This window comes from Chelon labrosus (genome assembly GCF_963514085.1).
Source record: "Chelon labrosus genome assembly, chromosome: 23".
Classification (NCBI taxonomy): Eukaryota; Metazoa; Chordata; class Actinopteri; order Mugiliformes; family Mugilidae; genus Chelon; species Chelon labrosus.
Window position 1 is genome coordinate 10,522,268 of NC_140356.1, and position 288,358 is coordinate 10,810,625.

The window sequence follows — 288,358 nt, forward strand, 5'->3', positions numbered from 1 at the left end:
TTTTTCTTCCAAAATAGCCTCGGCCCCCTTCCAACATCTGCCTTTGATCGCTGCTCCGGTGGAAGATCTCTCCTTTGTTATGAGGGCATGGAAGATGTTACCATCCCTGTTGCAGGCAACACTTGTGGTTTCACAAGGCTTTGAAACGCAGTTCATGGTTTACAACCGTTCAAGAAGTAAAACCAGGCGGCTCGGGAGCGTTCTGTCATGCAACCTTTTAGACATGCCAGCAGTTTAGCTGGCCACAAAATTGCATTTTGTGGAGATCTTTGTGGTCCCCATAGGATGAATCCTGATAACTTTGGTGATGTATTTTTTTTCTCTAGTTCCAGCTTGTTGATATTTGCAGTTTGGACTCTCAGCAACCTTTGGAAAAGTCATAAAAGAGTTCTCATGTCCATTTTTTTTTTTTTTTTACATATGGTCAAAACTGTGACTCTGACTGTGGGTTGCAGTGCCAAATCTCAAAAGAGAGGGAACATTAGCCTTAAAATAGAACAAACATAGAAATGGATCATCAAGGAAGTTCAGGCTTTACTGAACTTACATGCATTGTTAGTATATGTCACGCAGAACTGAATAGTGTTAGTATTATGTCTGTAAAGGTTCTCAGTCATCCAGATCACGTTTTTGGATACCAACCACCAATCCTGTCGGCGGTGTGAATGCAAACAAAACAAATAATCCCCTGAATGTACATACTGTATGTAGCTCTCAGGGGATCTCTCCAGTGGGTAGTTAAAGAAACCACAGCTCTGTTTCACTTTAATGTGCCTCATGTTAGCATTATCTTTAGCCTGTTAGCATGTTTCCATTAGCATTCAGCTGCTACGCTCGGACTCGTAGAACTGCTAGCACGTCTTGCTCAAAATACCGCATACATTTTTGTTGTCGTTTTTGTACATCCTGCTTTTGCCATTTGAAAATCTAATTTTAGCCGTGCGTTTCTCAAACTCTATTTTAGATTTAGTTATGTAACATGAGGCTACTAATGAACAGCAGAGATGGTGGCTGGACATTAGCCGTTGACATGAACCATTCGGCTACTCACAACATAAAACAGCTCTCAAAGGGATGTTTTAATCAACTTGTAAGGGGCGTTCAGTGCAGTTTTACAGAGTAGAAGGACAGTAAATCCTGATAATTACACACTGCTTCTCTTCTCTTCTCTTCTCTTCTCTTCTCTTCTCTGGATCAACACTGAGTGAAACAGCTCCATATTAGGATCACCATTCTGCAGTGTCTTAAAGGGATTGTTTACTGCCAAACACTTCAAAAGGCTTGAGGGCACTTATACCAGATCCACCGCTTTCAGTAAGTAGAACAAGGTTGGATGGAGACCTTAGGAGTTTTTTTGTTTTTTTTTTCTTTTCCGGAAAGTCTACACATAACTGTCGTCGTTTCTATTTAGCAGTGGCCAGTAGACACACAGTAGTTAACAGTTCAAACATGCATGCTCCAACTGTATACACACAGCTTTAAAAGCACGCATGCGGCACTCTCAGACCTGTGAGTGAGTGAGTGTACGTTTGTTCATACCCAGGAAGGAGAAGGCCGGTAGGAGGGCCAGGCCAGCTGTGCTGCCAGCGAGGAGAGTGAAGGACGTGTGCCTCGTTAAAATGCCTTAAAACCCATTCTGCAAAAGTGCCAGGCCAACTTTTGAACCCAATGCATCCATTTCAGACGTTTTAATAGCCTCCGCGTAGTGGGTGAATTTCTGAATAAATCTTCCGTGGGAGCGAAATGTGTGAATATGTCTAATTTTGTCAGACAAATGAGATTCATGAATGCTTAAAATAATCCAGTAGTTACGGCAGAGAAGTAAAACAAAGCTCGCAGAATCATTTACTGCATGTTGCTGCATTGAAATAATGTAAACCAATGGCTTCCTGTGAGGTAGGGAATCCATCTAAACGTCATTACAATTTATATGCTTTGGAGACTGGTTAACAGTCATTTAATATAAACACAAAAATGGCCCTCTAATTAGAGTGAAGCTGCATTTCCTCCAGTGGCTGATGTTATTCTGAACTTATATACTACATGCGCTGAATAATGAATGTACTAACTATACTTTAAACATCTGCAGCGAAGATTTTTATATGAACGATTAATCAAAGGGCTATGTGTATGTGATAAAACCCCAGTGAATTATTATCCAGCTCCATGGGCCCTGTTGAATCTATGGAGTATATTTCAGCACGTTATTTTGAATTTACAGCGTCAAACTTTACCTACAGCCGTGATCAACACTGATTACTGTTAATCCGCAGACAGGAGGCAGCTGCTTCCAGCCTCGAGCTCTAAATCTGTGTTCTATCAGCACCAACCATCAGAGAGACTGACGCTGTGTTTCCCAAAGTACCTGGAACATTAAGAGCTTTTAAAACGTTCTGTCTGACTGCTAGATGTCTGCATCACTTCCGCGATTCAAAGAACCGCAAAAGATAAGAGAATTAGTCCGCTGATGTACTGATGAAAGACAAAGCTTTGTGTTTACACGTCATTTTTCCGCGTGACCATTCAACCACCTTCTCCACTCCAGTCCTGTACGTGGTGGTAATGGTTTGCAAAGGGTGTTATTGTTGGAAAAGATACAAGCAGTGGTGCCAAAGCACATCCAAAACACTTGAATTTCTCCAAACAGACTCCAAACTGTAGCTACAACTAAAGAATTTAAATATGGTGGCGGAAATAAAATGCTGCAAGTACCAGGCCATGACATTTGAAACGTAGTGCTCCAGGAAAAAGGACTTTTTCGGGGCTGAAATTATACTTGATGTTGACCCTGGTCCATGCAGTGGCAATGCAATAAGAGTACCTCCTAAGGTTCATAGTCCCTTGGTAAAGTCCCTGTTGGCGCCATTTGCTAACATTTCCCTGCAGATGGTGCAGACCAAAATGGAACTGAACGGGGAGTGAATATTTGCCTCCCTTCCGTTGTGTTGCTATGAAAATCCCTGAGGAATGTGCAGTTTGTAAAGGTTTAATACAAGAAGTCACACATATCATTTTTTGAGATAATTACAAACATCGCAGATCTAAATAAACCTTTTCCGGGAAAGCATGTTGGTTTTATTCATCACATCATCTCTGGGAAACTATTTAATCCAGGCAATACCTGCGTGTATTTAACCACTTATGCTAGCTGATACAGTATCTCTTGTTTCATTCCCTGGCTTAGTCAGGCCTTCTTCCTAGCTTTGTAACATTTCCCATGCGCCTCTACCTGGCCACAATCCATAAGAAAAACACTGGAACAACAAATGGACACACAAACACAGCTGTACTATTTAGACAAACCGGATGACCCCACATCTCCATCTGCATTGGCTATAAACTTAAATCCTCCACAATCAAAGTACTGTACTCTGAATCCCTTCCATTAAACCCTATATTGGTGCACATCGCTGACTCACTTCACACTCTCACTTCAGGAACAACACGCATTAATCACCCTTTAGCTCTTGGAATCACGTCATCTTCTTTTCCCTGTCTTTATTTTCTCAACTTTTCTCCTCCATATAATTTTCTCACTGTTTATGTATTTCAGTCTGTCTTGCTCCGCATATGTCCTTTCCCCCCTCTTTCAAACCCTTTTGATGATTTATTTGTTATTCATAATTCCTCTTTTTAACACTTCCTTCTTTCATCTCTGTCTTGTATTTTCTTCCACGCTTTGTTGCGCCAGAAGAAGGAAAGACATTGGAAGACTGGAGCATAACTGTGTTGCAGTCTGTCATCTTGAGTGTCATGCAGTTCTGTCTAAAAAAAAAATACGGAAAAGGATAAAACCACAAAAACTAATGAAAGGAACAAAGACTTAATTATTGCATTGGCTTTGTATTTGTGAGATGGATTATGTATGCCATAATAAATGAGGTGTCCACGACAATCTGTTCCTTTGGATGTCATGGGGGATTAAAATCATCAAAACATATCACAACAACGAGCCGCAAAGACAAATGAAGGGGGAAGCATAAATAGAGAAAAACATTAAAACATCTAAATAGGTGTCAACGGAGAGAATAACACCTGCCTGTAGTTGAGTTTGCTGCAATGACAAAAACATAACTGTAACTGTGTTTGGAGTAATAGTAACTATTTATCAAAGCTAACAGGAAGGTGTGAAGGAGAATGTTTGGATTCAATCACACATTAACGACTGCTGTCTCGATTTGTCCTCCGGAGTGTCACAGAAGATAAATGAATCCCATCATTATGTTCTGTAAGCCATATTTCTCTTGTGCAACACACTGGAAGCTCTAGCTGTTCTTTGCCAGACAATTACATGGAGCTATATTTACTGAAGAAGTGATCGGGTTGGTTTAAATCCCCTGGGCCGGATAACATCGTCCCAGACGAACAATAGCTCCAATAGCTTAAAAACGAGCCAGTTAATATCTATGGAATTCCTCAGTCAACTTTCCAGTGATTTCATCGCTGCAAGGTGACTGATGACTGCTGTCGGCGACTAAACTGTCTGGAAATATAAAGCTGCTCTAATCATTTTTCATATTAACAATGAATCATGACTGTGTTTAATGTGAAAGGGGTCATTTGTGAATCTGGTACTGTAGTGAGTCACCCAACTCTGGTTCCCTTTTAGCTCTACAAATAATATTAGCCGCTTAAAGCCGCGGTAGTTTTGGTTCGATGAGCCCAATTAGCAGAGAAGAGTCATTTAATGCTCAGAGGAGTTAGTGGGAGACCAGACTTTGACTGGAAAATCTGGCAAATCTGGCAAATGCTGGCAGATGGGGCCCGGTTAGTGGACCACAGGGCCAGCAGCCCATCTGACCTGGTATTTTTTCCTTCATTTGTGTGTTTTTACAGTGGTTAAGTGGGCTGAATATTTACCGTAAATGGTTTCTTTTTTTGTTTGGTGAAATTGGTGTTATTTCCATCTTTGCTATGCTGGTAAGGATTAAGTTCCTGTGGTTGTGTTTTGTTAAAAATACATTAATCTTCATGACACATCTTTAACAAACAATGCTTTCTGAGACAGCAGATGCATTTGGTATCAGTTTAAATATAATATTGTTGTGCAAACTGGCAGCGATTCCTACTCCGACTCTGGTGGAGACCAAAACGGAGCAAGAAGGGAATTGATGATTAGACATACAGTGATGAGAAAATAACAAAAGATGAACAAAACTGTTTTAAAAATCAAATAAATTAATGCCCGAAGCTTTATTCTGGAATTCAAGAATGCCTGTTTTTGTGTGCTTTAGCTCCATTGCTGTTGGAGTCCACATACATATCATGTAGGCAGAACTTAATAAGAACCAGACTGACGTGTAGTAATAAATGGTTTCATAGTGAAAAGTTGCAAAGTCAGCCATCGTGGTCTCTCTTGCCTCTAATGACCGTATCCCATTTCTGTCTTTCACCCTCACGGGAGAGCTTTTCTCCACACTGTATTCAAATAATAAGCCAAAGAGAGAGACATGCTTCTCTGTCTTCTCTCTGTTCTCTCACACGGACCAAAAGTGATAAAATCATAACGAACCAAAGCATGCTCAAAGTAAGCTTTGGGGGAGTGCTTGAGAGATTAAATGCTTAAAAATGTTTCCCTGGGACGTGCTCACGCTCCAGCTGCGCCCAGCTGAACATTACTTTCAGTAACATTTCACCAAATCTGACCTCACAATTTGAACATGGTCAAAGCTCTACATGTGTAAACCTGACCAGACCAGAGCTTCATTTAAAACCACTTATGCCCAGAGGCTACATACCTGCTCTCCTTGTAGGGAGTGCACAGTAAGGTCACCAGGACAAGTTTCCCGGCACCAGAAACTTCCCCTGCCAAGCAAACATTAGTCTAAGGAAGCTCGATGTTTTCAATACCTAGACACTCACATAGACACTTTGGCCACTTCTGCTGTAACATGATGAGGAGCCAGTCTGGAGTGTCACATAACTGACTGTTGCTAATTATAAGTCAAAATCTTGTTTTTTTTAGGATTTCTGTCACTTATTCCTGCTGTTTACTTAATGCAGTCTAATCATCTGTTTTATATTTGAAGTATGTCTATCTCACATCACAGACAAAAAGCAGATCAGCCAGGAACACAGTGAGATCAAACCACAGCTAAATACAATCATAATTAATTACACATTATCTGTATTTATTATCCCATTTGTTCCATATTTTATATTTGTGGATTTGAAAAAGGGAAGAAAATGCTTGTATTGGCCGTGTGTCATCATTTAACATGCCATATTAGGGAAAACTGGAGCTTTTAATAAAACCAGTGGAACAATTCTATGAAAATAAAAAGCGTTGTCTTGGAGACGCAAAGGCCAGCTCCGTAACGTCTTCAAGATGTTGAAATAAATTTCTGTGTGATTATGGCAAATTAAACCATTTTAATTAGTTGTATTTGTTGTGAAAGCTGAACTAAGTGCCCTTAATGTCATTTGAGTGATAAATCTGGAAATGTTGCTCTGGTGTTTACTTAAAAACTCTTTAATCTTCCTAATTTGATCCTGCATGGAGTCCTCATAAATAGATTACTTTATTTAGGGAAATGCTCAAATACCGCACATAAAATACTGATGGGTTCAGTGTATAACTAATCTACTCTTGCTCAAGATCTAATCCACTACCCAACCTGCAGGGAAATCTTTTTCAGTATACTTTGCATACTCTGTTAACACAGATAACACAAGGAGTGAACGAGATTTTCCAAAGAATTATTCTGAAAGACGAGAAATGCCTAATTTTGTGTTGCTACTTTGTCCCGTCCTTTTTCTGCCTTCCTTGTAAAAAAAAAAATATCAATTTAAGTTACTTAATAAAACACCAAATCATATGTCATCTGGCATTTTGCATAGTAAGGTCAAGCCCTCACAATATTGAAGGGAGAAGCAACAATTATTCCTTGAGCGAGTCCGACCGTGGAATCCTATGAGGAGACAGTCCAAAAGTTTGCAATGTTATTAATGTGTGCAATTTATTACACTTGTCACGCACAAGCTAGTTCACGTCAACTGTAACCCAGCCTTGGGTTTGCCAGTTAACTGCTTTGCACATCTGTTTAAAGTTTACCCTCCATTTACTGAAATAAGTCTGGTGATTTTTTTTTTTTTTTGTTGCCGTTGTTCCTGAAAAATTGTGTGAACCATTACATCCGATCACTCTATATCACTGTGTTTCACTGCTGCGTAAAGAGTAAATCCAGATGACAGCATCCTGGAAAGAGTAAAAGGAAGATCTTTGCAGTTTGTTCCAAGAATAATTGCTTTGACTGAAGAATCTTTACTCCCATTGGGACATTGCAGTGAAGGATAATGTCTTCTTGTCTGTCTGCATGGGGGATATCAAGGGCAGATTGGACAAGAACTGAAAAACCTTACAATTCCCCATTGTATATTTATCCCATACCCCATACATAGTTGGTTCAGTCTCACCTTACATGTGTCCAAACCTAGTTTTGTTTCTGGATATGTAGAGTATGGTATTGCCTTTACTTATATGTTGCTAGATTGTTCTATGTCCACTAAGCTTAGGATTTGGCTATCTCTAAGTGTAGAGATGAGCTGGAGGCTACATTCAATACAATATTCAGTACACACAGATGTGCATTCTGGCTCTAAACTGTTTTACATTTAAGTTGAAACAGTTTCAATCAGGATTCTCCACTTTCCTCACCGGCAATAAATGCTCCTATGTGCAATATCTGGTTCCAAGGTTTCCACCCATTTTCTGATGCAATGATCCTGTGAACAACAGAGGTGAGACATGAAAGAGACGTCCACAACTGGCTCCTGCAAAGATTAAATGCTCATGACAAAATATTATTAATTTTAGAGTGAAGAAACAACAGAACACACCTTGTGACCCATTAGGAGAGTTCCTGTGGCAACAGTACTAAAGCAATGCCACAATGTCACTTTTAATAAGAAATGAATGACAAAAATGTAAACTTTTAAATTCTGCTAAAGACAAAGTCTGGGTCAGTGTGACAATAAAGCAGCATGTCACCAATAATAATAATAACTCTCATTGTTTTACATAATAGGCAGTTTCATTACAACTGTCATCTTACAGAGCTCACGCTGTACTTCCTTTTGTTACTAAGGAGACAATAATGTGGACTGTCCAAAACAGTTTGTAAGCCAGTGAATAACACAGTTGCTCATCTGCAGTATCTGTCCAGATTGCAGACCCCCTGCCTGTGATAGACAAATGGGGGAGGATGAGGAAAGAAGAGAACATGTTCGAGGGAAAAACGATAGGAGAATTATTTACAGTAAAATGTCCATTAGATGTACAGTTCTGTGGTGTGTTCCTCTAGGTTCTATACTGGGGCCACTATTGTTTATTTACATGCTTGCTTTTGGGAAGTACATTTTGACGACCTGGTTTATTATTTCTAACATTTTTATCTTACTTTTATCTTGCATTTACTACCTGTGTGTGTCTAGTTGCTTGAGAGTTATATGTAAAACTCTGTAACATACAAATAACATCCTCAAGTTTAATTATTTGCACAATTTGGTCCTTTCCTGAACAAAAGGCAGTCATTGCTATTTTGTCTTAGTAGTGGAGAGAATTGTATTTTACTCAAGTATTCAATATAACCTTAATAATATTCATTTGAGTACACTTCTTTTCTATTGTGTTCGATTTCCCCACAACCACAATAGGTAGCAAGTGCTTTCCTGTCAACTGTTGCCACTTTCTCTTTTTTTTCCACACCATGCAAACCACTAAATGCACGGTTACCCATGTTTTAACCTGAATCACAGCTCAAAGCCAAGCTGTTTGCTCAAGTTTATGTACATTCATGTCTGTTGCCTCAGCAAGCTATGATTAATCTGTGGTGACGCCTGTAAGCCAAGTATTAAAGAAGGCATACAGTCGTAAAAACCAGGTGTCTCCATAATTACGGAGCACATGCCCTGGGGACGCAAAAACTGCTCGGTGATGAATTTATCCTACAAGTCATGTCGTAAATTAAATTTAAAAAATAAATAGTATAATGATAACTCAGCTGTTCTGCACACAAACTAATACACAGCTCTGGAGGAAAACAACAGTCATAATCATCTGAAAATGTGACGCACTTTCCTATTTTAACAAAATCATAATAATCATATTGATTTTCATGAATAAAAATTCATTTGATACATGTTTAATGGAAATGAAATGAGACAAACCCTACAGTTCAATGCTGTATAAAATAGCACAAACTACATTTTCTTGCTTATTCTCACTGCCTTCTTAATTTTATGTTTCTTTAATTGGATCTTTTTTAGATGTTGCAATCTGGGATTCAGTTGAATAACAGCATCATAACCCTCTAACAGGGACTGTGTTGTGTCACAGCACCCTGATACCATTGCCACTCTGTATTATTAATGTTGCCAGCTGTTTATAGCAGCTGTCACAGTAGTGCACAAAAAAGATGTACACACAGAATCCAAAAAGCTTTATACTTATCAACCATAACAACTATCTCTCCCATAGTTTTATTGTCATATCTGTAATAATACCATACCGGGACTGAATGATTCATTTAAAAAATATTAACTGTGATCATTGGAAATAGTTTCCACTGAACGTAATCATCCCACATCAGTGCTCTGTTAGGGTAGTGGGTACTTTTCAGGGCACTATGTTAGAATAAAAGCGCTCAGCAGAAGCCATAAAATGAGGCTGTTTATGCCGTTTTATAGTCTACAAATCATTCAACACTGTAGTAAAATGCAAGTGTTGGACAACCTTATTTTTAATATTTAAAAGGAGCTTGTAATAACTGAGAGGTGACTGTGTAATCATGCCATGACAGAGTAAATGTCCGTGTGAAGCCGAGCTGGATGCTTCAGCTCATTCCAATGAAGGCATTTTATGTTTCCAAACCATCTTCAGCCCACAATTCATCTCTTCATTGCTGCCATCTTTTTCCCTGCACAGCCCATCATAGTTTGTACACAGTTGTTTTTATCTTACAGAACTCAATACTTTGAATCTATCCTGCACCTTATACTTCCACATTTCTTAGCTCTCCTCGTTATACACCTACTCATCCATCCTTTCATCATGATCTCCATAAGACTACATTTATCCTCATTTTCAGTCTGCTGGACTTTTTTTAAATACAGTCAATGCAATGTTTGGACCTGGCATTCATGTGGATGTTACTTAGACATGTAGTACCCACCTAGACCGGACCAGGCACCTCCACCCCATAGCAATGACACTCCTTGATGGCAGCAGCCATCCCCAGCAGGATGCAGCCTGACGCAGGCACACACACGAAAGCGGTTTAGGAACAACTCAAAAAACATGAAAAACAGCATAAGGTGTTGACCTGGCTTCCTAATTCCCCAGATCGCAAACTGATCAAGTATCTGTGGGATGCACTGGAACAAGCCTGATCCTCAGAGGCCCCTCCCCTCAACCCATAGGACCCAAAGGTCCCCACTAACAACATTTTGTTGCCAGACACCACAGGACACCATGAGAAGGCCCATGTCCATTCTCTGATGAGTCACAACTGTTTGGGAGGCACAAGGGAGACCTACACAATATTAGGAAGGTAGTCATAATGTTGAATCTCAGGTTTCATTTCAGGGTATTCACATCTGAATTTGAGGAAAGGTGAAGGTGTTACATCTGTTTGTATACAGTCAGCCACTTTCAGGCGCTAAAAAGAAAAGCTTTTCAATAGGCAGATGTGGGCCATTACTGCACAATAGCTTCAATAGGATTTGCAGCAAAAACAGTAAAAAATATATCATTGTATAGACATATGTATGGACCAGACTGTATCTACTTTACATTGACTTCACTTACTCCTACTCTTCTAATACTGAGAGGAGTCTGCACGCGGAATCTTTATGAGGAGATTGTTACTCCTCCGGTTCTCCCCTAATCTGTCCATTACCCATCCTCCCTGTTTCCCTTTTTCACTCCTGGGTTGTAGTTTATCTCCTCTAAAGGAATGCAGACATTAGAGGTGTTTTTTTTGCGCGTGTGTGTCAATATCTGTCACTGCATGTGAGCCTGGATCCAAGACACCTGTTTTTCTTACACAAACGGCGGTTGAGAGCTTAAGCAAAGTGTCTCTGGGCTGACAGCATCTGCCAGCATCTCATGGTGATTAAGGAGGCCAATTGAACCATTCAGATGAGGTCAGAACCACAAATACTGAAGTATTTATGTATTTTGCCAAAACTCCTTCAGCCTCCCACAAAGTCGCTTAAGCAGTTTCCCTTTGTTTCAGTTGCTTCTCTTAATATGCGGCCTATTCTTTGTCTTCTTACAGGCATACTCTCGTGTGCAAGACATTAAGAGCAAAGTCTAATTGTTTGTCAGAAATAAAATGCCATTAATCGCTTTACTTATCACTTAAGACCCTTGCTTGTGATGGCATGAAGGATAAAAAGCTTAAATGTGGCACAGTTGCACGGTTCGGACAAGTGCCCTCACACGCATAGTGAAATAAACAAATTTCCCTGTTTCATGACGACTGAAAAGCATCCTCTTTGTGTTGCCACTCTTCAAATCCCTGTGATTTATGAAGTACCCTGTATAAGCATGTGTTTGTGTGCTAGAGTGAAATACGACCATGGTGCGGCTAATGGTAATTTACCACGGAGGACACGTTCTCATTGGAACATCTGCTTTCCACCACTGACAAGACAAAGTGTCACGATGACATGTGGGTATGTGTGCACGGTCCTCAAGAAGTGGTAGTCTCGTAGCTTGCTTGCATGCATTTTTTTTGCAGAAATCTGTTTGAGTAATTTTACTGTGACACGTGTCTGCAATAAAGTCGGTAACTAAGATGCAAGAATGGTGCTTTTTTGGGATGTGTGATTTAATATGCAGATGCAGAGAGTCTGGGAGGACGGCTGGAACTGTTAACCTCCTTCTGGGTTCGAACCCGCCGGCCGACTGGAGCCCTTTCCGTGTGGAGGTTTGCGTGTTCTCCCAGCGCTTGTGTGGGTTTTTTCCAAGTGCTCCGACTTCCTCCCGCAGTCCAAAGACATGCTCGTTACGATGATTGGTGATTCTAATTAGATGTGCATGTGAGCGTGAATGGTTGTCTGTTAGTCCTGTGATTGACTGGCGACCTGTCCGGGGCTTACCCCACCTCTTGCCAAATGGGTTAGTGATCACTAGTTGATGCTAGGGGTCACAAGCCAAAAAGATTGGGAACCGCTGCATTAAAATAACTTCCTATGTGGTAAACTGGTCGTATTTATAATTTATGTATATATAATTATTTGGAGTTTATGTGACATGATAAACACCCTCAAATAAAAAGACATTGTAACCCTAACCCTTTAGGTCATTATACTTTTTTTACTGCTTGTCCTTCATTTTCCATCGTTTTTGTTTATGCTTATTAGTAGTGGGAACAAATTACATATTTTTTATGATGACAGTTCTGCTTTTGTTGGCTCTTACTGCAACAAGTTTTAAGTTTCTATTTCAGTATAAACCATTTAGTGTTTATGTCACATAAAAAAATCTTAGTATCCTTACAATTCTTGCAAATTAGTGAGTTCATTGACAGGTTTATTGGCTTCTGGCACTTTGTTTTCTGCTCAGTTTTCAGCTGACCAAAGTCCCGCTACGCGTAATTCATTAGAAATGCTGCTCTCTCTACTCACTTCGCTGGGAAAACCAAAGCGGCAGAAAGACAAAGACTTTGGGTGAGAGAAAGCACAGTTCTTTGTTGAGCAGTCTAGTACGTGGTCCCATATTTGTGGTCCATCAAACACACCACAAGAAAGCAGCTGATTGCTGAAGGTTGCAGTGATGTCAGTGCACAAGTTTCCATGCACATCGGTGAAAAGGAGAAACAGACATGCTTAGAGAGAGCAAGAGGATCGAAGGTAATGAAACTGGAGTTGATTCATTTTCATCGTGGCTAAGCAAAGAGGTGACGTCATTTTGCGTACAGCTGTTACTGCGTCAACAAGTTTGAAAACTGGGAAATACAAAATGTCAATGAACCACAACCAAGCAAAATAAAGCAAAGTCTGTTATTTTAAAAGGTTGCAACCCAAAATGAACCAAACCAATTCCATAAAAGCCTTTCATGTGAAAATACAAGCTACAAATTGAAGTCAAACCTCAATAAAAGTTCCTGTGAATGATGCCTCCAAAGTGTCTCTTTTCGGAGGATTTATGGGTGTGGTTTCATGGTCCAGACCAACTCTCTCTTTAATGTTTTAATTAGATTGTAAGTCTGGTTATGTTTAATTGAAAACACAGAGAAATGTGCACACAGTTAAAACTTTACAACCTTGCATATTGTCATAACAGTGAACAATGCTAATAACCTGGACTGGTTAGGATACTGCTCATGACTGACATTTCTTTCTCTGGGACTCCAGTTACAGACATAATGAGATTATATCTTTTGCTCTGAAGAGATTTTTTGAGTTTAGTTTGGGGCAGCAGCAGCATTCAGTTACAAACAAGATTAAACTGGACGGTAAGGGAGTGAATGATGCTGTTCCAACCACGCTGACCTTTTGTGACAACATCCCCAGGTTTCCTTAGGACAGGTTTTAAAGGTTCAGTATTGGGGCTCTGTTGGTGACCTTCTTGACTCCACCTAACTCCAATCTAAACCAAAATCAAAAAGGAGGAGCACACACTCTAAATGATGTACACATTAAGCCTTAAAATTCACCACCCTTTGACATTGTCAGGAATGTTTTGGGCATTTTAACATGGACATCCACAAGGTTTGGCTCACTTTTCAAGTCAGGCTCAAGTGGTCATTCAAGGTATTTGGCACTGGCTTGTTGTTGTTGTTTTTTTTTTCATTTTTCAGCTTTGGAGCTTGTCTCCTGGCTATGCTGTATGTTTTACCAAGTATAGATCTCCATATTGCTTTACAATAAACACTGATCCAGAACCATGCTTGTGTGTGCATGCTTGGTGAATTGCTGAACCGTTACATGTTCAAACAATGGTGGACATTCCCCAGCTGAATGAGGTCAGAGGTCATAAAGAGAGTCAGTAGTTGCATATCTTCATCCTGGGCTCAGCATCTGATCATCTCTACTCACCTAACTGGGCATGAATAATCACTTACAAAATAAATGTGCAATTACCAAGACTCCACAAGATTCACTTTGTTTTGGAAACATTAACTAAATTGGCTTCTAAACAGGCTGAATTATTTGGGAATGTGTGTAACCACATGAAGACTGAGTCAGCGTGGGGGGTCGGTTTCCAGGGCTGGAATGAGATAGCTGAGGGATCCATGACCTCTTTCAGCAAAGTAATCTCTGAACAGACATGACACACACACTGTGTATGTTTACTGGCTGTTTTATTGCAAGTTCTATTTTTTGCCTTTGTTTAGAAGTTAAAGGCTTTTTTTCAAGAAAGTCTGATTATGCCTTTCACGAATTCAAGATCTTTAAAGAAGCTTAGTTGGCCTCCCTCCATCTCAGTCTGAGATTTGTACTCTATAATTTTGGTTTTGCGTGTAGGCTACTCCCCGAGGACTAAACAGAAAACCCATCGATGCTGCATAGAAACCATTCCAGTTGGTCTCAGACCACAGACAGGAAAAAACACTCTCAAAAAACTTGTGGATATGGCAATAAATCTGAACTGTGCCCTCGTCAAGATGGCACCATCAAACATGGAAAATTGTAGTCTACCTCTGTGGTTTGTACATTTTGTAAAATAAAAACAAAAGAAAGTAGTAGTTTTGGCTTTTGGGGCAGAAAATAACTGAAACTAGCCTGATATACCACTGAAGGGGGTTATTTGTTCAAATATTATTTGCAAAAGAGGAAGAGTAGAAAATAGTTTGCTTCGGCTGCATTATGTAAATCCTCCTGACTTGGACAACTTTATTGCTTAATGATTAAAGGTGAACTGTATAATTATAACTATAATTTTAACATAAGACTTTTACATGGCAAACACAGAACATGCTATCTTCCAGAGCATTGTAATATAATCCATGATTAATGACCAACATAAGAAGGTTTATACAGTGCTTTAAGTGGGCCGGTACGCACCGGTACGGAGTACCGGCACTTCTCAATTTTAGCCTCTGGCGTACCGGGACTTTTTACGGCGTACCGGGACTTCTCATGAGCTCTAGTACCCTGTCCTGTTCTATTTCTCGCTTTGCGATTCGTGATACTCATGCTCCTATACTTACCGTAAATTCCGGACTATAAACCGCTACTTTTGTCACTTGCTTTGGACCCTGCGGCTTATACAACGGCGGTCACTATCATGTCATAGACGATGACACGAGGATTAAGAACTGACTTTTCTGGTATAGTAGGCTGGTTATTCTGATACAGTAAACGGCCGTGTTACTGCACCTTTACTGCTGTGTTGGCTGTTTTCGAAAAAGATTCAGTTGAGCAGCCGGGTTACTGCACTTTTGCTGCCGTGTTACAGGCAAGCACTTTTACAAACGAATTCAATTTAGCCATTTAACGCCTCGTCAAGCGTTGTAAGCTTTGTTTTTTGTTATACTGCACTACTACGGTACTATGACTGCAGGAAGTGCGCTAGGAGCGCACCGTTGTATTATTTGTGCACTGCACGAATGCTGTTTGTAATGTCAAAGATGTGAAAGTTTGATCGATTGATTTTTTGTTTGACTGATCGAAAGATTTGTTTCTCAAATGTAAATAAATGGGACGCTTTGCGTTTCCAAACAGTCATTTCTGTCCCGACAATCCCCTCCGTGGTAGAAAAAACTCTTACGGTAATTAAACATTAAAACACCAGCGGTTTATAGTCGGGTGCGGCTTATATATGGCACGATCTGTAGTTTCTCCAAAATTTAGCTGGTGCGGCTTATATTCAGGTGCGCCTTATAGTCCGGAAAATACGGTACTTACTACATTACCCAGTGTGCACTGGTCACACCGCACTCCTGCCCCTCGCGAGAGGAGGTCTGGCGAATCGAGTGTGCCGGAAAGGAATGGGCCACCATTAGAACAGTTCAGTCCACAAAGTTATGTGATCATGGCTGGCAAAGGGGAGACGAACCGCAGATGAGAGGGAATGTGAAGCTCCAAGCCGTTCGAGCAAAGATGACCCCAAGACCTGCTGGGGCCTTTTTTAAGTAGGTTGAAATATAATCACAATTGTCTTATATACTCATAGTCTACTTCTTTTGACACATCTGTACAATATAATGTCATCCAGAACAGCAACATTGCCATGAATTCTGCTTCAAAAAAGCTTAGTAGTTTTTAACATTTGTTGTCTGGAAAAAAATTATATATATTGTTATGATAGAAACACAGGAGTATGCCATTTAATTGATTTACTTGTCAACTGCATAGCTTCTCCAATTTTCTCCATCTCTTATCCATGTCTGTCTTTGATGTGTGTGTCCACAGGGTATGTTCAGTACCTGTTGCCTTGTATGTCAACCTCCTTTCCAGGATTTCTTTGCATTTGTGTAAGTATATGAAGATCTTATTCATCAATAATATCAATGTTATGTTGTAATATATTTAGGTCTAAAATAATAGACAGTCATTGTCTACTGATTTGTTATGATGGAAACAAACACAGGAGTATGTCATTTAATCAATTTACTTGTCAACCGCATTGCTTCTCCAATTTTCTCCATGTCTGTTCTCCATCTCTTATCCAGGTGCCAGTTAGTTACCTTGTTCATCAGCCTGTATGTTACCTGAGAACAGCCTCCCTGAAGACCTTCTTTTGGGCCACATGCAAGTGAACAACATAATTTGTCTGGAGAGTTGAAAGTTCAATAAAACGATTTTCTTTTAAAAAATCAGCATCGTGTTTTAGTATTTGAATATATCACTTAATGATCTGCTGGAACCGACCGCCCACCGCCTAATTTACCTGGCAACAGTTGTATAAGGGGAGTACTGGCACTTATTTTTTTCCACTTAAAGCACTGGGTTTATACATTTGAATGTTAGGAATAAGCCATGCCTGGATAGACTTCTTGCTATGGTCAAACATATTTCATGCACTGCCTTGAATACATCCCGTCTGTGAAAGACATTCTTGGTAGCGAACAGTGCTGTTGAGGTGGGCAAGCTTAATGAACGAAGACAAAGTAGCTTCCAGCAAGCGGGAGAAAGGTGGAGCCTGTGGCAGAGAAACCAGAGTTACTAATGTAACCACGGTTCTATGAGCTCACTTTCTCCGCATGTGAGGAAGAACGAAACAGACAATGTCCAAGAATAGCCAGTGTTCCAGATTAAAAAAACAAGATGTGTTTTCAAGATTAAAGTCTGAAAAATAAAGTAAATGCACTGGCCTTGATTTAAAGCTGCTATATAATCAATATTTCTATATAAAAAATTATCATTAAAGGTGTTGCTGTTAGCGATGGACCCACAAAGATTTCTGCAGTTGTCCTCAGCTACAGTAAATGAAGGGTTTAAATGTCTTTCAGCTTACTGTTTTGATTCACTTCACTCTTACTAGGATTGTGTAGCAGCAGACAGAAATCCAAATAATTGCTAATATTTCAGTGCATTAGCTGAATGTGTAAATTGGCTCTTTGCTAACACATCCATTGTATCAATTTTATAGAGTGACTATTTTATATGTTTAGTTTTCAGCCTGTCTCCATAGCCTCCAAGCAGCCAAAAGTCAGCTATTGCAGGTTCATATTTCTAGTCCTTTATGTTCTTGGTCCAGTACAAATTTGAGGGCTATTTAATGCTGCTCTACTGAAAAACCTCACAAGATACTGTATGATTTAATTTAATAAGAGGTATTACTGTATCACCGTGTGGCCGCTATGCTGAACACACTGACAGACTGAGCACTGATGATTTTCCATCATGGTCTTTCAATATAAGCCTAATATAGCAAGCCCAGAAATATGAAATGTCTATTTTCCCCTCAGGGATTGTGTTATTGTCATTTATTAGCAGCGGCCAGTGACTATGTTTACCAGATGCTGTGTCTGTGTGTGCGCGATGAAGGTTAAGGTTAGTCAAGTAATGCGGTCAGGGTAAACTTCCAGGAAATGAATGTAGGTCAATGTAACATCCTCTGAAGAGATGGAAACACACCTGTGTGTGGGCGTGTGTGGGGGTGGGTCTGTGTGTGTACAAAAAAAACTAAAAAAGAAGACAAACTGTGAAGGATTCATGGCGAGAGAAAATGAAAAGGAGAAAAAAAAAACAGAAGAAAAGCAGAAGAAAGGGATACACATTGTAAAAAAATATGGACGGAAACAGGGAAAGTGGGAGTTGATTTGTGTCATAAATATTCCATGGTCTTAACCATCTTAACCAGAGAGGGCGGATCTTTCAAGGATGTGGCTGTCCGTTGATGACTGTGGCCGGGATGAAAGGGAAGGAAGCCAGGCGCCCCTGGAGGATTCCTCCCTGGATCTGTGGGGAGCACGCACTCACACACACACACACACACAAACACACCCAGACACGCACTCATGCAGAGGGAACATGTATGTAAATGAGAGGCTATCCTCTAGATCTGGCGAACACATGAAGTTAATTGTTTCCATCCTTCTCGAGAGGCAAATGTGGAACTCTCGGAGAAATCAAATTACGCTGCACAGACACACATCATGGGGCTTTTCTTCTCCTCTCACAAGGCATTCCAGTCTCGCCCATAAAAGAGGTTAATACCCTCAAGGATGGGTCAGCTACAGATGTTTGTAGGTGATTAAAGCTCCTCTGACGTGATCAAACAGGCATGCGTGTCTCTTCTATCTGTTGTGTTGTCTTTTATTTCCTGCATTGTATATCTGCATATAAAGATATGACAAAGGAATAATGCATTGGCATATCTATTACAGTTTCCACTTTTCTTCTACTCTAAAAGCAAGCACAATGTCATGTAAGTGAGATTTATTGATCATAAATTCCCAAATTTTAAACTTGTAGTTATGATTTGTTGCGACCAGCATGGGTTCATTTTGACCAAGGACAGTCAATAGTAAGCCAGTACAATAAAAAGGTCAACGCAAATTAAGTACATTTGTCTAAATTGTGAAGAAGTATGAAAGAGTACCCTTTTGCTCTTAAGCATACTTTTTAAAATGCACATTTCAACATCTTTCACTGAAGCTTTTGATTTAATGTTTCTGAAATGTTGTCTTTAAAGCTATGCAGTGGGACTTTTCAATATAACATCCGTTGCATGTAAGCCCTTGCCAAACCAGTTAAAGGCATGCTGATTTAAGTAATCATCAGCAGGCAATAATGATTTTTGATAGCAATTTACCACAGTTTTAAAGCGAAGCGATCTGAAGAGGCAAGCAAGTGTAGCAGCAAGGACAGAGAAGCAAGAAGGAGAAAGATGGAGCCTATGGCAGAGAAATCAGGGTTACAAATATAACCAAGGTTCTATGAGGTCGCTGTCTCTGTTTGTCAGGAAGAATGAAACAGAAACAATAAAAATGTCCAAGAATAGTTGTTGATTTTCCAGATAAAAAACTTACTGTTCAAGATTTAAGTCTGAATAAGACAATAATTGACAACGATAACAAAAAAACGTATTACCACTGGTGGGGCCTTTCCTCATTAGAGAGCTCTGAAAGCAATGACGATTTTTGTCTTGGACATTTACACAAGTGTAGAAGGGGAACAGATTAACATTTCTACTCTGAGGATTCATTGAAAGACATTTCTGCTTTATTAGTATGTGTCCGGCAGAGGTAGCCGTTACCCTTGAGAGGAAGACCATAAAATATGACAAGCAATAAGGGTCTCATATGAACTCAGACTTGACGCTGTGAGTGTATTGCAAGTTCCAAGATAGAGTATATCGAGCCAGTGGATCACGTGGTGGTGTGGATGAAATGTGAGGGAAGTAAATCTCCTCTCAATCAACAAAGGGAATGGAGGAAAGTTGCCATAGTGGCACCTGGATTACCTTTCTCAAAGTCTAAATCAAACCAAAAGATGTTTATGCAGCTTGACTGCGTTTCCATAAGTGTCAAGTCAAACTGATTCATCACTTGAGACAGATTGATTGTGCTTTTGCTGCATGCAGTAAGACAACCTGACCTGTTCCCTGTTTATTTGGCTTCGGGGTTCTTGTAAGGTAACGTGACCTGCATGGCCTCTTCTTGGTGTTTTAATTCACCCCCAAATCCCTGACCATTAAATCCAAGCAGGTTTGTGGAAAGTAGTAAAATAGATACAGGATTATCAATCCTTCACTAAGTGGAAACAGGAAGGTGGTGGTAAGTTTACTCTAATCCCCCCGGACGTTTGTAAAGTATTCTGGGATAAATTCTGCTTCAAGGGTCATGCAGGGTCACATACCAGGGATCAATTATCGCGCTGCACCACTGTCCAAGTTTTAACCAAAAGTTTTCAGATACAAGCATTCATTCTGTCCTTCAAATACAATGATGTGAAGCATTTTGAGTTGCACTATACGTGAGAAATGTGCTATACACAATCTTATTGCTGGCATTAGTGCTGGCCACAGTTCTTCAAGACTTTTGGGATGAAATCCTTTGTTTTGGGTTTTTTTTTTTTTTACCCCTGACGGCTTTATTTTGTTTTTTGTTACAAGTCAAAACCATCTGTGTGAACAAAGACAGTTATTCAGCAGACTCCAGTAAACTATAATTATACTGGGCATTTAAGGTGAAAGGCATTAACTGATTCAGCCTTTCATTTAGTATGGCATCTTTTTCCAACAAAATGATGTGTAATTATCTTTTAAAGAATGTTTTTCCGTTGATTTTCTCAAGAAATTAACATTTATGTGGGCCGTGTATAAATACAGTCATTGTTTGAACAGTCATTGTCCAAAGTGTGGATGAATTTGATTTTCTCACTGAGGAAAGTGTATCTGGCAACAAAAGGACTTATTTTATAGATGCAATAGAAATCCAGAATGCTAAATTGCTTATGTTAAAAACAGTAAAGATAATTTGAGAAAACGTGCCCCCAAGCTCAGACTAATACCACTAACTATTACCGTAAGAGTCCAGATTTTCCACTCACAATCAGTTTTTGGACATCTGCAGCAAAAACCCCAATAGGATCCAAATTGGCACTGGCTCCTGGGAAAGACGATCGCTCTTTGTGATTTTTCAAAGACACAATCTAATACACATGGCGATATGTTGGAACTGCTCAGTAGATATCTGGCGAAAATCTGACCATGTGTTTCTACCAGCAATGAGAACACAGTGAGAGTGCAAACTATGCACGCACCTCACGCCACAACAGGAGCAGGCGGCCACCTGCATTTGTTGCAAAATTGTTTACTTCCAAACAGTTTCTGTGGAGTAGACAATCCTTGCTGCCCAACTGTTCTCTTCAAAGGGTTCTTTCTTGCTTGTTTTTTTTTATTATTTTGCACAAATCAGCATAAAAAACATCATGCTCACATTCTTTCACAGAGAGAAGAACTCCCGCTTTGTTCGTGGTCTGGCATCCTTTTTCCCGTACCACTGTTTAAACGTAGTTTCGGGACCAGACTTGACAGGGATGTGTCCTCGTGAGATGTCTTGTGATCTCCTGTCACCAGTCACTTGCGTAAAGGCAGCTTTATTGTACTGGCGTCAGTTTGCATAATTCTCCATCTATGCACGGGTGAAAAATTATGGGAATTCTGAAAGCACGGAGGCCATGGAGACCAGCTTGTATGTACAATAGTCCTCCAAATGCCAACAGCGCATTGCCCATGGCTGATAATGCTATGCGTACCTTAAATGCCAAAGTAAAGCCAATCATTCTACGTTAGTTTCACTCCACATATTACTGACACTATACCACGAGTGACCATTGGTAGCTGTCTTCAAAACTGGAGTCAGCACCAACGCAGAACGTTGCCAGTTCCGTGATGTGAAAACCACAACAACTGCAGGACACTCACGACAGCAATCGATTCGATTTAGAAAACCACAAAGGGTGCAGCAGCATAAGGTTAAGATTGTTATGTACACATGCATTGACTGACAGTTTGTTTTGTTTTACTGGACACGATCTGGGTGCACAGGCTACCCACAGATGATACCTGTTATCTGAGAAGCACCACATGCTGTGTATTTCCCTTAGAAGTAGTGGATTTATTTTGAAGAAGCTTTGTATAAAAACAAGAACAGCCGCATTAAAGTAAGGAGAAGGAGAAGAGGGCTTTTTAAATGGTGTGGTCAACAAATGAGGACAAACAGACCGAACCAAGCGGATACCGTGTAGAGAATCAGTCTGTGTCCGCTTACGGCAAAAACAGCTTGTTTCATTTCATTACAAGCACATCACTGATCTACTCATGTTTCATACCATGAAACTGATCATAAAGTGCTATAAAATGTATGTGTTCTAATTTTACAATATGCCGGCAGGCTTCCTGAATGAGAAAAAGTATGAAGACATTGCTTCATCCAAAAGGCCTGCGCCAGTAAATCTCAGCAATCCAAGACTTCAGATGTCAGCCAAAGCTTTTGCCCCTGAACACACCCACACCATATTCATACCAGGTGTTGTTCTAAATAGTAAACGAAAGAATGATTTATAAAAACGGAACACAGTCTAGGGATTCATGTGGATGCAAAAGGGATTCATTAGAATGTTGTAACACCTTCACAGATCCAGCCAAACCTCTACTTCATGCTGCAGTTGTATTGAGTATGTGTAACAACTCTGTCACTGTCCAAAAGGTCCAATGTGACAGGAAAACAGGCAAAATAAAAAATGCAAAATGATGCAGCTTTCGATCAAGCTATTGGAAGACTGAACGCCGTCCAAGTTTCCAAATTTATTCCAAATGAGTCAAGCCGTTGCTCAGAAAATGTGCACAGCTGTTACCAGCTCGCACACATGGCTTTGGTTGACATTTTTGGGGGATACGGATACTGAAAACACAGACACTCCTGTCCAGTACATGAGTTTGTGAGTCAGAGGAGCTGAAGCTTGAGGGGGTCTTACAATCTGCCCGCTGACACACTGTGGAACAGTGCCCTGGATTCTACACAGAGATCCTGCAGAGACTCAGAAAAATGACATCAGACTCACAGTCTGCCAACAGCAGTTCTCAGTTTCTCCGTGATTTATGTTTTAGGTAGTCCACTAAACTCAGATTGGATGATGCGAAATATTTATACAGAACGTCCACTCAGCAGTATGAAGTTTGATTTGACAATGTTGACAGTAAGACATTGGATTGAGTTTCTTGTTTCCATCCAGCCAGGGAAACAAATGGCACTAATCCTCATCCGTGTCAAGCGGTTTGACTTATTGTCACTGTGTATCCCGTTTTTATCAGCGGAGATAAGTCAAACATATCTCAAGGACACAGATTCTGTTCCAGAAAAAGTGCACCAATGGTCCTGTTCAAAAGCTGGTGTCGAGGATTTAAGAGATGTTAAACATCTGTTTATAAAATGCGCCCAGACGCTTCGTCTGAAGGACACGTTCTCTGACGAGAGAAAGTGTGACGGACGATTACGTGTGTGGAAAAATAACATTGCACGTTGTGTTTGTGCGCGTTAATTGGGACAGTTAAAAATGGTCTCCCGAGACCGCTGCACACAAGAAAGAAAGGGGGCAAGAGGTGGAGGCTGTTGTAAATCTACCCCAAATCCCCAAGCTGCGTTTGTTGTGACTACAATGCAGCAGTAAAACAGAGATCTGGACTCCCTGGGAGTACAGTAACTTTTTCCATAGGCTTAGTTTGTACGTGGGGTGTTATACGTGCACACACATTACGTGTCACCTGTTTTTACACGGAGCTCACCAAAAAAACACAAGAGAGCAGACTCAAACTCTGTTTTCTTTGCTCGATCAATGTACATTCTCTATAATCCCAGTTTTCAGGCCTGCTCACTGCGCCCGCTGCCCGATACAACATGCACCATCAACATCTGTTGTGGATCGTTAAACCTCACAGCAGTTACTTTGAACTGGCGCTTAAAAAAAAACTCCGACTCGTGAATCTCGACGCAGCAATTATGGTCTGGTTGACGGGAAGACATGTTAAAACAGATTTTTATTACGATATAGTCAGCAGATTTTATCACACTTGAAAGAGTAAAGGGGCATTTGCAGAATATGAATGACAATATAGCGTGAAACACCGACTGAGTCAGCAACATAAAATAAAAGTCAGTTTTGTTCACAGACTTTCAGCATTCATGTGGCATCCCACGTTTGTTGGTAATCTTATCCCTGAAATAGCTTAATTTTGGGTCGTGTTTTTTTTTTTGCCTAAAATGGTAATACTGTGGGCAGAGAGACAACTGGGGCCTGCCAGGACTCGGGAGTTAACACATCCAGACTCCTGGCCACTTGTCAAAGTTAGTTCCTCCAAAAACATTAATCCCAAAGCAACAAGTGATTTGTTCGGATTTAACAACGTGTGGTAAAACTATGTCTATGTAATTAAGACGATTAATTAGTCAGTTAAAAAAGAAAAGTCTAATTTGTTCTTTAAGGTTGTGGGGTGGTGTTACCCCTTCATCTCTCCTCTCGTTCATTTCAGCTGGCTAATGTTGTGACTGAAAGCTGATCCGGTACCACATATGTTTGTAGTTAAATCTATAGCAAAACCCTCTTCCACACGGAAATAATAACAGAGAGTGCAATCAGTACATCAGACAAGACGTGGAGCTGAGTCACTGTAATGATACCATTAATGGATGCCTGTTGTGTATGAATTTGCATGCTTTTCTTCCTGGTGCTCATAAAGGTACCGTCACAGCACGGTAAATGGCCGTGCCATATGTTAAGCCACATGGTTTCGTGAATTTTTGTAGGCAAGCATTAAGTGACACTGAAACTGGACTTTGAAGATGAAGGTTATTTGTGCGACAGCCAGTAAGCCAGAGGTAAATCAGAAACATACTGAAGAGGAAAGAAGGTTAAATGTGCTTTTCCCTTTATGGCTTTTGGAGTCCTATCAGGTCTTTACCAATTAATGTTAAGGGAACATCCTAAGGGCATGCCTTTCATACATACATACTGCAGGCACACACAGGTTTTGTTGAGCTAACACATCCCTGCAGCTGTTGCAGGGAATGAGAAATAGGCCATGCCAGCTCCCAGGCTGGACTGTGAGAACGATGCAGGAGAATCGCGGGGTTGCATCATCACCAGCATTTCACCTTGGATTCAGGTCAGTTTAATTTTAGGGCTTTGAATGCTCAGACATTTCGAGCAGTCAGCCAGCTGGCCTTTAATGCTGTTCCGCGAGGCCAGCCCTGGACACGTGTTAATGTTTTGGTGTAAATTGCTATTTGCCGCCATCTGCTGGTCAGCCCCTGCAAGTGTAAAACAATATTTCAGACTGAATCAGTGAACTTCTTTAAAACTCTTACATCTTTGCATAATATCAAATGTTATATATTGTTATGGATTTAAAGGTGCAAATATAAATATAAATATAAATTAAACGTATGCTAAATGTTAAAATAATACCCTTACATTTAGAGGACGTATTGCGTCGTTGCCACGGTAACCACAACACTCCATTTAACCGGAGACAAAACTGTGATTGTGTTCGTTAAGATTAGCTTTAACTTTTACCTTCTCAGAGCGTCTAGTCTTCGAGTTTGATACCACACAGTTACGGAAGTCTTCCTGGCTCTAGACCTGGCATATTTAAAAGTAAGTCTTTTGTGTACATATTTGTTTTCTTGTTTACAAGGAAAACACAAAACATCAGCTACTTTTAGCTAGCTCGTTAGCTACAACTTTGTTAAGCTAACTCGGTACCTACGAGGATTGCTTTTTGTGATATGAGACAAGTCAACTGTAACTGAGTAATCAGGTGTTTTTGGCGACATAGAAGCTGTCTTTGCATGTGCCTCGCTTATAGGCGACAGTAACGCTATTCGATTAATGTGATAAAAAAGATTTTAAACTACGAAAAGGGCTTTCAATCTATCATCTAATACAAAATACACATTTTGTGTATGTTTCTTTTAATACCCATTGCTGCGTTTGTGTTATTTAAAATCATAATATATTTCTTAATTTGGATTTTTTCAAGCTTATATTGCTGGCTCGAATCCTTCAGAATAAAAGCACCGCTATATTGCATGTAATTGATTCTATCTCTATGAACTCTCAGTATTGTGGTATTATTATGTTACACTTCTACCCTTCAAAATCAGCTATTAATGCCAAGAAACCTCTAGGGTAAATACTACAATTTATCCCACATTTCCTGTATTGTTGATATTTGTGTAGTTTTCTTCCACCCTGTATGTTGATCTACTGTGTCTGTGCGCTTTTTTGTATTAGTGAATCTATCTCAGGATCAGCAGGATAGCAGGCCTACCCGTAGAGAAGAAGCTGGGGTGGAAGCACAAGAGGAGGGAGTGGAAAGGGACGCCCCTCTCGTGGCCCTTGCACCTGATGCTTCGTTCCCAGAAGAGCAGCCCACTGTCAGTACTGATGTCGCTGCTAGTGCTGTTTTCCAGTGCTTGGATGAGGTATGACTCATGAGGATTGTTTATTAAGATCACATTACCTTGTGAAAGTAATGAAAGATAAACATCCTGTAGTGCCAGTTTTTAAAACACACAAGAATAATGAAGGCTGTTTGCTCAGGCATATTTGAGACACTGTTTCCTGTAAAAACAGAGGTACGGGACGGGGCCTCCTGCATCCCAAAAAGCACCGGCTGTTTAAATTTTTTTTCTTTAATGACTTGAGAAGGCACCAGTTATGCACCTTCAAGCTGAGAGCCAAAGATGAGTGAAGTCTAGAATGCAAAATAAGCCCATAAGTGCTGGATGAGTGATGCAGTGTGTTTAAATAATTTTGCAGAAAATTACCAATTCTGAAATTCCACTAAGAACACAACATACAAATATTTTTGTGAATTTTGGTCCAGATGCTGGCGCTTGGGTGATGTATAGTTCAAGGCGTAACATGTAAACACACTCAAGCATAAATCTGATGTCATGGCGACTCTAAAGAAACATGCTTCACCATTTCATTTTCAAGCTTAAAACTTGGGATGTCGCCACACACAGTTTGCCATTAAAATTTTAATATTTTCCATGTTTAAAAAAGTAAATACTTAGAACTTGATAGCATCATGTGGATGAGCACAATACTTTTTTTTATTCATTTAACCATCACAGACAGTTAACAGACATTAAAGTAACAGTCCCGCAGTTCGAGCGTTCATCTTCTGTGAAGTTGATATGATCTCCATCTTTCTTTTAGTTGCTTTGTTGAGTCAATGCCTCATTAACCCATGTATTATGGGCATGCAGTACTTCATCCTTCTTTCTCACAAGCATCTTATAGCTCTGGAAATTACACGTGGACTTCAAAGTTTGACATTTCTCTCCATGAATACTCATGCTAAAGTTGTATACATTCTTGTATACATTCACTGAAAGTGGTTCCAGTAAAAAGTAAAAAGGTACTTCAATATGACTTTGAAATGCCCAACACTGTAATTTACACAGCCATGTAGTTTGAACTTTATTTGTTATTTTAATATAAAAAGTGCATATTCTTTTTGGCATGACAGTTGAATATGAATGATAGAAAAGATCAATATGGTACACATACAGAACTCCAAACACATGGGTATTTGCTATGAGTGGTCACAATTAAGCACATTCTTTATCATTGCTCAGATATCAACAATCATTCGACTCTGTACTGCTTGACCTATGTATTATATAAAAGCTATCACACCTCACAAAGGAAAATAAATACTGTACACATCCTTAAGCTGAAAACATTTCTTCTCGCCGTCATTCCCATTCACAGTGTATATAAAATGGATTAAATGGTGCTATACAGTTTTCTAACATTAGATAGCAGTATTGTACAAGTGGTGGAGAATTTTACAGATGAAAACTGGTGTATGGCATGTGCAGTAGTTCAGTGCACCGAGAGATAATGTAGGGAAATCAATTAGAACAGTTTTTCCTCTCACAGCAGCGTCTTGCTCCGCGGCTGCTGTCAGGGAGAATTTGCTAAAGCATCAATAATGCAGAATGCACTCGGGGAAATTTATCTGAGGCTGCATATTTATACTGGCATGTTTTATATTGTATAGGATAATGATATATTAGCAAATTGTCCAAGTGCAATTAAAGAAATGGCACAGAAGCTTTTACTTGTGCACAGCTTCCTAAAGAATGATATATAACTGCCTGTAGTTGGAGCACGGCATGAAGTCTTTCACGCTGAATTTTAGAACTGTATCATCAGCTCTCACTCCAGTGGCCGCTGTTAATTATGAAATCATTTGCAGTGGAGAAAGTGATAGCTCATTAGTTTTTACTGCTAGTATGTGCTGTTCTGTGTGTCAGCTGGGATTATAGCGGGAGGCAGCAGGACAGGAAGCATAGAAATGTCAGTGAAAAATCTCTCACTGTAACCCTCCATATAATGTTATGGCCTCTGTTGGAGCCTGGCCTTTATGCCATGTGTGTGTGTGGGTGTGTGTGTGTGTTTTTTTTTATTAGTCCATCTTTGTTCATAGCCCATTGTCCTTTATTATCGTCATTGCAATCCACCATTCTGAAGACCACACTCACTGCAGCGGAAAAAAGAAATAGCACACGTCTGATTTTATTTGTGTTGCATTCAAACTGTCTATAGTCTTGTTGTGTACACGTATGTAAATGTGTGCCAATGCATGACTATGTGTATTCATTCATTTTTCTTCCATTTTCTTTGTCGTGTTTCCGTTCCCCTGACTATCCTCCCGAATATTTACCTGTCCTCTTAAGGAGCATAGTTCTTGGGTCGTATCATCATCTTGACAGTTTTGAAGGCCTGCCTGTAGTTGGTAGGGTAGTACTCTGTTGTCATGTTGTGCCATGTTCCCCAGAAGATCCCGTTCCGGACTCCCTTGTACCTCTTGTGGTAGTACTTTCCGTTGAGGTTGGCGGACATGCAGGCGTCGAACCACCAGCCGGAGCTGTAGTAGGTGGCGCAGTTGCCAGAGGGGTACAGGTCATTGTCGCGGTCAGGCGTGGAGAAGAACTTCTGATCGTGGTTGAAGTGCTTGTTGAAACTGATGGCATTCCCAGCAGTCCCACTACAATGACACATTGATACATCAGACGTAGTAGTGTTCAAATTAGTCTTGCACTGGCAGCATTCAAGGTTTATTTGATTATACGTTCACACACAGAAACTAATACTTTACCTGTATCCACTGATAGACAAGCGGTAGCGTAGAAACTCATTGGACACATAGAACTGGTCGTACTTTGCATATTCACGGACACCCTCAAAGTCCTCCAGCTCGACACGCAGAATCATGTCTTTAGCTTTTGTCAGCAAATGGATATGGTCGTTGCCCAGCCAGAACTCGCCTCTGCTGCACAAAACATAGTCGAGGAAACAGGGTTAAAAGAAAAGGAAATAAGGCATAGGATATAAACAAGCTCATATACTCGTTCTTTTGGATGGATAGTGGAGACAGAATACAGTTTTATTTAATTATCCCCGCACGCCAGAACAGGAAAGGAGATGCAAGGGGAGAGGGGTGTGACAGTGAAAAATGGATGGAGGGAAGACATAATCCTTTCAGTGGGAGGTAATACTAGCTCCGCCGGCATGGTTATCAAGAAGTTACCATGGTTATTTCCCACAAAATACAACAAGAGAATATGGGATAGTGGAGAAAATGTGATAAAATCTGAAACCATTGAATACTTGTTTCATTAGCTAATTTCTTTTTAAATTTCTGTTTGTTTTTCATTTTATATTGTTATTTTTATTACACAAGTTTGACTCATTGACTGTTTTTATGTGCTAATCAATCAGTGATAGTGAGAACAGGTGGTGAACAATCAGTAATAGTGAGAACAGGTGTGCATTGTCAGTGCTTGAAACAGTGAGTGATTGAGCTTCCCCAAGAGGTGGATTGGGGGGAGAGGTGGCATTCTGATGTAGGGCATTCGGATAAAGTTGATCCACTGATAAGAGTTCAGTCATTCGTATGGGTAAACATTTGGTCTTGATAGTAACAGAAAAATCTTGAATTAATCATAATGTTTCATATTGTGTATTCTTTAAATGCTTTGTATCAGTCAAGCTCACCCCTGGCTTTCTGAGCGGATGGTAGGTTCCAGTTTGATAAAACTCCAGTCACTGGCCCACAGTTGTGGGTTGTAGCTTTCATGACTGGGTTTAATGTTATGTTGTTGGAACAATAAATGAGGGAATCAATTGCCAGCCTGTAGTGCAGCAGTTATTTTGTGGTTCCTCTAAAACAGGCCAGTACCCTGTAACCAACAATCAGGGTTGAGAAACGCTACACTACAGCCCCTTACACCTTATGTTTATTTCAAAAGATCTGTGTCCTGTCAACATTTTGTCCAACCATGTCTTTCCGCAGTACCGATGTTAGCTCCTCTTACTATGTTTTAAGCTGCTGAGATGTGATAACAACAGTGCAGTGGAGCCACACCCTCATTTTGAACAATTTTTGTTGTGAACTGAAATGTAATCTTAAAAACTGGATTCCAAATATTGTTTCTCTTTTGGAGGTTTTTATATTGACAGTTTTGTTACGAAAGGGTTACTTTGGTAATTTACTACTTAACTTCCATATAGTTGGGGAATCGAGCTTAATTATAAAATGTTGGTTCCTACAAATCCCTATAACATATTTTTTGGTCCTGCCTAAACTTCCACCTTAAGCTTTCTGGTAGGTTTAGCTTTATCTACTAGTTGAAAATGACTTGTAAATCCACATATCATTCAACCAACTCCATAAATCGTTAAAGACTTAAGAAAAAAATACCTTAGGTTTCCAAAGCCCTTCTTGTACTCAGCCCAGGTGCGGTTGAAGCTGACAGACCCATCCAGCCGCTGCTGTATCACAGTCCAGCCACCTCCAAAGGACTCCATCTCACAGTAAACCTCAAAAGTCCCATTGCGGGGATCAGGGGTCACACGATACACGCCGTTCTTCTTCACCTCCAGCACATTGTAGTCTGAACAGTCCCGAGGGGCTAAGATGACTGTTGGGTGGCAGCGAGAAAGAGGAAAGAGAGAATAGTTTTAAAGGGATGTGACTGGATGATATTCAATAATCTTTTCACTTCGGTCTGGCATTTTATGTCTGCCCAACAGAGAGATTGTTATAGAAACAGCTCCTGAGGCTGAGGAGGACTGAATGAAGAAAAATTAGATAAGTTATTCAGGAATCCAGTTTTAACCATGAAAATCCTGACTTCTGCTTTAATTTCCGGTGGATACAGTCAAACACAAAACATGTTAAATTGCAATCAGATTTTTCTCTACGACTTAACAAAGCGGTTCCTTATGTGAAACCAAATTTCAGTGCGTCGTCCAATATAAATAAAAACCTTGTCTTCCTGAATTCCTTGTAATCATTCCAGTACATTTTCTTTCATTCTCCGCTCTCCTGAAATATTGAGAATCAGGGACAGTATGGTAAATGGATAAAAGGCCACTGTCGGGGGATAAAAGTCAGTGAGCTTCCAATGTGCTACGCCCCATTTCATACACCTCACTGTTCTCCGAGATCTACTCCCCTATTTCATTTTACACCTGCTCACTTACTCCTCTACCTCATGCTCCTGTCCCCTGTGTCGCACTGCAGGCCACGGACTCAACCCAAAACCAAAGTCCAAAGGCTCCTGTCAGTTAGCATTTGGGAACTGAAAGGAACAGACTTGTCAAAACGTGGGAAAGTGTAAAACTGGATTAGAGAGGCGTACCCCCTCCCTGCACATTCGGCACCTTGGGTCTAAATCATCCTGACACTGGGCAGGCAGCATGTGGACTCCTTTTGAGTTTATTTGATGCACACCATTGTCCATTTAGTTTTGACATACTGTTAAATCTGTTTAGAGGGATGCTAGATATTAGAGGTTGTGTAGCGGGGACCCATACTGAGTACATAGAGCCAGACATCAGGTATGGGGAGATGCCTACACTGAATGCTATCTGAAGTGGCATCATTATACAGATTTGTTACTTGAACACAGAGCACAAAATAAAAGCACCATACATATGGTTTTTGCTTGTTATGACTCTGTAGCCACATACCTAATTTTCCTGCCACACTACATAGAATACTAGAGTAGAAGGTGCAAAATGGCTGCAGATGGTAAATCATTCCTTGTGGGAATTAAGTGCAAGGTTAAAATGTATCCTTGTCACGTTAACAGCTCTGTTGGCTTTTGGCAACCAAAGTATTCACCTGTGAATTCTTTCAGTGCCCCACTCACTTTGAGTGTATGATTGCCGTTTCTATCCTTCTCATCTCCCTCCCTATTTGTTTGACCGGGTAGCCTGGATCCCCAGACAGACAAGAGCCATCTCAACCTCAGTACTTCTGGCCACGTTCCCAATTTAAACAACTTTAATATCATCCACTTACTGATGTCTAAAAGACTGTTGGATGATTGGCTGTCTGTTGATTCAAATTACTGGCTAATCAGGCTGAGCCTGTCCTCACAAGAAATGGCCTCAGTCATGTCCATAAACGGCCCAAAACCACTTGGTTACATTCAAAGCACAAAGCCCTTTAGTGGCTTGTTTTAGAGCTGAGAAGTTTGTTTTTCACCACATTTACCAACACGCAAACTCCTTCCTGTAATGGTCAGCACAGTGTGTTGTACACAAACCAAATTAACCAACACTGGCAAACTACCAAAAAGAAAAGTCCACATTTCTGCTAGGAAAATATTTCAACAATGACGTTTTTCAGAAGGTTGCTGAATGAATAAAATGGGGAGACTGTGTAAACACCACTAGTGTAAACTGTAGTATTCCCTTTTAATTTGCTGTGTGAGCAGCTTAGTAAGCATGATGTCTTGTTCTTGTTCAGAATAAGGATAAAGAATATTTTGAATGAAGACTTTAAAACAGGAGAAATGGCCAAGTTTGCCACCTATAATCAAGGCTGTGTTGTTGTAACCTTGACCGCTACCCAATCTAAACCATAGCGACCTCAACAAAAAAGTAAATTTAGCCCAGATCAAGGTTTATCCCAAAGCCATCAAAAGTGCTGAATGTGGTGTGGAGGTTCACCTCAAACAATTTTACTCATTGTCAATTTTTTTTATTTGTGTATAATCTATGACAAGCTTATTGTTTTGCCTACTTTATTGGTTACTGACTTGTAAGAGGCCAGTGACAGATTGAGATTGACTGATATGCTTGTAAAAAGAAAAAAAAAGCTTAGATACCTCTTTGGCTGTTTGACTCTAGACCCCACAAATGATTCCCATAAAAGGAAGACTGTTGTTATTAAGGAAGTATGCCTTGTGACAAAGAAGGAAGCGTGTATCGAAAGTGATAGCACAATCTTTCTCACTGAACTGGCTGAAACTGAATGCTGCATTTCTGTTTTGGTGGAAAAAAAACTAATCTAAAAGAAAACACCCTTTCCTTTAGGAAGTTGTGTGTCACCCCATTTGTAGACAGACAGTTCCTGACAGAGGACTGGGTATCCACTCTCTTTTTTTGTAATTGAGTTAATGTCACTGAACAGTAACATGTATTACTGTCCATTTCCCTCTAGGCTCCAATATATTTCTTGTAGTAGTGAAAGTGAAGATTGGTCCTGGCAGCAAAATGGGAATTGGCAAAGGAGGTGGAAATAAATGCTTGGGGCACTTTGAGTGATAAAAGAATCTCGACAAACATGCAATTAGTCCTACTTGATAGTGAAATTGAATTCTGGCGAATTCTACATTGGCTAAAATGTTTAGATACTGAAGGTGGGTGCCACATGGTCCTCATCAACTGGTATTTTATTTTTTTATTTTAATCTTCACTCTAGTGTTTATAAAAGGAGGGAAGATGGTTGTAAAATGTTTTTACAGATATGTTAAGTACCCTTTAAATGTGGGTAACACATAGGGTATAAATTATTGTGATTGTTTTGAAGTATTTTAACAAGTTATACCAATGTGGTTCACACACATCCAACAGTTTTTGAACAAACATCTTCTAGAAATGTTATGGCTTTTAAATATGTGTCCCGTGGATCTGCTTGCTTGGCTTTGGATGAGAACAATAGAAACTGCGTTAGTACAATTCTCCATTTCACAAACTACTTAATGACAAAGCCACAATTTGGCAGCTGGGTAGTTAATTCAGGAATCAGGGGATCCATTTTATCACGAATTGCTTCTCTAAGCACTTTTGACATTGTGATGAAAAAAAAACAGAAAACACTTATCAGTGAAAGTCCTTTTCAGGAGGACTATTAAGAGTTATCAGCGGGACATATTATCTGGTAATCCTTTTCTAAAGAGCAATTCTTATGTTAACATGGGGCTATGATTGGGAGGGTAAGACAAAGAGAAAGCTTTTTGTAAAATATATTTTAGTGTCACTTGACTAATTTGAGTGAAAACTACATTGTTTAAATATATATATGTTAAATAAGTCTTACAATATTCCCTGATACCAGTATCAGGGAAGTTTCTTGTTTGCTGCTTTTGGATTGACTTCAAACTATATTGGACCAAATTTTCTAACTAAAGTAGGCAGAATAATTTGCTAGTTTGCGACCTGTGTAACCAATTGATGTACAAAGACTAGTGTTTTTGACCCTGTTTGCCATGCGTGACCACTGTAATGTCAGAAAAGCCGCCTACATCATTGCCTGTGTTATTGGCAGCAGATAATGAGAGCTAGTCATTTTATGCAGCAATGAGTACTCAAGAGCGTGACCTCCAAGGGGAAAAAAAAAAAAAGAAGTAGGGGGAGAGGCACTGGGAAAGAGAATCTGAAGAGCATAAGACAGTAAAAGTTTGAAAAGAGTGGAGATAATCAGAGAGGCGTACGGATGCTCCAAAACACATGGGAAAGATGACATGAGAGTTTGAAGGAGGAAGGCACGTTTCGGAGGGAAGCAAATGCACAAAAGAGCGTGATGGGATTCCCTTCACACCACTGTCCCAGCTAATCTACTTAGAAATAAGCTCACATCTGTTTTCCACATAAAAGCCTCAGTATCATGTCACATTCACTCATGCAGTATCAGGATATTATTCACTTTCTGACTAAAAAGTGGCCTGCATTTCTGCTGTGCTCTCATCCATATAAGCTTTTACATCAGTAGATGTCTGTTATGCTTAACTAGTTTGCGATCCCTAATGATAAAGGGTTTTCACAGACAGTAAGATGAGATTTAACCATTTAAGCTTGTCTTTTAAACTGTTCCCCTATGTAATATAAGTGCTAAGTATCTGTCTTTTCCTCTCTCCCCTTTTTTGGAGTGTGCCTGGCCATAGCACTTGAATTAGTTATGTAAGAGATAATATGAATTCCTACTTTGACCCTAGTTGTCATATTGCCTCACTCATGTACAGTATGACCTCAGCTTAAAGGTATTCACTGCTACACTGGCTACACTGAACCAACTGCTTTAATGTAGTGGATATGGGAACCTTTAGTAGGCACTAATGGTGATGGAAAAACTCCCTTTCCCATTTTATGGATCTTGCCTAAATATGTAAATACTGTTAATATTTGTAATGGAGAAAGTATGTCACAACAAACCACTGAGTGCCACTTACGAGGTCATTGGTAGCCTGGAAGATTTCATTTCCCAGAAAGAAAAGCCTCGCTGGGTGAAGGTGACCACCCAGAGTTTGTTTTTGAAGTGATTACAATTCGCAGTGTCCACTTAAGAATGATTGGATAGATCCCATGCCAGAAAATCCACCTCATGGCAACCCAAACTGCCGGACTTATTTTGTCGCTTGAGTTTCATTACCACAACAACATCTGTGGTGAATTTATGGGAATAGAACAGAATAAAGAAGGGGACTCTAGATCATGTTCAGAGGGATTGCAAATGATACATGAGAGGAAGAGAAAAGAGGAGACATTTATGCTGTAACAGAATAGAATCTGACTTAATAGAAATCCCTCATAGCTGGGCTTACAAAGGTCAAGCTAAGAACAGAACACAATAATGGGACAAAAGGATTCAAAGAGGGTTCAAAACAACAATGTAAAGAATGCTACCAAACTAATCTTAGTAAAAGCAGGCTTACACTGAGGGGAGTTCTGTGCTGGACATTGGGTGGTGCAGGTGGAGCTGAGCTTGTTGACCGCTCCGGTGATGTTCTCCACCCGTCTGTCCACCATGGCCTGAACATTGTCCATGTTGAGCAGGTTGAGCGCCTCCAGACGACCCTGCAGAGCCGAGATCTGGCTCCTGGCGTTGCGCAGGCTGGCTGACATCCTATGCAGCTTCACCTGAGAAAGGCAAGCGCGGGCGTGAACGAAATTATTTTTGGCACAGAATACAAAGCAGGTAGATTACTGAAGTCACCAGCCTCCTTCGTTGTTTAACCAGCCAATTAGAGTTCTAGAATAGAAACGAGGGCTGCGCGATGGTTGGCTGTCTGCCACAGTGGCTGCAAGAGTCAAGAGCTTAGAGCTTACCAGACAGCAAAAATCTACCACCACTGGGCTGGTGTCTAACGCTAATTCCCCACCCTGTTTACAGTACCAGGAATTTTCCCTGGTGGATTGGTGCCAGGTAGGTTCTTAAAAGGTCTTTATCATTCGTTAAAAGACCAGTTTACATTCCAGCTCGGGCAAATCTCGGGTGTCAATGTATCAAATGTTTATAAAGCACATTTCATGAAACAGTTTGTTTAGATATTAAACCACAACATTTTTATAAGGACGATAAGGAGTTTGGCTTACTGACAACGAGCCTGGTTTTGATACATAGAATGGTGCAGTGCCACTATTGCACTTTGTACAGAGCAAATATATGTATATGTGGAGGTTGTCTGGTGTTGAGAGCAGAATAAAAATGTTAAAGAATACACTTTAATTCATATCACTCCTCAAAAAATGAGAATTTTAACAATATATCTGAATAATGACACAGTTTTATCTTTACACTTTATTAAAATATAACTCAGCTGATAAAATCCTACATTTTCCAAGTAAGTAGTCTGTTTTTTAGTGAGACTGAACTTTTCATCTTACCTGCATCTCCTGCATATTGCTTGGGCTCAGAGTAATTTTCCCAAAAATGGAACCTTGTCCCAGTCCAGTACCGTCCACATTAGCTCCGGTGACCATCCCATCTCCCCTCTTCTCTTGCCTGAACCCAGCTTGTACCTCCTGATCTGTCGGGTCTGGTCCCTCTTCTTTCCCAGCATCACTTTGAATCGGCATTTGTTCCCGATCTGCTTTCTGACGTCCTAAAGCCCCATTGCCCCGCGCCCCACGGCACTCTTGGCACCCGCTTTTCAGCTTGTTCACCACCTCCTTCAATTCCTGCAGTTCCTTCATCGTCTTCTCCAGCATCCTAAACTGCCTGGGCAGCTGGATGGTGAGGGGAGGCAGGGTGAGCTGGTAGGGGCAGTCCTCCCCTTCCTGTGCCCCAGCCCCGGAGCTCCCACACTGCCCCGAGGGTCTAAGTTTCACGGAGCAGGAGGTGGGGGTTCCAGATTCAGATCCAAAATTGTAGGGTCCTCTAGCGTCCCATCTCTGGTGAGAGTTAGCAGGGAACTCTGCTGCAAGGCTGCTTCGCGGCACCAAGGTGGCTGTAAGCAGGAGACTGGCACAAAGCACAATCGTCCTCATTTTTCAGTGAGATTTGTAAAGGTGAAATAAGTGTGTGTGAAGCAAGAGTTGTCTGTCACTGCCTCTGATGTGAACTTGAAGTGTGAATGCGTACAGTGCTGAATGCGTGTGTGTGCCTGCAGGTTGTCTGCAAGTGTAAGAGTATGTGAATGCGTGTCTGGTATCTTATTGGTTTAAGAGTGTGTGAGTGAGAGTGCAGCCTGCAGGAGAGAGAGAGCGCAGGGGAACTGCTGCTGCCGCGGATAGCTGTGTCATTAATATCAGGACAAGTGAGGGAGGGAGAGACAGAGCGAGGGATGGGAGAGAGGGAGGGTGCTGAGTTTGAGAGGATGGGAGGGGCAGCACTATTGCGTAATGCAAAACACCGTATTAACAGCATTGTGAAAAACTACAGAGATGCAGACAGAATGTGGGAGTGGTGATGGTGGGGTGGGCGTAAAGGGAAAAAAGAGTCGGTGCATGTTGCCATTCTGCCTTACTCTGAAGTCCGCTAATTTCCCAGAAGTACAAAATGACTCACACAGGAACTATCCACTGAACTGACCTTAGAGTGAGTTTTTTTTTTCATGATTTGTTTTTGGGGTTATAAATGTTCACAAAAGTCAAAGGCCTTGGTTGATAGTTCAGATTCCAAAGCCTTACTAAAACCCCTGTGTCAATACCACAAATTGTTAAATCAATCAAAGCACACGCTTGGATAGAAACTTTTCTAATATGGTTTTAATACACGTGCAGAGTGCACTCTCAACTCAGAATAGACCTACATTGTCACTCCAGTTCAGATATGTTCAGAAGGCTAACCAGTGCTTCATTATTCACACATGGTCTGCATCTCAGCAGATAAGCACTTTTCCTGTAAGCCAACAGAAGTTGTTTACCCATCCCACAAAACTCTTGACCCAGCCCACACACCTTTTCAATACCAGAAACTATGCTGTTTTTTATTATTATTATTATTATACAACTATTAGTGTTGCATGTGAAGAACATCATGCAACAGTGATTATTTCTAAACCATTCAATCTTATGTAACCTTTTTTGTTAGTGTCCTGTTGTTAAATATCCATGGTAAAAAAAAATGTGTCAGTGTGGGACTTTCCTGACACAGTAGTGTACTGTTGTGTCAGGAAAGTTTGCAATGTGTGTAAACATCTTTCTCTCCAGCGTGTGATGACTCAAAAGTGATTTTAGCCAAGAGCAGGCAGTTACACCTGCAACATGTAACTAAGAAAAATAGGCGTTTTTACTCGTCTTTTTTTTTTTTTTTTTTTTGACTGCGCTTGACTCTGACTTGACAGTGTGATTATCATTATTTAAAACTGCTCTTCGGTTTTAATGACTCACTAGGAATAAGTTATAGTGTTTTAATGAATGAGAAATGGGACATTTTCACACTGAAAACCATTTCAAATAAACAGTTTAAAGTTTAAGAAATTTGTCCAGCTTAAGCCAGTCTGTTAGATAGTGCCCTCTGACATTTCAGAAAAATGGCTGTGAACTTTATGTTCTCACAGTTAACTTGAGCTTGCCTCCCCTATAGGGAGATTGCAGATGGAAAAACACTGGCTATTAAGCTGAAATTTCGCAATAAGTGCCTTCCTTAAAGACTCTTCCACACGGAAGAGGCATGCTGATGTGAACCTAACCAAGCTACCCTCTCGCCCATACCACTCTAAGGCTCCAGCTGCTGATGAGATGATTTAAACTTTAACTGCAGTTATGTCACCAGTAATGGATGCAGAATGTTTAACAACACAAACAGATAATGAAGCCTTTTATTAATAAGCAAAATGAACAATACTCTTGTGTTTGCATTTAATGATGATGTGGTTTTGTGGTCATTTTCGGTGGTTTTTAGGAAGGCCATAATTGATATTGCGCTCATTTTCAATATTCATACATTAGGCAATCTCATGGAGCATCTTATAGAAATCATTAAGCAATGAAAGCTATTAAAATGAATTCTGCAGAGCTAACTCTCCCCAGATCTCTTCATCCAGTGACTTTCTCTGGCTCGATGTTACCCTACTTATAAGCCTCTTTCAGAGGCCATTAACTTGGCACTGATTATTTGTTTGTGAGACAAAGCTATTGTTCCAGTTTATTATATGAGTCATAAGCACAGGACTTGAAATTGGATTTTTTTTTTATTTATTTTTTTTTCTGGGACGTTCAATGTCTCATGCATATGTCATATTTCTAGAGAAGTGACACAGTTTCAGCAATTGATGTTAGCAACAGAAGTGGCTCACAGTCCTGGCGGAAGAACACCAGAGCGGAAAATATTACAACACAAAACTTCTCCTAACAAAGTGATTCAGTCTGGCTGTAGGCTCACCTCCAATTCAAACGGTCAGTACCAGGATATGAAGGTAGAGAAAGAGAGACGGTGGTTCTGTCATCACACAGTGGAATGCAGGTCTGTGCCTCGTGACGATTGCCATTATTTTCCTCCCTGAGGCTAAAAGTATTAAAGCCCAGAGATTCTTTTTGTTACACAGTTCGCATACCTGCTGCACTACACACTCGATATTCCTGGAAGGTCTTAGTGCTGTTCTGCAGTGCAGATGCACATGCTTGCATGTGTCATTGGGTTAGATAAAAGATGGATGGGTATGTGTGTCCATGTGCCTACTTCAATATCTTTTGGTGATTGTACCTCACTTCAGATGGGTTGGCCACATGTGAGTCTCATGAAATTGCCCCATAAAAGCCTCCAATACCCTCTACTGCTGAAGATAAGTCTTGGCATCAGAATTAGAGAGGCAGCCTGAAACCGCTTCAGGCTGCTTCTCAAAGATAAATGCCGAGTGTATTGCAAAGAACCATCTCTGATCTGTGTTGCTGAAAACACAGAACTGACCAAGACACAGTTCAGCCATTATTTTTGTTGCAGTTCAATGAGAATTTCACATTGCTTAGACCACATTTACACTTGGCATTAAAGTACATCTCATATCCAGCTTATACTCCAATGTGGTTATAACCTGACTGCGTTTACACTTGGTATTAATATGTGTATCCAGGATCCATATTCAGATCAGATTGACGTCGGATTGCTTTGTCCGGGTGACATCGCATCCTCTCATTTGCATGGGTGACTTTTCTTGTTGTTGTCCTTAACTTTTCTCTCTGGCAGTTTAATGTGTCAATATTACAGCCAAGACCTTCTCCGCTATTTACTTCATCAAGTGACTCCACTGTGATATTTAACCCTGACCCCTAATTTCCCAGATTCACTTGTGTACTGTGGTCAGCCCAAACTGAAAGCAGGCCCTTGGTCTTACTTCACTGCAACCATTATTGTAATCAGCAATGTCCATAGATGAAGACTACTTAACTGCTAATAGTTGCTACCTTGATGGTTCGGAACAGTCCTGCATGATTATATATTTCTAACCACATAGCTGTGTGTGGATTTACACTCGTGTCCAGACACTCTGGTCACAATGTGTCTACTGTGGTCACACATTGGTTTATAATCCAGCCTCATTGTATAGTATATTTACACCTGGTGCTAACTTGTGGTCGAGTACATCCAGTCGCAGTCCGATCAGTCGAAACGCATACCATTTGTAAATGGGGTCTAAATCAATATATTTCCTAGCCTGGCAGCCCGCACAAAGTTTCCCCTCCTACAAAATTTCAGTTGGAGTATTTTGATCTGGAGCTCCGTTCATAATTCATTATGCCCAGGAAAGATCTGACGGGCCGGTCAAATAATCTGGGCTGACTTTGTACAGTGCTGAACAGAAGGCTAACTCTGCTGTTGCATCTGTTATCTGAAACATATCGACAGCAAAATAACTTGAACAAAGACTGAACATTTGAAAGTGATTGAAGGCATTTGTCGAAAAACTTACTAATTCGATGCTCTGATTGGTTGAAGAATTATCCAATTGGATGCAAAGTTGTTTTTTTCTTTCTTGGTATCTGCTGCAACACACCTAATAATGAGATACAAATGGTGTGTTCCCGACTCAGCCTCTAATTAGAATTGCGTCTCACTACAGCGCACTATATATTTCCATAAATTATTTCGGTTGGCGTTAAAAATCAGGTGACCTAATTGCTGGAACATTTTAAGAGGTGTAATACTAGTGACTTCTTTCCCTCCTTGTAGTGATGTGACCTTGGGTAACTAAACTGGAAAAGAAATCATATTAATGAGAGCTCTAATCTACATCATTCCCAACGTTCATATCTCTGTCCTTTCAGCCCTTGGAACGTGGTTTGCCGCAGTCAGATAAACAATATAATGGAATGAATCTAAAAACATAATCGTCCCTAATGTTTGAAGTCGGAGCGAGATATCAGTCCACGTGTGTGTTTGTGTTTATGTGTGTGTGTTCACTGCAGCTAGATTACTTCCAACACAGTCCGACCTGAGATATCCTCTGTTCTGCAGCCCTTTGATACAGACAAGGCTATCCCTCATTACTCTCCACTCTACCAACCTGGCGGTGAAGATAAGAGGAGAACAACACCTGTCCTCTGTTTCGATCCCTGTTGCATACACAGAGAACTCCCTTTAGCAAGGAGAGAAATCTCACAACTGATTTGTTTTTCACAGCTGTTCCCTGTTTTTCAATCATTCAGGAAGAATGGTACTTTTGATCTTGAACTTCTACTTATCCGTATATGGGCCATTTTCAGTAAATGGTCTCCTTTTGAGATCGCAGATAGTTGGATGTTTGTTTTTTTTCTTCCAATCTTGATAAAGTGTCCTGATTTTGTGATAGCTGCTGTAATAATAAAGACCTGTATACCCCACATTGGGATGAATGCATTTTACAGGCATCAGGAGTCTTTGTTGGCAGGTCCAGATGGATATAAAACAAGATTTTCTTACAATGGTAACTGAGATTTCTGTGTATTACAGCAGGAACATTATTATTTTTTTTTTTTAAAGTTCTGACTTATGAAATTTGAAACTTGAGTTTAAAATTACAGTCTTTTGGGATTTAGTTTTCAACTTCGGGAACTTCATTTTGTCACTATAATATTACATACAACTGCCTACTGGACAGAAGTGTATCCTATCCCATAGCAATTTTGCCTTATTGAATATTCACTCAAGAAACAAACTGCAACAAGATAACAGTATTTCCACAGAATGTGATTCTATTAGTATTTTAGCTTTTGTCCAGTCAGCTTTTGGTCAGAACTGAGATTCTGAAATAATGAAACCTGAATCCACAAATTACTTAAGGAGGACTGGACAAGCAATCACATGCTGATAGGAGTTTAGATATTCTTCCTCCTTCCTTTGTTCAATAATATTCCTGTTGTTTTTTTTGTTCTCCAGTTGCTGTCATTGGGAAAGATGGACCAGAACAAAGTGGCCAAACTGAAAGCCAGCTATAAGCTACTCCATGACACATTGAGGAGGTTTGGTTTCTATACTTCTGGATAAAACTGGTTCATATTTTATCATATGGATCAGTTTTATTAACAAATGTACTGAGTGTAAAACATCAAAGAAGCAAGAGTGGAAGCCTGTATTTATTTTTTATGACAGCCAAAATTCTTCCAAGTGAAGTTTCAAGTCGTGCTACTCTCATGTACCTTTGACAATATACATCAATCAGCCACAACATTCAAACCACTGAGAGGAGAAGTTTGTAACACTGACCATCTTGTGACAATACAATGTTCTGCTGGGAAACTTGGCATTTGCACAGTTGTTACTTAGACATGTACCACCCACTTAGACCAGATCAGGCACCCCCACCCCATAGCAATGACAGTCCTTGATGGCAGCAGCCATCCCCAGCAGGATGCAGTCTGACACAGGCACACACACACAAAAATGATGTAGGAACAACTAAAAAAAAAAACATGAAAAACAGCACAAGATGTTGACCTGGCCTCCAGATTCACTAGATCCCAAACTGATCAAGTATCTGTGAGATGCACTGGAACAAGCCTGATCTATAGACACCCCTCTCCTGAACCCATAGGACCCAAAAGCCCGAACTAACAACATTCTGTTCCCAGAAATCACAGGACACCAGAAGAAGGTCCATGTCCATCCTCTGATGAGTCATAACTGTTTTGGAGGTGCAATGGAGACCTACACAATATTAGGAAGGTGGTTTTAATGTTGTGGTTGATCAGTGTATGGAAGTGGCACCTCAAAGTCAGGATAGTCAGACAGATTTTGCTAGTTTGAACTGGAGGATAGTCTTTGCCTGGGGCCCCCACAACCTAGGATTGCCACTGCTGGAAGTAACATTTTGAGCAGACATTTTGAAACTTAAATTTGGTTTATTTTTCATTGACCTAGAGGGTTAAAAACTCCTAATTTGCACAGGCGGTATAAAATCTACAACCATTACAACTATTCCATAGATTGAAACACCCATCCATGACAAACATCCCCCAAATCCTTATATAATCCCTATGGGAACACAGATTATTCAATCACCAAGGCACGTACAGTGGTAGAAAGTGAAATTAGCTTCTCGGGGCTTTCTTTTGAAATCGGGAACATCTGAATATGCACATTAAATTACATTTGCCCAATACCCAATGGATATCAGCAGCTACTTGCTAGAATTTTGATTGTAATTATTTGTCACTGCTTATATGGATTCATCTTGTAGTGTTTGTGTTGGTTTTCCTGAGAGCAGTCATGTAAACGAGGAAACGATTAGTCGACATGTACATATGGAAAAGAAAACTAAAAATGAATCAGTAGTTCATATGTCATCAAACTTGCTTATGCACATAGGGATGAAAAAGATTAACGATGGTACTTGGGTCTCATTTTTTGTTAGTGCTTTTAAATGGACCCAGCCGCTGCTACACACTGTAATAAGTGGTGGATACACAAAATACCACATAGTTAGATTGTAAATGTTTCATCCAACAGTGCCCAGGATTCTGAGATCCACCTTCTGGGAGAGGCTAAGAAGTGTCGTGTTGAGCTGGAGAGGCTTCAGGCCGAGGTGGAGAGTACAGAGGAACAGAGCACCTCTGAGGAGCCTGAAAGTGAGGTCAATGAACTGAGGCAAAAGCTCCTCCAGGCATACAACGAACTGAAAGCTGCTGAGGAGAGACAGCACAACACACAACACCAACTGAAGTGGTGAGCTATGTATACACGCTGTTACTGATATCATCAATGTGACACATTTAATTTTCAGTCTGGTATTGAATCAAATAAAACTGAGATCTGATTGAATACATCTCTTATAAATGTCTCACAAACTGGACTGTCGTTACGTAACATACACATTGTTACATAAACTCTGCTGAGAGGAACCCAAGGGAGTGAAAAGAGCGAGGACAAAACAAAAGTGAAACTAGAGTGGTGAAGAGAGAAGTTGTGTAAGGTGGGAGAGCTGATGCGTGCATGGACGTACACACAAGTAGAGTCCGCTACACGCACACAGTCACTCAGTTAAGTAACTGGGGATCAAACACTGAGGTGAGCTACATGAGGCAGCATCTTTTTATTGACTTTAAAGGGAGGTGAAGGTGAAAGAGTGCAAGACACAAACACGCACGAATTGTACCAATACTGTGTGCTTGGAATACACAATGTTTCCCACTCTAATGGGAATAAAACCTTCAGGAGGGAATTTTACCATGGTTACAGTTTTCAGGATTTATAACGTTTGTTTGTCTGTATTCTGAGCACTGGTTAGCTTTTTATAACATCAGTCCCGTAGCTGTCTCTGTTTCTCTCATCCTTTCCTTTCACTCCCATGACTCTCTTTACTCGACACAACCAATTTTCCTCTTTTAAGCCGCAGGTTTCTTTTTTCCCTCTCGCAGCTCGCTCAACACCACTTGTCCGAAAAGGTCAAACACACCCGCAAAAACTGAAAATTGCACACTTTCTCTGGTATCTCCCCATCTCTGTATACAAACTCTACTTTGTCAAGTGCCAACGGGAGGTGATTGGAACATTGCTAAGCAACGTCATAACATACACTAATGGTTCCCAAACATTTTGACGGATGGCTCTTGAAAATTGTGTAATGTCAGCTCATGAACTCTCGTCCATTCCAAAATTTTGAACACAGGCCAGAAGTTCAAGCGCAGTGTAGCACCACTGCAGTTCTTGAGCAGACCCAGATATAAACATATGAGGGAGGTCTGAACAGAGAATGTAACTCAGATGCGTACAAATCAGTGAAAGGTATGAAAACACTCCTACAAGGGGTGTTGATTAGTTTAAAGTGCAGCTTCTGAGTGAACATAAGTGATTATTAGATGCATAAATTAGGAAAGTCTAAAGAAATCATTTCAAATAAATAAAATATCTCACCTCATGATCCCACTTGGGATCTTGGCTTCTCTTTATATTATTTAGCCAAATCTCCTATCAGGCGAGACGGTCTAAAATCATACTAAGTCTGTAGTTTTCCAATAAACCTTATTCACCCAATCATTGCTGTTATCTTTCCTGCTTTGCATTTGACTCTGGATTGCCTCAGCAAAATAAAAACCGCTCCCTACACATAAACTCAACGCTGTATGGCAACGATATAATCTGTAGGATGCAGTGTTTTTTTTTTTTTTTAGCACACACACTGGAGCAGAGAGTTGTGGACCCAGCAGTAATTGAAATATTAAATAAAAAAACTCTCAGAAGATGCAGTAACCGACAGTATTGGACACTGAGTGTGCATTTTATTTGTGACAGCTTTTGCAAGTGAACTCTGATGCACTCTTTTATCCCCTCCAGCCCAAGATACACTCTCCCTCTCTCTCTCTCTCTCTCTTTTCTTCCATTCATCTTCCTTTCTATATTGTCCACACGGCTGTACGTCTGCATATGACAAGCAGATGCTCACCACGCAAATATGCCTTTTAAAATCAGTGCGTCCTTTATCTTTAGCCAAACAGATATACATGGGGAATTCAACATTTCTTTCCAGTCACATATTGCGGCATCTGTGCAGTTTTCTCTGCATATCATTTAATATCCAATATATCAACATGTCAGGCAGATTTATATCATTTACGTTGTGAAATGTGTGGCTGTACAGTAACTGCTATTGTAAGGTTTTTCATAACGACAGAGCTGACTTGGAAATATTTTAATAGAAACTTTAATCAGCTGCTCAGAAAATGCGTCTGCCACAAGGAGATGAACAATTCACAGAATTTCTTTTTCTTTATGTGCACATTCATGCTGTGTGTTGTAACCAAAGACTTATGTGCTTATGTGAGATGGAACTTGCATGTATACTGGTGCATTTATACACTGATTGTGTGCCAGTATGGTCATATTTTTCTATTGCTAGCAACTTTTAACATCCATTTCAATAATTTATGTGTTCTGCATCTTCCGGTTGACTGGAAATTGCACATTAGTCAAATTTTAAAAATGTAAATGCAGGTTCGTGTCAGTGCATTCCTCTTTCGGCTGAATCAGGAAGCGAAACATGTCATTTCTTTTTCTTAATGACTCATTCGTTTTGTTTCTTTTTCTCCACTGGTTTGTTCTGCTATTCTTTCTCTCCCCTCACCTTGCCTCACCTCACCTCACCTCACCCCTATGCAGTCTCTGGGAAGAGAAGCGGTATCTGGAGAAAGAGAGTGAAATCCAGACGAAACCTGCCGTAAGTTCATCATTGCACCATCCAGGTCCCGTTTCAGAGGCACGGATTACAACTGCAACAACGGTCTTGAACGGGGATAAATATGAGTTTTCCTTTAAGCCTCCATCGCGGCTTAATCCCTCCATATGAAGGCTTGCTGCTGCCATTTAAAGAAATGTGAAGCTAAAACGCTTTTTCCACTTGGTCATACACTTAAAAGGATGGTAATCCAGTTGAACCTTGCTACATTTCTGTCTGCAAATCAAGTCAGTAATGGCAAGGTTTCAATTCCTATTACAATATACGTGATTCTTCACATGTTTTATTAAAATCAACAAACGGACAGTAAAAATAGGAACATTTATTCACATCAGTCTTGGTATCCACTTGATGCTCTGATGTCTACAGCACTAGATAACGCTGCAAGGCATATGAATATTGTATTGAGTTATTATTTAGTCTATCAGAAGTCTATCGAAATGTGGGATAGCATTTCCAGGGCTTGGACCGGCATGGAAATCTACAGTAGCTCTTGAATCATTAGCACTGAAAGTCAAATGCTTTTTGAAGAAAACCAGAAGGACAGGAATGAACTTAGGGCCGTGTAGGATCGTCATTCACAATTTTCCGCTCATGAGACATTTCCTAAATTCTGTTGCCTTAGAGTTCAAAGATTTCAGCTTCTTACATTAATGACTTTTGGATATGTTTTGGACGACTGCTGTTTTAATTGCGTAGTGCAATGCCAGATCATCACAAATGCGGGAGAACTCGGCTTTCATGCCCCAGGCTGCTAGTCCACTCATGCCCATGAATCAAAGGGGCTCATAAGTATAATATATAATCTGCTCTCTCTGTTGGTCGTGGGACAGTTCCTGATAGCATTCCTGCTTCCTCTGTGTACGTCAGAAGCCAAATGATAACCAGCTCACATAAAGAATTCATTAAATATTCATCTAACAGAAGAAGCATGTGCTTGTGTGAATAACACAAGAAACTGCCTTTTCAAGATGTTGATGTAACAGTGTGCATGTGTAAAAGTGAGTCCCTTTCCCATTGTTGTTGAAGCATTATGTTATAGTGAACCTGCAACTTGTTAAAACTCTCTAATGAAACGCTCAAAGGCACTTGGGAGTTTCTTGCATTCTCACACAACCATGCAAACCTGTCAAAGATGATTAATCAGCAAGCTGCTTCCTTACATACATTAAATTTCTAATTACATTTCTGTATTTGTAGCTGATGGATACAGGAGGAAAGTCTCCATCCAGTATACTAGCTTTAAAATACATGACATTAACTAGTTAAATCCAACATTTTTACATAAAACTGAATATCAAACATGTCTTTGTTTAGATAAAGATTGGTATCAAACTGTAGAGTTGCAACACTGCAAATTGATTTTACCTCTGAGGCTTATAAATAACTTGACTCTCTCTCCATAATATAATATCTGAATCTGTAGCACATTTGTAGCAGATGAATGTGTCAAACTGTGCTGCAAAAGTTTATGTTTCATGTCAATTTATTACTTCCACACTCAACCAGTACAGCTGGTTAAAGTCTTAATAACTTTTAAAACCTGTGAAGCTCCCAACGAAAAAAGCAGTTGGACCTAAAAATATGTTAAGACTGTAAGAAGGGAAAAACTAAATGAAAATCTAATGTTCTCCAGGAGCTGGAGAGCAGCAAAAAGGCCCTTCAGGAGAAATATGAGGATCTGAGGAAAGAGGTCGCTCAGAGACATTTAGAAGTCAGGTATTACCCAGTAGGGAATGTCTTCATTACGCATTCTTTATTTGTCTAAATCATGTTGCTTAAGATCCTTACTTTCTATTGTTTTGTTTGTGTGTCTTGCTCCACTGCGCAGGGGTCTGATAGAAGACGTGGAAACCCATCAAACGCAGATACTGAAAGAACAGAAGGAGCTGGAAGACAAGAAGGAGATCATAGAGCACAAAGAGGTCTCTGTGTGTGTGTGAGTGTGGGTGTAGCTCGCAGCACACAATCAATAAAATAACAAATCATCTGCTTTCTCTTCATTTATGTATGGGCGTAACTAAGGCTGAGAAAGCCCAGCTCATCAGCATACCTGACCAGATTTTAAAGGAGGCTGAAAGAAAACGCTCCAAGAGGGAGTAAGTACATTTAATCCATTCATAATCTGCACCGGGGAAGTGCAAGAAAGTTAATGTTAGAAATACCAGGAATAGGAACGAGCCAGACGGAAGGAAGACCTTTTGAAAAGACATTCTCTGATTTGTGCAGTCGTTCTGTAATCTATCCCCCCATTCATCTAGTTCTCCTCTACTAAAAAATAGTTTAACTACATGAGGCCGTTGCGTCATGTTGTTTGTTTACTCTCACTGTAAACTTCAGTAAAATATAAGCAGTCCCAATCTTTGCAAAACTCTATTATTCTGGATTTTATATTTCCTACTATAAAACCATAATTTGTACTTATTCAGTTGTCTCACCGCAAATCATGGCTCCAGTCTCCTGCTTCTCATGTATAGCAGACTTTGTGGAACATTTTTGTCTATATAAGGAACTGAAACGTGGGGTACTATTTGTAGCACCACTCAAATCCCTCTCAAGAACGTAAAATCCTTCTAATTTAATAAAAAATGGTGACCATATGTGTCATCCATTTTTGAATGTAAGTGCAGCTGCATATTTCGGGCATCACTGCAGTTCCTTTTATGTTTATTTCAGATTAATATTTGGCTTGCAAGTAATGCAGCGGAACCATCTCCATGAGCCATGTGAGCTACAACTTGTAATATCATATTCACAAAGCTGAGGGGTACTGGGGTTGTATGTAAAACATGGATGCACATGCTGTTATCTTAGAAGCAAGGCACTCTTACAGGGCAAGTGCAGAGAATTGGAGGCTACTGTTATCTCGTCATCATACTTGCATTTATTGTTTGTATGTTTTTGCTTTTTTTTTCTGTCACTTTCTGCACAGAGCTACAGTGAAGAAGATAGAAGCGCTAAATATAGAGATTTCAGAAATGGAGCAGCAAGTGAAGGAGGTGAATGTCCGTAACCAGTCCCTCAGGATGAAGAAGGAGGAGGTGGTGCAAGAGCTGGAGGGCGTGAGGGCCCAAGCAGAGACCAGTCAAAGGGAGTACAGACAGCTGCTGAAAGAGCAAGAGGTCGGCAGGGAAGAGCAGGCTGAATTCATTGGTAACAGGTACAAAGTTTTTCTTCCAGCAGATAAAAAAAATAAATAAAATGGTGAGGGCATTTGCGAAACATTGCATCTTGAAGATTTCCAACCTGTGAACATGTAGTAAATACGCAGCCAAAAGGAATGTATAAATTATATAAATAGAGCTGAAACTGTTAAAAGCATGGATAAACTATTCAAATTATTGTTTTACTATTATTTGCTAATATAATGGATAAACAACTGGAAAATGTCAACAGTTACAGGAATAGTTAACTAGGATCGCTAGTATGGGCTTGCTCCTTTAGGAACTCCATTGGGAATTGATTGTTCTTAAAGATATGCCCGCTTAATGCGGTGATGGACTGAAGTGGAGTTGGATTTCTTTACAACAACTAAATGTCTGGTCGTTGAACAATCCAATTTCGTGCAGAGTTAATCTTTTTTTCCCCCATATAGTTAATATTCTCAGATCTCAAATGAAATGGTTAGCTAAAAAGAAAACTGTTGAAACTGTCACCAAACATGACTGCTAATTATTAAAAATCAGCTGAAAGTAGGGATATGCAAATTTGAAAACAGAATAATGAATAGTCACATTTTTATAATTAGTATTAGTATAAGTATTGCTAACAATTAAAACTGTTTAAAGTAGATACAAGTATAGATAAACTATAGCAAATGGATAAACTGTTGAAATAGCTAGATGAAGAACACTGAAAACGTGATAAAAACTGAGTTTAAATCAACGCATGTGAACACGGGATGTGTGGCTGACCAAAAAGTTCGTCTGTTGGGGGAGTTGGAAGCGATCCTTGTTATACATGTGTCTGTGTTTCTTATCACCAGAGGCATCTTGGAAATGAAGCTGCAGAACACCATGTGTGAGAGAAAGCACCTGTATGAGAGCCAATCTGTGCAGCTCAGAGAGAAAAACAGGTACAGAATGATGTCCAACCGAGCATTCCTGCCACATGTAAAGGAAATCCACACACATCTAAAAAAACTTACAGGTACCCTGTGGAGTGTGCTTGTAAACAAACAAAGGATATAAGGATATGTTTACCTTTAGTCTTTTTCCTATAACAATGACTGTCTCCTGAAAACACTTCTAGCATTGTTAATATCCATGGTTTCAAGTGTCTTCTGCACTGTATTTGTTGCTGATCACATTAGGGCTACTTTAGTGAAACACTCAGGAGGAGGATTGTGAATCATGTTGCCTGCGGTCAAGTTGAGGTAGAAATCTGGGACTGGCTCATAGAAAAACATCTCCACAGCACTATAACACTTTAGCACCTGTTAAGGATCCCATTAAGTTATAGAGCATATTGTCTTAATTTCAATGGGATGTTTTACAGCTTTGGCAGCTTCAGTATGTATACAAAGCTTCACTAACTTGTAAAAGACTTTTTAGGTGTGTGTTTTTTGGACTACATTTAACAACAGACGAAAAAAATTCAAAGCAAAGCCTCATTCCAAACACAGCCGAAAACCTTCATATTTGACAGGAATCCACATTCAGTACTGTATTGTGATCCAAATGTGAGGGAGTGAATTTCAGCTGAAAAGTGTAGGAGGCACAGACTTATGACAATGATGAGGATTATAAATATTTAAAAGGTGTCTCTCTCTGTCTATCCTCAGGCAGATGCAAGCACTCAAGAGGATGGAGCATGCATTGACCATGGCCACAGAGCAGCTAGAACACACGCAATCCACCTACAATGAGCTACAGGCGCAGGTGACCTGTGAAATTTCACTTTTGCGAAAGAAACATCTGCTCGAAATCAAAGAAGTTCATGTGCTCGTATGTGGAACTGCATTTTTTGGCATTTGCGACTTCTGTTAGAGTGCTTGGAAAAAATTTTAAGAATGTGTGAAACTAAAACTTTTCAACATCCCAGACACAAACCGACCTCAAGGAATCATTTGTCTCTCAAGAACAAAATGTTGCACTCAAGACGAGACACATCCCTAAAGCTATAGCCAACAACCAGCTACCACATTTAACATTTAATTAATACTGCGCTCTGCTCTACCTCCCCCAGTTAACACAAAATGTTGGATTATACACTGTGCTTTACAACTCTGGTTTTCAGAGTGGTTGGCATGACAACTGGAGGTTGTCATTATGTCACATCCTGTTGGCATCGAATAACTAATTAAAACGAAACTCATCCTAAAAAATGACATCATGCATCATTATATTAACTACCTAAAATGACAGAAAACATCCTTGAAAAAAAAATGATTTGACGTGTATTTTAGTTTGGTGCTAAAGTCCCATCCGCTAATATGGAGGAGGTGGAGCTTATGACCTATATTGCAGCCAGCCACCAGGGGGAGCTCTACTTGCTTTGGCTTCACTTTTGAGAAGCAGTTCCTATAGTACCAGCTACAATAAAGACCTAGAGCTAGCCAGGAGTCTAGGAAAAAACGTCATACTGAGCTGGCCTCACCTGTATCATGCTGATCTGTTGATCTGTTCTGATCAACAGAATACTTCATTCTCGCCGATCACTGACCATCGGCTAGTTGTATTGGGGCTTTAACGCGACCAATTTCTGCTTAGAAATATTCAGATTTTACCAATAAACCTCACATTGTTAAATAAATTAACATGGAACATTAATATTGTAACGTTACGTTATTTTATGGGCTTCCACGGTTGGTGTGGAAAAAGTTCCAGGCTTTGACGGTTGTTAGGAAACATTAAAATCGTCAATCTGTATTTCACCAGAAAGGCTTTTTACGCTTCCTGTCATTTTACTGGTGTGCACAGTTTTTTCTAAAAGAGAAAGAAGAAGAGGCACATCGGAACTGCATCAGCACATCTTGACAGCACACATCGGTATGAAAGGAAATCACTGTGACGCATCAGGGGATTCAGACATTTAGGAAACAATGAAAACAAAGCCGTTGCACCAAATGATTTATTCTGTGATTCAATCAGTCACGACTCTCACATGAACAATTACTCGTCTATAAATTTTGACTGACCACTGTTTAAAAGCGTCAGTGGGTTTACCACAGAAATGCATCACATTTAATTCAGACCGGATGTGATTGATGGGTTTAATATTTTCAAAGTGTTGTCCTTAACTTTACGCAGCAGGAGGGATAATAATGATTATTTAGTGCTTCGTGTATTTAACAGAAATACAATTCTGGTATTTCATTTTCTTTTTTTAAAACCCATACTGATGTAGTTTTTATTCCTCCTCCAAGGACTAGCGATCCTTAAATATACTGCTGGGTAGCTTATAACACTGAACGCAAGGCAGTGTCACTAGATCTAACAGCTCTCTGAAGCCTCTGGGACCCTCTGATACATAGTATTAATTTTGCAACGTTTAATATAAGCTGATAAAACAATCTGATTTTGACTTTAAGTTCTGTTGTAAATTTTCAGTTAGATGCTGTTCCCCAAAGGGAGGCCAGTGTTCAGCGAAGGATGGAGCTTCAGAAAGAGGTGGATGCTCTCAAAGTTAGCTTTGAAAAACAGGTGTGTTTTTTTTTTTAAGTGTGATGGTTCTTCTGGTCTCTTTATTTCCAGAAACAGATGGAAAAATGAGATTTCATGTCGCAAAATACCCCCCATATGATACCACAGCTGAGTGATCCCTTTGGCAGAATACCTGTACTTTGCACTTTGCAATTTCATGCAGATAGTATTGTCACTTCCATGTCCCTACATGCGTTCCTAACCAGCTATCTGCGGCTGAGGAGGAGAGCCAGAAGAAGCAGCAGTATGGGATGATTCAGGAGCTGCTTAGGGAGTCAAACGGCCTCAGAGAAGAACTCCACAACCTCAGATGTCTGACACAGATCAAAGCTGAGGAGAGGGGCCAGAAGCACCGTGAACTGCTTCGGGCTGAGGTGTGATAGAAACGCACACTGACACACACAAATACACACAAAGGTACAATTAAAATAAGATTTGACGCCATTATTGGTGCATTTGAAATGTAGACATACAGATTTTACACATACATATGTTAAAAGGCCTCAAAGAGGAACTGAGGTAGGTTTATATTTAATGATGGTATGACAGGAGAGCAACCAGTGACAAACAGAGCAAGTGGCAGGGCTTTACTGTTAATAACAATATTAGCATCTTCAACAATGTGATCTTTTCAGGAAGGTCAGCTACAGCAAGTAAATTGAAGCCTGAGTCTAAAGAGGATTTTCATAAATTATTCTAGTAGTTTTTCTTTAAAAAGTTCTTGGACTCTCTCTTGATTAGCAAATAATAAAATCCCCAAATCAACATGAACCATCTCAAAAAGAAATGAATTTACAAAATTCATAACTTGAAAAACAGCTGCTGGGTCAGCTAACTTATTTATTCTTTATTTTTTATTAATTCAAAATGTCAGAAGGGAAGCAGCTATAATATTGAGAAATGTGCATTATGAGTGAAGTTTAACATTTGTCAGCGCGCATACAGACAAATAAACACATCTACACACACACAAGTGTGGATACTGGAGTTTTTTTTTTTTTTTTTACCCACTTATATCTACTAACAGCAACTGAACCAGCAACTGCAGCAGGAGCTGCGAGAAAAAGACCTGATCATCATGGACCACAACAAGCTCAACGCTATGCTACAGCGCAGGTATCACTGTTCTTTTCTGTTCTTTTAAAGTGTGTCTCTTGAAAAAGAGGATGTTACAGGAATGCTATTAAGCTGTTATTGAGCCATAATTGGGAAATCATAGTCATCGCGTGCTGTAGCTGTCTTGCACTTCTTCTAATTTAGAGTACAGCCTTCATTGTATGAAGCAGCAGGAGTGCTACCAGTGCTGTGAGGACAAGTTCGAGTACTGTGACCATTTCCACAAATAATATTTGATTCCCCGGTTATGTGTTTGGTTCCACTAATCAATCTAACACATCACAGTTAATTCAGACACCGGCACAAGTTGTATGGGTAGAAAACCATGTCCTACTAATTGGTCATACTCCAGTCTTCAGGCACAGAATAATGCATGTAGCAGCACCCCGTAAAACAGCAATCTGTTAAATTGCATTCATTAAGGTCATGACAACAGACTAGAGTCTGATGTGGTGGCACTTGACATGGAACGTACCTCCTGGAATTGAATCTTATCAGGCAAAAACAGGGAAGGGTGATAATTAAACACTGTCTATCCTCCTGCTGCTCTCAGAGCTGTCACTGTTCACAACTCACATCTCTAACATGCATTTTAGTTTGAAGTTTAATGAACTGTGGTACTACTCTACTCACTACTAATTGTGATTATGGCAATTGACAGTGGCATCTTTTTTGTCCATTTTATTTTAAGCACATATACACCAGTCCTAGAGCCCATAAGAGCAACTGTTGTCTGTATCTGGGAGCTTCATATCAGTCGAGTCAGCCACTCACAGAATTGACTGTGGATATAAATCTCGCAGTATTTGGCAAGATGCTTAACTAAGAGAATTAACCCAGCGTTTTATAGCTACCACTGGCTAAGTAAATGCAAATAATCAAAGCAACAGATGGAAAAGAAGACTGTGCTCACGGCTAACCGGTCTTTTCCCGTCCTTAGAATAGCACAGTATTCCAAACTGTGTGATATGATCATGGAGGAGAAGAACAAGTATGTGAAGCTGAAGCAGATTGCTTCCCAGACAACCACAGAGTTGACAGAGCAGATTAAAGTCCTGGAAAACGAGATGGAAATCCAACGCACCATTGTTGTCAACAAGGACAGGTGTGTTCATGTATTGGGGAGCCGAGGCATAGATAATCATAATACCACATTGCTAAAGCATTACAATAAATTCTGCTTTCGTAAAGGTTGTAATGTTCAGTTTGATTAGGAGGTAAATTTGTGCTTCTTCCATGAGGCTATCTTGTTCATTGACATGTGTCTGTTCTAGATCCCTCACAAAGGCTCGTATGAAGATCTCTCATAGCTCCAAAATGAGGGACAAACTACACAATGACATCTCCAAGGTTAAGACACACCTTCTTTATCATAAGCCAGTATCACAAATTTACCTGCTTAAACTGATTAAATATGCCACGGAGGTAGGATCCAAGTGTCCAGTGTTGAAACTGTATTTTTTTTTTTTTAGTTCTTTTGAGTGCACGCAAACTTTCTATATAAAATGTACAGATAGAGAGCAATAAAGAGAAAGCCACATCCAGAATTTATGTTGGTATCTTTCAATAAAAGCTATGGCAGTAAGTCATACTATGTTCAGTTTGTGTGTGTGAGTTTGTGAACGTTTCCGTTGTCCTTTGTAGAAGTTGCTTCTGTAGTTTTTGAAGTTATTTCAGAAGTTATTGTCTATTACTATCAGGTGGACGTACAGCATACATGTATACAACTATAAAGACACTGCATATATTTCTCACCAAATGTCTTGTAGGTTGCCTGGAAGCAACGTCAGATCACTCAGGAATATGAGGACAACAAACTGGAATTGATGAAACTCACTCAAGCAATCGACCTCCAGGAGGAGACTCTTCTGGAAATAAAAGAGAATCACGAAAGTGCCATACAGAGACGCAATTTTCTGTATGTTCACATCTTGAGATTTGAATAATGTTACCTGGGTGCGAGTAGAATATTTAACACTCATGTGTCTCTGTGCTACTTATATCTACAGAGGAATTCAGCTGCTGGAACACGAGGAGGTTTTGTTCAACTACCAGCAGAAGGTGAACATCCAGGAGGCGGCCACCGCTAAAGGCAACATGGCTCTGGAGACCCTGGAGAAGGACATGGGAGACTTACAGTTAGCAATCAACGAGGAGAAGAGACAGATAGACCTGAAGAAGAGGGAGGTGCTGCTCAAGAGAACGCTGGAGGAGGAGATTACTATGCTGCAGATAGAGGTAGAGAATATAAGTGTGCACAGTAATATAAACTTACAGACTCATCTTTAAATACGCCAGCATGGCAGCTGACACAGGAAAGCTGTGTGTTGGCTTGTTAGATACTTTTGTAGAGAATGGATCGTAGATATAATGCAAACCATTCATTGGGGTCTTTTCTCTTGTGTAAACGGTGATGAAACAAAAACTCCTTCTGTTTTTGATGCCTCTGACAAACTAGCTGTGGATGGAGCCTGCGATATACAGTAGTTCCCAAAAGTTAAAACTAAGTTTCAGTATAGTTCCGAAAAAGTTTTGTGGGGATAGTGTTAGGGCCTCCATCACCGAATGAGCATAGCAGATAGCACTGGTTGCGTTATTGTTTTCTATAGCGCCTCCGCAGCTTCCTTAGAGTAGCTCTACTATTATGGTCACTAATTGGTGCAGGCAGTACCTGCAGCCTACTGCTGTCCACATTTCTCCGACAGCATGACCAAGACTGCATCAGGATGTGGATTCAAACTCTCTCTGGAAGCGGTAGACCTGTCAATTAGTGCTTCCTGGTGTAATCAGATGATAAAAAAAAATAAGTTCCCCTGAATAGACTGTGTGTGTGCAAAGTTTTCCTTGGAATGAAATGATAGTATGCAAGAGGTCCATGTCTGCAGGCCAGACACTTTCCCCAACAGTGTTTCAAGCCATTGTTTAGCTTGGTGTGTGTGTTCCGATCATTCCCTGGGAAAACAAATGTACGAGGGTTCTTTTGTGTCAGTGGGGATCTTAGGAAGTTCATATTTGTGCGTATATTTATGCGAGTGGTTTTGCAGATCATTGCTCTCCCTTAATGTCTGCCTGTGTAAAACTAGGGGAACTCCAGAAAGTTAAGTGGGGCGCTCCAAATGACTCAGAACAGCTGTAATGAGCAGGTCTCTGTTAGTCTTGCAAAAATACAACGTAGGAAGGTTTATTAATTTTACTTTAATGAACAGAGTCAGTGTTCATATCTCAATTTGCTTGCAGTAAATATCAAAAACCTTATTTATTTTGGCCATATTCATGATTCATTTTGTTTGTGCATCTGATAAGTGTCTCAAATGACAGGACTCAAACTACCACCAGCATCACTTCACCATTTAGGGAAAACAATTTCATGGGAGTCTTTTGCTTGCACACATTCACATGTCTCTGAGCTGTCTTTGGTCACTCGGCTGAACTTGGCTCACATCATTGTTTTGAGGGCCGATCCTGTCGCACCATTTTGTTGAGGTTCATCTAGTCAAACATTTTTACGAGTCTGAACAGAGACAGGAACTAAAACTCAGAATGCAGGCAGACATGCAGAAAATAGATGAAGACCAAAACCGAGGGGGACAAACCCAGACAACTGCACACGGTTTCACATGGGGCGAACCTGCGTGAATAAATAGCAAACATTCAAGCAACTTTGCAAGAGTGACAGGCATGTAGATGGAGAGAGGTTTGAGAGAGGCACACACACTGAAGTTCCCTGCCAGTGGCTGTGTCTTGGGATTGGGCGTGTTGCTTCTCTGGATCAGAGTGTCTGGTTAAGACTTGCTGCTGGACCAAACTTATCTCATGCAAGTCTTGTGCTCTTTTTGGATGAATCGTTAGAACATACTTCACCATGTGCTGCTCATTTTGGAAAAACAACCCTTTCCCCTTACCCCATCTGTTTATTCCTTCTGCTGCTTATCACTTGACACAAAATCTTTTTGTTTTCACCCATTTATTCCATTGTTTCTCTCATCATTAGTTTCTTTATGCTTCGTCTCCATGCCTTTGTCCAACAATCCCTCTTTTTGTTTTTCGCTTGCGGCATATTGTTTCACTGGAAGTAACTTAATCCAGTCTTCCTTCCAAGCTCTGTCTTTTTATTTATTTTTTTTACTTCCTCCTTCTCATCTATGTCTGACTTTGGACTTAGCTGTACTTACAGTTAGATTTCTCCTTCACGTCTTTCCTTTTTGTACAAATTAGTAAAAACATTCATAGAGTTCAGAGAATGAATACCTCGCACTCCAAACCGCCGTCATAGAACGACCCACGACAAAGGCCTAACATTGCCTCATGTCATCTGTGTGTGGCCTAAAAAGCTGCTTTTGAACAAGGACAAAGTTGCCACATACATTCTGCACCTGCATGGAAGCAAGTAACTCTCATTCCAGCAAGTGTCAGGAGACTGAATTTATCAAACAGGGAACAGAAAGAGCTACAATTAGCTGGGAAGCTAAGAGGAGCTACAGCCAATAAATTAGCTGACAAGGGCGTTGGTGTGTTACGGACTTAAAGTTCCATTTGGAAAATTTTAGATTTGTGCCCTACCTAAGTATCTGACCAAATGAAAACAATGTCCCGCCTAAACTGTGCTGTTGCTATTAAGCAAACATTAATTTCATCATGGTAATGTTAGCATTTAGCTGAAAGCACTGCTGTACCAAAGCTCAGCCTCACAGAGCAGACGGCTTGAATGGATACTCCGTCTTGTTTGGAGACACAAACAACTCCTGCAACTTTTTGAGAATGAGCAGTTACATCCCTGATTGGTGTATCAATCCATCTGTTTGTTCATCCATCCATTCATCCATCCAGTCATTCAATATCTCTCCCCCTCCTCTGTGTGTGTAAATAGCAAATCATTTTCTAAATCACAGTTTTCCCTCGCACAGCCGTCCACCTCCCCCGGGTACAAAAAGTGAATCATGGGGGTCTTTCCTTCTGCAGGAGGCTTGCCAGCTCAATTCATTCTCCCTGCAAATTCATTCTCTATGCGAATTCAATCTCCATGCAACTGCCTTGCTGTCGATTTATCATATATATTGTGTATTTGTATTCATCTGTGACCAGTTTATCTGTTCATTGCAGACGGACCCCCTCTCCCCTTGATGGGAAATTTTGACAAAGATAAATTGGGCCATCTGTGATACTATTGAAGTTCAATATACTCTGAGGCTTTCATTTGCTCTGAGGAATTTTAATTGCTGCAAAATAAACAGAGGTTGGTGCCGGATTCTGAATTTACTACTTGTTTATGAGTTGCTGGCACGCCGTCGTCGTCTCAAATGCATACAGGTGCACATGCGTCAGTGCACACGGTTATTTGCAGTGCGGTGTTCCTGATATCTGAATATTATTGAACAGTTGTCTTATGACTTGCCACATTTCGGTTATACGTAGTCGCATGAGCAACACCTCAAAGACATACAGTCAGTAGTGGAGATGTAAGAGGGAAAGGCTGGTGACAGAATGCACTGTCCCTGCGGTGATGACTCACATTGTTTGTCTGTCCCTCTCTTAAATCTTCGTCCAACCTGTCTGGAACTTATTACCATGGGGAAACCCTCCGTGAACTGCATCTCGACAGCGTGCGGAAGTTATGCATACTGCATGTGAGAAACTCGAGGCGGGTGGAGAGCAAGCAAGCAAGCAAGGAAAGCACACAGAAACTTTTTGGCTGACCAGAAAGATTTGCAGGGTGTGGAACTCTACAACCTTTGAAAGTCATCTGGTGACTCACCTCTTAAATCTGATATCTTTTCAGACTGTTGGCTAAATACCCAAGAATATCCAGATCTCTAACTGTGATATCTTGTCGCCGTCGTGATGTTAGCCAAATGTTGTTAGTATCGCAGTGGTCCAGTAGTCGCATCATTTTGTGGAACCACCAGCAATTGAACTCAAGGTTTTGAACAAATCTGTTAAAATATTTTTCTCAGCTGACATACAGAAAACATTTGAATACGTGGAATGCTAAAAGCTAATCTAATAAATGTAGCTTTTTATAGTTAAGACCTCATCAGATAAGTTTTAATTATTATATCACCATCTTACTGCCTACATTGATTGTTAAGTTGTCACAATAAAAGGCAAAAAAGAAAAGCTTTGGCGAGTCCCACCTAATCAAAAATTTTAGACTACCAATTTGAGCAACTGATGCAGCTGATTCACATACTGTATGAAGCAAACACAGAGTTCCACACAAGGAACATTTACTGCAATAATACACCGTACACAACTTTGTTTACTTACACTGGGATTGGGGTGTCGTGTAAATCCAACCGCGCTTTCTTTCCAAACCAAATGCCGTCACTCATATTTTCTTTTCAAACGGAAAGTGGTGAGGACAAGAAGAGCTAACCAGAGCCTGGAGTTGTCACCAGTAACCAACTGTCGGCCGAGCGATGAGCAAATTGCCTGGGCTTAAATTTCCACCCATAGGCCATAACTGTAAATAATATGCAATCACTGATTGCTTTTAAGGTTATGTATGCTTTGGCTCGCCTCTAACTGTCTGTCTTAATGTCTCATGAGTCTTGTAGCCTGAGGTCGTCTGCCAGCAGGAACCTTTTTAACTATTCCTGTATCCGAGTTAGAAACCGAAAAGCAAGAGCTTCTGTTGTCAGTGGCTTCAAGGCTGTGGGATGATTTGCCTGAGGAATTCAAGCCAGCAGAGAGCTTATCGTGTAGCAGATCTCTTCTTCAAATATACAAGGAGTACTTACCCTAAGGATGTCCCCTTATTATTGTGTTCTAGTTGTCTTATCTGACATGGTCAGTTGTGATGGCTACGGTTATTTATTCAGATTTCATTGTGTCTGATGTAAAACATATGTTTACAAGGTTGTGAATTATCCGACTATTAAAGCCCACCATGTGGTAAGTTATGCTCAAACCGATGACAACATTTGAGAAACATTATGTCAATCTCACTGTATATTATCTCATTTAATTATAATTCAAACCTCATTTAGTGCTTATTAAAATTTCAGTTCAACTCCGCTGCTCTTCCGCTAATTAACCTTGCATAACCTGATTATGATTATGATTATGATTTTACACTGTTTTACTTCACTGACCTTTCTGCTTTACTGATCTGTCCCTTTGTCTTTTATCTATGTTAATTATGAGGCTTTTTGCACCTAATTTTGGGACATGGTGTATAAATAAGGTCATTATTTATTTTTATTATTACACTGTTAAGCATGCAGCGTACCATCTATTATGTCGCTTTTCAAGCCATTATGTTAACTACTGACTGAGCTGCTGTTATGGAAATGATATGCAAATCGCAGGCTGCATAAATGCTGTCACATCTACAACGTCTTAAAGCTTTCATGAGCCAAGAAAGCAGCTATTGTTTGTGACTGTCAGGTGAAGAAAACAGAGAGGCTGGCAGGCAGAACAGAGACACTGACTCAGAAACAGATGCATACAAAGGGAAAGTCAGTGTATGCGAACAGGGGGTATAAAAATGCTACGAGTGAGGGCACTACAGAGGAAAAAAAAGATTGATTGAAGAGTGGGGAGAGGAGAAGGAGGGTGACACAGACACACTGTAAGCCATCCATCATGTTGTGTTTAAGTGACTTAGGGGTGGTTTCACATGAAAATGGAACACTGATCAATCTGTTTTAAAAGACCGGGCACACGCCTGTCACAGTCGACTTAGATGTTTAATTCATTTCAAAACTTTAAATGAACTTCTTCAGTGAGTGATGAGGTTTTACTTGAACCTCAGTTAGCACTCGCTTTAAGAAACCAGAACATATGTGTGCCTGCGGTATATTGTATGACCTCTGTCTTCGTTTTGACTTGTTTGATTTGTGCTGATTTGAAAATTACAATTACGAAAAAAAGATTTTTGTCATCACATTTGAAGGAGATCGTCAATGCCATCAAAACATACAAAGGAATCTATACCTGCTTGTTGCTCTCTAACCACAACAGCTCAATTTGTTCGCATCGTTGGTGGAATAAGTACTCTGATTTTGTATTTAAAGCTACAGTTTGGAACTTTTATCCCCCCCTTCTGGCTGTGAGAGAAATTACACAAACAATGACTGCGTTTACATGGTCTTTAGTATCCCGGTTTTGATCGGGTTTTTGAAGTATCCCGTTTTTGTGTTTGTCCATGTAAACACCATATTCCGAATTCAGAAATCGGGTTATGCCCATTTCCCGATTTCAAGAAACCCAATTTTGCCACCTGGAGTACTCCGATAGAAGCCGGGATACTGGAGCATGTATACACCTTAATCCCGATCTCTGACGGCTGCCCACTGTCTGCGCAGGCGCGAGTGACGCCAGGCGACGCACTAGATATACAATCAACATGGTGGCAACGAGAACTTCTCTCTTTTGGAGCGACAAAGAAACTGAATTTTGCCTTAAAATAATGAAAGAACTCATTCATTAGATGGCAGAAAACACAGAAATGCCGACATATTCAAGTCTGTTGCGGAAAAGCTACGTGACGCTGGTTTTCCACCTCCCACTGTTGAACAAGTTAGGTCGCGTTGGAAAACATTGAAAAAGACGTAAAACACGCATGCGCAGATAGGATGCAGTGATCAGAAAACGGGTTTCCGGTATTTATCATGTATACAGGGATATGAATAACCAGGTTTCTCTGTGTTCCATGTAAACACCATATCCCGAATATGCTCAAAGCCGGGATAAGCCTCAAAACCGGGATACTAAAGAACATGTAAACGCAGTCACTGTCAACACATGCATATGCCTACAGTCTACAGTCCGTCTTTTTTCCAACGTTTTTGTTTTCCAACAAAGGAAAGCCACGCTATAATGTTTGTCCTTACCATGGATCACTTTATTCTTGGACTGTAACGCTTCCACATGAGTGTCGATGCTTTATCTGGCCCATCAGAAACATTTTTTGGACACTTGCCAGGCTGTATTTTAAAAAAACAATGACTTCATAGAACCTTGGTTACATCCATTGGTTACATTCGCCATAGTCTCCAACATACTCTGAGTTACTGTAGCCTTCTCCATCTCTAACGCTACTGTTGCTCTCCTTTCAAACCAGTCACTGCTGACGTAAAACACGCTGCTACGGGTGTGACCAGCACATGAATGACCTTTAGATGTAACAGACGTTCATTTATATTTAAGAGTCGTGCACTATCACTGTAAGATTTTGGGTTTTCCAGAGAGAGTTAATTAATTGTTGACGACGCTCTGAGTCTTGGCAGGCTTGTAATCATTTACCATACTCAAAATGGGATCAGGAAAAGAGAGACAGCTAACACCAGTGAGAACCCTTCAAGTCTATAATGCAGGCTAGAGACTCCACAATGATATGAAATGAAATGAAATATGTAGAACATTATCGCTTGAAGTGTTTCGCACAAATGGGAAGAATTCTAAATTAAGTTCTACTTATGGTGTCCTTCATTTGCATTTTGGAGAGGAAACTGAATCATCTCGCCAGATTTGCTGCTTAATTTCCTCTTTGAAATGATGCAATTGAACTCCATATACCGGGAGCAAGTTTTTGTTGTCAAAGTCATATTCTCTGTGAAAACTGCAGATAACCTCGGTCCCTGCTGGTCAGCCCCAGTTCCTGTTTCTCTTTCACAGCATCTCTTGTCTCTCCGATTCTGTCTTTCTTGTCTGCCTTCGCATCCTATCTCTGGGTCCTTTTCTCACCCTGGCCTTCATTGCATCTTTCCTTTGCTCTTGTTCACTTTATCTTCCTCTCTCTGTCAGTCTTTTATCAGTCTCTCTGAGAGTACATCTCCCACACTCTCATCTCTGTCTCTGCTCTAAAGTCTATCATCTGCTTACTCTCAGAGTTTCCTCCCTTATTTCTATCTCTAGCATTTGTAGCCTAACAAACAACTTGCTTGATCACATGGCAGCCATGCTTATAAGTTAAAACTTGAGTCATATGACAGTGAGGGAAGAGCAGCTCTTTAACTGGCCTCACAGTCTGAGTACATAAGAAAGGCTTCATTAATCCCTTCCATGAAGGCAGAGAAAACGGGGATCATCACTTTGTTCCACGCTGTTTTTCTTCGCCCACATTAGATACAGGCGCGTTAACATATACTGGTGAATAGACTAAATGTATACACACACATCTATACCGTGAGGTCGAATGGAGAGGGGCTGCTGTTTCATTAGCCAGGTCATGCCAGGTCAGATTCACTGACTGTGTACAAAATCTTTCCACACTATGTTTTTCCCCTCAACTCATCCACACTCCTCTTTTTACTTTTTTGCTCTCTAACCAATCACTTCTTCTGCAATTATATTTGTCTCCCTCTCCAATGTCCCCAGGCATCTATTAATATTTCTCATGTATTCTCTTTTTTCTCTCCTTCCCTCCTGTCATCTGGCCTGTGTTTGTTCCTTCTTTCTATTTTCTGCTTATTACTGTTCCTGTCAAGGCTCCTTGATCATCTCAGCATTGTATATTTTTATATATAGATTATCTTTATTCTGCTGTAACCGGGCCAGTGGGCGTCTGAATCAACTTAAGTAATACTGCAGTTCAGTTTTTCACATTGATCTCCAACTCCACAACTATTTACATTAAATACGAAAACAACATTCTTCTCCGTGAAACAGACTCACCAAGTGATAATCATTCCTGCTGTGGTGATTGTTTTTGCAGTTGGATCATTTACTTATAAACTGCTCAGCGCAATTAGAAGATTTGCCGAGTTTTCAAATCGCTCCAGCCAAATATATTCCGTTAGCACCCTAAAATCAGTTTGATGGTTGGGAAAATTTGTAAAACAAAAATAAACACTTCATTTCGGTATTCAACCTGATATATTTGGTATCTTTTAAAACTTGAACTGTAAACAGAAGATTTTGTGTAACGGTAAATGAAATGTGTTCCCAGGCATCGCATTGTTGTATGAGCTGTGAGTGAGTTTAGGTGTTTCTTTTCTTGAGGACCCAAAGGCAGGACTCAGAAGCAGATGGGAGTGTGATAACCAGTTTTGAATAACTGATAAGTTGACAGGTGGGTCAGGCAGGTGGCTGATTGCAGGCGGAATGGAGTGCAGCTGGCTGGTTGAACTGAGGTGATTTTAGCGTGGCTGGAGGAGGCTTGAATCCTGGAGTACAGACAATAGCAAGTCAGTCAAAAATGCAGGTAAAAAGAGGACACGACAAAAAAATTTCAAAGAGCTTCCCCTAGTTTATTACCGCTTTGGTTATTGAGAGGTGGTAGATAACCCTTAGGTGTGCAGTTTGGAGAGCCGTGAGCCACACCCAGACAGACGTACAGAAATACGAACACTCTCATGTACTGTATGTACTATACGTCCTTGTTTCGTGTACCTAAACAGCACTAGTTGAGGTCAAAACCTTCCCCAGGGTACCATTAATTGGTCATGTCCTGTCTTTCATCTAAACAGTTTATCAGCAAGTCATGTCAGCATTGCATTTAGTTATTTGATCAAACATCTATCCCTTTTCCTCCCTTCCTAATTGCAGTTGTTTCAGGATAAGAGCATCGGCCTAAGGAGTGAATCTAAAAAATGCCTGCCATGCCCCATCACTTACTTTTAATGTCTTCTCTTGTCCTGCTGCCAGCATTTTGGTCTCTCTCCAGTCTTTTGACTCATCTTCTTTGGGCTTTCTTGTGTATCCTTGCCTCCCCTCTACTATTTCTGCTGTCTTTAGGGATGTCAGAAAATTAAAAAACCCAGTCCCTTGGAGGGATCCTGTGGCTTTTTAAATTTTGGTTTCTCTTATCACACTTCGCCAGTGACTTGTCACCTAGCAGGAAACGGCTCCCGATAGGCACAATGTTTAGCTAAAAAAAGTCTTTTTTTTTTCTTAATCCCCAATGAAATAAGTATCTGAAATGTCTGGGAGACAAGGCACTTAAAACGCAGACAGTTGCAGACTTGTCATAGATTATTGCGTTTATACGTTCATGTCATTTTCATGTGTTGTCCTGTGGGAAATTTCTTGATATCAGTGACTTGATTACTGTAGTTGTGTGTGTGTCTATATATAAGCCATTATTGTGCGTGTCAGTACAATATGAAAGTATTTTACCAGACACACTGTCAGCTTATAGTCTAGTTCACTTTTTGCCCCCAATTGTATAACTTTCTGTGTCTCTCTTAAGTTGTCAGAAGCCAGGGACAAAACACTTCAAGGACTGAATCGAACAGTTGATTACAAAGAGCTAAAAGGCAAAGACCCATCAACTGTAGAGCTGGTCAAGAAAGTTGAGCAGGTAAGCTGGAACATCGCTTTGTTATTTTTAATTTTTTAACATAAAAGCTTAAAAGCTGTGTCGCCACAAACCGCTCACTGTGTCCCCGTCTGCGCTCGTACTGTGTAGCTCGAGGTGAATCTGGCCGAGCGCGAGAGACAGTCGCTGGAAAAAGAACTCCTCGTGGACCAGGTGACCCGGCTCTCGAAGCCACTCAGCGAGCAGGCTGAAAACTGCCAGCATGACAGGCTCTCACTGGCAAAGAAGGTAGACGGCAGGATCCACAATAGACGAACGCACACTCCCACACACACATGCAGAGACACTTATTGTGTTATTCACCAGTTAATTTACATTCCTCTCTACGTCCCTCTCACATATTGTCTGAGGAGCATGTGCAGTCCATGTGAGGAGAGTGCAGAGTGGACTTTTAAGTGTTCACTGAGCATTACACTTCCTCTCCTCTCTCTTCAGGGCTGTCTCTATTCTCTCTCCTTCACCAACTATAAATAGCCTCATCAAAGCAAGTGGAACAAGGTTCATAACATGTGGTGGAAATGTGGAAGCATGTAATAGTATCGTTGAATTTCAAAAGATGCTGCACACAAGGTCAATGAAATCTCAGTGAAAAATCCTGAGTGTACAGTGCAGCTGTATAAATGCTATCAAATGGCACAGTGATGTTCTGCATTGCCCTTCTTGTATCAAGACAATTATTAATAAGATGATATTAACCGATTGCTTCACAAATCGTTCCTTAAGTAATCGTATGTGTCTTTTTCCAGCTGAATGAACTTCGAACCAACATAATCAACACCAACCAGCGGATGATGGCCGTTTCTGCAGAGCTTTCCGTGAAGCAAGCAGCTGCTTTGTCTCAGCAGCAGCAGATCAAAGAGAGAGAGCTGCAGGTCAGAGTGGTCCCAGTCCCTCCCAGCACATATCGTGTACCCACAACACTGTGCTTCTGTAGCCTACTGTGTTGTCACACTCAACCCACACTCTCCCCACAGTCTTTCCCAATATTACTGTCACTCCGCACTGACTGCACTGACACAAGAAAAGTGTCACAGAAATATTTATATTCATTGTTTCTTTCACCTCAAACCTATTATTTTGCGTATTTGCGCAGTGAAACAAATTAAGAGGTAGAACAAATAATGCCCATAACAACCATGCGCATGGACAAAGAAATTAATTAGTGTCGTATGAATCTGGATTAAAAATGTGCGTTGGTGGCCTGATAACCAGAATGAACTGCAATTTAATTCCCCTTCATCGTTTATTTAAATATTGGAGAAAAATGTCAGAAGTCTTCGAACAGTTAGCGTTAGCATGTTGCTGTTGCTGTAACTATAGCAACCAACAAGAATTCCATTTTAAACATTTGAGCCTTAAGTTATGTTGAGATTTGCTTCCTGCTCTTCCCGGTGTTCAAAGGACTGAACATCTCATCCACAGTGAGTTAACCTTTGTGTAAACTGTTGTGTGAGGAGATTTAACTTCTGTAACATTCGTCTGTTGTTGTTTATAGCTAAAAACGGTGAAGCTTTAGCTTAGCTTAAGTAACATGAGCACATTTTCCTCATACAAATCCTGTGCTTTTTATAGTTTCATATTTTTCTCATTTAAATTCTATAATATCAGCTCTGCAGGGAGCAGGTCAAAGTATATTGATCTCTTAGTATTTGAGATACGTTTCCATTCGGAATAAATAAGGCATGCTTTAGCGCCTCAGCGACCGATACTATTATTGAGTTAGCATTATTAAGTTTGGTTGAAGTGTGAAAATGACCAGCCACCAGGGCTTTTGAGAATGTTGTGAGGGAAGGTGAAAAAGCCATCAGCCAAATCATCATTTAAGCAAGAACCGTTAAAATTCTGACACCGTTTCGAACAGAAAGTCCCACAGCTTTCTGTCTTGATAAAAAATTAAACAACTAAAATGAGTGGATTTCCCTCATGCCCTGTAAATATTTCAAGAGATTTGTGTTAATAACCCGAAGAATCCCTGCAGCTGATGTATGCCTGCAGCGCGCCGCAGACACACCTCGAAGTGGAAAATGCAGAGACATAACTTTGCCCAGATTCTGACACTAATACAACCATCTGTTTGGGGGCGCAGTTGGAATTGAATCGAGCCAGGAGAGTGCAGAGTGGACGGAGTGAAAGGAATACAAAGTGAATGTTTCTTGCACCGCTCCTGTGTTTCCAGATGGACAGGTGCCAGCGGCGGCTGGAGCAGGGCCTGCCACCCTACCCTGAGATAGAGGATGAGTGGAGGAGGATGCTCCGGGACAAAAAGAGGAGGCAGAGGGACAAAGAGCAGAGAGCGAGGGTAAAGAAACACACGGAGACACACAAAGATCACTGGTCAGAAATTGATTAAAGCACCGTGGGCCAAGAAAAGAAGACAGAGTGACAAAAGAGGAGAAATGTAGCAGGGACAAGACGCGCAGGAATCGATTAAGATTCTGCAGGACAAAAGGGGCTGCTGTAGGTGTGGGTGAAAACTACTTACCCACAGAGACTAGACAGGAAGTAGGGTTGTTTTTAGCACATGCACAAACACAGGATATGATGGGCAGAAGGGCTGACAAACAGGAGGAGCGGCTGTCTACACAAGAAAGGCACACATACCGGGATCAGTTGTGGCTGAAACCAGTCCAGCTGCCTGTGGTCTGTTGTTACACTGATCTGTTTTTTCTCACATTTATTTCTGTCTCTACCCGCCGGTCCTAGAGGACATCACAATGCTCTGCGACGACAATGCATGACTAAAAAAATACGAAGAACCCTGCAGGAATTGAAATGAATTTCGAGAGTCATTGTTAATCCTGCATTTCCATCTCCTGAAAATGTTTTTTTTCCTGTTTATTCGTTGGCAGTTCTTGATATTTTTTTGCATTCAAAGCAATATTTCCTTGTTTTGTGTGCACCCCTTAGATCACATGCCAGCGGATAAACTGTTCATATGCATGAGAAAATCGCCATCGCTTTGAAGTCTCTATGAGATTTATACACAGTTCATTTGCATGCTGTTGCTGGGTGAAAGTCATAGGGACGTGGGCACGCTTGAAAATTATTATTTATTTTTTTGGAAGTGTTCGCCGTGGTTAAAAATTTATCCATCAGCCACACTGGATTCAAATCAAATTTGCCACCCACTGTCGGTATTCAGTAAACCGTGGAAACATAAAATTCACGCAACACCTAAAATATAATATGATCCCAGTGAATTCATCTTAATGAAAACCGTAAGGTCAGTCTGGATCAGGAGCGGGAGGCAGTTAGCATTAGCCTAGCATGAAGAGTGGAAGCAAAAGGAAACAGCCTGGCTTCTGACCCAGCTGACACGTTATTATGCTTTAGCAGTGTTCAGTCTCATTGTTTAATCTGCCCACAGCTTTAAATGTAAAATGAGACAATTTTATATTTTTATATCGTTTACCTAGGGGTGGAGAAATTGTGTGCAGATGCCACGTGTTTCTGCTGAATTACTGCTGAAAAAAAATGATGTCACTTCCCAAAAGTGATCTTTATGGACCTTTTTTGGAAGTACAGACAGTGTGGATGATTACTGGTCTGGAAGCCAGACTAACTTCCCAGCCCAAAATCCTTTGTGGCAGAAACTTGGTCTGAAACTGCTCCGTGGGGAGCTGATTATGGTCCGACAAAGATCTGCCGGGCCCGTTAAATCATTTGGATGAGCTTTATGTGTTGAAGGACAGAAGGGTAACGGCAACGTAGTCGTGCACATCGCCTGAGCGCTGTGGAGTTTAATTTATTTAAAACTAAATGGCTCTGATTAGTTGTAGGATGATTCAATTGCGTGCAGAGCTATTTTTGATGCCTCGTAATGAAATCCCAATAGTATGTTACCAGTCTCATGTTCTGATCGTGAGCTCCAGCCCTGAGTGGTAGCATCTGCGCAGGTCTGTAACTGTCGGCGTCTAGAAGCCATGGAGGCTAACGGTTTAGCAAGCTAACAAACAGGTTACTTAATGCAAAGGTGTCATCCCATGGCTCCAGTGACCCCTGAAACAGCTCCCTAGATGCCTGTATGCATCTGCTGCTCCAAGTGCTCAGTGCTCTCTCCTTGTACAAATGGGTGGCTTAAATGGAGAGAACAAATTCCATGTGCAGTACATACACTCCGCCAATTGACATTTGAAATTATAGGGTGTATAAAATATAAAACAGTATTTCATTAATTTTCTGTAACCAGTTGTCCTCTGGAAGGTCACAGGAGGGCTAGAGCCTGTCCCAGTTGTCATTGGGCGAGAGGCGGGGTACAGGGCTAACACAGAGAGACAGACCACCGTTCACACTGACACGCACACCTACGGCTAATTTATTATCAGCAATTAACCTGACAAGCATGTCTTTGGAAGGTGGGAGGAAGCCGCAGTACCCGGAGAGAACCCACGCAGACACAGGAAGAACATGCAAGACAGAAATGTTACTCTATAACAGAAATGACCAGATGTGTATATACTATAGTTAGTTTACGTTTTACTATATGTAGATCTGTTTCTCTCTGCGAACTTGCGAGATCAGATCACCCCGAGGACATATGGTACCAACAACAACAGCTGCTGTCTGGCAGTAAGAACCATACAGCGTCAGTCTGCGTAAAGAATTTTGCAAGGCAGTAACTCCGTAAAAGTTTTTTTTTTATATAAATGTGAAGGCAAAATGCAAGTCACTTTGGTAAAATGTGAGCATTTACACAATGTTTTTCTGAACTCCACATTCACCCAAAGCGATATTCATCCATTATCTATAACCACTTATCCTGTCGAGGGCCACAGGGCTGCCATCAGGTGCACCTGGGACGGGCCCGCTACCGCATAAGGGACAGGGACAGAAACTCCACACACAAATGGTTTGAACTAAGGACATTGTTGCTGCGAGGCTACATCGCTAACCGCTAACCACTGCGCCACCATGAACACATTGAAATTATAATTAGAAGAGAAAAATAGTAGTTTTTACTCAACATTGTTGTTCTGTACAAGACAAGACTTCCTGTTGGTATCATCTGTGGATCATGTGCGTATATTTTCAGTTAAACTTTAATCAGCCCTTTGATTCTGACCCCTCATGCTCTCTACTTTTTCTGTTTGTCTTGAGATCTAAAAATGCATTCATTATTCCATTTACTTTATTCAAATTCAGGAAAATTTAAAATTTAAAGTATTTAGGCCAAGGTCATGCAATCATGCATTAAATATTAAAACTGTTTTCCTCTGTGTGTGTGTGTGTGTGTGTGCAGCTTGCTGAAGAGGAGGAAAGGAACCAGTTGCCTAATGGCGAGTACACCACAGCTGAAGCCCGTCCCAACGCGTACATTCCCCAGAACGACCAGCTTCCGGTGCCAAAACCGTACGGAGCTCAGGCCCCCTTCAAACCCTCGCAGCCGGGAGCCAACATGAGGCACATCCGCAAACCCACACTCAAACCATTAGAGATATAGAACGCAACATATACCGCTTGTATCCACATTAAGACTTCTGTGTGTTCATAAACTTCCTGTTTACCATAATCAACACCGTTTTCATTCTTCAGAAACACTTAACTCGATAAATAAATAAAGTAGTTTCTGTTTGTGCGCTCACTGACCAGCATACCACTGCTGTTTGCTCATGTGAGCTTGTGGAAGGCATCTGGTTGCAATTTTAGCTCCTTTTTCTAAATTTACTGGCAATACGCTTGTTTACACTCAGCTTGCAGTAACACCAAATACTGCAAGAGAGCGGAAGAGAACAGTGGAGATTAAAATGCATACTTACATCATGTCCACCAGTGGAGTTTTATATTAATTCCTGCTCTTATCTAACACGTTATGACTACCTTTCTCTAAAAGGTCAGTTCATTTCTCAGGGACACACGCCACGGCTGTGTTGTTGTTTCATCCCTCATGCTTGTAATCCTTGAATAAATTGTAATGGGTTTAAAGCTCCACGCAAGGCTAGCAGCGCCTTCTTAATGCCTGAAATGATAAATGTAAATATAGAGAGGGAGCTCAAGCAATAAAAGAGCATAGAGAATGACAGAGGGGGGAGATAGAGGAGAATTTAAATGAAGAGAAACGAGTGATGGCAGAAGGAGAGTCAAAGAGAAAATGGATAAAAGTGGAGCTCTAAAGTTAGTTACTGGTGACAAAAAAAAGTCAGAAGTCTTTGAAGCTAAATAAAAAGTAATGATTGGAAGCCTGTCTATCGTCTGATGTTACCCTGAGGTAAAAGTAGTTTTGGCCACAGTCAGAACACATTCTGGGTATTTGTGCTTTACTTAAGTATTTCCATGTTATACTACTTTATACTGCCACTCTACTCCACTTATTTGATATCCTTAGTTACTTTTATAAGAGTTTGTCAAAATGGATAATGTCCAAAGTCTGAACATGACTGGACGTCAAATCAACAGATTTGTACATCAGAACTTTGTTGTGTTTTCTCCCTTTAATCTTCTCAAATGCATCTGCTGTAGAGGAGCTCTTTAGAGGAGATCTGAAGTTCAGACTTAGTTGCTAGGGACCAAAAACAAATCTCAAAGTCTTTGAAGCTTTAAAAATATGATTGGAGGTCTTTCTTTCATCTGACTTCAGCTTGAGGTAAAAGTAGCCTTGGGAAGTGTTCTTGTGTATTAGCATTTTATTCTACTGTATGCTTCCAGTCCACTACTACAAAACACGTAAAAACATATTCAAGGATTAAACCTACATTTTCAACCTTTTTGGCTTGATACAAAAAGCAGTGTGGAGTTGCCTGAGTTGTTGATTTTCTTCTTTCCCTCTAAATTCATGGTTTAATTTCGATAAAGGTTCAAATGATTCAAAAACACTAGAATATGAGACTAAGTAGTTCAAACTAGGTACAAAGTAATGTGTAAAAGTATCTTTATCTTTTCTCATCCCGCTTTACTTCCTGTGTTTTCCCCCTTGATTGTTTGATTGGTTTCTCCTTGTGGCTCCGCCCTCATTAGTTTCACCTGTGTCTCGTTGGCCCCTCTGTGTATATAAAGCCCTGTCTTTCCCTTTGCTCTCTCTCTCAAGTTGTCTGTGATGTTAACCCTGTTTAGCTGCCTCTGTTCTGTTATATTTCTCCTGTGCTGTTACGTCTTTGGTTTTTCCTTGTGGTTTGTCCTTGTTGTTTGATCTTGACCATTTTTGTGGGGATTTTATTACACTGCCATCCATGCAGCGCCTTTGGGTCTTGTATTTGGGTCCTCCCTCCCTTGCTGCTACATTCACACCTATGGCCAATTTAGAATCACCAGTTAACCACAGGAGGAAGCTGGAGTACCCAGAGAGAACCCACGCAGACACAGGGAGAACATGCAAACTCCACACAGAAAGGCCTGTATTTATTTGAACCCAGAACCTTCTTGCTGTGAGGCGTCAGTCCTGACCACCACACCACTGTGCCGCCCAACGAGACTACTCATTTATTTGAAAAAATGTTCAAAACATGTCAACAAAAATCGATGTCCAAAAACCGAAAAACATATTTGTGGATCAGAACTTTGTTGTTTGTACTCCCATCTCAGATTTCTCTTCCATCCCTGTATATAAAATGGGGTATAAGTAACTCAGAGGGACCAAACCATTTAACCATTTTGCAGCCAATACTTACACCGATCTGGCATAACATTATGACCATGTTCCTAATATTCTGTAGGTCTCCCTTGTGCTCCTCAGAGAATGGACATGGGCCTTCTGAGGGTGTCTGGCAACACAATGTTGTTATTGGGGGGCCTTTGGGTCCTATGGGTTGAGGGGAGTAGCCTCTGTGGATCTGTGGATACTTGATCAGTTTGGGATCTAGTGAATTTGGAGGCCAGGTCAACACCTTGTGCTGTTCTTCATGTTTTTTTGAGTTGTTCGTAAAGTGCCTGTGTCAGGCTGCATCCTGCTGGGGATGGCTGCTGCCATCAAGGAGTGTCATTGCTATGGGTTGGGGGCCTGGTCTGCTCTAGGTGGGTGGAACATGTATAAATAACATCCACATGAATGCCAGGTCCAAACGTTTCCCAGCAGAACACTGGATTGGCAGTGGTTTTAATGTTGTGGCTGAGTATCTGAACTTTGCTGTACTGGTTCGTTCTTCCACCTATGGGTTTTGAGTGTCAGCATGTTTTTCAGCTTGTGAGCATGTGTGCGTACTGGAAACAATTAGCTATAAGTAATGAATAGATTGTGGAAAACGAAACAATCAGCTCCATGATGGGGGCAAAACATTCTGGGAACGACTGGCGCACACGGCGTTAAACTGAGTTTGAACTACGCACTGCGTGAGTCGACTTCCTAAGATGTGACCCAGCGATGTGTGCGCGTGTGATCATCCATTGCAGGCTGATGCTGCGAGCTGTCAGATTAACTTAGCCCCCGACTGTTAGCTGGCTGCATAACACGGACTGCGTAACAGGAGTGCGGAGGAGGCAGTCAGGTGTCTTGAGTGATTCATTCACGATTAACAGAGGAAATAGAAGAGAAACGATCCGAGGCCAAAGGTGACGGAGCTAGAAAAGAAAAGACTGTGAGATGGGCACGTGAGCTCTTCATTAAATGTGACTCGGCGTGTGCGGTGACGGATATTTCCTGACTGCTGAGTCTGTCCAAAACACTTAGGTACTCTCAAGAATCTGAGAGCTCACTTCCTCCTCGTCTTCCTCCTCCCTTCTAGATCTTTTCACGCTTTTTGACTGCGAGCTGAGATCATTGACTCTCATTTATTCATGCCTGAAAGGAAATGAAAACAGCGAGACAAGTCCGAAAAGTGAGGAAGAAATACAATAATCTTGGAAAAATCTTTTTATTTACAATCCATTTTACATTCCTTTTTTTTTTCTTTTTAGTGTAAACATGTAAAGATTCTGGAGAAATCCCTTCTTTCTGAGTTGCACAATGGAGGTGAAACACGAGATGTAAATAATCTCTGGAATTTAGTGCCAGATGTCGAGGGAGGGGGTCGATAATCAAACAAACAAGGACTGTGAACACGCCACCACAACAAAACTAGTCTTCTATTTACAGGGAAGGTCTCGCACTTGATTTACGACGCATTATTCAAACCAGGCGTTTATTGACATCCCATACAAATCTTATGAATCACTGTAAAGCTCCTCGTAATCTCATTTGGATTCAGTAATAATCACCTAAATATCTGGCTGCAGCCTCCCGCTCTGCTGCAGAGGTCGATGCTGGAACCTGACTGGCTCCGAGCCTCTCGGCCTGCGCGGCTTTTGTCGCCATGCAGTCCAGCGGATGGGGTGAGGCTGCATCACCGGAAGCATGAGAGGATAAGCGAGCGGAGACGCTGATACAGAGCTCTAATAAATAGCTGCCTGCTGTTATTGATTTTAAGTTTGAAAAGCATGTTCCCCCAAAATTGGAGTTTCAACGGCGTTGTATTTTAATTTTGTTTCTCAAAGTGTTTCCTGAAAAGCAGGTGGAGATTTTCATGTAGTGCCTTTGAGTCCGGGCGCCTCCATCCATCTAGCGTCCCCTCCGTCTCCTCCCTAATTTGTCACCAAACACTGAGAACTTGTTTATGAGCGCTCTGCCTTTCAATCTTTCCGCTCATCTTTCATTCCTCGCCCCGCGTCCTCCCGCCATCCATCCACGCGGTACTTGTCCTCAAGGCCAAGCCGATGATGACTGTTCCCTCTCTCAAACGCATTTTCCTCCTCATCTGTTTCTCCCTCAATCCATCCGCCCCGGCGTCCCTCCCCGCCCTTCCCCATCCGTCATTTTTCCTCAAAGCCCAGCAGTATTAGCGTCTGCTTCAGAGCCGTCTCCTCCACAAACCTGGCGTCCACGTTCTCCTGCTCCTCGAATGGGTTGAGAGCTGGCGCCGGAGAGAGATAGAGCTTCTTTGAGAGGCTATAACACCACACAGACATTTTGACCAAGCATGCATTCTATCTTAATCCTCCATAGGCCTCTGTATCTAAAACCATGCAGGATACACACACACATATATATATATATATATACACTACCTTGTTCCTCTATATCAGAGAGTTTTTTTGCCAGGTAGGTAAGAGGCAGAAACTCGGGTCTGAAGCTGGGCTTGTCTTTGCCGGTGAATGCAAATCCCTGAGGAGGAAGGAAACACAAAAACACAACTTCTGGGTTCTGCAGGTTTTTCTAGGATACACACTGTCAAGACAAATCTGAAGCAAACTCAGAGGCAAGTCACCTTAGCTCTTCTTACAGATAAAGTTGGCTGCGGTTTACCTTTTTAGCCAGCCGCAGATTCGCTTCTGTCGCTGCACACAATGTACAAAATGTCACCGGCTCTCAATCACAGCCAATTAGCTGACTGGAGTTTGCCAATAAGCGTTATGTGCCTTTACATCTGGGGTCACGGTTTGATGGAGAACGCCAGAGGGAACATTTACTTTAATTGAGTGTTATGTTGCGGAAAAGGGAACTTTTTGTGGAGGGAAAACGTCAAAACAGTTCCAAACATTTTGTCTTTGTATTAACAGGGAGTCCTCACATTTGAAGAACATTTTAAGCTAATCTGTGTACTCAGTTCCAGCTGTAATGGGTGTGAAGCATGCTAGCATGGTTGGCAGCTATTTGATAAGATCCTTGGCTTTAAGACTGTGGGAACTTTTTATTATTTCCTGTAACTGATTGAGGAAGTGCTCAATTTTTAAATGTCTGCATTCCAGGAACTGAAAACTGTTAGAGTTGTTAGGACTCCTACTCCCAGCACAAGAGGAACATTTAGTGACATAGGTCTACTCCAGGTCAAAAACATGAATGAAGCACTATAGCTACTAGTATACATACAAAAAAGTAAAAACCACACCAAAACTAGATGTCACAAGCTCTCACCGCCAACCAATTAGCTGAGTGGAATTAGCTAATAGCATTACACTATGACCATTTAAATCTGGGTCACTTTTTTTAACATGTTTAATACAGACCGCCAAAGAGTCTGTTGCTGAAAAAGCCACTTTAACAGTCCACAAGTCCCAGAGCTGCCAACTCTCACGCTTTCGCCGTGTGACACACGGTTTTGCCTGTTTTCACACGCACTCACGCCACACATCCAATTTCTCACGCAAAAAAAAATTAAAAATCCGATCTTACTCCGAGACTCTTCCGTTCCTTTTCAAACTCCACGACGGTAGATGGCGCTGATGAGCGCCCCTGAACCTTTGCGCTGCGCTACACCTGCAGTGCACCCCTTTACTATCTATGCCTGCACCCCGAAGTAGACAGAATAAGAGATACAGAGACCCCCAAGACAGCAGGAGAAACCAGAAACCACTTTGAGAAGTCTGATAAAGAAGAGAATCTGAGCTGAGACTAGGCCAGAACCTTGCACACAGATCATAGACAAGGACTTTACCCAGCTCCTGATCTGCATCTGATACTGATTATGCCTCATTTTAGCTATTTTTGTAATGCATTCATCTGTTTTATTGCTTGAAAAAGTTGTACTGTTTAAGCACTTTATTTGTTGCACTTTATTTGTCTCTGATGGACCATGTGGTGGGAGACTTTGAATGAAGAATAATGTCCCTCCCTAACTAATGTTGTGTCGTTTTTGGCTGAACATAAATCATTAAGTGCTCTTAAGAATACAATTATTCACAACATAGGTTAGGTTTTAGTTAAGAATTAGTTTAATACCATTTTTATCAAAATATCAATCAACCTACCTAGGTCAAATCTTAAACACTGATCTATGAATAAGGCTTTATTGTCATTTAGGCACACCGATAGTTTTCTGGTTGAATGTTCAGCTCAAGTCTACAGACCAAGACCTACAAGTCATGATGCCAAACATGAATCAGAATAAGTTCAGGTATTGCACATCTTTAGCAGACCGCCCAAAAATGCACTAGAATGCTGGAAACCACATCTACTTAATCCAAAATCTCCTGGGGGTGGACCTTCAGCTATGTCTGCTTCACAGAATGTAACCAATATTGTCCATCTTCAGTGGGCTGCCCCTATCAACAGCTTTGGACCTCCCCACAAACCACCAGAATGCAGGGTACAACATGGGTACAACATCAAATTAATTCCAATTATCTAATATCTGAGCCACCAATTTGTGTGACTGCGTGCACGGCATAATTTTGGTCACCCACGAAAATCTCACTCCAAGGTTTTTTGAAAAGTTGGCAGGTATGAAGTCCTACTGTCTCACCAATGGTCCCAACAAACAAACAGTTAACATTAAACTGAGGAAAGCTCATTAGCTAATTTGAGAATACTTTAGTTTACAATCACCAATACTCACTTAATGAATGGCATTTCCATCAGCTTTAGTGTAACTGCGAGCATTAACACAATGATGCATGCTAGCTAGAGTGGCTAGCGGCAGTTTCATTTGCTATTTGATGTGAGACAGGGAGACAGGATTTTTGTCTTATTGCTTTAAAAAACTGTTAATATTAAACTGAGGAAAGCTCATTAGCTAATTTGAGAATACTTTAGTTTACAATCACCAATACTTGCTTAATGAATGGCATTTCCATCAGCTTTAGCGTAACTGCGAGCATTAACACAACAATGCATGCTAGCTAGAGTGGCTAGCAGCGGGTTAATTTGCTATTTGATGAAACTGTTGTCTTATTGCTTTTGAAAAACAGGTACTTTGAAACCCTTGAACTTCTTCATTGGTACTATAACCATCCGAGGAAGTATGCCATGTTTGTTCTTCTGCAGTGCAGGAACTGAGAACAACTGTAGTTCTTAGAGCTCAGTTTTTAGCTAGTACTTCAGGGTGGCTACGTTACCAGTATAGATGAACACTTCACATACAGTAGTTTGTCTAGACTTGAATGGTTGAATGCATGAATGTAGTTTATAATAAAACATATAAAGACTGGTAAAATGTTACGCTCTTAGCATCAGCCCCCCTAAAAAGAAAAGAAACCAAAAACAGAGAAATGGACCAACAGTGGAGTCTAGGCTTTTATCTCATGCTGCTATACCAGCCACCAGCCAAACATTACAACACTTCAGCAGTCCTATTTGCAGTGTAAATGCAAATAGGAACAAAAATGACTCCTGCCTATAGCTCTCAAGGGAACTCCCTCGTGGAGAGTTTCCCTCAGAGAGGCCTCACAACTGTTTGGGTCCACCACCTGAATTCTATCTACTATCAAAATGTGACATCACTATAGTTATCACAGACTGTTTCCATGCAATTTGTTTTTACTTTTATTTTTCTTCCGGAGACTATTCTCCATGGACGTTCGGCTCCACCTTTTTGTGTTTGCATTCTGAAGTGTATGAGAAAGAGAGCGAGTGCAGCGTGTGCGACACACTCGTTCTCTGTTACCTTATTTTTGTTGGGTTTCTCCAGCAGAGTCCTGACATAATCTCTGGAGATTGAGGCTGAACTGACAGGATGATCCCACATATGGTAGATCCTCTGCACCATAGGCTGCACACAGACACACACACACACACATGCACAATAGAGTTTACAATTTAGGCATGTAGCTAAACAAAATCCCCAAAGCATGTGAACATCTGTCCCTTTCTATTTTGCCAACTGGAACACAAAGCCATTACAGGGGAGTGGACTGCTAATGAGGGGTTCCAGAGAAATTGTATTTTTCCGTGTTGAGCAATACACTCCACAGTAATAAATATGAATATGAAGCAAACGCACACTGGAGGTGTGACTGACAAGGAGTAAAAATGCAGCTTCCCTGGGGGCCTGCTTCAAACGTACTGCCAAGCTGATAAAAAAAAAAAAAAAAAAAGTTCCTGAATTGTATCAAGAATTGTGTTTCTCCCAGAGCTGAAACCAGACAAGTCTTAGATAAGGACTCAACTTAAGTTGCTCAACAGACATTTTTTTTTTTTTCATCATTAATATGCAGCTGTCGGAAATTAACAATGGATATTAACTGGGGGGATTTGTAAAAGGAGTCAGCACCATAGGCTGTATAAAGATAGACGCGGGACAGCTCCTCAAAAGTGAAGCCAAAGCAAGTAGAGCTCCCCCTGGTGACTGGCTGCAGTATAGGTCATAAGCTCCGCCTCCTCCATGTTAGTGGATGGGACTTGGGCCGAACTAAAACACTGAACTATGCTTCAAATAATTTGTCATTTCAGGTGGTTAATATAATGTTGATGCATGTTCAAGTGTCAATTTTTTGGATATGACTTTGATGGCAGCAGCCATCCCCAGCAGGATGCAGCCTGACACAGAATCACACATAACAGACCTGATCCACAGAGGCCCCTGCCCTCAACTCACAGGACCCACTAACAACATTCTGTTTCCAGACACCACAGGGCACCCTTAAAAGGCCCATGTTCATTCTCTGATGAGTCACAACTGTTTTGGAGGCACAAGGGAGACCTGCACAAGATTAGGAAGGTGGTCATAATGTTATGCCTGATCGGTGTACATTATATAATCAAACATGTCTGTGGCTTCTCTGGTGACAGACTGATGTAATAACTGTGCATGGCATTCGTCAAACTTCTGGAGAACAGAGGCAAGCCCATCTGGAGACCTTGGAGACGCATGACGGACGCAGGTGTGAACGGCAACGATTAGTCATGCAGTGTGGCTTTTGCTATTTGAAATTCTCGTATTTCTTTAAACTGGTATTATTATTATTATTATTATTATTATTATTATTAAGTGCCGTGTCAGACATGTCGGCCATATTCCATCTTCACCTCTTTGATTTATACAGATTGGATATTAGCGAGGTTAATGTGGTCATCAACATTACCACCTGGCAGCTACTGGCTGTTAATACGGTATTTGCAACTGATTCAGCGCGGCGCAACTTATTTCCATTTATACATAATTAACGTTCATAATTTAAGTATATAAATGTACAAAAGAGCTGCCTCCACCGCCTCATGGTCCCTTGTGTGTCTGTTAGTGCAGAAATGTGAGTCACAATATAAAGGTTTAATGGAGTTCCCTGAGGGGTTACGCACATACAGTATATATAATGAGAATAATTATGGGTACTGATTTACTCGAGGTCCAAATGTTTCCTAACTCTGTGTGTGTGTGTGTGAGGGTAAGCGTGAACCTGCAAAATTTCTCCCGCCTGCCAAACCCCCGCAACAAAAAGTCTGACAGGCAGGAAACGGAACGGAGACACTAAACACTCGACATTCCTGTGATCACGGTGCGGACGGAGCACACTGTTAGAAATATACTGGAACCACACAGGAACACGTGGAAGTTACACAAGGGTTAGGACATAAACACAGACTAGGTAGATAACTATCTACGCAACCCCCTCCCCAACACACACACACACGTAGCAGCTGGTTACACAAGTGCTTCGTGATTGGCTTTAGGGGGGCTTGAGGGAGATGAGACCTAAAATAACTTCAAACTCTTAATTGGACCAGAATGGAAAGTTTGGGGAGAAAGCCATTTGAGGAAAGATCAACATTTCCCTCTCATTAATAGATTATAACAACCTTGTGCATTGTTCTGCTCCTCACCTGGACTACTCCATTTGGATGACTGTTATCATTCGAACGTACCTCAGGGAGTCTCTTCAGTACGCTGAACTTCAGCCTCTCGTTGGCATCACTGTTGTCCAAATCTAAACACAAGGAGAGAGGAGAAGGGGATAAGACATGGTGCTAATTTATCTTTTCAAGAAGAGCATACGGGAGGGCTCGCTACACTTCCTCTTTTTGCACTTTTCGTCCAATTAAATGGAGAAAACAGGATTCAGGAGTCTTAAATACGGTCGTCTCAGATTTTCTAGCCGTTCTGCTGACCGACCTGTAGGAACGGACCCGTCGAAATACAAAAAAATAATAAAACCTTGCTTAAGGTAGCCTTTTCTGATGTGGGCCTGGCTCTGAGGTTCATCAACCACAAGGCGAAACATTTGCTCCGTGACACGCCGGGAGTGACAGTCCCCCATTTAAGAAATGTATAAAAAAAAAAATAATGGAAATAAAGACATTTGTGGAATCAAATAGGGATCTATACAAAGGGAAGCATATATTTAAATAAAAATAGAAAAATGAAGCAATTAATGAATACACAATTAATTTGGAAAGCCAATAAACAGATGAATTAATATTTTTACTAATTTATTAATGCCGACATCTATTTTAAATAGTATTTAATGGCGTATACATTTATTTATTGAGTCTTTTAATTTATTTATTCCTAATTATGTCAGCTTCTGTCCTCCATAGAGTGACTAATAAGGTAAAGGTTAAGTGCTTTATTTGTCACAAAACAACATATACTATACATTATACAACAGAATTACATGGTCGGATGGAGGGTTAGTCCTGAGCCGCCGCAGCCAAGCGTGCTGCCAATGTGGGCCAACCTGACCCGGCGCCTAGCACGCATGTTTTTGATGATATCCAGAAAACAGATGAGGCTTCATCGCCATAATACAAATATGCTTCAGGCCACCGTTACTGCAGCTGCTTCACCTGATTATCTTAACTGCCCCAGATGTAGCACAACTGTCACCACAGGCAGAAGTCGTCGCAACGCTAGTTGTGTGGATGCAGGGACGGTAAATGTCAGTCTGCAGACGGGGCTGACTGGTTGGTCTACCGCTTTGGTAGCGCGACCTGTTCAATATTTTGTTACACAGAACCACCTCAGAGGTCAAAAGAGACTGTTTGGTAGGTGCTTTCAAAAAATACATGGCAGATGATTGGATGGAGCTAAATTTGGCCAATAGCTGTTCCTCATAGGACGCTGACTGAACCAACCAGCTGCTGTTTGGCTACATGAGAGGTAGAGTTTGCAACAACCTCCTGCGTCCAGACTAAAATATCCAGGCAACTACTAGATGTATTACAACTGACATTCATGGTTTGTGATCTCCTGCTTTTTCCTCTTGTTCCACTGTGAGTTTTTTTTGTTGATGTCTTCACAACTTCACAACTGACTTCCATGAAATTTGGCACAGATGTTCGTATTCCCCTGTAAATTAATCGTAATAACTTTTGTGATCCTTTGATTTTGTCTCTAGCTCTGTCATCTGGTCCGAGTTTTAAACACCTCATCAGCCTCAGCTTCTCTTGTGCTAATCAGCAAGTGTTAGCGTCCACTACGTTCACCATCTTAGTTTAGCTGTTACTTATGTGGACTATGAAAATGTGTCATGGGAAAAACCTGAGAGGTCAGAACTCAGAGTGGATGAATTGGGGTGACAGCAGGTTTGTATATCCTTTCAATAAGTACACACTTGCCCAACTAATTACCCCAAATACAAAAAGATTAAACAAAGAGAGTGACATTTGATTAATCTCTGGGGAGAAGTGTCACGTAAACCTTTCTCACTTCAAAGTCTTGAAAGATCCCTTTAGCTCACTTTGAAGTTACCGCTTTAAATAATCACTACATCTTCCAGGATCTTTGTTTGTTCGGTTCATGACAAAGGACCAAACCAAGAGTACCGATGAGGGCCTGATATTTTTGGTTCAGTTGATCTCTGTGCCAAGTCGCAATGTTCAACCTTTGAACAATGCACATTCCATGGAATGAAATCAGCACCAAGACTTACACAATATCAGTGACTTTGAGTGAGGCCCCCCAAATCCCCTAAACCCCTAACCTGCCCTCAACTCTTGATACAAACAATGAGAAAACATGTGTTTCGTATTTCATGTGTTGAACTAGTAATGTAATAACTCAGAGAAGTCAGATAACTTGGTCTACTGCTGGCCACAGCTCTACAGTGTGACCTGTTTTTAAAGGTTTAGTTTAACGTTGTTTCCCGATATATATTTTTTCTGCATGTACAGGTGGCAGCAGATTTATTTATTTAAGTGAATAGATTTGTATTTATCTAATTTTTGCGTCCCAGCTATATCGAATAAGAATGATGCTTGGCCTAGACCCAGATAAGCAGCAGAAAGGTCAATGAGACTCCTAGCTAGCTTACTTATGTTTAGCTAACATGCTTTGTTAGCTAGCAGGTTAATTGGACACAAGTGAATTGAATTGAATTGAAAAAATTGAAAAGTGTGTGGAGAGCAAAAACACAAATCCAGACAACACACTAATTCAGAGCAGGTGTCGGGTGTGTTCACACACAACATGAACACATAAATTATACTCACACCAGATTACCAATTTCTGTCTGTGTTGTTGATGTACACGATAAAATGCTCAAAGCAGATTTGCAGTTCGCAGCTGGGAGTAGTTAAACTTGTGGGTGGCAATGGGACGTTTCCAAGAAGATCCAGAAAAGACATTTTGCATTCTGTCTGTGAAGTTTAAGTGCAATTTGTAAGAAAGTGAAGTGAAAGTCACAGTCCCACAAACATCAGCAGATTCTGATGCACTATCAGTTCCTGTCCTGATGCTCCAAAAGCTGTTAAATATGCAGATTTTTGTGGTATATTAACAGTAAATACTCAATGAGAAGTTGTGTTTGATAAAAGCAGACATTAAAATTAAAACAGGCAAATCATGAAATAAGATTAAAATTTAAACACTGAGTCCCTGTAGAAGAGCTGGTCATAAATGAGCTAGGACTGTTTCTGGGGTATTTCCTAAAGTAGTTCATACAGGTGATATACAGGTCAGACTGTGGTTAAGGTAAAAACATCAGATTAAAAAGAAAACCTAATAGCATTAGTTTAAAAGAAATGGCACAGATGTTCGGCCTAATAAACATCCCCAATAACATGTATTCAGTGAAAGTAAACAAGAGTGTGTGAACAGCCACGCTGGCAGCTCTCTGCGACTGTACCACACTACAGTCGTGCTTTGTCCTATAAATGCTAGTGTCACGCTAACATGCTGATGTTAAGTTGGTGTAGTCAAGGGAAAATACGTACATTCATTTCTTTACTTTGATGAAGTTCTTGACTTTTCCAAAACATGACCGAAGCTACAAATCGTCAGGCCGGAAAGCTCTATGCGTGGATTGGATTTTAAAAGTATGACGACAGAAATAGAGTTTGACAAAAGCATTCTTTAGCCTCATCTGCCAAAATCTAAAGAGCTCTTAAAGACCTCCAGAAAAAAAAAAAGACATGGATGCCTTTGAGGTTGGCAAGACATTAAGAAAATATGTTGAAAATAAATCATTCCACGGTAAAGAAAATCAGCTCCAAGTGCCATAAATTCAAAGTGCCAGATCTCACAATAAGAAAGAGGTTGCACGACTTTAACCTGCACGAGAGGTGTGAAGGAAAAAGCCTTTGCTGTCCAAAAAGAACTTCAGTAAAACTTTACCAGTGAACATATAGGCAGCTCAGACCTTTTGGAATAGCGCGTTCAAGACATACAAGTCAAAGACAGAGTAACAGTAGACATGTTGAGTGCAGACTAAAGATGGCTATGCAGGAGACGGACCTAATGCCAACTGTGACCATGGAAATCACATGGTTTAGGTTGCTTCACTGCATCCAGGACTGGGCAACTTGTAATAATTGATTCAACTGTTGATAGGGCATCATGTCAAAGACTGATTGATAAAGATAGTGAGGGGGCATCTGTCTTGAACTTTACCTCTCAACTAGATAAAGATCCATAGCACACTAACTGATCCAACAAGTCAGGCCTTTATGGTCAAATAGCTGCTAGAAAACCACTACTAAGGAAAAGCAACAGGCAGAAGAGATTTGTTTGAGTCAAGAAACACAAGGAATGGACATTAGACTGGACATTAGACCAGTGGAAATCTGTGCTTTGGTCTGATGAGTCCAAATTTAAGATCTTTGGTGGTCTCAGATGGTCTCTACATGCATGGTTCCAACCATGAACCATGGAGGAGGAGGTGTGATGGTGTGGGGGTGCTTTGCTGCTGACACCGTTGGAGATTTATTCAAAATTCAAGGCACACTGAACCAGCATGGCTACCACAGCGTCCTGCAGTGACATGCTATCCCATCAGGTTTGCGTTTAGTTGGGACTATTATTTATTTTTCAACAGGACAATGACCCCAAACACACCTCCAGGCTGTGTAAGGGCCATTTGACCAAGAAGTAGAGTGTTGGAGTGCTGCACCAGATGACCTGGTCTCCACAGTCACCTGACCTAAACCCAACGAGATGGTTTGGGATCAGATGGACCGCAGAGTGAAGGCAAAAGGGCCAACAAGTGCTCAGCATCTCTAGGAACTCCTTCAAGACTGTTTCAGGTGACTACCTCATGAAGCTCATCGAGAGAATGACAAGAGTGTGCAAAGCAGTAATCAAAGTAAATGGCGGCTACTTTGAAAAATCTAAAATATGAATCATGTTATTTCACACTTTTTTGTTTACTACATAATTCCATACGTGTTTATTCATATTTCCAATGCCTTCAAGGAGAATCTATAATGTAAGTAATCATGAAAATAAAGAAAAACCATTAAATGAGAGGGTGTGCCCAAACTTTTGACTGGTAGTATACATTTGACAGCACAGAAGCCAGCAACAAATCTTCTCAAATGCACACCCCACCAGACCACAAACCACTCGTCTGATACATATAACAAGCTAAAGCCTTTCACAGAAACAACAAGGTCACACAGTGTGAGCTCGACGCAAGAGAAGAGGCATCTCCACCTGTCAGATTTGCTTAAGACTCATCACTTCTTTATCCTTTCCCTTCAACTCCACAATGACTGTCAACGGCAGCATCAACAGATCCTCGGTGGACACCTCCGCCTCGAATTCCTCATTGTACTCCTCGATACTAATACCCTGGGACATCCTTGCTGGTGTGGTTATTGTAGTCTGTTGTCTGTTTGGTATTCCTGCTAACATCGCCGTGATAGTCAAACTCAGTCGGCATCTGCGCGGCTCCTCCATCTCGCAGCGCCTCTTCTTCCACCTGGCGCTGTCAGACCTCTTCTGCCTGCTCTGCTTGCTGGTCGGCATGGTCATTTTCTACAATGGAGTACATTTAATTGACGGAGCCTGTCGGTTTATCTTTTACTTATTTGTGTTCTGCATCAACTCAAGCCTAAATATTCGGGTGATGATCAGCATTCAGAGGTACCACCAGGTATGAAACTACCAATTTGTAGAAAGATGATTTAAACAAAGAACATTAAACTTACGCCAGGAAAATTTTCAATTTGCAGACGATGCACAACTTCCTTTAAGTTGTAAAACTCAAAGCTCAAAGACGTCTTAACTTCCATTTGACTTGGCATACATTGGCATGAAGTTACCCACTTATATTTTTCAGGATTGATTGACACCACTGACAAATAAACCTGTTCCCACTAGGTGGGATGATGTAGGTTCAACATCCATGAGCATTAGAGCAAAGACATAGAACAGCAGATATCAAACTAAAATTGTCCATTTCATTTCCCAGGTTCTTCAACCCCAAAAGTGGGAGAAGGTGGACCGGACATGGCAGCGTGTTTTACTCTCCTCTGTGTGGATACTCGGAGGCCTTATGGCTCTTCCAGTAGTGTTTTTTCTGACAGCGAAATACAAAGACGGAAATCCTACTGACGTTTACTCATGCAAGAATCAGAGGATGGAACCAATCCTGGAAATGATCTACATTGTTTTTGTAGTTTGCAGTCATCTCGTCCTGTTGTCCTGTTACGTACTGCTGGTCAGGGGGGTCCATCGAACACAAATGTCTAACAAGAAAAAGCCAAGGGTTACCAATCTCTTCATACGAATCATCTTAGTCTCCCTGGTCGCTGGCTTTTTACCTCTCAGTCTTCGCTTGCTTTATGTGACTGCACGTCTCAGAGACCATGGCGAACTGCTTCGTATCAGCCGGATGCTGATGTTTATGGAATGTTTTTACTTTACCATTCATTGTATGAATCCATTCCTGTACTTCTTCGCCTCTCGACATCAAAGGCAAGACAGATCCACTACGAAAAAGAGACTCCTCATGCCTCTTAATGACAGCTCCTAATATGCTCCCTGAATTATGAATGGCTTCACATTTTCAGCACCTTCATACTAATGAGGCTTGATAGACATTAAAATGGAGGGGAACGTATGGCCCCGTTTGAATTTATCAAGCAATTTAGACTCAATGTATCAACTTAATATAAATACAGAAATTTCCTTGACATGTTTTTCAAGTGGTGTGTCTGTTGATTTCTATATCTTCTGTATATCTATCATATATATATTATATATATATATAAATGTATTAGTTACTGAAGTTCTAAATTCCAAACTATTATTTTATGCAATGCTGTACATTTTACATACACTTTGGCCTTTTCTTGTCTGTACAGAAACCACGTAATGTACAAAGACATTCTAGGCTCGTAAAACAGATAAAACATGATTGTTTGTTTTTCAAGAGGCTAAATAAAAAGAACATTCTACAAACAGAAACTTGTGATTTGCGACAAACTTAACTGGCTAAATGAAAATCGAATGTATCTAGCTTCTTAGTTTAAATCTTGTTAGCTGTACCCAGTGTCTACCAGCTGCAGAGAATGCTAGCTAGTTAGCAGACCCTAGAGATGTTAGGTAGCAGACACTACCTAGGAAGCTAGGTGGTTAGCTAGTAGACTTTACTTGCCATACTTGCGATGCTTTAAAGTATCTATTATCACACTCCAAATGGCAATGCTAATTTCACCACCTCAGTTTGGCATGCTAGCTCTGCTAATTAGCAGTAAAAGCTGTACAGCTATGGCTAATGTGTACGCCATTAGTAATTTTGGTAGCTAAACTGATATTTTGACCAGATGTTAGCACTGGATGTTTATAATGTTTATAAAGTGGAAAAATTTGATTTTAAGATTGGACTTTGGAGTGAGTGTTTGTATATGTTCCACTGATGAATGCATATTAAAGTCTTGCAATTAATAGGATTCAGAACTGGGAATCTTATAGGGACATTACCACCACACTACAACTATTTTTCTTTCCAGACACGGTAAAACTGAGATGAAAAAACATTCAACTGACCCACAATGTCACACAGGTGATCCAGTTTTGAGCTCTGAGAAAAAAATACACCTGCAGTCACTACTTATTGCCACAGGGGTCGCCAAAGAGAACAAAACGGAGACCTAGGAGATTGCCACCTTGTGTTATTTTTTACAATTTAACCATGAAGGGGGATACCAGTGTACCAAATTGAATCCTATTAATCCATACAACATTAATGAGATATTTAACTCAAAAGCTTGTGGTTGTGAAACAGCAAATATCAGGCCATCAACAAAGTCAGAGGGATTCATCCTCTGGGGATCATGACTGTCAAATCTGGAACAAAGCACTGTCCTACATTCATTAATGTATTTTTTCCTTGTGTGTACCTTTCATGAGACGAGACACAAACGTTTCGGTGAGCTGCAGGAAACCGTGGTCAATGTACTGAAGAAAGGTGTGATGAGGGAGGCAACGCACAGCAAACACTGCAAAGAGTGTGTGATAGCCTGGAGAGAGAGAGGAAGGACATATAAAAAAAGAGAAAGTAGGACTAACACACTCACATTGGCAGGGCCTGCATTTTAGTCCATGTTAATGTTTACCACATGCTGCACATGACTCGCATATAAGCGTGCCAACATTTGCTAATTAGCTCTGAAGTCCTGTGTTTTCCTTTCATTTACCGAAGGGAAACGGACTCCGTGTGCCTGCTGTGTTACAACTTCACTTTCAAATGTGCACACACTTACACCTGCAGCATCCGTGTTGAGGGCGTGCTGCCTTGCTGCGGGGCATTTCTCATTTCCTCTCTAATTCCTGGATACTTTAGGATGCTAACCCACAAACTTTTACTCCTAAGTACCATGGAGGCTTATGCAACAAACACTGGAAAATGAATTAAAATGATTGAAAATGTATTCATACTCCACTTTTCCCATGTCTGCACAACATGTTTAACATATTTCTGGTTATATTAGTGCAAAAGAGAGCACGTCTGTCGTCCCTCAGTGCAAACACGCATTGTTATTCCAGCCGAGACAGAGACAAAGTGGATTCTAATAACTAGAAGTGGAAGAGTGTGCGTGCACGGTACCAGGTGGGAGGGGCAGGCAAAGACTTCGGGTGGATTCCAGGATCTTAAACATGAAGTGAAACACGGACCACTCAGCTGGACTGCCGCGCTGCATCCTGAAGTACACACACACACAGAAGAAAGTTTCATGGAATGTTATGTAACGTGAGCACACCCATAACAAAGGGTCATCCACAGTTTACACATGTGGAAACCCACACTGCGGGGAGTGACTGGGGTTTGGAGCACACATGCCTGCAGATGAACTCACACGTTCGGTCAGCACTTTATACTTTACATTAGTTGGAAACGTGACGTTAAAGGAAAGAGAGAAAGGCTACTCACAAGCAGAGAGCACAAGGGCCGATTTTGTACTTGAGCCAGACTGACTCCAGCATGTGTCTGATGAGCTCCAGCTGAACACACAAAACACACAGACAAAACATAAGTGCTTTGAGAATGAGATGCTTGATTAGATTCAAATTAAACTGTTTATTTTTTGTTGTAATACAGTTCAAATCATAAGACAAGACGAGCATTTCATCTGAAGAACTGGGAAACATTCTACAAATATATAAATAAATAACATCTTTGTGGAAATGTGCAGCTGTTGTATGATCAGTTTCCTCACTTCCCTCTTTTTTTCCCCCACTTCTCATTTTCATTTCCAGTGAACAAGAGCAGTGGCGTGCGTCAGCACGTGTTTCGGCATGCTCGCGCTCTGGGACTGTCATTTCGACACTCATTTGTCTAAACCCTGGGTCATTTGAATGCGCACGACCCGTCCCGATCCTCCCCTCTGATCATGAAACACGCACGCTTATTCTTCTTTCCACAGATGACCACTCTCTCATCTCCTGTGCAATAACAGGAAGATCATCTGCCTCGTTCACATCCTGTACACCAGCGTGAAACCCTCCACTGGCCCCCGCAAACAACTGTATCCTCCTGTGACCTTGGGGTGTGAATTTCAGTTAGCTTCACTTATGTAACAGAGCAGACCAAAAATAAAATAAAAACCAACCCTGAGAGGGGTGGAGACATGTTTTAAAAAAACACTAAAACAAAGGATTTTCAAACTTTCAGTGTCAGTCAAGATTTAAATATATAAATGTCAAAATGAAGTAACAAAGTGATTATTGAGCGTATGACCCACTGATGAAATTATGTAAAAAAATCATCAGTGGGTTAACAATATTAAGAACTAGGTGTCTGTGGAGACATTCCTGGCAAAATCAAAGGCATAACAGTCATCTTTCAGCCAGAGAGGGTAGGCAGAGCAACATTCAATCACAATGTCATGCAGGCTACGTTATCTGGCTCGAACATACCTGCAGTGGTCTACCACTTACTGCCACAGGTGCCGCCAAAAACAACACATTGTTCAGATTGCCAATTGGAAAGCTTTTAAAGGGGAATTACCGTTGTTTACAAACTGGACCTTATTTCTGGCATAAAATACGATCGTTTACTCACTTATATAACTTTGGTGTCATTTGGAGTCGTTCAGACGATATTTAGATCCAGCGGAGCGCCGCGTATATCCATATAATGGGAGTGACTGGGGCACCGAAAGGCAACCTCTAAATAACGCATTATCTGCCGCGAAACTCATTCATTTCACCGATATTTTGTTATGATACGCTCGTGCTATTACCTGTTACCTGTGATCTATTCCCGGACGTGCAGCGGTTTGTTGTTCTTTGGCCAGCTGTTCCTCTCCCTGCCTACGCATCCGCCTTTCAGCGAGCTCCTCATCCGTATACTCTGGCTCAAAACAGTAAGGATGTCCATCATGAACAAAGTCGTCGTCCACAACCTCAGAATCGGTGAAATGAACGAGTTTCGCGGCAGATAATGTGTTATTTAGAGGCTGCATTTCGGTGCCCCAGTCACTCCCACTATATGGATATAGGCGCCGCTCCACTGGATCTAAATATCGACTCCAAATGACCCAAAAGTTATGTGGGTGAGGAAACAATCGTATTTTATGCCAGAAATAAGGTCCAGATTGTAAAAAACGGTAATTCCCCTTTAATATTACATAAAATAGTGTTTATTTGTTTCTCCATTGTTTAATTTGTTTCCTGTTATATAAAAGTATATATATATATTTGTTTTTTGTTTTTTTAGCATACAGTATTTGAGTGTATTTCTTTCTGTATTTATCTTTTCCTTGCATTTTTTTCCTCTTCTGGCAATACAGATTAAGAAAGTAGTGCTCTTCTTTAGTATATGACTGTCACACTAGTCTGTTACCAGTACGAACTGAACGTTTCGTACATTTTAACATTTATTCTCTAAAACTTCACATTCATTGTTTCTAAAGGTGTTGACTTCGCCAGCAAAATGAATTATTCACTTCTATCTTTCCCAACTGGTATCTCTATGCTGATGTAATCAAGAAAAAAAACAAAACCCGCATAATTATGTTTTTCTGCTGGAAAACAGTCCAACAAAAGGCAAACAAGTGAACTGAAGATACAGTAATCCCTGTGTGGCTTCTAACAGAATAAAATCCAGCGATCAGTGATTTGTCTTAATGAGACTTGGCCTGACAACAAACTGGATTTACTCAGAGTTGGTCTCCTGCTAACAAATAATTTAATAACCTTGGGTACAGAGCAACTTTTCATGTGAATAAATAAATGAAATTTGTTTAATTAATTTTAGCATGTATCCTTGCTTTTTAGTAATTTGATAAATTGTTTTTTTCGCCTTGACTTTTGCCGTGTTATAAAAAGGAATGTTTCTCAGATTTTCTATAGCAACATGGTCGGGAAATAAATAACTGCGACAATAATGTAACATGTAGCTGGAACCTATCATAACAGAGTTCCCTGCCTCTTAAAAGCGGTAATCCATTTTCACCCCCCAACTTCTCCCCTGTGTCAGCCCAACCATTAGTCTCAATAAGCACAAACGAGAGGGGGAGATGTTCTTTATTTGCAGAAGGGAAGTCAGCCTTCTTTGGAGGAGTACCACCCTGAGTTTTTAAAGCATGAGTCAGCTTGATGTGGGAGCACATCACCCAGCAAGTGAGTTAGCCGACTGATCTTTAAGTAATACGTCCCTCAAGGCGGTTTCTCGTCAATCCTTGGATGAGCATATTTTAAATAAGTCTTTTTCACTTCCCCGCAGACAAATAAATCTAATAACAGCCTCGTTTGTCTGATTCCTGGCAATGTCAAAGGGATTACTGACGCGCCTGTTTCTATTAGTTTCAATTTGAGTGTGAAGACGCAGGTTACAACTCATGAGCCGTCAACTGATCCATCCGCTATTTTTTACTCTGTCTTTTGAAAACGTGGCGCATCCTGCTTTCTATTCAATTCCAGCCTTACCCTTGGCCTGATTTAATACTGTTGTGTTGATGTATGCTGTATGTCTGTTTTCAGTGGAGGGATTTACCTCCCAGGAATACTAAAAAGCGGTGTTACACAACCAGGATCCTCTATAGGGGAACTGAAACAGAGAATGGAGAATGTTTATCCTCTGTACAAGTGGTATATAGCTCATTACAAGGAAATTTAGTCGGTGTTTTCATTAGTAACAGTCACACACGTGGGAATAGCACCGCGGTACATTGTGGAAAATTAGTTTTCTAATGGAAAGTGAGAGGAGAAGATTGATATTAAGTGGCTGTTAAAGGGATAGTTCATTTTCTTTGAAGTGGGGCCGAACTGGTCCATAGTCGGTATATTACCTGCTTTAGAAGTGCAAAGAAGCACATAATTTTAGCCAACTAAAAAAAATGAAGCAGTTTAGGCAGAACTGAAGTCATTATGTTGCTTTTTTTTCAGAGCAAGCAGACTGCATTGAGGAAAACCTAATCTTTCATGGCAGCACACAGCAGTTGCTGGACTGCTCTTGATCGTTTACTTGGTTTGTGTTAATTTGTGAGTGTGGTGTTTTAGTTTGGACCCAAATTAAAACACCCAAATCACACAACAGGACTCCAGCAACGCTCGTGTTTTGCAGTAAGGTAAAATGACTGTTTTTGTGAATGGAGTCTGGTGGAGATTAAACATCTTCAATTACCTATCACAAACAAAGCCAATGGTAAAGAATAGAGGTTACGTTAAATTGCTAAAATAAGTTTCGCAGCTGGCGGCACAGTGGCGTGGTGGTTAGCACTGATGCCTCACAGCAAGAAGGTTCTGGGTTCGAATCCATGTGCGTGGAGTTTGCATGTTCTCCCTGTGTCTGCGTGGGTTCTCCTCCCACTGTCCAAAGACATGCTCCTTAGGTTCATTGGTGATTCTAAATTGGCCGTAGGTGTGCTTGTGAATGTGAACGGTTGTCTGTCTCTCTGTGTTGGCCCTGCGATAGATTGATGACCTGTCCAGGGTGTACCCCGCCTCTCGCCCGATGACTGCTGGGTTTTCGTGTTCACCAAACTGTAGTCTCTCCAACCACCATCTACCGTAGGTAATGCACTGACTAGATAATTGACTCATACACCCCACTGCAAAGAAACCAAACTATCCCTCTGAATATAAAGCTAGTCAGGGTCTGATCAGCTTTGATTGGTAAGGACTGGAAACAAACATCCAGGCTCTGTCAAAAGGCAGCATAACATATCTGACATCAGATATCTGCATCTTTTACAAGACTTCTGCCTTTTGTTGTGTGTCCTTTGAATCAAACGCATTGACGTAGAGATTACTGACTGAAAATAAAATATAGATTAAGAGTGGAAACCAGAAAGAGAATGCGGGAATGCTTTTGTCAGCACTTGCAGACTTTCTCTCTGGCTACACAGAGTTACATCCCCAGCGGCCTAAAATAGGGCAAACTGTGAGGCAGAAGGAGCCTGAGAGACAAAACCCAGGGTGGAAAAAGTCTCCAAGTCACTCACTGCTAAATCATTACTTTTTAAGTGGGGTTTACCCGTTGAACAAGCATATTCTGTAGAAGACACAACATGCAGCGCTGCCAATTGGCTCGTATTATTCCTTCCAGCTGGAGCATAGTGGCTGTCATTACACACTTGGTGGATACACAAACCTAAAAGAGAGTCTTTGATGGGTTTACGTCTAAACCAGAGAGAAGGAGAGAGCCGGTGTTTGTGTTAAGAGAGGGCTGAAAAGAGCAACCTGAAGGCTTCCAGCAACATCTCCTAAGTGTCAAACCGTTTAGTCAAAGTGGAAAACTCGCTGCCTTCTCTATCGAGCGATCTTCGCTGTGAGTCACTTAACCTTCCCAGGAAAGAAGAGTAAGGGCGAACATTAAACAACTTCAAGAGCTACGCTGCTCTGCATCTTGTGAGGGAAAAAATAAAATAAATGGGGCCGTTAAGATGTGCAGACCTCTCTCTTTATCTGTGACCAACACAAACACACACAAACACACACCCACAGTTTACCAACCAGTTTGGCTACGTAGTTGACAACCAGTGAGTCAATCTTCTTCTTCCCCAGTCGAGGCAGGTGTCTGTTGAGGTGGTCTCGGAGCTTGTCAACTGTCTGCAATGCAGAATACACCCAGTTACTATTTTTGGTGGATTTATAATACATACAGTGTGTGTTTGTGTTTGGCTTGGAGAGAAAGTTTTAAGCGTACAGTTGCAGTGCACTCAGCAGGGTCAAACTGAGTTCAAGAAAAAATTGATTGAGGTGAGGAGAGGAGTGGAGAGGGGAGGCAGATTTCATTGACGGGTGATGAGCACAGAAGATGAGTAAAGATCAAAAACTGGGGACGGAGTCGGAGGGAAGGAAAGAGAGAGAGGGGTGAAAAGAGACATGAATGGAAGGAGCGATGGAGGGAATTAAGAGGGAAAGACACGACAACTGTGTCATTCTAAGAATAGCCGAGAGACTCCCAGCGTCTCCACTGAACTCCATTAAGCTGAGGCTATCTGCTCTTTAAAAAACTATGCTGAGCACAGGGGAAACCGGAGGATATGAAATTGTCCATCAAACAGCGAACAGTAAGAAAAAAAAAATAGCAGGACAGGGACCTTAAGATGCCCTTTTTTTTTAAAGCGTCGACTCATCTGAAGCGTAACAGGGGCTTCGCCTTAAAGGATGACTATAGAGGGAAATAATCGGTTGTCAGCATTTCACTACAGATTTTTTTTAGTGGTCTATACATCAACTCAGGTTAGAGGAAAAATCCACCTCCAGGAGCTGTGAAGCAGTAGTATATCAACAATCTGGGACACTCTGCCGCACTTTACAATGAACTGCTTTACCATGAACACACATCATCCACTTCACCTACAGTTGGTGAAAGTGAAGATAATTATTCAACCAGCAAAAAGGATGTCAGCGCCGGCAGTGTATCTAAAAAGCTTCTGATAAACAATCAAGGCTATGACTGTGTTTCTTTATTTCCTGCTTCTGCCCTTTGGTTTTGAGTGACAGGACGTTGTTGGGAAGCTGAAGGGCTTTTGAAATATGAATGTATTGTCGTGACAAACTGAATGTGTGAAACTTTAAATAAATGATTCACTTGGCGTGAGGGTTTTCGAGGTTTTCCACAAAGCAGAAGTCTGAACAAAACTCATGAAGGGTTGACGCAGGCACCCGAACAATACCGAAAAACTGAAAATTGACATTTTTACACATGGAACATGGGATTTGCTCCCAGGCAGAACACTGTTATTTCCAATTTCTGAGTTGTCTGCACGTCAGAATCAAAGTTGTAGTCTAGTTGCCGGGTTTAGACACGAGATGAAATCACCATGTTAAATAACTGGATTGTTCAGACAGGTGGGAGTTCAGAGCTCTGCAGGGATTGTTTCAGCGTCTGGTTGGTTTTCTCCAAGTGCCAGGAGTGACTTCGCCAAGAAAACGCACCTTTTATATAATTTAAGCAATATTACTACTTACACCGATCATGCATAACATTATGACCACCTCCCTAATATTGTGTAGGTCTCCCTTGTGCCTGCAAAACAGTTGTGACTAATCAGAGAATGGACATGGTCCTTCTGAGGGTGTCCTGTGGTGTCTGGCAACAGGTTGTTGTTAGTGGGGGCATTTGGGTCCTATGGGTTGAGGGGAGGGGCCTCAGTGGATCATCCCACAGATTCTTGATCAGTTTATTTACTTGATCAGTAAATTTGGAGGCCAGGTCAACACCTTCTGCTGTTTTTCATGTTTTTTTTAGTTGTTCCTAAACTGTTTTTCTGTGTGAGTCTGTGTCAGGCTGCATCCTGCTGGGGATGGCTGCTGCCATCAAGGAGTGTCATTGCTATGGGGTGGGGGTGTCTGGTCTGGTCTAGGTGGGTGGTATATGTCTAGGTAACATTGTATTGTCACAACATGGTCAATGTTATTTGATATTCGAGCTTGCTATGTCCACTGGCGACCAACGCTTTAGCAACAAAGCAATGAGTAGCAACCAGGCTTGGACAATCAAACCAAAACATTCTTGGTGATTTTACGGTGAACTCTCCCTTTAAGTTCGTTCGTTTAAGTAACATCCACACGAATGCCAGGTCCAAAAGTTTACCAGCAGAACGTTGTATTGTCACAAGATGGTCAATGTTATTCACTTCTCCTGTCAGTGGATTTAATGTTGTGGCTGTATGTGAATTTACTATCGCTACTATGGATCTTTGTGCACTGGGTCTTTTTAAATATGAAGTCCCCAAACTGTTCCCATGAATGTTGTGGCACACATTTCCTAAAATGTCATTCTGTTGCATGAAGAGTTATTTTAAGATGTCCTAAAGGCCCCGAGGCTCACACTCCAACAAACACGTTTTTGATCACTCGGTGTGCTCCGTATGTTTGTGTGCGTTGGAGTCGTTAACTCACCAGGCCTATGAGTGCCCTCTGTTGATGATCCTCTTCCTGGAAAAGCGGCACCAGCTTCTTATCTAGAAGAGACCAGGCAATAGTGAGAGTGCCCACATAAAAGAGGCGTTTGAAGAAAGCTTTGATGCCGCAGCTATGCTCGAGTGAACACCGCAGGTAGCCTCAGGTGTGTCAGCGCAGTTACATCATTAAATAGACCATCAGAAGAAATGGAAGAGACCAAAAACTCTTGACTAGTTTATTGCTTTAATAAAAAGAACATGACTTGATTCTAAGACATTATTAGATTCTACTGGTGTGTTTTCCCTTTAAAAATACATCCCAGGCCTGGTGGGTTATGAGGCTGTAACCCTGCTGTGATGTGTGTGTCTGTGTGTGAGGGAGATAGTGTGTATGGGCGCTTCAGTTGTTTTATGTCAGTCACACAAAAGTGGGCCACGATTCGGCTTTTAGATGAATTATTACACACTTGCATACACAAACCATCTTTTGATCACTGATACACAAGGAGCTGGCTTTTTGATGTTACGGTACAGCATGTTACAGATTTAAATAGCACGCTCATGGAGAAACTTACTTGCAGACTGTGCTGCAAGAGTCAGTGAATGCCCGTCAAAGTAATCAACTGTTAGAAAAGTGCATAATTAGTGATGCTCTTATTCACAGTGAGTAGTTTCGGCGGTCTCTTAGATAACGTACCCAGACTCAAAGCTACAGATCAGCTCACTAGCTCTTCACATGTATTTATAAATGTGGTTTCACACACCAACGGAATTAATCATCAACTGCTCTGATAATTCATTCATTTATCGCTTTTCTCTTTTAATTTAAATAGAGTTGACACTGCTGCATAGCTATAGAGATTTTTTTCCTGCTATTTTTATGACTGCCTTAGTGGACCAAATAATCAGAGCTGCAGTGCGAGACTTTTCAATATAAAAGCGTTCAAGCCCTCGCCAAATGAGTACATACAAAGCTAATTAAGATAATCTGTATCAGGTAGATTAGGGGTCTTCAATGTTTTCCAGGCCAAGGACCCCCAAACTGATGGAGAGATGGAGCGGGGACCCCCTACTTATGTATATGTGTATTTAAAGACATTTAAATTCATGGAAAAAATTGCTAAAAAAATGTCTAATCAACCAAAACTTTCACGACCCCCCTGCAGTACCTCCGCGGACCCCCTGTTGAAGACCTCTGAGGTAGATCATCACTTTTTTTGCAGTACAAAATGCTCAAAACAAATGATCTATAGCCAGCACTAAACTAGATCTCTACACTTTGCGCCATTTCAGTCGTTGCACGCAACAGAAATTGTGCAAACGTCTAAGCATGTTTGATGACATGCTAGCAGTTTACGACCATGCTAGTGGCTCTGCGAGGCGGGGTTTGGGCACAGTTGTGAGCTAAATGCTAAATTCTAAAAGTAAAAAACGCTAATGTACTGATGCTACGTGGTTAGTCATTCATCATCTTAATTTAGTGTGTTAGAATGCTAACTTTTGCATCGATAAACCAATTTTTTTCAAGATGACGCCGCTATTTACATTTATTATACTGCATATATTATTAATATTGTTAGAAATCATGAAAATTATACAGTAATCCATCCAGTAGCTGCTGGATCAACAGTATGAAGGGTCCAACAGAAACTTTTAAACTAATCTGTGTCAGGGAAATCCCGTCTTTTTTTTTTTTTTTTTTTGCAGTAAAATTATTTTTGCTCAAAATAAATCATCTATAGCCAGCACTAAACCAAATCTCTACACTTTGAGCCATTCCAGTCGTCGCACACCGCAGAAATTGTGTAAACACGTTTGATGACATGCTAGCAGTTTACGACCATGCTCATGGGTTTGGGCACAGCTGTGATGCTAAGTTAGCATGCTAAAATGCTGAAAGCTGATGCTATGTGGTTAATTTTTCATCATCTAACTATACTATAACACTACTATTCACTATTATTATACTGTATGTATTATTAGCATTATTAGAAATCATGAAAATCATACGGCAATCCATCCAATAGCTGTTGGACCAACAGTATGCAAGGTCCGACAGAAGCTGCTGACATCCATTGCACGATTGAGCTACTATTTAGTTACTTAGTGGATTGGTCAATCTGAACAACATCTGCCACGGTACTCAACGACAAACCCCAACTATCTCCTCTTTCTACACACGTGATATAACACCACACCATAGCCACGTAGCTGCTATGGAAAGAATGAAACAGCTTCTGACATGAGCGCCATCGTCCACGTTTATGGGTCAGTGCAGGGAAAGTGATCGGAATGTCGTGTGTGTGTGTGCATGAGTTAGAAAGCAGGAGGCCATGGGTGCATGAGATGACACACATGGACTAATCGAGGTTTGACACAAAACAGCTGCAGTGAAGTCACGAGAGGAAGACGGGCAGGGGATAAAAGAGAGAAATCGAGAGGGGAGAGGTGAGCACCACACTCCTCACTGTTATGTAATTGTAGCATTCTTCACCTCCTCTCTTGTTCTATATTTTTACACTGTAATTCCTCCCTCTTCTACCTTTCCACCTCCCTCCCTCCCTCCCTCCCTCCCCTCTTCCGCCCCCCAAGATAAATTAGTGTGGCAGTTTTGTTCAGCCAAATTCTCCAGTGGGCATGAAGAATGCACAAACACACTCAGTTACATTATGAGCCCAGGTTTTTGTTATTTATTACATTCACACTTCATGCATTGTGTACCTGTGTTTGTGTGTGTGTGGCATCTCTGGATTTATGTTTGCGAGTGTGCGTGCAGCCCTTACCAAGACTCCAGGTGTCCACCATTGATAGAACTCTACAAAAGAAGAAGAAAAGCATTGTGTGAAAACAATCCCTCATTATAATAAGTGTCTTACTTTTTATACTGTGAGTCAAAGTAGTATAATGCTACAAATATATATATATATATTAAAAACTATAAAGGCAAAAAGTTCACAGGCAGGTTCTTAAGTTTGGCCTGAAGGAAGAGAAGCTAATTTTAAACCGAAAGGATGTTGGTTTGATCCCTGGTACACACAGAGCTGTTTTAAATTCAGAGCAGTGGTTTGTAAAGCTATACAGTTATTTATCCATCCCAGAGTCACTTCAGCTGTTGAGGATTTATACTAATGATCACGCTTTTAATGTAGTTTAATTGAAAGTGGAAATGTTCTATGCATAGAATAAGAAAGGGGGGGAAATCAAAAGTGAAAGATCACACGTACAAAAAGAGCAAAGCATTCCCAGAAGTGAGAGCTCCAGTAACAAAGATGTGACATTTACGTGGTGATCAGACAGAGAACAGACGTTTTTGTTCTTTGAAGTCAGTGTTTTCTGTTTTACGGAAAACTGAACTGCTGCCATCTGCATTTGTGCTCCATGCAGCATTACAAAGAGTGCGGGAAGGCGTTGATATATCAAGGTTCACAAGAGTTCATGGAAAATATAGAATGAAATTTAGTCATTTATTACTTTTTTTTCTTCCTAACAATCCTCCTAACAACTGCTTTCTATGCAAAATTGATTCATATAGACAGATTGAATTCCAATGGAAATGCATTGTGCTTCACATGAAAACATACTCATGTAGATACATATACACATGTATAATATACATGTAAATACAGACAACCAGGGAGGTTAATAAAGCATTTTAAATGAAAATAAAATACAAAATGTGTCAGAACATTGGGGAAGGTTTCCTGTTTGCTTTTAAACACTGTTAATGTTGGAGTCTGTAATCAGCCTGAGTCATAAGGAGATCAAAGAGCTCTGATTGGTCCAGATGAAGTAAGCAGGTGGTCAGACAAGTGAGGAAGGCTTTACAACAGTCCTACCGTAGGAAAACATTTTTTCAGTATCTACCGTGGGCAAGAAGCCTCTGTTGGCTGTAAAATATATATAATGTCTTCAAGGTCTGTGATGAGACACTGAGCTGTCAGGAATAAAAGAAGCTAGAGGGGAGAATACTTCCAGCTGCAAAGGCTTGGCATGAACTACCTCCTCAGATAGGTGAATCAACTGCTGGACATCCATCTTTGATGCAGTAGGATGGTATTTTAACAAGGAAAAAGTGAATATAATTTATATGGTGTCATCAGCATATTGTCAGAAGGGATGTCCCGACTGGTAACGGGAAACTGGTATAAGCAGATCAGTGCAGGTGGCAGGTCCAGGCGTTTTTTAATAATGATCAGGTCGGATCCATATTGGGCTTCAGCAAAGTCCGATCTTTTGTATTTTTTTATTTTTGATCTGCCATAAACCAAAACCACAACCCCCAAAAATCGCCCAAAATCACGCGACTAAACATGTCTGCCGTGTAGAAGGACTTTAGCCTTTATGAATTTCCAGGGGAGAACATTTTGTTTATTTGAGATCGGATTGGATCGGCGAAAAAACCTGAACGAGACATCGCTAACTGACGGTAGCATAGCTTGCACTTATGCAACATGCAGTATTCATATCTGAAGCTACTCCCCGTGTATATGTACAGTTTGTACACTCTAAAATACCATTAGGCATACCTACATATAGGTGAAGTATAGTGCAAGACAGATTTTAGATATTTCCTTGATTTTTGACAACCACTCAGCTTATCCCAAAAACCTAAAAATTAGGGCATAGTGGTAAAAATCCACCCTCCTTTTGTCCTTTATCTGGATAGAAGCGGTGGTGCAGCAGGCCTTTTGAGGTTTCACTCTTTGACCTTACAGTAGAGAAAGCCATGTCATTTTTACAAACTCTGGCACATAGAGCAGAGGTGCGGTCATGCCTTCCTTTTTCTTCCTGTTTCAGGGCTCTGAGCCTGCAGCACATTTCTTTACAAAGCTCCGGCGGGAGGAAGACCTACTTCTTTGTGTTCTCCTCGATGTGATTCATGTGGTTGGAGGGTCTCTGCTCGGACCTCTGGAAGAAGGAACACAGACACGTGATGAAAATAAGCTCCCATTGTTTGACAAAAATCCACGCACACATTTTACCGCTCACAACAGCTAGCATGGTCACACAATTAGCAGTTATCAATTCAACTTATAATGTTGAAATGAGTATTCAGCTGGGATTTAATTAACACACACGAGAGGTTTTCATCTGGGCTTAATCACATACCAGTTTATCCCAGTCGGCCCGTACGTGTGAGGTTCTGTATCTGGGGTTGGGACCGGCGTCCAGGTATTTTGTCCTCTCTGTGTTCCACTGCAGCTCGGACCAGAAACCCTCGAGACTCCTGGCCTGCGCACGTGCATACACAGAAACAAACAGTAACACCACGGTGACAGAGCAAGGACATTGCTGGGAAACAAACTGGGAATAAATGTCTGAACTACGCACGAGCTGACGTAAAAATTGCACTGCTTTACATATAATCAGTCATTTCTGCTGACACTGTATACATAAGCGACTTCTGTGTGTGTAACCCTTATGATTTATGAACTGCTGGTTCTGGAAATGCAATTGCAGTAGCCTTTGCCGTTAAAAAATAGAAAAAAAACTGTTACCTTTCCTTTGAAGACATGTTCAATGTGTAGCTCAGTGGTACAAAATACACCAGGGACCTCCAGCAAACAGGCTGGGACCTCCTAGAAAGCAGTCCACAGTATGTGTAGTAAGTCCTTGCAGAGTTTCCCCCCCTCCGCATATCAATACATAAACAGAGATGCCCATTTGCTTTCCGTGCCTTTATGCATGTGCAAATATATGCAGAAGTGTGAGTGGTACCTTCTTTTCGAGCACAGAGGAGTAAGGCAGGATTTTATCCAAGCTGAGAGACTTCTCATAGCCTATTCTGTACAAGGAGGCTGTGTGAGAGACAGTCAGACAGTCAGAGACGGCGCAGACAGCTTTTAAATGTGGATTTATTTATTTTTTATCCTCTAGTCTAGACAAATCAATTGAGCAGCCTAAAGTAGTAATTTCAGCCTCAATAATAATCCAAAGTTATGCAGGCGTGTGCTCCGCTATCTAATGCAATCACCTTCTCCCTGCATGGGTGATGTGTTTTTAGATATAAAATTAACATCAGTGACTGTTCTTGGTATTTACTTTAACAGAATAAAAGACAGACATGTCAGGACATATTCAATGTGCTCGGTGTCGGCTACCGTGTTTGCACAGTTCAGTGCAAGCTCCGAGCCTCCAAGGTCTCGAAATAACCAATCTTATTTTCTAACACTACAGAAGACCTGTGTGGGTCGCCTGGCACAAGGCTGCAGAGAAAGATTTAAGGGGCCAAACAGAGCTGATGAAAGAATTCAGCTTTGTGTAGACAAGATGTAAGCAGTCTAGTAACCACGGACAAAAAAGAGACACCAAAAGGCAAGAGAGACTCTAAAAGGAAGGAGGAGTGATACTCGGGAGACTCGTGTCCCCGCGCTTCACTGACCTAAAATGAACTCCTGGATCTGATCAAAGGATTCAAAGGTGTTCACGTTGCCACAGAGCCATGTGATAATCTGGAGGCATAATAGAAAAACACAGGAGGAGATAGGAAGTCAGTATTAGGTTACAGCTGTATTACATGTTCATGTCTTACACTTCCTTACATTGAGGACAATCCAGTATGGCTACAACTTTCATTTCATAGGTTAAAGGAATAGTTCAACATTTTGTGGACATTTGCTCAAGTCTGAGCCCTACGCAGAGTTAGGACTATTTTCCTCCTTTTTACATAGCCAATATAATTGTGTGTTCATGTCACGTGACGATAATCAGAAAAAAAGTCTGTTGCCGACTGAGAAAACTTACATGAACGTCCCCCCAAGTCGGAATAACAACTCGAAAGGTTAAGGTAAATGTTGGTACATAACATCAAATTGTTGACGTCATGTCCGTAGAACATAGTGGACACAAGTAACCCTAACCCAAGCCCGACAAAAGCTACAGGTTTGTCGTTTATACGCTGCTTGTCCGTGTCTCACAAGCATCTAACGGCATACTTTGGAGCAAATTCAAATATTGGTCTGGAACTGCTCTGTTGGGAACTGATTATGCTCTGGCAAAGATCTGCCGGGTCAGTCGTATAGTTTTTGGCAGCTTTGGGTGGTGATGGACAGAAGATTCAGTCATACAGGTCATCTGAGCGCCATGGAGTTGAATTTGTTAACAACAAAAATGCTTCTGATTGCTTGTTGACCTATCCATGTGCGTGCAGACATACTTTTTCACGTACATCAGTTAAAACACGTCCCATAATTAAACCCAAATGGCGTGTTACCAGACTGATAAGAACTGAATGTAGCTACGCGAGGCTAGGCATTTTTCATTATCATTATCATGCAGACTGCATGTTAATCCCTGCTGACACAAAAAAACACGAGAAAAAGCAATCAGCTTTAAACGCTCGGAACAAGAAAAGCACCCATGTTGTTTCTACAGCCAGACAAGATGTAAGCACAACAAAGTCGATGAAAACTAATTCTCAGAAAGAGAGCTAAGAGGCTAACTGTATTTAAATAAACAGCTGAATAATTACAGACATTCACGGCTTCAATTATGTTCGGTTTGCTAGCAAATGCCTGTAAACTAATGATATTCCCGTCAGCCTCAGGTGCGGCGTATATTAAGTGCTAATTAGCCTTTTTAGCATGTTAGCATTGTCTGTGAGGCGTTGTTCGCCAAACTATCTTGTTTGGTACAGCGAGCTCTACTTGCAGATAAGAACTTTTGCATCTCCCATGTATAACATTTGCATCAGAAAATATGAAAAATTATTGATGCCCTCAAAGATAGAGACCCTCAGCCTCGGAATCTCACAGCCACAGAGTGCATCAGACTGGAAACTCATTTTCTGCTGCCAATTTCTCTGCTCTTTGAATAAATGTGTTTTTCTTTTTTTTTTTTTTGCCACGAGTCAGTTCGGGGCTCAGAGTTATTAAACAATAACCATTACATGAGGTGGAAGGTAAAAAAAAAAAAACAGAAGACGTAGGAGGAGGAAGAACTTCATTTGCATATGATTCAAACTCCTCTACAAACTCCTGTAGGGAAAGAAAACAACATTAACAGTCTTCTTTATTAAATCCACTCCACTGATGAGGCTGGCCCCATTAACTAAGTCTACAAAGAATACAAAAGTTATGTGTGGTGTCTAATTCCCCAGTGCTAGCTGCACTAATGAAGTTGGTGACTCATTTAACCTCTAAAGAAAGAATTTATTGTAGTCTATGTGAGCAGCTGGAACGTCTTAATTTAAGTGTCATGCTAACAGAGCCTGAGTCACAGTCAGCCCAAATAAAATATCCATCCCTTTCTTTCTGTCTTTGTTATGCTCTGTTCAGATCTCTGCCCCGCGTCTCTCCTCTCATGTTTTATCACGGCATTGTGTCCTTTTCTTTCTTTCTCTTCCTTCCTCCATCCTTCACTTCCAACTCAAGGTCGACACCTAACGCATTTACGTGGCAGTGCAGTAAGGGTGCAGTTCCCACTTCTGTCTGTTCATTTGTCTTAGGTGTACATCCATTTTCCTTTGAGGAAAGCGCCCGGCGGTGGCATTAACGTGTACTTTGTGTTAAAATAGCTTACAGATTTCCCACTTTTCCGCTTCTTGTCCTGCTTTCTCTGCTTGCCCCACCTCAAGGAGAGCTTATTGATCTCGTGACTTCGTTTCCAGCCTGATAATAATCGATAAATATGTGTCTCTTGAGCTTATGTTCTAATTAAAATAAGGATTTTATGTGATACTGCATCGCTGTGGGCACAGATTATGCATTTATGTCGAAAGGCTGAAATCCTACTGTCTTGGTAAATTTGCTTTTACGGTCAATATTTATTCTGGGCACATCTGCACCTTCAGTTCCAGGTTTGGGTCATTTCCCATGTAAACCAGCAGGCAGTGGAGGGCAGCCAGGCGCTGAGGGTCAGTCTTACTGCTGGGACACCTTGAACGAAGGAGATGTACAACAAATTTACCCTTATAGGTATATACAAACACAGAGGCAGCCAGCCAGAAGTCCGGTGCTATATTGTGATGTATGCGCTGTTTTAAAAAAAGCAGGTCTAACTTTAAAAAATGAGAACACAGAATGAGAAACTGGCCAAGACACAAACAGAGAAAAGGAGCCTGTGCTGCATCTTTATCGAGCAAGATGGCTCAATCCACGGCGTCTGCTGGCAAAGAGTCAAGTTAAATTTATTTCCGAATCTCTCTGCAGGTGTACGCACACAAAAATAACTTTTCAAAAGGTGACGTTCCCTTTCCACCCGCCTGCCTCTTGCCTGCCTATATTCCCCCTAAATTCCTCCTCCTCCTCCTCTATGTATATGCATACACACATCTAAATACACACATATAGGTGCTTCATTTCCACAGAAAGTTTTTGGATCAACCCTCACCCAGAACTTGTGCCTGACTGCAGTATCTGCAGCAGGTAGGCTGGGCTCAGCTCGGCAGTGTGGATCCTGCCGCTGGCCAGATCCAGGAGACGAGCGCCCGACTCTCCCTCTGCATGCAACGCTGTGATGTTAGCTGACTGACACTGCAGGTCCAAGTTCCCTTCATGACCTTGACGGCGCAGAAAAAAAAATGGATTATTATTAGAACCGCCTTCTCTTTCTCACAGTCAAACAAACGCTCTGCATTTACACAGATTGAATATTTGAAAGCCAAAACAAGCATACATAGTCGCTGAAAATTAAGAAAACAAACTGGTACATAGTCATCATGCAGCATAGTTTTTTTTTTTTCTTACCAGAGAGGAAAAGGGAGTGACAGAGCATCTCATGCTGCCTGGTGTTGATGCAGTGGAGGAAAAAACCCTGCAGATACACCACGATGTAGTAACCTACATGCAAAAGTAACACAGCATCACTAACAGTGTATATGGTTACACACATTACATCATTTATGCACCATGTACGTGAGATTAAGAAGAAAGGGTAGGAAGTACAAACATGGTTGAATTTATAAGAATTCTGTGTAAGCCGTTATGTGAAGTGATGCTTGTGTTACATGCATGTGCAATGACCTATGGAGATGAAGAGCGGGTGGAGGTGCGCGGCTTTCGGCGGCTGCTCGTCGCCACCACCCAGAGACACTCTGAACTTCTTGCTGCAGTCTGCGGGAAACGAAGTGCTTGAGATGAAAACATTTAAAAAAGAGGCAGCAATAGGTAGACACACGAATTTGGAGGCAACGCACACGCACAAACACACACACCTTTGTGAACTAAAACCACGGTGTAGATCAGTTCCTGTTTGTCTTTCTGAGGCTGGCTGTAGCACACACACATGGTTCCTAAAAGAAAAAAAAAAACGCGGGGCAGTTATCGATTACGCAGCAGATGATAATGATAGAGCAAGTGCATCCGTGACAATATTCAGAAATAATCAACGAGAAATCATTAGCATGCACTAATGCACCACACGATTTTAATAGGACAGCAAAATTAATTCGAGAGATTAGAGAAATCATACAGTCACTTTTATTTTTGAAAGCTGTGATTCCTTGAACAGTAGCCCACATTCATCTTATGGAAGAAAAATTAGTCTGGGTTGTGTGTCTGTGTTGAATCTGGCGTCTGCGGTGACATTCACGCTGTGGCACATTGGTAAGAATGTTGTTTAATGTCACGCAGCGACGACTGGCTGGTGGTCATTAATGTAACTCGGTTCTATGAATACCTGTATTACCTCTACCGGTCGGGAGCAATACAATAGAATCTATTAAGCGTCCAAGACATAGACATAGATTAATTAAACGAAAACGTGAGCGACTGCGCACACTCTGGCTCCAAACTCGCAAGACGCCGCCGCCCGTATCTGCGGGAAAACACCGTCAGCTTGGCCAATGCAAGGAAGAGACGACAAGTTGTCCATAAAAACGTAACTTGGTGCTCACAGGCAGGATTACAGATTACAAAAAAATGATCAACAGCAAAGAAAAACATTGATTTTTCACTTGTGTGGCACTAAAAGATGAAATGGGACTGAAGGACTGTAATCTGTAGGTAATCTCTTGCTTGCACGCCTTGATAGCAGCGTTTAATTACTCTCTCAGCCCGGAGAAGTACCTTGAATATGCACTGAATACGAAGCATAAGTGTTGCAAATACCAGAGAGAAAGGTTTTACACTTTTTCTCAATATGAAAACAAGGCTTTATATTCAGCAGCTGTCTGCAGTGTTTAGTTTTCTGGCCCAATTAAGCTTACTGGATGGAGGTCAGTCCTGCATAAGAAAGCGAAATTCTGATTGATTTGTATGTTGCTGGAGGCAGACATTACTCTCGTATTCGCATTAAACGCAAAAAGGTTTCGAGACCGGGCGGCTCATCTATATTGTATGCGAGTTTGCTATTGTTTCTGAAGGCTATTAAAGCTTCTGTATTTAATCATGTGGCAAACAACCAGATACAAGGCACGTGAAAATATATCGGGAAAAGAAGAATCAGCCAGAACAGGAAACAAGTGATGACAGAGACTGGCAGATCAAACTGCACAAATTAGTTTTTGAATTAAGTGTCTTCAGTCCTGACGCCCACTGATCAAATGCTTGATCATTTGTATTTTCAACATGATTAGTGTTCAAACAATACAACATTTAGTTTATGTGTGGCGGGGACTTACTTTCTTGTTTTCGCAAAGAGAGATGCAAAAACACACAAATATTACACATTAGTATTGTATACCGCGTGCGTGAACGGATAAAGCTCGTGCAAGGATGCGTGGACGAGTGTTACCTATTCTGTTTGTGAACACTTGCATCCTAACGAGCTCCTGCTCTGGTTGTTCAGTGTGATAATGGTCAAAACCCAGATTTACAAACCTGTAGGTCAGACAAAAAAAACAAATAAATAAATTATCAGAATATTTGGGGACTTCTGAACCTGAGAAGTTGTATGAATGTACAAAAATGAATGCATAATACAGAAAGAAGTGCCTGTATTATACTGTTGTGGTCGCCTTACTTGACGGTGCGGAAAGGATTAGCAGGCAGCTCTAATTGAAGCTCCAACTGTTGGACAGAAACATTGAGCGAGGCAGCGATAGGTTATTGGAAAGTGAGAGCCCGAATGACAGAAAGCTGGTTGGTCATTAAATTTTGAGGACGACCTACCATAGTTTCGCAGTTATGGTTCGGGTAGAACTGAACACATCGCAACAGGAACTTGTCCTGCATTAATCAAGAGGAACGCCGGATCTGTAGCCGCGTTTCAATGAATAAATCATATTCAGATTCATGTGTTTCTGTGTGTGTTACCTTGTACGTCAGATAGTAGAGTCTTTGTGTGTGTCCGTCCCACTGGACCCAGCAGAAGTCCTCTACTATTCTGTCTGCTGTTCTGGACAAGCGCTCGGGATTTGCCATCACCTGGTTCACACATTTATATTCAGCTCTGCAGACGGGATTCTTAAAGAAAGGCTCCCACACTCGATATATTATGAGTTTATGAATTGAGCATATTGCTGAAGGAATATGTTCTCTGCGCGGTGTTATTTAAATAGATCCCGACTGTTTTACTTATTAATTACTAAATGTGTGCACTCTTGGAAAGAATTTATACCTCCACAAATCTGCACAGAATCCAAAAAAAAAATCCTGCATGCAATTTAGAGCTAAGCTGAAGCAACTTTTCACACAGACTTCAGAGAAGAAGAAAAATAGCTTGCCGAAGAGAGGAATGTGTAACTTACCACTCTATAACCCTCCTGTCTGGTCAGCAGCACATGGTATAAATCCACATCTGAAACACAAAGAAGAAGAATTGCGCAACTGCAACAGCGTCCGGTGTAATGTTTCCCCAGGGCACACGTTTAGTTTTGTTTTTTTTCGTACCGCGGAGGCAGACGGACTCTCATGAGATTTGCGAGGTCACGCGACAATCCGTCTTGCCAGACTTCAAGCTGGGCACTTGTGGATGATCCACAGTGGCGCTCATGGCAACTATGGGGATGTTTTAGGTGTGACAACGGTCATTTCAAATGGTAGGGACACACAACACCGACATCAAAGAGCTACCGGCAACGAAGGCCGAACGTGACGCCAACTTAAATCACCAGTGTCTGCACCACAAAAGTCATCAGAGGTTAGTTATGGCACAGAAGTTCTGTACCTATATAAAAGGAAATAACTCTTCATACCAACATGTGGCAGAAGTCTGTGTTTCTCATTCAAAAGGAGAAACCAGAAGAGCGACTATTGGGAGGCTAGGAAACAAGGAAGAGCAACCAACTGTCGTACAAAACTGGTCTCGCCTGAATCATGCTGATCAGTTAGTCTACACTTATTCTGGATTATCTTGTTTATGAAAGCTGAGAATTTGTAAAACAAGAAGAACCTTTTTTGTGCCCTTTGAACTTGGTTACTTTCATTTCTCTTCTAGTGCTCTGGTTCACTTAGGTAAGCCGCCAATCAAGAGTGCTCTCTCTCACCTATGTACTCCGCCACCAGTTCAATACGCTGAATCAGCTGAAACGCTGTTGGCAGTGGTTCCACTAGTACCAACGGTGTGGGGCATGCCACAAAAAATAGGGTCACACATGCTCACCGATGACCTGACACTTCCAAACGAAAAACCACACAAATTCTCCCCTGCCGACCTGCTTGCATTCCATCTCTAGCAGCACCGCCTTGCTTCGAATCTCCTCAGACGACACACTGTTGGGTTGAGCCCATGATAGAAAATGATGGGCCAAGTGTTTATTTTAAAGCGCCTGCTCTTTTCCAAGCACTTTTCAAGGACGGCTTCTAAAATGGTTTCCGTGTCACAAACCATCTGGCGCGTCAGGTTCCTGTTTTTCCTCCGCAGATGCGAAAATCCAGATTATTTGTCACCGGTTTCGTTATTTATTTACTGGCAGATTAATACATAATGGCCAAGAGAGACAGACAAGCATAAGGGTGCAGGGGCTTACATCCATCTTCAGTCAGCAGCAGCAGATGGCTCTCCAGCGCTGATCTCCTGTCAGTTTCTTGATAGAGGAACTAGGAAAAAGAAACCAAATGAGGTGAAGATGTGTGCGTGAAAGCTTAGGCTAGAAATAAACAGACATTTGCATGAGTGCTATGTTTATAAAATCCATGAATAAAAAGCAGAGAGTTTTGGAAAACCTGAAATCCCAGCTCATGCTTGCACTAAAATCCCAATAAAAGTCACCAAAACCACACACAAACACAAATATATAGTACCTGCACTTTGACTCTGCAGTCCACTGCCTTGAGGACTTTAGTGTTGTTGATTGGATAGATCTCAATCAGGAGAGTTAGACACTTCGACACTATGAAAAGGGACAGTCAGAGTAAAGATTATAAAACAACAACAATACTTTAAAACACTAAAACCATGAATGTCACAGTCTGTAAATGGAACGGAAAGAAATATTTACTCGGTCTGAGGTGTTGCTGCTCTTGGACATTTTGTGCCAAACTGACAGCTGAGGAGCAGAAAAGCAAAATGAGGCGTCATGGGGACTGGATTACACGAAATTTGTGTTCTTAAATTATGATTCGGTGCCGCTATCATCAATATTCAGCACCCAAACTGCATCCTTACTCTTTTGCTTGGGCTGCAAGATCATTACGTTGTACGATACCGCTGAAACTTTGATTCTCAGCGTCTTTTGCTTATGATTCATTATATATACATGATAAAAGCTCACCTAAAAGCGTCTCCTCCTTATTCAGGGAACAGCTGCTGATACACACCTGCTTGTCAAATGTGTACAGGAGCTGACGGGGAAAACACACACACATGGGAATGAGCGTGAACTGAATTGACACGGGCCAAATGTGCAGCGCTGATGGTAAAGAGACACAATACCTTGTTCTTTTCAGTGTTGGGGTCATATTTCCCAATCCTGGTGGTACCTGTTGCTCCCTATCAGAACACATCAGAATCCTCTGGTCAGGTCTTCAGGTTTCATTAGATCAAACAGTCCACTCAGATGGATAATCCTAATCTTCTCACAATGAGTTGATCCACTTTCCCACCGGCGTCTCCCGTCACACCAATATGTGAGGAAAGTCATGCTTGACCTCCTTATTACCTTAGCTGACCCTGCCGATTATCCCGACCAGATCTTCCCCGCTTCAAACCAGCCGTTCCCCGCATTTTTTCTGGGTTCACATGATTTTAAATAAAAGGTTGTCTGCGATGAGACCCAAGGTGCAGCAAGGCATGCATAAAATTGCAAACCTCCCACAAAAGAAGAGATTATTTTCCCTTTGCAGACTGCACACTGTCTTTAACCTCTTAAACCCGCACACGCTTCGGAGGGTCCATCATTAAATATTTATGTGGTGCAGAGGAGAGCTGTGGTTCAACAAGCCGAATTTTATTTTATATTCAAGCAAAGAGCCCAAGGTTTCCCAAAAATACTGAATGTGTCAAGCTGAATTATGGAGAAATAAAAGGAATGTAGATTTGATAGTGCCCATTTCAAGATGAATGGTGGAGGCTTTAGAAAATGAGTCCTGGGATTTGAATATTTGGCTCACGATAGCTTCAATGAAGGACTTAGAGGAGCACATGCAGGATACTTTTCAATTGCAACACAACGGCACTGGCCAGAGCACTGGATTAGCGTGGATTAGGATAATCACATCCACTCACTTAATGAATATACATATTGTTGCATTAGCAACACTTAAAATGCAGCGCCTTCGCAATGGGCTTACTTTCCAGGAGTACAGGATGCCTCCATCTCTCTCAATGTTCAGGATGCGAGTGTCCACTGGTTCTGAGTATTCTGCAGAAGACATTATAAACAGTATGCATGAAAATAAATCATCTATATGATAAATATTCTGTTTCCAATGCATAATCATTTATACAGCTCCTTATATTTTAGGGTATTTCCTTGTAAATTATACTTTTGTCCCTTTTTCTTTTGTTTTCTGGAGTTTAATTTCCATTACAATCTTTAGAATATGCAATGTTTTAATTTCATCACTGGCTTTATATATAGATGGATGAACCCGTGAAGTTATCCAGGGGAGCAGTTTTGAAGCTCAATGTGGTGGCACCGGTCGCCGCCATCTTGCATCCGCCTAACTAGTACAAAAATAGGCAGAGGTGGTGCGTGAGTGGAGCAGACTCAGGCTACTGATGCTAAGGTAGACGGCTAGCAACCTGTGAGGTCACTTAAAATTAATTTAATTATTCGGAACTTTAAGCTTTGGTATAATTCAAAGTAATAAGTTGTGTCTGTTGATATTCATACTTTATATATTGCTTTAGCATGTTTAGCAGACAGACTTACAGCCACCACGGTAATGAAGCCCTGTCATAAATGCTGCATGCACATGACAAACTGAACTGTTTGTGTAACTGTGTAATCAAACTTGGAGGCAAACTGTACAACAGCACCATCTAGTGGACAGAAAAACCGGACTTTATTATTCTCGTTACAAAACTTTATTTAACAAATGGTCACCACTGAGTGTCCATTCATCCACTTTAGCCACGGAAAATATCGCGATATTATGACATGTCGATTAATTTTTTTCAATTTTTACTCCCATCAGTAGTTACAAGTTAAAACAAAAGCTGACACAGATGTGTTGACTGTGAACGCCTCACCTTGCACTCTGCAGACCGACGCCTCCTTCTTGAGAATATCGGACACCACATCTCTGTGCAGGTCAAACTTTGGCTTCAATTTCAGCATTATTGTTCCTCGGTGTTCAGCACAAGATACTCCATATGTAGAAGAAGAGGCAAACAGCACCTTGCAGCTGGTGTCTCCTCAGGCTTGAAGAAAAACCATGTGACCGAAAGTCTCTAACTTTAGTCACATGGGACAGTGAAAGCTGTAGAGCACCTACCTACATGCCAGCTGTAGCTAACTCAGTCCTTCCAACTAGAAACTTATTTTTATTGACATGCGGAAATGTCACGCCGTCCCAAAGTTAGCTCCTCCCTCCTCCGGGATCACACAACCGGGAGAGACGCTGCCATAGGCCGAGGGAGGCATCCGTCCCGGTGGGTTGGAATGTCTCACCGCCCCGCTGCGCACTCAGGCACCTCACAGTGTTGTGTCATGATGACATAGTATGACATACGTTTTGATTTTCCATTCATCAGGTCATACGGGATGGAAGCGCATTGCTGCCACGCCAGAAAAAAAGAGAAAACAAAAACAAAACTTGAAATTTATAATGTTATGAGTTTCATGTTATAACGTGAAACCCCCTCAGTGGTTTCAGACTCTCAGTCTGGAGCCATTATTTATACAACTTCACAAAACTTAAGTGTGAGTGTGACTCAAATGTGAGGAAGTTATCGTGTAATAACGTAATAATTTGCAATCACGTCATAATGAGATGACTAGGTTATCTCGTTATGACGTTATACCTATGACGTTACAACATGATACTGATCCGTTTGGAAACACTGGGGAGTTTCTGTTACTACAGTTTGTGTATTGAAAATTAATGCAAATTAATTCTTCTTTTATGACGCAATACTTAATTTGCATGTTTAAGCATAACGTTTCAGACATTTTGTGATAGATTAATTAATGTAACTAATTAACAAGGGAAGTTTCATGGTAATAATCGTTTTTAGTTTTTGTTCACCTTTAGTGTCTCCAACTAATTAATATACTTATACTAGCATGAACAATAATGCAAGAGTCTCACTCACTGCTCCCAAAAAGAAACCAAAACTTTTTAACGTAGTACAGTTTAAAATGTTTGAACAAAAATTCGGTCAAAAATTCATTAGCAGTAAGTAAACTTTTAATTTTAAAACTTTTTTTCCCACACTTTGGATTTTCAGTGAGGCACAATACATGGATTATAATCAAGAGAGAGGATTAAAAAAAAAAAAAAAAGAATATTATATAACATGTCTGGAGGGGATCCTGCAACTAATAATAATTTATTTTTTAATACTTTCTGCTGTCAGCCTCTCCAGTCTGAGACTATTCTGTTTTTGTGTTTTTACAATGATTGTAAATAGGATAGCCCGACCGCTGGCCAGAGGGCAATAAAAAGTCATTTGAAAAAGGTCAAATTGGATTTGATGAATGAAAGTGACGCACTTTAGTATATTTGGAAACAAAAACAATTCTTATAACTGCAGTTTTCACTCATGCCCTGATATATATTTGGACCTTTTAGCGATCAGTGCTGTAGGATTTGTGTTAGTTTGATTTCTTTGTGCTTCCAGGAGCTTCTCTACGACCACCTTCTCAAAATTATGAAAAATGAATAACAGACTGAGGCACCTGCCTGAACACAAACTTGATCTGAAAAGGAGGAAATGAAACCTCAAAGACCTTTCTTGCTTGTACAAACACAGAGGATGAATGTGGAGAAAAGACATCCAAAACATCTACTGGGTTAAAGCAAAATCCCTAAAATCCAAAAACCTGATACAAAAGGCAGCCAAACTGAAAACTAACATGCCAAAATACTTTTTAAAACAGCATACTGGGCAACACTGGCACTAGACTTAGCTGCCTGAGGCTTTTTACCAAGCCAATTTTCAAATCAAGACAGTGTTGTGTGAGATTCCTCCAGGGTTTTTTTTCCTCTCAACCTTCTTAATGCATTATAAAATACATTTTGTACGCTACAGCCTTGTATTCCTGACATTCAGTAGACGTGAGCAATATCTTGAGTGTATATCTAATCTAAACACGTTTATTTGTGAATCTCAGAGAGAATTAACAAGTCCCTGCCTATCAAGATAACCAACCGTAACCAATGTATTTGCAGCATGCTGAATGTAATGTTAAATAAGTTATATCAGTTTCTTCCCGAGCAGACGAGGTTATGAAGGACTGGGTGTGTGCAATTCAAGAAAACAGTGATGAAATCTTCTTCCTCTGTGCTAATTTGCTCATTAATACTTCATACGGCGCTCTGTAATACATTGATCCAGACAGGATTCTGCATTTATGTGCTGAGCTACAACAACATTTTTATCACACAAATAACACTGCAGTACACACAAATTTATGCAAATTTAGCAATCGTACAAGAAGTGAACTGTTAAAAAGAAATATTCTTGCAATTTTAGACCACAATATAACAATTAAGATGCAGCCTGAGCATACAAGTGAATACTTAATACAGATTTTGCTAATTAATATCATATGACCCTTATGAAATTCGTATTATTCGTATAATTTGTACATTTTTCGACAGAGGAAGGTGTTCTCACTAATTTTCCCTCTTCTCATGATTATATATATATAATACATTGTTTCTTTGGAGTCTAGTTGCACCCGTTCTGTTGCCAAGTCATTCTTATTGGTGCATTGGCAACCTCAGCAATGCCTAGAGGTTCAGCCAGAGTAGATGAACGTATCTGTGTTGCTGAGCAGAGCCTTTAATATTTTTCATGCAGCAGCAGCAGCTTCAATAATACCCCAGTGCAAATATATCCAAATACTGACGTTTCGACTGCTTTTGATGAACAACACTGCCCCCATCTGCTGAGAAGTGCACATAAGAGTGTCAATTTTCTCCATAAAGATAAGAATGGAAGAGTTTTGGAAAAAGAAAAATGGTTTACCCAACATATAAGTGTTAAACTAGATGTTAGTCAAGCTGATGCAGTTAAAAATATACATTTCAGTGAGTTAATAATTTAGTTTTATGTAAGGTGTTATGGTGACGGGCAGAAAAAAAGAGCAATGTCATTTTAGTATCTCGGTGTCAGTGTCGAGTGATCCCTCTTCGCAAATATATACGATCTTTGCTTCAACCGGGTGAGCTGATTGGCTGGCGCTAAAACTCAGCCGAGTAACTCCGAACGTAGCCGAAGAATGCCGGAGTTTTGGTGACGATAATCCGCCCGCCCCTTCCCCCGCCTGGTTCTCTCCGCACGTCCTTCCCCCCTGATCAGCTCCACTATCAGGCTGGAGTCTCCGGCAGCAGGGCGCGCAACACAACACACTGACAGCTGCGACTGACTCACTAACCGAGGGGGGAAACGATGGAGCACAGAGGCGCCGACTTCAACATACTGCTAGCGACCGATTCATACAAGGTACCGTACCCATGGCGGTTTTAAGACGAAGGTGGGGCGGGGTGGAGGTTAGCGCGTGAGGAAGGAAAATTGATGAAGTCAAGGTGGTTTCATCATCAGTCCCAAGGCCATCACACCGCTCTGTGTGTGCCCGGTCCCCGTCGGTTCACTTCAGGCCGAATGAGTCGGAGGAGAGGACCGGCGCCGCAGGGATGTGGGGTACCAAATCCAGAAAGCAAGCATCCCTCTTTGAGCTAGCGAACTTAACACCGCTGATGTAACGGAGGCAGAACCTCCACCGGCTTTGCTAGTCACATTGGCTAGCTGAGTTAGCTAGCTAGCTAGCTCACAGGGAGCGCTGGAGGGAGGCAGAGGGTATTGATATAAAAAAAGGCTAATATTAGCAACTAGCTAACAAGCTGTGTGGATAGCCCCCCATGAACCGCTCATAGGCGAAGTCAGTCACACCAGCCAGGCGTAAAGCTAGCCCGCATGGAGCTAGTAGCTAGTGGCAGGGCTTGACTTTCAAGAGAAACAAAACCGAAAGTCAAAAGAGGGCGAAGGTTTTTTTTTTATTATTATTAATCTTCAACAGCTAGCAACTCCAGGTTATCTGAGTTCAAAGTCTTAGTTTACAAGGACGACGCCTTGCAATGATGTTCAACAGACAGACGGTTGTAAAAAATGTAAACAAAGAACGAATGCACTTGCAGTAATGTTTTATAGCACGTAGCAAGTGGTTGCCGGGCCGGTTGCCATGTACTGCAGTCATGTGACGGTAATCAGTGATGCTGATGGTGGAACAGAAAGTTAAAAATTATAGGAGAGAGTTGGGGTGATCACCAGCATAGACTTTGACTCTGAAAGACAAAATTCAAAGATTAAAAGTCAGATGAGACCAGGCAGAGATCACATGTCAGCTGAAAATCAAAAGTTGACTTTAAAACATAATCTTACACCACAGGATCATTTAAAATATTAAAATGAGTATCAAAGCAACATTTATGAATAAGCAAGGTGAATTTCTGGGTATCCTTCTCGTTAATAAATGGCAAATATGCATGTCTGTTTAATTCTCATTCACCCCGGCCATAGTATATCAAAAAAACAAAAAGGCTAATGGACTTGTTCAGTTTCTGGAAGATGTTTCACCACTCATTCAAGTAGATTATTCAGTTTTAAAATGACTGGTGGGGAGTTTTTATTTGGAGCATCTGTGGGCGGCGAAACACCTGACACTCGCACTGTTCGGGTCTGTTACCAACCAGATTTGCCCAGGTGGTGCCCTGTTTGTTTAACCTTAATTTTTGACCCATGATGGGTCGCCGTGTGTACTTGTCATCATGTGAGTATCAAGTGTCTCAATAAAAATCTGAACTTCCCTCGTGTCATTTAGACCTAGACATATAAATAGTTTTTAACTCATGCAACCTTTCACTATCAACTCACTGTACACTAATTTGTCCCATTAGATGTTTTAAATTTCATTTTGAGGTAGTAATAAGACATATTCTTATAGCTTTGGGGTAAAAATCAAGGAGCTTAGTGTGCTGGGTTTGTTTTACTGTATTGAAACCTCAAACTGAATTGTAGAAGGTGTAGAATTTACTCATATAACGTATCTGTAAATGAAGTCCTGCACAATGTAATGAACCTGGGTCAGCTAATGGGCTCATTTTAATTCCCAGCCCAGCTAAGAGTGTGTTATGTTTTGATCCATGTTCTTTTCATATGAGGTGTACAGTATATTATCAGTGCATTATAATTTAATCGAGCTACTTATGCAGATTAAAAATCCATCCAAGAAGACTGCTGTTTCTCTAAAATCGCTGTATTGTTGTCCAATGTACAATTTAAATCCCATATCAGTTTATTAGTATTCCATATATTCAAATTGTAGTTATATTTATTGGTAGAAAGAAACTCAAGGGTGAACAGCCACACTGTGAGCACATGAGCAACGTTAATACCATTGCTGATTAGTTTTGAGTGCTTGTGAAGGGAGGTGATTAAATGAAAGGGGTCTAACTCCTTCGGAGCGTGTTGTGGGCTTAACAGAAAACCTTCTGTATGAGTGGTGCCAATTTATAACCCATGTGACACCCCTGGGTTGTACAAAATACATAACTTGGGTTTCCATTTGTATTGAAACATAAGGCACTACCATTGTAGTTTATGGAGGTAATCAGTATCTTCAAAAATATGTTCATACAGACAACTTACCTCAGCCAAATAAACCAAACGTTGGTGTGAAATGACTGGCATACCCAGTAAAGTAATCCTCTTTGGTAATTTTTTTCCAATGCCAATATAATCAGAAGTACCTCTAATATATTGTGTTTTCCCAGAGTAAAATATTGTCAAATTGCTGAAATGTTTCTAGTTTTGGCCAGCGTTGCATTAATTGAAATCAATTCAAACCCCATTTGCCAGTGTCCATTACACAATACAACTTCCTGTTAAAGAGGATCCAGTTAAACATTCTTTATTTTACTAAATTGAGGCTGTGCTTTCGCTGTTTTTCTTTAAAGAATCTTTATTTATTCACCGATTTATTTATTTATTTATTAGGGGTTCTCCGTATCATATCAAGTCACGGTATATCAGCCATTACGCAAAATTCATGCATCACCGTTGGTGCTGGGAAGGGAAAAGTGGTTTCTGCTATGTGCATTTAATTAAAAATTCAGCAAAAATTTCCATTAATTTTGCCCCACAGTGTCTAATGGACAAATCCAGTAGCTATGTTACTACCTAAATTTATTTCAAGAATGTTCCCGTTATTCCTTTCAGTAATGACTTTCATTGTGCTTTAAGCTTTTTACACATCTTTTAAGTGACAGCAAAGGCAACACTTTGGCTGAGACGGATCAAGTTTCATGTTTTGTCTTTGGGCAAGTCATGCTTGTCTTTCCATGCCAGGCTTAAGTTCACATTATTGTCCCTTTAAACAGTTGAGTCATGCAACTCAACAGTAGCTAAGTGCCATTCAGTGTGTGTGTTGTCAGAGTACCCAAGCATTGATACATTACACTACATTTACAAGCTGCATCACATCTGTCTTTACCGTTGGATGTGCACATTGGTGTCTCATTGGAAGCGTCTTGTTTGTGGGTATCCAGTCCGCGCAATAAAAAAAGAAGAGGCACTGTTGCAAGCGAAGCGTTTGATGGACTCGCTGTTCAACCAGGGGCATTATACTCTGTCCACAGGACATAAAAACAAGCTGCACCCAAATGCCTTTGTCGTTTGTTTGTTTGAATTGAAAAGAGTTGCTCGGCCCCAAAGCCAAGCTTGCGCTGTCAGTAAACACACATGCACAAGTCTCTATGTAAGGTCTGTCAGATTTAAACATGGTGCCGTATAGTATTACTGTATATTGTTTACAAAGATTTTTAAAGCATTGTTCGCAGCCATGTGACATAAGGGTCCAGGATTGTGTCTGTGGGGGAAAAACCATTCCCATAGAGCAGAATGACCACAGAGGGGGTCGAAGCTGTGACGTGTAGGTTATGGGATGGTCCCATTCTGCATTATGCTGCTCTAAACAAGAGCTGCATGCTTCAGATGTTGTAAGACAAACCTAAAAATCTCATTTCGGTTTTCAAGCTTAACTATTTTTTTTCTGTGTCACACAAAGACTCCCACCGTCTACAGGAAATGTTAGCGTTTTTGTTTTCTGCTAATTGAAGTTGTCACGTGACAGTGTCAATAAGCGCGCTATAGTCAGGGTTTTGATACAGCTGACGAAAATAGGATATTGGTTTGATTGCTAACATCCTGTCAGCTCAGGTCGGACATCTACCCAGAAGTCTTTTAAGAGACAGGAACCTGCAAATGTTGGTAATAATTATCCTTAAAAACATGACTAAATGATTATTTTTTTTAATTACAATTGACCGATCTGTTTATCATCTACAAAGGGCCAAATATTGATTTATATCTCTGAGATATGCTGACCTACCAGACTTCTAATAAAAATATATGTGGTGTCACTATACTATTATAATGGACATTCACTGGAAAACATTGCTGGGTGACACTGATACTAGTTTTGCCATTATCAAATAGTGTTTATATGTATACGTCAGCATGTGTGCCAGTGAATATGTGCTCATGTGGGTCAGCCTAAGTGTCATGTTGAGTGTCTTGACTCTATTTTGAGTCCTCGAAAGCCCAGCGGAAAGGACAGAGGCAGGGGTCAAAGAAACTGAGTAGTTCATTGACATTTATCTCGTCTCGTCTATACAAATCATGGGTGCGGGGCTGTTTTGTTGCTCCCTGCATAATGTCTGCTATGATCCCCTTTCAAAGGTAATTACACCTGTGGTTCCAACGTGACCTTTATGTATTTACAATAGCGAGAATGTAAGAAGTTTCCCAAGGGTGCAGTCAAATGAAGGACAAGCCTGTGCTCAATGGAAACTGCTCTCTTTTCTATTGTAAAGTTGTGAAGTGTATTCCGTTACCCCTGTGGGCATAGTTTGAACATTGCTAAGACTTATCTACGCGTTTTTCCCTCAGGACTTAATTGAAGAGGGGGTTTTTGTTTTGTTTTTTTGCTACAGGCTTAACTGCTCTGGTATGGCTGGTAGCTTGTAGTGGGTGGAGTATTCTTGCAAACATTGTACAGACGTTACTGTGCATACGTTTGACTGACTTTATGACTTCTTTAGCATTTAAGAAAATCACATTAGCATTTCTTGTGGTTCCATTTTGCGCCGTACAACAAAAGTTGAGACGGCATTTCTTCAGTCTACTAACGCCATGGTAGATGAGTGCACCACTGTGATGAGGGTTAAATCCTCAAAAGCCCCAGTGTACTCTGTGGAAATCCCTGAACTCATTTGGGATTTAATTGATGGCAGGATGGCTGCAGCTGACTCTGTATCTTTTCCTATTTTTGTGAGAGGCCAGTTTATTCTTTAAACATTCCTGGACATGTCTCAAATTGTTTACTCAATTGCACATTGCTGATATTAGCTGTTAATGTTTCTGGGGGCACTCAGTTTGCAGAAGATAAGAAGATTACTAGTATCACACGCTGAGCACAAACTGGCATTTCCTGAATTGTAGTGGAATAATGGAGAACGTGCAAGTGTGGGAGAAATCTGACGGAATTATTTGACTTGACACAATGGATTGGTGTTTGCTATATTCTCAGATAAAATACCCTTAAACACTGAATAGCTTTGCAATGTGTGTATTGGAAACAATCGGATGAATCTTTGGGGCGGCCTTCATTTATGAGGAAGAAGCATTTATTTGCAAATCCCAAAATTGCAGTTTGTACACCTCCTTATTGTCCAGTAGTTTAAAGCATTGTCGTGTAATCTTGAAGGCATGTCAACATGTGTTCAGAATATTTCTTCAGTTCCTCGGAAAGCTGCAGCTTTTGATTGTGAAACTTTGTAATAAAAGTGTCCAATGGCTTCTGTTTAGCAATTCCAAGGTATTGCAAGATCTGAGGGACGCCCCAAACTCAACCTTTTACACAAATGCCAGCGTGTCGCACATTGATCAGATATACAGTTGGAGGAATTATAGTTTTGGCAGTTGTTTGGCTTGTTTTTCTTACTTTCTTGATATGTGGCTTCTTGTTGTGGGTTGTGTGCCAGTTTTGTCGTGTTCATTCGTGCTTTGGTTGCAATAAAACGATCAACGTTTTTTTTTCTGTTTTACGCCTTGTTATTTGTCATTAACGCCGCTCCCTCTCTTCATGTGCTCTCCAGCTCGCCTGACAACCGCTGCTTTCGCTTGCTGTCTCTCTCTTTCGCTGAGCAGGCAAAGAGGGGCCAAGTTGTAATTTTGTGTTAACAAACAGCAACTGACAGCCGCTTTTAATTATACCTTAAAGGAATCATGCATTTTTTAGTCTCTTGACTAGTTAATAAATTAGGCTCATGGTGAACTTGGCAAGCTCATTTCTTTTAGTACACTGAGGTAAAGACCATGCCAGTGAGGATACAACAGTTATGACTTTTTTAATTTATTATGATGCTTGTGAATTATGTGCATATCTTTTAGCGTTGTCCTGACTCCTAATTCTCTGGTTATTGATTGTGACTGACCCAATCAATTTGTCTTGTACTCCGTCTCTGCAGGTAACGCACTATAAACAGTATCCTCCCAACACGAGTAAAGTGTACTCCTACTTCGAGTGTCGTGAGAAAAGGACAGAGCCCACCAAAAACAGAAAAGTCAAATATGACAAAACCGTCTTCTACGGCCTACAGTACATCCTCCACAAATACCTAAAAGGTAAGAATCATATTCAGAATAAGTTCATTTGAATAAAAGTGACCTGCAGCCCAGTAGGAGTGTCTGAGTGTGGCATAGTTCTATGAAGCCACAACTTCTTCTATTGTCTCCTCAAGCTGTTTATGTTAAGGGATGTGTTTCCATTCAACTCAGCAAATTACAACCACCTATCCACTGTTGCCCAGCGAGTCTTAGTTTGCTTTTAGGCTCTTTACAAAGAGATTTTTTTTTTTACTATAATAAAATAATCTGTAAGTAAGTAAAGCTAAAAAAGTTTAGAGTTCAAAATTTTGCAGAGCTTTTTGTTTATTGGTCCCTGTGGGAGCATTTTATTCTTTTGTTCTTCGCTCCCCAGGAAAAGGTCAGAGTACAGGGTCAGCTGCAAAGCAGTTTGCCTGAAGCTATTCAAATTCATTGCGTTGCTCAAGGACACTTCAGCAGGGCAGGTGGTTTCTATTGAGCCCGGTGCTGCAACAGTTTCTTTATTCACTTGAAAAACAACAAGGTTACAGTATGTTTCACAATGATTAGAGCATATGCTGCATAAAACAAAGAAACCAAGTTAGAAAGAAAAAAAAAAACAAGAGAAACCAGAACAGCTTGAAGTAAGGCAAGATGCAACGCACTCAAAATGCGCTATGCCCTAATGAACTCAACTTGGGAAAAGGTTGGCGTTTGTGTTACTTTGGGAGATCCTGAGTGGCATGAAAGAGAAGGAGTCGAAAGAATGCATCTGCCTCCTGTCTCTTAAGAGGATTTCATGGTGTGGTAGCAGAGGTGCGGGGATAACGGCGAGAACAGGGAGAGTGAAGACAAAGGCACAGCTGCTCTTTCACTGTCGGAAAGGCCAGCTGTCTGCGCTGAGCGTCCCTCGCAGCTCAGTGATTAGGTCAGCTATTAGAGATGCGTCCTTGATCCTCGAACGTGCAGAAACAGAAGTGTGCCTCGTGATTTTCTTGTTTAAAAGGACAAATCAGAGAGAGTGAAAGCGAAAGCAAGAACCTCTAAAACAAAACAAAAAAATCATGATGTAGAGTTTTAACTTGAGAGTTTTCCATTAAAACAAATAACTGGTTTAACTCAGATATGCCTTTTAGTCATCAGATTTAATTGTACCTTGGAAACACAATTATGTACGCTGCGTAAAAGCAAAGTCAAAGCAACAGTTTGAGTACAGTTGCCCGTTGTGATTTGTTTTGTTCCAACAGGTTTCATGGATTAGTTTCCGTGCAGTATTCAAACCAAACAAACCGGAAATATGACATTGTGGGTAGTTGGTGGCTCGTGTTGTGTGCTCTTGGACAAAGATGTCTTGTCATCATGCACAGGAAGCATCTAATTCAATTATAGTGGAGGACAGTGGAGTAGCAGCACAGTGCCTCCCAGTTTGTTTCTCTTTCACTCTGTGCGCTGTTTGTTTTATTTTTCGTTTATTAATCCCTCTCCTCCTTCTCCTTCCCCCGTCTCCAGGAAAGGTAGTGACTCCAGAGAAGATTCAGGAGGCGAAGGAGGTATACAGAGAACACTTCCAGGACGACGTTTTCAATGAGAAGGGGTGGAATTACATTTTGGAGGTAAGCGGCCGCTCAAAGTGTCCAACTCTGTTTACATGCGGATAGATTCCATGAGGGCATCATCAAGGAATGGGTTCATTGAGGAATTGATACCAGGCGTGCAGGTGTACATATACACATGTGGCGGGACATGCTAGTGTTTGCACATGAAACACTCCCAAGGTCTCCTTTATAAGAGAAGCTCGTGGTTTGTCTTCGATAGCTACACCCACCCGTAGGAGATGCATTGTTTGTCTGAAAAACGTATGCTTGTGCAGAAAAAAGTTCAGAGTCTGATTACTGGCAGATATACGTAGTTAACAGCCTGACAATTGAAAAACCTGCCGCTTAATTATCATAAATCTGAAACTATTTGGTGCCGTGGTTTTCCACAGAGCTCAGCTGAAACTTTCATAAAACTTTAGATACAAGTCAGATTTGGCACCTTGAAATAAATCACTGTCAGTCTCTACTTCTAAGAAAGTGTTTTTAGATTGTGTCTAGCTATTGAGAAACACAGTTTCAGCACCTTGGAGAGAGCACACCTCTCTGTACTTTCTCAAGTTAAGAAAAGTGCTAATAAACCATGATATATTCTCTGTCATCTCTCTGTAATCTATCGCCACGTTGCTTAATCAGTTCAGCAAAAACACTCTAACACCTGTTTGTACAGTCGGGTTCTAACTCAGACTTGCGTGTCTTTGTGTTTATAGAAATACAATGGACACCTGCCCATTGAAATCAAGGCGGTGCCAGAGGGGAGCGTCATTCCTCGAGGAAATGTTTTGTTCACGGTGGAGAGCACAGACCCTGAATGCTACTGGCTCACCAACTGGGTGGAGGTAAGTTTGTCTTGTCTGCTGCCTGGGACCATATGTAGGACGGGTCAGGTCCTTAACATGACGTGAAAATGATGAACATGTCAAAGGCCCTCTGAGGTTCGGGGTTATTTTTCGACACTGTGTAATGTGCTTACATTTTGACTAATCTCTTTCATGTCCCGTATCGTATGAGTCCTCTTATGTTTTAAGTGCAGCATCAGTTCTTAATTAGCTTTATCGAGTTTAAAGCCGCTGTAAATTTCTCACCCCCCTCCCTGTGCCGACATATCACAGCTGAAGTTTTTATGTGCTCCTCATGCAGCTACAAAAACTACGTTGCTAGGCATATCAATAAGATTTAATCGTTATCGCAATTTGTTCATTGATTAAAGACGGGAGACGTTAGCAACACGTATGCCCTATTTATTACAGCGGAGCGCTAATAGTTTTCTAAAAGCCATAAACTTTTTAGTTTGGCCGCGTGCCCGATGACACCTATTATTGCTTCCTAAATCTGTCTGAATTACAGTCCCTTCTGTGCTTATTGCTTAATCACTGCCTAGAGATGTGCTGTAACTGCAGCAAAGAGCTTCAGAGCGCCAGGTGATAGAAAATGCTGGCGTTATAGTAGTTTACACAATAATTTCAACGCCCCTCGTCTCTGACATGATTAGATTCATTCACTTGGCAGAAGGTAAACGTCACTAGGATCACGTGAGAAGGATTTATTTGCTGCTGTGTTTTGATTAGTTACACATCCATCTTATACCTGGAGTGGGATTCACTTTTACACGCCTGTGGTTAGATGGCTAGCTAGCAGCTACACCTCTGAGGAAATGGGCTAACTTAGCTGCTGATCAAAAACTTGAGCAGCTTATTAGTCCAACAACAAGAAGGTCGGCTTGACGTCTGTCACTTTCTTTTCCTTCTTAACATCCCACATAAATGTCCTCTCTTTCTGTCTGCCTTGATGTCCGTGCTGAGAATACAGAGCTAGCTTCTTCGCACGGCCAGCTGAAGACCTGAAGTCGGTGGTGTGTAAAGAAGTGCTGTAAAATGCTTCAAGCGCTTCTCGTGGTAGATCTCCATCAACCTAGGTTACGTTCCTCTCAACAAGGAGAGGAAATGAAACTGGAAACCACTGATTCTCAAGTCAATATGGCATCAAAACGATCCATCAGAACGATGCTTTCCCGTAGAATAGCATCACGTTGTCTGACACAGCTGTGTGCTATGAACTGTTTCCATTCTTCGTGCTAAGCTAAGCTAGCCGAACCTGCAGCTTCACATTTCCCAAATACCTTTCCATTCAATTTTAAATGCAACTCGTGAGCTTGTGGTTAAGACGTTGGAAGTCGTGTATGCAAAATCCAAGGGGTGAGACTGCTGCTAGGCAACTGTGGGCCTCTGAAAGAGCTAACTGGGTAACTTAATGTACATTTTCAAAAATTACATCAGAATTTAAGTAGATTTTCATTCTGGCAGTCTCATCTCTGTGTTTTTTGTTTTGTTTTTTTACACCGAGCTAATGTGTATCGTGGCATTGTGCCTCCCTGCGATCAAAAATATCTAATGAACTTAATTCTGCATGAACAGACTGAGCACAATGACTCTGCAGAACTAAATTCGTTTACCATGAGCAATGTCTTCGCTCCGTCTCTTCCCTCTCTCCCCTCGACTCGTGCTGTGTCTTTCTCTCTTTCGCCGTGACGGGGCCCCGACTCTGTAATATCATGTTCGACTGCTCCCGCACATTAATCTTTCTCGGGAAACGACGCGCTTTTTTGTTTATTTCTACTGACGTGAAAAGAAAGATTTGTCAGCACGTAATTTGTTTTTAAAAAAAGAGTCGAGGACCGGTAATTGGATGCACATACTCTCCTCTATGTCATGGCAGATACAGAAAACAGAGAGCGCTCGGACGTAGGTCACCCACAGCCGAGAGCGCTGTGGCAACACACATGCATGTGTGTCCTGATAAATTTGGATACACTACACATACACACACGCACCTTCTGTGACTGATATAAATACACGCATAAACACACACACGCAGGGTCATTCTTCACGGCTGATGTAAAATTAGCCATAGCATTCAGCCTGGTGTCCTTGGACTGCTTCGTTCGGTCATAGTCTCGTTCTCGTCCCTTTGCTCTCGTTATCCCGTCTTCTTTTACTTTCTTTTCTTCTCTTTCTTATCTTATTTTCTTCTTTCTGCTTTTTCTTTCTGTTCCATTGTCTTCATTCTCATCACGCTCCCTTGTTCCTTATCTTCCTCCATTTTGTTTGGGCCACTGACGGAGAAGTTATGTCAGCACATGTACGTGCGCACATTCCTCCATAGTGTTGCTTTTACGACACGACAACCCATGTCAGCACAATAACGAGAAATGTCACACCCATCTTAATCTATACAGATCGTAGTGAAACTAACTACACTAGAATTACAACTTTAGTCTTAACTCCATTCGTGCACCTATTGTGTTAAATGTTCAAGAGGGAACATGACATGTGAAAGGGAGGATATCTATCTTTGTGACCTTGGCAGCGTGGACATTTTGACTGGCCCGCGCTTTCCGGCACATCTTCAAAGAGCTGTTTGATTTGCGCGTTCGGGTTAGAACTGGGTCGAGGTCAGGGTACGGGGGTCAGGCAGCGCAGTCCGTCAAGTGAAATGCCCTCACAAAGCGAGCCATACAACTGCGTGTGGACATTGACCTTGTTCTGGCAGTCACATGAGTCCGTATTATGTTTTATATTTTGATTAGTCTGAGGAGGCATGTGACCTGCTCAGGGCCAACAGAGTGGAGGCACACTACATAGAGTTAACGGGCAAACGCAAGCAGTGAGTCAGAGCTGGAGGTTTCCAGAGATTAGGAGTTTTTCCCCTAGTTATCTTTAAATCAGTGCAGGGGAGGAAACATTCAGGTGTTTTGAATTTAAGTCATGCGTGGCATGCTCTCTTTATGAGCTGCTGCTGAGGCTTAACACACATAGGATAGTGCTATCATTCCTAATATACACAGATCAGGCATAACATTATGACCTAATATTGTGTAGGTCTCCCTTGTGCCTCCAAAACAGTTGTGACTCATCAGAGAATGGACATGGGCCTTCTGAGGGTGTCCTGTGGTGTCTGGACACAGAATGTTGTTAGTGGGGTCCTTTGGGTCCTATGGGTTGGAGGGGAGGGGCCTCTGTGGATCATCCCACAGATACTTGATCAGTTGGGGATCTAGTGAATTTGGAGGCCAGGTCAACACCTTGTGCTGTTCTTCATGTCAGGCTGCATCCTGCTGGGGATAACTGCTGCCATTAAGGAGTGTCATTGCTATGGGGTGGGGGTGCCTGGTCTGGTCTAAGTGGGTGGTACATGTCTAAATAACATCAAGATGGTCAATGTTATTCACTTCTCCTGTCAGTGGTCATAATGTTATGCCTGATTGGTGTAAATTATTCACCTTCAGCTTCATATATGTTGCAAACACAGTGTGCAATTTCAAAATGTGAGCTCCGTGTTCTTGTATGACGCAGTTATCACCATGTTTGGTTCATTTATTGAACAGAATATTAAACATACCGCCTCACTGGCTTAGGAAGAGGTTTATGTACATAAATGCCAAATGTTCTCACACGCACGTATACACCGCTTCACAATCTGTGTATTCATAACATTCCCCAGGTAGCGGTGAGTACAGATAAGCCACTTGTTTTCATATTAAAATCTGTGACTCTGGTCCAGAGTTGACATGAAGCACCAAGGAATGTACTTGTCCCGGAGTTTGTCTTGTGTGAACGGGCAGGCCGCTTTAATCCCTCCGAGCTTGTTGGTTTTGGGATTTAGTACCAGTTGAACGCTGAGAAAGCACGGCGGTCGCACCAGACACTCACTGGTCTGTTAAGAGGTGGAAACAAAACCATTTGCTGCAACGTGTTAACTTAGAAGGGATTGTAATGTTGAAAGTTTATACAAAGAGACTTAAAAGGCTTTAAACATGATGTTAAACTAAGACGGATCTTTTTTTTTTTATCAAATGCGCACATGGGAAACTAGAAGCGCAGTGACATTGTTGATCTATATCTTGTGAACTGTCCTCTCTCACCCCGTCAGACCATCCTGGTTCAGATCTGGTACCCCATCACTGTGGCGACCAACTCCAGAGAGCAAAAGAAGATCCTCGCCAAGTACCTCCTGGAGACCTCTGGGAACTTGGAGAAACTAGAGTACAAGCTACATGACTTCGGCTACAGGGGCGTGTCCTCACAAGAGGTATGAAGCAAACTGACAAATCGGAATCGGCGTTACTGACCGAGTGTGTGCGCACGTGTGAGGAAAAGGATGTAAACAAGTAGCGGTACGTTGAAGCCGCATGTTTAAATAAACCCAACTCAAGGTCCAATCTCTAGCCTCTTTTGGAGGTTTCACCCACAGCACACGGTGTTTATGGGATTGAGTTGGCTAACTTGTCACAGAGATGGATTCGTTTACATAAGAGCTTAGCAGCTGAGAATATAAGCCAACATCCAGAACGCAGTGCACATTTCTAAACAGCTCAACAAAAAGAGAGAAGCCATTCATAGATTACTGTATGCGTAAAAAGAATGGTTGGAAACCTAAATACATTAAAAATAAGCAACTAATCCATTTTTTTGTGAATCAGTTCAGCATAATATTATACATCCAGCTGTTTTAACAAATTATCCCTCCCGCTTATTCGCAGACTGCAGGCATTGGAGCCTCCGCCCATCTGGTCAACTTCAAGGGCACGGACACGGTCGCCGGCATCGGAGTCATTAAGAAGTACTACGGCACCAAGGACCCTGTGCCGGGCTTCTCAGTGCCGGCCGCCGAGCACAGGTAGACACACGCTGTCCTCAAGGTTTTATGTTTATGAAGCTCGTGTCCGTACTTAAAGACGGAACATTGAGCGTCTGCAGGCTTCCACTGCATGTTGAAGGCATAATAGTCCAGTTATTATACAAGACCTCCTGGTAATGATGGGTCTCTGCCAACACGCATTTCAAGGGACTTCTAAGGTTAGCACAAATGTAAAGCTTTACATATAGCCCTGAGAGGCTGCGTTTAACTTCCTGCATCACGCTGTTAATGATGATTCTGAGAAAGTGCAGGGATACAGTAGCCGCATCTCATTTCTTCTCCGTCTCTGCCTCGGGTGAGATGGTCCACGTTTTGGTGAGGAGCCAAGTGTGCATGTGCTCTTTTTATATCCTCAGAGTAGAAAGCTTGGTCCAGATAACAGCGAGGTATCTGCCAGTTGGAAAGATTTACTCAGCATTTGGGCCGAGACTGGTGCTAATTTGGTTTTCTGATTAAAGCTTGGTCACCCTCGCGCTCATTATCTGGTTCATATATTTTATTTGGTGAATGAGGCTGGGGAAGGGGAGGGAGAGGGGGGAGGATGGGTGAGTTTTCTTTCTGTTTCGCTCTCATGCTCACACGTTCGCATCTTCCCTGCCACCACCAGGGCAGTTACTGCTGCTCCAGCGCACCCTTCTTTCCCCGCACCAGTGCATTGTGGGATGGTGGCAACCGTTGCCGCGGCAACCGTTATGTAATGGCTCCTAAAATGGGTTTCGTTTCTACCTCAGAGGGAGGAGTCGCAGTGAAATTCCACTTCGATTTTGATGCCGAGGGGAAAGGAAGGAAGGAGGCTCTTCTAGGGATGAGGTGTGTCACCTTCCCGAGCTGTAATGGCCAGAATTTAATTCAATGGAAATGACAGAGTTCCCTGTAATATAATTTAGAACCAGTTTGGCTTGGAGTTTTTATTTGTGTTGATGTTCTGCCAGGTAGCTTTGGTTTGCTCTGGGTTCACTGAACAGGTTTCGCAAGCACTGTTTTGTTTTTTTTGGTAGAAAAGGTACTTTGATTTTACCGGAGATGTGGCAGGCAACCCAGATGTTGTGTAACTTCGGTGCATAAAACCGTGCAATGCCAGATTTTACTTATCCAGCTAAACTTTAATTGGTAGGAAGTGAGTGATGAAATAGAGAGGGGCTGATCTGAAAGGTGAGCGGTGTGAAAAAATGCTAAAAAGACTAAAATTAAACAGAATAATCAATAGAATCTATGTTACGCTGAACTCACATAGAGTATAAGAGGTTCATCGACCTCACAGTTGAGCCCGGTTTATGATTTGCAGCTGTTGGTCCAGCATAAATTCATTAAATTCACATTATCGCAAATTATTATTGCGAACAAAACCCTGTTTATCTTTTGTTTACTGATTAACTTGATGGCGAGTGCAATAAACTCCAAAAACCAGGGACCGCCCTCTGATTTTAAAACAGCACCAGGTCTCATAAGGTACTGGCAGGTTGCACCAAGCATCTTGATAAACTTTCCACGGTTTCTTCTGTGGATTTTTGATGTCTCACTTGATCCATCTGTTCGTGAGATGAGAGCTCTGTGGGGTGGGGGGGGGTGTAACATCTGTTTCAGGACTCTTTGTTCTTCATTTCACTGAAGATAACTCTCTAGGGCTGTGAATGAAATTGGGGAAAAATCAGACGCTTCCCTATCGCTCTCGGATGATGGATATGAATCCAAATATCTGAAGGGCTTGCAGCGTTGAAGGATCATTACACATAGCAAAGAGGAGGAATAAAAACGCTATGTCTTTCTCGCAGTGTCAGCGGGTGAAGCGGTTGATCAGCTGATCTAAAAGAAAACTTCACTGCATTCACTCCAGTGCCTCAACAAACGGACGTGACTGACTGAAACAAATCTGTTCTAACCTTTAAAATCAGATCTGGTGTCACCCGTGATTAAAAGCTGAAGTGCACTGCCCTCTTCTGGACAGCCTGCGACACTTAATCAAAGTCTTATGACTGTCTTCGGCTGCTCCTCTCCTTTCTGTGTGATAACATTTTAGTACCTTCTCCTTTAAGGTGTCATTCAACCGTTAAATTATTTGTTGCTACCTTTCCCCTCCCCTCCATGCTCCCTTCACATGACTCGTCCATCTCAGCCAGCCTGCAGCTTAAAATGTTTGTCTACTTCTTTGCCACACGTCTAGGAGGCTGTTAAGTCAAAGTGTTACATGCTAACATGTTAACGTGTTGACTCCTCCTCATCCTCTCTGCAGTACCATCACAGCATGGGGCAAAGACCACGAAAAAGATGCCTTCGAGCACATCATCAAGCAGTTCCCCAACGTGCCCGTGTCCATAGTCAGCGACAGCTACGACATCTACAACGCCTGCGAGAAGATTTGGGGAGAGGACCTACGAGAGCTGATAGAGAGGCGCAGCGCAGACGCCCCTCTGGTTGTCCGACCCGACTCGGGAAACCCGCTGGATACAGTTCTGAAGGTGCGGCCACATGAACAGCTTGCCTTTCATCTGGAATCTTAAAACAAGGCGGGAAGCTAACCCTCCCCTCTCTGCACCACCTCCTCCCTCCTCTCCTCTTTGTCTGTTAACAGGTGTTGGATATTCTGGGTAAGAAGTTTCCTCCAGAGGAGAACTCTAAAGGATTCAGGGTTCTCCCGCCTTACATCAGAGTCATTCAAGGAGACGGAGTTGATATCAATACACTGCAAGAGGTACGGACACATGCACGGATGGTCGTAGTTTGAGTTCATCAACAAAGCAGTGTTTTGATTGTGTATGATTTTCCACAGATCGTGGAGGGTATGAAGGCGCACAAGTGGTCCATTGAGAATATCGCCTTCGGATCTGGAGGAGCTCTGCTGCAGAAACTGACCAGAGATCTGCTCAACTGCTCCTTCAAGTGCAGCTACGTGGTCACTAATGGACTCGGGGTGAGGCATACTGGAAGTAGAACCATTTTTAGGTTTCAGGTGTCTTTCTGCCTTTAAGAAAGATTTTATGTCATGATTTGAAATTCCCTTCCAGTCTAAATGTGATCTTGTTTTTTGCACAGGTGAACGTGTTCAAGGATCCGGTGGCCGACCCCAACAAGAGGTCAAAGAAAGGTCGCCTGTCTCTACACCGAACACAGAGCGGAGACTTTGTCACCCTGGAGGAGGGCAAGGGCGACCTGGAGGAGTACGGCGTGGTGAGTTCAGTAAACGCCAAAGCACACACACAAATACATATATTCACCTTCATCTCACACTTTCATTTCTTTCGTCTTCTTACCCTTCTCCAACTTGTTTCTCCCTCCAGGACCTGTTGCACACAGTCTTTCAGAATGGGACGATTGTGAAGACGTACACGTTTGATGAAGTCAGAGACAATGCTAAGCTCAAAGAGAGCGAGCTGAAGGAGCTGCTGCACTGAGTGCAGTCCTACTACACCCTCACATACTATCCACACCCCCAAACAGTCCCTCCTTTCAGCCCTTCACCTTCAGGCCTCCAGTATCACCCTAGAAAATGGAGGTAGAGTGCACTGCTAATAGACCCCCACTCCTAAAGCCTGAGAACCTGAGAAATGTTCCTAAAAACCTGAGACTCCCTTAAAATTAAAACCCTGTCTGTTGGTTCTCCAGTGGAGTGGGGAATGAGAGATTTGGAAGCTCACACACCTCAGATAAACGGCAAACACCCCAAAAAGTGTGCAGGTGGGAAAAAATGAATGAGAAGAATATGTGTGAGAGATATTTTAAGCAACAGAAATGACATATGTGTTGAGGGAGAGAGGTTTTGATGCTAAAATTGTACGTTCACACCCCCTTGTGCCCCCAAATTAAAAGTTGGGCGCGTTGCACCGATAGGCTGGGGATTTCACAAATTGATGAATGTGATTGGCTGGCTGCTGACAGGCAAGTGTCTGCAAACTCTTCCATGCAGACACACGGGCAAATGACATGATTGTAGGTAATTTTTCTTTTCATTTTTTTGAATGAGCTGTCGGCAGCTGTATGCGGAGCGAACCCGAGACGAGTCAGTGTGAGAAAGATCATGAGAAATACCAAGCCACACCCACACCAGTGACCGTTCCCCGTGTATTCTGTACAGAACTGTTTAGAAGAAAAAACAAATACATGTCTGAATCTACTTAGCTTTGTCTTTTATGTGAAGGAAGAAAATGATGATCACAGTGATAGGCGGTGCACCGATAACATTGATAATCATAAATACTTGTAATTATGCACAATAAATTCATTTTCCCCCCACACTTTTTTTTTTTTACTTTTAATGAGTAATTATTGCGCTGCTTCTAAGTCCAATGTCTGTCAAGTATTACTTCTACTACTACTGGTATAATACATACTCTTATTGCAACATAAATGTTATCGGTGCATCTCTGACAGTGTAGAAATGATCATCTCCTTGCCATCATGTCGCCCAGTGTGCATTCACATCATGAAGGTCCAATCCAATCACACCAAAAAATAAACTATTAAAAAAAAAAAAAAAGAAGAAGTTTTATCCATTTAAAGTGTTGATTGATGATGCCTTGTTATTATTAGATCTTGCTATTGGACTAAGCAGAGATTTGGATTAGAGCTTCATGATGGTTAACGCTCAGTCTTTGCTGTGTAAGACCAAGAGACGATGTGAAAACAAAAAAACAAAAAAAAAAAAATACATCTCAAAAACTGTCTTCACTGGAATGAAGATGATATAACTATGTGTTTATGAAAGATTACATACCGTGTGTTGGCTGCTGGGCTGAAAGTGTATGTTAAATGTTGGTCCTGATGTGTGCGTGTTTGTTTGTGTGTGTGCATCCTGACATTTTCTTCCTTTTAAAGGACTGTGTAGTATTCCTTTATGCAAATGTGCTTATTGATCGAGGGAATAGAGAACACTCTCTTTTTCTTTGCTGGCCTTTTATTCTGAAAGGGGTTTGTGACAGACGGCGGGTGGTGATACAATACGGAGTGTGTTTGTCTTTCCTTTTGGGCAATGTAGACGTGACTAAGGGGTAGAAAAAATGGGAATACCTTCTGAAATGCAGTTGTAGTTGTTGGTGCACCGTTGCCGGTCAGCAAAACGTTGCCCTTAGTATCACTGCCTTAACTCAAGTGAAAAGCAGAGAAACTTTCAACAGAGGTGTTCCGCGTTTGAGTTTATCGCCCAGGTGTAAAATGGGATCTTGTGCGCTAATAATGCCTTTTCGGAGTTAACTATCTTTCCATTCCGAGCGTCACTCCTGTTTCCAGGTTGCGATGGGTCTTGTTGACGAGTGAGGGGATTTTGATGTGGCGGAGCGAGGAGCTGGCGACATCACGGGAAGCAAGGTTTTTGGGGAAATTTCAGCTGTTGGGCGGATTTTAACGATTAGCCTGAGCGACATTTGTGCTAAGTAGCAAACGCTACCATGCTACCTAAAATGGTGAATATTGGAAATGTCATACAAGTGGCATCCTTGGAGGCTAAAAAAAAATACATATAAAAAATAAAAACTGAAGTAAGCGCAAAAGTGCTTGAAATTGCAGTTCCTACAATGGCCACCAGAGGCCGACACCCCTTTACAACAGATCTGGTATCTAAACGCTAATTTCCACATTAATGACAACTCTACAGAGAAGAATTTTTATATAACGCACCAAATAAAATTTTCTCTAGGCTTTTATTATGGCTTATGTTATTAATTAAGGGGTTGTTAGCAGGTCTTTGTTAGGCGTAGTCTAGCACTGCCAATATGGCGACAGCTAGAGCCACCACACTGAGCGTCAAAACTTCTGACTTATTATACGATTATTATACATGCTAAACATCAACTCATCTTAAGTCCACTAGCGTGCTAGCTTTTGGACATAAGTAGCTGCTACCATAGCTGCTAACTGACTTCTTGAAACTTGTTGAAACGCAAGCCGATAATTTATTCCCTAGACTGCACTCTCTCTTCAGACATTCAGCTGCTTTACATTCATAGCTTCCCACATCTTCACCTTGGGAGGCTCAGCGTTGCTATCACAGTCTGCCAAGCGTTTGCCCCTGAGCTGCTTCACTGGAGCTCTTGGCGCGTCACTGACCTTATTCACTGACCCTGCTAGTTTTCTGTGATTTCAGGAAAAGACCTTGAAGAAGGAAATCCTGTGATGTCGCCGGCTCTCTCCTCTGGCTCTGGCTCAGACGAGCCGGTAAAGACCACAGCCAGTCACATGCCGAAACAACGTCAAATGGTTTTACCTCCCGTCTGTTTTTTTGCAATCGTCGCTGCTGTTATCTGTCTGATCATCTGTTACACAATTGTTGAGACACAGTAGTTCCTTTCATTTCCAAATATGGGGTGCATTTAGTAAAATTTTAATTTTACTATTTTGATACTGTCTCGGTTCTTACCTCAGAGAAATATTATTTTGTATGACAAAGGAGAAAAAAAAAATACAAATGCCAGAAATATTGCAGTAAATATCCTTATTTACCAACGATGCGGCCATACTGCCTTCTCACTTGTACATAAAGACAAGTAGTTTGACTCAAGCAAGAGAGGGCAGGTTAGGGAGACGACCACACTAGAAAATATTATTATTATTTTTGTCAGAATGACCATTTTTGTACCAACAGAAGAATATCCAAAACTGCTTGACTGAACGGGCGGCGTGACTGTTTCTTGTGAGGTCAAGCTTTTAGCTTCTGTTTGTGTGTGTGGATGTGTGTGGATGTGGATGTGGATGTAGTCCTGTGTGAATGCTTTGTGTGTGACGGATGAAAAGGCGTTTGTGAATACTTTTTTTTTTCTCTCTCGCTCTCTGTTGTTGTTGTTTTACTTGTATGTATATGTTGGTTGTTCCAAATTCTCTCCCAACACAACTGATATTTTAACTAACATAAACTTGCTATATTGTCAACAATACATTGATTAAAGATGCCACCCTGTACGTTTGAAATGATTTATTTGGTCTTCCTGACATTCCCCTGAGAAAGCCTTGAGGAGGAGGGGTGTGAGCATAATCAAGCAGCAGGGGAAAGAGTCATGGAAATGGAAATATAAGCACAACCCAGGTATTCTGCAGCCTTTTGCCTTTCGTCTCTTGGTGAAGAAGTGGAAATTCGGTTACCTGCTGCAGATGTGGGAAGGGTACCTGGATACCCGAGGGAAAGAAAAGACGAGGCACACCGCAAACAGACTGTCCTGACAGGAAACATTTTTCTTTAGAAAGTGCCGCAAACCAGTGAGAACTCCCACTAGTGACGATAGCAATTAAGGCCATAGCACAGCAAGTCAGGAGACGCTGACTATGTTTACAGTACATGGAAAGTATTACTTCAACCCAGTTGAAATAATTCTTGAAGCTAAATAAAATTATTTGCTAACATACATATATGTGATGTAAACAGGAATCAACATGTTCAAACTTTATTGACGACATTGAGTTAATTCAAAAGAAAAACGCGTTCTTACTGCATCTTTTTTAGCTTTGTTCATCTTAACAAACACTTGTTCTGTTGTCTCCATGTTTCTGTCTCTCCGGCAGTCCGTCACATGATTTTTTTACCACATGTGGGGAAAAAAGTGCACAGAATTCCTTTTGGTCAAATCAGTCTCTTCTGATTGAGGTGGTTTCATGCGGTGTTTTTATTCTGACTGGGCCATAACTCTGTTTTATTGTGTAAGTGTTCATGGAAATGTATGGAAAATGGTTTAAAAAGACCTACTCTGCACACAGAGGAGGTCGAGGTAGATGGATGGTCAAAAAATCACTGTTCTTTAATTCCCAACTCCCATGAGTGTGACCGTTGAACCTAAATTAAATTTTTAATACAATGTTTTCCATGACCTTAACAATTATATTAACTTCCCACGTCTTAATGTTTTACTAACCCTAACCCAGTGTGTCCAGAAAACACCAAATATTATAAAAGACCATCCCATTGTTTCTTTCTTCATTAATCTAAAATAATTTTCCTGAAGGAGTCATTCAGATTTGCTATTTGGTTAAGTCACTGTAAGAGATTAGACAAACCCCGTCCCTGGTTGATACTGCCTTGATTTGCCCTGCTTAACTATGGCACTGCCAGCCTGCTTCCAGCTATGGAGATCGGGGGTCTTCTGGGAGGGGGCGTGGTCAGTTCCAGCTCATTTGCATTTAAAGCTACAGACGCTAAAACAGCTCATCTGGAACAAGTCCAAAACCAGTGAAGTAAACCTACACGGTAGAATGAACAATCTGTTGTATTTTGAGCTGAGATTTTTAAAAACACATTTTGGAGACACGTGAGATAATATTAAATTGTTAAAAATGTCTAGAATGTGGGACCTTTAATGCTAACCAAGCAGAGTTGTGAGATCTTAGAAAACCCACAATGTAAGCTATACCACCAAAATATGCTTAGCCTAAATATCTGATTTAAAATGTAAGTTTCCATAAAAATGAAAATGTTTTTCAGCAATTTTAAAGTCAAACACCAGCGTTATAACCGTGCTGACAAATGCAAAATCAATGGACTCTCCCTTTAATCATTAAAGTTCTGTTCCACCTACACGGTATGGGAAAAATGTAATATGCTTTGTTTTATGACACCTGGGGCATCACTTCAAGACGTATTTTAAGTCATAGTTTCATCTGATGCCTGAGATAACCCCCTTTTCTTTTAGCTGGGGGAGTTTTGACAGTCTGTGCTTTGCTCCAAGAGTCATATGACCCAGTCAGCAGAACCAAGGAGGCGTTAACACAGCAACTGCAAACTCAGCGAGGAGGAGGCAGCCTCCATATTCTAGCAGATGGATCCAATGGAAACTCAATAGGGAACTTCCTAAACCCTTTGGTCCCTCGGAAGTGAGTTATCTAAAAGTTTTGCGGAACTGAATCTCCTCAGGTTAATTTGCATGGGGTTTTTGCTGTAAGAACAGAAAATCGTTACCTATTGCAGCTGCAGGATATTTTTGAATAGTCCTTGGGGGGTTTTGATGTTTGTCCCGTAAAGGGGAAAACTGTTTCTTCAGGTACATTTGCGCTTCTGCATTTGGCATCATTTCCCTGTAACTAAATATAAGTGACGCCAAACGCAAAGCGAAGTTTGGCACACTTTACGCGCTTTATGTGCGCATCAGCAAGCGGAGCGCAAGGAAATTCTTTTTTTTTTTCCTTTCCAGCTACACTGCAAAAAAATAACCACTTGACTTCTTTTACATTTACATTTGTTGTATGAAAGTTCCTGAATCAAACTGTATTTTATTAAGTAGGGTGTCCTTGTCTTCGTGGCTCAAATTTCTTCATTTTCGGTGAAAAACTGGATTTAAAAAAAAAAAAAAATCTCTTCTCAAATATCTTCATCATCATTTTTTGCAGCGTCGGCAGCAAAACCACGTCATTCCCTTAGACAACTCCCCCCTTTTCCTCCCTGCTGGACCACCATCCACAGTTTAGGCGCAACTGGATAAAAAAATTTTGGATCAGAAGCGCAATCATGATGACCGGATTTCGGCTGAACTTGTCGCCCCTGAAGGAGCCCCTGGGCTTCGTCAAACTGGTGGAGTGGGTAAGTTACATGCGAGTCACTGTGATCGTGTTTGACTGTGTGTGTGTGTGTCATTCCCCGTGGACAGGGAGGTTAAGTCCTTCTTTGGAGTTTCCCTGTTTTTTTTTTTTTTAGGCCATTTTCACCCTTCAGTAAAAGGAATCTGCTTTAAATTGGAACTTTCCAAAATACTTGCAAAGCACATGCACTTAAATCCATCACACACTGATAGAAAGAAAGTTCTTCATATCCATATATATATATATATATATATATATATATATATGTATAGCGTAGTTTGAGGTTTGCAACACTAATGCTGACAAGAATGAGTAAATATCTATACAGATATTTACTCTTCTATATATCTATATAGAGTAAATAAATATTCCATATATTTAGAGGAATTAGTGAAAGAGACTTTGCTCGACACAGAAAAGTCTGTAGGAGTCAATTCAGATCAGTCCTGTCCACTGCTGGTAGCGTGGGCTTGCTCTCCAGACCGCAGCAGTTATAGATTAAAGCAGCTTTTACCAATAATTTACCTCAGGATAACTTGAAACATTTCGCTTACACTGAACCCTGAGCATTCAAGTCGTGGGAGAGCATGCAACAGTTTCTTATGGAAAGTCCAGTAATCAGTTCTGCTCTACATAACTGGGTCAGTGAGAGTAATGCATCCAGGCTACAGTTTTTCTCAGCTGTTCTATTTCCTCATAACACACACATGCAGAGATACAGAGCAGCAGCAGCAGCAACGCTCAGTCATCTGACTCAGGACTGGACTGTGTGTGTGTGTGTGTGTGTGTTTCCTGAGAATTGGCCTTATATAACACTTATTTAATACCAAATATTTTCTTATCGTGAGGGGCTTCTGGGTGATAAGTTGTTTGCACGTATTCACATGAGAGGTAGTTGATCATTTCCTGGCCCAAGGTAGAAGGAGTCTACATACATCTGTACACTGAGTCCAGCAGTCATTCAGCGTACGGATCACTTCTGTGTAGACGTTGGCGTCTTGGACCGTCTGAAACGAGTTTGGCTTTCTTGAGAGACTCTGGGTGTGTCCTCTGTTTCAGCTGTCCTTTCATCTCTGGTTGAAAGAGTCTCATCCACTGTTACAAATTGCCGGAGAAATCTCTTGGGGTCGGCCGTAACGAAACGGCAAGATTTTTCCTTAATCTGCTTCTCGTCAGGCCCCCGGGAGTTTTGGGGCATTTTCCTGGGAGATAACACTTTCTGTGGCACCTTTGTGTTACTGATTGCCACAGATCTCGTCAATGGTCTACTGTGTAGTGACGACGACCGCCCCTAAGGGGACGAGGGTTGTCCTTCAGGCTCTCTTTGTCACGTCTGAAGTCAGGAGCCCACCTCCTCACTGCGTTGCGGGAAGTGTCACCACTCCCTAGCGTTGCCACCGTTGGGTTATAACCCCATGAGACCGAGGTTGAGGATGACTGCAGCCAGGCTACGGACTGGCAGTTTCAATAACCTGAAACAGAAACACCCCAGAAGGTGTTGTTTGCAAATTTGAGTTGAACTTAATGTGCAGGTAGAGCTGAGTGACCTTCCTGCCTTCGTCCAAGACCTCGCCAATCACCTTTCACAAAGGGATCCTGTCTTGCACAACAGTACTGACGACGACACTGAATAACATTAACTAGGTACAGGAGTTTGAGTCGTCAGCACAATGAGGTTTTAATTAATAAATGCATTATTGAATACTTGAAGGCCTAACTGAACACATACTGGCTTCCATTGTATCCGTTGCTTACATAGGTGGCGTCTTGTACTTCCCGTTTCGCTTAAATAAATACTACAATTCTACCCCATTCACTCAGCATGTGGAGTAGTGATAACAAGCCTCTGCACTCTTTTTGGACTTGTGACCACATTTATGTTTTTGCAAGGAAACACAATGGCTAAAATAGACACTTCCTCCGGTGGCTTTGTGGTTTTTGGTCAGACTGACCTGGACTTCTGTATCAGAACTGACTGGAGGAACATTATTCTGTTTCTGACACGCCTCTCCTCTTCTGCTGCACATTATGAGCAGTGTCTGCGTGTGCAGATTCTGCCTCACAGCTTGATTGTGAGCTGTAGTTTCAGGAATGTTCATAAATTGGTACTGAGGGGGTTTGCGGATGTCTGGGGATGCCAACAAAAAGACCGGCAAGGTAGCGCAGTGTGTCCACAGTCTTTGGCAGCCGCGCTGTTTGGATAAGGTGCCACGGGACAGAGGAGGACGGAGCAATACTGGGGACGTGACAAAACACTCGGCTGCACTTGTGGAGTCAATTATTTAAAAATGTGAACATGAAAAGATAAAAAAGTGTTTGCGGCGTGCTGGCTGCTGCGCTCGTCCATGCTGTTGCCACATGACCTTGTAAGTGAGAGGGTGACAAAATCGTTGAAACAGGAATGCAGGAGAAGTCGCTCACTGGTTGTGCGTTGCCAGAAAAACAGGAAGTGGCAGCCAGTGACATCTGGAGGAACATCTGGAGAGAAGCCTCGAGGTGTGTGTGTGTGTGTGTGCCGATGTACAGTGTGTGGGTCTGTAGCGGCGTGAAGCTAAAGCTAAAGCCGTTGTAAGCGTTTTTTCGGTGTGCGCGTTTGTGGCGCAGTTGTGCTGATGAAACAGAATTTCAGGGGTCGGTTTAAAAGTGTTTCTTGAAAACGTTTGGTGTGTCCTCGTAGGTGAACACTGACTTTGGCTTTCTGTTGGTCGTGGGTCTGTCTTAGCCTATAGACATACACCGATCAACCACAACATTATAACCACTGACAGGAGACGTAAACAACATCGACCACCTTGTGACGATACAGTGTTCTGCTGGGAAACTTTTGGACCTGGTATTCTTGTGGATGTTACTTAGACATGTAGCACCCACCTAGACCAGACCATGCACCCCCCACCCCATAGCAGTGACACTCCTTGATGGCAGCAACCATCCCCACAACTCAGCACAAGGTGTTGACCTGGCCTCCAAATTCACTAGATCCCAAACTGATCAAGTATCTGTAGGATGATCCACAGAGGCCCCTCCCCTCAACCTATAGGACCCAAAGGCCCCCCACAAACAACCAGACAGCACAGGACACCCTCAGAAGGCCCATGTCCATTCTCTGATGAGTCGCAACTGTTTTGGAGGCACAAGGGAGACCTACACAATAATAGGAAGGTGGTCATAATATTGTGCCTGATCCGTGTATCAGTTACACATGTGGTTACCATTTGTCATCTCCGAGCAGAGTTTTAATGCCTTTCAGCACATTGTTTTGGTTTATGGTCGCCCTCGTCGTGTCTACTTTCTTTCCCACTGTGGCTAATACATTCCCAATCAGGAGACTAGTCCTGCAACCAGTGGTTTTCTTTGTTACTGATAAATCTGTAACAGAATAAGAAATGCCTTCCAGTGAGTCAAAAAAATCGTCTAAAACCAAAGCATATTCAGTTTAAGGTTTAAGGTTTAAAGACCACGGACCTGAACTGTACATGTTATGTTGCATGGACTTTAACAATCAGCCCGCCAGTCACCCTCAACATAGTGTTTTATTAACTAATTGTTGCAGCTTCACAGCCCACATGCAACGTGAGCTGCTCGCCAGTGAACGTAGTTTGGTATTTAGCTGCTAAAGAGCCGTGTACGTCCCTCAAAAGTTGGCAAAACAGAGCGGGAAGCAGAGCGAAGATTACTCTTTACGGCCTAATGTCTGCTAGATGTGCTCAACCTTTTAAAGTCAGTGTTGCATTTAAAGGCTTTTGCACTGCCCCGAGGTGAAAATCAATAAATGCAGGTTTAAGATGTTTTTGGGAAACAGCCAAGTATATGGAAATATAACTCTGTAATCTTTGGGGCTCTTGCTTTGACTGGATTCCAGCATTCATTCCAAATATGCATATTCTATATCCGCAAGGCACAGAGAAGCTGAGCTAACGGCCTGTTTGCTTTTCTTGCGGCAGAACCAAGAAAGCAGTTCAGTGTTTATCGGCGTACTGTTAAATCTCTGAATCGGTCTTGTAGTGGAGCACAGCTGTGGGAGGCTCATTCAGGACGTGTGATAAAGAGTGATGCCTGCCGTGGATCCGGCGGTATACCGCGGTTTTCGCTGCACATTTTCACACCAAATCATCTTCACCCATGGCGATGTAAAGTGATCTCAGTGAGGGCTTGAATGAGCTTAGCACGCGGTGGTGAGTTACATGATCGCTGTTTTCCGCCTCCTGCAGTTGGGAGGGTTGAGGTTAGCGGCAGCCGCCCTGACTAAAAGAATTTAGCTTGTGTTGGTTTTAAGGAGAGCATTAGTGTCACATGGTCGACACACTGAATCAGATGCCTTTCTGTGAGAAAAGAATTCAGGAGCTGAATGGCGGCATTAGTGCCACATGTTTAAGAGAGCAGTCATGTAGTCGCTAAAAGACCTCATTTGTTTTGTCATGGTTTGTTAAGCGATCGTTAAAATCCTTGAAACTCTTTCAGAAATAAAGAGCTCATGATCCCGTCATATTTTCAGCCGATTTGTTTTATGTGCGTGCGTCGCTCCATGTTGTCCTGGAATGCGTTCGCAAATCTCCAGTGTCTGGAAGCCCCACCAGGTTTCTTCACGTCAATCTCAACCGTGTCGCTAACGCTCCTCTCTCCGCTCATTTCTGTCCAAACAGCTCACAGCCATATTTGCTTTTGGATGCTGCGGCGGATTCTCTGGAAAGAACCTCATATCAATCCACTGCGGCGATGGCAAGAATGAAACTCTCAATGCCAACTTTCACTACCCATTCAGGTGAGGATTCCAATGCCTTTCACTTATTTTCTCCGCGCTTTTTAAAAAAATAAAAAGAATAAATTGCAGCGTTTAATTTAATGATCACTGTGGCCAGGTTGAGCCAGTTCCCGCTCGTCGATGGAAACACCACGCTTTGCAACCACTCGGTCTCTACGACACACATGGTGGGAGACTCGGCCTCCTCTGCCGAGTTCTTCGTAGGCATCGGCATCGTCTGCTTCCTGTACAGCATGGCGGCTCTCTTGGTTTATTTAGGTTATATGCACGTCTACAAGGACTCTGACTTTGGACCCATTTTTGTGAGTATACCTTCCTTCTAGTACACGTCCAACAGACAAAATTAAAGCAAAGAGGACTGAGAGAATCTGGTTTCTTTCTCCCCAGGACTTTGTGATCACAGCAATCCTGGTCTTCCTGTGGCTGGTGTGTTCGTCCGCCTGGGCGAAGGGGCTGCAGAACGTGAAGGACGCCACAGGCACCGACGGCATCAGTGCCACGTTGGCGCTCTGCAAGGCCAGCAACGTCACCTGCAAGGTCACGGAGTTCGCCAACATGCGCACCCTCAACATTTCTGTGGTGAGAAGAAATACTGAGCAACACTTTGGTTGTCAGGATCAAGTCAGTGTTCACAACAGCTGTCGTTCAATTCTGGTAAAGCCGATGCAAGTGATGGATGAAGTGATCAGCCCATGAATGCACACAGTTGGTCAATAGAATGGTCTCTTCAGTGTGACCCATTGCCTTGTTTTCTGCAATACTGCACTAACAGGCAGCAGCATAAACATGACTAATAGTCATGAGACACCGAGCCATTACAATTTCATTTTACCACTGTGCCCTGTTCAGTTTGTGTCACATCCCACGCTGTGAAACTGTTAAGTCCAAATCAAGTTTCAGCTTTTAGCCATGCTAGCGCCGTGGCTAAGGGGATAGGAATGTCAATTTGTCCATAGGGTAGTCTTCCACATTGGAGTGAAGGATTGCTACCATAAATTTGACATTTGATGACATCGGTTAAAACTTTAATACAATTACGTTTTAAAATATTAGCAGCGAAATCGTGACAGCTCGTGGTCTTGGGTACCACAAAAGGGCTCCTCTCATGAAATCTTAAATCACATGACTTTGACGATCACTTAAGTCACACTGTTATCCTCACACTATGAAATCTGAATGTCTCCAAGACTGAGGTTTTGTCAAAATACTAATAGTTCCATTTAACAAGCTAACATGCTAAACAAAGATGATAAAATGTCATGGAATGTATATAAATATGGACAATGTGTCGCCACTTCCTTGTATTGGCCAAACTGACGCTATTTTCCCGGGGATATGAGCAGCACCATCTTGTGACTTTGACACCAGAGTCTGCGCAGTACGGTCCAAGAGTGGAGCCACACGGAGCCACGATATCGATGACCCGGCCACACTTCTGCCAGACTCACTCGCGTTTCCGTTTAATTAACTACTTACTGTGCTCTGCTCTTCCTCCACCAGTAACAAGGAAATGCTGGATTATTTTTTTACAACTGTCACGGTCCTATGGGACCGTTTTACATAGCGGGTGGCATGGGAACTGGTAGTCGTCATTATGTCACATCCTGTTTCTATAGCGTCAAATAACTAACTGGAACGAAACTCATCCAAAAAATTGACACTTGAAGATGCATCAACATTATATTAACGACCTAAAATGACAGAAACTATCCTTGAAAAAAAATGATTTGATGTGTATTTTAGAGTTTTAGTTTGGTCCCATCCACTAACATGGAGGAGGTGGAGCTTATGACGTATACTGCAGCCAGCCACCAGGGGGAGCTCTACTTGCTTTGGCTTCACTTTCGAGGAGCAGTTCTGCCGTCCATCTTTATACAGTCTATGTAAAATATCAGCACCCTAGCATTTCTTTGCTAACATTTAGCCCAAAGCACTGCTGTGTCTCAAGACAGCCTAATATATAATAACATCAATATGTTCATTATTTTTACTAATCAAATCCGAAGGTTAGGCTCAGTAGAAGAAATCCTGGCTAACATAATTACATTTCTGTTGGTTTTAAGGGGAGTATTGGTGTGACAAGGCCTAAACTACATGCTGAATAGAATGCTTTTATGCTCATGCAAGCCACATTTTTATAAGAGCAGTCATCTTTTCAGATCATTAAGCAAGAGAAGAGAAAACCCCTGCGCAATGGACTTGAATAATCTTTACTGGATCTTTATTATATCTTCACATTTCTGCATGTGAGTCAGTCTAATAGGCAGTAGGTTATGATCATGACTGGATGGATGATCCCAGTCGTAACATAAAGTGTCAACTCGTCATTAAGCCGTTCTCTGGAATGTAAAGATCCAAAAGCTTCACATCTTGTCACTAATAGATTGCAGTCACCACCTCTATGTCGTACCTCAGCCTTCTCCATATCATAAAGAGATGCTAAGTGTCGTTTAGGTGCACACTAACAGGATAGTCACAGTCATTTCTACTACTTTTGAATTTGCTGACGCATTTCTTCAGCTTTTCAGTGGTCTTTCCCTCATACTGTGTATCTTAACACAATGCTAATGCTGATTAATCGATTTTGCGGCATTATTAATGCTTTGTTGTTTTTGTCCGCATTCTTCCAGGTCTTTGGTTACCTCAACATGTTTGTGTGGGCGGGTAACGCCTGGTTTGTGTACAAGGAGACTCGCTGGCACTCCCAGAAATTCTCGTCCCAACCTGGACCTGGAAGGCAGCAGGTCCCTGCGCCCATCTAACATACACGCGGCCGTACGAAAAGACGCAGTCACACACGCAACACACACCGACTACCACAGGAAAAAAAGAAAGTCGTTGACAAAAAGTCACACTCTTCTCACACACACACACACACACAAGTAAGCATACAGGTAAAGAAAACTGTGCGTGAAGACATGATTATATACACAATAATGCTCTGAGAAGTTAATAAAGATAACACAAAATGCAGGATAAACTGGTGGAAAATTGAACCGTTGTTCTACTGGATATGGGGATATGGACCTTATCAATACACAAAGCAGATTTTTTTAACCAAAATGATTTGATTTATTATCCTTGCACACTCACAGCAAACTAGTTTTTAAAGAAATGTACGTAGCCCCAAATGTTTCCTCTACATCCCTGCAGCAGTAGGAGAGGTGGAGAAAGATTTAATGTGCCTTTATTGTTTTATTACATGTTCCACAAACTATAGCAACACCAATGCAATTAGTATGTCAAGTACTTTTGAATGTGTCTTATGGTTTAGCTAGCAGATACATGCAAAGGATGACCAAATGTGTTGACCATATGTTTAGGAAGCTTGTATATAGACAGAGAGGTTTTCTCTCTGTTTTCACTTTAGCGTCAAGCGATTTTAGGAAAAAATTAACTTTTGTTACATTCAAGGCCTAATCAGTACCAAAGTTAAGTCTCTCTGTTTTTCGCTCTATACCAGAGTTTTTGAACCGGGCACAGACAGCAGAGACTACAGCATCCAGAAGTATGACGGGGATAAAAGTTACTAATGTAACCACGGTTCTATGATTTCAGTAGTTTCTGGTGGTCGAGAAGTATTAAATGGAATCTGGGAAGCATCCAGTGCGCCAGAAAAAAACAAAACTCCGTCTTGAGAGGAAGGATTGCAGTCTGATAGAGAAAGTGATCAACTGCATGGACAAACATGGAAAAAAAGAAGAGAGTGGGACTGAAGACACCACATTGACAGTGGTTGTGTAATAATTAACCTCTCGATGCCAGAAAGGGTCCCAGACGTTCAGCGTGGTGGTTTTAATTTCATGCAGATGAATGTCAGGTACTTTGAACCCATCTCTTTCTCTGTAACATCAAACTGAGCACTTGGAGGTAGATTTACATTTTAAACATCCACTGCAGGGAGGACGGTGTGGTCAAGATTTTCAGGATGAAATAGATGGTAATATTATTTACTGTGAGGCATAATGTCATAATACTCTATAATAAGGCTTCTTAAAGTATAGAAAAATCCAGATTCAGCTCCATGTGTTGTCTAATGATTACAACATGTTTTGAATTTTGACGCTGGTTACTGAGCATAAACTGTTCAGTAGCAGATGTTGCCTCTAAACTTTTACTCTGTTCTGTCATCTCAGGTAGTTTGTAGGACGGTAAACAGTGCGTGGACATGGAACAGGATATGCATTATTTGTCACACAGGTATGAGCTAGATACAACAGAAGCTCCAAAACACATTAGAAGATGGGTTCCCAGATTACGAGTTGGTTAAAGTATTATTAAGTTACCAATCTGTCCGGACTTCTGATTTGGAAATAAGATAAGAGTCATTGAGATACATATAGCTTCAACTCCATTTAATGAATGGTACATTTGATAAAGGCTGTGAAATTAGACAAAAAAGTGTTATTTTTTGCGCATTTGTTATTTGAAGAATCAAGCAGTTCTCTCCGATATTATTTATTTCATTTAAATGTATTGGCTGGCTACGGCGTTCACCCTCTAGTGGCCGATAGCAGGAATTGCAGTACCTTTACGAAGCTAAGCTACGATTGTTTATTTACACAACTATTGCGAGCGTATGTGATGTGGTGCCTTTATTAAAGCTTTCTTAAAAAACCTATGCATACAAACTGTTTGCTTTTAGGCTTTAATACTCTTGTGCAACGTGGCCTCGAACCCATTTAGAAGGAAGTTTGTACGTTATGTGAATGATGCTTTTGTGTACGGTGCATTCATGTGGTGCTTCATAGGAGTTTAGTGAAAGTCTTTTAAAGCACTGTGAGTCCATGAACTTGAGAGATGGGTACTATATTAGTCCAGAACATATTTTGCGAAAGATAAATCCTTCCATAGTTATGTTCTTTTGTTGTAATAGTATTCTTTACTATGTATCTGTCATTTTTCAGCATTCATTTCAAAAACAAAATTCTGCCAAAGCACTATTTTCTTTTTTCCCGGGTTAAGCTTCTTTCATGTTTCCATGTTGTTCTCTATTTTTTAATCCTTGTGGTGAGCTGGTGTTGTGTTTTATGAACTGAACTGTCATATTTTTGTATTGTTTTTCATTTTCATTTCACAGTGTATAGATGGTTAGTCTCTGATTTTGTTTTGATATAGTAAAAATGTACCTAGTAGGATTATGTAAATTCCCTTTTAACCTTACCCAAAGACAAATGAAACAGCAAGTGTGTGTGGTGTACTGGCTATGCCTCCACACTCCTGTGATCATCCTCCGATCAGCTATAGCTCTGTTTATGATTTCATTAGACCTGCCAAATTGTCTTATTGAAGAGTGATTTGCTCTGTGTGACATTTTCAATAAAAATTAATGATTTTTTTTCATTGATCTCTTGAGTGAATGCATTTTTCATCTGCCTAATTTGTGTCTGCCTAAAGAAGTCTTTTTTTTTTTCCAAAAAAGTCTTTTGAATTTTAGTTGCACTCCACATTTTGGTGGTGGTGCAGGTTTAAACATCTGAAAAACATTTGTGTGTTTCCTGGTTTGTCCTATGACCTTCCGATTGGTCCTGTGACAACTCTACATTGTGACTGTGTCGTCCTGTTTATGTGTGTGGATGAGTTAGAGGGAAATAGGAAGACAGTTAATGTGTGTGTGTGTGTTTGCAAAAGACAGGAAATATTGCACTCAGCCAGAAATACGGTAAAGTGTTGACCTGACTATGTTAGAAATTGGCGTTATGCAAATAAAACTGATATAAATGATCAACTTTTGTGTGTGTGTGTGTGTGTGTGTGTGGTTGTGTGTGTCTGTGTGTGTGTGTCTGTGTGTGTGCGTGGGTCTGACCTGATTGACACACCAGCATAAGCCAATCAAGGCCATTTCCTGGCTGCCATTTCCTCTTACCCTCCACCCGTCTCTGTCTTTCTCACACCTTCTCTGATTAAGACGAGTTAAAGATCTCTCCCTCGTGTCATGTAGAATTTGAATCCTTTTGTGCTGTTCAGGGTTTACGAGACTCAATCGATTAGCTGTAAAGTGGGTGTGTACGTGTGCGCTGGGGAGAGTGCTTAATCCTTAATTATTTGTTTGATTTCCACATCATTATTCCCGGGAAATCAATTTTTATTTTCTTTCCGAATAAGACTAATCCATATGTCATCTTTTATTTCCTAGCAGTTTCTTTCAGTTTGCACACGCAAGTGCAGGCTTAGTTTTCAGCCACAAGAGGTCAATGTAGTGCCATGAACTCGACCTGGTGCTGCGTTTCACTGAGAATCTGAACATCCTTGTGTTCGGTGACACTGTCTGACCAGGAGAATTCAAGTGGATTTACTTGATTGAGATTCTCACTCTGGAGAAACATATGTGATATAAATAAAACTTCCACAGAAGACTGAAGACAGAAAAAAAAAAAAAAAAAAAACAGATTATGTGCATGCTGGTTTTCTCCTAATACTGTCACATACACTGCATTGTATGACCGAAAGCATTGTATAGTCATTCACAGGTTCCCTATTCTATTGTTTCACTGCACCAAAATACCCTTAGTTGTCCCCAACTACTGATCATGTTGGGTGTTTGTGCCTCACTTGCATAATGCATGTTGAGCTGCATGTTTCTGATCTGTTTCTGATCTGTTGAGCTGCATGTTGCTGATCTGTTGAGCTGAATGTTTCTGATCTGTTTCTGATCTGACAAACTGCAGGTTTCTGATCTGTTTCTGATCTGATGAGCTGCATGTTTCTGATCTGTTTCTGATCTGTTGAGCTGCATGTTGCTGATCTGTTGAGCTGCATGTTTCTGATCTGACGAGCTGCATGTTTCTGATCTGTTTCCGATCTGTTGAGCTGCATGTTGCTGATCTGTTGAGCTGCACGTTTCTGATCTGATGAACTGCATGTTTCTGATCTGTTTCTGATCTGTTGAGCTGCATGTTTCTGATCTGTTTTCGATCTGTGGAGCTGCATGTTTCCTGGCTGTGCTGCATGTTTCTGATTTGTTGAGCTGCATGTTTCTGATCTGTTGCTGATCTGATGAGTTGCATGTTTCTGGTCTGTTTCTGATCTGAGCTACATGTTTCTAATCTTTGGAGTTGTCTGTTTTTAATGTGTGGACTTGACCCCAGCCAACCTCCCATATATTCACTGCTTACACTAGTTTATTCTGACATAACCTAACTATCATTCATAATTTTTCTGATCTGCTTGTGATACTTACACATTATGCCAGCGTACTTGCTTGTAATGTCTGTCATCACTGACATAGTTTTCTGTCTTGGTGCTCCTGTTTATTCTTATAACAGCAACTTCATGAGCACGCTGTTTGAGCTGTTCAATAATCCATCCCTCCTACCCATTATGAATCTTACATGCACCATGCATCATTTACAAGTATCATTTATTCTTGTATTATGTATCTTGTTTGTGTCTTGCTTCCGATTCTCTTTCCTTCCACTTCTGTTCCACCTTCCCTTTTTTTTTTTTTTTTCTGTCCACCTACCCGGCCACTCACTGTAATGTGAAATCAACCTCAGGATGAACGCATTACTATTCCCACAATAGAACCTTTTAAATTTTATTGCTGTAACCTTACAACATTATCTGAGTCATTAACGTCTTAATATTACACGATTAAGGGGTTTTATTGTTATTCATAGTTCTGCCCTCACCTTTCCAAGAACTATTACACTGATTCTTTTGCAACTTCCTGCCAAACCCTCCTATCATTCATTTTAATGGGGAACAGAGAAGGTTTATAACTGGCACTGGTAAATTTTAGGCTTTAAACATGGTTCCTTCTGCCACATGTTCACTACAGCCTGGTTTAATATTTTATAATAATTTTGATATTTTCAAATTATTTATGGCAAACAAGTCATACATTTCTTAAAACGTCCCGCCTTTAGCAGATAGAGATAATTATCACAAGAAAATGTTTCAACGTCTAAGAAAGATTTATTGAATAAAATATGCACAATGACATGTCTCTCATTCATTCATTCATCTTCTATACCCGTTTAGTCCTGTTAAGGGTCATGGGGGTCTGCTGGAGCCTATCCCAGCTGTCATCGGGCGAGAGGCAGGGGTACACCCTGGACAGGTCGCCAGTCCATCGCAGGGCCACACACAGAGACAGACAACCATTCACACTCACACCTACGGCCAATTTAGAATCACCAATTAACCTAATGAGCATGCCTTTGGATGGTGGGAAGAAGCCGGAGTACCCGGAGAGAACCCACGCAGACACAGGGAGAACATGCAAACTCCACACAGAAAGGCCAGCTGGCCCATGGATTCGAACCGGTGACCTTCTTGCTGTGAGGCATCAGTGCTAACCACCTCGCCACTGTGCCACCCTCTCTCATACAGTGATGCCAAAAAAAAAATTATTACTCTAAATCGTTTGTCTCCGCATTTTGATAACAGGCAGATATTACTAATACATTTTATGTAATTCTTATAAATATTATTATATGTAAAAGTAATTTATCCCAATGATGTTTAATGTTTTTTTACACTGACGAACCTTATCAGGTGAATAGGTTTATTTCTGGACAGGTATCTGCAACCTGAACTTTTGAACTCGTGAATTAGTCCCCCATCTGTGACTCAACCTCTCAACCCTCCGAAAGATGCCGAGCCGCAGCCGAAGCTTGACGACAGCGACGTCAGCATATCTCGTTCTTTCGTTTTTCGCCTGCTGCGTGCGAAGGAGAGAGAGTGAGACAGAGAGAGCGAGAGAGCGAGAGAGAGAGAGAGAGAGAGAGGAAAACGGCTCTCAGCGAAGCAACAAGAAGGAAGAGCAATGGCGACATTGGATCGCCAAATACCAAGTCCGGATACCTTCCTTTGCGAGCCTTGGTCTTCCTTCGTCAGTGCGGCTAAATTACGTTTTGTTGACAGTAAGTTCGCACGTCGGTAGCGTTGTTGTTTTTGCGGACAAACTGTCGGGAAGTGCGTGGTCCAACTGTCTGTGATTGAGTTGAGTAAGCTCCTCCACCATGCAGGGTCTGTCAGAGCGCAGCAAACTAACTGTCAGAAACATCACGGCCAAATGGCAGTTATCAATAGGTTGTTTTTGACAGTCGTGCACGCGCGGGCCAGCGACGCTAACCGCCGCCGCTTGTGCCGTTGGCGCGTGCACCAGCGACCCCCGTCAACTGTCCAGCTGTAAGTTTGTTAGCTTTGACAGCTCCACTTGGTCGAGGAGGCTAGCAGCAGGGCTGGCTAATGCTAACCACGGTAGCCTGCCTCGCCAAGCAGCAGGGCTCCACGCATGGCCCCCAAAGTTTGTTGTGTGTGCCCCTCCGCGTTTGTAAGTGGCTGTTTTGTTTACCCAGACGCAGACTCGTCCGTGGATAACAGCGACAGAGAGCTTTACTGCCTCGGTGAAGCCGTGAGGCTCAGCAAACAAGGTAAGGAAGTCGTACTACTAAACGCTGTCACGTACAGGGTGAGGGTTTGTTATTGTTTTGTTTTTGTTTTTTTGAACTCACCCTCATTAGCATTAGCTGTGTCGTTTGTCACCAGTTCTGACATATTGAGCATTCAGGATGCTATACAACCTTTATATTAAAATAAACTGTTTTGCATTACTGTCCCTTCTGTATCAGAAGCTAAAACTAATTAGTATTGCCCCCTTTAATTGATTTATCATGTGTGATTAAAATACCAGGCAGTTATATTGAGATTGTTTGCTGTAGCTAGCTAAATATTTACAGTTTATTTTCATACATGACAAAAAAAAAGAATCAAATCTTCACATTTGAGGAGCTTTTTTTTTTTTTTACACCCGCTTGCCAAAAGGTTTGCTTCGGTATTGAAAATAAATATAACAGTCCTGCTATGACTTTTATAATGTTAAGTTTATGCTGAAACAGTGCAAGGAAGGTGGTAATTTAACTGTGTGATCATTGTGAAGGACGTCATTTGTGGTACTGTTAAACTAAACTGTTATTTAGCCGAGCCCACTGACTGAAATGGGGTTGTCAACAATAATAGAAACATGTGTCAATACAACACATTGCAGTTCAACAGTACTACAAACCACAAAATGAAAACACAGTTGCAACAAACTCTGAATACCATATCCTGCAGGAAGTTTTAGTGGAGGGCTTTTACATCAGAATGCATTAGTTGTCACTAGTACACCTAACGAACGAGCAAAGTGAGTGTAGTTATAAAACAATAGTCTGTTTGGCATTTTTATTAGAATTGTTAATTCATTGTATTAATAGTTTCCAGTTAATTTCCTGCTGTGTTTTTCGTCGCTCAAGTATCGAGACACGTATTGCCAGAGAAAAGGCGAAAAAGACAATCCTTCATTCAAACGGATGCTGCCTCTGTAGACGTTAATGTTGTTATTAGAAAATTACTTTTTCATTACCGTGCCATTAATAAAAAGCTATTTCCCAGTGCTGATCAGATGTGTAATGTTTACTTTGCCAAGGCTATTATTCCTGGAAGGAGTTTAGGGAATCAAGGGATCTGTTAACAATGGCATTAACTGTAATCCAAGACAAACTGTAGTCCATTTAACCTAGGATATGTCACCTATTTGAATGATTGACATTATCAGCAGCAGCCAATTATAGGTGCTTCTATTGGAGTGTCGATCTTGTCAGCCAGAGACTCATAATCTGTCCTCAATGGGCTCAGCTTGTGTGCACCTGTGTAGGGTATGTGAGGGTGCCCCGAAGCAGCGAGTGCCAACCTCCACACACTAACGCCGCCTGAAGACAGAGCCAGAGGAGTTCCTCCTCTCCTCTCCTCTGCTCACCACGTATAAATACCCACAGCAGCACACGCTGCGCGTTAACACCCTTGAGTCATCCCTGTGAGTCTGAGTGCGCTGTAGCTTTCGTAGGAGCACACTGACGCACACACAGAGCCGGGGAAACTCTTCTCACTCTCTCTGGTCAAATACCAAAACTCCCCCTCCCACACACACTCACATGCTTCATCTTCCTCTGTCTGAGCCAAACTGGATCGGTGTTTCCAGAATTGTTGATCTGCTGGCAGCATGACTCTGAGGGCCTGCTGAGAGTGATATGCAGACACACACACAGGGGAACGTATCTTATTTGTGCATTAGTAGATCGTGATTCATAATTGATTCACATATTATTACATGTTTACTCACTTGACAATTACTCACACACATTTGTGGACGGTATGGTCAGTTTGGCAGTACTTGATGCGTGGTGGAGGTCACGATTCGTATCTATGTCTCACCCTGTCCATGTGGAAATGACAACAGCCAACTTAGTCTCACTGGACTGCTAGCCACTGTCATCATCCCGCTAGAAATAGACATTACTGTAACGTTGCTACTTGCATGTCTACTTTAGTCGAGATAGATTTGTCTGATCGTCACATTGTTATAGCAGTGCTTTAGGTTATACTTTAGTGTATATTGGTATCATTTAAGTGGATTTATCATAAAAAAAGAAATAGTTGATTAAAATGTGCACATGCACTTGGAGTGTGAATGCATTGAGCTGCCATATACGCAGGTGAACCCACCACACAGTGGCAGGCTATGGAACAATGCTGTGTGCAGTATGTGTCATTGATGTTTTGTAACCTTTTAGCTAAAGGCCTTCAAAAGTATCCGTAATCTAGTATTCGACATTAGTCATCAAGTAGATGGAAGACCGTTGTTTGTACAGCGATTTGTTGAGCTCAAATTAGTCATATTATCTTTTCAACCGCAGAATACAGAAAACAAAATGATATATGTATAAAGTTGGGTTCTGGACCATTGATGTGACAACTGGAGCTATATGAAAAAAACGCCTTATTGGGCAAATTGTGAGTGTGAATAATAACGAAGAATTGAAGCAAGGTCTGAAATAGGGAAAATGTGAAAAGTGAATCAAGACTATGAAGAGATTGGACTGGGTTTAGCTTGAACTTATAGGAACATTTAAAGCTACAGCGCTGTTTACATTCAAGCCTTTGCCGAAAGGTTAATGCTGATTATCGCCGACCGACCAGTGCCTGTTAAATCCTTTTATTTCTCAGCGTACCAGATGTTAAACTCTTGCCAAGCCCGTAGAGGTGACAAGCACAGCAGAGGAGGCCGATTATCTTAACAGCATCTAGGGGTAAAGTGAAGACTATGCCGGAAAAACAAGAATTAGAAACATGCCTTGGGTTCTATGAAGTCTGGATAACCGCCAGAGACAATCTGACTACTGTCGAAGAGAAAAATAGAAAGTAGAGAAGGGACTGAGGAATTGTAGGCATACCCAAGGACAGAAAAATGTCCACCCACTGAAGCTTTAAATACACTAGACATGAATGTATTTATTCTAGATATTCAATTATAGTAATAGTTTAACCATCTGTGATCGGTTAGTAAATGAAAGGAGTTGACGTGGCTTTTATATGCAGCCAAAATTAATGAAATGAATTGAAAGTTCTTTTTACAGGAAGACCTAAAACTTTATACAGCAGTCAGTGTTTGTTCTTGTCTGGAAAAATAATATAAGAGCGGTAGGTTTTAAGATTTTTAAAATGATGACCATGTCTTTACGCCTTTATTGTTGGAGCCTGTTTAACTCTCATTAAGAAAATAATGGCTCGGGACAAAACCCTCGGAAGGTCTTTAACTCCATAACCAGGATTTGTGTTTGGGACATTGTATAAAGAAGGAGAGGCTAGTTGCGTGTTTAGACTGAGTTCTGCAACATTAGCTTCCTGCCAACTGCTAGTCAGCTTGTTTACTCTATCAGACATTTTGGTGCTGTACCAATAATTATCTGGTATGCTGGTTCAGAAAACAGCTTAAGTTGAAGCTGCTGCTGTAGCCCTCTTGAACTGTAATATCGCTACGATTGCCGAAAACTTATTATAAGTCATTTACTATGAGAAACGTGTTGCTGTGTCTTTGTTTGGTGTTAGTCAACCACTTTCTTTCCAAACACTTAATTCACCAATGTGAGGCTGATTCACTTACTATAAATATAATCAGTGTCCAATGATGGATTGTTTTAGTGGCTCCAAACATGCTTATTCACCAGTGACTGATTGTTTTAGTAGTTGATTTTCTGGCCTGTCAGTCATTTGGCAGACTGTGGCAGTTGGCTTCGGACACAAACACACACGCACACACACACACACCCACGCACAGCAGAAATACACACTTAGTTTGCATTTGAGTTGGCATATACAGAGGAAATTGCCTTCTTGCTTGCTTTTTCCTGTTAATGTCTCTTCATGTTATGGCATACCTTAAAAACTTGCCAGAAAATGCCATTGTAATTTTTATATATATTTATTTTTTTATTTTGGCAGCACCTCTGCGGTAGTTTCTTCAGAAAATGTGCTAATTTCCTCTGAAAACGATTACAGGAAAGACTTTTTGAACAACTTTTTGAACAGAAACTATTTGGCAGGCACTTGCAAGTACTGCTTCCAGTCTGTCAGCTCAGCTGCATGCGTTGCAGTTATTAATTCTGACGACTTAACAACCTGTTGACAGATAATATCACAATATTTGAAAATTATTTTTCACTCATTCTCCAGTTTATTTGTTTGGGGAAGGAAAACTACTTTTTTTTATGCATCATTACTCATACGCAGGTTGCTCACCAGTAGCCTTGAAGGATGATTAATCTATTTCTAACGGCATGAAATATACACGTATGCATCCTTGAAGACTTCGTGTATGAGTAAGCAGAGGTCTGACCTTTTATGTAAACACACATCAGTCACAGCCTCTCTGTGTCGTGTTCAGCAAAGCGCGCGCACATTATGTACATACAGCATGTAATACGGTGCATTTTGACCTTGAGTGACAGAGCAGATCCTGTTTCTATACATACTCATATTGATATCGGCTGAGCGTGACTGTCTGTCTCCCCAGCTGTCCAGAATGAAGGCAAACATGCCAGCAATGCAAGGTCATGACGACACGCGCTGTCAGACACTCGCACATTCTCAGATTTTATTTATTTATTTATTTTTTTAACACCGTACGCGTCCCGTCTCCCCTCAGCGTGTCTGACTTAAACCCTGTGCTAATAAGTGCTGTGATTTTTGTCAGCGGAGTTTGTTTAGGTTCAAGAAGATTAGGTTCCCAAAGCTCAGCCAAGAGAAATATTAGCTGTTTTCCAACGGACATAATTAATATTGTTCATGAGAAGGCGCAGTGATCATCCGTGTGTCTGTTTTATATTTTTGGGTTTTGCCCGTGTCAGTGGTGATATGAGGGATTAGCGTCTGGTCAGATGTGACATATTTTGCATACTTGTGAAGTTTGTGTGTGCCAGTTTTCTGTCTAAGATTTACAGGATCCACCTTCTAAACTGAAGTCCCCCCCTTGGGCTGCCTTCCACACTATATTTAATTTACAAAAATGCAAAATTCTGCTACTTTAAGGGGGGTTGTCTTTCTTTCTGTTCAACATTTTGTGTTCGTGTGTGTATAAATATGCATGCTAGCTCCGGAAAAATGTGCTGGATTTCCCTCTGATTATGAAATTTCTCTCTGCATCTGTCCGCCGGCATCTGTTTCATGGTGTGATTTGTGTCCTTTCACTTTCAGAGATGCTCTACAGCCAGTTTCCTGTACTGGAGGATTTTTGTCTTATTGTCTGCCATGTCTGCAGTAAGGTGGTCATTCCTCAGGGCATCCTCACACACTATGGTAAGACACACACACATACACACACCCCCCTCAGGGCACATCCACACACACAGAACCCTCAGGGCATAATCTACACTTCACTAACGTACACACACACAGAGCTGGGGGGGTATTGCCTGTTGTTGGACTGAGGAACAAAACAAACATGTACACACGGTGGTATTCAGATCAATACAGCCATTTCTATTTATGCCTGCAGGGCTCTTTAAGACATAACCTCTGTGCAACTTATCCACAAACACAGTTATGCCCTCTTATACCCAGCAGGCTGATGAGAGCTGATAAATACTAAATTATTTACAGGTGTTGAATTGTGCACATGCATTTTTATACGACAAAAAAAAGAACACCCACTAAGGTTACTTATGAACATCTCTGCTCTTCAAAATAAAACACGCTGGTATGTGTTTTCTCAAGAGCTTCGAGGAACATTTGACACACTGACTGAAACATTGAAGAATTAAACGGAAATAAACACGTTTACGGTTAAAGGTGTCAAAGTAGCTGAAGAGTCTTCAACAATGCTCGGCGTCACCAGAACTTGTGATGCATGAATGCTAAGCTGCACAGTTTTCATGCACATGTAAGCTTACCATCATTTCAGAAAATGTGATTGCGGTTGCTATGGAGACTGTAATCTCCAGCTATTAACCTTAGCCGGCATATTTCTCCTCCGCGGTCAGCTCTCGTGCTATACATTAAATTTAAATAAACTAATAAAATGGAAGTTGAAATGTGCGAAACGATGTGTTTTTAAAAAAAAAGGTCTGTTGGAAGGAGGCTGTATTTCTTATTGAAAGCGCTGCGTCAGCTCTCATTGGCCCTCCACCCCATCCATCTACCTCTTGTTTGTTTTTGACTTTGGCTCCACTGAGCGCGCTCGCATCTGCCCGCGAGCTGCTGCTGCTGCTGCTGCTGTTGCTGCTTCCTTCTGTTGGCGGCTCGTGCACCAGCCTGAGCCGTCTGCTTGAGCGAGGGGCGGGGGGGGGGGGACACATGGTCACGCTTAATGAACACACACACACACACACACAAACACACATCTCCCTGTGAGCAGAGAGGCCAGTGGAGTTGCATGCACACACACGCACATTCTCACTTTCTGTTTCTGAGCCAAAAGAGGTTAGCGGTATTGTGAGACACACACGCACACACACACTCATAGACTCCTGGCAGCCGCTGTTGTTTTGTCCCTGCTCTTGCACCCTGCACCCTGCAGCCCCCCTCTTGTTGGCAGGTTTTTTACTTGCTGACACACACACACAGTTGGGTGACAACAGGTCTGAAATGCGCGCGCACACACATGCACGGTCCGGACTGGGGATCTCCTGAGAGCTCTCCGTAAAATAATATCATCCTCGGGCCAAAACATCCTAACAGTTAGGGACTGTAGTAGACCAGCAGGCCAAGTCACACGCTGAGTAGATTAAAAGTTAGGTGTTTAGAACTTTTTCCGCACATTTCATCATGTAATTTTTATGTTTTTAATGATTTAATTGTATTGCTGTGACCCTGTTATCACACTGTGCAGTTGCAGATTTTAAAATGCATTCTCAAAGTTGCCCTGCCCCGTGTTATGACATGAAAAATGTTCCTCCTGACCTCTGCTGAGTGGATCGCCCCTAGGAACTCACCCTGTCAAGATAGTCCTAAGACTGTTCGTGCATTTCCTCCTATTGTTGCACATTCTCATCATGTCTCTGTAGGAAACTCACGAGCACAGTGCCATTGTCCCCCGCTGGGGATTTTAAAGATGTGACCCTGAGTAGTATTTTTTTTATTAATTCCATCGGCCTTGTATTTGTTTTTAAATGTGTATCCATCATGGGATTAGCTTTCGTGCTTGACCTGTGCATCAGAACTGCAGCAGTGGGGCTTTACATACATAGAAATGCATGCCTGCACACACTCACAGACTCAAACTGAGTAGGAGAAGGGGGTTGGCTGCCTCAGGGGTCAGTGACTCCTAGTTATACACGCCCAGTTTGCTGCTCATTTTTGCTGCGTTTGAAAAAGAGAGCAGTCATACATTAAAACTAAAGCCTGCACTGAAAAATATATATAATATATAATATGTCCCGCCTTCTTTTCTAAAAGGTTAAGATACTCTGTATTTTATACATCTGAGACATGCTCCATTTTGTAGATTTGTTTATTTAAATCTCCTTAGAGTAAGGAAAGCATGTATATTCTTAGCATAAGTGGCCCAGTGGGATATCAGCTAAATCCTTCACGCTGGCACTGTTGGTGCCACGCTTGCTCCTGTGAGCCTGTGAAGAAAAAAAATGTGCAAAGAAGTAGTTTTTAACGCTCGTGAGTGAATATCAGTCTGTAAAAATGACTGAAACTTTTGTTTTATTAGGGCAAGTGTAGTTATTAATACAAGGTATTGATTTGCACTGAAACACTATAATAAGGATGCAGGACTCACAAGTCATAGTGTTATGCGTGCATAATAATCTTTTGATGCCGTGTGTTTAAATAAATTGAGTATCCACAGCATGTGCAGATATTTCAGCGCATTCCTTTCCACTCTCATCTACTATGATTTCCTCCTCTCTTCTGAGCCCCGTCTCTGCTAACCTTCTTTCCTGCTCGTGGCCTGCTGTGTGCAAGTAAGTCGAGTGCATGATGAAAGGGGTCATGTTGTTGCCGTTAGTGGGGGCCTCTGTCTCTCTTTGCTCGCCTTCCAACGTTAACTCGGTAGTGCTGCATTAATTGAGCTCTAAAGCAGATCAAAACAGTCCCCGTTGCCTTTTAGTTTTCATTCACTCTTAACTTGTTTGGGTTGTCGCTGTGTTTGAGTTTGCCTCTGTTAAGCTACGTGCGTCTGGGCTTTGGTGTGGTTGTTCGTTTCACACGCTGTCTGGCTGTTGCTGGAAAGTTAAGGCCTTAACCACAGAAGCTGTGTTGAGTTTCGTTTACCGGTGGCAGTGCTCGCTCAACAGCTGTGTTTTTGTTGTTGAAGCTTGGCTTGTATGTGAGGAATTAACTGAGGGACTGGCTATTAAAATGCCAGGCTGGTACTGTACAGCTTCAGTTTTTGTGGTGTTTAAGAAAAAAAGTGCAACTTCATCTCAGGATAAGGGCCTTTTATATTCAAGTTTGTGAGCACAAACTAGACCTAACCTAGGGTATATTTCTGCATACCAAAATGTCCTTATTTACTTGCTTATTTATTACTTTGGAGATAATTTATCACTTATTAGTTTATTTTCTAGATTCTTAGTGCATAGTCCCTGTGTAAAATAGCAATGTTGTGCACATTTCTTCATTCCCAACAGCTGCTCACAAGGATGTTTTTCACCGTAACCCTCCAAGCTTATAGTATGGCTTTTAGTTCTTCTGCAGAGCTTATGGTCAGTTATCTCGGGGTTAAGGCTTTAGATCAAAATCAGCCTTTCTTTCACATAAAAGACAAATCTTTCCAACTCTTGAGCTGACAGTCCCTGTTAGCTGTTTACTGAAAGACCTGCATTGATATAACAACCCACAGCTAGCTTCTGTTGTTGCCGGTCTTAGAACTGCATATTTTCCACTCGTAGGTTGTTTAATTTAATTATTGCTTATGTTGTCACTTTTTATGATATTTGATATGTTTGATAACACAAATGTCAATGTTTTTGCCAGCGCTTTAAATATACTAGTTTTTTAAAACAGCTGCTTTTGACTTCACGCTGAATTAACAACATGCCTTAGAGTCCACAGAGATGTTTCTCTGTATTTTCTCATGTCAGTTTCTCTCTCTTCCTCAATGTAAACAAACCCAGCTGAGCTCCGAGAGCCTCTGCTTCCTCATCATCCATTAGCCCCCGCCCACAAGATGAGCCGTGGGCCAATCGGGAGCCGGCTGGGCTCTCGGCATTGCCATAACAACAGGCAGGCTGGAGAGTGTAGTAGGGAGGGTGCCCTTGTGGTCGAGTGGCTTAGTGACCTTGCCTGGGCATTTGTCCATGTATCGTAAATCAGTGTGTGTAGCTCCTAACTGGCTCTGTAGTCCCGGGACAAGATCTTTTACAAAACATAATATGTCTGAGTTCTGTCTCACTGCACATATGGATGTACTGGCTGTAAAATTTGGTTTAAATCTTTTTTCAGAAATTGTCACTTATTAATATTTGACATACAACATGTAATGCATACATGTAAATGAACAAGAATTCAAATAAAACAAAGTATTCCACTGAGTTTAAATATTAGATCGAGTTGGTCCACAGAGTACTGAGTAACTTTCTTATTGCCAAAATAACTGCAAGATATCGTATATCATTTTAATTCTGTTTCTTTATTTGCTTATTCCTGTCTAGGGAAAATGAGAAAACACTGAATTTGGAGAGTATTAGTTACCATTTTCCATGTTTATTCCTACAGTGCAGTTTCAGTTAAGTGCACAGTTGTTTTGACTAAAATGGTGTGTGTGTCTGGTGTGTGAAACTGTGTGAAATAATGTGTGATTTAATGTGTGAAATCTGCACTGCTGTGGCTGCATACCTGTGAATGGGGACTCTGGACTTTGATCCTGCTACTCTGAATACAGCTGCCTTCCTGGTTGTCTGCCTCCAGTGGCTTATTTACACACCTGCCACACACACACACACACACAGTCACACATGCAAATTATGCTCTCACAAATACTAATGTATGCACTCCACTCTGTGTGCATACTGTATCACCGTGCATATATTTTATATCTGTGACATAAACACAAATACTCTTGCAACATAAGGGTTCTTTGCATTTCGCCATAGACACACTCACCTCTTCTACACACACACATTCATTTGTTAATTAGTACTCAAAGACACAATGTGCACACCCGGTCACCTGCAGCACACTTTTGTGTACACTCATGCACTTTAAGCAAACACACACGCTCTGTCGGCTCAGCCCGGTTCTTCAACTGTGATCCTGTTAGGAGCCTATTACTACACTCATTAAAGAGTTCTTCAGCATTGTGACACACACCCAGCCGTTACACACATTCACCTGATGCTTCTTACTCGGTAAAGCATGACTTCAGTGCTTTTTGTGCAGTATACACAAAGCTATGGCTAAGAGATGGTTAGCTTAGCATCACAGCAGACAATGAAGGAAACAGCTGGCCCGTCTCTGTCGGACGCTAACAAAATGCACTTACCAGCACTTCTAAAGCGCACTTAATATCATATCATAACAAAACGTTCGTGTAAAAAGTGTAAATTGTTGATTTCTCATGCTGAGTTAACTTGTCACAGTTCCACATTTGCTGTACGGCATTACAAAATGATTGTTGTGGATGTATGTCTTAGTCAGTGTTAGTTAGCAGAATTCAAGCCTTAATTTGAAACTGAAAGTAAAATGTTTTGAACGTTTGAAAGTCAGAAATCTTAATCTAAAAAAGTAGAAAAATTGCCCGTCTGAATATAACTTTTGAAACTTTGCATAGTGTTTTGTGAGTACAGTTGTTTCGGAGAGTAATTTTAGCTGGAGCTTGGTCAGACACTCTGTCAAATGGGCTAAATCTGAGAGTCTCTGTTAAGTGTTTGAGAACATAGAGTGTTTGTGGGCTTGATGAGTTTGATCTCTAATTGTGGCTGCCTTTTTGCACATGTGTGCGGAAGGTGCAAGGCATGTGCTGTTTTGTTTGTTGGCGAATGTACCCGTATATTTCAAAGTGCAAATAAGGACTTGGCTGGTTTTTTTTTTGTTTAACACTGAAAATAGGTTTAAAATTTAGTAAAATCTATCTGAGCTCCTCTCTTTTAGTTTTCTTTTCTTTTACTTCTCCCTGTTGTCTTTGATTCTTATCAGCAGACAGGAAATTCAGTCAACCGCGACAGTTAATCTCATCCAAAATTAACATCTGCTTTTTGACAGCTTACCTGTCTGTAGCTCTTGCAGATGTTAGTTCTTCTCCTCTGAAGCAGCCCGTAGAAGAGGTGTACTTTTAAGAGCTACATCCTTTGTTTTCAAGTGTGAACAGAAGACGATACAACAACGCCTAACTCCTAAACCCGATTTTACTGTCTGTTTACGACGTGTTCACCCCTCTGTTTTCATTTAGGTAGCTGGGGTATAGTTTCCCTGTGAGACAGACACAGAGAGAGATCAGTCCTGGATCACACACCCCCAAACCCCCCAACCCACCCTGCTCCCACAAAGACATGCATAGCAAAAACCGTAAGTGGAAGCTCCTCTCCTCTCCTCTTTTCCCCCTCCCCTGACAGCCTTGTGATTTACTCCCCCTCTGCGTTTCCCCTCTGTGTCTCAGCATCTTTTTCACTTGTGCATTCTGATCAGATCTGGGTCAAAAGGTTTTTACTATAATAGCTGGCTCTTGTTCGAACGTCACAGAGTAACGTTTCATCTCGCAAGGACACTTCAGATGGTGCCTGGCATGTTGCTAATTAGAGGGAAAGTGCACAAAATTGATTTGTAAATACTTCGTTCACCGTCCTGGCACAGATTGGCTCTCTACTGTGTTACAACACAGCAATCTGGCATCAAAGCAGCATTTAAAAAAAAGTTGGTTTAGACAGAACGCTATGCTCAGTACTATTTCAGTACTAACTGAATACAAGTTAGATTTAAAAAAAAAAAAAAAAGCACCCAGAACCAAAAGCACCCACTAACATTGCATGATCGTGTTGTTTGTAAGTGTGTGATGTATTTTGTGTGTGTCATGCATGTGTTTGACCTTACACATACGGTCTTTGTCTCTGTTTTTGTCTTGACCCTGTTGCAGAGAAGCGGCACAGCTCCCCAGTCCCCTCCAGGAGCCCCTTGGTTCCCATGAAGCCCAAAACACCTGCAGTGGCCCCTGCTGTGGCTCCTAGTCCTGGGGACACGCTGGCATTCAGGGTCCCTAAAGACTACCCTCACTCCCGCTTCAACAAGGCACCGCTTGCTGTCTACCCACCGAAGGGGGCACGGAACAAGACATGGTGTGTGCTCGCATATATTTTTTAATGTGATTAAATTTTTACTCGCATCCAGAGAACATTTTAAGAGCTGCCAGAGTCCAGTAAAGTGCTCCTTGCTGCTCACATCCTGTTTGCACCGTGTTTTAACACGTACTTTGTCCTATACTCTCCTTCTTTCCTTCAGCGTATCTCTACCAGTCGTGAGCCTGGAGAAGATGCCCTGCCTCAGCCGGGGCGACTCGGCATCGCATATACGCCTCACGTCTTCCTCCCCTTCCCCTCACAAACCTGCGTCCCTCACACCCCCTTCCTCCCAGCGCTCAAGCGAAAAACTCACTAACGGCCGGGGCAGCAGCGGGCCGCCCACACCGCGCTCCACCGCGTCTCCATCCTCTCTGGATAGGCGGCCCAGTCCGGCGCGCTCCCCACTGGACAGGCGAGCGACACCGTCTCCCTCTCCTCTGGATCGAAAACCCTCCTTGTCACCTTCGCCTTCTCACCGGTCTGTTCCTCTGCCAGCGCTGTCGTCATTATCGCCGCTGGACAAGAAGCACCAGAATGGGACTAAGACTGCCTCCAAGTCACACAGGAGGCTTTCAGGTCAGTCCTAAGAAATGATGTTCTGTAGTGATTCATGCACTGATTCTGTGTTTTAGGCTATTTGCATTCCTGTGGTGGGAGAGATAAATAATTCTGCCCTTGCGCCTTAAATGCCTAAGCTTTACATAATAGTTCTTACCTTAATGCATGCATGCATACACCCTCACAAGCTCTCTCGCTATTTCTTGTTTCAATATCCTTTGGAGAGCTTCCACCCTGCATGTTTGGCTGCAGATAGGACAGTGGTGGAGTGAGTCTTGGAATCTCCATATTTTATTGACTTTGTTTTCTCTATCCCCACACTGCTCTCATGATATTTCTCAACTTCTTAATAACACCACTCCTTGTCTGTCTACCAAAGCATTCTTTCAAGCTTCCAAACATATTTCCTGAAATTAAAACTGTTACAGACGAGTTAAACATCCGCAAATAAAAAAGTGAAAAGGAAGGATTGTGATGGATGCTTCAGGGTATGTTTTTTTGTGTACAATGTCTCTCTCTATCCAGCTTTTCCGTCTCCATTCTGTCGTCTTTCTCTCCGTTTGTGCTGTGTATCGTCGTGCTCTGAGCCTCTGATTTACACCCTTTAATTCAGGAGCTCCCACTGCCAAAAAGCTGCTTGTCTCCTTGAAAGATTTTCCCCACCTCCTGCGTCTCTATTTTTTTTTCATTTGCTCACTCTCCACCTCCTGCCTCGACCTCGTCGTTTCTCTCTCACACACTCTGTTCTAATTCTTCCTTTGACACGCTCCTCTACTTCCTCTTCAGCGTTTACTCTCATTATTTTCTTTTGCCCCCGCTCATCTTGTCCTTCTGCTTTTGGTGTTGTTCGGTTTCCCTTTCTCATCAGTGTCTTCTCTCGGGCCTGCGTTCATGCTGCTCGTCTTCCTCTATCTCTCTCTCTCTCGACTTCCTTTTTCAAAGTTAGTGTAAACTGAGTGCGCATGTGAGTTTGTTTATGCGTAAGTGCGTGTTTGTTGCTCTCGCTGTATCTGTGGGACCTGTCGTCACATTCTGCAAACACAGAAAGATTACAGGGATTATAGGAAAGGCCAGCACAAGATTACAGCCCTCTGACAGTAACGCTGTTTAAGATAACCTGCTGACTGCTGTTGGCCGGCCAGTTTGCGTGGTAGAACAAAGGTCTGTCTCTCTGCGCTCGTGGGCAGTTATCTCGCCACTGTTGATTGCGAAGGAAACTGGCAAGTTTTTTTAAGGGCTTCGTGACCTCACTTACATTTGGCATTTAGCTGTTTACCCATAAAACTGTTCAAACAGATAGTTTACTTTGTTTTGCAACTTCTTATTTTTGCAGGAGAATTAAGCTTTGTTGAGAGAATTACAGCTGTTTATTCGTCTTAAGTTTTACAGACTCATCGACTTGATACAGCTGTTAAATGTTTGGCTGCATTATTGATAGCAACATGACAAAGTTTTAAACCGACCATAGTCTATAAATAAATTCTACAAAAGAGAAAACGAACTTGAATTTTGTTGTCCGTTTCCACCAACATCTAAAAAGTTTGAAACTAAATCAGAGCTAAAAGTCTGGGGACTATTGGTTTGGTTTTCATCTATTTCTGGCAGAGTTATGTAGCTTTATTGCTGCTAATTTCTCCTTGTTGGTGTTGGTCAGCTAGCATACGCTGGGTTTTAACAACTTTATGGAATAGAGTATCAAAGAACCAAACAATTATGTTGAGAAAAAAAATCCAAAACAGTTAAAAAGAAAAAAGAAAATCTTTTAAAATACATATAATTAATCTCTGGGCTATATAAAATATTGATTACAGCTTTGAAGCATTTAGTGGAAAACAGCTGTATGAAGTATCTTTACAATCTTGATTGGCAACTGGTTTTGATAGTGAAAAGAATCCTTTTATAGTAAACCTCAAAGACGAAGAGGAGGGAACCCCGAATCATTATTCACCCCGTCAATAATGATTCGTCACTGTATGAAGGTATTGGGGGGCGGGGGGTGATCACATGGTATAACTAAGGGTATATATTTGATACAGGAAATGCTGTCAGTAATGTCAGAATAGTCATCGACTTCGAACTAAACCGAATGAGAGTGAATAAAGGAATATGTGCATAAAAAAATAAAAAAAACATGAGTAAGAACATGAGTGAACTGCTGTCTCAAAATATGCAAATGAATTCATTCATGCTAATGCAGTGCTCCCACTGCCATCAGATGTGATTTGATATTTGAAGGAAAGAAGGAAGGAAGGAAGAAATTACCCGCTGATGGCCTTTCAGTCTAATGTTCGTCTGTGTGGATGTTTTACAGGGAGAGTGTTTGATCCTAACAAGCACTGTGGAGTGCAGGACCCCGAGACTAAACGACCCTGCACGCGGTCCCTCACCTGCAAGGTAACAAAACAAACGCACGCAAATACACAATCTCTCTCCACCTCTGTGTAATTTTCTGTGGAGACAGTAACAGTCTCTCAGCCTTCCTCCTACTTCCTGCCTGAGGCCGACTGACCAGAAAAGCAGCTTTGTTTGTTTATGAGAGTAATAATATTGAAGGACTCACTTACATCACTGCAGAAGGACTCCAACCACAGATATGATCCTATCTACCCCTCTGTCTGCCTCTCTCGCGTGTCTGCTCTTCCAATTTCTCAGCTAATGCTGGGTAGCAGTGCTGAGGCATTACAGGGCCTACACTTCCCTTGATGAGGTAATTATAGATGTTGGATGAGGCTACAACATCTTTTAGCAGTAATACTCTATTTTACTGCCCTTTAATTACCTCTACCGAGCTTTACTAATCACTTCAAACTGGTTATTAAGTAATTAAAGATGTTTCAGGCTACTGTGTTGATGTATTCGGGAGGAGGTTGTTGATGTTCTTTGTAGTGGTTGGTCAAAATAATCCTGCCTACCTCTCCATGGACTGCGCACATGTGCTTGTACGTGTGGCGGGAATGAAGGGGATCTTTTGTTGCACATTACGGGACATACAGCTCACGGGTGTATTACAGTCAGTAAAGTATCTTTTTACAGTGAGCGGAGCAATTTTCAGGGGTTTCAGCTTCACGTTTCTGCACAGAGTGGGTCAGAATGAAAATTGCAGCGAGCACAAAAGCCTGATTTTGTGTGTCTTTAGTCAGCTTTCACATAACTCTCCAACATCACAAATCACAAATTAACTTTCATCTCACTTTTACTCTTTTCCCTATCATATCGGTTTCATAATATGTAGAAAGGTCTTTGAACATTCGGCTATTATTGTGACCGCAACTTTAGATTCATGTCTGAATCCTACAGTGATGTTTTTCTGGCGTCGCTTTATGTCGCTTTTGATTTTGCTGAAACCTTAGTAGACCAACTGATGCTGTTTGTTGCCCACAGCTGGCAGTGTGTTAGATTGCCTCCTTTGAATTTAATAAAAACCTGCATCATCGCTCAGCAGCAGAAATGATGTCGTGCCCCATGTATGTACGTGACATTGCAGCAGTAATGTCATGAATGGCATCATTTTGTGTGATCTTCTACACCTCCTGCATATAAGCTTTTACACCAAGTTTCCAGGTTTATACTGTGAAACTCCATCAGAGCTGTTATGACATTTTTAATAACATAACTTGTCATTAATCACAAAGTGAAATTTCGTTGGACTAAAACTTTTCTTTGGGCCCCAATTTTTAACATTTCTCCAAAATCCAACTGTGAGAAAATCCCAGCACCATATTTTCTACCTTTGTGTCAAACCACATGTCTCACACTGTCCTTGTCGCAGTTCTTCACCTTGCTAAAAGGAAAAGTAGATGGACACGAAGACAAGTACTGGCATTGCATTACTTCAGATTTGAACTGGTGACCGGTTGCATTTTTAAGGCTGATTCATGGTGACATGTTGGTGTCTGTAAACGTAGCATTTCGTCTACACAGAGTGCAGGATTATGGGAATAATCAACTAATATGGAAGCTGTGTAAGGGCACTGGGCGTGGACACCACGCTTTGGTTGAATTCTGATTGGTAAGGTTGGCTTGCACCAGAAAGGGCACAACCACTGTGGAGTTGAACATCAGAAGCATGTTTAAAAGAAAAAAGAAAACAAGTAATGAAAAGGCACAGACCACATAATAAAACGTAGCCCTATGCAAATCATTTCTTTGTCTAGTCTTTTCTTTTCTGTGGTAGAGACGACTCTAAAGCGACTACACCATGAACACGGACATGGATAGACTACATTTCCAGTTGTTACACATATTTTTAACTCTGGACTTCTACAACACACAGACACTCATCTGTAAAGCTCTGTCTAGCACCAATACAGTACCAGGTTTGCAATGGTTGGACTCATAATATATTAATGTTTCAGGCTTTTTGTTTGATGGGCCCCCAGCAATCAGTATTTCCTGTGAATGATGACAGAAAGAATAGTTGCCATACTGCTTAAAACCAGTGAATCAGTAACCTCTCCAACACATTTTGTTGTTTGATGCTGCTGGTTCCCTACTGAAGTACATGGAAGGATCTACAAGTTAGTATTTAACTGCGTTAATGTGTTTCCAGTATTGTGGAAACTATCATGAAACCAGAGAACCTCTCTGGGTACATCATCAGGCCTGTTGATGAATGTGTGCGCTACATTCAGTTCTTCACGGATCAATATTTTCATTTACAAAGTCTCTCTGGAAATAACCTAATATTTCTTATCACTTATTAGTCTGCAGGTCAAGAAGTATGAAACTGCTGCTAACCTTTTATTTATTATTTTTACCCTGACAGACTCACTCCTTAACCCACCGCCGGGCCGTTCCCGGGAGAAGGAAGCATTTTGACATCCTCCTGGCCGAACACAAGGGGCGTGCAAAGGAGAAGGAGGGATCGAAAGAGAAGGAGAAAGACAAGGATGGGGCGCAGGGAGGGAAAGAAGGCTACAACCAGAGTATCACATCACAAGAGGCCGCGAGTCCCAGCAAGTCTCACTGCCCCAATGGACGACCACTCTCCACGCTGAAGCTGCGGCTGGCGAATGCACACATACCTAGGTAGGATACGTTAGTGTCGGGGCTCCAACTCCTTTTTTTTTTTTAGTTTCTGGTAATGGAAGCCACATTTTTCAGGTTCAATCTGAACATAAGTCAATGCTTATTTATTTAAGCATTATTTAGTTTTACTTTTATGGTTATTTAAGCAGTCGGTTTAACAGTAAGACATTTTCTTTGCTGTTTTTCAACAGTCCAAACATGACTTCTGACAGATGTGCCCTTGTCTCGTCATATTTTTTTCCACCAGGGGATGCTGTAAACACAGATTGCTAATAGGGATGGAGTAAAAGTCAGCCCTTGTTAAAGTGTTATGAGGAATTAGTTTCCTGTTTGTATTTAGACGATGATCCTGTTTAAAAAAAAAAAAAGGCCACTTGCCACTGAAGCAGCCTGCCTTCCTTTCTTTATTTTCCATTCCTCTGTCCTTTCCTTTTCTTCCTCTATATTGCTTTAATTTTCTAACTTTTCTAACATATTTTTAGTCAGTATAATTCCACTTGTTTACCCCTTCATCCACCTCTCTCTCTCCCTTTCTCCATTCCAGGATTCTAGGCAGCTCCTCCTCTTCCACTTCCAGTACTCTGCTCCAAGCAGCACCTCCAGCCCAAGCCCCTAACCCAGTGCCGTCTCCCCACAGCTGGGCAGCAACAGCAGGAGACAGCAGTCGACTTTCAAGCGATGAGGGAGACCCAGAGACTCCAGAGGACACTGACAGACCTGCCCTTCACTACTCCAGCCATCACCCACAGCCTTTAGGGGTAAATACTAATGCTACACTGCCAGACGTTTTCCGTCCATAACCTCTGGACATTCAGTACTCATTCGCCCAACTTTGAGGCAATAATTCCCATTTTTACCCCGCGGGGTCTGCTTTTATAGTCCATTTAGAAGAGTTATTGCTGTTGGCATTCAGCCTCAGGTGTTGCTTTTATCAAGTGTTTTCAGTTTAATGTTTGTGTGTTAGTTTGGTTTCAGGATCAGCGTGGCTGGATGTTACACTTGAAAGGAATTGCTCGTAATGTTTTAAATATAAAGTCTGAGCAGCGAGACTACCTCCGCCTCATCTACCTACCAGCACCTTTAAATATGTTTAATCCATATAATTAGTGAGGTGCAAAATGTTGTGGCTTTACAGCTGGTTATATGCACATTTTTCATCAGTTAGTTAATGGGGAGCGGTGACTTTCTGGTGTATTTTGGCATTTGGCCAAGTAAGCAGCTGAGACTCTACGTTTGTGTATTTCACAAAATGTCCTACTGTTTCCTTCAAAATGGAAAAGAAGCACCAGGTCTGACCATTTCACAGCATCAGAAAACACGCACAGTCGAGACATAAAATGAATCAGACATCACATAAAATCTATACTGTCCCTTTTTACTACCCCCTTTACCCCCTTTACACATTCTTTTCTTTTTTTCTCTTTGTGTCCCTTCCCAGTTTTGCGTATTCAACAGTCGGCTCCTGGGACGGGGCCACTACGTGTTTGACAGGCGATGGGACCGGATGAGGCTGGCACTCCAGAGCATGGTGGAGAAGCACCTCAACGCGCAGATGTGGAGGCAAGTTTGTGTCAAACTAAATTTAATTTTTCTTTGACGTAAACATCTAATAACTACAGGATATCAACAAAAAGGGAAAATATAATGTGTCTGCCTGCATGTAATGATTAAAAAATATATAAACAAAAACTGTAAAAATAATTTGGAGGATATTATATTCATTAATATCAACCAGATTAGTAGCTGCTATTTAAAGAGGCAGATGTAATCAGATGAGGAAATCTATACAGAACTGCCTATAAACAAGAAAACCATTGTTCAGTAAAATACAGCATATTGATTGGTACTTACGGTTGAGCACAGTCTACTCTGGAAATCAAACATCTTTATTGTTCTTTTCTCCTTTCAAATATCCTGTTCTTTGTATTTCAGGAAGGTGCCTTTGGCTGCCGATAGCCTTCTCTCCCCATCTGGTACCTCCTCCATTACTTTACAGCAGGCTCCTTCTCCCACCTCCCCTCTCTTCAACTCCCAGTCCTACACCGCCATGTTTCCTCAGTCTGCATCCACGCCAGGAGTGTTCAACATCAGAGACTCCCCGCAACACCAAGTTTTTGCGCTGGCAAAATCGCGTAATGGCACGCATAAAGGCAGTCGCCCATCCAAAGACACGGAGGACCCTGCAGGGGGATCAAAGAAGAGAAAAGACTCTTCCCTCCCTTCCTCCTCCTTATCGGCATCTTCCTCGTTTCCGACTGTGGATAATCACAAGAGGAACGGCAGCAGCTTTCATCCAACGTTACAAGGCTCAGGGGGGGCAGCTGCCTCCCCAGCCAGGAAAAAGGGACTCAGTCGTGGGGATAGTGGGCTTTGGAGCGGATCAGAGGATTGGCTGTCCAGAGCTGATGGGTCTCAAAGCCACAACTCTCACAACAGGTGAGTCCAGAGCTTTTTAAAGTTTAGACGGTAATAAACTTTCTTAATGAGTCCAAGATCTTGAAACTGGTTGAAAGTGTGATCTTTGTATTCAGGACAGAATGAAAGGAGTTGTTTAAAATGTCAAGCTGTTAAATTCATATTATCTTTTATGGCTGTACAGGGGAGATTTTTATTGTAGCCAGGGCCACAATAAGACAATACAAGCTCAGCTCAACACATGACACAGTACACAGGCAAAACACATAAAAGGGTAATTCATTAAAAGTTGAACAGTGTGTGAACAAAGAGTACAAAGGCTGTGGTGACAGGTGTTAGGCCCTCATCAAAATTATGCATTACTGTAACAAACCATGTCCATATTACGCTGGAGTTTTCTGTGCGTCATTTCTTTCTCGTCTGCTCCTCTCTAGTCGAGAACCTGGCACCACCAGTATACCATACTCGCCCAACAGGGAACCTTCCTCTGCCACACATCAGCCCATGGCTCCCCCCACGGGACCCTTAGCTTATGGGGGAGGAGCCGAGGGGAGGAAGAGGAGAAGTCCCAGCTCCTATAGGGGGAAGGCCAATAAGCTGAGCAGACCAAGCGGGTTAGAGAGTCTATTTGGGAAAGGAAACGACAGTGGCGGGATACTGGCTTCAGGACCGGAGTCCCCAGGACAGGTAGGTTGTACAAACCTCAACCACCTCAACTTGGAAGAAGCTACCGATACTGGCATAAAACTGCAAAGAGCATTTAGCTCCTCAAAGACAACAAATATTGGTCAATTTGACCCGCAACATAGTACACACATATATAGAGTTTATATATGTCAGCATGTTTGTATTTGATTATGACCATGTTAGCCATTAGATTATTTATAATTGTATGCAGTGTTATCACACAGGTACAGACCTTTAAATTCCTACTAACCTCTTGTACCCGTTGTAAAAAGCTATATAGGGAAGAGATGACAGTCCAGTAATTAGTGTCTGTTCTCTCTCTGCAGGCCAAGTTGCATCACTGACAGAGAAACCTGTTTCATGGACAGAATGTTGGGCAGCTGTTCAGGCCACCACCGTTTGTGACCTTTGACCTCACCACTCTTCCAACGAGAGCACCAATCAGACTGCTTCATCTCGGGGACGTCACCCCCCCTGTTCATCCAATGGCAGTTCAGTTCACCCACTCTTGACATCGGGGTTCGGAAGTCTTCGTCTGCAGTCGGCTGGCGGTCACGGATCATTCTGTTGGAGAGTTGCTTGGCATCGGCTGCGGTTGTGGTCTTTTTTTTTTCGAAACACAACATTTCAAAAACCTATCCTCTGAAAAGGGAACATGGCTTACACTTTCAAGGCATTGTTAATAACACCACCGCCGCCGTAGAAATTTTGGGGGGGACAGCTCAAGTTTTATTTCAAGTCAGGTGACAAGGAAAGACGTCTGTGATGATTAAAGGGCCTACTGACACAACTACTGTAGGACTCAGCTACGCCACTTCAATGCCACCGCCAACCGCTTTTCCTGTCTTTTTCTTGGTATTAATTTTTGCTCAAAGAAAGAAGAAATAACCGCAGGTCTGGTTGGGTTCTATCCAGCATTTAGCATCTTTCTTTGCGTACCAAACACCTTTGTCCATTTCTGTGCTTACTGTCACCCCCATAGCCCCTGTCCATCCCAGCATGCCTGTGTTCAAAGTGCACTTATTGCCTTCAGTTCCCTCTTCTTTGACGTTTCCAGCAGTGCCACGTGAGGACCTGTTCACACAAGGGAAGAAAAAATGTCCGCGTTACCAACAATGCCACGTCAATGCATTGTATTTCAGCATAGGAAGAAGTCTGATTTTATCTGGGGATTGCTCTGTTTTTTTTTTCTTTGGTTTAAATGTTGCAGGAAACACAAACTTATGGAGTTGCATCCAAAATGGAATTATTACTACGGTGTTGGATGGCTTGTTTTTTTGTATAATAATTTATCATTCTGAAATAATGTTTGTTATCTAACTGACCATTGAGGTTGGAGCTACAGACTTTTTCAGCAAACAAAAAAAATTATTCTAAGGCATTTTGAAGAAATGTTGAAAGTATTATTACAGTTCATATTGTTGAAAATATGTACATATCTGTTATTTTTGTATTTATTAATAATGTCCCCTTTTACTATATATATGACGTGAAAGAGGGAGTATTTTTGCCCTCATGTCTTGTTCTGTGTTTGATAATAATGATGATATGGCCTGGCTTCTCAAAATTTTCAAGAATTTGTTCATTAGCAAATTCATGCTAGTTGATACTCGCACAAAGCCGAATACGAACCTTGTGACTGGCTGCCGTTTATATCGTTTCTGTTTGGTCGCATTGTCAGAAAAACAACAATATGTGGTTAATTTTGAAGTAATTAATCTGCGTGTAGGATTTAGAGCATCTATTTGCAGAGATGTGATATTGTGTTCAAAACAGGCCCCATATATAAAGATGGGTGATCTATCTGTGGCGTCACACAGGTTTCCTGGAGAGCGGTTTTGAAGCTTAATGCCGTGACCCCAGGCTTCACCATTTTGGCAGTGTCTAACTCCAGCTAACTCCTGGCTAATCCAAAACTGGCAAACAGGTGGCGCCTTAATGGAGCTGAGCCAGGTGGTGGACATCTAAACAGTCCTGTGACAGCTCCCACCTGGCACCAACTGTGCCCATGCCCTTTACTTATATTATTTTTGCTGTAATGGCATTTCAGCATGAAAATCTATGAGGATTAACTCGCTTTTGGAGTCGGCCTCAAGTGGCCATTAGAGGAACTGCAAAATTATTTGAAGAGTTGAAATTACCAACCACTAGATGGCACCAAATCCTACACAGTGGACCTTTAATGTAAGGTATACTTTATGCCTTTACCAGGAGCATTTAAACCATATCTCACATGTTGTATGTTGTGCATATATTACTATGCAAATGTTTTAGGCACTAAAAGCGAAATGAAAAAAATCTGATCCCGTCGTTACTGAGGATCCACTTTGTTCCCAAAAGAAATGTGTTGACCAGAAAGGGAAATGGGCCAGAAAGTCACCAGTATTTATTCTAACCATTGCTAATAGGTACTCAACGTCCGGTGTTGTGTATCTGATGTTTGCTAAATAACAAATGTTGATTTTCTTTGAGAAACCAGGTCCTGTTTGTATTTTCATATAAAGGGCCCCACATTCCTGTTTGCCTGTGGTTTCACCCTTTTTCGTACTTCTTCCAATGTTCAAAGCTATATTTTTTAACTGTCTCTATCTTCCAAGTCAAGTCAGAACTGGGTCAAAATGTATTTACGTGCTTTTCAGCTGTCCCTTCGTCAAGCTAGGTACCATTTCTGCTCTGGTAGCTCAGTCGTCCACTTTACTGAAACTGCAGCATAACCTTTCTTTTGAGCGAAACACAAGTGCTGATTCAACAGACAACGCTTAAATTTAAAGGGGAAATTTGTGATTAAGGCTCAGATCTTGTGTATCTTTGTTCCATAGCAGTTCATGTCCACAGCTAACATTAACTTTATGAAATCTGCTGTGATTAAGTGGTATAGTAGATGCCCTAATAGGTTGAAAAGCACATAGCGGCAACTTCACAATCCCTGAAAAGTAGCCTGTCCATTCATGCCGTGTTGATAGAGCTAAAGTAACTGAAGGGATTTTGATTTACTTTATAGCCGTGTGGAGCTCCTAACGACGCTCTCACGCGGTACTTGCCAACTGCTTTCGATGGAAACTAACTTCTTTGACTCATTTGTTTTTGTTCAGGCACTAATGACGAGTGAATTGTACATAATCAGTTGTATTTGTGTTTTGTTTTTCCAAGTGCTTCCCATGGTGACACTTTATTCATCTGTATGTGTGTGAGAGATCATCAGACAGCTTAGATCAGTTTAGTAAATCCTGCTCGGTGGTCTTGGTTTTGCTGTAGATACACATGGTTTATATGGGTACTCGCTATGTACAGTACAGTTAACTGGCTGACATGCTAATATAATTACAGGATTAACATATTTTTGTCACAGTTTTCTCTGTTTTAAAGCCAGTTGTCACCTGTTGTGCTTCTACATGTTCACGTCAGCAAACTTAATATAAGAGACCAACAGATACACTAGTATAGTGGTGGTTTATATTGGTTTAATGACTAAAAATCTCCTCACAGATTAAAGATCTTAGGGTTTTTTGGGAAAAGCCACCCTGACTTACTGTTTTACAATAGTCGATACGGGATGTTACAGTTTGTTGCAGCTAAAGTTGAGACAGAGATCTCAGATGCTGATTTCAGAGGAGTTGTATGTATATTTGCTGTTAAATTTAATGGAGGTATTAACAGTTTTTTTTAAAACCCTCCTCCTTTCATCTTTTTGCACTTTGTCATATTGCCCAGATCTTTAGTCAACTTCTATTTATATAAGTATCTGAGATATAAATATCTCATATATATATATAGAACTATATATTTGTAAAAGTCTTTCTGGCAACTACAGTAAAAGAATATGAAGAGTATATTCTTGGTCAGTTGGCCCCTAAAACCAGCACACTGTTGTTATTATCCGATCTAAACTGTGGTGAATAATGAATGTTTGAAAAAATGTTGGATTTTTGGGCGGGGTTATTCCTTTTTAACTGCAGTTGGATTAGAGAGCCGATTCCCCACTGAAACAACTTAACACATGCTGTAAAAAAAATGGTCTTATATCCAAGCTTTTATTAAATGATTGAAAGTGGATTTGTGTTATTTGTAAATGCAGATTTTGAAATCCCACTGTTGAGGAATGTTTTGTATATTTAACTGCTAACGTCTGTTGAATGCTTCCGTATGTCCAAGCAGTTCATTATCGTTGGTGTCTGACATGATATTTTTGTATAACGGGGCAAGAGCCGAAGCCTCTTCTCTGGTTCTCAGTGTTTCACAACAAAGCTTCAATTATATAGTGTGTAAAGCATAAAATTATTTGAGCAGATGCATCTGTAAATACTATTTTCATCTGTGAAAATATAAAACGGAAGTCCTGTCTGAGAATATTTGTGACATTTAACTTTGATTTTTATGATTTTTTTCCCTAGCATCCTGGCTTCAGTGATGGTGTTGTGAGTCACTTTGGTCCAGATTGAAATATCTCAACCACTATTGGAAGAAGAGGATCAATCCTGCTGACTATGGTGATCTACTCATGTTTCCTCTTAGGGCCACTCACAGGTTTTTGTCTTGTAGTGAAATATCATGTCAGTATATTAACATAAAATTTGGTACAGATATCCATGAGGCCCGTAATAATAATAATATTACATAATTTGCTATAGTATATTTGTGCAGTTCTTTGGTTTAAAACTGATGGCATTCAGTTGTACATTGTATTTAGTTGCAAATGTTAAAATGCTAACCTTAGCATTTAGCTCCACAAAGCAGTGCTGTATCTCCTTACAGCCTCACTACGCTACTACAATAGCTTAGTTTTTAGTTTTTAATCCACCATCTATCAAAATAAAAGTTATCACTCAAGTCAAAGCAACTTGACGTGGCATTCAACCTCACTCAAAGCTTTTAATTTCTAACAAGCAATCTTTGTTGGGCAACACCATCATTCTAACCTTGATTAACGGAAAAGGGCTCTTCTGAACTTTGAAAGAGGATCTCTGTTGCCAGTTCAAGGTCCACCTCTCAAGGCTGATAACACAAAAGCACAATTTTTTCCCTCTTGATACTACAGTGCTGCAGGCAAATCACCTATGTTGGAAAGCAAATGAAACCGCAAACAAATTTTGTGGAGCGCAAAATTGAGAGCATAACCAGAGATCGTAAAGAGAGTCCTCCTCTAAGCCAATTCTTTATTCCATGTCTTTATCAGCCCCTGGCTTGGTAAACGTTTGACATCTCGTAGCGTGAATCCCAGACCGATTTCCTGTGATGATGTCCCTGACCTTTGACCTCAATAATCCTCTGATTTTCTGTTCAAATGAAATGTGAGCTTGTGGTAGAACATTAAGTCAGATTGTTCCCTGGTGTCATTTTACAGACCTTTTCCCTCTGTAGCTCTGATTTTATGTTATTATTGTTTACAGTGAAAACCGGCGACAGAGACTCCATTTCTGCCCGAGACTGTCATTCAACAAATCCTCACTCAACCTCAGAAAGGACACTGCAGGCAGTAATTAGACATTTTTTTTCCCAGCACTGAGCTTTTGCTGTCTCCTGTGTTTTATGGAAAAAGGTCAAGAAAACGTTTTATGAGCCAAAGTAATGTTGTGGATTCAGAGAGTACACACACACAAAAACCTATCCAGATAAATATGCTACGTCTTTTTTTAGATATGAGTTTTGCGGCGGCACTCAAAGATCATTCTTTGGGAAAGTGGGAATTCAGTAACATCAAGTAACATCAAGGAAGAACAATAAAACAGAAGTTAGTTTTCTTTGTTTTTTTGCTGATTTAAAGTGGCAATCTCGAGGTTCTCTGTTTGTTGTGTTTTTTAGCCTTACTTCCCAGAAATACAAATCTGTCTGGTGTGTTTTTTAGCCTTACTTCTCAGAAATCCAAGTGTGGTGAATTGTCGCTCAGTTGGAAAGCAGAAAAAAACACAACATAGCCTTCCACAAACAGGTAAGTTTAAAAGTGTCCAAACAAACTAGCGCTCTATTTCAGAATAATAATACAGTGTTCATAATATGGACTACAGATGAAGATGAAATCTTTGCAACACAAAAGTTTCCTGAAGAGCAGTTGTGAAGCTTATTGTGATGTCTCCAGTTGCTGCAATCCTGTCCGTACCTAACTCCGCCTAACTCCTGGCTCATCCAAAAATGGGCGGAGCCTGAACAGAGCTGAGACAGACTGCTGACATTTACACAAACGGTTAGTTTTAGTAAGTTAGTGACCTGAGACAGCCAGCCCCCACCTGTTAATAAAAGTGCCTCCACCTTCAATAACGCATTGTTTCTGCTATAAATCTATGGGGATTGACTCACCTTTGGAGCCAGCCTCAAGTGGCCATTAGGGGAACTGCAAATTTTCATAACTTGATATTTGCTTCATTTTTGAACCCTAAAGGTTGCCACTTGGTTCGTAATGCTATTTTCATTAGTGTATACACATCTTTGATGAGTACTACCATCAAATGGTGTTATTTTTGCCAACTTTCTCAAACAGAAATGTGTCTCCACAGACACCTAGTTCCTAAAGCTGTAAATGTAAGGATCATCCTTTTTGTACCTCATTTGGCAATTGAAACAAACTTATTGAAATAAAAATCTTTGAGGTCGTCTCTTTAAATACTGTTGATGTGAACTGTAACTGGACGAATCAGTTATTGCACATCAAGTCATAAATGTAGTAATGTGATTTCACGTTGAATTAAGAATTCCTTAACACTAAACACCTGGTTGTATTTCCTTGATGCTTTTACCAACATTTTTCCCAAAAATGTCTCGTTGTTGACACACTCGTGTTCTTCTTGTCACTGTCGTAGAGAACTGCTAGTTTGTCATCAAGACTGAGTCAGATGTGACTGTAGGCCGACAGCGTGATGACTAGAGACAGAACAAATGAAAAATAAAACTACAGGAAAACACGATGACCGAGGAGAAATTGCAGCTGGCTACGAACAGATGGGTGAACACCTTTTCCCTTATTTTAGCAGCATAAAATTTAGTTTAACCACCCCTAAAACTTACACTACACAGTGTCGACTATCTCTACAGGTAAAATTATGGGGTAATGGTAAATATAGAAACATAGTATAACATTAAAACTAAAGAAATTACACGACGACCTCACGTTTATTGTAGTTGGCAGCCATAAGCTCACACCAGACCGAATGGTGCTGTTACATCCAAAACTGAATTTATGTTATACTATGTAGACAAATTTAACTTTGTTTCTTGTATCAGATGAAAGTCTCACCTTTTTAAACTGTTTTATATTTCCTACTATCAGTGTGAATGTGATTATATGTAGATACTTCAGTGGAGGCACAGTTTTATTTGCAGCAATGTTTAGTCTGATCCAACCCTGGTGTTTACTCCAAAAACTCTTGTGGACATTTTTGACTAATTTCAGCAATCTTGGCTTCGCTGTTGATTTAAAACAACAACTTCCTTGGTCTGTTTTCATGTAGGAGCCTTAGCTGAGAATCCAACAGGTATTTTTACACTAGTCCACCTTCCTGAGTTTTAGTTTAGGAATCTCAGATACTGTAAAACTTTGTAAAAGTCACTATCAGAAAACCTCTTTTTCAGAACATACATTTTGCTCTTCTCTTTATCTATTATGCGAGGGGAAAAATGCCAAAAGACAGTTGAATTGTCCAAAAGGTCCTTTAAGGAAAAAAAAAAAATAAAATCATTTGGCCTTTCTCATGTTAATTCTTTTATTTGAAAAAGCGAGTTAGCATGTGACAAGAGTCAGAAAGGAACAGAATCTCAGCCGGCAGGGAGAGGTGGGAAAAGACAAATTACACATGAAAACATGGAAGTGAAAGAAAGCTCATGACACCGCATGGTCACGGTCTGTTGATGTCTTGATGCGAGGCCCCACAGATAGCTCCAGTGTTTGCATCTGAGGCTGGTCTTTATGAGAGTTTTCCCACAAAAAGAGCTGCTGAATTATTTTTTTTTTGCGATCGCTGTTTTACAAACTCGCTCATACGCTGCACCACCAAACATAATTTTTCTTTTAAAAGGAAAGATTCAGTCTGGATCACACTGTGCATTTCACCCTGTTATCATGCTGGGCAGCTCAATATAAACTGAAATAAATGAGACTAAATACAATACGCAAAACCAATTGTGATTAGATTATAAGGCAGAAACATAATGGTGTTAAATTAGAGATAACAGAGCCCTGTGTAAACTTCTGAACACTACTGTGGCGAACACTGAGCGGCATTGAAGTAGTGCCTGTAAGTACAGATGGCTCGACTCCCATGTATTACTGCTCTCCAGACAAATCACTACATCCAATTAGATTTATTTGAGCATGACATCTAGCAGGCATTTCCACCCGCCGCTTTCCTCGGTGCTTTTCACATTAATAGGCCCAAAATGACACGCAGCAAAAAAAGAAAGTATTCCCAACAACATTGACACCTTGTGGTCAGTTAACTCTTAACACGACCCCAAATCTCATCAGTCGCACATCAGATGAAAAGCACCCAGGAAGAAATATGATTCCGAACAAACGATGTTAACGTCAAAGTGAGGTGCAGTTCTTATTTAGTCTTCATTTATTCAGAAACTCCTGCTGGGATGAAAAATGACTACACGGGTCGTCTTCTGAATTTATAATTATAGCAGCAGCCACGTGGTTTCCAGGAGGTATCAGCCATCTAAGGAGGCTGATTGGCAACATTGATAGAGAGTCATAAAAGACTTATTATTATATATCATAAAATACTTTAATTTTTCATTAATTTGTAGAAAAGATCAACAAAAATCTGATTATAGTTAATGTTCGTAGACTTTCATTACCTGTACATGATTGTCACTTACAATATTTGCTTCAGTTGAAATATCTTGTTAGGGGATTAGACAAGATTTTATCAACCTAATCTGTTCATCTTGGTTTCCTTTTGCCCCTCTGGAATCACCCAGCATCGCCAGTGGCTCCTAAAAAGCCCCACTTGTAGCCCCGTGCTATAATTACAAACAGGCCATTTAAATTACCAGCATAAACGAATTATTTGTCATGCACAAAAAAGTGTCCAAACATGTCACTAGGTGGTGTGATAAATGCAGCCTGCATGTAATTGAGAAGATAAAAGCTCTCGGCTCTATTCGACCACGTCCATGAATGCCGAGGAGTTTCTCCCCCCATTGCAAACAGCATTCTTATGATAATGGAATAATGCTGGTGCTTTAGTTAATTGTGCATAGGCGATAGTGGTGGGCACCTTTTGTTGTGGGCTCTCATGAGGCTAAAGGAAAGAGCTGGCAGGGATTATAACTCTTATAGAACTTCTCAAAATCCCCCTAAAAACCATACTTGATACTTGAGTGTTTTTCTTTTGTGGATTTGGTGTGTTTTTAGGGTTTTGTGTTCAGTTTTTTTTTTTTTTTTTTTTTTTTTGGCAATATTTAATGTGTTGATTTCTACCAAATGCTGCCTAACCTCAGGACAAAAGCAAGTATATATATATTTTTAAGTAGCTCAAGATGTTGCCAGAATAATGCCAGGCTCATTTACAACAGGTGTAAAATCAGTTTGTTCACACTGTGGCCACATCAAAATTCATCCTGTTCTGGTTAAAGTAGGACAGCGACTTGCCTAAAGTGGGACACTTGTCTTAACAACTTGTGCTAACTTGAGCACTAACCATACAGCTGCAGTTAGAGTTTGAAGAGGATATTTACTCTATTTACATTTTGCATTTCAAGGATCTTGCCTGATACAGGTTTCTCATTCAAATGAACTTCCAGGTAAGACATAAGCTCATTGGTCCCTCTCAACTTACTCTCACATGTAAAATATAAGATACATATTAGCTTGCTAAACAAACTGTGGCTTATACTGCATTGAAAATGGGACTTGTGGGTACAACATGTGAAGTTGTTGGTAGCATCAGATATGATATGTGAGAACACCATGTCTTGACAGCTGCTGACATCTCTGAGCAAGCTTACGAGTGGGGAACGCAAAGGCATAATGAAAAGATGAGGCTGTTGGGAATATCAAGATTTCCTCGGATACATTATAAAATCACAAAGAAAACTCTTTTTGACTAAACAACAATATATTAACTTACCATCCACCTCTGCCATTTCTGAAACTTGTGAAGCACATTCGAAGGCAGCATAAATCGGGGAGAATGCTGTTGCTGCTAGGGAGCTGCGAGCTATCAAGGCTAACAATTTGGCAGGGTAACAAGCAAGTAATGTAATGTAGGAAATGCAAGGCAAAGGAAATGAAAAGATGAGACCACTGGGAAGATCGATGTTTTCCTGAAACAGATATGAAATATGAGGAAATGCGCAACCGTCTATGTGACTCAATCACTAAATACTCACTATTCACAAAAAAAAACTCACACACTTCCCAAAACGTTGGCATACATGTCACAAGACACGATTTCCACTTACAGTAGTGTGCATACAGTAGAGGGTGACAAATCCTTATTTGTAGACACCACCTGACCTCCATACCTGTAGCTACAAAGGTTTTATTAGCTGTATTATTTGACCATAGACTTTTCTGTTTTCTATACATTTCCAACTTTAACATGTGTGCCTCAAACCAGTCAACTCTCTCTGTATTATTCATGTTCTTACCTGCACAGTCATACAATTATTTTTAACAGTTAATTAAATTGCCAGCTGTCGCCAATTAACTTTAACTACCCCTCCACCTTTTCATTAACGGTTCTATCAATTAGCTAGCCACATTTAGCTAAATACTAGTGTAGTGATAAAGTATGTTAAATTCAGATGCTTGATTAATATGTGGCTGTAAGAGATTATTTATTTGGCATGATGTAAAGTTCAGTGTTATTGAGCTATTGAGAAGCAATGGCCACAAAAAACGGGTTTATTTTCAACAGTCTAGAAACAAGGTAAGAGTGTGCTAGCTTAGAATTAGCCAGGTTAGCTTTTTGCAGTTATTGTTGTTGTGAGCATTATTATTATTATTATTGTTATTATTATTGGTATAATATGGAAAAATATTTAAACTTTAGTACCACTTTTTATGAAAACGTTAAAAGCTAACCTAGCTGCGTTATCTTGCTAGCTAGGCTCTTGCTGTTAGGCTAACTAGCTTAGAAACAATTAGCTAAATTTATACACAGCGAAATTAGCCCAAAACCTGAAAGCACGCTGAAATGTTTATGACTTGAAAGTTCAACATGGGTAAAGTGTGTTATTGTGACAGGAAACCAAGTAAGGCTAAACATTTATTTTGACATAAACGATTTAGCTAGAGCTTATTTTGACAAGGTGCACTAGAGTTTAGCCGATTAGCTAGCTAGTGAAATAGACAAAGAATAGACTTAATTTTGTTTGCAATTTTTAACCAAAACACTGAACCGCATTTAAATATGTTGTTTGATAAGGATGTGTAGAATGACATTGTACATTTTGTGACCAAAACAAGAATCAACAGTTGAGTCAAGATAAGCCTGTTTTGTCGTTTATTGATTAACTCATTGCTATTGACCTGCCAGGCTCTGCTTTAATCTCTGGAAACAGGAAATTAGACTAAGAACCACTTAACTTTTGTTGTGGGGTACTAGGATGAGTCTCCACCTAATATATATAGATATAGATATAGATATCTTATTAAATAACGTATTTGCTGTGTTCATGTGTACAGTTCAAAAAGTGATGTTTGGAGTTAAATACTAGACTCCTGTCATTTAAGATCCAGTAACAAAAACTTCACAGATGCTGTTCACATTGGAGAAATTTCAAATCCAGAATCATGGCTGAATATATAAATCATCTACTGGAGAATACTGAGAAGTGAAACAAAATGTATATATTTTCAGTCTGGAAAAGTCATCAAAATTTTGGTCACAAACCTAAATGTCAGTTTCAGTTTAGTCTTGTTCATGTTAGTTTAGTGGCTGAGTTTCGGCAAATTTGTCATATAAAGTATTTAATCTGTTGGATTAAGTTCTGGGAGGGTGTAACCACCCCTGTTGTACTTTGCGTTTGCGTCGTGGACTCTCGTGGAGAGCTCTGTGTCCTCAAAAGGTTGCGCGTTTTGGGGGATAAATCGCCACTGCAACCGTGGCCGTGGCTAAAAACTGGACGATCGTTAAAGTTCTTCTAATCGTAAGAGGTTTCATCTTTTATTTTCTCGCAGTGCCGCATTAAAGTGTGGATACTGCCCGCAGAAATTGGACGTAGAGGGTGCACCTTTGCGCAGAGACTGGTTATACGCTGAGAGGCTCCTCTGGGTGCACAAAGACAGCGGCTCGCAGAGGAACTTGTTCGGAGTGAACCGGGGACGCTGGGAGGCGAAATAAACAATCTCCGGACTCGAAGTAGCGACGGTCGCGCAGTTTTATCCCTCGAAACACAATATTCCGCCACCCATCCAAGAAATACAAGGTAAGGACTTGTTTTTAATGCGTTTAAGCGGGACTGGAGGGCTGCGGAGCGGGTTAAACCTCCTTCGCTTTGGCTTCCCGAGCATGGTTGTTTTTGCAGAAAATGGCGTCATCGCCCTCTTGTTTCTGCCTGGCCGCGGTGGGGAGAGGAATAGTTTCAGAGACTTGTAGCAGCCTTTACACGTAGCGTTCACTTCCTCAAAGATCAAATCACCTACCCCGATGTGTTTTATTCAACATCAAGCGGTCAAAATAGAAGATAGCTCACGATTTCGCTCGGTAGAAGGACGCGCAAAGATGGAAGGGTCACCGGTCCTGTGCGCCAAGCTGCTTCTTGGAAAAGGTGGCACGGAGCCGCAAAACGCAGCGTTTTACATTCATAATGTTACCATCCTCACCGGCTCCAAGCTAATCCAAATGACCGCGGATGGTTTACTGTTATTACCATAGTGGTGACAGGCGTATTTATGGGAGTGCTGCACCTTGTCTTTGTGTGTATTTTATTCGGGTTAGCTCGTTTTTACGCCGCACTCCCCTGCCATGCTGCAATCGTTATGAGGGGCCTCTCTTCTACGGCGTGAAAGGTGCATTTTATACTTGGCTTTCCCTTTGATCAAGTTAAGCTGCGCCTTTGTTGCTCAAAATAGTGGCGTTTTTTAGGCTGACAATATAACCGTGTAAAAACAGATTTTCGGGGATAATGGGGGCGATGCAAATCGTGCCATGAGAACGGCGACTGCCCTGCGCTCTGGTTCGCCGCTTGCCAGACGAGGACAGCCTGAATGAGATAAAAATAAAAGTCTTTTGGACGAATCACACAGTTTGCACAAAACTGGGGAAGTCCGGCGCTGCGCAATGATTGTGCTGTCGCTTTGCGCAGAGAGAACAGTGGCAGCTGCTGTAACCGCCGCCACCATTTCGCCGCGATATTTTTTGTGTGTGTTGGCCAACCTTTTGTAAATAGTTGGGGACTCTTGGATAAAAGAGCACAATAGTATTCATGCGGGCCCTTTATGGCCTGTGAATGTGGTCCTAAGTCCCACTCCGGCTGTCCTGTCTTTCCCCGTCAGCTACGTGCATGCGTCCTAGCACTGGCCACCACACATCCACCATAGCGAGGCCACTGGGTTGCCTGTGTATACGCTCTGCTTGGTTCCTCCTGTGGCCAAAAGTCGATGACTGATCGCTCGCTGAGTGTCATAGCACAGGCCATCAGGATCAGATCGAAACTACCACAAAACATCAGCCACGGAGACTGCACATCGCTCGCCCCGTGCACATTTTTATTAAGTTTCCTGAGTTATGCAACCGCATCCCCGTAGAGCGAACTGCTCATCCGCCTTTATTTACTCGTCACCCATCATCGGATGGATATTTCTGTGTGTAATATCTGGTGAATTGGACCAGTCCCCGCGGCGACGACACTGAATTAGGAAGATATGTCATTTGCAAATCACCAAGTGCCATTTGCGTCACAGCCCGCGGCCTCGCACGCCCATGGGGGGCGATGGAGTTGCAAATGGAGACTGTGTGTGAGTGTGCTGACGCTGCCCCAGCTGAAAGGGAACCAATAGACACGGACCCGGGCGGCAACAATCTCTGTGCGCTTCCACTCTCCAGCAGTGCACCGACTTGGAGGTCCGTATCAACACGGAAGATCGCGCCGTTTATTCGGGATGGTTGGGTTTCCACCGCTCTGCCTGGGATGCGTAAGTGGATGCGTGAACACACTGGTGAAACCTGCTACACGGCTCGACAGGCAGGCCGGCCGGAGAGGAGTATATCCGTCCGGTCCTTCCCTCGTGGTGCTCGGTGCATGTGGCTATTGTGGACTCGCTCATGTGTGGATAAACGTCTTTCCACTGGATCGTGCTGATATGACCGTAAAACCTTTATTAACAGCGCACAGAATAAAGTCGGATTATGAGTCGGACGCTGGATAGACACTGAGTCCTTTTTTTTTTTGTTACATCCACGGCGCGCCACGCGTTTCGGGTTTGGAGATGAGCAGGGCGTTTTAATCCAGAAACGTTTTATTTGTTGCTGTTGCGCTTTTGGGCACTGCGCATGGTCTCATCCGCCAGACCTCACAGAACATGGGCAGAAAGTCGTGAAATTCTCATGTGCGGATTCTTTAAGCGTGGAAAACATTTACAAGATTAAGTCGTGCAAGAAATATATTTATATTGTATCCGTAACGTGATTAGTAACACAATGGTATCAAACAAACATTGTAGTTTATGATTTAATGTAGAATTTAAATAGAAAGTAGGTTTAAGACAGTGTGACTGAAACGTTTATGTTTACTGCAACATTATAGGAATAATGCAAACGTGTAGCATTTTAATTGATTTTGTAATATTGTCTAACACATATGATGACAGTGTCCACTTTCTGTACTGTCTATATAAAAGACTTAATGTCCAGCCAAGTTATGCAGCCTGAAACATGTACCCAAAGTTAAATCTGCTGCCCTGATGTTATGATCTAACGTAGACTGTATTTAGTTTGTGTTTGAAACTTTGTGCTGCATGTGTCTGTTTTTAGTATTTGATTGTGGCATTGCATGCACTGAGAGGTTCTGATGCGCATGTGCTTGAAGATGACCAGCTTGTCCCTGTAACGTTACCCACTCTAAAAGCTATAGCAGAATACATGACGGGACTTTGACACAATGAAGATGGTCAGTCTGAGCTTCAGGAGTAAGATTAATGCGTAAGTAGGACATGAGTGTAGATAACAAAGTGGGTTAAGAAACTTAAATAAATAGGGGAGAAAAGTTGGCCCAAAGTTTACAACATTGTCCTAAATCACATTTGTTTATGTCTATTGTTCAAGATGTAGTTTCATATATATGATATAATTTGCATTTGTTAGGCTTTTGAGGGCTTGAGCTGGAGTTACAGCTGCCAGGCCCTCTTTCCTCCCAAGGTATCGCAGGTGTCATTTGGTTTTTAGCGGAGTGGATGCTGACGAACACAACAGTTTAATGATGTCACTGTGTGATTCAGTCAGTTTAATGATGCGGTGTTTTGTTCGGTCACTGAGTCAGCTTGTCAAACCAGTGCGCAAGTTAAGTCAGTCAACAAATCTATTAACCTGCCAGTCACTCAACCAAGCAGCAAGGCTAAATAAATAACAATCCAGTCAGCCAGACAACCAGGAAATCAGATTCAATTAGTAAGAAAGCTAGTTGTGGAGTGAAAGGGGAGGATAATTATCCTGTAAGACAGGATGGTGTGGCGGGATGTTTTGAGAGTGCCCACAAACCAGTTAGTAAGTGCACCAGCCTAAACTAAACATCTCGCTTTGTCAGTGGTAGAGGGGGGACGCTTGTTTTAGCGCTAAGTCCTAATTGTTTTGTAATAGAAATGTCTGACTTCTTAGAACGCACATGTTTAAGTCTGCTGCCCTCATTACATGTGTGCGTCTGTTTTTTGTTTCATAGGAACTGTCACTGTTCTTTGCAGTTTTGACATCGCCGTCTACACTTCTCGCAGTTAATTATACATTTATATATGATTTTAGTGACTTAGATTTCAAAGACTGTAAGCTGAGCACCCACACCTGCCCTGAAAATGCCCATTATGCATCTCCCATGGCTATATTTATTTAAATCTGTGTCCGTGTTTCCTTTTTTTTAAATTTTTTTTTCCTCTTCACTCTGCCACTGTGTCTCTTTACATTGCTCTAATGTGCCGTGCGCCTGCTTTGATTCAGGACTACACAATGTGTCATACAGTATTCCTTTCATATCTGCTTTGGAAGCTCCAGTAGCAAATTTTAGTCTGATTTAACAATTGTGGACCGGCTGTTCTGCCACCAAGTGTGTTCTGGCATGAAGTTGAGCTTATTTCAGACTTTAAACGGCGAACGTCGCAGTGCAGGAAACTTTGTTAAGCAAAGACATCTGGACAGGAATATATAGTGTTCGGGACACCGATTGGTATTTCAGTCATTTTGTTAATTTGTTGCCATGGCGATGTAATGTTCTCCTACGGTAGTAACACGACATTTCCACACTGAAGACCAACTAGTGTGTGTTTGCATTGTGAGATCCCGTGTCTGTTCCTGGGCACATGTCGCATATTTTAGAGTCAGTGTCGAGCTTATCTGCCAAATCTGATGATTGCCTTGTCATGTTGCCTAATTAACTATATTATCTGATCATCACGATAAGAATGTGCCGAGTAAATAGATCAGAACAGAGTGCACAAAATACAGTAACAAAGAACAAACATCATGGCAGATGGAGCCCTAGATACGTACACGGGCCATACACTCTCAGTTATTGGTCGATCAAATGAAGCTCCAGATAGCAGTCAGCTTAGTTGGAGTCAGTTTGGTGGCAAGGTTAGGTAGTACGAAGCTTGAGGAAGGAGAAAGTTGCAGCATTGAACAGTGTTATCACAGATTTTCTTCATAGTGTTTAGGGTTACTGTCCTGGCGAGGAAAACTACACCCATTTTATTTGTTTTTGGTTTTGCAGATGCAGGTGTCACAGGCAAGTTCATCAGGAACACTGGCGAAAACTAATGCTTAAAACAGCCCTGCGCTAGATCTTATCTTCATGAAGTTTATGGTATTCGTCATTTGTTTCCAATAACAGAGCTGTTGAGTCACCTGTGTTTTCAGTGCGGAGGCTGTGGTGTGTAGTACTATCGCATTGTATATACAGTCATGGGGGAGGGATTTAATGCAGGACTGTTATGTTAGAATACATTTTTTTGTCACTAGCGTACCTAATGAAATGGCAAGGAGGTGCAGATGTGGAAAAAAAAGAGATTGAAGGCAAGTTTTAAACTGTGAGCGAGTGTATTCACAGGGTAATTTGTATAAGATAAGCTTGACAGACTTCATTTTGTGCTTGTACGCGTGTACAAGACTTAATTTGGCTTTCCATGTATTTTTATGCTTTAAATGCTGAGTTAAACAGTGTTTTAGAACATACACCTTTACATTATAGGTTAAATTTACACCGCGCTGCCTAAAATGCCTACAGTATGTGTGTATTAACTGTATATGTGTGGACAAGTGTGACAACAAGACAGCAACCGTGTTTCCTAGAACATTCAGAGTAGCAAAGCACATAAAGTGTCGCAACTACAACACGCCAGCTATACTGGTATATTTTCAAGCACTGGGGAACTCTGTCAGTAGGCCACCTCACTGTTTCCATCCTCTCCTGTGGTATCAGTGGTGTGTCTGCCAGCAGTCAGCATCATGTCAGAGTGTGGAGTCCCTCCATTAGGAGGAAGTCCTGTCAGACTGCCTCTGCACAGCCATAGGCAATAACTATTAGAAGACAGTGACTGCTGCCACACATCTGTTGGCTCCACACAGGCGTCCTTACAAAAGATACAACATTAACATACTCGCATTTGTCGGCTAGAACATTACATAGGCTGATGTTTTTGTGCAGCAGAGGAGAAAGGTTTTTTTGTTTCTGTCTCTGACACGGATGTATCTCATCTGTTGCCTCCAAAAGGGCGACGGAGGATTTGTCTTCTAAAATAAGTGATGTTCCCTAACGGGAGACACATTGACAAATTGATTTCTGGCTGGCATTAAACAGAATTCACTCTGGATTACCAGTGGAGGTGAAACTCCAACATATCTGTGTAAAATTGAGCGATGGACGTCAGGTGGCTTGCTTTGCTGGAAGTGATTATAATGTAAAAATAACCTTAGGTGAGAGTCATGAGAATTTTACAGGTGGAAAACGGCTACTCGGACAGTGAGTCATGGAGGTGGACTACCAGGTAGTGGGTGATTTGTTCAGAGTTATTATTTTCAGAATTAAGTATTAGCCATATGTGATTACTCCTTAGGATTGTCAGTATTAAGATTTTATTTCCAAGTGCCTCAGTTATTTCAGTCACATCTCACCCATTCCTTCCTGACAAAGGCTCCTATTATTCATCATTTTCTGCAGTATTAGCCATTGTTCCAGTGTTACCCTGATCATCAGCAGTTGTTTGTGAAGTGCCGTTCTGAAGAGGAAGGAAGGAAATGCCTCTTTCAAAAAGTTTTTTTTTCCATTGATCTTCTGAAATTGGTCTTTCGCCGTTTGTAGAGCACAGATTTGGTTTCATTTTCTTTGACATTTCCTGCGTGGGCTTCCTTAAAATCAAAAGCGATGTCATCATTCATCTCTGGCATCAACATATTTAGCTTTTAAACATTAGAAAGCTTAAGTTTGGGCTGAAAGATGGTTTGATAATGAGCAGCTTTGTTTTCTGATCTGCATCTATTAATGAGCAGAGTATTGGGAGGTTTGATCGAGGACGTCTCACCATCCTCAAATCCTCCGTTTGAGCCCCGGACACTTTTACTCTCATTACCTGAGTCAGAACAGGAGTCACCACTTCATAAGCACGTCTGTCTGTTGCCATGGAAACGGGAGAGTCCCCTGTGTTGGCGTTTGAGTGTATTATTGGCACACGTGTACGGCTAAATGTGTTTGTTTTAAACCCTTTTGTAGTACACGTCGGCTCTTTAAAAAAAAAAGTGATTTTTAAAGACAGTGGTGTGTGTGTGTGTTTGTGTGTGTGTGTGCGCGCGCACGCTCAGATACACACTCGGTCCAGCAGACTGCTGCTTGTCAAGTTTTTATGAAACACTTCTCAACAAAGTAATTAGCTGCTGCTGGTCTTGGGGTGGGATTTGCAAACCTTCCCGACAACATGGTACATTCAAATGAGCTTCGGGATCCTGAGATGAACCTGTTTGTTGATTACCCTTTAAAACCGATGCTGTGGATGTGAATAGTTTTACAAAGATGCACCCTGATGAACGGAGGTTTTTATTCGCAGTTGTCTGAAATTACCGAACCATTTACATTTTCTTATTCAGAATGAGTGCATCTCTGCATGGGTTAGGTAAAACACAGAGAAACGTCTACCAGCAGGTTGTCAGATGAACACAGACCAATGTAGAGACATCACCAGAGCGGCATGTTTTTACACTGTGGAGGGAAATGTTGTGACATCGTGCAGACCCCACACAGAAAGACCTCTTATCAGAATTATACCAAGTAAAGTTAACTTTTATTTTTTTTAAATAAAGGAGTTGAAGTTTTAGACTGGGGCCCTTTTGTGTGGAGTTTGCACGTTCTCCTTGTGTCTGCGTGGGTTCTCTCCGCTCGTTAGGTTAATTGGTGATTCTAAATTGGTCGTAGGTGTGCATGTGAGTGTGAATGGTTGTCTGTCTCTCTGTGTTAGCCCTGCGATAGATTGGCAAACCTGTCCAGGGTGTCCCCCACCTCTCGCCCTATAGCTGCTGAGTTAGGCTCCAGACCCCTCCCCCTTCGACCCTTCACAGGAAAAGCAGTTACAGAAGAATGAATGAATGAATTGAACTTTTAAATGATGTTGTTTCCTGACTGGTAGAGGAGACAGACTTTTCAGTCCTGAAAAGTCCTGATTTCCCATTATAGTTAATGGCTGGTGTTAATCTCCCTCCATGATATAAATAGAACCTGGATAGGTGCAGAAAGTATTAATGTGCCTGCTTATAATTTATTTTAATAGTTCCTTTTCACTCTGATTGTGTCCTTATTACAGCTCAATCCTAAGGTTCAGGAATGTCATACTTGACCTGTAGCATCTCTCTGTCATCATTTTCTTTTCACATATTTTGATGTTTAGATGCGACTGTGCCTTTGTATGCTGCTGAATTCATGTAATCCGACACATGCTAACAGCATCTGTCATTTGTTGTGAACTGACATCACATCCCACTTCTGACAAACTGACATTTCCTAGTATACTCTCCTTCACTTGAGGCTCCACTCCAGTTGAGCTCATCTGTTAAGTGGCAGCTCCGTCACTGCAAGTATCCTCTGATGTCGTGTTACTTAAGTTCTAGTTCATCATCATCACTTCTAAAAGCAGGTATTCAGAAAAGTCTCCACCCTGAATTTCACAGAAAATGGGCTCATCTAAAAAAGTTGTTTTCTAAATTTAAAATAAAATAAATCGTTTGAAGTCTAATTGTCCCTTTGATTGGATATTTCACATAAAAAGTAAATTGTCAAGTCCATTAAATGACATTGACATGATACACAAAGCCATTTGTGTTTGTGCTTGCATGCTAAAACTCTCCCCAATTGCAGTGGCCCATAAGTGTGTGATAACATCATTTACACAGCTGTTTCTGTGCATTGTATTTGATTTAATTTCCCTTTTACATACATTCAAAGCTGGTCATTTACATAAACGTAGGTTGAAGACGTTTAAACTGATTTTGAACCGCTCCCCAGATTCCATGTAGACAAACCATTTTTTCTCCCCTGGTTTTTTGTGGGTTAGGGCATCCGCTTTATGCACGACACCAGTAATGTTTCAAACAACTGTTAACAGAAATGGATAGATTATTTCACTGAATAATAATAATAATTCACTATATTTGTTCCAGTGGGTTAGAAGTGACTGTGCCTTTAAACAGCTTGGACATTTCCAGTAAAAGATGTCATGCCTTTAAAAGCTTCTGATTGGCTAATTGACATCGTTTGAGTCAATTTGAGGTGTAGTTGTGTATGTAGCATACCTTTTAACTCTGTGCCTCTTTATTAGACGTCATGGGAGAATCAAAAGGAATCAGCCATGACTTCAGAAAAGAAATAATGAACCAAAGTCTACAAGTTTGGTTTTATCCTTCAGGCATTTAGAGCAGTTTCTAAATACCTGAAGGCTTCACGTTCATCTGTATGAACAATACTATGCGAGTATAAACAAGCCGTCTTACCTGTCAGAAAGAATGAGCTGCAACTTTTTGTAAGAAGCTTGTGGACTTAAACAATTACTATCTAAGTGTCTATACGCTTCTGACTCACTGAAAATGTGAGGAAAGAATCGAAAGGTAAAATAAATCTTTCTGTTAGTCTGACATGTCACATTCTTTAAATGTGTGATCATAACTGGCCTAAAAATGGGAATATTTATTTAGTTTATGCAAACTTCTGAGGCAACAGTCTCTTGGTACACAACAGTGACTTCTACCTGATATGATCCTCGCAGATAAATTAGCTAATTAAGTTGTGTGAAGGTTCTCTGTCATCCAGGTCTAGGTGGATCCAGGTGCATCTAATTAAGTTGTGCTGTTGCACCTGCTACTGCTACAACAATGAAGCTAGAGCTAGAAGTTTGTGCATTACCTGACTGTAACTGTACTAAGCATCATTTGCATTAAGTTCTATGTTTCGGTGTTGTATCACCACTGTGACCCCTTGTCTGTGTTGTTCTGTGCTGCATGTGTGTTGTTTTGGAGATGTCACTAGACTACAAAACTTTTCAACTAGAAAAACATTATAAGTGCATGCTTTGTCTCCCTCTGCTGGTCTTATTGCGGAACTACAAATCTTTCCAGGTGCAGATAATGTGTCTGTGACAGTAGCTGTATCAAGAAAGCATTTAACATCCACACTTTCCTTCCTAGTTTTAAAACTAAATTGTTATTTTGTGCTGTCAGTCCATGTGTTTGCAATTTTAAGATAGTTCACTAAAGCTAGTGCATGCAAGTTAGAAATCTGCGTCATCCCTTTCTCATAGTGTGCTGTTATTCCTTTCTCTCTGCTAATTTCAACACAAGTTTAGGGCACGAACAGCATGTTGTAACCAAACTAAATTTGGCAGCTGTCTCTTGCAGTGTATCCAATTAGTCCAATATTTGACTCTGGGGTTATGTCAAGTTTAAACAAATATGTCAGTTTTCGAACTATGATGACAGCTAAAGCTGGACGTCCTGTAGAGTGGGACTGTTCTGCATGATCTGCTGCAGCTGTTATATTAAACAAGTGCTTTCAAGCATTTATTTGGGTTCAGGTAAAGTGTGGTTGAGTTGTATCAAAGTCTTTTACGTTTAAAGACCACTAGAGGGCAGCAATGTTTATCTCACCACCAGTGCTGCCACACAGGAACAAATGACAATATCCTTACATTGTCCACAACAGTCTGGTACAGCAGTTTAAACAGACAAAGGCAAAAGACTCAGGCAGATAGGAAATCATTCCTACGCTAAAAGCAATAATGTTTAAAAAAACAACAGCACTTAAAATCATTTAAAATGTCACCCACGCAGCTCACCACCTGTTCCAGAGTTTATCCTCCTGGATGTGTCATACTCTATCAGTGCAAACTGATTCAATAACAGAATGCAGTGTGGACCTTGAACTTGCCTATGTATTATACATATATATATATATGTGTGTGTGTGTGTTTATGTGGGGAAAATAGCTTGTGCCTGAAGCAAGCCTTTATCTCAGTTCATGTTGCCTTTTTAGATCACTTTAAATGTTGACTTCACCAATACAATGCGTCAATAGAATGACCTTTTATAGATTGTTGCTAATGCATTAAAATGTATGAATGCATTTACAGCATGCCTGATACATCCATTAGCATATGTTTAGGAGGCAGTAGTCTGCTTTAAAATGCACAATGCTTCATGTAGCGTGATGGTGCAGGCAACATGGGTTTAATTGTCCTGACTTGTGGTTTCTATTTTAGGAACTCGGCAGCCAGTAAACACACGACACTGTAATATTTGCTGCGTGTCTTCTAATGCATGCTTTCACGAGAGGTGTTGGCAGGGAGGTATTTAAGCGGGTGTACATTTGGGCAACAAGAAGATTTTTGTTGTGACTCTAATCTCTCTAATGCATTTTAATTAATGTGATTAAACAAACAAGGAACCTGTGTTTTTTTTTTTTTTTTCTGCATGTGTGGATTTCAAAATGCTATAAAAAATATCCTATCCTGCAGTTAAGGCTAAGGGTAAATCCGCACAGGTTCAGACGTAAACAAGACAACATTTCATTATTTAGAAGTTCATCCAGCAGACGTGGTGTTTCATTCAGTACAGTGTTTGGCTCATGTGGGGTGTTGTTGCAGGTTACAGGTGTATGCTGGTAGTGAACGTGTGGTGCAGCAGGCCAGTCTTGGCAGCATGGTGAAGGCCCAGAAGTCAACTGGGAGGAAGAGCTCTTACTGTCTACGAAGACAGGTACTGGAAAAAAAAAAAAGAAAAAGAAAACAAATGCAGCCTCTGTCCCTTCACAGCCAGATTATGAAAACACACCAACTTTATGTTAAAACCCACCTGTGCAACCTGTCATTTAAACAACTACCATCATATAATGGGCCTATTTTTACACCACAAGTGTTAGGGGTTAGAAAACAGAGTGTTGGTGATTTTAAATGTGCTCCTGAACATCACATTTTGCACTGTTGCATGTCTGACATGCAGAATGAATTTTACTGTCCATATTCAAAAAATGGACAGTATCATGAGGCTGAGTCCCAGCCAATGGAGACAGGGACAGGAGCCCACACGGAGTTTAAATACTGGTGGTGGTGGTGGAGCAGCAGGTGGAGTTTTTCTGGGATTACCAAGAAGAGGTGGACATGGAGAAGAGGAAGAGGAGAGTTACACAAAACATGGCCTGAAAAGCAGAGTGACAGATTTAGAAAAAAACAAAAACAGGGACTAGGGATTGAATGGCTCAAAGTTTGCGAGCAAATAGATAACTGGACAAGAAGTGGTGATGAATATATGGAGAAGGAAGTGATTTTGACAGCGTGGGAAGGTGGTAGAGATAAGAAAATCTATAAAATCACTGTAGAGGAAACCAGGCAGCACGTCCTTATTGAACTTTCACCTAAAGTTGCAGCTCTTTCTCTGTGTAGACTGTAACTATTTGGACACGTCTGTTAAAAAAAAGTGCAGAGTCTCACCTTTAGTTCCAGTACGTGAACATAATAGAGGGAGCTCTATGGAAGATAGACACCTTTGACACATGATTTAGGGGTTTAAAAGTAATTGGACAAATTAATTGAAACTAAACCTTATTTAGTCTTCATCCCATAGACAACAGCAGACTCTTTGTATCGTTGCTTGTTCTGCCCTTGGTCATGTTTCCACCAGATTGAGATCGGGTGATAGACTCCACGTCTTCACACTGAAAGGGCTTAGTTGCTTGAGCCATATGTTTATGGTTGTTGTCCTGCTGTTTTTGTGGCTTACCAGGGGTTTGCTTCTTGTGGTGGAGCCTGTGGACAGTCATGTTCTTTAGTTTTTGCTACAGCGACACAAATTTAGTTCGTAGTGTTGTCATTTCCTGTCTTCTCACACTTTTCAAGTCCACCGGTTGACATAAAAGTCTGCGTGTTCAGAATCTGTAACGGATTATGTGTGTGTGTGTGTTGCACAGATGGCTTCGCCGAGCATCTGCAACATACCGTTGAGCTGTTTTGCAGCCCCTTTGATTGAGCCGTGTAATGCACAGTGTGTGTGTTTGCACGGTGTGACACGGTGTCCAAGTGGCCCACTTGTCCTGCGGTGATGTGCCGTAATGTGCCTAATGTGGAGTCATTTATCCCTCTTCAAGGGCAGAGCAGGGACACAAGGAGTTAGCGAGACAGACACAGATGGAGAGAGAAAATGAGGATAAATTGGTGGGTGGGAGAGGGGAAAGGATTGGAGACTAGAAGAGAAAGGAGGTCTGGTTAAGAGACATGACTACACACAGACACACAAAAGCACAACACGTAGACAGATAGATGTGCGCACACTGAGGAGTTGGTGTGGAGTCACTTATCTGCTCAAGGGTGGCTGTGTGCGACAAGGTTAATGTCCCCCTACAACATTTCTAGATGCTCGGGAGACGTGACACACACACATCTGTTGTGACCCCTCATTCTGCCCAACAGCATTTATTCAGCTGCTAATTTTATTTGTAATGCACTCTCTTTTGTCACATTTATTTATTTAGATTGTGTGTTTTATCTATTTTTTAGGTAGTTGTTAGGACACAATTCCCTTGTCAGCAAAATGAACATATTAGTGCTCTGTTCCTATTATTCCTGTTATTAAAACTGCATAATTAGTGTCCTCTGTGTGAATGCTGTATGTAATTTACATTTTTTTAGGGCTAATATTGGTTCTGATCTCACAGAGCGGTGGTCACACAGAGATGGAGGAAGTCCAGCTCCATCCGGAGACCCGGCACCCGACCCAAGAAGGTGACCAGTCCTCGGACCAAGCCCACCTCCAGACCTCAGCCTCGGCTGAGACGCTGTCAGAGAAGTGTAACCAGGTGGAAACACCAATGGACCTCCAGGAAAAGGGCGACTCCCAGTCCAAGCCCCTGTGGAAGCCCATTCCTCCTCTGCTGCCCAAAACCGACGGGAGCGCGACCGCTGAGACCAGGGACCAGAGCTGCCAGACTGAGGAGCAGCTACAGCAGACCAGTGCCTGTAAAAATGGTCATAACACAGGTGGGTAATGTTTTCTTCCCTTCTTGCTGCTTTGATTTATCCGTTCAACCTACAGGTTAAAACACTGTCAGCCTCCAGTGTAACATCACAGCCACAGTTGCTGGAGTTGTGCTGCCTGTGTGCTTTAAAAAAAAAGGAAAAAGATAGTTTGTTCTCACAGAGAAAATGGCAGCTGAAAAGAGGATCTGCCTCTGGCTTTGAGGAGCACAGTGTGCACCGGCGGTTATGTTGCCAAACGTTTATGAAATGCTGTCTATTTGGTACTTGTTTTATTACATTAACGTTGATGTTGTTTGGGGGGGGACTTGGGTAAGGTATGAGTCATGCATCCTGTCCTGGTTTAAGAATAAAAACTCTATTGTTCCGACTTAGTAATGTAATCCTGTTTTTACAATGAGCTGTTATGAAAATTCTGGAAATTATCTTTGCTGTAAGAAGTTTTTGGTTGGTTAGTTTTCTAATATGAAAATGTGAGTGTCCCGTACTGCATATATGCTGTGATTACTTCCAGCTAAGCCCAGCTCTTGGGAGAGAATTGTAAAATGTACCAGAAAGGAGGCCATCTTTGACTTTCACTTTCCTACTCCCCCCCCCCCTGCTTTCCTTATAAACACACATAGTATAAACTCATCGTAAAAGAAACTTCCATTGCTCTTTGACTCTCCTGCAGACGGGTGCGTGGAGGTCGGGCTGGGGTTCACCGACCTGCCCTACTGGCATTGTAACAGCTTGCCCGGGGGGAGATGTGGTGGGGGGGATGGTGATGAGGAAAACACACCCTGTCACACATAAATACATAATCTCCATCTCTCTTCATGTCAAAGTCTCTGACACAGTTGTCACTCACGTTTCTATTTCTCCCTGTGCTCGTGTCAGTCTGTTTGCTGCTCTTTTTTTTTTTCTCTCACTTATCACCGCATTTAGACAGCAGACGTGCGCGTGACGTTTGTGTAGTCGGGCTCACGTTGATCTGGTTCGTGAGACAGCTGTCCCCCTTGCTTCTCAGTGGTGAAGTTTACATGGACAACTTTCATCATCCCAATTGAAATCACCCTGATTAGACATTTTAAGTTGTGGTGCGTTGAACCTGATGGAAACATAACAGAAGAAGTGGTTTTCCCAATTTATTTGACAACACTGAATTAATTCTAGAGAAGAAGATGACCAAGTCAGACCCATGTTTTTATTGGTGCTACCTACATCAGTTCAGGCTTCGTTCACCTTTTCAAATACGTGTGTGAACAACTCAAGTCAAGAAAGTTTGACCTCCATGTTTCTGTGCCTCCTGGAAACTTGTCACGTCATCTGATGTTTACCCCACGTGGGTCAAATATGCACAGAAAGAATGGATTTATCCACTTAAAGAGAAGAGTTGCGAAGTGTTTGGCTCTATTATTATCCTATTAAAGTGCCACTGAATCTTTTTTCAGGCTCAGTCATATAAGTCTGTTCCGACAGAGGCGTCTGTACTGTCTGTCTGTAGTTTTCTGAGTAGTTTCATAAAGATTACTGATAAACCTGTACACTCCTTTCAAATGCTCTCCCTCAGTTTTGCATATCATTTGATTAAACTCTGTTTAACCTTATGTATCACAGGCTTTATTTCCATTCCTGATACATAACACCAAGTCACCAAATCATCAAGGCCAGCACAGGTTTGACACGGGCCACTGTGACGGTTTGGGCCTTTTCCCTACAGAAGCCTTTACACAGAAAGCATCTCAACTCATAGCCTTGTCATCTGAGAAGACGTGACTTAATATTGGAAATAACAAAACTACGAAAAAACATTTCTGTCTGGTTGAGAAACCGACTTGTTATGATTCACAAAACCCAGCATTATGCTCTGATCGACTGTCAATGGATCTTGACATAAATTGTAGTTTGTTGGGCTGTAATTTTATGTGCGTGCTTCAAAAACCAAGCAAACATTGGACACGTATCACAGCTGGAAATACTCGCGGTGCTTTATGTGGAGCTTTGTCCCAGTCATTGCTGTTTTTGTTGCAGCAGAAATGATGTTCTCCATGTCTTCTGCGTCAATGTAATGTGAAAAGCGTCTGAAGTGATTGCAGTGTTTGAGAGTGTAATAGTCCTGTCCCTGTGGTTCTTTACCCTCTTCTGTTTGTATATCTATCTCCTTAAAAAGTTAAGACAGTATTGATGTGAAAATGAATGTATTCTCTTGATTGAGAGCACATATACGTCAAAACAGCCGTTGCGGGTCTTGCAATTAGCTTGCATCAAAAGTATAGGCACCAAGTTCCACTCCTGCTACTTTATATTTAACTTTGTATACAAAGGAAAATTTGAGTTGTTTGGCAGTGGGACAAATAAAAGCCTATTTGTTATTTTTTTTCCCCCTCTGACAGATTTTGAAGACAAAATGAACCTCTAATTGTAGAAATTGCACATATTTGTACTGGGTGCAGTGAAGGGCACTAGTAGGACATGTTGAAGATCATCACAGTTTACCAGCAGCCAGAAACAAGAAAGCCTCACAGTATTAATGTGGCAATCAAGAACTTAAAAGTAATAAGCAAAGCAGCTTAGTAAATTAAAGGAAACACTGAATCCCTGCCGTCATCAGGATTGCTTTATTTATTTGATTATTTTTTTTTTTATATCTGACCCTGTTCCCTCTGGTGATTGAGCTCAAGCAAAACACATTTTCAAGTACACATCAATAAATTTCTCCCTGGTCACGTTCCCGTTTTGGCAGTTAAAGCGGCTCTTTGTGAGACTCAAGCGAGAATATCAGATCCCAGTGCTCCGACCAGTGCTGGGACTAAGAACACAGATTTGGCAGCGTCGCGCCTCTGTCTCTCGCTGCATGTTTTCTATCGGTTGCTAGTTTTCCAACAATAACAGAACATACTGGCCTGATCAGAAGGAGTTTTCAATGAGATGGATAGAGGTGGAGTAAACGTTTGTTAATCTCAACAGCCTAATAATTAGGAGCAATCGTTCTCTCTGGTTGGAATAATTAAAAAATAGTCTTGGGTCAAATGTGCCGTACAGGCCTCATTGTCTGGCTCTGATACTAGTGTGTGCACGTTAAACACTTTTTGTTTCACCTCCCCAGAATCTCTAGGTGATGCTGTGTTTCTCAAAGACTGTCATATTCTGATGTAATTATATGCTCGCTTTGATCAAATGCAATCCCTCCCTCCCTCTCTGCAGGTCTCTGTGTGGAGCCTGGTGATCCTCCTCTGCTCCAGCAGCCTCTGCAGACCTCCAAGTCGGGGATTCAGCAAATAATTGAATGCTTCCGTTCAGGTTTGTGTCTTCTCATTGTCCCTCATTCCCCTCTGATTTACGATCTACCGTCACCGCTTCCTTCCTCTCTTCTGGATGTCTGTTTTCATTGTGCGGCACAAAAAAAAGAAATTGCCATCAAATCCCTGAAATGCAGCAGCAGATTTCCCCACGAGGAGAATAACTCCGTCGCTTGATTGTTTGTTGCTGACGACATGCTGCAAGTCATCCAACGTAATCGTGTTTAACGGAGGGCTGCAACAAATTAGTAAATTATAAATTAATTTAATACTCTCTCATTTAATCAGTTAAGTTCTTGACTTGGAAAATGTCACATCATTGTGAATATACATATTTTATTTTATTAATAATCCACACAGCTCATATTCAATTTTCTATTAAGACAAAACAAATCACTATAAATAAATGCCTAGACGCAGGTGATGTGTCACTTTTGCTGTAAAAACTATTTCAATTATTCATCAGTAATCCAAGTAGCAGATTATTTTTCTGCTGACAATCATTTATCTGCTCTATTTGAGCCAGAGTTGTTCGGTTTAGCCTGAGCAACTCCTCTCCTTCCTTGCCTGGCGCTGGTTCCAGGCAGGATCATGATATTACGGGGTCAGCGTGGTTATCCCCTGCTGTTGTGCTTTACACTCTCGCTGCAGCACAACACGGTAGCATCTTAACTGAACCGGTGGCAAAAGGGCAACAGATAAAGTAAAGTGACAGGTGAGAGGACGCAGTGTGTGTTTGGTGTTGGTCTGTTTGAGTGTGTCTGCATCTATGTGAGTCACCCGAAAAGTGTTTACGCAACGATTCTGCATAACAAATATAACCGTACTTTCTTGTACTAGTACTAGCTGTTTCATCAGGGCTGGAGAATTTTTGTAGGCTGGATGAGCTGCACCTAAATGTCAAACTGCCACGTCACCGACAACATTTATCTAAAAGACAGCCAACCACTACCTCCCTCCTTCTCCTTCTTCTTTTGGGTTCATTGGAAGTGCATTACCACCACCTGCTTCTTCTACCTCCTTGTTAAGCTAACATTGGTTACATATTGTAACCCCAGTTTCTATGAGTGAACGCTTTACTTGACAACCTATTTTAAGGTTTATACTCTATATACGTATATTGAGACTCTGGGGAGTGGAGGCTTATAACCACAAGACCGTAATTGTAGTTTCTAATCCATGGAGTGTTTTATCAACATGAATCTAGGCTAACCACCACGACTGCTCTTCTCTGTCTTACAGGTACCAGCCAGCTGAAACACATGCTGCTGAAGGAGGTGGACACCATCTTCGAGTGTAAAATATGCCGCAGTCTGTTCAGAGGCCTGCCCAACCTCATCACACATAAGGAGTACTACTGCCTATCGCGGCTGCCTGAACCCGACGGTTAGCGACGCAGCACTTAAGCATTCAGACACGCACACACATAAACACGTCTTCAATAAGTTTACATTTATAGTCCGAACTCAAAGCTAGGAAAAAAAAACGTGGAAGAGCAAAAAACTCAGTAATAAATTCAAAGGTCAGACAAGAGCTTTTGTGAATGCTGAGGATGTTCAAATAAAAACTTGACTCCAGCTTGGGCATATAAACACCACACACACACACACTTTGACCAGATTCACTGATTTCTTCATCTACTCAGGCCTTTTCAAATTTTACTTTCACTTTCTGTAACTCCCAAGGTTTGTTCTCACACTCTTTCAGGCCATCTGCCTCCTACTCGTTCTCCTATTATCTCCTCTGTCTGTGCACTCACACTCACTCTGCAACATGTTCCATATCAATCAGTTTTCCCTTCACTCAAAGCACAGTCCCTTGTCCGTTGTCCTCTCACACAAATAAGAAAAGAGACTTTGATCTTGCAGTATTTGTGTTTTCATCAGCGTCTCATTAGCCACAGTATGTCCCCGTGCCTCTATTCTTCACCGCTTACTCCGAGAAACGACGCCGCCGAGGAGACTCTTAAAGTAATTTCTCTGTTACCTATCGCTCATCTCCTTCTAAAACAGAAATCAATCTCAACACAAGCAGTCAATTATATTTTGCTCAGTTTTCTCCACCGTTATGATTGCCTGTTATAAAAATAATCTTAAATTCATCTGCTCATAGTTCTAATTAAGTTGTTATTTGCACCAATGACTTGGTTTTTCTCACTCAGGAGTTTATTGAATAGCTGTTTTGATAAATGACTTAACTGATGTCTTATTTTCACCATTAACACAGCATGCATTTATTTGTCAAATTGAAACTCTCCAGTGATAAAATTCACTACCTCCTTTTTCTTTCCAGTCTGCATCTAACAAAAAACTTTTTGTCGTCCTCATCCATTCAGTTCACAAACAGAGTCACATAAACCTATCTGCATTACAACTGTAGTAAATGTTTTTTTTCCATTTCCATTTAGTTGGAAATTGAGGAGAAGTGGTGACCGGCCCCTGCACGATGATCTTGTCTGTTTAGATTTTTAAAGCTTTTGTCTGATGCCTGGGCACAATTTACAACTACAGGGGTGCAGGTTGGGGTTCAGCGTGTTGGTCAAAGATATTTTAACTGGGTGGTTTTTCTGCTGATGCGTGAGCTGTGCCCCGCTGGTTTTAGTTTCTCTTTTTAATAAACCCCCTGATACGTTAATGCTTAATGGTGGTAATAGTAAAACATGGTTATGTAGTAGCCTCATGTGGAAGCTTTGGGACAGCAAACTCATTTCCTCTTCCACGATCCTCATTGTTTTTGTAGCAGATGTTTTTATTACAGATTTAAAGCTCTGTCATTCATCATGAATTAATAGTACTGATCAGAAGTTCCAACAGAAGTACAAAAATTGACTATAATAATGCTGATTGCACCTGAACTTTACCCATAACCATGGTGTTTTGTTTTTCGTTGCAGGTCCACCGGGTGACGACAGACAGAGTGTAGCCATGAAGGATTTATTGGAGGCTATATATCCCAGATCTGACCAGCCAGACTACGTAGTGCGGCTGGAGCCCATCCAGACCACCAACAAGGCTGTGTTCCAGTACGTCACCACAGAGGAGGAGCTGGCCAGATACCCATCGCACACACCTAGTGCCAGAGAGAGTCCGGTAGCTTGGGAAGGAGGAGATCCAGTGGAGGGTGTGGACAACAACCAGGCCAACCAGCCCGGTGCAGCAGAAAGCCACAGCAGCACAGGACACGGCCAGGGACAGAGGAGATGGGAGGCAGAGGAGGAAACTAAAGAGGAGCAGCCACCGGCTGAAGACGAGGGCTCCAACAGTGGGGTAGGTGACAAATGTAAAAATGGAGTCAGACTCGATATGCAGTGAAAGTCGGTGTTTACATCCTTGAACTGGTTTTACCTGGATGCTCAAGTTTTCAGCGTTCCCTTATTTGTGATGTTAAGCATCTTCTTTGTCTCATTTCCACCCAGGTGGAGGACGTGACAATCTCCTGTTGTCTTTGCGGTCAAGACTTTAACTCACGCCGCAGTATCAGACGGCACTGCCGCAAAATGCACCAGACGAAACTCGAGGAGCTCAGAAAGTTCACAGAGACACGCACAGTTCCTACAAGCCTGCTGTCTATGGTAAAAGGTAAGAATTTATACAGTTACATGAAAGACATCTTTTAATTAGTTGATTGGAGCAAATATAAGGTTTTATGTAATTCCAAGTTTTGCTATAAAAGTGAATTATGATTTTTTTTTATAACGTTGGAGGTCGGCCAAGAACTCTCAGCACACCCACTGGAAAGTCCTGCCCAGTGTGCCTCAAAACCTTCGCCACCAAAGCCAACGTACGCCGCCACTTTGACGAGGTGCACCGCGGTCTGCGACGGGACACCATCACCCCCAGCATTGCCTCACGCCCCGGCCTTCCCTTCTCTCTGGAGGTCACTCCTCCCAGGAAGAGCAACAATGCCTCTCCCACACGGAGCCAGAGCTCCACCAAGTCCACGCCTGTGAACTCTAAAACGACGGCGTCAAATCAAAACCAAGCCAAACCCCCGAGTCCGGTCCCAGCCCCTGCACAGACGAACTCGGCCTCATGCCGCTGCACGCTCTGCAAGAGGAACTATAGCTCTCAGGTTGGTTTGTTGACGTTTAAGATTTACTGGCTTTTAGTGTCTTGAAAGTTGTGTTTTCATGATTTTATCTGTGTATTTCAGCTCATGTTGAAGAGACACATGCGTATAGTCCATAAGATATACAGCATCAAAAGCAACAAATCTGCCCCCACGCCGACCGCTACCCCTACGACAGCCACTCCAAACAACAGCAGCACTAACCCGGCTACTAGCAACAGTGTGAGAGTGAAAGAGGAAGCAGTAGAGCCCTCAGACGAAGATGACGATGAGGAAATCGAAAGTAGTCCAGCCCCATCTCCTAGCGACAGCACTGGGACAGCTAAAGGAGCGTCTGTGGCACAAAATCCCATGAAGGTGAAGGAGGAGGAGGCTCCGTCGAGCCCAAAGATAACATCATCCTTACCTTCATCATCCTCCCGTGGGGCCAACACGTGCAGCGGCAACGTGGCCACCAAAATGACCAAACTGTCGGTGGGCTTTGACTTCAAGCAGCTCTTCTGCAAACTGTGCAAACGACAGTTCAGTTCACGTCAGAACTTAACGAAGCACATCGAGCTGCACACGGACGGCAACGACATCTTCATCAAGTTCTACCGCTGCCCTCTCTGCCGCTACGAGTCACGCCGCAAGCGGGACGTCCTGCGTCACGTGACTGTCGTCCACAAGAAGTCCTCCGCATACCTGGCGAAGATCATGCCCAAGCTGGAGAGCAGGGCAGTGAAGAGGCTGGCGGAGGCAGTCCTCAGCAGCACCAACAAGAGGACGGGCACCGGCGTCAAAGAGGAAGTGAACGGACGCCACGCTTCGTCGTCATCTTCCTCCTCTCCCTCACCTCCTGTCACTCGAAAGCAGGAGTGCTCCACAGCGACCCCAGCCCCCACGTCGGCCTCCACCTCCTCCACCCCTCCTCCTGCCCCTGTAACTAGGAAACAGCAGGAGCCGGTCTTCACCCCATCCCCTCCTGTCACCCGTAAGCAGGAGAGACAGCAGACGCACCAGCACCGCCCGGTCAGCCCGCCTCTTACCCGCCGCAGCGAAAAACACTCGCACCAACGCAACTCCTCCTCCTCCAACACCTCCTCTAGCAACCAGACCCCTCACACCCGGCGACACGACACCCAGTCGGAGAGCAGCACAGAGACGACCTCCACTGAAGTCAAGGTGACCAAGAACTTCTCCCTCCACGCCTGTGACCAGTGTGGACGAGCCTTTGCAAAGAAGGTATTTGATTTGAAATAACTGACGTAAATAATGAATCTTTTAAAACCGTCGTAAATAATCCTGACTGTGGTGAAGTATCCAGAACATGAGTGTCTCGTTTTCAACCACAGTGTGCAGACGTAAAATGACACTTGATTGTAAATGATCTCTAAATTCTTTTTCTCAGCTGTACCTGGAGTCTCACAAGCGAAGCCATCGTAACGCCGCAACGACGGCAGCCAGCAGGAGGAAAGGAGTCAGCACCCGCTCTAAATCCCTGGTCTGGTGAAACACACACTGTAAGAACACACAGGCTTTACCTGCAGCACGACAACTCTCCCACTTCATCTGTCTCTCATCGTCTCGTCGTCCCTGTTTGTTTTTGGCATCAGATTTCCTCCTGTCTTGTTTTCTCTCTTGACCCCTGTGGTATATTCAGAAACCACACAGAGAAGCTGTTGAGCGAACGTGATCTGGTTCGTGATCTGACTCTTCTCTGTGACAAGAGAGGTGTGTTTATGTTTAGGCAGAAGAACGACCGGTTCTTCATCTCCAGCTTTCAGTTATCTGTTCGGCAAATTTATCAACCAAATTCTCGCTGATTTCTCTGTGTTAGTCTTGAGCTGCTTGTAAAAGTCCAAAAACTACAAATCGTCCCTGAATCATGGGGTTACTCTTCACACAGCTTCAGGTTGTTTTCCTGATAGACTTCCTGATAAACACACATTTAAGAGTCAGTGCTGATACAGCTGCTTTAAGAGGAAAACATTGTGTGAGATAACAGAGCATGTTCAGTGGTTTGTTGACTCAACACGGAGCGTAAGCCGGGACTGATAGCGAATCAAACTGCAAGAAACGGGGAAAGCCCCTTCAGGAATGGTCCATGCATCTTTTGGTACTTTGAGTTTGATTTTAACACCAGAGACAAAAACTGGAAAAACATCTGTTATTGATTCTGGTTTGTAAATCAAAAATATTTTCCTTGAATGAAACTGGAAGTAGGGCGGCACAGTGGTGTGGTGGTTAGCACTGATGCCTCACAGCGAGAAGGTCCCGGGTTCGAATCCATGGGCTGACTGGGCCTTTCTGTGTGGAGTTTGCATGTTCTCCCTGTGTCTGCGTGGGTTCTCTCCGGGTACTCCGGCAAAGACATGCTCATTAGGTTAATTGGTGATTCTAAATTGGCCGTAGGTGTGAGTGTGAGTGTGAATGGTTGTCTGTCTCTCTTTGTTAGCCCTGTGATAGATTGGCGACGTGTCCAGGGTGTACCCCCGCCTCTCACCTGGTGACAGCTGGGATAGGCTCCAGCAGACCCCACGACCCTTCACAGGAACAAGCGGTTACAGAAGATGAATGAATGAAAGTGGAAGTAGTCTACATCTAGAACATTTATACACCGCTCTCACAGGCAGACGGATCATTAAAATGGCCAGAACTAAATAAACTTGGTGCGAACGTTCAGATGACATACCTTGTGTCATAAAGTCTAAAATTACATCTGAATATTGTTCCAAAGTCATGTTCTGGGTCTAAAATCATTGACTGCTGTTAGGGCCAATTTAATCTTTATTTTTATTTTATTGAAATTTACCTCCCCCTGCTGGCACTTTTATTTTGCGACACCACCAGGAACTGCTTATAGGTAGACAGGAAGTGAGGCCTGGCAGGTGACCACATGAGAAAAACGCTAGCCACAGTCGGGAGCGATATAGTTTTTTGACCACATATAATCACATATAACTACACACACATAGAGATAACTTTAGAACACGAAATACATTAGAAATTAGAAGCTTTTTGTTTACATTTACATTGATACACGCATACATCGTTTGAGATATTTCAGTTCAATTTAGAAGGATAGAAATCCTATTTTGGTTGGAATTATTTTAAGTTTGAACGTGCGTCCGAAATCCCCCCGCCTTGGCTCGCGCGGCGGCTTGATGGTAAGAGATGTTGACAAAGACAAGTTGCTGAAACAACTGCTGTAAACAACTTCTTCTTTGTCAACGTTGTCTTCTTCTTCACCTACAAAAACGTTCAGTTTTATATGAATCAAATGTTGGATGCTTTCTTTTTTCATAAATTAAAGGACGGAAGGTAAATTTAGTTGTTTAGCATATTTACTTTCTGTTTTTTAAATTGAAAATCTAAAAGAAAACCTTTCCTTTAGTTATTTTGAATCTAAAACCAACTTAAAGTACCAAGACGTACACAGACCAGGAGTAATGCAGAACCGTGGATCAGTAAGAAAGACTTAACAGTTATTAAAAATCACCACTCATCTCCAATATACCACATGGGAACTTTTAGAAAATCAAGAATTACAAGTGGAGTTTGGTGTGCTGGTCAAAGCAGCAGCACTTCTGGTTCTGGACACTGAACATCATGATGAATACACACCTACTGACTGATCTGTGTATCACCCTGCTCAATGTTTTTCCTTTCTCATTATTTACCTCTTTCATACCATCTTTCACTTATTCTGCTCTTTTTTGTTTGGTTCCTTTTCACACCTGTTTCTCTCTCTTTCTCTCCCCTCACAGACCGCTGGGCATAAAGGACGAGCGAGCCACTAACAGTGACAAAGCAAATCAAAACGTTCACCTGGAAATGTAATAGAGGAACGCAGCACGCACAGGGAAGAGATGAGAGAAAAAAAAAAAACATGAAGGAAGCAAACAAAAGGAACAATGGAACTCGATAGAGGAGTGAAGTAGAGAGGTGTTTACTTTCCACCTTTTGCTTAGGAACCAAATATATTGTTGGAATCTGACGTTGTTGTATAGTTTAACGATGAAGCCAGCCAGGCTGCTGGACGGTGGCGTATTTACCTACTGCAGTGTGTGCGTGTGTGTGTGAATATGGATGAATCTGATCCTCTGCCTTTGGCAAAAACATGAAGTTACAGTGTGGATGTGTGTGTGTGTGTGTGTGTGTGTGTGTGTGTGTGTGTGAAAGCGAGAGGGAATCAGAACTGGATCGTAGCCTCCGGACACACAAAATATATCTGCGTCGTCGGCTATTACAGTGTCAATTCATTTTCAGCGTGCGTCGGAAATCTAATATGCACCGCCCAACTGACCCCGGTGATTGGACCACTGTCACACACACTGTTGTTGCTACAGGCAGAAACTGTGCAGCTTCACATCTTCAGAAGGCTGGATGCTCGCTTTGGGATAAAAAAAAAAAAAGTTGACGTTGTTTCCTGTTCATATTGAAAAGCAAACCAGCAGGGCTCTTGTCTGAGTCCTGCTTTAGAGGTTTTAAAGGGTACTGGTCAAAGAAAGAGAAATACCAAAGTAGCATTTGCAGTTTTCTTAGTTTTTCATCTCACATTTTCTGTCTATTTACCGTCATCTCTGCTCGGTCTGATTTAATGCTTGTAATCAGTGTTTCCTTTACTTTGACAATACCTTGTTTAACCTCTAATTATTAACCAAAGTTTCAGCCCCAGTTACAACCTGGTTGCAAGACAACCAAAAGACACGCTTTCTACACCAGAAGGGGCATGATGTGAAACTTTATGTTGTAATATGACACTTAATCAAATCCCTTATGTTAAAGGATAGAAGGAATTGCAAGTTTCTTTAATATGAAGTTGTTAATTTTCTTCCAAATATCAAATATTTAGTAATTTAACAGCTCAGTGAAGCTCTGAACTCACATCAAATGAACATCGCTCTAACTCCCTGTATGGTTCATGTATCAGAATCAGACGATGAGGGGTACTGTGTGTCTGGACGGGACAGGTCACCTTTATTACTGCAGCAGCAGCCGCCGCCATACTGCCTTAGAAACCTTTAACTGGAAGAGTTTATTTACTGACTTATCTTCACGTTCCACTCACTCTCTCTGTGTTGGTGTACGATTCATCCCAAAAACAAGAAAAGAAGTGTTTCTACGTTTGCGTCTGAGCTGCAGGTGGATCAGGTGTGAATTGGCAATCCTGATCACAACCAGCCAAAGCGAGGGAACTAACTCCTAACTTTAAAGTTTACATTAAACTTTTTTTTTTCTCAAAGGAGCGTATTTAAATTAACTTTATGAACTTTTCTTTCCATTTTTCCGACTAAAAGCTGCATCAGTTCCATTGAAAATCAGCTTTTGTTTACTCAAGCTGAAGGGATTTGTATTTGTGAGGTAACGGCTCCCGAGTGAAGGTAGTCTTTGAAACACTGGCACACGATATAAAGACTGAGGAAGACCAAATGTAGATACTGTACGTCTTAATGTCCAAACAGAAAGCCATGAAGTGGAACAAAACCAGAAACAAAATACATAAAACACCGAAAGACCAAACTTTATTTTTCTAACAGACGCCGTGTGCAACAAGGTCTTGACAACGTGTAAATATGAATTCATCCTGCACGGATGCTTATAAATAATAGTTATAATAGTCACTATAGTTATCGACTTGTGTTGGTTGACCATAAGCTTCAGACATGTCCATTAGTTACTGACTGAGGAAAGTTTGTTCCACGATTAGTTTTTGTTTTCTTTGAAGGAGGATTAACTTTTGTTAAAAGAGGAGCAGGAATCAAACCTCAAGAATCTTTTAGATTATTTCTTTTTTTCTTTTTTTTTTTTTTTAAATCTTCGCTCTTCTTTCACCATAAGTTGTAATATGTTGTTAACTTCTAGAGAACTGGAGAAGAGTTAGAGAAGCTTTTCAGATGTGACGAGAATGTTAAAAACCAACCACTTATCAAATAAAAACGTTCTGCTTCAAACCCGAGTGGAATATTCTCTGTGTTTTATTTTGTTTTTGTTGTAGATTTCATTTGCCTTCGCAGGAGCTGCTGCTTCAGACAAAATGACAGCAACTCAGTAAGAAACCGCATTCCAGCGGCCTACGTTTGAGGAAAAAAAAGGTTCACGGTATATTATTCTCCCATGTTATTGTCAGATAATAATGGCACTGATTAAAACTATTAGAAAACATCAATGAGCCACACTATGACACAAGGTAACATCATCAGTTAATGAAATGCAAATTACTTTTATACTATTAACCTGCTGTTTCAGAGTGAGCTGCCTAGTTTTAAGATGTTGCCATGTTGAACTTTAACCCGAAACAACCGTAGTGTGTCCTGATCCATTATATCTGAGAGAAGAAACTTGGCAACTGACAATAAAACAATCTGGACCAATAGACACAACTTCAGGCCAAAGGTGAGATTTATACCGTATATATTCAATTATTACTAAATATCGGAGCTGAGTGGAAGTCAAAAAGGCGGTTTGAGACTTTTCAGGTAGATTGTTATTAAATGGAAATGGATTTTGCAAGTAAAACGTAGTCATCATGATTGACTGATTTGAAATTACTTGACCTTAAATGCTGATGAACTCTTCTGGGGAGCTTCAACAGCCCCTGATGTCCAGTTTATTACCTTAGCTTTCTTTGGATATGCCCTGACACCCCTGCACTTTTCTTTAAATATAGAAGTAGAAGAAGAAAATTGTGTTTTTTAAAAATGCAAACATTAAAGTCACACGAATCTGTACCTTTAAAAGCATAAAAAGTAAAAGTGTCCTGTTAGTGCTGTCCTATAGGATAAACATTAATTTTAATCCACTTTCAGTATTGTGCAGTTTAATCCATAATCCCGGAGTTCATTTTACAGACTAAAACTCTTCTTCTAGATGAAAACTTTTAAATCCTCTTATATGCCATAAAGGACAATCCCTTCTTTTTTAGTTGACACTGTGAATGCCCCCCTGGGCACGCTGCTGATTTTCATGCTGCAATGACGCAACTCTCGCCACAAGATGGCGCCATTGCCCCGCGTCTCTGCGCCCCATCGCCCCTAAACCCACAAACCGGACGTGTTGCGCACATCTTCCACATTGTCGCACGAGAAAAGCACCGGGATCCGTTTCGATTGCCTGCTTTCTGACTCCACGCAGCTTATCAAATTGTTATTACACAGCAGATGGGATGCGGTTCATTTGTTTAATTCCGTTCTGCGCTAACAGCCGCTGCGCAATGCTTTTACAAGTGGTGGAGAATCAATGCTTTCTTTAAAAAAAATATATATATATATGAACTGAAGTTGAGGCAATTAAAGCATATTCTGATGACTTATTAATGTGTGCAGTTAACCATAGCCCTCCACTGTGGAAGCAATCGATCCGATTGATTAGTAATAAACTTGGCTGAACGGGCGGACTCGGCTGTGGGCGACGGTGGCGCAATTAGGCGGTGATTTGGTGCAGGCGCTCTGATGCCTGTGAACAAGTGTAGAGAGAGCCAGAGAGAGAGTGGGAGGGAGGGGGGGTTCACGTTTGAGTCGTGCGCTGTCCCTTTCAGCACCGACGACCGGGAGAGGAGCCGGAGAGAGAGAGACAGACAGAGAGAGAGGGGGGGGGCGTGCGCGCTTGTGGACGCGGAGAATACACGAGCGGGCTCCACGGAGAGAGGGTTCATGCGCAAAGTGCGTAAAGCTCGGGGAAGACTATGGATAAAAATCAGGTGGGTTTTACCAACATTATTGATCATGACTGACACTGTGTGAGGAATTCCTCTGCTCTCTCTCTCTCCCTCCCTCTCTCCCTCTCTCTCCCCCCCCCCCCCCCCCCCCCCCCTCTCTCTCTCTCTTTCCCTCCCTCTCTCTGTAGCTGAGATTCTCATTCTTCGGCTTCGTCTTCATTACAGGCAGCCTCCCTCTATTGTCTCCTCAAACAAGTGCGGAGTTAATACTTAGATTTTATTTTTTTTTCACCCTCAAAACGAGATCTTCTGGTCACGACGGAGCACTTTTTAGTGAATGGCTGCACAGATGCTTCTTCTCTTCGCCTTGCGGATGATCTAATTCTCCTCAAATCCTTTTTGCTGGTGTAGAAGGAGGAAGAAAAAAATATATCACACTTGAGGAGGACTGATATATATATATTTCTTTTTGGGAGAGGTGGTGGTGGTGGTGGTGGTGGTGGTGGGGGGAAACTGCTGAGCTACGCAAGGAAGTTGCCTGAGGCGGACAGGGACCCCGAGGAGTCTGCAGGAGAGGGCTGGAGCTCCTCTCACTCTGTCGGAGGGATTTGATTTTCTGATTTCTGAGGTATCTAAATGTCAGCTCTCTGACCAAAACGCTCCTTTTTCTCTTTTTTTTTTTTGTTCAAATCTTCTCTCTGGGTGTTTTCTCTATTTTTGTTTGCAGCGTCCTCGCATTCCTCCACTCGTCTCTTATTCATTGCCTCAAAATATCTTGCAGGATTTTATTCTTTCCTCTTCTTCTTTTCTCCTTCTTCTTCTTCATTTGATTTGATTTCATTCTGGGCAGTCTGTCTGTGGCATCCTTTACGCATGTTACGCATGATTTTCTTTTTCTCTCTCTGTCTCTCTCTCTCTCTCTCTGTCTCTTCCCAGACATCACAGTGCTGGTGTTTCTCTGCTTTTACTGTGGATGGCACTGTCTTAATTAGGCTGCAATCAGAAACCCCACCGCTGCCCGTACAGAGAGAGAAGCCTATAGGGCTGCATAATGAGCGCACACCCATAGACTTTGATCTCACATAGTCTTATTTCTGAACCTGTGGGCTGTGTTTTTTATCTCCAGACTCATGACTTAATCACGTCATGAGTTATTTTTTAATTTTAAAAAAAGAAGCATGAGATTTCTCTGTTTCTAAGCAATGGGAGATTTCCTGCGTTTTCGTTTCCTTATGTGGAAACAATCAGAAAATGGTTTTAGAGGATGTGGAGGAATTGGGATTTTGCATGCGCGAATATGAAAATCTGTTTGTTTGTTTGTCTGAAGGAGAAGATGGGGGAGTGTGTGGTTTTGCCTTAAAATGCTGCTGCAAAGCGAGCAAGTGCGTCGACAGGAGAGCAGGGGGACAAGCGGGGAGAGGAGAGGAAAAAGTGAGGCACGAACCAGACGCTCAGAGAAACACCTACTTAGAGAAAGAGGGAAGGTGGGGAGGACAGAAAAGAGCAGCGCCCTCCCCAGAGAGACGAGTAGGCCCCGCAGAAGGAGACGCAACCAGAGAGAGGAGGAGGAGAGGGAGGTGGGAAGGAGGGAGGAGGGTAAATACTGGAGGGAGAAGGAGCTCAGGAGGAGGAGGAGGAGAGGTGTGGAGCGGGGAAAGTGAAAATTGAGGGGAGGAAAGAAGAGAAGATGTAAGCCAGACTCGAACGAGGAGTGGCCGACAGCACTCACCTAGACAGCCAGCCGTGGGTGTGAATTAAAAAGAGTGACGGGTCGAGCTGCAGCCTTGTGGGGTTTAACCCTCTTCTTCTTCTTCTTCTCCTCCTTCAGTGGCAGGAACCTCCTTTGTGGAGGCCACCACAGACGAGCAGAAAGCTGCATCCTGAGCAAAAGGACTCTCAAAGGAGTCAAAGGAGCATAAAAGACTAATAGGATGATTAGGGATAGCATCAGGTGTCTAGGACTGATGAACGCACAGACAAGAGTGTCACTTCTTTTCACTTCTTGGAAATGTGATAATCTTCAGTGAGTGTAAATTAAACTTTTAATAACCTCAGGGCCTCGGTTCAGTCACGAGACGTTCACACTGCTCCCATCTGGAGATATTTGCATGTCTCTTACAGTTTTTAAATCATGAGGCCGCTCTCCCTCGACCAAAGTCGTCCATTAGGTTGAATTTTACTGTCTGCCAAGTATAAAGATGAAACACGAAGGACAAAAAAAAAAAAAAAACAGGTATTCAACGGAAAGTGTTTCCTTAACACCGTACTCGTGAATTACATATAAATCCTCGTATGGCTTAATGACCAGGGCCCCGGGTCTCATTTTGAAACCTTTCTGTGCCTGTGCCAAGAGGAGCCTGGGCCCAAGCTAAAAGTGTTGAATAAACAATGTGGCAGCGAGTAGAATACGCGGCGTTAGCAGATGAAACGGCGCCGGCTAACCTATATAAAGCTGGGTTTTTAATCATAGCGGGGGCTCGGCTGTACGAGTGGCTTTGACCTAAATCCATTTAGAGCGGAGAGAAACTGATGAATTAATTGGGACGGAATCGAATTAGAAATGGATTCACCGAGAGTGCGTCTCACGCTGAGATGAGATCGGAGCCCCAAACCTGTTTGGGGGGGCCCTCGAATACTTTCAAAAGTTTCGTAAATGGTGTTTTGCTCAAAGTCTGAGCCGACCACCGCTGTTATTTGAAGCTCAGGGAGACAGCGTTAGTGTAGGATTTGATCCTGGGCCAGAAGGAATAGATGGAGTTCAAGATTACGAAGACTATCTTGTGTGCGGTGATACAGCGAAGGCTGGATTAACTCTGGGGAGGCCTAGGGTTAAAATATACTATTGAAAAATATGATCCTCTTCTGCAAGATGGGGCCTCAAGATCAGGTACTAATGCAGGTACTGCTTTGAGGTCTGGGAGGAACCCTTAGGCTCTAGTGCCTTCAAGTAGTAGTCTACTTTGTGCGTTTGGCACCGTATTCCAGCCTTGGGTTGGTAGGGTTCACACTGTAATATCTGCGGAGGAAAATACTGAGTGAAGGCACGTCTTTGAAGTTGAAAGGACGAAACGTTTCTTGTGGGTCTGTTGGTTGCTTCAGGAAATGTGTTTATCTGCTTTCTTTGTCAAGAGTTACATGAGAAAATTAGACTGTTGTAACGCATTGGTGCCCTCAAGTGAGGCGGTGTTTAGAAAAAGCCGTACTGACGATGTTAAAAGTCGGCATTTTTGGTGTAAGTGCACAAGCTTTTTCGTGTACACAGATGTTTTGGGAAATGGCGGAGGAGGAAAACGCTGGTTTTCCCAAGTTGCCCGCTTGTTAGCATGCTAAACCGTTCTAGACCTTCTGGACTAGTTGCCTTGCAGGGATGTCCTTTGGTCGCTTGAACCCCACACTAGCCCTCCGTTTAGCTTCTCATTTAACTCTCCGTATGAACGATAACAATTGCTTTTGAACGAACCTTTGACATCAGGATCTACTCTGTGGTTTATTTTTGCTGAGGCGTTATTTTCTGAGGGAGGATTAAGAAGGAGAAGAGCCGCGAGGCTTATTAACGGGCTCGACTGTGTGAAATAGGCCGTGTCACGAGCAAAGCTGGTGTGTATCGAGGTAAGCAGGACGACTATAATAAAGAGTGGTGTTTCACAGCGCCTACATGGCCTACATATGGTAGAGATGATCTAATGAGATATACGTTGACCAAGCTCCCTGGAAAAAGCGTCCAGTGGAGCTGAAGTTGATGCAGCACCTGGTGCACGCTGGCTCTGTTGGGTTTTACGGTTTTAGTAGAAAGACGAGTTAAACATCTCTTACTGGCGCATGTAGCAGATAATGTGTTAGAGTGTTAAGATGCAAGAATTGGTGTTTTTTGCAACTCTGTGCCCAATCACTTTCATACTAATGACGTTAGATGTTTAGCTAAAGGCTAAACCTTTGTCGAAATGGGCTGAGATTGATCGCTTTGCCAACACCGCCAAACAAGACATAGCAAGCTCTGTGTCTGTGTTTTCAGGCTTTTTATTTTGTGAAGCACCCTCCAGTAATGACAAGTCCGTACGTACTGTACGTCTTTTTCAACCCGTCATCGTGTTTTTCAATCCATCATCTGATGAAAACAAATTGCTTTGCACAGAAACTTTGAACGCTGAGTCCAACATGTTTGATAGTTCAGTTTGTTGCCAAATGTTGCAGCATGAGACGAAAATGGATCAGTGAGGATGGTTTTGAAAGTAGAGACAAAAAGTGGACGTCAAGTTTAAGGCGTGTTATTCACGCGCTGATAAAGGAACATTTTAAAAGGAACATTTTAAAAAGAAATTCGTCAATTTCCACATTATAGACAATCCTGAACCGTGGCTGCTGGTGTCCCTAAGGTAGGGACCACACTGTTTACGTGAAGCCATTTTAGATGAAGCGCCCCCCAAAAAAAGCAGAAAATTTAACTTTAGTCGAGTGTAGTCATGACTGACACAAATATGAAGTCGTACCTATTTTTCAACGTGCACAAATTTCTTATTTTCAACTTGCCGTGCAGACTCCTTACTTCTTGTCTGGCTTTTTCTTTGTCGCTCTTTCTTTATCTTAGTTTTGCCTCCTCCTGGTCTCTCCACGCCTGTAATGCTAACACTGAGCTCGCGTCTTCTTATAGCTAGCTAAAGACCCGTAGCTAGGTGGTGAGTGACTTAGTGCTGTAAAGCGTTGAGCACTTTTCTTGTCAATGCATAATGAAAGAAGCGGCATCCTCCCTATTACAAGTCACCACGCCATCATAATGACCCTGAAGCTGTTTCTTTAAGGTAGAATAGTTGTAAAGCTTTGCTATAGCCTCAGATTTTATATAAAAACATACCTAAAATCGTAGTAGTTGCCATCTTGAAGATTCATTAACCCGCCTTTAAATATTTATTTAGGGTTCAACATTTCCACAAATTGCTTCTTCGCGCGCGGTCTCCATGCAAAATATAAATTCAAGGATTTCAGACCAGGGGAGGGAAATGAGAAAGAAAATCCCCAGGGCCTCAGCTAATGAACGCACATTAGCACCCGCGTCGTGTAGAAATCAACCAGTTCTGTCATAACCAATTTTTAGTCCCGGCCCACATCAACTTATTGCACTTTTCAAGAATATCCCCGCGTAACGTGAAGCTCGGCTGGTAGAGCACGGTGTTATTACGGCCAGGGATTGAGGGGAGACCTCCCAGCAGTAGGGGGAAAGCAGGAATTCAACATTTAATAGTCTTGATTGAAAGAAACAACATTCAACATTAAGTCTACCTGTTGTCATTTAAAGCTTGTGTGTGTGTGTGTGTGTGTGTGTGTGTGTGTGTGGCTGCTCTGGATGTAATGTGTTCATTTAACTGCAGCCGACACAGCAGGTGTTTGAGTGATGCCACGCACTTTCTCCACCGCTCTCTGCCTCTTCACTGCTGTCTCTGTTTCCCTCACACCGTCTCACGTGGTTTCCCTCATCTCTCTCTCTCTCTCTCTCTCTCTCTCTCTCTCTCTCTCTATCTTTTCTCCCTCCCTCCTTCCTCCAGCTCCTCCACTGCAGCAGGTAGTCAGTGCCTTCGCACGAATCGCCCGAGGAGCTCGCCGAAAAGGTTCTCTGCTGTCATTTTAGCAGCTGTCCGGCTCATCGCCACGCTAAGAGACGAGTGTGTGTTTGTGTGTGTGTGTGTGTGTGTGTGTGTGCGAAGGTGACTACAAACAGACAGACTTTGGGTTTTCAATTATAGAACGAGGGCGAACATTTTGACAGTTCTGCTGGAAAGCGTATGCCCATGTGAGCGTGCTGGCAGAACGAGCATGTGTGTATTCGTTGAACTTGTTTTGCTAGGTTTTATGTCTTTTTACCACGCCTGTGAGCGCTTTACACATGTTTGTCAGGTGGGCCTTGCATCCCCGCAGCAGTTTGATGTTCACTCACGTCATGCTGGCACTTAGAAATCCTGTCTGTGTCTCTCTTCAACAGGCTCCACTGAAGATGTGACTTGGGGATTACATGCCTAACCTCCTAACTAGATTCCTGCCACATCACTGCTACATTTCTACGCTTTCTGTGCGCCACCTCTTCTGGAATATGATTCAGTCATGGGGCTCGGCTAGCTCCACCCTCGGGGTCCTTTCCCCATCCCCAATTGACCAGTAGGAAGGCCCGACGTTTAGGAATACCTGCCTAAGCCTCAACTAAGATTACAGTGGCTGTTGTTTGTTATCTTGTACCCTAATCATGGAACCACAGTGGAACCCGGCTTCATGTCCAAAGACTCCGTCTGTCATCTTCCTCCTCGTGGCTACTTCGTACACCTGGCTCCTTCCCGTCACCTCCCCTCAACGAATCCCCACGGATCCCCAGGCGGCACCGGAGTACGCTCACTCCATCCGACTGGACGGCGATATCATACTCGGCGGATTATTTCCGGTGCACTCGCGAGGGGACCGCGGCACGCCGTGCGGAGAGCTGAAAAAGGAGAAGGGCATCCATCGCTTGGAGGCCATGATGTTCGCCATCGACCTGATCAACAAGGACCCCGAGCTGCTGCCCAACATCACGCTGGGGGCCCGGATCTTGGATACCTGCTCCAGGGACACGTACGCTCTGGAGCAGTCCCTGACGTTCGTGCAGGCCTTGATAGAGAGGGACGGCTCAGACGTCCGCTGCGCCAATGGAGACCCTCCGATCTTCACCAAGCCGGATAAAATCGTGGGGGTGATAGGAGCCGCGGCCAGCTCAGTGTCCATCATGGTGGCCAACATCCTGCGCCTGTTTAAGGTCAGATTTCTTTTGTTTTCTTTTGTGTTTGTACAGATGTCTCTCTGTGGCGTTGATACGTGGGGCGCGGAGGTTTGGGAATGATCACCACATCAAGTGTGTCACCCCTCACTCATCAACACTGCCAAGATAAAGTTCAGTATCACCTTTTTCTGCGCCGATGGGAGGGAAAGGAAGAGTTTTTTAGCTTTGCCTTTTCAAGCCTAAAGTGTGATTTTATCTCATGTTCATATTTGCGTGTGTGAGCGAGACAGATGTGTCAAGATAGGAGGAAGGAAGGGCTTTGTGTGTGTGTGTGTGTGTGTGTTTATGCCGTGCAGCTTAGATCATTCCTGGCTTGTGGTTGAGCCATATAAAAATGGCTGCCAAACACGGGTCTCAATTACCGCTGAAATCTGTCAACAGCCACTTCATTCGCTGCAGTGTACGTTTGCGCGCGCCCGTGTTGCCTGTTAGGACTCTGGGCTTTTGTGTTGGTGTGTTCTCTAGTACACGTGTGAGCCTAATTGAGCATCCTCATGAGCGCTCATGTGTATGCGGCGTGGCTTCTCTTTGTGCCACTCAAGGCCCGCGTCCCTGCCCAAGCCCTCGTATCTGTCTCTCCGGGTGTGTGTTTCCGCGTTTATGTGTGCATGTGGTCATCATTAGCCGCACAAGGATGATGGATGGCCGTGTGATTATGAAATATGAGTCCAGTAATGACGCCCATGGCATTTCACATCCACTTCTGTCCCACTCTTTTCCACATTTTGCCTGTTTGCGTGTGCGTGACCACACATTTCGTTGGCTCTCATCTTTCAGAAATCCATACGCTCTGTGTGTGTGTGTGTGAGTACCTATGGGATCGGGAGTGTGTGCTTTTCCAGTGCACTTGTTAACAAGCGGCTCGTGCTTTGAATGGAAGATTTGCATATTAAACAACAACAACAACTAAACAAGATTTATGCCAGGATCTGTCACAGCAACAGCGCTCGAGCGGGGCGCCTTTTCTGCCTCCTTCTCATTTGCCTAATACGATTTAGTGCATCGAGTGCGTGCGTGCGTGTGTGAGTGCACATGTTTTTACATATGTATTTATTGTATGTCAGTGTTATATTTCTTGTGTGGGTTTGGTCAAGTGCGCCAGCGATTGTTTGTGAGCGTGTAGGAGTCTCGAGCATTTAGCGAATGTGTGTGCCTGCGACGGTATCAGCTACGGGCCTGTGGCTGTGGTATTATATGGCACAAGAGTGTGTCTTTCTGCGCACGGTTTACCATGAATAATGCAGCATGTGTCACAGTCTGAAAATAGTATGGAGGGCGCGCACATGCACACAAGCATGCTGCAATAAACATATGTCTTTTTTTTTTTTTTTTTTTTAAATGGGCTAATCTGACAGTGCCAGTCACAGCCAGTCGCCCACTCAACACAAGGGGCCCGGAAAGCAAATGCAGCCGAGAGTGAGAGAGATTGTGCGCCTTTTAATCTAGCAAGAGACAAAAGAGATTCAAACAACAGATTGTGTGGAAAAATTCCACATCCAAATCCTCAAGAAAACAGACGTTTGGTGTTTTTTTTTTTGGTTTTTTTTAAACCCTGCTTAGCCGCCGCGGAGGGAGCTGCTCGCTGACAATCACAGCGGAGAGAAATCAAGATGAACAAAAGTTGTTTCTTTTGTCAGTTGTTCTCCTTTTGAAGATTATCTGTAAACCGTGGGAGTGGAGAGAGGGGATGACATAAGAAATTATGTGATGAAACTTCGGTAAGCCTCATGGGGAAACCGGGCCATCACAGTGTGCTACAGAGGAAATTCAAAAGAAATTTAGCCTATAAGAACAAATAAATCGGGGTCTTTCTAAACACACTATATACCGTGTTAAAAGGAAAAGTATGTTGAACAATAAAACATATGTGGCTTGTTCACATAGGTCTGATTTTCTCAGTTTCATTTCTGTTAGCTTTGAGCACTCTGAACTCAAGATCTGGCTGGTCTACGGCGGAACAACCAGACATGTCTTCTTTTGTCAGTGTTTGGGCTGCTGTTTGCCCCGACAGAGAAAAAGACTGGACAAAGAGCTCCTTTCAGAGAGAGAGAAATGGAGGCAGCCTTTACCGCATGCCTCTGGTTCATGCTTTTTGTTTCGTTGGTTCCTTTCGGGTATGGTTGCGCCCTTTCTGGTGCAAATCAACCTTTCAGTGTTTGACGTACGCATCATCCAGGAGTGACATGCAAGCCCATCTAGGTAGACTCTGCATTGCTTGAACTTCCACAGAGACCTATGCAAATGGACACCTTAAATAAGCCCATTAACCTACTGGTAGGTGGAAATTCCTGCCTGTCACCTCCTCCGGTGCCCATGGGTCAGCTGCAGGGTCAACTGCAGGGTCATCAGCCAGGAACCACCTATGCAAATGGACACCTTAAATAAGCCCAAACACAGTATGCATCGAAGAAACTGACAGGCATATTTCTTTTTACACAAACCCGCTTTTTCAATCTGCTTTCTATAGCTGCATTGAAACTTACTTTCCCCTGCAGGCCACTAAACCATGTTCAGCCAACTGGTTTATTCAAAGGTAAAACCAAATGAAAGATCTCCCCGGCTATAATTCCGTATTGCACGGGGGAGATTGTGCATCTGGCGAATGCGGCGCGGCCAAAACTGAGCCGTGAAATTTATCTGTAAACCGCAATCGATGTTTCCGACTGGTCTGGCTCCAAATCAAAAGGCGGCCTGGGCGAAATGATTACCCAAGCTGTCTTTTGTTTTAGTTTTCAGCTTGTCTAAGCATCTGTATCTAGTCCGTTGTCTGACTTTGTGTTTCTCTCCTGCTCAGACCGTCTTTTAGCAATTCCACCAGGTCCCAACAAAATGATAACTTAACAATAAACTGGAATTATGCTTGAAATATGCATCGTTGCAGAGTGAAGTTTACATTGTTTGCGAGCTCTACAGGGAGCTAATGAGGTGCTATTGATTTATATGATGAGGAGCAGATAGTTGCTGCTCCGGGGTTTCACAAATTGCACGTTTAACACGGAGGGCGCGGAACCCGGAGCCCGAAACATCCTCTCCATCTCCGAGCTGATCATGTTTCCCATGTGCCGCTCCTCCTCCTCCTCCACTCCTCCTCGTCAATAAACTCAGGGAGTGTAATTTTTTATTTTTTTGGCTTTTATCTCATATTTTATTTTGAACTGCTTCATCCCGGGATATCGACCGTGCTTGTGGATGGATGGTAATTACAGCAGCATTATGGATCGGCGAGCCCCTGAGACTTTCGGTCACCTGTCAAACCTCCTTGAGGCTAACCTTGGCTACGGGAGTCTAAAGTGTGCGTTTCTAAATGTAATCACACATATAAACACCAAGGTTGTGCGCTTGATACTCAAATTGTGGCTCTTTCATAAAAGCGAGAAACCTTCACATCCATGCTATCGCTAATGGACTGCCTGCATGTGCGGCTTTGTCTGCTCTGTTACCAGGAAGTACTCGCTATCTCACAATGAAGCAGCGGGCGCATTTCACTCGGTGACACCCGCTCGGCGTGTGTCAGAAATTGAAATTCAATTCATAAATTGATAAGCGGCGGCGGTCCCCCGGTGAGAGCAAATGGAATGACTTCACCTCGGGGAATTTAGGAAACACTGCCAACACACACCCACTGGAATCTCTACCCCTTCATTCAACCGGTTCCAGCTGATTCTGCTCGAGGCTCCGTGCGCACACACACACATACCCGGCGCACTCTTGCTTCCTTTGAGGAGTCGGCGTCTCTGGTGGTGGTGGTTTTTCTATGAAGTTGCTTGTTCCAAGGTCAGAGTCAGAAGTCTTTCCCACGCTCTTCCCTTGCCATGCTGCCTCACACACATCCAGCTGTAATTGCTCTGGTGCATGAGCGGCGCGTGTGCTGCTGCTGCTGCTGCTGCTCGACGTTTTGTAATATGTTTTACATATGTATACAACTGTATATGTATGCATGAGGACGAATTACTGGAGACAAACCGTCCAGTTGCTTCCATAATTCAGCTGCAGCTTCCTTTCCCGTCTGTCCGTCCAGGGAATTAACTGCAGCGCCGTGTGATAACGCTTGATACATTCATTTGCCCGTGTAATACCACCACCATGATTGCTTCCCTGAGTACTCTGCTCTCTGTTATTTGAGGTAGATTTCTGCACCATACATTATGCGACATGCACATACTCGATCCCAGGAGGCACTCGGGCAGAATGAGTCCACACTTCATGCATGAAACATCATTTTACGTGTGCATAGCATGTTTCCAAATATGGTCTAAGCATGCACATCTGAATAAAATTACGTCTTTCTGGCAAGAAAATCTCTATTGAAAGAGTTAGAGAGAGTAAATGTTTGTAAAGCTGTAGGCGCAGCTAAGGGCTCTGACATGTTAAGGCGATGGCCGGTCGTTTGCCGCGTTCTGCACCATTGGCACCAGTCGGACCCTGTCGTCATTCACTCGTGACCATGTTGATTCGGTGGCAGAGCAAGTCACGAGAGACATGACCGCCTAGGATGAGGAAACGACTAACCAGCTGATCAACATGATTCAGGAGAGGCCAGCTCACAATGACAGTTTGCTGCTCTTCCTATACTAGTCTCCTTGTCATCAGAAGCTCCACATGCTTGCCCTTTTGAATGACTACTGGTTGGGCTTTTCACACAAGTGCTTGATAGCTGTTGGCTGTATGTAGTCTTTGAGGTTCGTCCAGTTGTGACTTTTTGATCCAGTAGCTGCCAGTAGCTCTTTGATGGCGGTCTGGTTTGTCTGGGCCTTAAAAGCCGTTCTAAAACACCCTCTGAATTACAAATCAATTTGGCGCCTTGCTTCACAAGCTGAATTAAAACACAATTAAAAAGGGAAATTAGGTAATTTTAGTCAGATGCCAATTCAGACACAATTCCTAATGGATTCGCTATTAGTCTCAAGGTCGGGCGTAGTTTGGTCCGCGGTCTTGTTCTAATCCTGCGCTCCGTTTGATGAAATAATGACAGGAGAGACAGCACAGAGCGGACGGAGTGTGAAGGAGACTTTGCAAGAATGGGGCATCACGATATAGAGAGAGAGAGAGGAAAAAAAAAAGAGAAAAGATTTAATGAGAAACAGACGGGTGGAAATACAGATTGCACAAGGACGTAGACAGAGGGATAAAGGCACAAGAGAAAGATAAAAATGCAAAAAAAATAAGCCCAAAAAGACCGTGGCATCCTCTGGAGTGTAATGATGTGGTGTTGATTTCTTTCGTGGAGGCATTATGCATTAAGAGGGCGATGGTAATGAAGCCACAGAGCAACACCGAGCAGCAAGCAGGAAAACTCATTAGGACATGAGTGGGTCCCCGTTTTGTGTCGCCTCGTGTGCGTCGCTTCACTCCACATCGTCTGTGGCGGAGAAACATCACGACCGCTGCAGTCGCGCAGGACGCAATCATCCAACCTCCGCTAACGAAGGCAGACTTAATGAGCAAATGGTTAATGGAGGGTGACTTAATTGTCCTTCTGAAATTATTTATTACTTTCATTTGTTGAGTGTTGCTTGGAGATGATTCATTAACAAGGGCCATATGGAATGTGCGAACGCGGACTAAATTGGATTTGTTTGCAGCTGCAGATATTTTGACCTGGGTTTTGTAACGGTGAGCCGGAAAGTCTGAACGTGTGGAGGAATGTGTTAGCGTGAAGCAGAACATTATTCTGAAAAACATGCTTCCGTGGATCTGCAAAGGTTACCGATATTTTGGGTTCATGTTCGCTGACTCAAACCGAAACCGGTGCTCCGTTGCTTTTCTGAGTGCATGGAGCCGTCGAGATTCTGATGAAATTCAGCAGATATTTTCTATACTGACATTAAAAGTTGAGTTTCTTTAAAGGTCCTGGCAACTCACTTCTCCATTTTGGTTGTTTGCATCAGTTTGACGCATGCCCCCTCATGACATACTGTAGATGTCGTTCACGTTCTGATCCGACTGGCATTTGGTTCTCACTGGGAACCAGTATTTTAGATTATGATAATGCAGTGAAGTCACGGATGACCACTTCATCTCCCCTTTGGATTGGTCAATGGTGACACTGATGAATCGTCATGAATCCATGATCAGGTACCACTGCCAACTGCTTCTAGCCGGGAACCAGAATTTTAGGTTCTGAACCAACCATTTTTAATCAAAAGCTCAGATCCAGCAGCTTATTTTGTTCCTTATTTGTTTCTTGCTATAAACAGAAGTATTTCCAGACTTGTGCAAGTTTCCTTTTCCGTGTTTGGGTGCATGAACTCAAAAAACCCCAGTGGCAACATGTTTAAAGAAAGCTGAACATTCAATTAATCTATGAAAAATCTTCAAAAACCAGAATCTAAACAAAATGAAAACACAAAACTAATCTAAACTAAACGTCGAGCCTTTAACCAGTCAACATATTAACACACGGGTCTGTGCTCTTACAGTCTTTCATGAGATAGGAAAGCAATTTAAACTTTAATCAAGATCTCAGATTAGAAAATAAGAGGTCATTAGAAATGTATTTAATGAAACTGCTGACTGTGATGTTAATGTGGAGATTTATTTGTGTCCACTTGACCATGACTGTGTGTGTGTGCGTGCGTGCGTCAGAGAGAAAGGGTTTTCCTGTAAGGCGTTAATTAAATCGGTGTGGATTTGTCAGAGGAAAGAATGAAGAAGGGATCGGGTCCGTCTGTGTGAGCGTTATCTGCATGTGTGCGCGTGGAGAGGGCCGGCGTGTAGAGTGCATTAAAGCGGAATCAGATCCAATCTCTCCTCCTCCTTTCATCAGGTTCGTGGCTGAATAGAAGCTTAGATAAGGCATAAGTGAAGCCATTACACACAGCCGCTGGCCTCACACACCGCAGCAGCCGGACAATGCGGACCATTTTGACTTGTGAAAGAAGGAGAAGCACAGGTGTAACGTAAAATATCTCTGTCACATTTGTATATTTCCAGAGCTTTCTCACAGTACAGAGTGTAACTAATGGCATTATCAATGGGTGGGTTCTGTAACTCACGTGAAAGGGATGGGACCGTTGTTAATGTTATTAGTCTCACCTTTGCTTTTCTGGCATATTATTTCCTCTACTTTGATCCATCCCAGCTATTAAGGAGCAGTTGGCAATCGCAGCGCAGCTCATGGGGATCAACTCAATTTCTCTTTGTGCATATTCGGGCAAACGAGCGCATGCTTTGGGGGTTAAAAAGAAACCAGTGTGCTCTGGTTGGTTTGATCTGGGGTCAATGAGAATAACAGAATCAGAACCCCATGTGAGCCAGGAAGCTGTGCCAGCGAACCAGCATGCACAATACCAGTATCCTGGCACACTTTCGTGGAAACACAGACAGTGTAAACAGCACAGACGTCTATTTGGGAAAATAATAGATTTTGTCTCCTAATTTTTGTCGATTATTACCATCTGTTCCTTTCCCCGTCAACGATGCTACAAATGAACAACATTAACCACTGTTTAAGCAGGACCCCGGGTTTCAAACACTTGGATGCAACTCAACGTGTCACTCCGACATGGGTTGCCGTCGTTGCCGTGGTTCCCCGATGAAATGTTTTTATTTTATTTTTTTCAGCATGCATGAATTTCACCACTTGCCTCACTTGCCACTGTGTCATCAGCAGCGGAATGATGAGGCTATGGTAATGGGTTCTCTCATCTGAAATAAATGAACTCAACAAGGAGAGAAAATGAGATTGAGGGAGGACACGCACACAGTGGAAACTTGTTCTTAGAAATGAATGTTTTTCATCCCAGAATGAGTTATTCTCTAGGTTATGATGTAAACTTGATGCCAGTTTTTTGGAAATGATTGCTGTCATGTAAATAAAACTCACTGTAGTTTAAAATTTTGAGTTAACTGCTAACTCTTTGCCAATTCTCTGTCACATCTTATGTTGTGTTTTCCATGTCTGCAACATTGAGTGAAATGAGTGAAACAGCGCCCCCCCACCGACATCGTAATAGCTGCTATGTAACCCGTGTGGCCAAACGCGGTATTGCAGTTTACAATCGCTTGACTTGAATGCACCACGGAGGCAGCCAGGCCCAGGTGACGTTAATTAACGTTTTTATTAATCAACGTTAAAGCTGGATGTTTACGCTCTCACATCTTTACAAAACCGCCTCTATGACGGTAATTTTGCTGGTATTTGTTTAGCATATAACTATCTAGCGGCAAAACAACCAATATAAAGTTAGCAATGTAATTTAAAAAGCGGTTAAAACGAATATCTAAGGTTTGTTCGTCGGTGTTGCTAGTGCTATTAGCTAGCTAGCTAACCAGCTAGCTAACTAGCTAGCTAGCAGCATAAATGTTTGTCAACAAACAAACTAAATAACATCATAGTTAAAGAAACGTCGGACGTTGCTGGAATTTGGATATTAACCAATTCATGAAAGGAGGACTTCGATGTCAAATAACGTAAGTCATAAACTTCACCTGTCTCTCTTAAGTTAATGCTAATCTGTTTGTAACTTTACTGGCTAGCTTCTTTTATTGATGCGTAGTTGGGTTGAAACATTATTGGAGTAAACTGGTGTTGTGTTTAGTCTTTTTGTTTTGTTTATTTTTTTTCACTCACCTGTTGTTGTTGCTTGTGAATGAGCCTAGATTAAAAGGGATTTTGCTAGAAGGGGGGGATTTAATGCTGCAGACAGAAGAAGTCATGTATTTAGTAGAGGCACTAATACATTTTGAAGTGGCCATAAACTTTTAAGCCTGCTAGGGTTTGTGATGTCTGTTTAGTAGCTGCAATTTGTTGCATTTAAGTTTATATAAATGGCACCAGACAATACACCGTTCAGCCACAACATTACGACTGACTGAGTGGTCATCACAAGTGAAATGAATAATGCTGATTATTTCATTATCACGGCACCTGACAGTGGGTGGGATATGTTGTGCAGCAAGTTTACATTTTGTCCTCAATGTTGGGCAAGTGGAAGCACTTTGGCCAAATGGTGATGGCTACAGGATTGTTCAGACTCCCAAGGGGAAGGGTTCCTGGTCAGAGGAAGGAAGAAAAGTGGTAAACCCATGACAGGATAGCCAAAGGAGCAAAGGCTGACCATGTGGTACCATCAAACCGGCGAGATATAGTAGCTTAAATTGCTCAGAAAGATAATCTTGATTCTGGTATAAAAGTGTCAGAACAGATAATGAAGGGATGTCCCAATGCCCACACCCCCAGATCGTAGGATCTGAGTACCAATCTGATCTTCCCTGAGGATTCATAAAGGCTTTTCGTAGCTTACTTGTTTCCTCCTGGAATACGTGTGCACCGTGAGACTGTATTTAGTTCATTAAATATGTCTGTCAGCATAAATGCAGTGTCGAGAAGGTAGCTCACACACTCCGTAACCCTTTATGTAATATTTTACGCCTTTTCTTTTAAACACAGCGTCAGTGTTTGTTTTGTAGCCTTTGCCTGAGTGTACTTGATGTATTCTGTTTCGTGATTTAATTTTTTTTCTGGGTGGTAAAGCAAGTTGGTAGTATTGAATGACGGATTTCCTTACAACTTGTGAAACATAAACCCTGTTCCGATCGTTTTAAAAGTTCATAAAACATTGTAATGTAATCATGAATGTTATTCACGCCACCGTTTAGGGACTTTAATGTTTCCGATCTGTGTATTTGACCCCCTTCTGAACCACACTATTACCAGTACAACCCAAAACACAAGCCTGTGCTCATGTCATGTCATGAGTGAAGGCGGCTCGTCACAGTGGCTCAGTGAGAGTGCTGTGTGCGTAACATCTGACAAAACTATTTGGGTCATCCTTCAGTTCAGGGTAGTCTCGACACACATGGAGGCATGCAGCTGTACAGGTGTGAAATTTGGCAGTGGCCTGAAAATGACCAGGGAAGGAGCCTGAAATAGGAGAGCAGATTCTGTTGAATCTGTTACCTCCAGTCCAAGGCTGTTGACGCGTTTTTTTTTTTTTTTTGTTTGCTAGATGTGTCTTGTCGTTAAAAAATGACCAGATGTTCTTGCAGGATGTCACAGCATTTGTTATGACTGGAATAACAACGCTGTGCTGGAGAGCTGCTTCTTGATCATTTCTTGCTATTACAAATTATTTGATTATCTGCTCGCTGGCGTCACAGTAATCACTTTGTGTTGTTGCTTAATGATCTTATTACTCTGTGTACTTATAATTGCTACCGTACGTGACAGAATGAACACTATGATGATAAGTTTGTCACTGTGCTGTGGAGTGGGTGGAGACTGTGTTCAGATTGTTTCTTGCCCGTCAGTTGCCTTGAATGCATTGAGGTTTAAATCCAAAGTCTCAATCTAAAATAAAGGTGAATTGTTTGAGTTGAATTAATTTATATTCCCAAACTTGTTGCTAGAGCGTAGATATGAGTTAGACATGAAAAAAAAATACAGAATTTGAACGCATTTTTAATATTTGGAAGGAAAAAAAGACTTGTTTCATTAAGTCTGTCTTATCGTTAAAGCAGCATTTCCAATGTTGAGGTTGTCGAAAACTCTGGGAATTTAAAACACCCCAAATAGTTAAAAGATTTGAAAACGTATTCCAATAAAACTGTATTTTTTTTTTTTTTTAATAAATGTGAGCGAAAGTGGGACAGATAAGCAGAGAAAATGAGACTTGGGGAAGCTCACAGAGGGGGGATGTGTCTTCACGAAGGATTCTTTTACAGGCTGCATTTTAATAAGTGGCTGCTGGCATGGAGCTAAAAAAAATCAGTGGATAATATGTGGATGTTTGATAGGATTGAACATGAAAACAGGTTATGTAGAGAAAACAGCATACCGTCTTTCTTTCTTTTTTTTACTCCTTTTATTATTTAGACACTGGAAGAGAGTGAAGACTCACTTCCAGTGTCTAAATAATAAAAGGATGTATGTTTCCTCTCATCCATTTCTTTATTATTCTTTTTTTTTTTTTATTATTTCTGCTTCTCTTCCATCCTTTAAAAGAGGAGGATGGAGGCTGTAAAAAGTAAAGGTGATAGATAAGAAGACGAAAAGCAGTAAAGCGGTAATTGTCAGAGGAAAAGAGTTCAGGAAAAGAGCACAGGGAGGCTCTAGGGGAAAAGGAGGGTTACAAGAGGTGTTTTTACATCTTGCAGCGATGTTACATTGGATCATAGAGAGAACAGGTGGGAGGAACAAGGGAAAAAAAGAGGTTAAGTGTTTGGCGTTTTTTACGCATCTCTGCTTTCCCACATTTTGGCTCGCCCTCAATATATCTTTTCCTCTTCTGCTTCTACGGTGTGCTCGCCATCTCCTGCAGGCTTCATGACCATGTTAATAGCGGCATCGTATTATTTATGAAAGAAAGTCGAGAAGACACGGAAAGAGCATTAGCAGAAAACAAGGGAAAAAAAACTATATCAGCATTGAAGGGTATGTGTGCATGCTTGTGAGTGTTTAAAATAGATGTCCTCCTTTGAAGATGTATATAGAACATGACACAATGTTTTTCTATCCTCTCTCTGTGTCTATTCAAATGTAAGGAATCAATAAGTATTGATATATTGACTGACAGAAAATAGAATGAGAAACTGGAGCTTATTTATGACGTAATGGTTTGCGTTATATATATATATATATGTTGGTGTGTGTTGGGCGGTTGTGTCTGCGTGAGATTGGTTTACTGAGGGTATTAGCATGTGTGTGTGTGTGTTTGTGTGTGAGGGAGAGAGGGAGGGTGCAAAAGAGTGCATTACTTGCAGGGTTTTGCCAATTACCCCCCCTAAGCTTGAGGTCAAGAGAGAGAGAGAGAGAGAGACAGAAAATATTTATGTATTCCCCGCCCCCATATTCCACATTCATTGCCTGCCTGGAAAAGACTCAATCCTCTCCTCTCCTCTCCTCTTACTTACTTAGCAGAGTAATAACAGTAAAGATTTAAGGGGCTATAGCCAAAGAAACAAAGGCCTGTCCAGCAAAAACATTGAATCTATCTGGATAACGCAATACTACGCCATAATATCCAGCGATGCTCTGCATTCTTACTGGATTACACACAGAGATGCACCGATTACAATTTTCCCGGCCGATTCCGATTTCCGATTTTTCATTGAGTTTGACCTGCCGATACCGATTTTGGCCGATTCCGATTTCATTTTTTCTAACCACTTTACAACACACACAAAGATTTATTTTCTCTTCTTTAATAGAATATTAATATTATCTTTTCTTTAATAGAACATTTTTTGAACAGATAATCGCTATCAAATCGAAAAAAAAAAACTAAAATAGGCCTATTTGTGGAAAAAAATATGTAATATTTGAGTTACATAAAAGCTTTTTATTTGTTTTCTTCCTAATTGTCCTTGAAATAGTGGTCAAGAACCCCCCCCACCCCAACACAAAAATGGTTTGGGCCACTGATCAAAATTTGATGTTGCCGTTTGATTTGAAGTTCAGTACGCTCAAAATGTCCGGTCAGCATAAGTCCGGTGCTCAGACAAGGAAAGAAAAGAGAAGAAGAGAAGAAAATAGAGGCATTAAAGACTTTCTGAACAAATATTTAAAAAAAGTTGGTGACGGTGAAGCTGGGACTAGTAAAGTGAACGTAGGTTAGAAACAGCGCAGCCAACGTTTACCAGCCTTGTAACGTAACCTAACAGGCTAGCTCTGATGTTAACGTCCATTAGCTTGTATAAAAGCCTGACACAACACGTTATCTTTGACAGAAACAGTTGAGTTTGGTAGCTCCGTCAGAGAGGATGAGACAGAGAGGAGAGAGATCCGGCTGCAGTCAGGTGACAGAGAGAGTGATGCGGGAGGGGCCCGCTGTCTCGGAGCGGAGGGACAGAGTCAGGCTACCGTTGAGAGAAGAGAGAGAGAAGGTGATGTAAATCATGCGGCGCCCGAGTGCATTTGACCGGCAAAAAATCGGCATATGTCAGACTGACCGGCCGGTCTCCGGTCATGGCCGATCACGTGAAAATCGGCCGATTCCGGTCACCAGCCGATAAATCGGTGCATCTCTAATTATACAACATGTAAGGTGTCGTTCATCTATTTAAATTGTAAGTAACTCAAACTTATGGATATATAGCTCAAGATATACCTCCCAGACTGTGTTTTATCCTCTCATCGGTACCTGTAACAACATGCCCTGAGTGCTTTTCTACTCTACTTAATTTGCCCATTAGCCTTCTGTTTAAGTAAACTGCCCCACACTCTGCCCTCTGAAAGGATCCTTCACAGTTATGTCAGCACCAAACAATAGACAGAGACTAAACTGCAGCGTGAAGCACATTCAGAACATATTCAAGTGTAATAATACATAATTGTTATTACCCAAGTGGGATTTATTTTTGGTGTCTCGGTGTCAGAAAATTGCATTTACAGAGTTAGGTATAATTGGAGAACGGTTTTAGACAAACTGGGAGGCTGAAGGACCAGATGTCTTAAATGTCGGATTTCGTCTGTATGTCTTTTATAATTGCTGTAAGTTTTTTTTTGTGAGTTTGAATGATAAAAGTTGAACCAGTAATTAGGGATAAATGAGCTATGCCTATTCAGATGAGTAATATAATCTTTTTGGCTATTGTTAGAGCTGTTATAACGAAGGGTCTGAGCTGCTGTGTGATTTGAAGAGCGGTGAACCCCAGAAGTGATAGGGCAGCCGAAGACAAGGATCTGGAGATAGCTCAGTGTCTCCCACACATAGACGAATCTGTGGCAGTGCGCAGATTCAACACTGACCAAAAAAAAAAGATTCAACACCGACCGTCACATATTGCGTTTCGTTATTCTTTTTTTACGCTATTTAAAACACGCAGCGTATTCGTTCAGCTGCATTTCCTTTCCCTGCTCTCTCTTCGTCTCTCTGTCACTCACGCGTCTCTCTCTCTCTCTCTCACACACACACACACACACAGCCCCTCCCCTCCGTCTGTCATACACATGGTAGTGGCACAGACTAGAATGAATGGACAGCTTAATGACTTCTGCATTTTCAAACACAGTGCATCAGTGTTTCTTTTGGCCTCTCGGCACGATCACATTATCAAAGTCGAGCAGATGTGATCTCTGACCTGCCAGATTGGCTGGAGGGTTGCACTAAAACAGGAAATGTGCCGTTTTCAGAATGGCAGCGTTACGTGACCGTACATTCACACTTCCTGCTTCTTTTTCCCGTCTCCTGCAATCCCAGCGTCACCTACTTTCTTCTCCCCACTGTCTATTCTTCTTTTCCTTCAGTCTCTCCATCTTGATACTCTCCCTCACGCACCTTCGACTTTCTTCTTGCCCTCCTTCCTCCCTCTCTTTGCCCTCGCTGCCCTAGCTGATGGCGTCCTCCTCTAAGGTAAGGCAGCACTAAACGGGCTCGGTGCAGCGCCCCTATGTATTTTTAATAGCCACGCCCGTCATGCTGGAATCGCAGCTTGAATTATGCATAGAGGATGAGTGAAGAGAAAAGAAGGAGGGAGGACACAGGGCAGAGAGAGAGAGAGAGTGAGAAAGAAAGAAAGAGAGCAAGCAAGCAAGCTTAAAAAGGAACTAAAGATAAGAATAAAAGATGCCGGGATGAGAGATCACTGGGGACAATATGCTAGGAACAGATGGAATGAGAGCAAGGCCCTGAGAAAGAGAGTTAGAGGTGTGTATTTTGGAATGATCACAGCTCTGACGGAGGAGAGGAGAGAAGAGGAGAGGAGAGCGTGACCTCTCACCTCCCTCCATCAAGCCCTCATTTTATCCCTCTCCACTCCTGGATGTGACTTCATCTCCAAACCCTGCATCCCTTCATCTCTCCTTCATTCTCTCCAGGTTTCCCTTTCTTCTCTGTCTCACCATTTCATCACCTCTGTCACTATCTCTCTTTTTTTACATCACTTACTCAGTCGTTTTCACACTTATCATATGCCTCTCTCTCCCCCCCTCTCTTCCCACCATGCCAAAGTTTTTTTTTTTTTTGTGGCTATAATAATGGAGGACAGGTGGGGCGAAGAATTTAGACTCATCACAGACTCTTCCCTTTGCCTCCCAAAAGCATACACTCAATCTTGATAATGGACATTGGACAGTGCTCGACATGCTCGCCATGAGATAGTAGAGCAGATCTGTAACTTGGCTATTGCTTCCCTATTTTACTTTCTCTCTTTCTCCTGCTCTTATATAAAATAGCTGAAACATCTGTAGATTTGGAGCTATCAGTTCACAGAAAATGCTGTTTGATTCTGTGTGTCCAAGCAGAGTGTACAGCCTTGAGAGAAGTTCATATGTTGTGCTGGCATTCACATTTTAAGTTATATACATAATTTGAATCTGTTATTTTCCACTTTATCCAAGTTTGTAGCAAAAACAAAACACGTGTTGAGTTTAAACCTCCCACACTTTCAATATAATGCATTTAATGAGCATTATATAAAAAAAAAAAAACTAATCTTTTTCAAAGTAGCTCATGGAGCACAATTAATTCTGTAGCTGAATTATTGCAGTCTAAGCCCAAAAAAAGTTAACCTCATTATAAGTGCATATTTTGTCTGACACTTCAACAGCTTAACAGATTAAATGTTTAGCAGATTCGACCGCCTTCCAAAGTCACTCAGTCTTTGTTGCGCTGGATATTCTCAATTAATGAAACGTGGAAAAATGTGTTTCTGACATTGTAATGTATTTCATGTATGTGAGCAGATAAAAACACCCTACAATCAATAAACCGTAGCTGGAAACATGAATTACTTTAGTTAGTTCTTTGATGTCTAGTGTCCTTGCATCGTAGGCTCGGCATTGTTGCTTAAGGATTGAGAGTGGCTCTATCCTAGGTGGATTTTTGGGTTCCATGACAGTGTGACATGGTAGCGAACATGGATGCCAGGACCATGCACCAGGCTCACCCAGATGTGGTGCACTGTGTAGATGTCAAGACAGTACACAGAATGTGGTGGCATCAGCAAACATGTCTGTCACACATACTGTAGTTCTATGTTTTGAAAATTTTGTGATATGACTCTTTTTGCATTCATCACCAATTAAGCAAAAGTCTTATACGAATGTAGCCCATGCAGCAAGGCTTCTATAGTGGCAGCAGCTCTAAAAATAGTCCTAGTAGCCATTTAAGTAGCGTTATGGCAATGCTTTTGTGGTTAGCCTTCTAGTGCTAACTGTATGTAGTATATCACCCCTAGTGGTACTAGACAAATCACCCCTAGAAGTACTTTTTTATTGAATTCAGCAAAGTTTACTTTGGTCAATCGTATTTGACTTGTGGTGAATCACGCACACAACCTGACTTACCGCCGACTCTGTTACAGCTTTGAGAGCTGAAGATGAACGGGAGAGGTTACACGTTTAGAAAAACCTTGAGGCTTTGGTATTTGGGTTTATTTTTGATATTTGAGCGCAACGTCAGTGATAATTAGGATGACATTTAGAAAAGCTTTGATGTGTTTCCTCCCCGTCTGTCAGGGAGCACCCAGGGAAGAACACATGGAGACAAAAAAGTGCTTCTGCTTTGCTTTGGCTATTCAAAAATGCCTTTCAGTCATTCCAGTGAAGTCAGATATAAGGGCCAGATTTCTGAATGTCGTGCTAGGAATTAATTAACCTGGTTGAGTATGTAGTGTTTTGGTAATGCAAAATATTAAAACCACCGATATATATGTACCTTCTCCCGCTAGTCACTAGCGTTAGTCTTGCTGCGTGCAGGGTGGCATGAGCAAAAGTAACAGCATGCTGGCTTCTGCTCTTTTAATTGGTTTTATAACTTGAATCACAGAGCTAAATACCTTTTAATATTCAAATCAGGGATACAAAGTACAGGCAGCCATCCCTAGTGTCAGTTGTTGATGTGGAGACTATCGCAGCAGTTGCTGCAAATTTAATTTAGAAATTATAGTGCCAGGAGAGCATTGAGCTGCCTCGTATGACCTTATGTAATTAATTACAATTTGTACAATTAGTTCACACTGGGCTGTGTCTAGACCAGAGAGAAAAGCCGAAGAAACAGGGCTGAATTTAAATGCAGCATCAACGGGCTGCGTGAATATAGGAACATAAAGTGACGTGGAAAATGCACAGAGAGAAAGAGACAGATAGCAAAGTTTTTTCTTATCTTTCCCCACTCAGATAAGAAAAAAACAACAGCAACAGTCTGGCAATCACAGTATTGGATAAAAAGATCCATGTTTGGTCATGCAAAGGAAAAAATATATATTATTGAACTTGTGATGTAACATGAATAGGAAAACAGATATATTTGATGCATTTGTGCTTTCACTCACATGCACACATGAGAAGGTTGTACGTCTGTTTATGAGCACCCCAACAATTACACCTTACTAATACCCAGTTATCACATCTCTTAATAAACGTTCCCACCCAGTTAACACAATTTTCTTTTCAATACCACAATGATCTGCAGATACAGTGGCGAAAACCCTGCACAAATATTGCCGGCATTATTTTCTCAGAAGCCTTTTATACTACTTATGTAAATCTCACTCTGCCGCTCCTCAACTAACCATAAAAGCGTTAAAAAGATAAAGAACATCAAAAGCGCAGGCTGCACTGGCAGAGAAGCAGGAATGCTCAAGGAGTTTGAGATCAAGGTGTGTTATCAGCCTCGATAGCTGCATCATTTTACACACAACAATGTGGAGTTGTTTGTCAGTCCACTGAATTAATTACAGTCAAATGTGGGCATTCATTGTCCTCAGAGAATGAACTGGAGATTCCTTGATTTCCCTCTAGTGCCATCTGGAGGATTACATTTTTGAGTGAAGTGTCAAATGTGAATATGATGAAATTCTAACTTTGTAGATGCTCTGACTTTTTTCTTTCCGTCTTTGCTTGTGATCTTTACAATCTTTCACCTCTCTGTGAGTTTCATCAGACTCAGTTTGGATTTTGGTGCATTGCTTAAAAGTGTTTTTGTAATTAGGGTTATTCTCTTTCTGCCGTGTTGCCTTCTAATTATTATATACTGCAAGCCCTCTTTTAGCAAAGGCATTTTTTGTCCTCTCGCTGTTTTTCCTCTCTAATATTATGTGGCACCGTGTCCTTACAAACCGCATGCTACCAGAGTCTCACCGGTGACATTTTGATCACAAGCTCACTCTCGAAACCACGAAGGTGCTGACACCCCCCTGTTGCCCGGTCTTAAATATGAGTGTTTCCCGGCGCGACTGTTCGTTTCAAATCCCCCTTGTGCTTCGGCCTATCCTTCAGTCAGCCGTGACCTTCAAAGAGCATCATTCACAGTGACGACTCCCTGCTAAACGCCTGCTTTCTCAACCTTTTACACCTGCCCAGGTGTCTTTTGGGCTTTTTTATTTCTTATTACATACTTTTGTTTGACCTTTGTTCACTACAATCTAATAAAACTTTGTTATCTACGCCACACAATAGTATTAAGCAAAATAAAACCATGTAAAGAGTAGTGGTAGATGGCTGTGGTTAGTAAGAAAAGAAATGTTCCCTTTTTTTTAATGTAGGCGCAGAGGGTACATGTATTTGCTAGCTGAGTCTTTGTCGTGTGTTCAAGTGTGACTTTTGGTCCAGACACAAGCCATGTAAGGTGGCGTCACAGTCGGCCTTCATTGCCGGTTGGTTTGGTGTGTCCTTATCTTGAATTTCTTTCTTCTTTTTTTTATTTTTTTTTTCCTATAATGCCAACTTGAAGATGTTGCGATCAGGAGTCTCTCTGGGACATTTGGGGACACCAACGCTTCCCTTGTTGCATTGAGTGACCTTGAAGTCTTGCGGTGGATTTGCTGTTTAAGGGTTTAAAAAGGGCACACTGACACCAGTACATTATTCTTAATATTTTATACAGCATAACTGAAATCAGACACGATGCAGTGTTTCCTCTAGGATTTTTTTTTTTAGCAGTGGGGGCAGGCCTGCCGAAAGCACCCCCCCCCCCCCCCCCCGGAAATATCAGGACGTGAGCTGACAGAACTGACAAGTTGAACGTTGTCCAATTAAAACGGACCCACCGTGGTGACGTTTTTGGTGGAGCTGTTAAGTTTAATACCGTAAATTCCGGACTATAAGCCGCTGTGGATTTTTACAGCTAACGGTCACCAGGGGCGCACTATCATGTCATAGACGATGACACGAGGATTAAGAACTGACTTTTCTGGTATAGTAGGCTGGTTATTTTGATACAGTAAACCGTGTTACTGCACCTTTACTGCTGTGTTGGCTGTTTTCGAAAAAGATGCTGGTTATTTTGTTGAGCAGCCGGGTTACTGCACTTTTGCTGCCGTGTTACAGGCAAGAACTTTTACAAACGAATTAAATTTAGCCAAAAACGTTATTGCCTCGTCAAGCGTTGTAAGCTTTGTTTTTTGTTATACTGCACTACTATGGTATGACTGCAGGAAGTGCGCTAGGAGCGCACCGTTGTATTATTTGTGCACTGCACAAATGCTGTTTGTAATGTCAAAGATGTGAAAGTTTGATCGATTGATTTTTTGTTTGATTGATCGAAAGATTTATGTTTGTCAAATGTAAATAAATGGGACGCTTTGCGTTTCCAAACAGTCATTTCTGTCCCGACAATCCCCTCCGTGGTAGAAGAAACCCTTACGGTAATTAAACATTAAAACACCAGCGGTTTATAGGGTGCGGCTTATAGTCGGGTGCGGCTTATATATGGAACAATCTGTAGTTTCCCCAAAATTTAGCTGGTGCGGCTTATATTCAGGTGCGCCTTATAGTCCGGAAAATACGGTAGTCGACTCAGAAGAAAGCTATATAACGTTTTGACAAAAAGCTACATCAACACAAGAGTAGGCTATGTGGAGTTAAACTGGAAAGCCCCAATAACCTCTGAATAGTTCTACTTGTTAAATTGCAATGTGAGCGGCAGCCAACGGGGGGTGCATTATGTCGGCAGGATCATTTAAAAGGCAACCGCGACTATTGTGCGTCTGCCCCATTTCTGATACAGCGGCGGCAGAAAATTAAACCGTGGCGGGCCGCCGCTCCAAAATCAACATAGAGGAAACACTGCGATGTTCAGTATCAAGTTCAGTATCTTATGGATTTTTTTCCAAGTCTTCCTCTGAGAATTTTCAAATCTCTCAGTCTTTCTCTTTTGCACACTCTTCTTCTGAACATTTACTTCAGTGCTTTAAAGTCTAAAATCCACGTCATCAGCTACTTGGTCATAAATAACAAAATGAACCACACAAAATGTAAGCTATTTTTGTTGCAGGCCTCCTGGTAACATTTCCCTATCTTTTTTTTTTTTTTCTTTTTTAAGAAAAGTAGAGGAACCGACTGATATGATTCTGCTGAAATGGCAGAATGAAGAAAATGTGATATCTTGCTATATTGGTATTTTCTATTTTGGGTACTGTTGTGGCTTAATACCACATTTTAAGGATGTGGATGAAAGATGATGTTCCTGAAGAGGAAACAAACATTGAGAAGATAAATATACAGTACTATTATTTGTTTTATGTGACTATAACATAAACTAGTTGGAGGTTTAAATCAAAAGCCTAATTGAACCTCTATTGATTTTAGTTAATCTGTGAGGAAACGTTATATAGGTTTGTTAAAGTTTGTTGTTTATGTCCTACAACTGCAATATACCCTAAAATAGACAGGCAGCATAAACAAAAGATAAAGTCAGATGAAAAACAAGATGCCTAGCACAGAAAACTTTTATGCTTCAGCTAAATTTATTCTTCTTTTAATTGCAGCATATCAGATGGAATGATTTATAATAAGCCTAAGTGAATATGTTAAAAATTGATTTGATAATTGGTCTTCAAATCTGCACAATTTTGTATGAATAAATGGATTTGCATACAACTTGTTCATGGAGAATTAGACTTTTAATCAAATTTATTGTGCGCACCAAGTTTTAATGTTGTGAGCAAAATGTACTTTGATTGTTAATTGCCTAGTCCTCTGCAAACAGCTGATGTGTCTTTTCTTCTGATGGTCTATAAATGAGCCTAACCCTGTGTATCATAATACCTGTTGGGGAGGTGATTCAGAAGTCCTTTGGGGGTGCTTACCACTGCTTAACTCCATAAAAAGCCGCTTTGCAACAATACATAAAACTCTCGGAGCATGTTTCACTCGCACGTCTCAGAGGGGGATTTAACTGCTAAGACAAGACAAGTCTTTCCCTTCTCTCACTGAGCTCCGTCCAAGTGGAGCTGGACACCTGCCAAGGTTTATGAATGGGAAAAATGAATTGCACTCACACACATACGGGTGCATGTGTGTGCGCTGGGATCAACACTTGGCCAGGAAGGCAAACACTGTACGTACACATTGACACTGTGGTTAAGGAACAGTCATATAGGGACCTCTAAAACATTTTTGTCCTTATTTAATGGTCCTACTATTAATCTAAACCAAAAAACTATTATTTTTTTTTAAATTTAATTGTCTCTGATTTGTATCTGCACCTCTATCAAGTGACACAATATACTACAGTTTGGTACAATGGCACCAGACTCCCGTTGATGGCTTTTAGTGGATTCAGCATGTTGTATCACTGGTGGAACAATTTGACAAGATTGGCTCAACTCGGCTTTTCCTTGCTGCTTCTTATTGATCCCTCATGGGCAAATTCTTTCTCTAAATTTAACCCATCCATTCGTTCACAAAGCAGTGTGTGCACTTGGAGCAGTGGGCTGCCACCTGTGCGTCGCCTGAGGAGTAGTTTAGGACTTACGAGCTTGCTAAAGGCACCTCAGCCAGAGACATAGATGGACGAAGACATTACAGTTGCCAAAGCTGCTTCTCTAACTATGACTTCACAGTTCCCTTTTAGCCTCCCACCTAATAGCGGCTAATGAATGACGAAAACAGAGTACTTCTACCTCCTCGTATGAAGAATTATGTCTTTCTGCGCAGAACATATTGTATCTGTCAGGTGTGATCAAGTGCCACTTCTTGGCTCAGACACGGGTAACGTGATGTGACGTCACAGTCGGCCACCGTTTCAGTTCTTTGGTGTTGGTTTGGTGTCTGCCTTTCAACTTCAGGAGTGACTTTGGGAAAAGATGAACACTTCCTGCTTTATGAGTCAAAGTTAAATGTTTAACATTATCTTACGTCATAAGAAATCTGCTCATCTAAGCCCATGATTCTGTGAGAAAGGTCAAGATTAAGAGCTCATCAAATAAACATTGTGAAATGAAGTGCTCTGTAAGGTTTAGTGCGAATACGCTTGAAGACAAAGTTCAGAAAGTCAAAGCGAACATGAAAACTTTAAGAAAAGATGTGATTTTTGACAACATAGCCCGCAGCGCCTGGTATATTTAAGTACATTTCTGTGTCTCCAGCATTTTCTGCCCCCACACAGCTGTGCTGCTGCCGTGATTGTGTTGTCAACTAAACAGATTTATTCATGTTGGTAGGATGCCCAAATGTTTAAGAACAGCCTGTAAAATTGCAACAAATCGACTCACAAAACTCTGCTCAGCAAGCTACAGGAATAAACCTTAAAAACAAAAATTATTTTTTGATTTGGGGGATTTCAAGGTGGTGCTTAGTGTCAGCTTAAGTCTCCTATTTTAAACTGCTAAGAGGGTGAAGAAGAAATGAAGGCTCGTCTTCAAAAGAACAGACACAAGCTCTGAACTCTTACTTGTCCCAGTGGTTCAGCTCAGTTGGCTAGCTAAAGGGGAAATCATGTTTCAAAGAGAAGAGGTTAGTTTGGGGCCTGCATGGCCTGTCTTGCTTAAATTTAGACATGTTGGTATGTTTTTGAAACAAGTACTCAGTCATTTGATTAATATCCTCATTCCATTTCACAGTTAGACTCTTGGTTTTAGTAGTTATGTAGGTGTATTGTGGCAACAAAGATAGTTAAAATATGGCATAGCATATAGCCTTTGAACAGCTTTGTAACTTTGACTAGTGTGCTAAATAAATCAATCAAGTAAATCAATCTTTCCAGGACACCAGACAGTTTCATTATAATGGACAAACAGTCCTAGTCTTACTAAGCAATGGTTTTTTTTTTTTTTTTTTATCATCTTGGTAAGTGAGGCTGTGTTAAGGCTCTTCAAATCTCTGCATATGAATGTGTCTATTGTGCTGAGCCCATTACACCTAAGTGAGGAGTTTTAACAGCCTTAAATCACAGGGTTGTTGTAAACCACAGGGTGTTGCAGATAAATGTACTGCGAATAATGTCTTCTGTTAGCAGTGAAGAAGGTGTAAAGAAATAGTATGAGGGGGGTCTTCAGTCATACACATTTAAAACAATGATATGCAGGAATTATAATAAGGCTTCTAAAGACAAAATGTAATTGTAGCCATTATACATAAACATGTAAATACTGATACCATCTGGGTGACCCCAAAGAATTAGTTACTAGAATTCAGTTTCTGGCATCTGTGTTTCCTCTATCTGTTCGATAAAAATGTCCCAGCTGTTAGTGAAGGGCAAAAAGAGGTAAAAGAGAATCAGTGGACTTGAATTAATCATGTTACTGATGCAATGTATGTGCTTTGTATGGTAACATGCGAGCCATAACCTGGAAGTGGTGATGGTGGTTGTGCGCCGTCTGTGTTGCTCCTCTGAATGCTTAAACAAAACTACATCCAAGCAGCTCTAAGGTCAAGTTTTAGTCAGTTTCTTTTTACAGTTTTTGGCAGAAAAGCTGCTCGATGTGGCAGGTGCAGGGAGCTGATTCCTGTCATGTAACATGCACGCAGCATAGACTCATGTGCACACAAGGCAAGTAAAGAGGGAGATGGGGGGAAAGCAAAAACCTTATGCATTTTTTCAGCTGTCCAGTGGCCCACTGATGCGACAACCCACTGGATTTCACACTGATATTCCTGATTGCCAAGGGTCTTTTGTGATGGAAGGCCGTGACCAATAGCATAACATAAGAAGGATGGGTTTCTCAGCTTTACAGGGGACAAGGTGCACAGCAGTTGTTAATGTTAGCTGTCTCTACTCTATAATGGACTTTCTGGCTAGCCAGGAATTTAGGTTACATTAGCTTGTGATAGTTGTAGTCACTCTACACACAATGAGGTGAAAGAACAGTGATCTAATTTCCTCTTAGGCATTCACTTCTTAACCAACAGATGTTACCGTTTTTTATATTTCCATTTCCAACCAAGCTGTCACAATGCATCTGTAGTTTCAAGAACATCTTATTAGGAGGAAAAACCCTGATGCTTATGCACGACGGGGGGTCAACACAAGCCTGGCAGACTGCTGAGTATGCACTATCCCAGCAGAAACCCTGGTTTTGATCCTCAGTGTGTGCATACTGTGTATGTGTACTGGGACTTTTTTGGGATGGGTTGTGCATTCATATCTGTGTGTGCATGAGGGGAAAAAGTGAAATAGGACTAGTGTTCTTCGGTTGGAGGTGCACTCTCAAGTTTCTTTCTTTCTCAAACTTAAATATCAGGCATTAATAGACTTAAAAAGATATGATCGGTTGCTCTTATACTCATGACTAGGTGTTTTTCTTGTTTTTTAGAGCTTTTGTATAGGTGTGTTCGTTTTATATTTCTCACCTGGTCTCAGTATTTCTCCATGGAGCGTTGTTTGACTCTGTGAGTGATGCCTCTGCAGTATTGCTAAACATATGACTGGTACTGGCGTGTGCGTGTGTGTGTGTCTGGGGTCTGGTCAAGAGGCCTGAGGGGCTGCTGATTAATTTAGCAGGCTATTGGTGATAACAGACTGCCTTGAGGTATTACTCTGTGGATGTAGCACAAACGCACTCTTTCTTAAACACGCACACTTCACTGAAGCTGATGAAATGCACTCATACATACACAAATGGTCATTGCAGTCAAAGAGAAAGAGAGGAAAATTTTAAAGAAATTAACTCGCGTGTAACTTTAATAGGCAGTTTACTCTAGGGATGTCCCGATCCGATCACGTGATCGGAAATCGGGGCCGATCACGTGGTTTCAGACTCGATCGGAATCGGACGTTACATCCCGATCAGGGATCGAATATATATATTTATATTTATTCTCATTATTTTTTTTATCAGATCTATAATATTTCAAAACAAATGGGAAAAATAACAGCTTAGTATTTGCTGTTATGTGGTGGTACAGAGTCAGAACAGAACAACACAGAAACAACGTATGCGGCATGACGTCACTTTGCTGCGTGCTGTAAAGGAAGCAGAACACGGCAGCAACTTCAAGCTAGTGGCGCGAATATGTCTGCGGTGTGGAGATATTTTAAAGTTGATGAAAGAAATTTCGCGATTGTTGATATCATAGAAGGATAAAATAAAAAATCAGGGATATCCTGGATCTGTTTCTTCGCTGTTCTTCATTTTTTTTAATGTACTGTAGAAGTATCGGATCGGGACTCGGTATCGGCAGATACTCAAAATCAAATGACTCGGACTCGGACTCGGGGGCAAAAAAACCTGATCGGGACATCCCTAGTTTACTCTATGTTTATGTACACTTGAGCGAGATATGTTGAGCAACAGAGGCGAAAAGAGAAATAGAGAAAAGATGTGTCAAGTTGAGCCCTTATCAAGTTTCTGCTGCCGTAGCAGGTTTTTGTCAGTGCGGAGACCGTGAGGTTTGAGTGTGTACGCGTCTTTCATGGTGTCTACATTGGAATTTATGGTGCAATAACAGATGCAGTGAGTTGCCATAACCACTTAGTTTCACATTACCTGCCACCTCGGTCTCACCTCTGTCTGGGAAGTTTGCATATTTGAAAAACAGATGGGGAGGGCGGCGCGTACATTCTCCCAAGTATTATTCAGTGTCAGCTCAGTTACAGCACATTTCAGTCAGGCTCTGTGGAATATTTTGGAATTTCAATCAAGTTCAGCAAGTTGTGGCAATAATGGGTTAAAAAAAAAAAAAAAAACCAAACTAATCTCAACTTTGAGGCGACTTGACAAGGCAATGACCAATGGGTACACATCAATGAGTTGACTGCAAGCACAAGATCTACAAACGTTTAGGGCAGGGAAACACCACCCACATCTTTGTTGGGTAAACCCAGATGGAGCATTGTCCACTTTAGCGGTATTTTCTTAGCAATGAGTGATGATGGCAAGAAGTGCTCTCTCTTGGCAATAATGAACTGTCACTGTTGCCTAGAAATATTTTCATTTCTGCTTGTTTAACTTGGAAACAGTGACAAGTGACTTGCTTTAAATGTAGATGGCCCCTGAAACTATTTCTGGAAATTATCTCTTAACATTTTATTTAATGGAAAGAATACATAAAGTGCATGAGACAATGATGAGTCCTGTATATAAGCTAAACCTGTATTATTGTCCCATAGCACAACCAATAGTTGAAAGTCTTATGGACACATCGAGGCGTCTGGCCAGGATGAGCCATCAGACAATGCTGAATAACAGCAGAAATACTGTCATAACATCACACGTTGACGCTGACAAGGATGGGTTGGACTTTTTATAGTCCAGAGGAGCTGAAATGTCAAAGTGCTAATTGCATGAAATGTGTCTTGCTCAAGGACACTTTGACAGGACTCAATGCCGCTGATAGACACATTGACCATAACTGTGATTAATCTATGACCTTTTAGTCTGGTTCAAAGCTGTCAATCCACCCATTCCACAACCCTGCCAAGTTATGTGAGATGGATGAAAAATAAATGAATAGTTCACTGTCTTTACAGCTTTTCTCCACATTGATGTTTTAATATTTGCTTTAATTTCTGTCCATGTTTTGGCTGTGAATTGTTATAATCACAGAAACGGCAGGTCAACACATTAGTACTATGTTTGGTTTGATTTAGAGGCAAATTAGGTTAAGTTATTTAAATCCACCGTTTGCTCAGTATGAAGTTGTGTCAGTCTTGGCTGGTTTTCTTCATCCATCTGGTCTTTTCCAGACTCAAGCAAAGGGAATAGCTGTGCATGAAGACATACGACGTCCAAGTGACATGTATGACAGAATAGCTGTAGTAACTGTGGGAAAAGATAACAACATTAGTTGAGAGGGTTTGAAGGATTATTCATAATGTTTTGTATGATTAAGGAGTGTGCAATTGGAGCATACATTTTTAATGGTTTAGTGGCTTTTGTTAAATTAGCTTCTTTGGCAACAGCTCGCTCACACACACTTCTAATTTCCTCCACTCTCTCTTCTTAACATTTCCTACTCCTCCGCACTCATGTCCTCCCTCCTCTCCTCTCCTCTCCTCTCCCCTTGTCTCCCCTCTTCTGTTCTCCACTCGCTGTCATGTTTAAGGACGTTAATGTAACGAAATATCTAGTCTGGGTTAAAAAAATGGATGCTGTTTTCTATTCCATCCTCTGATTCCTGTCTGGCAGTAATTATGGCTGTCTAATTGGGTCTGTGGAGGCTCGGAAAGAAAATGTGTGTGAGAGAAAGAGAAGGGGAGTCTGCCTCTGCTTATGTATGGAGAAGAGGCTGTGTACGGCTGGAGCTGAATACAAAGTAAAGATGCGTCATGACCACAGAAAGGGTTCTTTTAAAATCAAGTAGTGTCTTATATCAGCATATGCGTACTGAGGATGAGATCCAATGAGCAGACAATGAATAATAAGTAGCCGACTGTAGTGTGAGCTCTTCTTAGTTGTCTGGTAAACTTAATACATCTTTTCATCATACAGTTATATATTTTGATGATAACACTGGTCAGATGCCTGTGGTAGTGGTTGTGTTCCTCTGATAGTCTATTTTATTTTTTTACAAAGAATGCGGAGCTCCATTAAGTATTTGTTTAGAGATTTTTGATGATTGGAGTCAGGCTTTATTGGCTAAAGCATCGTGAATAACAAACTGATTGCACAGATTTACACTGTCATCAACGTTCTTGCATTCATACTTTGATCGAGGTGCTTCCTATGTTTCTAGATCAGAGCGTTTTTCAGAGCCTGGCACTGGGTGAGCCTCCCCTCAGACAAAATCAAGACAAATGCGCCATCCGAGCCAACCGTCTCTCTGCTGCAACTTTTAAATTGTTGTAAATTGTATACCCACAAGTTTTCAACACGGGGAAATCTGAATCTCAATATGAATGGATTGGATGAGACTGCCAGTGTTGTAATGCATTTCAAAAATACTGACATACTCTGAAGTGCAAAGAGGTTGATTTTTTTCACTCTTGTTTGAGACATAATCTTGCTGCGCTGTGGTTTTGGAACTGTTGTTCTCATGTTGCATGTTTTTTAGCTTGTATTTATTCAACTACATGTATTCAGAATGAGCTATTATAACATATCAGGGGTACATTGCCTTTTAGATGTACAAAAACACAAAAGGAACACAAACTGACTCTGGTGGAAACCAGGATAACTTAAACACAGGTTTTGACATTTCAGCTGAGAACAATGCACATAAAATTAGAAATAATGCTGGAGTGAGAAAGCAAGGAAGAAAACCATGTGCGGTGGTTTAGTAGGGGAGCTTGTTCTGATAGTTGGCATACACACAAACGCACACCTACACACACACACACACACACACACACACACCACATACGCTCTCACATTTATACTCTCTCCCGGACGGTGGCATACGTTGCCCATAGGCCTCCATAAAGCCAAAGGCCTGGTACCAAATCCAACCGTCTGTGACACTAGTCTGGAGAGAAGGTCACTCTCCACAGACACATGCCTACACACACACACACACAGACACACCCACACACACACACAGACACACACACACAGACCACTTTCATATGTGAGAAGGTCTCTTGGTGCCTACGGCTTTTAATTCTCTCCTCCTGTCATGCCTGACTGGCACCACCGAGGCCAACACACAAACAGACCAAGTGCGCACACACCCTGAAACACTGTAGCACGCACACCCTGCTCAAACACCCTCACTTCTGTCAGCACTGAATTGGCTGATGGTTATATAGTCCAAGGAGCTGGCTACAGGTACAGCTAGCAGTCCTTTATAGACACATGCTTACACAAAATTTAACATTATAGTGCAATTTGCCACTTTCTCTCGCATACGAATTTTAGCGCACACATTTGCTCGAGTAACTCCTCAGTCTGCCTTCAACCTTCAGACAGTTGATTCCTATCAGGTCTCTGTGTCTTCGTTCTGCATTTTATTGTCCCCCCAGACACTGCAGTTAAGCTTTAGAAGAGTAAGTAGATTGAGTGATAAACTTTAACTTCTCTGTTAGAAACCATCTGAGTCTGATATGAACCTTTATGACATGATATGAAGGGAAGAGAATAGAAAAGATGGAAATCTAAAAGATGAAAGTGAGGGGTGTAGTCGGAGGCATGCTATGAATCAGACTATATCCATTCTTATCAAAGCTCGCAGAACGTTAAATGTTAATCAGATCTTGAATGCAGTTTCTAGGTTAAAACAGCATTTCATAGTTTTGATCGTCATTTATATTGGTTTTCATGGCATTATACTGAATAAAATACCGCATCTCAGTCACTCAGCAAGCCGCTGAAATTAGTCTGACAGTGGATAAGAAATGAGCACTGAAGGTGTACCTTCGACAAGTAGGTCAGATTTTACCCAGGAAAGTCAACTATAAATGGAAAGTGTTACTAATAGGTTCCCGCTTTGCCTTTGATTTCGTGTTTGTTGTCAAGTTTGAGGAACCGGGTTGTTTGTTTGAAATCTGTCTGCTCGTCTGTCTGTTTTTTACTCTTTTGATTTATAGCACCATGTTTCTAGACTGTTAGCAATTAAATTGGTGTCTACCGTGTAGTGATGCACCGATCGTAAAATTTTCAATCCTTGCATAGTGCAAAAATCTAATCGAATTAATTGCAGTGTGGTACAAGTGATTAGTGAAAGTCATTAATAAATGGGAGTCAAGAATGCAAATATCCAGCAATACTGATGTATGGTTCATCACTATACTGGTGCAGTGTCATTACAGATTTAAATGATGGTCAAAACTATGTAAATGAAACCCAGTTTGTAGTAATAAATCAGAATGATTCTGCATTAATAAGGGTTAATAATTAATATTTTAACCTAGTGTTTGACCTTGCTGCCCCTCTCACTAAGACGTAAATCCTATAACAGGGCCTAGATTCATTCTAATGTAGACTGATGAGACGATGTCAGAAAATAACATTAAATGCTCTGTAAGGAAGGAATGATCACACATGATTAAAATACAGAAGGTAAATCAGTCTAGTCCGCTGAACTCCCAAAGAGTTTGTGCTCTTTGAAAGTAATGTTTGGTTTGGGATCTGTACCATTAACTTTCTGCCTTTATACTTCCTTCATGTTAGTGCTAATTCTAACTGTACTCTAATTCACTCACTTACCTCCTGTTTGTAGCCTTCGTCTTTCTCCTTTTCTACCTCTTTTCTCTCTCCAGTTTTTCCTAGCATCTCCTTTCACTGTTGGTGTGTTAGTGTCCTTATAACAGAACGTGTTGGCTGTTTGTCCCCTCAGAGCTGACTCTGTATTTATCTGAGGTTGTTAGGCCGTGAACACAAACATCTCCGAGAGCAGATGAGCCTTGAAATTCATTTTGGGAAAAACAAGACATAAAAAGTTCGTCCTTCCTTTTCATTTTCTCTTCTCCTGTTCTCATCTGTACCTCACACTATGTCTGGGTGTCTCTCCATCCATTCACTTGTCCTCCATTTCTTGTTTTGGCAAATGAGAGCGCCTGCTCCCACAGATCCAAGTTTTTTTTGAATGACAGTGACGGCTTTTTATGTCCTCTCCTCTTGTCATACTTACTATGTTTGAAATTGAGAGAGAGACCAGAAGGGAAAGGAAGGAAGAAAAGGATGCACAAGGAAATAATGAGATTGATGGAGAACTCTTGTGGATTGCGGATTCGGGTTTGATACATGGCCAGATTTTAGTTTACACTAAGATGTCAACGCTGGCACTGGGGCTTACTAGTGGAACATTTGAGGTGAAATAAAGGACAACGAGGAAGCCTGGAAGTTAGGGCGGAGACATTATTAAAGGTTTCACATAAAAAAGGGCACTATAGTTCCTATAGTAAAACGGAAACGCCACCCTCACACGGTGCATAACACTGGAAGGGTTGTTTATTGCCTCAGATCGAACGGTGTGCTTCGTGTTAGAGATACGGTGTCTTGGTGCATAAACGCATCACACACACACACACACACACACACACTCATGCTTGCATTTGCACTCATGATAGGCCCTGGCAGTGTTGCCAGCTAACATGTGGGCAGTCTGTCAAGGGGGCTCGAGTGTTGATTAATTCTGAGAATCAACACATGTCAGCTGCTTGTGTTAGCTGAAAGGGGAAAACTGGATGTCTGTTTATGTTTATGAGACGGAGACGTGAAGAGACAAATGACTTATCAGCCACGGAATTATAATATGATCCAATGTAATGGCCCGAATAAAACACCACAGATTCGGATCATTTCTGCGATGACGTTGATAAATTGTTTCCACGAACGCTTTCTAGTTTTGTGGAAATGCTTTCTTTAAATAATGCTTGACTCAAACACACCACAGGTATTCTTACATTTATAGATAGTCTTCTGCACATGGATGTTTTATGTGCAACGAGAGCGCAGGAAAAATAAGCTGAAGTAGCTCTGAATTAGTAAATCTCTTCACATGTGTCTCTAATACAAAATCTGATCCAATCTGATCCTTATATTTATTTTCTGGCTCTCTCAAATAACGTTTAGCCTCCTAAATTCTACACAATTTATTTTTTATGAGCTACTTATTCAAAAATACTGACAGCCCTGATTAAACTATTAAGCTGAAAAGCAATGTTTATTGATATATGAAGAGAGTTAAACTTCAAGAAGGTAACTGATGTGATGTCTTACTTGATCAGCGACTGCGAGGAAAATCATTGCAGTTTTACGGAGAGACACAGTGCAGACTGAAAAGTTATTTGCCGTATTAGGGTTAATTTACTAGCGCAGCTGATCAGATTTTCTGCCAGTATCATTTTAAAGTAAGATTTTTTTTGTGTAATCTTTTCCAGTGACACAGCCTCTCCATGAATATGATCTGGACAACACATGCTAGAATAAACCAGATTATTATTTCAGCCAATACTGATTCATCAAAAGTTAGGGCCTAGTTTGGCCTTTGTACTGGACAGGCGTAATCTGAGGTGAACATGTGGCGTGCTAAATTTATGTGGCGATGCTGACTTCAGATAAAGATGTGACATTAGACATTAGAGAAACATGAAAGGAAGGGGGGAAGTATGCAATGATAACAACACTATCCATTATCTGTGGCAGACTAAAGCGTACAAATCCTAAAAAATAGTTTGTGGAAAAAGTAAAAACGTTCCACCCTCTCTTCTGCATTGCGCCTGGGTCTCTGTTTTCAGACTTTTTTTTAAAGATTAGTCGGCCACACTTTACCGAGTTCCTGCTTTGAACTCTATCCACACTTGATTCTTGCTCCAGGGCTGCGTAAATTTATCAACACCTTAAACGTGACCTTTTAAAATGTCACACTGATAGACATAATGGATTTGTGTATCTTTTGAAGCAACGGTCTCTAATGCCACTGCAGCATATCGTGGTGTGTTTTTCTAATAACTGGAGATCTGACTTTTTTTAAATCATAGTTTGAGAAGTCAGTTTTGATCAGGCTAGACGGTTTCTTCGTGGTTTTGTGTGTCTGTGTTAGCATTCATTTGCTTCTTTGTGGGATGTTTCTGTTTAATTGCTCGTGTTTTTGGTGCTTTGTGAAGATTACACCCTCTTCTCTGCTAAAGGGGTGCCTGCCTAGTTCAAGGTAGCAAGCAGAAGAAAGCAGACAATTAATTCTTCCTTGCAGCCAGGTTGTGAAGTGTGTGTGAGCATGAGCGTGTGTGAATATTTGCACGCCCACTGCCGAGTTCACATGTTTTGACCTCTACGCTGCTAATCACCTGCAGAGAGGGAGAGCCGGAAAATGAGATGGAAGGAGCAGGAGGGAGGTGGGAGATTTTAAAGAGAGATAGGAAGAGAAAATAAAGGGACGAGAGGACTTCACCCTGAGGTGGACAATAAGTAATAAGAGCAGATAGAGAAAGTGCGGGTGAGAGAGAGGCTGGTACGCGATTCATTTGGATGACGAGGGGGTTAGTGCTCGATGGAGGTAAGGAAGATGGACGTAAGAGGGGATTAAGCGCGCAAAACTGATGAACAAGAGATGCATAATAGAGAGAGCAATTCAAAAAGGAAGAAAGAAAAGAACAATGAAGAATTTGGAAAGGAAAAGAGGGAGGGGAAAAATGAGAAAGAGATGGAGAAACCTTAACTGTCAAGATCTCATCTCAGCAAAGTACAGCCTCGGGGGCTCAGCAGCTCCTACTAGTAACACTGGATTAATCACAAGTAGGGGTGCACACACACATTATACAAGTACACATCCATGAGAAGGGCGAAGGTTTATCTACCAGTGCATTAAATGGTATCTGTAGGCTTACTGTACAGCTGACGTGTGTGTGTTTTCGTGTGGATGTGTATTGTATTAACTGACTGACAGACAGAGCTGACCTTGTTTCTTGAAGGCTGAAGACTGCTCTCTGTCAGCACACTTGACTGGTGCGGGATAAAAAAAAACTTAATACTTTTCTTGTACCAACCAAAATCTGTCTAAGTAGCAAGTTGAGAAGCTGTCATGTGTCAGGCCAGATGCACCGTAGTCTTGAGTCCTTATTTTATTGCCATTATTACGTATTGTCTCTGATATTATTTCTGAGTGCGTCTGCTCTGTGGGTTGCATAGCCCTTGCTTTTATCGCCCCTCACGCGTTAAAAGCTGAAATTAATAATAATGAAATGTCCCGTCACAGTACAAATAATTTCCCATGTTTGTATTTAGACATTGAAACAGATGATCTTTCAATTGTCAATCATCAGAAGTAGCGTGAAATTTGCTAACCGCTCATAAATACTACCTTAACCAGATTAACCAAATAGGATTGGCCACTATGTTGAAATCTTCCACCTTGCCACCAACTTCTGGTTGCCAATATATTTGTTGGGTTGCGTGTGCGTCTCTTTTAATTGTTTGTTAATAGCACCATATTAAAGAAATAGCCTAGATTGGGATTATTGTGTGATTTTTGTGACCAAAGTATTTATTCTGATGGGAATAACATTATCGCCACATTATCCTCGGACAAGCCTAATTTTACTGAACTATTACAACATATAAGTGACACCTCAGTCACACTGATTGATGAGCATTAATTTAATAGCTATCCAACACTTATTTGAAAAAAGATGGCGCCTTGGGATTGTTCTCAAATAGGATTTATGAAGTTTCTTTTCAACACCAGTCAGGCCTTGTTTTATAAAGCGCTTTTCTACCTATTGCTACAGTCACATCCACCCAGCACACACCAGTGCCACACACTGGGGGTTCAGTGTCTTGCTCAAGGACGCTTTGGCATGTGGCACATTCCCAGGATCGAACCACTAACCCTCTGGTTCGTGGACAACCCGCTCTACCTACTGAGCCACAGCCGCCCCACTTAGTCGCTTGCATATTATGCCCAAACTCGAGTTGCCAGTTCTGGTCAGTACTTGCTTTAAACTGGCTTTTACAGGTTAATTATTTACGAAGTCAAATTCTCCAGCAGGCAGGTCATACATTAGTAAAATAAAACGATAAACCAGACATGGGAACCACAGATATATTCATCCAATCTCCTGAGTCCTGATTATCAAACTGTGGCTCATATTGAAGCAAGCCTGTAAGCTATTCACGTAGTCGAACTTAAGTCCGCTGCTGCACTCATATTTTTCACACAACACAAATCTTCAATCTTGTTAGTACACTTACTATGTCAGCCCACAGCTCTTTCTTCTGCTGCAGGTGTATTTTCAAAGCCCCTCCTCCACAACTACCTGTAGGAGTCTTACTTCTTCTCTGGGGGGAGGTTAGTGTTGTCTCTCCCTGCTACCTGCTTGATGTTTTCTTGTGTAGAAGGATGAGATCAGAGCCTAGCCACGAAATATTAATGCTTCATACTTTACATGTGGATAAAACCATTTCATACAAATTGGGGAAAAAAATCAATTGTTTGTGATAGCTACATTGTGTGGAAGCAGAAAATGAAATACAACACAATGACCATGTTTACATGGTCTTTAGTACCCCGGTTTTGATCGGGTTTTTGAAGTATCCCGTTTTTGTGTTTGTCCATGTAAACACCATATCCCGAATTCAGAAATCGGGATATGCCCATTTCCCAATTTCAAGAAACACGGTTTTGCTACCTGGAGTACTCCGATAGAAGCCGGGATACTGGAGCATGTATACACCTTTTCCCGATCTCTGACGGCTGCCCACTGTCTGCGCAGGCGCAAGTGACGCCAAGTGACGCACTAGATATACAAACAATATGGCCGCAACGAGAACTCGCTTTTGGAGCGACGAAGAGACAGAATTTTCCCTTAAAGTAATGAAAGAACTAAACATAACGACGTGTTTAGATGGCAGAAAACACAGAAATGCCGACATATTCAAGTGTGTCGCGGAAAAGCTACGTGACGCTGGTTTTCCACCTCGCACCGTTGAACAAGTTAGGTTGCGTTGGAAAACATTGAAAAAGACGTAAAACACCCATGCGCAGATAGGATGCAGTAATCAGAAAACGGGTTTCTGGTATTTATCATGTATACAGGGATATGAATAACCGGGTTTCTCTGTGTTCCATGTAAACACCATATCCCGGATAAGCCTCAAAACCGGGATACTAAAGAACATGTAAACGCAGTTAATGACAGCAGAAATGACCTGTTCTGACATTTAAGTGAGTGAGAGAGACTAAATTTTTACTCATTCACCATCTGCAGTTATTTGTAGTCTTTCGGCAGCAATAATGGTAATAAAAATAAGATGATACAGTGTGGCCAATTTTGTACAGTACATCATGTCAACTTACTCTTAATCCTAGTAGATAGTTCAAGATTTAATGTCAAGTTTTAATTTTTTTGTAATAGTTTTTTTTAAGGCTCCTTTTTCGACACATATCATGATTTGAAACCTTCTTTACTTATGTAGTAACTAGGGCCGGGACTCGATTAAAAAAATTAATCTAATTAATTAGAGGCTTTGTAATTAATTAATCGAAATTAATCGCATTTTAATCGCATATAAATATCTGACCTGAGAACAGTGAGAAGTAATTTTTTTCATATGGATTTTTAGTATACCATTGAATAATGACTAAATTTCCCATCCACGGGGCCAACCAAAGCGGTCTCATCAGCTTCTTCTTTGATGTTCACTGTGGTTTGTTGTTGTCTGAAGTAATGAACAGTGTTGCCAACTCTTCAGGAAAGGAAAGTAGCTATTGGCTGTCCTAAAAGTCGCCAGAAGTCGCTAAATGACGTCATCGGCTAATTTGCATAATTTACCTTTTGGATGTAATTGTGATGGACGCTGTATTATTAACGCGCCTCCTTTATCAGGGCTTGGTATTGGCAAAATGACTCTAAAGAGACACTTTGGCACAGTAACTTAAGTTTGTTTTTTTTTTTTTGTTTTTTTTCTTCTTAAGTTTGGTTTAGTTTCTAGCCTACAAGTCACAGGCACAGAAGAACATGAGCATTTTTTGCCATAACTAGAATATTTTTAACATTTTTTGAACAAACGGTTTTTACTTGACAAAATTAACAATCTAAATGGATTATTATTTTATTATTTATTTTAGTGTGACAGTGAAGAAACATTTACATCCCGCTCTGTAAACCAGGGCGCGATCAGCGGCAGCTTTGCGCATGCGTCATTCGTTTGCAGTCTGGACGCGGTGGCGTGGTTCTCCCCGCTCTGACCGCTGCTGCGCGGGGCTACTGTGAGACTGACCGCCTGTGAGTGCTTTGGGATGGGAGAGGGGCTCACGGCAGCACCCGCTGCTTGTTGAGGACACTGGTAATGAACGTAATGAACGCTAGTTGGTGCTCCAGTATAATCGGTCCGCCGAAACTCATCCAGTGAGAAACGTTCCGCGGTGCAAAAATAAGTGTGATTAAAATGCGTTAAAAAAAATTAACGCGTTATTTTTGTGTAATTAATTAATCTTAATTAACGCGTTAAAGTCCCGGCCCTAGTAGTAACACATTTTTTTTCCCTGTCACTGACCGTGGCACTGTACCTGCAGAGAAGACAAACCATTCCAAAACACACTTGAATACTTCGCTGCCTAGAAGTGTGTGTACCTGTCGAGGCTTTGTATTGTTTGTTTCCTGACCCTCAACACCATTTGGGGCAGGAGAACATTTATCTAACACCGTAGACACGCAAAGAGGGTAAAGAAGAAACGGTCAGCCAGAAAAGGAAATGGAGGCATTGTTGATTGTTGTGATATTTCAGACTAGACGATCGTTCGCTTTGGACCAATTGAGAGTGGAGATTAAGGTTTTTGTTTTCCTTTGCCATGCTGTCCCTTAGTTTGCTCAAATGTCTACTGTCGGTATACTTACAGTTTTATCTTTTCTGATGTTGTCCTCACTACTCAATTTTTTATTGCTCTTCCATTTACAGCTCACTTCTGTACATTCTTTTTTACTGTCTGTCTGTCTGCTCCTTTAACATTGCTTTTATCTTTGCTCTCTTACTGATATTTCATCTCTATCTCTTTGATTATGTGTGTACACATGTGTGTGTGTGTATACTACCTAGTTATTACTGAGTGCCACTTCTGTTGAAACGTCCTACAGTCTGTTGGAGTGCAAGCTGAAAGAGATCCTCGACTGCAGTGGCGAAGGGGACGCGGCTCCACTCCTCGCCGGCAAAAGTCACATTGTCACAAAAGACTTTGAAGTTATAAGTAATGTGTCCTGTCTTTGATTTTCCTCACTTCTGCTCGCGTTTAATTGGCTTGGCGGTGTCCCTTAGTGTGTGTGTGTGTGAATTTAAGAAAAAAAGTGCCATATCCCACAACCTAAAAATAAAAGCGAGAGGATTTAAGCAGACCTGTCGAAGCGCATTTGGCCCTCAAAGGAGATCTAGGTGTGTATTTGTGTGTGTGTGTGTTTGTGTGTGCAGAAGAGTTCCCTCTGTATGAAGGATTGTGTATGTGAGTGTGTGTTCGTGACAGTACAGATCCTGGTGGTAAATCTGTGTGCGTTTGGAGAGGAGGGATCTTTCCGCTGCCTGTGATTTCTGTCTTGAAGTTAACTGACATATTTGAATAATGTAGTCTATTTTAATGAAAATCCCCCCCCTGCCAATTAATTACTTAGTGTGTGCCCACATTCTTTACATAAAAGTAGATTCACCTGTTCGTTGTGTTAGGTTGGATTTCACAATCAGGTCTGTGTCTATTTTTTTAGTACATGAATCTGTATTTCTTGGTTTCTGGCCTCCTTCATTCGATCTTGCCTTCCTGCCTTCAGCTTTTCATTGAGGTGCTGACTGTCCAGAAATGATGTTGCTCTGTTTTCTGTCGGTCGGTCACAGGAAACATGACCGGTTTGTACTTCGAGTAAAGGGCCTTTATGTTTTTTTAAGGAAAGGACAACTAATGCACACAATTCAAAAAAGAACAACAGAAGACTAGTACAGTACTGTGAGTCTTCCAGGGAGGCCAGATAAGGAAAACACATTCAGAATCGCGGCTGATACATAAAATACAGAATATGGAAAGAGGTTTTGGGAGTTTAAGTAGGATGCAGTAAAACAAAAGGCTAATCTAATAAGCAATCCCTCAATTTATTTGCTTGGTTTCGTTTAAGGAATCTCTATTTTATGTTACGTTTGCATAAAATGGCACCAAAATTGGTTCTAAATAATTTGGTCATGCTTGTTTTTTCCTCCTGTGTTATTATCTGTAAAGTTTAGCGCAGTTGGAGCTTGTAAATTACATTGTGTGAATAATTATCTCTGTCCTCCACCTTATGGTGTCTTCATAATTAACTTTTTCAGCTGAGCACCTATGTGGCCCTTTTATCTTAGTTATTTTATATTGTAATGATTGCATTGTTTATCTTTATCTCTGCCGGCCAAAGCCCAATAATAAGATCCTAGTTTATTTTCATTCCATCTGGATGATAAGTAGCCATTAACTAATAATCAAAATGAAAACATCAGCTGCTTCAGTCACTATTAAAAAATCGTAAGAAGGTCAATAGCAGAGTTAATGCCAAATTATGGAAAAAGTTGTATTGGTTTTCTTCCAGTTTTTAAAATATATTTATTTATTTTTAAATCTATCACAAGGCTGCGATGAGTCAGAATTGTAATGTTTTATTTAACTAATGCCTAGTAAAGTCAGTATTTCTCTTCCTTACAATCATCTATTTGGTATTACGATCACTGAGAGCTTGTTATCGATCAGCGCATTCTCTTGAAGAATAGACAATTATTATAGTTAAAATGTACGTTTTGTCCAGTGTGCATGTCAAATCGTGTATGATTCTGTCCTTAGAGTTGTAGAGTATATTGTATGTGCAGCAGTGAGCAGGTGTGCATGAGGTCGGAAGCTGCCTTCAAGGTTTGTGTGTGTGTGTGTGCAGAGGCTACTCAATTAGCCTGGACCTCCATCAGATATGGGACTGTAGCTTTGCCTTGAAAGCACCTATCAGGTAACACATGCGCTGCCCCACACACACACACACACACACAAACATCTTGCATATGAGCTAGCAGGTGCTGAGGCTTAGCTAATTGAAGAGAGCTCATTGATTGTCTGGTTATCTGAGATAGGAAGTGCTTGGAAATCTATAGCCACTGGCCGCAGGGAGAGGATGATGGCATGCCTGTGTGTGTGTGTGTGTGTGTGTGTGTGGCAGACGGACAGGTTTGTGGGATTTTGGACTTTGACAGAAAGACAGTAGTGGGCTGAGTGTGTGTGTGTGTGTTTCTGCTTTCCTAGTAATTGATTTCAAGTCTTGTTTTTCAACGAAGGATCTTGGCGTGCACAACATGTATTAGCTCTACTGATAATAGGCACCTGTGCCAGTTTAGGAGGGTTTCTGTGCAAGGATGCATATATATATATATATATGTATAAAAAAAAAAAAATAAAAATCATTAAAATGCTGTCACATTATACAGTAGTTCTTAACCACAGTGTCCGTTCATGGTCATTCGTGTTCTCAATCCCTCAATCAATTCCCAAACAGGGTTTTAAAATATTTTTCAAACCAATTTGTGTGTGAACTTTTCAAATTAAAAGTACTTTATGGTAATGAGGTGGCAACAGCTTGGATCCAGAGACCATCTGGTGAAAATGGGAAAACTGATCAGTAACACCCTCTGCTTTCTTAACAACAGTTTTAATATGCTCCTGTTCAGTGCAACTTCTGCACTAGGCAACAATTAAATTGCTGAGGGTGTTCAGAGCAAGTCCTGTCAAAATATGGACCTCTATTAATGTGATACAAATCTTTTTTCTTTATTAATTGTGGATTAAAACTGATTATGATGGCTAAATCTTCAGCTAACCTGTTTAAGGACACTTCAGCAGGCCGTCTTACTGCCCTCATTGAAGAGTGACAGCAGCACAATACACAGTTGCTTTTAGATAATCCTATTTCTTTATCCCCAAGGGAAGTAAAAATTTAATCTTGTTGTCCTGGGACAGAGTCTCAATGGAAAGCATGTCTAGTCTTGTGGGAACCCACCAGATTTAGGTCTATGCTCCATTTTGAAATCCATTTCAAGAGCTTTGCCACGTTTGCTTGGAACAAATCTACATTTTCTCTCCTTGTATGTTTCTAAAATGGCTCCTTAGCATTGGTGTTCTTTAACAGCATTGCGTGTTGTTAATCGCACACAGATTTTTTACGCCCTGTCCTCTCTCTGTATTATGTGAGTCAGTCCACAGTGCTGCCTTTTTCTTTTTTTTTTCCTCTCGTCTGAAGAAGACACGATGTAAAACCCGCTGGAGGGAACTTCCTCCTTCCTGTTTGGTGACACCATGAAAACATTCACAGCAGGACAGATACACAAACAGAAACTCTCTCTCTCTCTCACACAGACACACACACACACACCTACCCCCAATAGCTCAGAGACCGATAAAAGAGCATCTCTGTTTAAGTATCTGGGGTGTGTGTGTGTGTGTGTGCGCACGGGTGGTGAGCTATACTGATGGGAACAAGGGCTGGGAGTAAATGAACTGGGGGGTGATGAGAAGCATCCCTCTGCAGATGAGGACAGATTGTTTTCCCAATAAAAAAAAAAACAAAACAGAACACTCTTTCTCTTTCTCTCAGTTACACTCTGGGAGACGGAAACAGACTTTGAGGGTCAGCTGTGGGAGAGCGACGACTGCAGTGCATTTGTTTATCTGAAACATGTTTCTTATTCTAAAGAGAGAAAGTGGTTCAGTTTGACTCACGCACGCTTAGAATTCTTTATTTAAATTAGCTCGTTAAATGTATTGACAGTGCCTAGCGTCCAAACGGTTTGCAGACAGCGTGCAAACACACATATTCATGAACATCCACCATTATCACAGAAACCCATATAGTTGTATTATTACTCAGATGATCCATATCTCCTAAGGAAGACATTGACTCTGGTTATCTCCCTCCTTCAGCATGCGAGTGGTCAGACATATATGTGTGTGTGTGTGTTTAATATGCAGGATGTGGTCTACAGCGTTAATCCATTCTGTGGCCTCTGTGGATTCAGATAATTCTCTGTTACATACAAACACATGCGCTCGCTGCTGACCTGCATACTGAAGCACATGCATATGGTGGTCTCAGTGGCCATGATTACATTCTCCTCCCTCTGCCTTTCCTCTTTGCAGGGGTCAGAATACATGATCTCATCCTCCTAACGGATCTTTAATCAATGTATTGATCAGTATCTTTAAGTGAGAAAGTGATACATTACACAGTGAATAACAGTTTGTGGATCCTCACTCTATTTACAGGACATATCTGTTTGCACAAAAATGACACAGTGATACAGGCACTGTTAAACCTATCCAACTGACAAGATTACAAGTTCTTATTCCCGAAAATCTGCTTGAAGGAGGCAGCATTTGTGTGAGTGCAGGTGCACAGGGCACTCAGGATGTGAAGACAGTAAGGGATTATGAAGAATCCATTATCTGCATTATCGGTGGGTCACATCAGGTCCTCTCCTCACCTTAAAAGCAGCACTCTCCACTGCATGGCATCATGACGTTTCCGTAATGATGTCCAGAATCTGGCGAAGCTTCTCCTGAGAGGAAATTAATATTCTCAAACAGGAGGCGGGCTGAGAGTCACAGCTAGAGATGTAAAGCGATGTGAACAAGAGCTGAATATGTGCTCATATTGAAAATCTGGTGCTGCACTCTTGTGGAACGATAAAGCTACAAAGCAGTCTTAAATGACAATCAACATTTGGGAACGTACAACGAAATAAGTTTTGAGAGCGAGCAAGGGCAGAATTTCAAAAGATGTTATGAGGACATGAGAGGGACGGCGTCTCTGGATCATAGCGAGCAGCAGGAGCTTCCTTTGCTCAATAGCTTCAAAGTTATGCTCTCTCACTTTTGTCAGTTTGATCATGCAAATTGAAACTGAGAGCTGAGTAAACAGCAGCACCCCCTGGTTGGGTGTGTACATGAGTGTCTCAGTGCTTGTACTGTACTAATGCCTCTGGTCCTGAGTATATGTGCTGTAGGTCAGTGTGTTCTTGTTCCTGTTATCCTTAGTAGACTGAATATCAACTTTTGCAAGAAAAACTTTGTGAAATGCGGTTGATACAGAGATATTTAGTGCATTCAGGGACTGAGTATGTTTGGTTGTCGTCCTTTCCTTGAATAGGTTTTGATTGTCTTTGGGCCAACATTGGTCTGTTTGCTGGTGTGAGCATGTGACCCACTGACCAACGTGATTCAGGAGCAAGTGTTTGTAGCTCTTTCTTCCGTTCCAGCTAAATCCTATGTATTCTGATTTCCCATTTTAAAGGACTGTAAAGATGACTGCCACCTGCTGGTATCAAGAATTATTTCCTTTCACATGGGCGCTAAACGTTATATGCTAGTTGGCCATTGACTGTAGTCTTTGTGGTGCTTTCAGTAGGCGACGTCGCAGTTGCATCACATTGGCAGTAGCTTTTTGGTGTTGGTTTGTTGTATCCATAGCTTTAGGTTGTGTCCAGAACATGCTTATACAAAGCAGAAGTGCCAAAGTTTTCCTTGTAGAAGTTAAAGCCTCTCAACTCTTTGTCCTGTTCTTCCAAAGGGCATGTCTTTTCATTTTAAAGTTGAGGCAGTTGAAATGATCTTTGCTAACATCTGTTTTTCTCCAAAATGCCTTATAAAAAAAAACATCACTATTATCACTATTGAAGGGTAGAATAACCAGGTTGTATTGTATGTGGTTTGGTGTGTATCCAGGCATTGCTAACCAGAGGCAGTATTGATATTTATATCATGACATCCTGCCAAATTGTGGAAGCGTTTTTCCAAATGGGGAACCTTTCTTCTACGTGTTCCCACAGTACAGTCTCCTGGCAAAGGCAATTGTACACGAAGCATTTGATCCCTGTAAACTCCTGTTTCAGTGCTATTGAGAACATACTGAAATGCCCAGTCATGCTGCCCATTGACATCAAACAGAAAAAGACCTCAGTCTCCCAAACATTGCTGCTTTTCTAAAGCTACAGCTGTCAGTTTAAATAAAGTTGAAGCAGTTTTTTTGGTTTTCTTTCTTAGTTCCTGCTTTCGAGGATGTTGTACTCTCACTTTCTCACATTCATATTTTATTACTCCATCAAATATAAATGTGGTTTTGAGACATTTGCTACGTCCACAAACTTTGCCAGTACAATTGTAGTACCAAATCAGTGTCAGTCATTCAGCATGTGTTACACCCTCCAACTTTTTATATAGAATCAGGATTTTTTTTATTGGACGAGAATGTTGATTTTTGCACCAATATATATGCATACCTTGTGGGAAGTTTCCAGAAGTCTGTGTATATGGTAGCACACCATATCCCATATTCAGTTACATTGGCTTTTATTAATCCTGGTGACAATAGACTGGCTGCTGAAGCAGCTCCACGTTAATGGCAGTCGCCATTTCTTCATTGCTGCTGGCTATGATTTTACACTTTTATAAGGCGTCCACAGACAACCGTATCCCATCCTGTTGCGTACAGTTTCTTTAATACCTTCTTGGAGTTTGGGAATAATTTATGCTTTTTTTTTACAAGATATCGTCGTAAAATATTCAATTAGATTTGCTTGAATGGCTGTAGACACCCCACTCCAGATTGTTTGTCGAATAATGAGTTTCCAGTTTTGCCTTCTTCATGTTCATGTTCATGCTTTCTATATTATTTTTATTTTTCCAGTATGCAATTAGATGTGTTTATAGAGGCGCACACCGCTGCCAACTTTGCCAGCTTTCCACTGCCAATGTGTCGGAGCCAATTTTTTGTAATTGCCATTCCCGGACGTCTTTGAAAACAGCTTTATTAGATTTTTTTTTCACTTTATATGATTTTACTTTATCAAATATACAATTAGAGGGGTTTGTTACACGCTTACAGGCTCAGTACTGGCAAGTATGTTACAACACTGTGCCAGTCTAATGGTGCCAGCCGTTTGTCTGTGGTTTCTCTCTGGACTCATGAAAGGATTTGTTCTGCTTTATCACTTCACATGGTTTGGCCCAATCAAATATGTGCATCTCCCATGTGCTAATATGGTGCTTTTTATGCCTTTTGTTTCCCCTCTATAATCTTTGCTCTTCTCTTCGGGAGAAACATTTGTCAATTTTTATTCCTCTGCACCAGTCTCAGCTGTGGTACTACGTGGAACTATTAGAATATTTGTTTATACACCCATGTATCCCGTTATTGTAAAGAAATTATCTCAGGAACACCACAGTGGAATTTCTTCAGATTTGGTGCAATCTTTCACATGGACTCAAAGATGAACTGATTACATTTTGTTGGTCCTAGGTCACATGTCCATTCAATTTTAGTGAACGTGATGGATATCATAGGAACACCTTCTTCATATTTGCAAAAATGTTCACCTGGACTTGAGGGTGAACTGGTGGTGAATCATTTGAGGTCACTGTGACTTCAAAATCTCATGAACACCTTGAGTGAATTCCTTCAAATTTCCCACAAAATATCCACTTGGGGTCAGGGATGAACAGAATTTATTTTGGTGGTCAAGGTCACTACAACCTCATCTCATAATGTTCTGCAAAAGCACTGACTGATTCCTTCAAGCTCTTTAACCATATGTAAAATACATGAGATAGGCTTGAATGAATACCCAATTTATAGTTTTAGGATTGCTCTACTCATTACTGGATAAAAAAGGTAAAAGGTTTCTGAAAGCATAATGTCATACTAAATGGTTCACATATTAAAGTTCAACATCTTCCACAAGTTAGTGAGAATGGCAGTGGAAAAAGCCATTGCGCAGGCTCTAACTTGGTAACCTTACCTGGTGACATTTAAGGCATTTAAAGTAATTGTCAGAATCGGGGAACAACTTTGAGGAAAGCATTTAAGTTAATGAGACCATGAGACAGAAACAGTGTTCGCTCCATGTATGCAGAATACATTTTCTCTCCTATGCTCTTTCTGTCTCCTTCCTCGTCGTCCACCTTTTTTCATGAGGTAATTAAAACTGTCCCCTGTGAAGCTCAAGAACTGCTGCAGAGAGGGACCGGTAGATCCTGTGAGAGACCCTTCTCTCTAGTAGATCAATTTGTGGTTGACATAAAATTGTCTATATTTAGCTTGATGGCAGAACATGGCTTTGATCAAGTTGGCGAAAGAGGGAGTGGTGGTTACTGTGTTCGTTCTGTGCCTATTTAATCATTTGGTGTTTAATTAATGCCCCTGTGAACCTGCAGATTAAGCCACCAATGTCCACCAATATGTTTTGCAGCTTAACAGATTTACATTTCCTGTGTGTGTGTGTGTCTGTGTGTGACCGAATGCCAACTGTTTACTCTCTGTGGTGTTCCCCCTGTATCAGCGCTGCACTTCCTGTGTCACACCCTGAAGGCATTGTGCCAAAGAGATATCCTGCTATTGCCAGCTCGGTGACCAGTCGCTTATTGGTCATTCACCACAGGGTAGTCCCAAAATTTGTAGAGCACACACACACACGCACCCATACACACACAGATTTGTTTGTTCAAATCACTCAGAAAGCTCATAGAGGCCATATTTTCTTCCTTTAGGAATGAATATATATATATGTGTGTGGGTGCACTGTGGTTTTGTTATACTGCAGTGCAGCTGTTGTGTTGTCACGATGTGTGTCTGTGTTGGCGAGAATTCATCCCCTATACACTGTAATTGTCTTTCCAATAAGGATACTATCTGATACGTGGTGTTGTGTAGTATGTGTGTGATTGCGTGCTCCACTCATGTAAAACCTCTTCACACCAATTGTAAATAAGAGAAAAATCCAATACGAATATCGGCTTCAATACCCCTCTCTTCAGCGGCGAGAGGAGAAAACAAACAAATAAAAATAAAGGCAAAACAAGAGCCAATGCATCCTAATGTCTGCCCCGAGTAGCCGACAAACACTCACACCCACACACACACACGCGCACATACACGCTCATTCCCTCTCTCATTCCCTCTTGTCTGTCAGCCTGCCGGCAGAAGTGTTTGTCTGCAAAGGAAATGGAATTTGATGATGAAAGTACCCTTGAAGTGGAGACGCACACACACACACACACACATACACAAACAGACACACACACAGCTCCTAAATTTCACTGACATGGCAATATGACAGAAAATATGTTTTTTCCTCTGCGTGGCGGCAGTCATCAGCGCCTGTGCTCTCAGAGAGGTGAGTGATGGAAGGATAGAAATGCTGGTGGAAGGAGAGATGCCGCTGCTGCTGCTGCTGCTGCAGCTGTGAGGAGAGAGATTGAAACGGAGAGAAAAGGTACCAGCAGGGGGAAGACAGGTGTTAAGTGGAATAAATAGAGTGGTCTGACAGCAAAAGAACTCGGGACGGGAAATTGGTGAGGTCAAGAGGATTGGGGAAATGTTTAAAGAAAGGAGGAATGCATCTTCATTGAGGAAAGGAACAGCAGAGATGAAGGGTGTGAGATGACGCAGGTGTTTTAAAGGAAAAGCTATAGAGAGAAAGTATTACAGTGGCTTTACTGGAGTGTAGCAAATGGAAAGAAATGCTGCCTTAGCACTTAATGCAAAACTCTCAAAAAAAAAAAAAAGTACTTGGATCTACAATGTAAGAAGTATACAAATGTTTTCTGTCACAAAACACCTGAGAAAGAATATGAGAATGTAGCACTGATTAGGTTTAGAGAGCAAAATGCCACCAGCTAAATGTTGGCTTGTCATCGCCTGGAAAGATTGGATTTCGGTCTAAATACATTGTTCACATTAAAATTAACTAAAACTTTCTCTAAAAGTACACCTAAATATCCATCAGGAAAAAAATAAAAAACTTTATTTTATTGTTAATTTGCTGACTTACGTGGTTTTTCATCGCCCTTGTAAGTATATACTGTATTGGCAAGATTTTTATGAAATGCTTATGCCACATTTTTGTGTGCTTTGTGTATATCCCCACAGATTAAGCCTAAAGATAAAAGACTAGAATAAGGTTAGGCAATTCAAAGATAGCATGCCTCTAGGGCAACAATGAGACACCCCGCTTAGATCACCAAGTGACAGACTCCCTCACTTGCATGTCAAGATCAAGATCAAACTGCAAAGCGGGCAAGGTGATGTCCAAGATACGGCTGAAACCTTGAGGCAGCTAAGATTTATTTATAGCTCAAGTTGTTGTATGTTGCTCAATTTGTTTCTGAAAAGCTCACTCTGTTCATCATCTTTAGCCCCCCCCCCCTCCTCCCCTAATATGAGCTATTTTGATCAGTAAAGCAACTTCAGTGTTCACCCGATATGGTCGAAGGCTCTAAAACAGAAGGCTATTATAAGATGTAATAAGAGTGTTACTGGAGAGAGGATAACACGAAGCTAACCTCTTGGGGCAATAAAGTATTCGAGTTAGAGAGGAGAGGACGAGAGAAGAGAGGGGGAAGAGACACTAACCCAAAGAAAGAGATGGATGATGAAAGAGAGCAACACACACACACACACACACACACAAGCTTGCAGGGGACAGGAGTTGTTATTTTGTACTCGATCATAACACTGTGTACTGGCCCCTGGCTTCGCCTAACTCTCCACAGACGCATGTGTTTATCTTCTGTCTCTGTCCCTTTATCCCTCCATCCACCTCTTTAGGACCATATGCATCTCTTTTATCTAAGCCTTTTCTTCCTCTCCCTCTCATCCTTAATCTCTTTTCCTCCTTCAGTCCTATGGCAATCAATAACCGTACACAAAAAACACATTTTCAAAATATACATACAAGATGCTGCGCTCCCCTCTTTTGCAAATCGTTAAAGGGTCGTGTAAAACCTTGAATTTGACTACATCTCCTAATTTGTGATCTATATAGATTTATAATAATAAGAGAAATCAATAGGCAGTCACCTGGATTGACCTCTTCAAATAAGATGACCTCAGCATATCGCTGCAACCCTCCTCGTATCAAACTGAGTATATGATGCAGCTGTTGGCCTTTTCATCAATAACAGTATCAGCAGGCATGTTTCCGCCAGGTCTCCCAATTATGAGTGTCGGCTTCAATTAGCTGGGACAACACACTTATTGATCAGAGTCCGCTGGCTGTTTACAGTCATCCTCCTTCCTTTGCCATCCTCCTGCTCAGAGGTCAATCGACAAGCCTTACTGCAGCCTGAATCAGACGTGTAAGCAGTGATGTTTCACTTAACATTTTCTCTTACCGCCATCATCAGGTCCACGTTTCCAAGTCCAATACTTTGTAACCGGATAAAACAGTCTGTCTAAGTGAAAGGTTGTTATACTTATTACAAAATGTCAACATATATGATTGTCAGCATGATGCTCAAATATTCTACCTTCTTCTCATTGCAAGCATGTTAGCATGCTCATGCTAGCATTTAGGTCATCAAGCATTGCTATTCATAAATATGATCTTACTAGTGTGGCTGTTGGAAAAATCTGTGTCATTTGGTCTTTTTAGATTCACCATCACAACCATCTAGTACTTTCGTAACCCTAACCCTGACCCTAACCTCGTCCTGACATTAACCCATTTAGGCCTAAATGCTCTTCTGTAAACCCCCTCTCAAAACCTGAGGTTTTTCAAAATATGTCAACGCTTACTAAAACCTTGATTTGTCAGGCTCTGTAGCAGATAAAAAACATGAGATAAAAAGCATTTGACAGCTTACTTCTTTGGCTTTCAACTTGACTGACTTGCTAGGGCATAATCTTCAAATGCATTTTTTAAAAAAATCAATAAACAAACATTTTTAAAATTTTGAAAATCAGTAAAGATCTATTTTTCCAATTACTTCGTCAATATCACTTCCTTCACTTGAGTCAGCCGTGACGGATCGCTAGCACGGTGTTTAAAATTTTCGACCAAAACATACTCCACGTGTAGGCTTATTTCGACCAATCACAAAGCGTTTTATTAGTCACATGAGTTTAAAAAAAATCCCTAAGCATCTCTGTCACTCACCCCAAGAATATTTCAGCCAATCACAGTGCATATAATTGGCCATGTGCCTCGAAAAAGACGACAACGCTCAAAATGACACGTTTGCCGGCCTTAATGGTAATTACGCATAGATGCGTGATCCGGTCTTAAAGGTAAACACGCACAGATGCGTGATCCGGTCTGAATGGGTTAAGCAGTGACTCACAAATCAGTGGTTTTCCATTTGGGGATGCTTTTGTCCCTAACTGCACCTTCCGTGGGGCGGCAAGAAGGTTCTGGGTTTGAATCCACCTGCAGACTGGAGACTTTATGACTGGGTTCTCCCCGGGTACTCCGGCGTCCTCCCACCGTCCAAAGGCATGCTCGTTAGGTTAATAGGTGATTCTAAATTGGCCGTAGGTTTGAATGTGGTTGTCTGTCTTTCTGTGTTAGCCCTCCAATAGACCTGTCCAGAGTGTACCCCGCCTCTCACCCAGTGACAGCTGGGATAGGCTCCAGCCCCCCCACAACAAGCGGTTACAGAAAATGAATGAATGCACCTCTCTTCCCCAATCAACCGGTCTTGACTGTAGTGTTTCGAAATATGAAATGGAAAATTGGGCCACTGATCTTGATTTTTAATCTGTCTCGTTAGTCTCACCAGGAAGTAAGCTACTTGTTCGTGTCTTGGGATTGTTGAACCATTAACAGTCTCTTTGTTATTGCTGCCACTGGATGTGTGCCATTGAATTATTTTATAGTGAAAGACCCTGAGATTTCTCAAACAAGTTCCGGTTTCTGTCCCAGAACAGTGCCTTGTATTAAATTTAATGCAATACTGTAAATTAAGAAGTACAAGAGCCATTAACAGTTGAAAATGTTGAGGACTTGACCCACTTTAAGATCTCAATTCTGATCATGAGATAGGAATCTGAGTGTCCTAGTTTTTCTGGTGTGTCCTACACTAGCGTCAGACAATTCAGCATGTTGAATCAGAGATGGAACGAGCTGGTTCAGCAGATTCAGCTCCATTTGTGGTTTCCCGGTGTTTCATGCAGGTAGTATATGTACACTGGCCGTTGGCTATAGCCTTTATATGTTCAAGTGCAGCTTTTTGACTCAGACACGGGCAACGTGCAAAGACATCACTGCATCCTGTAGTTCTTTGAAGTTGGTTTGGTGTGTCCTTACCTTTAGAATTAAGGGATAATGTAGAGGAAGGAAGTGGAGCTCCAGGGACGGCAAGCGGACTTTGAGGAGACTATGAACCAAAGAACATCGATGAACTTTAATCTTTATGTCTCCGTCTTCTAGCACCACCTGTGTACTCGAACTTTTGCAAACACTGACTCACAAAGCTTACAAACACTCACATGTGCTACACACTTTGGTCCCCCTTTCTTCCACACTGTGCTATCTCTCCAGAGGTCAGTAACATCCTGCAGTCCTCTCCAGATCAATAGGTCATGTCATTATGCTTCTGGTGGAGTTCCAACCACGACCCAGTGCAACCTCTGAGGAGTATCTCTGCACACTAATGACCACAGACACACATACACTGTCTGAGGCCATAGTTTGTCAGGTAGGAACTTTTTTTTTTCCTTTTTTAATGCGCATTTCTCTGTGGGATTTTGTAATGGGTCGTCTCACACACACCTAAAAGAACAGTCTTACTTCACTGAGACCATTTTCACCTTTTATCGCATGCAACTCTGGAGGAGTTGTTGGTGTTAGCAGCTCTGGGAATGCACTGGCTACATCTGTTAGACTTTTCTCAAAATGTCTGCGTACAGTGCATACATAATTTAAAGAAATTTCAGTCCGTGTAAGGCTTTTAAATACGTTTGCAAATTGTCATAAATGGTTGACTCGCCCTGCTAAACTACTCTGCAGACTTTAATCTACGTTTACATTTATTTTTAGAGCAGCCACTGCACCTAAAGCAGACAGTTCAGTCTAGCATGGATGGAAATGAGAAAGAAATGGCATCAATGAATTTCTCGCTTGGTGACGTACGACGGCAAACCCCTAATTTTGGGCTAAGTCACGACTCGAAGCTAATTAGCGCCGTCTGATACGACCTCTTGTTTGTAATTTCTGATGATCAGCGCGAGCCAAAAGTGAGAAGCTGCTACCTGAATGTTTTATACAGTGAGCTTTGTTAATAAGAGAGTCACATCTCAAGAGTCATTTGCACTGATGCACTTTGAATAATGTGTTGTTTTTCGCACGTTATAAATTTCGCTTGCATATGTGAATGAATGTGTTCGCACTTCAGAGCCCTGAAATATCTCATTTGAAATGTTATATAAATATCAGTGGCATAAAAGTAAATCTTAATAATAGTCGTCTGTCGTGGGGAACTGTGAGTTGATTTTATTTAGTAATTAATGAGTGGAAAACACATTTCTTCTTCGATGAGTTTAGGACTGTAAGTGTATGAATATTGGACTGAAAAACTTCCAATTTCCACAATGGGGGAAAAAAGGGTCTTTCTTGTAAGAGTGGAAATATTCTGGTTAAAATGTAAAAACTCTTTTGTTGGCATACCAATCCTTGACATTCAGGCCATTTCTTGAATGAGGAAGAGGGAAAGAGGGTGTGTTTAATGTCTACATGTTTGGCCTCAAGAAAGAAAGAGGAAAAAAGGCCAGAGACAAAAAAAAATGGACATCTTGGACAGGCAACGGTAGCAGCCTGCAACGCAGCGAGGTCATGCGTGACGTGCCACTGTGTATTGTGAGCCGTCCAAGGATGTTTTGCTTCTTAAAAGGTGTTTTAGCCCCTTCCCTGGAGCGGAGGGAAGTTAGAGGGGTTTCTGCTGGGGAAATCACCAGCCAGGCTGAACTAATGGCCCCTGACAGGGAGGAAAGAGGCTGAGAGGAGTTAAGAGATGTTGTGAACGGGTTGCGAGGGGGTGAAGGGAGGCAAAAAAAAAAAAAAAACGGGGTAGGGATGGGTGGTCGGGTGGGAGAGGAAACTGGATAGACCATGAGGTTGAATGGATGATATGAGAGATTGTGCAAAGTGAGTTTGAGATAGTTTGAGAGATCGACAGAAACATAGATCTAGTAAAAAGAATTGGAGTTAGAAGATTTTTGTGTGAGTGAAGTGGTTAGTTTGGCAGTTTGTTACCAGAGATGGGGCTAAGAGGATTTGTGTTGGAGAGACACTTAGAGAAAGTTTCAGTCACTGAAATTCCAAGACGGATTTTGCATCTTGTAGTGTCAAGCCTCAGCATGCCTGAAGAAACAGGACCGAAACCAGTCCACCCCACTGCGTTCCTCGCCTTACTTGACTACATCTCTCGATGTCTCTGCCTGTAGCCTTACTCCACGGCTCTGTTTTTATCTTCCCTCCACAGTCTTGTTGTCTTTTTGTCTTGTATTTGCCTTCAGCTGCAACACCAAAATAAGCACATTATCAGGGGGGCTGGTTGATGGTGCTGAGCAAGTCGTCTCTCACTTTTTATATCTTTTCCTTCATGTGAACTTTTTTTATTTTTTTATTTCTCCGTTGCCGTCTTCATAAGCCTCCCTCTGCTTTGGGATCTCACGTTTTCTGCTCTATGCAGATTTCTTTTTCCACTGCGTTTGACAGTCAGCTCTGATGACACAGCAACCCCTGATCTGCCTCGAGGCCCAAGGGGCATTGTACTGCATGTTTGTGTGTGTTGGAGGGAAAGAAGAATGTCTATCCTTTTCAAACACGTAGTTTGTGTATGTGCGACAGTCAGAGACTCTGCTTCTTGTCACATCACTGACGTCACTGTGTCATTGGGTCAGCTCAACTCACCACCACAAATACTGCTGCACCAGATTTATCAACCCAGGGAGTCTTAAGTAAGTGCTGCAATTGCTAAAATGGTTTTATACTCAAAGCATGAGGAGCTTCTTTTTTATAAGAATGGCTTTTAATGTGAAATCAGCGTGTCACCTCCTGTTATTAGTGTCTTTAGCACTAAAAAGCACTTTGTAAATAAAATATAATCATTTCAATCTCTTAAATTACCATCATTAACTCGTTTTGACCTGTTGGCTTGAAAACTAAAAACAAAATAAGCTTTGTGAATAGGTGCGTGTTTGTGCAGCAGCATAATACTTCGACCATCAACCATCTTGAAGTGTTGACACACGTTCTCCGGTATCTCATCCTTTGTTACTATCTGCTTTTTCACAAGAAGCCGATGGAGATGTGGAAAGCTGAGAGAAGGATTGCTAGCTGTACGTCTGCAGACAGAGATCTTTGTCACTCGGTCCCCTGCCACTGTCTCTTTATTTATCTGTCAGCTCTCTGGGGTTTCCCTTTAACTTACCCCTTTCCCTGTTTGCCTGTTCAAAGTGATGAATAGAGAATCTAAAAAGTAGCAGTTGTCATTTATTACGAATGGTCAGGTGTTTTTAAACCCCGAAATAAAGACGGGGAATGCTTATGCTTATGTTCAAACTTATCCATCATTAATCTCATGGGACATTACAATGTGTCCACCATATCCTCTATTATTTGAACCTGGAAATGGATGAGGAAAACTCCCAACAAAGGTCCTCTAATGGGTGGAAAAATAGGAGAAACCACTGGTAGGACAATAGAGGGATGTTCAAAACAGCGCATCCCTAAGTTTTGTGATAGATTAGTGGGTAAGCAAAGAGTTGGATGTCAGTCAGACACAGGCCGAATGGGCAAGTCTAATGACCTCAGCAACATTGAGAAGGGGCCAAAATAGAATGGTCGAAGCCTGTCTGAAGTGTGGATTAACTGTGTCTTGTGTCACGCCTTTTCTAAATGCTGGAAAGTGATAGTAAGTTATTGACATGGATATCTCTAAATCCCTTTTCAAGTAGCTCATATTGACTGAAAATTAGTCCTTCTGTTCTTGAAAAACTGTCTTGAAAGTGTCCTTGAGTGAAACATTGCGTCTCTGCCAGCTCCAAGGAAGGCTACTGATGGGGAAAATAGAATAAAGGACTCGTCTTAGCTTAAGTACACAAACAGTGAAGATATTTGTCTATTTTAGGCCTTTCACCAAAGTGCTGAACATCTCCGCACTTCTAATTATGAGGCCAGGCTGTCAAAAGGCAACCAGCATAGTTTGATAATTAATTGTAAAAAAGTTTCTTCTCTTTTTTTTTCAGAAAATCTCTCCTTATTTAATTAACACCTGGCGTATTAAAGTTTAGATACAGAAATGTGACAGCATCATCAATAGGAACAGAGACAGTATGACAAAGCGGTTTTTACAAGTTCCCAACAATAACAGTGTAAATTTGACTTAAACTAATAATTCAACAAGCTTGGTCGACCTTGCATAAACCTCTTATTAAACATCCTATCCCTGTATTTCCTTGTACCTTTAAGAACTTGGTTTTATTTTGATATTTTGGACTCCTTTCTCTCTTTCCCCAGGCTGTTCTTGCTTTCTTTTCCTAACATTTTTCTGACCTCTCCCTTCCATCTCCCTCTACATCTTCTGCTTCTTATTCTTATACTAACAACACATGTTTACTGTATTAGCACTTCTAGTACTTCTAGATGTGAAGTGACACAAACAGTGAAGCTAAATCAGTTGTGTGTTTATCACTTGATAAGTGAGTGAGCCGTAATACTAAAATATGAATGTTTCTACAGTGCAGTATGTTAGCAGCTCTGATCCTGACACCTTTTAAGACTCGGTTCCTTTAATATGCCCTTTTTCCAAATTTATATTTTATGTGCTTTTTCACATCAGGGGATTAGTAAACAACTTTGGGCATCCATTCCTATTTGATCCTTCATCCTCCTGTCTCGCTTTTGCATTCTTACCATCTGGCTCTTCGATGTACTACGTACAGCATTCCCCCAAGCCACTGTTCCTCCTTCTTTTGTGAAGGACTTTTGCTTCAGCAAAATATTCCCTTCTTTGGGGGAAAGGATAAAAACACGGCGAGCCTTGTCTTCCTCTAAAAATAAACCAGTCGCGCTGACGAGATGCATTAGAGTGCTTGTGTCCCATGCATGTGGTCTGCATTTGGGTATTTGTAAATGTAAAGGTTCGTACGTGCAGAATCACCATGTAGTAAATGCAGTACCTGGTTTGCGTTGCTACAGAAGTGAATGAGTGGGAACATTGTCTCGGCCTTCATGTAACCTTGTATGTAGCTTTGTTGTCTCCCTTTAGCATTCGTACCATCTGCTGTACATGGCATCGTGTTTCACCCTGCAGAAAGGACATGATGCTTTTCGTACATGACGCTGGATCCATTCTGTTTCTTAGTTATCCTTGGGTATTACCAGACTCGTTCCGTCTCCTCTGCTCGTAGTTTTTCTTCATTTTGTTATGCATTTCATGATCTGTGTGTATTCATACTTCAGGGCTGAGGATTTACTACCTACAGGGTCACTACTCCTTATCTGGAGCAAACATTTGATGTAAGATGCAACTTTCTTCAAATACAAAAATACCATGTATTTATTTAATTCTGCAAATGGAGTTTAACTTTGGTAAGAATTGGATTCTTCTTAATGCTGAGAAGTACAGCCAGATTCTGTCCATTGTGTCATACCACGAGGGAGCCATCTAGTTTGCCTTTAATTATTCTGCAGCTTGACAACGGTAAACATACAGCCAGAGTCATAAAAACACTACAGTATAACAAGGAGATCTACGACAGATGGACTAATCTCAACATGCTCATCAATCTGGGATCACATGAGGAAACAGACACGATTCAGACAGTCCATATCCACGGTGACACGTTCTCTAATATGCCTGGAACAGCCTCTACATGTGTAGAATAAGAGCTGTTTTAAATGCAGCAAGTGGCCCCACCGAAATATTAACTTGATTTAGTTTATTTCCGTTTCTTTTGGTTGAATTTTTTAACTGAACACCTAAAGCGTTTGCGTAAAGCTGAAATTACTCATGTGTTTCACTCCATTAAAGATTTTTGATAGTTTTGCAGAAAGCAGATGCCAAGAATTTCACCTCTGAGGGCACTCACCTGTCCCTCAAAGCAGTCATTCACTTTTATTTATGCATGACAGATATAATTTTATCTTCCTGTACAGTTGTCATGGAAGAGGAAGTTAGCTCCAGAGAACAAAACTGTTTTTCTACCAGGCTATGTTGTAAGATTGGCATTTAAATTTGGAAGTCTGTGGGGATTGACTCGCCTTTGGAGCCAGCCTCATGTGGCAGTTTTTGGCACTTTGTTTTCCAACCGTTAGAAAGATAATGTATGCCTTGCTTGAATGGAACTTAAAAAAGGGTGTTGTTCAAATCCTCACAGACCAGTTTGATAATTCTGGTTGAAAATTGAATCAAATTTTAAAAAGTTAGTTGTTAACTTTTGGCCAATCTCAGCCCAAGAATTTAGAACACAGTAATCAATACCAAAGCACTGAGCGATGGTTAATTTATTGAATCCTGTAATATCAGTAAAAAAAGAAGTTAAAGCACCGGGGGAAGGTATTGTAAATTCCATCTGTAGCCAGGCCTACAGGGCAACTGTATAACTGTCTGCACACTATTATAATAAATAGTTTCTCTGGTCAGTCGACTGACTACTTCATAAATATTGATGATAAGCAGCAGGAGATACCTCCTGATTCCAAGGTGGCGAGGCAAAAGATTTCCAAGATAAGGATGGCAGGTGGGAAGGCAAGCTGGGATTGCTGAGTCGGCACAATATTGTAATTAGTATCTTCGGTTTGCTGGTGAGTTCTTATAAATATTCATGTCTGAGGGCAGGTGTACTGGAGGAGACATGAGAAGGTTCCTCAGTGCCTAGCGGAGCCCAAATGCCCGGTAACATTACACTGGGCGGGAAACCCGTATGATGGATGTTGGTGGCAGCAAGGATTTGCAGCTGAACGCACACACTCAAACTTCAAAGACTGAGCATAAAATGTGTGCGTGACTGAATGAACACAAGGCCCAAAACATGTTACAGAACATACCTTTTGTGTTTTTGACCTTCTTGTATACACACTGAGAGCTGAAAAGCACTTAGTGGATGATGCGCACATGCTGAACTTCTTTGTGTGTCTGTGTGTGCGCTAAAAGGTCAGTGACACAGGTGAGTCATCGCTGTTTATTGCACTCTGCACCTTTTCTCTGCAAACACCTGCATAGATAGACGCATGCATTCACTGCCGTACTTGTATTCCAATATAGATTCAATCTTTCATAACATAATCATTATGGGGTTGGCTTGTGTGTGTGCGCATACACTCAGTACAGTGTGTGTCTGTTGAACACGCCTTCCAATGTGAAGTATAATCTGCAGGGACCATTTTCACAAATATCTTAATATATAAATAGCCTGACTTACAATTCAGCAGAAATATTGATTCCAAAGGACAAATTAATGTTTGAATAAATAAAGTACAGAGGAAATATAAATCTCTGTCTAATAGAAATGTTAAGCTTTTTATGTTTTATGAGTGCAGGGTGAGTTTTGCAGAATATTACTTATACTGTGATACTGAAATGAAAAGTAATTATTAAATAAATTTTATTTTGTATTGTTCTGTTCTACCTCTTTAACAGTGGTTAAACACATACTGTTAAATAGTGGCATAAAACAGCTGGGTAATGACTAGCTAATGACAGCTAATGACTCATTTATTTATTCCAACCGGAGTGAAAGGATCGACTCAAGCAGCAACATGGTTATTAGGTGCTAACATTTTCTTAGTGAATGAATTATCAAAGGTTTAAACCACCTCTCTCAATCTGATTGAAAACGACTTCCATTCAGATCCGTCTGTTCTGTGTTTTTGTTCTAAGAAACATATCACAAGTGAAACTGATGAACACTTTAGCTCCTGAAAACATAATACATGCGCTACATACATTGGATGTATGAATAAGAGGAGAACCTTTTTCATCTTTTGCATAATACTTCTTCATACCTGCCAACACTCCCGATTTATGCGCTAGTCTCCCGATTTTTAACAATTTCTCCTGCCCTGCTCCCGATTTGTAATTTCTCCAGCTGTCTCCCGATTTTAAAATGAAATGAGTCAATGGTGTTTCATGTGTCCTGATACCTGACAACCTGGCAACCCAACCCAAACACTCCCACTCTGCGTGCCTTGTGTCCCATACGTCACTGCCTACGTCAATTCCCGGGCTGCACAAAATGAGCAAGATGGAGACAACAAACGAAAAATATGCTTCAAAGTTTCAATCTGCGTGGTGGGACACGTTCACCTTTGTCGTCGCGAGTCACGTAAGCGTCTCCCATACGTCTAAACTGTGTCGGGGCGACTTCCGTGTGGAACGCAGAGGGAAAAACGACGTTGTGCTAAACGCAAACAAGCAGTAGAGGCACAGAAAGAACACCAAGCATCGGGTCATTCTTGCTGAGGGGCGTGATGGCAATGCTGGCCGCGAAGAACAATACGCCTTTAGTTTTCTGTGATGACTTCAGTAAAAGTGTGTCTTTATTTTGACCCCATTATTAAGGGGGTAACTATATTAATTTAACGCAAGTGCTCTACAGACTGGAAATTGCTATTTTGAATTTTATTAATTCACAAACGAAATATGTTTGGTTTTCTTCAGTTACAATTAATAATGTACATTTATATTAGTACGTGTGTGGTTTAAAAACAGAAATTTTTGACAGCAAGGTTTTCTGTTATTATTGTGTATGTATAATTGTATTGTATATTGTATTTTATTGCGATTAAAATTACACATATTTGCCTCCAAGAAGGCTGTGGAGTCATTTCGGGACCTAAGTTGTAGCACATTTCCGCTACCCCAGAAAATCTCCCTCATTTTCATAGCTCAGTGTTGGCAGGTATGCTTCTTAAATCACCTTAATTGGTCCACAGTCTTACAAGGACTTCTTGTACCAGGAAGTAGCCTTTGCCTCCCCTGCAGGGTAGCTTTCATTTCAGGAAAAAGGGAAAAGCTTCGCTGAAATGCTGTATGGAGAAGGGTGACGGCTGCTACACGTACTGCCTGTTATATACATACATACACACACACACACAAAAAAAAAAAACACATACATGCATCCTTCAAAAACACTTTCCTGAAACGGATTCCCTTTGCCTTCAAGTGAACATTTGTGGTCTTTTGCTGGATGTTATCTTTGGGGAAATAGAAACACACATAAGCAGACACATTTGTCTCTCTGACATGTCGAAGGCGGTAGTCCGGCTGAAATCCTGCTCAGCCAAGGGCATCTCCTTCCAGATGTCATGTTTGTGCGACCCCCTGGATGTGTGTGTGTGCCAGTGTGCTAGTGCTAGGGATACAGGCACCATTACTTAACATATAAAAATATATATATATATATATATATATATATATATATATATATATATATATATAAAAAAACAAGGATACACTGCTTAGTTCCACAGTTTTAAGCCTTACTTTAGCATGTGTGTGATAAATTAATATTAAGGTCATGCCTCATGCATCCCCTCTTCTTCACATTTAATGCATGGACTACTGTGTGCCAACATCAGAGATACTTCTTACATTTCTTTCTTGCTAAGTGTGTTTCCCTTCTGCATTTCGGTATTCAAAGCCAGCTTGAATTAAACATGCTCAATTTGATATTAATATCAAATCAGATTTCGGTAGAACATTTGTAGTTTGCCAGCACATTCCAAATGGGATCATTTGAAATATGCTAGGAGGTTTGCTTTTTCAGCCATCAGGTCTCGTTAATAATTTGTGCATTACTTAAATCTCTCCATGTACCTTAGTTCACTGTATGAAAAAGCAGCTGCTGCTGTCTGACATCCATCAGTTCGACAGTGTCTCTTCTGGGGGCTGCCTAGTACTTTTCAAGTCTGCAGAAAAGTTTTGAGAAACGGTTAAAATAAAACCGGAGATTTCTAAGGTGTCAGGTGTCGAATCGAGAGAAGACAGGCTACAGGGCAGAAGATCACACTCACACTGGACTAATCTATGCATGGCTGGCATCCATGTCGTCGGATCAATGAGGCTGGGATCCATTGATTAATCCTGGATGGCCGGAGGGCTGTGGGGTTTGTGCAGTGATGACTGCAGCTCTCTGTGAGAGTGGGAGCGCGTCAGAGCTGACGTACGTTTTAAGTTGCGCCCCATAGAAACGCATGCTAAATATAACTCTAATCTGCACTTTCACACTGATAAAAATACCATTTGATGCTTGAATCTGGTGCTTGTCAGGAAGAATGAAGCCGACAAAGCCATCTTCCGAAACTGCAGTCCTTTAAATATCCGCTTGAGGATGGGTCCAATAGCATGTCAATCCCTGCAGACCCTCTTTTTAAAATGGCCAACTTCATAGCTTTAATGTACATGTTTACAGCGTGCTATAAATATCGTTTTAATACTCTATAGCTAGTTTACCTGTTTAAGACTGTGTGGGGATGTTTCTTTTTATATAACTCATTTTTTTTCAAATAATAATGAGGCTTAAAGTCAAGTATTAATAAGGGTGTAGACTATTTGAGTGACCGTTTAGTGGCCTTACCTCAACTTTCCTAATTTATGCATTAGCTGGAAGTGAGACAGTTAGGCACGGCCAAGATGACGATGGGCAGTGCCACCCATATTGAAACTCAAAACAGTCCACCAAATGGGACGTCACAGAGAGTTTGTCCATTCAATTGTGATTTATCCCTACAGAATTGTTCAGTTACCTCTGCGAATATGAGTGAGTGTGAGTGCTTCAGTACTGATGTACAGTTTATAGTTGTGTGCTATAGAATATCATGCTAAATATAACTCTAATCTGCACTCTGGCACTGATTAAAAATAACACTGGATGCTTTACTTTGAACTCATCTTCTTGTGGCTCCGAATCGCTGAGGGCTTGTACGCTACAGAATTGTTCAGGGCCTCTGCAAAATGTCAAGTTGTAAATATTAAAAAAAAGTGAAATGTTATCGGAGCAGCTCAGATCTGACAGCTTGTTGACAAGGGTGTAAATCTGTAAAAGTCTGTGCTTCCGGATCAGCATGTGCCAACTGGGGTTTCTGATTGACAGAATGGCCACAAAGGCTGTAAAAGGGCCCCGATAATCTTCTACTGTATAGCTGCTGAAATCCCAAAATAGCGCCAGCTTTAAATCTCCGCTTCGCCAACTGCATAATGTGAGGAAATCAAATTTTTCTCAGATGCACACTTTCCAGCGGACGGTATAATGCAGGTGACAAACCATATAACACTCCCACTTAGGGCGGAATTGCAGTTGTCAACTCAAGCAAACACACAGTAAATCGTCAGTGTCACACATAAATACATATGTGAACGCTCTCCGTCCACGACACACACACACACACATGCAATCGTCAATCTGCTATTTTACACACATATGCAGCTGTCAAGTATAAGAAACATACCCTAAAACGCACACACACCAGTCACTTACATTGAAGTGGCGCCCTGCCACTTGCTCCACAATGGTATTACAGTGGCTCTCAGCCTGTTATGATCTCATTCCAAAAGCATTCAGCAGTGCCACAAAGCAATTCCAAACACATTTCCAAAACACATTTTGCAGCGCCACAAAGTGTTACATCCATCACTGGGGGAATAAGGCGTAATGACCGACAGACACTGTAATAGTTGATTCCCCTGCCAAGGAAGTGTGTGAGTGTGCGCGTTAGAGAGTTTGTCGATTTTTGTGCGACAGAGTGTGGGGATTTGTGTCCTTGTGCGTGGACACATCAGAGCGAGAGATCTCCGTAGATCCACTGTGCTACAGCCAGAGTGATCTCTCCCTGCTCTAATGCCCATATATATTTAATGACAGAGTGAGGGAATAAATAATAAATCTCTATCTCTTTCTCGCTTCCTCTCTTCTGCTTTCTCTTTTTACATCTACCTTTAGTCTTATTTTCCGTCCCTGCCCCATTTTCATCTGAAATGAAACAATTCTTGCCCAGTCTCGTTCATTGTCTTGTATAAAACTGTCTCTCTTTTACTCAATCTAAGTCTTGTGATTAAAACGTGCATGCTTGCATCTGTCAACGCTCTCGATTTCTTTTGAGAAAAGAAGTGAGGGATCATCGGGAGATGCCGGCAGTGCCAGTAAATGGAGAGCTGCTTTGTAAAGAAGATGGAAAGTGAGAGGGTGGGAGACGTAAAGACAGAGTCAGACGGAGTGGAACCAGGAAAGATGAAACACGCAAACTGATGAAAGAATCCGAAGAGACAGAAATATATAATTAGAATTGGGAAAAAGAGCAGTAGCGTTTGTAAGGCGAGTCTGAAACCATGAGCAAGTGTCTGTGAGAGGAAGAAAACTATTGGCAAATATTTGTGTGTAATTGGGTGTCAGATGAAAAAGCCAGTGAAGATGAGACAGAGGAGATGTGGGCTGCTAGTCAAAGTACAACAGTGGACAACTCCACAATATTGTTAACCTCTCTTACCCTGCTCAGTTTCAGTTTACATGTGAGTAATGGATATAATAGAATGTACGTGTGTCAACATCCGCTTTGCGCTTTGCACTAGTTGTGTACCTGGATTTGTATTTATGCACAGTAGTATGTAGTGGGTGTGTGTGGATGCAGCAGGCTGCCAACGGGAAGCTTCAAAGCTTTGAGACACACACACACACAAACACAGATGCTGCCTTTCCTCTGATCTTTTGATACATCCCGCAAGTGGACCAGAATACAAAAGAATGGATGTGCAGTAACTGCAGTCAGTGCGATTTCGTCATCCGCAGCTTTCGCTTGACCAAGCAAAAGTGAAGCATACTAGAGCTTCGAATGTTTTTTTTCCCCCTCAATTCTTGTTGTATTTCATTACATGGTGCTGCAACAGCTCAATTTTAATTTTAATATTGAGTTTGAGGGTTGTCGTTGTAAGCGGGTCGCGTTCTTTTCAACCATTTGGGTGTTTTTCATTAATGGCATAATACAAAGTGACCTATTGCCTAGGCTTGGGTATCGAGTATCGAGAATCGATTGGAACCGGGACTAGCTTTGCGATTTTCCCGGAATCGTTCAAAAGTTTAATTTTCGATTCCTAGTTTCGATTCCCAGTCCGCCGACCGGAAGAAGAAACCGCTGAACACCGACGAAGAAGCGTCCACCGGAAGTGTTGGCTAGCGTGCGTCGGAGGTCGAAAGTGTGGCTTCACTTTTCTAAACAGAACAAAATCTCGGCAAAATGCAACATTTGCGACAAGATTGTTTCGTGCATAGGAGGGTGCACGTCGAACATGATAAAGCACCTCCGAATTCATGGAGTAGAAATAAATGTGTGCCCCGTCTTTGACGCGCTGCGCCGACCGTCCTCCGCTGCCTCTTCCTCTGGCTCTGGCTCCGACCCCCAGCCTGGCACCGCAGTGACTACACTGCAGTCCGAATCCGGTAATTTATAATATTTATAGTTCATAGGTTCATAATATTTAAGTTCATAGATTTGATATTTATATTGTAGTTGAAAACAGCCCTGTGAGAAATTCATAGTAGGCTAAAGTTCATAAAAAGGAAAAAGTTCATAGAATTAAAATTGATGGAGAAGGTCAGACTATTTCCTTCAGAAAGACCGTTGGCTAGCTAGCTCATTTAAAATATCCTAAACTTTTTTGACCCTGCCTCTTAAAAGAATCGGAATCGAGAATCGTTAGGAACCGGAATCGAAACAAGCAATCGGAATCGTTCATATTCAAACGATACCCAACCCTACTATTGCCAAACATAGATATGTGCCTTGTCAAGTGTAAGTATATTGGCAACAGTGCAAATCGATTTTGTTCTAAACTATTACAGTAGTGATCTGAACAGATTTTCTTGTGCCCATTGACCATGTTTTTGTTGAAAAGAATCCGAGAGAGCAAAGACGGCGCTCTAGAAAGTTTAATAGCACTTGTGTAATACAGCCAGCTGTGTGCTGATCCACTTACATGATTGATCCGCAGGGAGTCTCTAACCCGTGATTGGTCACTCAGAACCTCCTCCCAATCAACGTCAAGCTGGTCCGCTT

The 288,358-nt window shown here is 41.5% G+C and overlaps 8 protein-coding genes across 17 annotated transcripts; 6 read left to right on the forward strand and 2 right to left on the reverse strand.

Annotated features, from left to right (window-relative positions):
* Positions 1-24,982: 24,982 nt before the first annotated feature.
* On the forward strand, positions 24,983-73,544 carry ccdc146 (coiled-coil domain containing 146; the record flags this gene model as incomplete). Its single annotated transcript, XM_084573869.1, has 23 exons — positions 24,983-25,066; positions 26,175-26,387; positions 42,794-42,876; positions 44,363-44,578; positions 47,009-47,066; positions 48,721-48,803; positions 48,916-49,009; positions 49,110-49,183; positions 50,017-50,244; positions 51,070-51,159; positions 51,868-51,964; positions 53,636-53,728; positions 53,935-54,102; positions 54,756-54,844; positions 55,785-55,949; positions 56,119-56,194; positions 56,614-56,762; positions 56,854-57,082; positions 66,978-67,088; positions 67,197-67,334; positions 67,853-67,978; positions 69,283-69,405; positions 72,346-73,544. The coding sequence occupies 23 exons, from the start codon at positions 24,983-24,985 to the stop codon at positions 72,544-72,546; spliced, it is 2,988 nt and encodes a 995-aa protein (XP_084429995.1). The 3' UTR covers positions 72,547-73,544.
* Positions 27,381-37,714, reverse strand: fgl2a (fibrinogen-like 2a). Of its 2 annotated transcripts, XM_084573350.1 has the most exons (6): positions 36,883-37,714; positions 35,931-36,135; positions 30,686-30,905; positions 29,081-29,254; positions 28,646-28,969; positions 27,381-28,462 (listed from the first exon to the last, which is right to left on the reverse strand). In XM_084573350.1, exons 1-5 carry the CDS (start codon positions 37,483-37,485, stop codon positions 28,654-28,656), a joined length of 1,518 nt encoding a protein of 505 aa, XP_084429476.1. In that variant the 5' UTR covers positions 37,486-37,714; the 3' UTR covers positions 27,381-28,462; positions 28,646-28,653. The 2 variants fall into 2 exon arrangements, with proteins under 2 accessions (XP_084429476.1, XP_084429475.1); XM_084573349.1 differs by having other exon boundaries at positions 27,381-28,969.
* Positions 73,545-76,820: 3,276 nt separating the features above from the next.
* gsap (gamma-secretase activating protein) lies at positions 76,821-115,525 on the reverse strand (the record flags this gene model as incomplete). 2 transcript variants are annotated; one of them, XM_084573609.1, is made up of 32 exons in its annotated part: positions 115,255-115,525; positions 114,351-114,421; positions 113,494-113,550; positions 113,333-113,402; positions 113,060-113,107; positions 112,863-112,951; positions 112,589-112,658; positions 111,368-111,417; positions 110,934-111,044; positions 110,790-110,846; positions 110,641-110,687; positions 110,413-110,498; positions 108,893-108,970; positions 108,702-108,791; positions 108,426-108,518; positions 108,070-108,238; positions 107,525-107,615; positions 105,122-105,191; positions 104,458-104,537; positions 104,238-104,318; positions 103,849-103,971; positions 103,592-103,647; positions 101,523-101,554; positions 98,738-98,799; positions 96,341-96,436; positions 91,314-91,384; positions 90,990-91,084; positions 90,283-90,402; positions 82,585-82,646; positions 80,390-80,494; positions 77,076-77,172; positions 76,821-76,921 (listed from the first exon to the last, which is right to left on the reverse strand). In XM_084573609.1, the coding sequence occupies exons 1-32, from the start codon at positions 115,340-115,342 to the stop codon at positions 76,821-76,823; spliced, it is 2,616 nt and encodes an 871-aa protein (XP_084429735.1). In that variant the 5' UTR covers positions 115,343-115,525. The 2 variants fall into 2 exon arrangements, with proteins under 2 accessions (XP_084429735.1, XP_084429734.1); XM_084573608.1 differs by having other exon boundaries at positions 96,326-96,436.
* On the forward strand, positions 87,064-89,246 carry LOC311508696 (urotensin-2 receptor-like). The gene is made up of 2 exons (XM_084573610.1): positions 87,064-88,031; positions 88,350-89,246. Exons 1-2 carry the CDS (start codon positions 87,645-87,647, stop codon positions 88,911-88,913), a joined length of 951 nt encoding a protein of 316 aa, XP_084429736.1. The 5' UTR covers positions 87,064-87,644; the 3' UTR covers positions 88,914-89,246.
* A 3,015-nt stretch (positions 115,526-118,540) lies between the features above and the next one.
* Positions 118,541-139,055, forward strand: nampt1 (nicotinamide phosphoribosyltransferase 1). The gene is made up of 11 exons (XM_084573747.1): positions 118,541-118,677; positions 124,761-124,917; positions 126,388-126,491; positions 127,184-127,312; positions 131,403-131,561; positions 132,013-132,149; positions 134,401-134,626; positions 134,740-134,859; positions 134,938-135,078; positions 135,201-135,335; positions 135,446-139,055. The coding sequence occupies exons 1-11, from the start codon at positions 118,624-118,626 to the stop codon at positions 135,557-135,559; spliced, it is 1,476 nt and encodes a 491-aa protein (XP_084429873.1). The 5' UTR covers positions 118,541-118,623; the 3' UTR covers positions 135,560-139,055.
* A 1,673-nt stretch (positions 139,056-140,728) lies between these two features.
* Positions 140,729-151,792, forward strand: sypl1 (synaptophysin-like 1). 3 transcript variants are annotated; one of them, XM_084573928.1, is made up of 6 exons: positions 140,729-141,018; positions 141,468-141,657; positions 146,300-146,418; positions 146,516-146,720; positions 146,806-146,997; positions 149,049-151,792. In XM_084573928.1, exons 2-6 carry the CDS (start codon positions 141,586-141,588, stop codon positions 149,178-149,180), a joined length of 720 nt encoding a protein of 239 aa, XP_084430054.1. In that variant the 5' UTR covers positions 140,729-141,018; positions 141,468-141,585; the 3' UTR covers positions 149,181-151,792. The 3 variants fall into 3 exon arrangements, with proteins under 3 accessions (XP_084430054.1, XP_084430053.1, XP_084430055.1); XM_084573927.1 differs by having other exon boundaries at positions 140,729-140,954; XM_084573929.1 differs by lacking the exon at positions 140,729-141,018 and having other exon boundaries at positions 141,420-141,657.
* A 3,047-nt stretch (positions 151,793-154,839) lies between these two features.
* On the forward strand, positions 154,840-183,438 carry atxn7l1 (ataxin 7-like 1). Of its 5 annotated transcripts, none has more exons than XM_084573200.1 (14): positions 154,840-155,285; positions 155,724-155,798; positions 160,936-161,037; positions 167,762-167,960; positions 168,124-168,539; positions 170,833-170,915; positions 173,287-173,549; positions 174,094-174,307; positions 174,988-175,113; positions 175,486-175,985; positions 176,399-176,651; positions 176,978-177,545; positions 181,043-181,138; positions 182,039-183,438. In XM_084573200.1, the coding sequence occupies exons 1-12, from the start codon at positions 155,189-155,191 to the stop codon at positions 176,993-176,995; spliced, it is 2,346 nt and encodes a 781-aa protein (XP_084429326.1). In that variant the 5' UTR covers positions 154,840-155,188; the 3' UTR covers positions 176,996-177,545; positions 181,043-181,138; positions 182,039-183,438. The 5 variants fall into 5 exon arrangements, with proteins under 5 accessions (XP_084429326.1, XP_084429325.1, XP_084429324.1 ...); XM_084573199.1 differs by having other exon boundaries at positions 176,978-181,138; positions 182,039-182,577; positions 182,654-183,433; XM_084573198.1 differs by having other exon boundaries at positions 176,978-181,138; positions 182,039-183,433.
* Positions 183,439-188,878: 5,440 nt separating this feature from the next.
* Positions 188,879-215,583, forward strand: znf800b (zinc finger protein 800b). 2 transcript variants are annotated; one of them, XM_084573693.1, is made up of 11 exons: positions 188,918-189,020; positions 199,912-200,023; positions 201,975-202,296; positions 205,480-205,575; positions 206,817-206,960; positions 208,467-208,840; positions 208,990-209,152; positions 209,278-209,645; positions 209,727-210,866; positions 211,033-211,144; positions 213,392-215,583. In XM_084573693.1, exons 2-10 carry the CDS (start codon positions 199,967-199,969, stop codon positions 211,132-211,134), a joined length of 2,766 nt encoding a protein of 921 aa, XP_084429819.1. In that variant the 5' UTR covers positions 188,918-189,020; positions 199,912-199,966; the 3' UTR covers positions 211,135-211,144; positions 213,392-215,583. The 2 variants fall into 2 exon arrangements, with proteins under 2 accessions (XP_084429820.1, XP_084429819.1); XM_084573694.1 differs by lacking the exon at positions 199,912-200,023 and having other exon boundaries at positions 188,879-189,020.
* The last annotated feature ends 72,775 nt before the right edge of the window (positions 215,584-288,358 follow it).

Bases quoted from the DNA above. Each gene is read 5' to 3' on its own strand.
- fgl2a (XM_084573350.1), bottom strand. From the start codon at position 37,485: ATGAGGACGATTGTGCTTTGTGCCAGTCTCCTGCTTACAGCCACCTTG. The intron at 29,255-30,685 runs GTATTTTTTTCT...TGTTTTGTGCAG, and splicing joins AAGGGCTTTGGAAACCTAAG to CAGAGGCGAGTTCTGGCTGG. The intron at 28,970-29,080 runs GTAAAGTATTAG...GTGTCATTGTAG, and splicing joins TTGTCTATCAGTGGATACAG to TGGGACTGCTGGGAATGCCA.
- LOC311508696 (XM_084573610.1), top strand. From the start codon at position 87,645: ATGACTGTCAACGGCAGCATCAACAGATCCTCGGTGGACACCTCCGCC. The intron at 88,032-88,349 runs GTATGAAACTAC...TTCATTTCCCAG, and splicing joins GCATTCAGAGGTACCACCAG to GTTCTTCAACCCCAAAAGTG.
- nampt1 (XM_084573747.1), top strand. From the start codon at position 118,624: ATGGAGCACAGAGGCGCCGACTTCAACATACTGCTAGCGACCGATTCA. The intron at 127,313-131,402 runs GTAAGTTTGTCT...TCACCCCGTCAG, and splicing joins GGCTCACCAACTGGGTGGAG to ACCATCCTGGTTCAGATCTG. The intron at 135,079-135,200 runs GTGAGGCATACT...TTTTTTGCACAG, and splicing joins TGGTCACTAATGGACTCGGG to GTGAACGTGTTCAAGGATCC.
- sypl1 (XM_084573928.1), top strand. From the start codon at position 141,586: ATGATGACCGGATTTCGGCTGAACTTGTCGCCCCTGAAGGAGCCCCTG. The intron at 141,658-146,299 runs GTAAGTTACATG...CTGTCCAAACAG, and splicing joins TCGTCAAACTGGTGGAGTGG to CTCACAGCCATATTTGCTTT. The intron at 146,419-146,515 runs GTGAGGATTCCA...CACTGTGGCCAG, and splicing joins AACTTTCACTACCCATTCAG to GTTGAGCCAGTTCCCGCTCG.
- atxn7l1 (XM_084573200.1), top strand. From the start codon at position 155,189: ATGGCGACATTGGATCGCCAAATACCAAGTCCGGATACCTTCCTTTGC. The intron at 155,799-160,935 runs GTAAGGAAGTCG...TTTCACTTTCAG, and splicing joins CGTGAGGCTCAGCAAACAAG to AGATGCTCTACAGCCAGTTT. The intron at 175,986-176,398 runs GTGAGTCCAGAG...GCTCCTCTCTAG, and splicing joins AGCCACAACTCTCACAACAG to TCGAGAACCTGGCACCACCA.
- znf800b (XM_084573693.1), top strand. From the start codon at position 199,967: ATGGTGAAGGCCCAGAAGTCAACTGGGAGGAAGAGCTCTTACTGTCTA. The intron at 208,841-208,989 runs GTAGGTGACAAA...ATTTCCACCCAG, and splicing joins ACGAGGGCTCCAACAGTGGG to GTGGAGGACGTGACAATCTC. The intron at 209,153-209,277 runs GTAAGAATTTAT...ATAACGTTGGAG, and splicing joins CCTGCTGTCTATGGTAAAAG to GTCGGCCAAGAACTCTCAGC.